Source organism: Pleurodeles waltl, chromosome 5 (assembly GCF_031143425.1).
Source record: "Pleurodeles waltl isolate 20211129_DDA chromosome 5, aPleWal1.hap1.20221129, whole genome shotgun sequence".
Lineage (NCBI taxonomy): Eukaryota > Metazoa > Chordata > Amphibia > Caudata > Salamandridae > Pleurodeles > Pleurodeles waltl.
This window is the reverse complement of record NC_090444.1, coordinates 62,953,101-63,241,458: the sequence shown is the minus strand read 5'-3', so window position 1 is coordinate 63,241,458 and position 288,358 is coordinate 62,953,101. Positions and strand designations below refer to the sequence as shown.

The window sequence follows — 288,358 nt, the reverse complement described above, 5'->3', positions numbered from 1 at the left end:
CTGCTGAGTAATTGTTTCAATGATAGGCTACACCAACATCTGGTAGACCTAGGTCTTCTTGCCCCTCAAGAATTGGGGAGGAAGGCAGACCATTGGGTCAAAACAAGGGTGACCAAAACTACCACTGGAGACCAGAAGAAAGAGTCCAAAAAGCCCCTCCAAGGGAAAGATGAGAGCCAAAGCAAAAATAATAAAAAGTCTCCTCAAGGCCTCCAAAAACCTGCACTGGAGGATTGGCACAGAGACTCCACAGTCTAGGAGTGGGTACAAAGGTAGACACTTTGGTCCCACAAGGCTTGGTGCCATGACTACAAAACTAAAGGGCACCAAACTGGAGACTCTAGCTGTAAAAACAAAAGGAATGCAGTAAATGCAGTTGCCAATCTCCAGTTTAGATCAAAGGTGTGGTCTAACCATGTCAGTGACCCCACAGAGACAACATTAGGTTGCCACTGAGGGTGGGGTAGAATTATCCTGTGCTGTCTGGCCAAGTAATAAGCAAAAATACAGGCCACACCTTTTGATTAATGGGGGAGAAAGTGGACGCACCGAGGGACACAGGAGCTGGTAACTCGGCACTTGGGCCACTCAAATCAGTTCCTAGTAAGGTAGTCTTATCCTGTCACCAATGGTGACAATTAGACAAAGTTCCATCCCGTGGCTATTGTAACCTTTGATTGGTGGGGAGTAGTAGGGCAAAAATAAGTGGTTGTGTCCTCATCCATCCCAGTAGATTGCCTGCTTGGAAAAGACATGGAACATTTCCCCTGAGCTGATGTAGAACTGAAGAACCATGCAGCAATGCTAGTGATCCCTGGTTGGGCACGTATCAAGGCAAGGGCACAGAGTAAATGTCAGAGAAAAGGAGAGCTAGATCCTGAAATAGTGGACCAGCCTCCCAAGGGAAAAGGCAAGAAGACTGAGGGACCAGCTTCAAAACAGATCACAAATTAGGATCCCTCTTCCCAGGAAGAGGACTCAACCTTCTCAGAGGCAACTGATCCTGAAGAGCTTGGGCCTTACCACCCAGAGCTCATGGGCCTAGGGGGACCTTCCAGGGAAGATCTGTGCCAGGGGCAGAGGACCTGCCCCACTCTTGAAGGCCTGAGGCAGAAAGGGAATGTCAGTGGTACCCACAGGGTTTATTGGGAGATGCGGCCAGAGATGTCAAACCTGGTGCAACCAAGAGGGTGGTAGTGCCCCAGCAGTTCAGAGAATTTCGCCACACTCTAGCCCATGACATCCCCCTAGCTGCCAATCTGGGCCGAAACAAAACTTGGAGTAGGTTAGCTAACCACTTTTATTGGCCAGGAATGTCCCAAAAAGCGAGGGACCTTCGTCGGTCCTGTCCCACCTGCAGGCCAGTGGCAAAGCAGGTGGGCACTTAAAGGCCCCCTTAATGCCACTACCTGTTGTTGGGGTACCCTTTGAAAGGGGTAGGGGTCAACATTGTTGGCCCCCTTGACCTTCAAACACCATCAGGACACATATATATACTAGTGGTAATGGATCATGCCACTAGGTATCCTTAGGCTATACCCCTTAGGACCATTACTGCACCTGAAGTTGCCTAAGCCCTCCTGGGTATCTTCACCAGGGTAGGGTTCCCTAAGGAGGTAGTATCAGAGGTTCAAACTTCATGTCTGCATACTTAAAACATGTGCAGGGAATGTGGGGTGACCTATAAGTTCACTACCCCATACCATCCTTAAACAAATGGGCTGGTTGGGAGATTTAACCAGACTCTAAAAGGCATGATTGGAAGACTCCCTGAAAAGTTCAGACTGAGATGGGATGTCCTGCTTCCTTTCCTGCTGTTTGCCTACAGGGAAGTGCCACAAAAGGGAGTGGGTTTCTCTCCATGTGAACTTTTGTTTGGGCACAATTTTAGGGGATCACTGAGTCCAGGGAGGGCTGGGAGAAGCCTCTCAAAGAACCCAAGCAAGACAGTTTGGACTATGTGCTTGGCCTACATTCAAGAATGGCTGAGTGCATGGAGAAAGCCAGCAAAAACCTTGAGGCCAACCAGGAGCTGCAAAAGCTCTGGTATGAGCAGAAAGCTGCTATGGTTAAGTTTCAAACAGGGCAGAACGTTTGGGTGTTGGAGCCTGTTGTTCCAAGGGCCCTCCAGGACAAATTATAAGGTCACTTATCTAGTTGACCTAGGCAGCTGCAAAAACCCCAAAAGAATAATACATATCAAACGCCTAAAAAACCTTCTATGACAGAGCTGATATGACCATGCTCATGGTTACAGATGTGGGACAGGAGGATGAGAGAGAGCCCCTCCCTGTTCTCCTCTCCAGCAACCCACATGATGGTTCTGTGGATGGTGTGGTCTTATCAGACACCCTCACAGAGCAACAGCAAGCAGATTGCAGGCAAGTCCTCAACCAATATTCTGAGTTGCTCTCTCTGAGCCCCAGAAAAACAGGCTGGTGTAGACTGTTGAGGCCTCTGTGACACAAACTGATGCACATCCAATTCTAAGAGCTGATGAGCTCATAGACAGACTAGGGGCAGCCAAATATCTGAGTACTTTTGATTTAACATCTGGGTACTGGCAGATTGGCCTGACCCCAGGAGCACAAGGGAGGTCAGCATTTGATACTCCTAGTGGGCATTATCAGTTCACTATTATGCCCTTTATAATACAAAATGCACCTACCACCTTCCAGAGGTTGGTGAACCAAGTCTTTGCTCGACTGGAAATGTTTAGTGCAGCTTATCTGGATGACATAACTGTCTATAGTTCCACCTGGCGGGATCACCTGATCCATCTAGGGAAGGTCCTTGAGGCTGTGCAGAAGGCAGACCTCACTATCAAGGCCAGTAAATGCCAGATAGGGCACAGAAAAGTTGTTTACTTGGGTCACCTGGTTGGTAGAGGCCAAGTACAAACTCTCCAACCCGAGATTCAGACTATTCTGGCTTGGGAAGCTCCCACAACCCAGACACAAGTCAGGGCATTCCTTGGCTTGACTGGGTACCGTGGGAGAGTTTTGAAGGATTATGGCACTATAGTTGCCCCCCTCACAGAACTAACCTCCAAGAAAATGTCCAAAAAGGTTAAATGGACAGTGACTTGTCAAAAGGCCTTTGACACTGAAGGAAGCTATGTGCTCTGCTCCAGTCCTACAAGCACCACACTACTCCAGGCAATTCATAATCCAAACAGATGCTTCTGAAATAGGGATAGAAGCGTCCTTTCCCAGAAAAATGATGATGGACATGACCAACCAGTTGCTTTTATAAGCAAGAAACTACTCCATAGGGAACACAATTGGAGTGCCATAGAGAGGGAAGCCTTTGCTGTGGTTTGAACCATGAAGAAGCCTAGGCCATACCTGTTTGGCTCTGACTCCATAGTTTAGACTGACAACAGGCCTCTAAGATGGCCACAACAGATGAAGAGTGTTAGAAATGGGGTCTCTAGTTAGCAGAGGTATACACCCTTTTCCAAGTAGGGACCACAATCCTAGTCAGGGTAAGTCACACACAATCCAAATTATCCTGTGCCCACCCTCTGGTAGCTTAGCATTGAGCAGTCAGGCTTAACTTAGAAGGCAATATGTAAAGTATTTGTGCAATAAGTCATGCAGTAACAAAGTGAAAACAACACAAAAATACACCACACAGGTTTAGAAAAATAGATACTATTTATATGAATAAAATAAGGTCAAAACAACAAAGATACGATCAGCACAAGTTGAACTATCAATTTTGAAAGGTTTAAAAGAGTCTTAATCCTTGGAAATAAACAATTGTCTCTTTGTTACACACAGTACCTGGTATGCGTTAAAAATAACGATGCGCAGAGGAGGAGATGAGTGAAAAAATAAGGTGTGCATCGTTCTTTCCGGCGACACAGTTGATGCATTGTTTCCTTCCACGCTGCAAGGGGATTGCGTCATTTTTCAGCATGCAGTCTTGGTTCCTCACTGCGATGCAGGGATATTTTGAAGCCCAGGGACGATGCAGGGAAAATCCTTCACGTGCTGGAAGACAGCACGGGTGCTGCGGAGATCCGGTAGGCAATGCGTCAAATTTGCCATTGCAAGGTAGGCGCTGCATCAAATTACCACTCGGGAAGTTGGGCTGCGTCGTTCCGGTCAGCTGTGCGGCAATTTCTCGGTCGCAATGCAGGCTTCGCATCGATTTTGGCAGGTGGTGCATCGATTTTCGATGCACAAGGGGTTTCCTGAAGAGATGATGTCTTTTTGGCCCTGAGACTTCAGAAAACAGGAGGCAAGCTCAATTCAAGCCCTGGGAGAGCACTTTTTGGGGAAGGCAGAGTCCTTATCAGCAAAGTCAGAGGCCAGCAGGGCAACAGCAGGGCAGCAGTCCTTCACAGCAAAGCAGTCCAGATGAGTCCTTTGGGCAGTCAGGCAGTTGCTCTTGACAGGATGCTGGTGTAGATCCATGTGTGTCTAAGTGGGGTCAGAGACCTAGTTTATATACCCCAAAATTACTTGGAAGTGGGGAAGTCTTCAAAGAGTGGTTCTGAAGTGCAAAGGTTCCCCTTTCAGTGCAGTCCTGTCTACCAGGGTCCTAGTCGGGGGTTTGGAAGTCCATTGTGTGAGGGCAGGCCACTAGTCATTGAAATGTGTAAGGCCCTCCACCCTTCCAGCCCAGGAAGGCCCATTCAATATGCAGATGAGTGCGGGTGTGACTGAGTGTCCTATGTTTGTATTTGGGTGAAATACGCAAGGGAGCTGTCAATCAGCCCAGCCCAGACGTTGATTGGAGACAGGCTGTAAGGCACAGATGTTTTTTAAGTGTAGAGAAATGCTCACTTTCTAAAAGTGGCATTTCTAAAATAGTACTATAAAATCCAACCTCCCCAATAAGAAGGACTTTCTATTACCATTCTGGCCATACTAAGTATGACCTGGTTACTCCTTTCAGATCAGAATCTACCACTCAAAAAGTATGTGAGGGCAAACCTAATGCTGCTCAATGAAGGGAGCAGGCCTCACAGTATTGGAAACAAATTTAGGAGGTATAAAACATGTGTACATGTCATGCCTTTTACCTACATAGCACCCTGCCCTATGGGTAACTTAGGGCCTACCTTAGGGGTGACTTATATGTAGAAAAGGGGAGTTTAAGGCTTGGCAAGTAGTTTTAAATGCCAAGTCGAAGTGGCAGTGAAACTGCACACACAGGCCGTGCAATCGCAGACCTGAGACATGGTTGAGGGGCTACTTATGTGGGTAGCCCAATCAGTTCTACAGGCCCACTAGTAACATTTAATTTACAGGCCCTGGGCACAGATAGTGCACTTTACTAGGGACGTATAAGTACATCAAATATGCCAATTGGGAATGAACCAATGTTACCATGTTTAAGGGAGAGAGCATATGCACTTACGCACTGGTTAGCAGTGGTAAAGTGCAATGAGTCCTAAAACCAGCAAAAACAGTGCCAGAAAAGTGGAGGGAGGCAGGCAAAAAGTTGGAGAATGACCACCCTAAGGCTGTCAGGTCTAACATGTGTCCCCCCAGCTGCAAGTGGGGAGAGCTACCTAACCCCCTGGGAGCTCTCATCATTAAGGTGGAAGAATCTGGAAAGACCATCAGCATTGGCGTGGTCAGTCCCTGGGCGATGCTCCATTGTAAAGTCTATCCTCTGTAGGAAAATGGACCACCTCAAGAGTTTAGGATTTTCACTACTCATCTGCAAGAGCCATTTGAAGGGCCTGTGGTCTGTCTGAACCCGGGAGTGAGTCCCAAACATGTATGGTCTCAGCTTCTTCAGTGCCCAGACCACAGCAAATGCTTCCCTTTCAATGGCACTCCGCCTCTGTTACAGTGGTATTAGCCTTCTGCTAATAAAGGCTACTGGTTGGTCTAGACCCTCCTCATTCAGCTGTGCTAGAACCGCCCCTATGCCATGCTCTGAAGCATCTGTCTGCACGATGAACTCCTTGGAGTAGTCAGAGGCCCTGAGCATGGGTGCCGTGCAAATGGCTTCCTTTAGTGAGTTAAAGGCTTTCTTACAAGCCTCTGTCCAATTCACCAACCTATGTTGCTTTTTGAGTTCTGGTCACCACTGGTGTAGTCACTGTCCTCAGAGGGATTGCCTCTGGGTAGCGGGTGGCATGGTCCACCAAAACCAGTATAAACTTGTTGCCAAGGGCAGTTTTGGGGTCCAATGGACCAAGAACGTCAATGCCCACCCTTTCAAAGGGGGTGCCAATGACAGGGAGTGGGATCAGGGGGACTTGTGCCCTTTTTCTGTTTTCCCACTGGCCTGGCAGGTAGGACAGAACCTACAGAACGCATCTCAGCCCGTCTGCATTCAGGGCCAATAATAGTGGGTGACAAGCCTGGCAAAGGTCTTGTCTTGCCCTAAATGTCCTGCCAGGGGATTGTCATGAGCCAGGCCCAGTAGGAAGGCCTGGTAACTCTGGGAGACCACCAGCACACGTGCTGCCCCAGCCTCCGGTACCTTAGACTCACTGTAAAGGAGATCGTTCTCCATGTAGATAAGCTGATCACCAGAGGCTTCACCTGCTGCTGGGCTGTGGCCTGTTGCCTTAAGCCCTCAAGAGTGGGATACTCTTTCGGTGCTTTGCAGAATTTTTCCCTGGTTGGCACACTCTCAACTTGCCAGCCAGCAAGCTCAGGTAGGTTGCCTAGGGCAGCAATGTCCTCCCCGGTTGGCTCAGGGGCCTCCTCCTCAGGGACCCTGCCAAACACCGCAGGAACTTCTGGGACTGGTTTCCCATGCTCCTTGCTTCTCACCTTGGCAGCTGTCAGGGCCATTCTTCCAAGTTCCAGACCTCCTTGACTCCCCTCCCTGTCACGGTTGACTCGTTGCTTACCAGATTTATCTGCAGGATGGCCTTTCCGCTTGTAGGTGCCGCCTTGGCCGAGATATGGGCGACCCTTTCTGGTAGCCAAAGTGCTGCTGACAAGTGGACGTCAGGGCAGTAAGGGCCATCCAAAAGGAGTCCCTGAGGAAAAACCCAAAGGAAAAAACCTCAAAGGCTGGAACTACCTAAAACAACAAAAAGGCACAAGCAAGGTAAGTATACAATAACAAAAATATTACTGGAAGGGCCGGGAAAAAGGGCACCAAAAAGCTGGAAAAAACAGAGCGAGATCACCACCAAAGGAAGTGCTGCAGTGCAAGAAGATCAAGTGTCTTAGACCTAATATATCCAAGAACAGGAAGTGACCTTCAGGAAAAGGTTAGTTTGGGAAAAACTACCATAGGAATATAGAAGAAGTCACCATGTTAGGTAGGGATCCTAATGCATGCAGGGAAGAGAAAGACATGCTGGGGGGGGGGGAAAGCAAAAACATGGCTCCACCCAAAAGAGACAGGAAATAAAAGAAGGAGAAAAAACAGAAGAGAAAAGAACAGAAAAGAACAAGAACCAGGTAAGTGTCAGTGTGGGGGGAAGGGCCAGTCACTAGCTCCCAGGCCGCGCCGTACCCAAACTCGCCAAGGCCTGAGAAAACCCCAGGGCCTTGTGCAAGGAACATACAAAAAAAAGGGAGTGTGGCACAACCGGCGGCCCAGGGGCTGAATCGCGGTCGGCGTGACCCGACTCGGAGTTTCCAAGCACGCCGCGGCAGGCCGCGGCGCAACAGTAGGTCCCCCCCCCCAGAGCCCCGGGTTTGTGCGGATGCAGATGGAAAAATTGATGAACCAAAATGGGGGCATGAACAGAGGAGGCATCTTCCTAAGAACATTCGCTCAAAGGGTAGCCCTTCCAATGGATAAGGTACTGGAGGCGATTGCGGAACAGACGAGAGTCTCAAATTTCTTGGACCTCGTACTCAGGTTCATTATTCACCAAAAGAGGAGGAGGACAGGTGAATTGTCTGCCAAAAGGATCAGATCTATATGACTTCAGTTGCAAGACATTAAAGACAGGTTGAATTCTCCAAGTCCGAGGCAAACGCAGCCGAAAAGAAACTGGCTTGATCTTTTGAAGGATAGAAAAGGGACAATAATAATGGGTCTTGAATTTGTTCTGTGTTAAGCGGAGAGGTAGAAACCGGGAGGAAAGCCAAACGTTGTCTTGTACTTTATAAGATGGAGCCTCACAGCGTCTCCTGTCAGCCATCCTTTTCATCTGTTGCTTGGTAGCTAGAAGGTTAGAATGGATGAGGCGTTGAATAGTGCGTAATCTTCGAGTACAGGAAGTAACTGCAGGAAGTGTAGAATCTCTCATTGCAGAAGGAAAAGACTTGGGATGAAAACCGTATGAACAGAAAAAAGGAGTATTCTTTGAGGCTCTGTGTATTGTGTTATTGTATGAAAATTCAGCCATAGGTAAATATGTGGACCAATTACTCTGAGTTGTGTTACAGAAGCAACGTAGATATTGTTCTAGTCCTTGATTCAGACGTTCTGTCTGGCCATTTGTCTGAGGGTGGAAACCAGAAGACAAGGCTACCTCAATCTGTAAAGTCTTACAGAAATACTTCAAAAAACGTGATATATATTGCGGACCACGATCGGAGAGGATAACATAAGGGAGACCATGGAGACAAAATATGTCTTGTATAGAAATTTAACTTAATTCTTGTGTAGTTGGTAGTTTCTTCAAGGCGGTAAAATGAGCCATTTTAGTGAAGGAATCCACAGTCACCATTATCACCCGGTTACCTGCGGAAGGTGGTAAGGAAAACATAAAATCCATTGATATTGTGTGCCACGGAGCGGGTGGCACAGGTAATGGATGAAGTAATCCTGCGGGTTTGGTATGAGGTGTCTTAGCTTGGGCACAGATGGGACAAGATGCCACATAACTTTCAGTATCTTTTTTAAGCGTACGCCACCAGAAGGGACGGAGAAGTAGTTCTTGTGTGGCCTTAATTCCACAATGACCTGCTATAGGGGAATCATGACACATTTGGAGTGCTCTCCTTTGTACCTTTTTGGAAGGGAGAAATAATGCGTCTTTGTAATAAAAGAGTTCTTTGACCTTGCGTAATCGTGAACCTAGTTTTTTCATTTCCGAGTCGGAGAGAGTGGAGTATTCAGACTGCACTTCATCAAGAAAAGACTGTACTAGACCAATGATTTTTTAAGGGTCAATAAGATGTTGTGAAGGAGAAAGGAGAACTTCAGGGTAACGTTTTGACAAAGCATCTGCAAGTATATTCTGAGAACCAGGGATATATGTAATATAAAAATCAAATTGACAAAAAAAAAGGCCCAACAGGCTTGGTGACTGTTCTGACATTGGAAGTTCTGTAGACATTGTAAATTTCGGTGGTCGGTTCGTATTTCAAAAGGTTCCTTGGATCCCATAAGGAACTGTCTCCATTCGTTACATGCTGTTTTTAGTGCTAGAAGTTCTTGTTCCAAAACAGAATAATTACGTTCGGACTCTTATAGCACATAAGACAAATAAAAGATTTGATGCTTTAATCCATCGTCGATTTGTTTTTATAGCAAGGCAGCCCCTATAGCTCTTTCTGAAGCATCAGTAACTACGATAAATTATTTAGTGGTATCAGTATGTCGTAGTATAGGGGCCTGGGTAAAGGCAGTTTTTAAATCTTGGAAGGCTCTTTCGGCAGTGTCAGACCACTTAAACCCATTACGTAAATTCTCTTTCTTAAGAACTTGTGTTATTTGGCTGGTCTGCTGAGCGAAATTGGAAATAAATTGACGGTAAAAGTTGCCCAATCCTTAAAAACACTGTGTTTCTTTAATGGAAGAGGGGGGTGGCCAATCTAGTATAGCCTGAACCTTCTCAGAATCCATGAAATACCAGTGGGATTGATGTGATATCCAAGATATTTTTCTTCCATTCTGTCAAATTCACATTTTTGCGGTTTGCAGAACAGTTGATATTGTCTAAGTCTGCCTAGAACTTGAGTTACATGCACAGTATGATGTGCAGGATTTTTAGAGTAGATCAGGATATCATCCAGGTAAATGACCACAGTATGATTTATTAGATCCCAAAATATTGAATCCATAAATCTCTGAAAGATGGCAGGAGCGTTGGTTAAACCAAAAGGCATCACTCGATACTCATAATGACAAAAAGGAGTGCGAAAGGCAGTTTTCCATTCATCACCTTCCTTTATTCTCAACAGATGGTAAGCTCCTCTAAGATCTAACTTTGTGAATCTGTGCGCTCCTCTGACAGACTGCAAGATATCCCTTATTAAGGGTCAGGGGTATCGATCTTTTATAGTATATTTATTTAACCTGCGAAAGTCTATACAGGGTCGTAGGTCCTTCATCGTCTTGGGCACGAAGAAAAGAAGAGGAAAAGAAGGGGAAGAAGATGGAGCGATCAGGCCACTCTGGATATTTTCCTGCAGATAGTCCTCGAGTATTCTTTTCTCTGATTCGGTAAGCGAATACATTCTCCCAAAGGGAACAACAGCACCGGGTTCCAATGGGATGGTACAATTATACTCTCTGTGTGGTGGTAACACAGGTCTTGTTGGTTTTTGAAATACATCTGCATAATCCATATAATGAATAGGTACCCCCTCGATAGCATTTATGGAACAACCCACTTCTGGTGCTGTGGGTAACATCTTCTTTGGTGACCAATATGTTCCTGAAGCATAACAGTGGTCTTGACAAAATTGCGAGGAAAGAGAAATAGTTCTGGTCTCCCAGTCGATATAGGGGTAATACCTGGTAAACCAGGGTATGCCTAAGATTATGGTATGGTTAGGTGTAGATATCAAATCGAAAGAAGCATGTTCTTGATGTTTACCAAAGTGTAGACACAAAGCAGGAGTTGCGTTGATGACAGGACCGGAGTCTAGCAGACAACCGTCAACGGTATGAACTTGTTCTGGTATATCCTTTAATACTCGAGGGATCCTGTGTTCCATAGCCCATGTCTCATCCATATACATTCCACTAGCCCCACAGTCTAATAAGGCTAAAGTTCTTTCTTCCCGACCGTCGTGTAACTGTAGGATGATTGGTAACAAAAATAATGTAGTGGAATTTTCGTTAGAAGAATTGACAGAAGGTATCGCCGAAAATCTCGCCCCCTCCCTTCTCGAAAAGGATGGGAACTGACGTTTCCCGAGGGTTTTACTGGACGGACGGGGCAAGTATGTAGTAGGTGGCCAGCTGCTCAGCAATAGAGACATAATCCTTTTCTACGCCGATTCTCACGTTCACTTGCCGTGAGAGGACCACGAGTGGTATGTATTTGCATGGGTTCTTCTTCAGTTGTCTCTTTTGAGGCTGATCGGGTTTCTTCAGTACGATTGACGATTGGACGTGGATTTCCAGCATAAGAAGGACCTCGATTCTTTCTTCTTTCAAGACGGCGTTCCTTTAGCCGATACTCTATGGAAAGTGCTTGATCCATCAATCCACGTAGATCTTCCACTCTGGTTGAATGTACCAGTTCATCTTTGATTTCCTCTCGTAAGCCACTTCGGAACAGAGTGACCAAGGTGTGTTCTACCCATGTTGTCTCTGCTGTTAGTTGTCTAAAGCGTGTAATATATTGAAGAACATCCTGGTGCCCTTGTTGGATATCGCATAACGCTTCTTCTGCAGACGCCTCCAATCCTGGGCGTTCGAACATCTGTTTGAAAGGTGTGAGAAAAGCTGGATAATCAGATAACTTAGGGTCGTTGGCGGCTACCAATGGAGTTGCCCATGCCAAAGCTGGACCAGACAAGGCACTAATAAGATATCTCACCTTTGTTTCATCTTGTGAAAATTGGGTAGGACAAAAAGCGAAATAGATGGTCAGGGCATCAAGGAATTCTCGTAGTGTGTTTGGATGTCCTGAAAAACGTGGCGTGGTGGCAGAAACATTGGGAACATTGGTGGTTCGGGGTGCCAGGGCTTGACGTAAAGCCGCATTTTCATTACGTACCTGTTGTAATTCCTGGGCTTGCTGTTGAATAGTCACTAGCAATGACTGGTTGGACTCCGCAGCTGCTGGTAAGTTATCCTCCATGCTGCTCAAAAATGGCTGGTTTGTTGGGCGCTGCAGTCTGTCACGGTTGACTCAATGCTTACCAGATTTATCTGCAGGATGGCCTTGCCACTTGTAGGTCCTGCCTTTGCTGAGATATGGGCGACCCTTTCTGGTAGCCACAGTGCTGCTGACAAGTGGACGTCAGGGCAGTAAGGGCCATCCAAAAGGAGTCCCTGAGGAAAACCCGAAGGAAAAAAACTCAAAGGTTGGAACTCCCTAAAACAACAAAAAGGCACAAGCAAGGTAAGTATTCAATAACAAAAATATCACTGGAAGGGCCGGGAAAAAGGGCACCAAAAAGCTGGGAAAAACAGAGCGAGATCACCACCAAAGGAAGTATTGCAGTGCAAGAAGATCAAGTGTCTTAGACCTTATATACCCAAGAACAGGATGTGACCTTCAGGAAAAGGAAAGACGCCATGTTAGTTTGGGAAAAACTACCATAGGAATATAGAAGAAGTCACCATGTTAGGTAGGGACCCTGATGCATGCAGGGAAGAGAAAGACATGCTGGGGGAAAAAAACCAAAAACATGGCTCCACCCAAAAGAGACAGGAAATAAAACAAGGAGAAAAAACAGAAGAGAAAAGAACAGAAAAGAACAAGAACCAGGTAAGTGTCAGTGTGGGGGGAAGGGCCAGTCACTAGCTCCCAGGCCGCGCCGCACCCGAACTCGCCGAGGAGTGAGAAAACCCCAGGGCCTCATGCGAGGAACATACAAAAAAAAGGAGCGCTGCATGACCAGCGGCCCAGGAGCTGAACTGCGGTCGCCGCTACTCGACTCGGAGTTTCCAAGCGCGCCGCGGCAGGCCACGGCTCAACACTCCCAGGCAGCCATGGACCTTCTGGTCATGTAGACCCACTCAGGCAATTCCAACATCTCCAAGTGAGACCTTAGCTCTACCTCCCTCCAGGTATTATGCTCAAGGTCATTGCCTAACAGACAATCTACGGGCATGGCAGGATTCACTGCTACTTTCAGAGTACCAGAGACCCCCCCACTCAAAGGGAACTAGAGCTACCGGTAGGGGGCTGTCACGATTGTCAGCGACTATGACCTTGTGGAATGTGTTCAGTAGGACCTGCTCTGCTGACACTAGCTGACCCCTGACTGTAGTCATGCTAAACCTGTGTCACGCAGAGGCTCCACCTGTTGCCAAATAATGGTGACCCACTTCCTATACTTGGACGTATTAGCAGGCATGTGGGCTTTTGGCACCATTTCTGCATCCCCCCAGGGACACTAGGGTTACCTCTGTCTGTTCCCTAAAACTAACTGAGACTTCCTCCTCTCCAAGTGCTACACTAGCCAACCCAGGTGTCTGCCCTCCAGTGGGGGGCTGTGCCCTCTTTGGACATTTGGAGTCGCCGTTAGAGTGACCATACGTAGAGCACTCTATGCATTGGGGTACAAACCTTCCTGTCTTACTGTCAAAGAACCCTTTCCTTTTAGACTTAGACTAGGACTGGTTACCATAATTCCCTTGATAATTATTTTGAGGGCCTTTTGAGAACTCCTTATTTTAAATTTTTTAACCCCCTCTTTCTTCTGTTGAGGACTCTGACCACCTTTATTGGTGTCCCCCTGAGATACCTTTTTAGACACTCTGGTGCTAGCCCAGAGGCCCGCCTCCTCAGCAAGCTTCCTGGGACCAGTCAGCTTACTGTCCATTAGGTGCTGGCGCAACTCTGTAAAGCAAATACTGGGCATATGTTCTCTCAGGATCAAATTGTACAAAGCCATGTAATCATTTACTTTACTGCCCCGCACCCAACCATTCAGAGCCTTACTAGAGAGGTCATAAAAATCTGACCAGGTTTGGTTGGGAAGCTTGGTACTGTCCCTGAACGTTTGGCGATACGTTTCAGGGGTCAGTCAAAATGGCTTTCATAGTGGCATACTTGTTCAGATCCCCAACCTCTAGTGTAAGAAGTGTGTCCCTCCCAAGTATTGGCACATGTTTCCACAAGCCTGCCCCCCTAAAGTGGGTGTAGCCACCCAAAGGCAGGTGCCCCATTGGACACTACCAGGTTCCCCCTAAAACACCCACTAAATTCTGTATATAGTGGGCAGCCCTAGACCAGGTAATCAGATTCGACAGACAAAAGAAGACCAGCACCAAGAAGATCCAAGGCACAAGAACTGTGGACCTGCTGCAACAAAGAAAAGGCGCCAAACCCTGCCTGCTGCACCCAGGACCTGACAAATCTCCACTGAGGAGCTGCTGGACACTGGAAAAACTCTAAAGAACCCCGGAGAGCTTCCTGGTTTCGAAAATCGCCCACAAACTCTCTGCAGAGTGGAGGTACCACTCTGCTACAAGAGAAACCAGCAAACCAGTGAGGGTCACTTCACTGGCCAGCCACTAACTCCTGAACCGGAAGTTGCAGCTGGCCCCGATGACACACCGACGACCGCAAGGGCAAACCCTGGAAGTGTGCCAAGGTTGGTGGCACTGCGCCCTCCAGTAGTCACAATGTACCAATACCCTGGGTAACAGACACCAGGAAAACCAGCCCGCCCTGGGCTGAAAAAGGACCAGGAGGAAGCCCCAGTCGAGGGACTTTAGGAAAACCCGGACCTCCCACCAGAGTGCCCCTGTTGTCCTGCAACCGGCCCTTGAACTGACTTACCTCTATCTCTAAAGGGCATCCTTAAGCAAAGCTCCTGGTTCACTGATTCGCCATGCACCCAGAACCCTGTGCCCTGCACCGCAGAACCTGTTGTGCCCTAAGGGTCCCCCACCCCTTGCGATCTCGACACTACAAGGGGACCCCAATGAACCACCTCTAAACTTACCTGTGCAGTACTTTTCCAAGTGGTCCCTCGCAGTGGCCCTGCACCAGCTCCAGAGACCTTTCACCAGAACCTGGAGCCGCCTGAACTTCTCCAGCCCTCACATAATGCCCACGACAACCTCGACCAACCTGCAAAAGAAGAATTTGGTAAACCAACTGCACAATTTATATGTATTTTTAAAGGTGACTTTCCATTGACTCCTATAATGCATGATTACACACAAAAAATACTATTTTTATTAACCTCTTAGCTGCTGGGCCTTTCCCCCCTCCCAGTGCTGAGCCCTTCTTTGGCTATTTGGGGTACTTCGCGTTTAGGCCTTCATAACTTTTGTCCACATAAGCTATCCACACCAAATTTGCGTCCTTTTTTCCAACATCCTAGGGAGTCTAATGGTACCCAGAGTTTGTGGTTTCCCCTTGAGGAGACCAAGAAATTAGCCAAAATACATTACAAATTTCGTTTTTTTAAAAAAAAAATGGGAAAAAAGGGCTGCAGAAGGCTTGTGGTTTTTTCCCTGAAAATGGCATCAACAAAGGGTTTCTGGTGCTAAAATCACCATCTTCCCACCTTTCAGGAACGGGCAGACTTGAATCAGAAAACCACATTTTCCAACACAATTTTGGCATTTTACTGGGACATACCCCATTTTTACTATTTTTGGTGCTTTCAGCCTCCTTCCAGTTAGTGACAGGAATGGGTGTGAAACCAATGCTGGATCCCGGAAAGCTAAACATTTCTGAAAAGTAGACAAAATTCTGAATTCAGCAAGGGGTCATTTGTGTAGATCCTACAAGGTTTTCTTACAGAAAATACCAGCTGAAATAAACAAATATTGAATGTGAGCTGAAAAAAACAGCCATTTTTCTCCACGTTTTACTCTGTAACTGTTTCCTGCAATGTCAGATTTTTTAATGCAATATAACGTTACGTGTGCTGGACTCTTCCAGTTGCGAGGATATATAGGGCTTGTAGGTTCATCAAGATCCCTAGGTACCCAGAGCCAATAAATGAGGTGCACCCTGTAATGGGTTTTCATTCTATACCGGGCATACAGCAATTCATTTGCTGAAATATAAAGAGTGAAAAATAGGTATCAAGCAAACCTTTGTGTTTCCAAAATGGGCATATGATAAGGTGTTGAGAAGCAGTGGTTATTTGCACATCTCTGAATTCTGGGGTGCCCATACTAGCATGTGAATTACAGGCCATTTCTCAAATAGACGTCTTTTTTACACACTGTCTTACATTTGGAAGGAAAAGATGTAGAGAAGGACAAGGGGCAATAACACTTGTTTTGCTATTCTGTGGTCCCCCAAGTCTCCCGATAAAAATGGTACCTCACTTGCGTGGGTAGGCCTAATGCTCGCGACAGGAAATGCAACATGGACACATCACATTTTTACATTGAAACCTGACGTGTTTTTTGCAAAGTGCCTAGCTGTAGATTTTGGCCTCTAGCTTAGCCGGCACCTAGGGAAACCTAGCAAACCTTGGCATTTTTGAAAACTAGACACCTAGGGGAATCCAAGATGAGGTGACTTGTGGTGCTCCGACCAGGTTCTGTTACCCAGAATCATTTGCAAACCTTAATATTTGGCTAAAAAAACACATTTTCCTCACATTTCGGTGACAGAAAGTTCTGGAATCTGAGAGGAGCCGCAAATTTCCACCCAGCGTTCCCCCAAGTCTCCCGATAAAATTGATACCCCACTTGTGTGGGTAGGCCTAGCGCCCGGGACAGGAAATGCCCCAAAACACAACGTGGACACATCCCATTTTTTGACAGAAAAGAGAGGTGTTTTTTGCAGAGTGCCCACCTGTAGATTTTGGCCTCTAGCTCAGCCGGCACTTAGGAAAACCTACCAAACCTGTGCATTGTTGAAAACTATAGACCTAGGGGAATCCAAGATGGGGTGACTTGTAGGGCTCTGACCAGGTTCTGTTACCCAGAATCCTTTGGAAACCTCAAAATTTGACCAAAAAAACACTTTTCCTCACATTTCGGCGACAGAAAGTTCTGGAATCTGACAGGAGTCACACATTTCCTTCCACCCAGCGTTCCCCCAAGCAAGTCTCCCGATAAAAATGGTACCTCACTTGCGTGGGTAGGCCTAGCGCCCACGAATGGAAATGGCCCAAAACACAACGTGGACACATCACATTTTTTCACAGAAAAGAGAGGTGTTTTTTACAAAGTGTCTACCTGTGGATTTTGGCCTCTAGCTCAGCCGGCACCTGGGGAAACCTAGCAAACCAGCGCATTTTTGAAAACTAGAGACCTAGGGGAATCCAAGATGGGGTGACTTGTGGGGCTCTGACCAGGTTCTGTTACCCAGAATCATTTGCAAACCTCAAAATTTGGCTAAAAAAACACATTTTCCTCCTCACATTTCAGTGACAGAAAGTTCTGGAATCTGAGAGGAGCCACAAATTTCCTTCCACCCATCGTTCCCCCAAGTCTCCCGATAAAAATGGTACCTCCCTTGCGTGGGTAGGCCTAGCGCCCACGAATGGAAATGGCCCAAAACACAACGTGGACACATCACATTTTTTCACAGAAAACAGAGGTGTTTTTTGCAAAGTGCCTACCTGTAGATTTTGGCCTCTAGCTCAGCCGGCACCTAGGGAAACCTACCAAACCTGTGCATTTTTGAAAACTAGAGACCTAGGGGAATCCAAGATGGAGTGACTTGTGGGGCTCTGACCAGGTTCTGTTACCCAGAATCCTTTGCAAACCTCAATATTTGGCTAACAAAACACATTTTCCTCACATTTCGGTGACAGAAAGTTCTGGAATCTGAGAGGAGCCACAAATTTCCTTCTACCCAGCGTTCCCCCAAGTCTCCCAATAAAAATGGTACCTCACTTGTGTGGGTAGGCCTAGTGCCCGCGACAGGAATAGATCACACAACGGTCAATGTTGGTCCTTACATTAGGCAGCTGTTGACCCTGGGGTGATCCATTCCTGACGCAGGCACTAGGTGTAGGCACGTAAGTGGGGTAGTGTTTTTTATCAGGACAGGTGAGGAATCACTGGGTGGTAGGAATTTCGTGGATCCCAGCATATTCCTGTAGTTTGTGTGACAGTAATGCGAGAAAAATAGAGTTTTTATTCAACATTTCAGCTTTGCAGGGTATTCTGGGTAAGAACATTCTGGGGAATCCACACAAGTCACACCTCTGTGGATTCCCCCGAATGTCTAGTTTCCAGAAAAGTTTGGGTTTAGTGTGTTTCTCTATATGGCCGCCGAACCCAGGACCAAAAACACAGGTGCCTGCCTTACAAAACCAGTTTGTTTTGAGATAGATAATTTTGATGTCTCCACAATACGATTTGGGCGGTGGAATTTGGAGCTGAACTAAATTGGGGAGCTCCCAAGAGAGCACTCTCTCTCTCTGCTTGCCGCCGCATTCACCTGCTCTCTGAGTTGGGCTAACCCACTATTATCCCGTTGCACAGACTGTGCTTGGAAAGGGACAGCAGGACTGTCCTCATCACCTCCCTCATAATTTACTGGAAGAGGAGTTATCGAATGGGACTCCTCCGACTGAAAAATCACTCCCAGCGTCTGCGCCATTGTCCTATCCCTCAGATGCTGTCTCAGTATCTGATGTCTCAGTCTCTGATCCTATGTCAGAGCTGTCCTCTATAACCTGAGTGACGGCAGCAGTCATCCATCAAGATGCCATCTCTGCTATTGGCTAAACTGTTGCTCTAAAACACTAGCCTACGTAGACAGTCACAAAATCGAAGGTGTGTGTGAGATACGTGCAACAGTAGAGGCCACCTTACCTGCGCTTCTTCCCTCAATCAGCACGTTCTTTCAAGCCATCAAAAAACACCTTGTCGCATACCATTCGTCACAGTCTTTAGCACCTCCTGCGCCCAGTCCATCAATCATTATTGGTGCTCCCACTCCCTCCTCCTCGGATTCCCTCATTACCACCCAGCAAAAGTGCCCTTCTTCTCTCCATAGCCGCCCTCTACCCCGCACATACATTTCATTTGTATTATAGCGCAGGTAATGGCTGACTTTATTAATTGTGATGGGCTGAATTGTGATCACCTGCACACATCCAGGACCTGTGCTGACCCTGCCTCTGGTGATCGTTGCCTGACCCGCCTCCCGTCCCGTGATTGGTGGGATGGTCAGGAATGGCGGGCCGCTGACAGGTCAAAACTGCCTCTGGCAGTACTCGCGGACGTCGATGGTTTGGAGGAAGCGAACGAACGACCACGGGAGGAGAAGGGAATTCCGCATCCGCAAGAAGAGAAGGAAATCGCGCATCTGGAGGATGAAGGAGAGGGAGAGTGGTGGCGCCTCGAGACCCGGACACAGCAACTCCCTACTGCGGCTCGAAAACCCAGCCGGAGGCATCTTACAGGTTCCGCGGAGACAGGCAACTGGGAGGACGAAACGCTTTCGCCCGCCACGCTTCTGGAGAAGCGTGGCAACCCCAGGTGCGTGGGATCACATACCTGTGAGAAAACGAGAGAGAGAGAGAAAGAGAGCGAGTGAGAGAGAACTGTATGGGGAAAAAGGAGGGGAAGGAAGGGAGGGAATAAAGGGGGAAATACAACCGACACACCACTAATTGAGCACCCTAAAGCACTTTTGTTTAGACAAAGGCACTTTAATGGCACTGCACCAAAAAACCCGTAGAGGCACAAAGAGAAGAGAAAGAGATACTAAGCACTGTAAGAAGACCACAAGAACCATTCCAGGACAAGCGCACAGGAGAGGCAGCACGCAGAAGAGAGACAGAGATAACATAGCCTTTGTTCAGAAGGAGAAAAGACAGGAAAAGAATAGAAAAGATAACAAGAAAGACCAAAACCCAATAGCGACCTAACCACTTCCCATATTTCCTCTGTTCTCTTCACATGTACTTCCCGGGGACACCTGTACACCAAGGAAACAAAAGAGAATGACGAGTGAAAAACTACCACAACAAGAAACCACCAGTTCGCCCACCGCCCAAAGAAGAAAACCTTAAAACATACCTGCACCGTACCTCACCAAATATCATCTTACTCTAATAAAGCAATGGTACACCGGAACAACGCGTTTGAGTATTCCTTCCACACGGGAATCGGTCACACTAATGTACTCAGCTATTTACATAAAATACAGATTTGCTCTTTGCAGTAGGCATATAAACCTTCTGCGCTTCTTTATGGCACTAAAACTGCCACTAGACAAGTCTGACCCTTTTGTAGCAGAAACATAATCACAATACTTACTTGACTTTTTTATTGCTGCCTAAAAGCTACAGTTGAAAAGCGTCAGTTGAAGTATGTGTATTGCTTTGAAGACGCAAGATGCAACTGCAAGACAACTGGTGGCAAATATATATATATATATATATATATATATATCACTTTTATTTGTGGGTCTGGTTTTCGTGAGGGCCGATCGCAAACCCCAGGGAAACCACACACGTATTGACAAAAGTGATTTATATATATATATATATATATCTATCTCTATATATATATCTCTCTCAACATAGATATATCTACAGATAGATCTATATATATATATATATATACATATATCTATATATATATCTATAGATCTATCTATAGATATATCCATGTAGATAGATATATCTACATAGATATATCTATATATATAGATCTATCTGTATATATATATATATATATATATATATATATATATATATATATATATATATAGAGCTATAGTTTTTGTAGTTGTTGTATGGTTTCCTTGGGGGCCAAAATGGCCCCCAGGGAAACCCTACAACAACTAAAAAAAATATTGCCCCCACAGGGGGTCGCCCTGCCCACTTCTTTTTCTTTAAAAAAAAAAAAAATGTAGCCCCTGGGGGGCACAATCGCGGCCCCCCCCCCAGGGGGCACCTACCTTTTTTTTTAAAAAAATATGCCCCGGGGGGGCAGCCCATTTTCCGAGGGGGCCCCCCCAAGTGAAATCCCTGGTGTCTAGTGGTGTTTCCTGGCCCCTGATTGCAGCTGTGCTGCGATCAGGGTCCAGGAAACACTTTCAGGAAGGCCTCGTAAGAAAGGGGAGAGTCTCCCCTTTCTTACGAGGCCTTCCTGAACGTGGGGAAGGCCGTTTTCGGCCGCTTCCTGCTCCGATGGGGAAATCCACAAAGTGAGGCGCACTGACGTCACAAAGGGGCAGTGGGGGGCGGGGGAGACACGGAAAAGCTTCAGTGTCTCCCAGGGATTAAAAAAAAAAAAATCCTCGGGTTCGACGCACCCGATGATTTATTAACCCCCTCCCTGGTGTCGGCCACTGGTCGTGACCCGCACCAGGGAGGTAGTGCGGGCGTCGGCTAGTGGCCGACGCCCGCATTCATGGGGTTAAACTTCAAAAATGTATATCTCAAAAAGTACTTAACCAATTTTGATAATCTTAGTCTTAAAAATTACATAAATGTCTGAAGTATTTTTATAACTTGGTCTCAAGTTATTTCTTTGAGCATGTGAGTTGCATGATTGATGAGGTGTGTACAACAAATGCTTTACACTTCTCCAAGATTGTCCTAACTGCTTGACCAAGATACCTTAAAAATTAGAGCATTAGGTGTTCTAGTCTTTACCCCTGTAAACCAACATATAAGGGCCTGGACCCCCTGCACAGTGTTCCTGACTTTGCACACTACATAGAGGGCCATCCTCCTACAGTCCAGACAACCTTTAGTAATACTGAAAGTGGTTCCTAATTACCAAAGCTCTCAAGGCGTAGCTGTGGAGAGCAGATGAGTCTTATCGGGGAGGGTATAAAGCAATTGCAATAACCACAAAGTCAGTCAGTGATTTACACACAAGAAATGTTAGAAAGTGTTAGAAAAATAGAGCACTATTTATTAATACACAGGCACTAAACTAACTTTGGTATATCTCCTAACTGGTGCCCCCACCCTTGGATACCCAGAGAAGTGGAGTACCTACACCAGGGAGCCTAGGTGCACAGGGGTAAATTTGTGTCAGAACCTTTGTTGTAGTCAACGGGGACCTCAGTTGTCCAGCTGCTGCAGTGACCCGTGGACCAGGCCGGAGAACCCAGGTGTGAATTCCAGACAAGGAGTACCTGAGGAAAGAGGAGACAGAGTCCAAGCCACCCGGAGTTACCCAAGGGGTGCATGAGGGCAATGTCTACCCTTCTTGGGGGTAGTTCTCTGTTGGACGGTGGTCATGGAGAAGCAGCTGTGGCGTCCAGGCATGCAGAAGGATTGCAGGAGCCATCAATGAGCTTTCCCACACCGGTTGTCGAATTGCAGACAGGTCAACGACCAGCAGGGCAACCAACAAGCCTTGGCAAATGCAAGAAGAAGGATGCATGAAGAATTGCAATAGATGGGACCAGAAAGGTCCAAGGGACTCAACCTTCACAGGTAAGTCAGGGTCAATCCTTCGCAGTGAGGGAAGCCAACAAGAACCAATGAAGACCCCAGGGGGACCCGCTGGCAGCAGGCACAGGAGTCGCGAGGAAGCCTCAGCAGCACAAAGAAGATGTATACCCACGTTGCAGGAGTTGCAGAGAGGATGTTGGTTATGGAGCTGTGTGATGCTTGACACTGGGTCTTCTTGGAGCTAGGAGGACCTTCGGACTGAAGAGCAAACAAGCTTTGGCAATGACAAACAGACGCAGTGCACAGGAGTTTGTTCCAACAGCTCCAAGGAGGGACCACCGACTTCTCAGTTGCAAGGAAGACAAGTCAGACCTCTGGAGAGCCACAGAACCACCACCTGTGTTACAGAGTCTTGAGGAGTCCATGGGACAGCAGGATCCACAAGCCGGTTGTTGACGTTGAGGTGCTTTCGGTCGCAGGGGAGTGACTCCTTCACTCCAAGGAAGATTCCTTCCAAATGTCCTTAGTGCAGGCAGAGTCCTTGTGACTCTGAAGGATGCAAAGTCACGGATGTTGCAGAGTCCTTGCAATGCTCGGGGACAAAGTTGCAGTAGGAGTCTTCCTACCAGTTGCAGTCTTGTCTTGGTTCCCGGTGAAGTCCAGCAGCAGAATCCATTTCCCAGTCCACAGACGTGTCTTGAAGAAGAATCTTGCAGACAAATCTAGGGCCCCACCCTCAGGGGAGCCCTTAAGTAACCTAGGCAGTGGGTTGGACAACTTCTGCAGTGACCCACCTATCGGGGGTGAGGGACGCTACTTTGCTGGACTGACCAGTCAAATGCTCCCAGGGGCCTCTGCCCATCTTATTTCCAAGATTGCAGGATAAAGTTGCCACCTGGCAGAGCTCTGGACACCTCCGTAGGGGAGAAGCTGGACAGGGCGGTGGTCACTCCCCTGTCCTTTGTGTGATTTCGCACCAGAGCGGGAGCCGGGGGCTCCGGGACTAGATAAAGCTGGTTTTGCAATGAGGCAACCAAATGTGCCCTTCAAAGCAGCCTGGTGGCGCTCAGGAGCATCCCACCCTAACCCAGAGACACCTATTGCTAAAGGAGAGGTGGTAACAACTCTCCTCTATAGGAAAGTATTTGTTCTCCCTTCCCCTGCCCGAGTTAAACTCAGCAGCAGGAGGGCAGAACAGTGTCTGCGGTCGGTGGCAACACTGGCTTGCATGCAGACCCTGCAGGCTGCACAGGTAAACATGGGGGATCCTCTAAGGACCCCCCAAAGTAGATGGTTTAATGCAACTAACACTGGAATTGGTGTAGTTTTGATGATTCCAACATGTTTGCTACCAAACATGACTAGATTCGGTGAAGCCATTATGTAGTTGGACGTCTGGTGATGACTACTGTCCACTACATACCTTAAAATGGCTTACCTTCACGTACAAAGCCCAGAAAATGGAGTCTGGGGTTTGTAGGGGTAACTCTGCTTATTCAGGGGTACCCTTACACTTAGAACCATCCACCCTGGCTGAAGGGCCTACCTTAGGGGTGACTTACAGAGTCAAAGTGCAGTGACTGCGATATAAGGTAAACCTTATATCTGGGGTGAAAGTTGCATGCACCATTTCACACAGGCTGCAATGGCAGGCCTGTAAATACAGTTTCCATGGGCTCCAATGGGTGGCATAAGACATGCTTCAGCCCATGGGGGACTCCTGGTGTACCATTGCCCTGGGTACCTAAGTACCATATACTAGGGACTTTAAGGAGTACAGCAGTATGCTAATTGTGGGGTGTAAGAAGTACCTACCAACCAAATTTAGGGGAGAGAACACTGATACTGGGGTCCTGGTTCGCAGGATCCCAGGGTACTACAGTAAAAACACACTGACACCAGGCAAAAAGTGGGAGCAACATGTCAGAAAGATCCTATTTTCCTACACTAGACACCCACAGAAGTCGACGGCGGTGCAACTTGCCTCGATCCCACTACGGTTTGTTGCCCACAGTGCCCTGCAAAGGTTGGCTAAAATCCCTCACTTTGCTTACATTTCTGTAAGGGAAAGCTCCGGAATCCGTGGGGAATCCAAGAAAATGTCCGGCTCTCAGCATTCCAGCCCTTCTCCACTAATGTGGCTAAGCCCAGTGCCCATGTCAGGAAGGGCCCCAAATCACAACATGGAGAAGTCACATTTCTGACATTAAAGTATTGCTTTTGGCAATGTAGGTAGCTTTTGAATTTGGGCCTGGGCTCAGCTGTCACTCAGGGAATCCTACCAAACCCAGGCGTTTCTGAAAACGTGACACCTAGAGGTGTCCAGGGTGGTATGACTTGCTTGGATCCCACAACCTTTTCTAACCCACAATGCCCTGAAAACATTGGATGAATTCAGTCACTTCCCTCACGTTCTTTGAAGGAAAGTTCCGGAATCTGCAAGTATCTATAAAATTCAGTCAGTGTTCCCAAACTTCTGCTGATAAAAATAGTACCCCACTTGTGCGGTTAACGACGGATCAAACCTTGAGCCATATGAAGAGCAGAGTGACTTTGCATGGTCCTTGATTTGTTCTGTTGCTGTCGCCGGCACTTGGTTCCCTAGTTGCTGCCTTCGCCCCTCTCCTGAATTTTGCAACCATGCAGCATGGCACGGGAGAAGAAATAACCCCACTAATCAGGACCATATATGAAAACTATGCCCAAAACAATCCTAATTTCCTCTTGCTTGCAGTGGGGATGGGAATGCTCCTGTGAGCAGAAAGACTATTGTGGCTTTAGGGATGAGGGTTAGCCTGATTTTGGGCAGACTGCCCCCATCTCATATTTTTGTCCTAAAAAATATATTTATGTATGCCCCTGGTGTCTAGTGGGCTTTCTTCTCACTCAAGGGAAGATTTGTGCTAACCCCCTAATCTGCCCCCGGGGGATGCAGAAAGGCTGTTGGCCCCTTCTGGGGTGGGTCATGGCCTGCCTTGGTGGGTGGCCCCTTGTCCTTTCTTACAACAACAAAAACTCTGGTGTCTGATGTGTTTTTGAGCATCGCCCAGAGGGGTTGGGGCAGAAAGACTGTACTGCCCAATGTCGGTGGAGTTGTGATCACTGGCCTCTCGTACAAGGGGCAAATCCCCTCCAAAAAAGAAATCCATGGTATTCAGTAGGCTTTCTTCCCCACCAGGAGGGAATTTTGGGGTCCAACCCCCTAATCTGTCCAGAGGGCAGAAAGACTATATACCCCTGCTGATGTGGGTCTGGATAATTAAAAAAGTGGTCCATCCAATAAGGGTCAATGGGACCGGCGGGGTTAAACTAAATGAACAGGTTACCGCAGTCTCAATGTCCGCGAAAACAAAGTGTATGCCAGATGTTTAACTATTTTTTTCACATCAAGGAGATTTGATTCCAATATGGCTTCACAATGATTTAGCATCGAAACAGATAAAAGCCCAGAATCCTACACATAGATTCATGAAATACATTTAGACACTCCCACATGGCAATACTTTTGTGGAATTTGTTTTTTTAAAAACAGATAAACATCCAGAGACATGTATGAAATGCATTTAAGCAAACACTAGTCATCAATGGAAGATTTTGTTAGTTTTGCCAAGAACACTCCACATGTGTCTTGTTGCAACAACAACAGGAAAATAATCAAACTTAGGATGCGAGGGAGGGAGGCTTCTCTCTCTCGTCCCAACTTCAGTTTTAGAAAAGAAACATCAGAAGGATTTTCTTTTCTTGTGCAGCCATCGACCCTTTCCTGAAGGCAGCACTGCAAAGGTAGTGCGGCCATCGGGAAAGTACCGATGGCAGAGATGAAGAGGTTAAATGAGCTGTCCTGGCCTTAGCCATTACAGTTGTCTTACTTTATGTTGGCAGATTGTTGCAAAGTCATCTTTTTGTCCTGTTCATCCCCATTTTTTGTTGCTGACTGGTGCTGATGATAACTGACTCTGACTGTGCCCTGGACTCTGTTATCCAGACCCAGGCCAGTGCTATGTTAAAACACACACTTGTAGTAGAGTACACTAGGTATTAGGGTACCCTTTCGATTGTCCTGACAGACCCTGTGAGTCTCTAGTATATAATGGGGCAAGGGTGTACAATCTGCCTTTAAGCCCCTATATAATAAGGCATGGAGATTAGAGGCCCAGCAGAATTTCTGCCCTTGCATGTGTGCACTGATGTGCGCTTCCTGTCCTTTTAAATGCAGAACTGCCTTGCAGCCTGTCTTAAAAAGTTACATTCCTACCATTTGCATGACAGCCCCTGTAGGTCCCTAGTAAACAATGTGGCAAGGGGGGTGCCAGCTACCTATAAGACCCTCGTACATAGTGGGGCATGGAAGTAGAGCCCCAGCAGAATTGCTGCCCTTTGCATGTGGGCACTGCTGAAGGTTTTCTGTCATTTTGAAATGCCGCTTAACTCTGCAGACGTCATTTACATGGAAATGGTGTCCCAATTCAACTTTGGTGCTGTGGGCACTTTAAATGTGATGCTCTACCTTATTTTCACATATTAGGTACCCCCAGGATCTCCCCTAGGTATCCCAGGTAAGGGAAAACTGATCATTTCATTTTCCCCCACTATAGATAGTTGCCTTCATAGGCTATCATTGCTATATGGTATTTTCATGGTAATAATAGTAAGGAAAAGCGCAGAAAAAGTAATTCAAGGACTTAAAAGATTTTTTTGATAAATCCAGCAATTGGACATTGGTGAATTCATCACAACTTGTACAGAAAATAAGTTATAAGGCTTTTCTTTCTGTAAGCCAAAATCCAGCCTTCTGACTGTCCCCTCTGATTGGTCAGTGCTAACAGGATTAGCAGAGCTGCTTGATTAAGTGATAAGTGGCTGTCCAGGGGAGAGCATATCTGGTGAAGGGCAGCTCGGGGGCTACACAGGAATGCATGAGCAGGGGGAGGGGTACTAAAACATACAAACTCAAAGGAGAGCAAGACAGGAGAGAATGCCAGATCACCTAACCCCCACCTTCTGGACCCCTCAGACAGATAACAGGCTTAAGGAAGGAATTTGCAGATGTTAGAAGGAGAGCTATGGAAATGAGCCACACTGGAGGAAGGTTTAGTCAACTCTTAGTTTCTGACATCATGGATGTTGGAAAAATGGTGCTTTCTGGGGCAGGAATATGCCACACTTTGCAGGAAGTGGTCATGCATCTGGGCGTCAGGCTGCATTCTATTGGTCGGGTACCCCCTTCCTGCTGCCCAGGATCTGGGAATAAATATGTGAGAGGTGCATAGCCTCTCAGATCTGCTGCCTGAAACTACAAGAGAAAGAAGGACTGCCCTGTTGGAATCTGGATCTGCACCCTTGGCCTGCAGTGAACTGCGCCTGCTGCACAATCTGGTACTACAGCCCTGGGGACAGTGCCTTGCTTCAAGAAGGACTCAGGAGAGGACTCTCTGCAGCTACAGGTTAACAGAGCTTCACCTGCATCATCCCCAGCAAAAGTCCCCAGCCTCTGGAGTGCATCCAGTGGACTTTTAAGGATTTGGCCAGGTGCATTGCGGTAATTGTGGTCCACCTTTCTAAGGACCATCCAGGAGATTCCAGATCATTGGATTTGTGTTTTGGACCCTCTGTACCTGCAAGGAGGACTTCAGGAAACGCCTCCTGAAGATTGGAGAAGTTTGGAGAATTTGAGTAAAATTGTCGCTTTGTGTTTCTAAGCACTAGGAAGTGCTTATTCTTTAAAAAATTCATATCTCCGGTTCCAAGGACCCACACAGAGATTCCAGACTCTTGGATTTGTGTTTTGGACCTTTTGTACCTGCAAGGAGGACTTCAGGAAACACCTCCTGAAGTATGCAGAATTTTGGTAAAGTTGGCACTTTGTGTTTCTAAGTGCTAGAAAGTGTTTATTCTTTTAAAGTTCATATCTCTGGTTCCCTACATTGGATTTTTGTCGTTTTGGTGTCTATTTACTCATAAAAATATAACCTATTTTTATAAATTGGTGTGGGATTTTTATTGTGTGTTGTGCCTCACTTATTTACTGTATTGGTGTTTTTGAAAGCTTTACACTCTTGTCTCCTAAGTTAGGCCTGCCTGCTCGGTTATAGCTACCAAGGGTTGAGCAAGGGGCTAATTTACTGGGACCTGTACTGAACCTATATTTGGTTAGTGGCCTTAGTGCCAGTGGTAGGTTCATAGTTACCGCTGCCAGTAACCCACTTTCCAACACAGATCTTTTCTACCCTGCCCTAAATCTAAATCTTAAACCTTTAGGTCTAGTGATAGGGCAACTGATCTTTTATTAAATCTATGACAGAGCTCTGTTTTTAATTGCTTAACATTATAAAGTGAGGGGCTGTTTTCTGCCACTAGTGGCAGTGACCATGATGCAGCCTCTCAAGTAAGATACAATAACATTAAAGCTACTTTGGCTTATGGAGTTGGGGGTGCCGCTGGATGGCTCAAAAATGCAAGGTGCATTGAGTAATAGAGTGCGGCAAAAGGCAACCGAGCCAGTACCACAAAGGAAGGGGGTTACAGTGGACTAAAATGTCTGGATTACTGAGAGGATCTTGTTATCCTGTGAGATCTATGATTGGAAATATTTGCAAGACTTGCTGTGGGACAAACTATCATTATACATACAACAAACGTCACGTGGGACTCATTCCACCAGGGTTCTCACTTCTAATGATCTGCGAACCACTGTTAATTCTTTTAATTTCAAACTTTGATTCAGTCAGTGTATCTGCGATTGCACCAATCCCCTATATGTAAATGTATATTGTGCATATACCAAATCTGTATTTCATTTATTCTCATACATAGACTTTGTCCAGCTTTGACACACATGTGATAGTGCAGACGACGCAGTGCTCACACAGATTAAAAAACAAGAAAACATGAATTCACATACAATACAATGACGCACTGTAACTTTCACCAGTGGTTTCTTGTACCATACTATACTGTTATAGTATCAATCTGAGGAAGGCCTACACCATGGGCCATACCCACATAATTAATCATATAACAAATAGGTGAATATTGTCAACGTTTCGACTACAAAATAATTTCTTGGAGCTTCATCAGGACGCCATCGTCCACCTAAAGCACGTGAACGAAGTAACCTTCAGACGCATTGGAAGAAGCGTGCGGGCCGGTCTGTGGGACGTGGATTTGGACACCCCCGGTTACCAGAAGAAGTGAAGTAGAGAAAAGTGCCCAATGTAGGCTATTAATTGAAGTAGACGTTAATAGACACTTTGACTAATCGGTACAAGACCATTGGTTGGGCCACTGAATGTTAACTGAATGTTATGGAAAGAAGTAATTATCAGTGGCTCGCAGATCGTTAGGAGTATGAACCCCCTGTCCCGTGGGCACACGGGGTTGTCCCTGTTGGATTCATAGCTGGACAAACTATCAGCATGTGGCGTCCATCTCGCCTTTTGTCAGCCACAATGAGCCTTTATTTTAACACATGGATCAAAATAAATGTGTGAAGCAAACGGTCTACATCAGCAAAGATCTACACAAACAGAGGCCTCAAACAAGGCTGTACTTTGGCCCCCCTACTTTTCAATGTATACGTTGCTGACTTGAATGACCACATAAGTGCTGCTAAAAACTTTCTTCCAAAAATGCTAGTTAGAAGCTTATACCTATTAAAATACACTAAATACACTGGTGATGCAGTATTATCAGATCAAACAGCGATTGAGCTTCAGAGATCCTTGACCACCTTGGCTGGATATTGTAAAACCAACAAGCTCAGCATTAATACAACCAAAACCAAGATCTTAGTCCTTGGCAAAAAGAAAATTAGTCATGAGGCCTGGTTTGTAAGTCGCCAGAAAGTGGAAAGAGTGTTGAACATTAAATACCTGGAAGTTTGTTTAAATGGACTGGGCCCTCCAACAGCCCATACTGAGGCTCTGTCAGCGGCAGTGAACGCTCTTACTTTCGCTTGCCAATGCTTGATTAAGAATCTTTCAGTCCCGGATCTTTCTGCTATTTATAAGATCACTGAGTGAAAACTGATGCCCACTCTTACATATGACTCTTTTGTGTACAAGAATTGAATCTCAAGCTGGCTGGATCAGGCGCAGTGTCAATGTTACAGGTGCTTATTTAAGCTACTAGCCTGCGTTGCACATGTACAAGTATGCCTGGAGTTAATTTGCCCCACCAAGAGTACATCCTTACCACAAATGTTCTTTCCATCTGTGCTGAGTTATCTGCAGCCGAGCCAGGGTCTCAAGCTGCTTTTGTGGGACATTGTCCAAGAGAAATCATCAGGTGTGTATGTGTAATACCAGACGGCGATTGACCAACTCGTTGCAAATGAACTCTTTCAATCTGGTCTTCCTGCAAGTGACTATCAAAACTCCTGCTGAAGCAAGCTTGGCTACTTTCAGCTCATGACAACCCACAACCATCCACTCGAAAAGTGATGCTCATCTAACAGCAGGCTTATATGAACCTAAAATTCTCCTGGCATATCTATTGCTTCCTACAAAATATAACGTCAGAGTCCATCTCTTGCTCCTTGGCTTGGTCTGATACCGTGTAAAGGCTTATAAGTACCTAAGGCCTACAAGTACGGGCGCTTAACAGGTAGTCAGGGCGCTTTATGCAGGGTCTGTCGCACCACAAAGAGATTTCTCTTATACATCCTTTGCCTGTGTCCCTCCCTGTCCTCTCTCAGACGCTCATACCCATCTTTAGACAACTGAATATAAGGGCCTGCAGGGTGAGTGGCAGTCGAAGAGCGCCTAAAAGAGGAATCTAGCCAACTAACAGCAAGGTTTGTCAGATGTATAACACCTGCATCAATACTGCTGAGCGGGGTGACAAGGAGGCACTAGTTAGGCCCCCCCTTCTGCACCCTAATCATGCTGTCTGTCTCACCTTTTCCTCGCACCGGGCAGTGGAGGCAATTGGTTGTACTTTTGACTATGCTTGATGTGGCACTGAACTGAATTGACAGTTCAGCTTTTAACAAAAAATAAACGTTCTCGTTAATGCAGTAAGAATCTGTACCATGGAGGCTGGGATAGATCACTGCATGCTGAAGTTGTCGCTGGAGAGCCGTGGGGGTTCATACCTGGTTATAATGGGACCGGTGCTGCATAGGGCTTGTACCGACTCAGTGAGTTCATATATCTGCAGGGTGGATCTCGCTTGCACTTTAGATCCCAGGAGAGATCCTCCACTCTCAATTCACCTTGCAGAGCAGCCTTGTCCCCAGTCCACCATATCAGAACCTGCTGTTCCTTGCACTAAATTACAGCATCACTTTAGGGTTTGCAATCCTAGATCCTTCGCGGCCCTCCTTTCAGGGCACACAGTCAATCATCATATCGGGGCTTTTGTATAAGCACTAGGTGATATGTCTGGGGTTTTGAGAATTAAATCTTCATTGTTGGCCATAGATTTGAAATCTGACACATTGATAAGGGTAAAAGACGAACAAGAATCTACAAACATTTTCCCAGGTTTGCCGTCCAGGTAAATTTCACATTCTGGGTATTTTATTTGGTTGACTGTGCTTTCTTCTTTTATTTGTAGAACTATTTATTTTACAATTTGGGATTTCTCCTCAGGTAAATAATTTTTATTTCCATTCATGTTTTTAGATATGTCTTTGCATACTCTGGTGAAGAGGTCTTTCTTATTGCATTTCCTACTTGTAGCAGATTTGGCTTGGCAATTGAAGTAATTAGCCAAAATACTGCTGCTGCAGCAATAACATTTAGGCGTATTGTATTCAAAATCATTCTTTTGATGGTATTAATTCCCTGTGTCATTCTCAACTTTAATTTTGCATACACTGGATTTGAGTTACTCTTCTGTTGTTTCAGAGATTCGTTCAGTTGTGCTACGGGTTTTTATCTCTTTCAAACACATTGCCGTGTGCGCTATTGATTTAGCTACCTCTATAGCATCCTCTAGTTTGGTTTGTTTTTGCAACAATTTCTTTGTATTTTTGAGTTTTTTGTACATCTGACCAGTTGATCCCTAATTAGGGAATCATTAAGATCACCAAAGTCACATAGCTTGCTTAAGCCTCAAAGTACTGCTACATAATTTGGTATGCTTTCTTGTTTGCCCTGAACACGGCTAAAGAATTTGTGCAGCTCACGTACGATATTGATTTTGTCACCAGATTGATTTTCAAGCTTTAACGAAGTAATTTTGTATTCGTCTGATTCGCCATCTTCATCCTTGTGTTCGGGGAGTGTTTCAAAGCTTTTCCTGCCATGGGTTCCTAAGTTGTGCAATAAAATGTTTTGTTTTCCTACTGGGCTAAATGTTTCACCTCCTACGGCTATAAGGTAGGATTCGAAGATGTGTATCCACTCTTTCCACAGTTCATTGGTTTTACCAAATTCGTTTAAAAATGGTGGGGTTGTGACATACTGGCAGCTGCCATTAAAACAAATGAGAACTTTCCTGGAAAAGGTACACTGGTAAATGAAGGTATGAACTATGCACTTAGTTTTAAAGCACCTTTAAACCACATATACATTTACATCATTGCAGCACGTATCAAACCTATAGTCTCTGCATAGAAAGGCTATTAAATGCTTGCTGTAGAGTATCTGTGAGTGACAGTGCTATTGTTGCTGAAATAAACATTGATAAAACAGTGATAAAGATTATATGCATCAACAGTTTCGGTAGGATAAACTGAAATTCGTCAGAATGTGTAGATTAGCTATGAATACATATATTTAAGACAGTAACTTTATCATATTTATGGACTGTTCATAATAACAATTTAGAAAGCTAATACCAAAATTAGCCAGCAGAGGGCGGTCTTGTTTAATAAAACTTGTATTTTTGTATACCTTGCACTTTTTTATAGGGGCGAGCGCAAAGTGCTCTGTGCCTCTTCTAATCTCTCTTTAGGGCAGAGGTCTCCAAACTTTTTAATGCCGCGCCCCCCCAGTTGAAAAATAAAAATCATTGGGCCCCCCTCAGAATTTTTCACAATTATTTTATAAACATGGCAATGTTTAAATATGTCTAAACCTATTTAAACATTGCAGTTAAGTACTGTTACCTTTTTAAAACTACAATAACATGCTTCTGCTTAAAACAAAGGCCTGTTATCTGTATAATATTTATTTTGGCCAGAGTCTGGGGCCACCCCTGGGATCACTTGAGGCCCCCCTAGGGGTGCCCACCCCCCAGTTTGAAGACCTCTGCTTTAGGGGGATTTTAACCACGCCCAAGTTACATCAGTCACTTTCATTGGTTCATGGGCCTGCCTTTTAAAATCCGCTTGTAATTTGTGGAAGGCATGCATACATCATGCCTTTTCTTGTGTTTAGCCCTCCTCGAGCTCACAGGTAAACTATTGGAAACATAGGATGCTCCATGTTTTCTGTATGGTTTCTGGACTACTGTTTCTCTTTATTTCGCAGCGCGATTGAGTGTGGTTTTTTTTCTCCATTTAATGTTGCAAGAAAAGTCCAGTTAGGAGTTTACAATGCTAATAGCTCTGACTCGACATAAAAACACGTCTAAATTGTGGGGGAACCAAAGTGGGTCCAAAAGGGCAGTTTGAAAAAAAAAAATTTTAGGCTGACAAGCGCAGCAGAAATTTTATCAGTATAGATGAGACAATGCTGGGTGGTAGGAATTTTGTGGATTACTGTAGATTCCGGAAGGTTCCATCACAAAAATGTGGGAAAAATGTGTGCTTTCCATCAAAGTTGCAGGTTTGCAGGGCATTGTGGGTAAGGAAATGGTGCGGGTGCATGTGAAGCACACCACCCTGGTATCAACTAGATGTTTAGTTTTCAGATGTGTCTAGGTCTTGTGGATTTTTCTACATGGCAGCGTCCCAAAGTCAAAGAAAGTGCAGCCCTCACCATTCCAAGTGGGACAATTTTGAGAGTTACCAAGCTCTCATGGCTCAAATGTAAAACAAAAACCAAAAATAATCAAATGTCCTCTTGCTTGCCATGGGATAAGATGTTTTAGTGTGCGGGGGAGAGCTGAAAGACTGTTAGCCCCTTCAGTTGGGGTGGGGGCATAACCAGGCCCATACTGGTTGGTAGCCACCGCCCCACTATTTTCTTTTATTTCTTTTGATTCCCTGGCATCTGGTAGACTTTCTGTCCCCACGGGGTGTGGATCGGGGGTAATTGCCCAATCTGCCCACTGGTGGGCAGAACAACTTTGGCCCCATTTATTTGGGGTGCGGGTATGTTCATACCCCCAACCTCTTATTTTGAAAAAATAATCTTCCCTGGACTCTGGTGGGGTTTCTGCCCCCCTTGGGGGCAGATGGGCCTTCCAAAATAGGCCAGTCTGCCCCCAACGGGGGCAGTTATGGCCAACAGTAATGTGCCCCCATGGGGAGAGAACCTTGCCGAAGGGGCTGCCCCTGCAAACAAAACACACACATACACACACACCAATCCATGGTGTCTAGAGATTTCTGCCCCAAAGGAGGCAGATTGGCCTTACAAAAATAGAAATGGCCTAAATACAATTTGCCCCCCAGGGGAGCGACCCTTGTCTACGGGGTCGCTCCCCATACATAAAAACATAAAGTAAATAAAAAAATATATATATCCCTGGTGTCTAGAGGTTTCTGCCCCCCCTGGGGGCAAATCCGCCTAATTATATTAGGGCGATCTGCCTCCAGGGGGGGGCAGAAAAAGACTAACAATATTTTGACACCCCCCCCCGGGGAGTGGCCCTTGCCAAAGGGGCTGCTCCCCTTATGTGTTAGTATAAAAAAAATAAAAAAAATCCCTGGTGTCTAGTGGCATTTCTGCTGCCCGACCGCGTGCTCAGAGAAGCCTGGAAGGAGAGGAAAAGCCTTTCCTCTCCTTCCAGGCTTCTCTGACCCCCTCCATTTCTGCATTTCCTTCGTTCGGCGCTGGAAGGAGGGAAGGCCTCTGATGAGCTCAGCGCGCGAAAACGCGCTGACGTCATCAGACGCCAGGGGGGGATCACTGGGGCGGGGGTGGAAGGAGAAGCGATTCCCCTTCCATCCCTGCCTAGGGGAGGGGTGTGCCTGGCCATCGGGGGGAGCGCTAGCACTCCCCCCGGCGGCCCCTAGCAGGACGAGGTGATCTCGTCCAAGGCACCGGGGAACCGGAGCCTTGGACGAGATCACCTCATCCGGGGCACACAAGTGGTTGAAGTTCTTTAGCAGCTTGTGAGCCACAATTTCATTTATTTGTAGTTTCTCACTATGTCAGGGAGGAGGAATCCACGTTTTACAGAGGAAGAATTGTCAGTAATCGTGGATGCTACAGCCACAATTGTTTGGAGCCCAAGTACAAAATACAACCATATCTCACAAAGGGCAAATGTGGGCCAGAATAAGTCACGGAGTCAATGCTGTAGCAAATAAAATGCGCACACAAGAGAAAATTAGGAAGAGGGGCAACGACCTGCAGGGGAGAGTACATTACCTGTTCTCCAAGTGTCACCTGGATACCCAGAGGACTGGTGGTGGTTCTCCCAGCCCCCTTTACAACGTTTTCCCTGGGAGGAGAAGGTCTTGCAGATCCTACATCTTGAAGCCTTGATAGGAATCCCTAGTGGAGTGGAGACTGATAAGTTACCCTTCTCAATGGTTCAAGAAACAGAAATGTAGTGTTTGCCCTTACCTCAGCTGTTGATAATGTGTTTACCACCTTTGTAAAACATGTAAACCCAAATTTAAAATTCACAAATCTAATGTCATCATCAAAACAGTAGCAGTATGGTACTATCGCTCGTTTCACTACTGGGGAATACGTATGGACAATATGTGTGTTGCTTGATTGTTTGAATGTATTTTGTTCTGCTTAAAATAACAGGTTCCAAGCTCCAGCTATTAGTACATGAAGGTACAGTGATTGTGTTTCTTCAGCTATCAACATATTTCACAAACGGTATTCTTTTGTACATATGTGCACATCTACACAGCATATATTTCACTAGGAATGTTCAAATACTATTTTTCAAAGTGTTAGTAATGCTTAGTTGAAATGACTACAACTACCATGATGCCTTGTTTCTGTATATGGAAAACATGTTTGTGTTGTGATGTTTCTCATCCTCTCTTCTCCAACATATATGCACTGGTGTTAAAGTCTTGTCCATGAGACAAACCCCATTTGATGCAATGAATGAGAATGGCATAATTTCAAATATCGCACATTGTCTCTTACTTTTCAGTACACTGAATGGATGCAATTGGTCTCAGAAATCAAAGTATGTTGATTTAAAGATTTCTTACAAGTCATGTTGCAAGCAGAACCTACTTCATATTGATAGCAAATGTACCTAGCAAAGTTGATATGATGACTAATGCCAGAAATCCTACCAAGTCGTAAGATGGTCTGATTATTATCATGCTAGGCCTTGGGATGGTTTCAAACACATTTCTCCTCGCTACTGAGTTGGGTTGGCTGTGTAGTATATCACATGTACCCTTCCGAAAGTCAGTATTACTTTCCAGGACATCACTTTAGATGTCATTTTTTTTAAAGTTTGCACAAGTGTAACTTCTAATGTGTTTGTAAATTTCCACAAACACTGAAAGTTCTAATCAAACCATTATTTGTAAAATGATTTCCCTTCAGGTTGCTTCATATGTAGCTCAAAAGCCATTTCATTCATGATCCATCCAGGCTCTTACAATATGATTTTCTTGCAATTCATCTTAGGACCTACACCAAGAGTACAAGACTAACCATTAGCCACAGATGATTCCTCCACTCGAGACCCGGATCAAGCCTCCACTCCTGCAAGTCTGGATGATACGGACCTGCCTGGTATATCTGGTCTGTCTGGGCAGACAGCTCCAGTTAGTCTCACTCGGTCCACACCTACACCTCCCACCCCAGCTGTTACAACATCTCCGCCAATGGATACCTCCACTTCCTGTGTCCAAAGTAATATCACACCAATTCCCCCCACCCGTCCTGGCTGCTGTTGAGACAACACCACCACCTCCAGTTCAGCCAGGACCCAGTGGGATGGGGAACACTGGCTCAAGGGCACTTTGTAGTGAGGGTAGGAGTCATGGGAGGGAATCTGTGGCCCAGCAAAGTGAGGCCAATGGGTACATTGTCACCAAGAACACAACTGACCAAGTCTTGGGAGCCCTACATCAGTCCCAAGACATGATGGGCCAGGTCCTTATAGAGCTTTGGGACATGAAGCAGTTGCAGAGGCAGCATGTTGGAAATGGCCTTTCTGCAGAGTCACCCCCAAATCTTTTGCTTTCCTCCTCTTCTTTTTCTGACCTCATGTTTGCTGGCTTTAGGACTCTGGACACTTTACCACTGCTAACCAGTGCTAAAGTGCACGAGCTCTCGTCCTAAAAACATGGTAACATTGCCTCATAGCCAATTGGCATATTTAAGTTACTTGTAAATTCTTAGTAAAGCACACTACATATGCCCAAGGCCTGTAAATTAAATGCTACTAGTGGGCCTGCAGCACTGATTGTGCCACCCACATAAGTGGCCCCTTAACCGTGTCTCAGGCCTGCCATTGCAAGACCTGTGTGTGCAGTTTCACTGCTACTTCAAATTGCCATTTAGAAGTACTTGCTGAGACTTAAAAAACCCTTTTTCTACATATAAGTCACCCCTAAGGTAGTGTAGGAAAGTACCATCTTGCCTGGCATGTTACCCCCATTTTTCACTGTATGTATGTTGTTTTAGCCCTTGTGTCACTGGGATCCTGCTAGACAGGACCCCAGTGCCCTGTATGTGTTCCCTGTGTGGTGCCTAACTGTATCACTGAGGCTCTGCTAACCAGAACCTCAGTGTTTATGCTCTCTCTGCTTTCTAAATTTGTCACTGCAGGCTAGTGACTAAATTTACCAATTCTCATTGGCACAGTGGTACACCCATATAATTCCCTTGTATATGGTACTTAGGTACCCAGGGTATTGGGGTTCCAGGAGATCCCTATGGGCTGCAGCATTTCTTTTGCCACCGATAGGGAGCTCAGGCAATTCTTACACAGGCCTGCCACTGCAGCCTGAGTGAAATAACGTCCACGTTATTTCACAGCCATTTTTCACTGCACATAAGTAACTTATAAGTCACCTATATGTCTAACCCTCACTTGGTGAAGGTTGGGTGCCAAGTTACTTAGTGTGTGGGCACCCTGGCACTAGCCAAGATGCCCCCACATTGTTCAGGGCAATTTCCCTGGACTTTGTGAGTGCGGGGACACAATTACACGTGTGCACTATATATAGGTCACTACCTATGTGTAGCTTCACAATGGTAACTCCGAACATGGCCATGTAACATGTCTAAGATCATGGAACTGTCACCCCAATACCATTCTGGTATTGGGGAGACAATTCCATGATCCCCTGGGTCTCTAGCACAGAACCCGGGTACTGCCAAACTGCCTTTCCAGGCTTTCCACTGCAGCTGATGCTGCTGCCAACCCCTCAGACAGGATTCTGCCCTCCTGGGGTCTGGGCAGCCCCGGCCCAGTATGGCAGAACAAAGGATTTCCTCTGACACCCTCTCCCTTTGGAAATAGGTGTGAAGGGCTGGGGAGGAGTAGCCTCCCCCAGCCTCTGGATATGCTTTGATGGGCACAGATGGTGCCCATCTCTGCATAAGCCAGTCTACACTGGTTCAGGGATCCCCCAGCCCTGCTCTGGCACAAAACTGGACAAAGGAAAGGGGAGTGACAACTCCCCTGACCAGTACCTCCCAGGGGAGGTGCCCAGAGCTCCCCCAGTGTGTCCCAGACCTCTGCCATCTTAGAAACAGAGGTGTTGGGGGCACACTGGACTGCTCTGACTGGCCAGTGCAAGCAGGTGACATCAGAGACCCCCTCTGATAGGCTCTTACCTTTCTTGGTAGCCAATCCTCCTTTCTTGGTAGCCAAACCTCCTTTTCTGGCTATTTAGGGTCTCTCCTCTGGGGTATTCTTCAGATAACGAATGCAAGAGCTCACCAGAGTTCCTCTGCACTTCCCTCTTTGACTTCTGCCAAGGATCGACCGCTGACTGCTCCAGGACGCCTGCAAAACTGCAACAAAGTAGCAAGACGACTACCAGCAACATTGTAGCGCCTCATCCTGCTGGCTTTCTCGACTGTTTCCTGGTGGTGCATGCTCTGGGGGCTGTCTGCCTTCACCCTGCACTGGAAGCCAAGAAGAAATCTCCCGTGGGTCGACGGAATCTTCCCCCTGCTAACGCAGGTACCAAAAGACTGCATCACCGGTCCTCTGGGTCCCCTCTCATCCTGACGAGCGTGGTCCCTGGAACACTGGAACTCTATCCAAGTGACCCTCACAGTCCAGTGATCCTTCAGTCCAAGTTTGGTGGAGGTAAGTCCTTGTCTCCCCATGCTAGACTGCAAACCTGTGTACTGCGTGATTTGCAGCTGCTCCGGCTTCCGTGCACTTCTCCGAAGATTCCTTTGTGCACAGCCTCTGAGTTGGACTCCGATGTCGTGGCCCTCAAAAACGCCAACCGCGAACACCACCAACGGATCCGCACCGCCAAGCGCGCCCACTTCACCGAACGCATCAACAACAACGCCCACGACTGCAAAGAACTCTTCGGCTTCGTGAAGGAACTCTCCAATCCGAAAGCCAACTCCAACGACATCCCGCCCTCCCAGAAACTCTGCGACGACCTCTCCACCTTCTTCCACCAGAAAATCACCACCATCCACGACAGCTTCATCACCGGTCCACCGCCAGACCCCACCCCGACGTCTCCTCCCGCGACTGCCGCCTCACCGCCTGGACCCACGTGGACGAGGTAGAAACCATAGCAACCATGAACACCATCAACTCAGGCTCCCCCACGGACCCCTGCCCCCATCATGTTTTCAACTCAGCCAACGCCACCATCGCCCCCGAACTCCGCAAGATCATCAACCTCTCCTTCACTTCTGCCACCTTCCCGGACAGCTGGAAACACGCAGAAATCCAACCCCTCCTCAAAAAACCCAAGGCTGACCCCAACGACCTCAAAAACTTCCGTCCGATCTCTCTCCTCCCTTTTCCAGCGAAAGTCATCGAGAAGATCGTCAACACTCAGCTCACCCACTTCCTCGAAGACAATTCCATCCTGGACCCCTCACAATCCGGATTCAGACGAAACCACAGCACTGAGACCGCCCTCCTCGCCGCCACAGATGACATCAGACATCAAATGGACAACGGCGAAACCTCAGCCCTCATCCTCCTCGACCTATCAGCCGCTTTTGACACCGTCTGCCACCGCACCCTACTGACCCGCCTCCAGGAAGCCGGCATCCAAGATAAAGCCCTCCACTGGATCTCATCCTTCCTCTCCGACAGAACGCAGAGAGTCCGTCTCTCCCCTTTCCGCTCCAAAGCCACCAACCTCATCTGCGGCGTCCCCCAAGGATCCTCCCTCAGCCCCACGTTGTTCAACGTCTACATGGCCCCCCTCGCTCAACTGGCCCGCCAACATCATCTCAGCATCATCTCCTACGCCGACGATACCCAGCTCGTCCTCTCCCTGACCAAAGACCCGCTCACCGCCAAAACAAACCTCCACGAGGGACTAAAATCCATCGCCGATTGGATGAACAACAGTCGCCTGAAACTCAACTCCGACAAGACGGAAGTCCTCATCCTCGGACGCACTCCCTCGGCCTGGAACGACTCATGGTGGCCCTCCGTCCTCGGACCCCCACCCACCCCTGCCAGCCACGCAAGAAACCTCGGCTTCATCCTGGACTCCGCCCTCACCATGTCCAAACAGGTCAGCGCCGTCTCCTCGTCCTGTTTCAACACCCTTCGAATGCTCCGCAGAATCTTCAAGTGGATTCCAACAGAAACCAGAAAGACGGTGACCCAGGCCCTCGTCAGCAGCAGACTTGACTACGGCAACGCACTCTACACAGGCATCCCAACCAAAGACATCAAACGCCTCCAACGTATCCAAAATGCCTCCGCCCGACTGATCCTCAACATACCCCGCCGAAGTCACATCTCCCCTCACCTAAAGGAACTCCACTGGCTCCCGGTAGACAAGAGGATCACCTTCAAACTCCTGACCCACGCTCACAAGGCACTTCACAACACCGGACCCTCCTACCTCAACACCAGACTCAACTTCTACACTCCAACACGTCAACTCCGATCCGCCAACCTCGCCCTCGCCATCGTACCCCGAATCCAGCGCAAGACATCCGGCGGCAGATCCTTCTCCTTCCTCGCCGCCAAGACCTGGAACTCTCTCCCCACATCTCTTCGCCAGACCCAGGACCTCCTCGCATTCAGAAGGCTCCTCAAGACCTGGCTCTTCGACCGCTAAACCAGCAGTGCTCCCCCCCCCCCCCCCTCAGCGCCTCGAAACCCTGACGGGTACATAGCGCGCTTTATAAATACTATGATTGATTGATTGATTGACCCTCCTTTGTGACTCTGAGCCAGCTCTGGTTGACAAATCTTGTAAGTGCCTTCTCCGGTACTTCTGCGGGTGCTGCCTGCTTCTGTGGGGGCTCTCTGAGTTGCTGAGCGCCTCCCCTGTCTCCTCCTCCAAGGTGCGACATCGTGGTCCTTCCTGGTCCCCAGCAGCACCCAAAAACCTACAGCGACCCTTGCAGCTAGCAAGGCTTGTTTGTGGTATTTCTGCATGGAAACACTTCTGCAACATCCAGCAGGCCGTGGGACATCTTCCATCCAAAGGAGAAGTTCCTAGCTCTCTTCGTTGTTGAGGAATCCTAGGCTTCTTCCATCCGGAGGCAGCCTTCTTGCACCTTCACCCGGGGTTTCCTGGGCTCCTGCCCCCCCTGGACACTATTGCGACTCTTGGACTTGGTCCCCTTCCCTTGCAGGTCCTCAGGTCCTGGAATCCATCTTCAGTGCTTTGCTGTTGTTTGTTGTTCTTGCAGAATCCCCCTATCACGACTATTGTGTCCCATTGGGGTAGTAGGGGTACTTTACTCCTACTTTTCAGGGTCTTGGGGTGGGGTATCTTGGACACCCTGACTGTTTTCTTACAGTCCCAGCGACCCTCTACAAGCTCCCATAGGTCTGGGGTCCATTTGTGATTCGCATTCCACTTTTGGAGTATATGGTTTGTGTTGTCCCTAGACCTATGTTCACCTATTGCATCCTATTGTAATTCTACACTGTTTGCATTACTTTTCTTACTATTACTTACCTGTTTTGGGTTTGTGTACATATGACTTGTGTATATTACTTACCTTCTAACTGAGGGTACTCACTGAGATGCTTTTGGCATATTGTCATAAAAATAAAGTACCTTTATTTTTAGTAACTCTGAGTATTGTGTTTTCTTATGATATTGTGCTATATGATATAAGTGGTATAGTAGGAGCTTTGCATGTCTCCTAGTTCCGCCTAAGCTGCTAGAAACACCTCTATTCTACTAATAAGGGATAACTGGACCTGGCACAGGGTGTAAGTACCACAAGGTACCCACTATAAGCCAGGCCAGCCTCCTACAGGTAGGCCCTAGATAACCCAGAGGGCAGGGTGCTATGTAGGTAAAAGGCAATGTACATGTGTGGTCTATATGTCCTGGTAGTGTAAAACTCCTAAATTCATTTTCCACTACTGTGAGGCCTGCTCCTTTCATAGGATAGCATTAGGGCTACCCTCATATACTGTTTGAGTGGTAGATTCTGATCTGAAAGGGGTAACCAGGTCATATGTAGTATGGCCAGAATGGTAATAGGAAATCCTGCTTATTGGTGAGGTTGGATTTTATATTACTATTTTAGAAATGGCAATTCTAGAAAGTGAGCATTTCTCTGTACTCAGAATCCATCTGTGCCTTACAGCCTGTCTTCAATCCACACCTGGCTCCCTTATGCATTTCACCCAGACAACCACAAACACAGGATACTCAGTCACACCTGCACTCACCTGCATACTGAAGGTGTCTTCCTGGGCTGGGAGGGTGGAGGGGCCTGACACTTACATTTCAAAGTACAGTGGCCTGCCCTCACACAATGGACTGCCAAGCCCCCTACTGGGACACTGGCAGACAGGAATGTTTTGAAGGGGGACCCTGTGCACTTCAAAACCACTCTTTGAAGTCTCCCCCACTTCAAAGGCATCTTTGGGTATATAAACTGGGTCTCTGACCCCACCAACTCAGACACTTCTGGACCTGAACCTGCAACCTGTCAAGAAGAACTGCCTGGCTGCCCAAAGGACTCATCCGGACTGCTTTGCTGTGAAGGACTACTGCCCTGCTGGCCTCTGACTTTGCTGAGAAGTGCTCTCCAAGGGCTTGGATTGAGCTTGCCTCTTGTTTTCTGAAGTCTCAGGGTTAAAAAGACTAAGGCCCTCATTATGAGTTTGTCGGGAAACACTGCTGACTGCCGTGCTGGCGGCCGCCGAAAGACCGGCAGTGTCCGCGGAATGCATTCTGCCGTATTATGAGTACAAAAAGCCAAACGGCCCCAAATTTTCCCAACCTCACACACCGCCAGGGCCAACGACGACGGAAAGGCGGGACTCAGCAACCCGTCACCGCCATGCCAACAAAAGTCCGCCCACCAAAGCATGATCCACAAATCAGCCCCACGGTCATTCAAAGGTGGTACGCGGATAGTGATGGCACCTACCAACAACAACCTCATGCACTGGGTCATTCAAAAGCCTCTCACCTGAGACACATATACACACCCACACACAGCACTAAAAAACACAAACACATCCCACAATCCTTTGCAATGCCAATTGCACCATTGCTATTGGCACAAACACCACACACACACACACACACACTCTAGAAACCTATTACACAAGTCTCACACACACACACACACACACACACACACTAGACAACACAAACTACACAACCACCACATACACTCAAACAGGACCCACACTTACACACTCACCACACCACCCCCACCAACTCACCCTCACAACACCACGCACATCACACATTATGGCACCCCTTAAACACCCCCGCTTCACTGACAGGGAGCTAAGGACCATGGTGGACAAAATATTCAGGGTCGAGCCGCAGCTGTTTTGGGCCCTCCAGCACTGCCACTGCACCATCATCCACTAGCCACAAATCATAACACATTGTAGGAAACTAAATACTCATTGATGTAACACACAGGTACCACAGCCCATGCCACCCGGCCTGAGATGGCAAGAAGTGCAAGGCCCCCATCAGAAGAAGAAGGCCCCAGTGAGGAGAGTGCAACTGCATGTCTGGTTCAAGAGGAATTCCCTGGCCCACCCCACAGCCCTGGGCAGTCATCCTCCAGAAGCCCCACCCAGGACACCACTGACACCCTCACTACTCAGCCACCACCATCACCAGTGGCCCAACATCCCCACACCAGTGTCTCCAGACCACAGACTGTCTGCCCACCTGTACAGGGATTGGAGTCACCACCCACCACCAAGCAGGACGATGAAGGCCCCAGTGCAAGTGGGACTTGCCCACCTGTGGTGGGGACACAGGCACAGGGGGCTAGGCCCAGTAGGAGGGTGTCAGTGGCCCAGGGGGTGGGCCAAGGAGGGATGTGGCTGTCCTTGAGGCCATATCAGAGGTCCTGGGGGCATACCACCATTCCAGGACAGGGTGGGCCAGATCCTGGCCACGATGCAGAATAACCAGAGGCTGCATGTCATACCTCCAGGAGGCCATGGAGCAACAGAAACAACTAAATGCTACCATGTCCTCAATTCCTGGGGTGCTGCAGAGGTTGCCTTACATCTTGCCAGAGTCCACCACCCACCAGCAGGCCCCTTCTACTACCCAGGACACTGCCCAGCCATCAACATCTGCAGCAGCCAGTGGAATGATGGCCCTGCCAGAGGACACACGAGACACCAGCACCACTTCCCCTGTAGCCCAGGAAGTCCCTCGCAAATGTGGCCGGAGAGCCAGGCAAACCAGTGACTGTAGCCAAGACCAAGACCACCACCAAGAAGTGACTCTGCCCTGAACTGTCTCTCTTGTGTGCCACTGAGCCATCTTGTTCACTGTCCACTGCCATTTGGCCATTTCACATTGGCCCCGTCGATTCTGCCCTTGTGCTAACAACATCTGTGGAAATGTAACAGAGTATTTTGCTCGCCATGTGCCCAGGCCCTTCCACATTCCCATCCCTATTGTCATGCACAACATCAATAAACCGTACCTGATCACACCAAAATATTGTTATTATTTCATATCAATGTTTCAGATTTAAATTTAACTGACATCATCAAACATGAACCTAAGTACACACATCTTGCAGGAACACATTGTACAGAGAGGTGGATGGTAAGTATGTGACACTGTACACTCCAGCAGTGTTAAACTCATCCCATCAACATCCATGATGTATCCATGTCAGGGGTAGGACACCATAGCAGCATCTGTCAGCAAGAGAAATGTAACACAATTTTAACTGCACTGTACCAATACAACTGAATCCACATTTGCTGCCAGACATACACCCTCCCCCATTACAGCACAGGGAACTAGGTTAAAGGCAGCACATATAACTAATGTGGGCTATGCGCTACTCAGATGTGTGTAAAAACACATTTTTACATGGCTATGTATGTAAAGTGGCAGATGGAAACAGAACAATACATCACCCACCATCGTGTCTAGGGATGCCAACCTGCCAGGACAACTGTCAGCCCTTGCACCACCACAAGTGTCACATCCATTAAAAATATCCAGATGGGCTCCAGACAACAGCCCTTTTTGAGGTTTTGTGGAGAAAAAATCCATCACTGTGTCATGCAGGTAATGATGATGTGTAAAACTACTGTGACCACTCTGTTCAACACTCTGCAGATGGCTAAAAGTGGATCTCCAAACATCCACACATACACATACTCCTTTCCACACAGCACTGTGGAGATACAGTCACCATCTGCCACTGGCATCCAGCCCAGCCTAGCTAACATCACAGTGCAACATGTACCTGAGAGTCATTGGAAGTAGAGCTGTATTAGCTGTGTTCTGGAGTCAACTTCATCCCCCTCATCTTCTCCATCACTGTCATCCATCCCCTAAGATTCCACGGGTGGCAGTGCAGCATTCCCCTCTTCCAGTAGTGGAACATGTTTCCTCAGAGCCAAATTATGGAGCATGCAGCAGGCCACTACAATCTGACACACCTTGTCAGGGGCATAGTACAGTGATCCACAGGACATGTGCACGCAGCGGAATTTGTCCTTCAGGAGCCCAATGGTCCGCTCAGTAACCCTTCTTGTGCGACTATGGGCATCATTGTACCTGTTTTTTGTATCTGTCCTGGGATTTCTCACAGGTGTCAAAACACACTTTGCTGCAATGCAAACAAGCTGACAGTCATCTATGACTGCAGAACTGTGCCATACACACCCACCTATTAGCCAGGCTCTCTCCCCCTGTAGTAGTGTCATCGTGTGTGGCACACTGCTGTTCCTCAGTATGTAGGGAGTGGTAGATTTTGTGAATCCTGTACACCTGTTCATAGGCTCGGGGGAATTAGGGGTATGTCAGTGCCATCTATGGCACCAATCACATGTGGTATGTTGGCAATGGCATAAAAATGTGATTTGACAGTAGTGAGGTCAGGGCTTTGGGGAAACTGGATGTAGCTCTGCATGTGTCATATGAAGCCATGCAGGAATTTAGTAAGGATGTTGCTGAACATTGGCTGTGACACACCCAATGCCATGCCCACTGTCACCTGAAATGACCCAGTTACTAAGAAATGTAGGACTGATAGTACCTGCAGTGTTGGAGGGATGGCATTTGGGTTTTGTTTTGCAGGCATGAGTTCATGCTCCAATTGGGCACACAGCTCAAGGATTGTGTTACGGTTCAGGTGATAAGTGATGATGATGATATGGCGCTCCTCCATGGTAGCCAGATCAACCAGGGGTCTGTAGACAGATGCAGCCTTCCCTCTCCACATGGGTCAGAAGCTATGGGGAAAAAAAGGTAGATAGATGTTATATAGGACTAATTACTCCCCATTCACCTCTAACATCCATAACATGTGTATTCCACACACACTACACAGTAACAGTTCTGAAGCAGGATCAAACCCTGAATGGGCAATGCATCCTGATTGCTGTGGAAGGGACATTCAACAGTTTAGGCATACTTGCAACCGTGATATGGATATAGGCAGTTGTCATGACACCTTTAGCTCCCTGACGGTAGACAAAATGTTGCCATATACACTGCTGCGGTTCTGTTTGGGTACACGTTTTGTTCATAAAATGGCAGCCTCAGTCATACAGGTTGTGGAAAGTAGGAAGTGACATCATACCGCTGGCGTATGTCGTCATGGCGGTAGGCGGTGTTCACCACCGTGCAAATGCTCATTGGTTAACATTGTTGTCAATGGGAAACAGGGGCCAATCAAGATCACCGTCGGCGGTGACAGTGCATACCGCAACGGTCTACACCACCATTTTGTTTTGTCTAAGCCACTTGACTCCTGCACCTCAAGACGGCCACTACTCCACTGTGTGTGCTGTTGTGTCCTGGCTCTGGTGCGGGCTACAGGGGAACGGGCCCCGGCCTTCACATAGTTGGAGTTGGAGAAGATGTTGGACGGGGTCCTACCCCTGTACGCAAAGCTGTATGGGCGACCAGAGGACCTCGTGAGTGGTATTCATGCGTCCTAGGAATGTGTGCCAATGCATGGGAGGGTTGTGTGCATGCCTGGAGAATGTGGGCATGGATAGGTGCAGTGTGCCAGGATGTATCTATGTTGGCTCATGTATGACAGTAAGTTTGAATGGTAAATTTGCAAGTTTTGTTGTATCCCATTTGTTAATGGTGCACCTCCACTCACAGCTACATTTCCCTCTGTGTGTTACATGCAGGTTAGCACCCATCAGAAGAAGGGATACTGGCAAACCATAGCTAAAGAAGTGCGGACCATGGGGGTATACAGCCGATGGAGCACCCACTGCAGGAAGTGGTGGAAGGACATGAGACGCTGGGCACAGAAGACCGCAGAGGCCCAGCTGGGGATGGCCTCCGAACGAGGAAGGGGTGCCCGTCAGACCATGACCCCCCTAATGGCCCACTTTCAGGCAGTGGCCAATACTGAGTTGGATGGGCGCTTGAAGGCAACACAACAGCCACAACAGCCACAAGGCGGTGAGTACCACCACTGTTCACATTCCTTATTGTGAAGCATAGTTGGGTGCAAAAGGGTGGTTGGCAAGTAGTGGTGGGATTGTGATTTCTGCTTAGAAGGGGTGGGTATTTTGCCATGTAACAGGTCCCATGGGTGGGCTATTGGGTCTGATGTCTGTCCTCTGAGACTGGACACATTGTGGTGGGACAGCATCCCTCTCTCTTGTTCAAACTCAAAATATATGGAAATGTATGGAATGGATGGTGATGTAGTTGGCCAGTGAAGTGTAAGTAGGACAGTGTATTGTGGGAGCTAGAGCACCAATCAGAGGTACCTTCCCTGCTGCAGTGGGTGAAGTTGAGGGATAGTGTCTGGGATGGGTCGGAGTAAATTTGTGCCAACATGCCATTCAATCAGGTATTGACAGCCTACATCCTTCTTTTTTCTAACCCCCCCTCTCTGTGTTCTTGTGTTCATATGTGCATTAGCATCATCTGGCGAAGGAGCAGAGGCACCGGCGAGTGGGGATGCTGCTGCCCACGGGACCTAGGAGGCTGAGACCACCAGCGCCGAGGGGACCAGTGGTATGGAGGGCGAGGGAAGCACCACGGGGAGGCAACTACCACTGCATGTAGTGACTGACAGCTCCTCCGATGTCAGCTCCCTGGTGGTGGCGGACACTTCTGGGACCACCGGATCTACATCATCTTCTGCCACCCCCGTACCAGCACCGCCCTCCCAGTAGCTACCCCCTGAGATGCCTGTGCCCGCTCACCCAAGAGGGTGGGCGTCTCCTTCACCGCAGGCACCTCTGCCCCTGCCCCAGTCAGTCCTGCTGCCCTCAATGAGGAGGCTACTGACCTCCTTAGAACCATCTCTATAGGGCAGACAACCATTGTGAATGCCATCCAGGGACTGGCATCCCAGATGCAGCAATGTCTACCTGGAAGGCATTCACGGTGCCATGTCTGGCCTACAGAGACCTCTTCAGGCTCTGGCCTCCTCTTTGACGGCAGCCAGTGTCCCTGGTTCTTCCATCCCCCCTCCCACCGCCTCTGCCCCTTCCAGCACCCCACTCCCTTCACCCATCTCAAGCACACATACAGACAAGCATGCACCCAAGACAACACACAAGAAACAAAAAGAGGAACACAGGCACCACACATCCCACCACAAGCAGGCACACACCTAACATCCAAGTGCACACACCACAACAGCCATTTCCCCCACTGTGTCCCCCACCCCTCCCCCTGTCTGTCAACTCACAATGCACACCCACATTCTCTGCACCCTAAGTCACTGCTCCGGCCACCATTCTCACAGTCACCACAACTGCTGCCATCCACTCATGCACCCCAGACACCACACCTGCACTCACCACGACAACTTTCACAGACACTTACTGCACACTCACCAGACCTGCAGACACCCGCACAACATCCATCTATAATAGCTGCCTGTCTACTCCCACTGTTTCCGCCACTCCTCCCAGTACCCACAAACGTACCCACACATCCACGCAATAGCCATCCACCAAACATGAGCAGATGAAGCACGCACCTGCATCCTCTGACAGCACGCCTCCACCACATACTTCCACTCCCTCAACCTCCACCCCCAAACCTGTCTCCAAAACCCCTCCATCTGCACCTAACAAGCTTTTCCTTTCCCCTGTCGACCTTTTTGAACCCACTGTCATGACCCTGTCATGTCCCTAAACGATCCCTTGGCCTCACCAAATCCACTCCTTCCTCGTCAGAATTCTCCCCAGTCCTCCCTTCACAGTCCCATGCCCCTTCGCCAGGGAGGAAAAGAACATGTAGGAGGCCTGATCCCACTCCCGCCCCCCGGTCCAAGCCCACTCCCAGTCCTTCCCAGGGAAAGCCCAAAACCCAACCCACTCCGAAACCTATGCCAGGGAAACCCCCTCCTAAGCCTGAGTCCCCACCCCGCCACCCCTGCTCCCTCAGGTGCCTGCCTGCCCCACTGATGCCCTTCCCTGTGGAGGCCATGGTCGTGGTAGGAGTCAAGTGGGGGCCTTGTGGGCCCAACAGGACTATTTTAGTGGACTGGCCCATGACCTTGTCTATACTTATTTTTCTGCCCCCAGTATCTGGATCAATATATCTGGCCAGCAGACATGTTGGTGCAATGTTCTTCCGTAGTCCTGCGTTTTAATGTGGGAGGGTCGTGTACACAAGTATTTTCTTTCTGTGCATCTGTCAGGTAAGTGTCTACCTGTACAGACTGTGTACCTAGTTTGGGGGAGTGGTGGTGCGTTGGGTTTTGATGGTGAGGGTGTGTGTGTGTAAGAGTGTTGGTGTGCGTGTGTGTGGGTGTGGTGGTGTGTTTATGGGATGCGTGTGGGTGTGTAATGTCCCCTTCCCTCCCTTGTGTGCTAGGCAGCTGTACTCACCGTTGTCGTCTTTGTCGGCGGTCACGGTCCTGGAGGAATGCCGCAAGGATCAGCACTGGGAAGATTTCAAGTTCACACTCCTTGTCGGCCTCGGCGTCATCTGTGTCCCTCCAGTGAGTGTTTCCTTTTGTATGGCTCACTTCTGCCAGACTTTGTGTGGCGGTGGTTCCGCCCCAGAAATCTTGGCGGTGTTGTGTTTCGTAATACGGTGGGTGGGAAGGGCCTTTCCGCCGGCCTGAAGATGGCCCCCGGCGGCGGCGGCTCTCCACCTCTGGTGGTAGCAGCGGTGAAGTGGCTGGTCTGCTCACATTTTTCCACCTGACTCATAATACGGCAGTCCGGACGCCACCCTGTCGGCGGTCGCACCTCCACCACTGGCGGGGCGGTCCAACACCGCCAAACTCATAATGACGACCTTAATCTCTTCAAGGAACTCATTGTGCACCGAAAATCGCCGCACAGCCTGCCGGAAACGCTGCACAGCCGTTTTGTGACCGAGAAATCGACGCACAGCTGAACCGGATCGGTGCAGCCCAACTTCCTGAGTAAAGATTCGACACAGCGCCTGCCCTGCGACAGACAATTTGCCGCACAGCCCTACTGGATCGAGGCAGCCCGATACCCCGAGTGGAAACCAACACAGCGCCTGCTGTGCAACAGAAAATTCAACGCATCACCACGCCGGATTGACACAACGCCTGTGACTTCTTCCAGCGCGCCCAGGATTTCTCTGTATTGTTCCTGTGCGTCAAAAAGATCCCCGCATCGCAGTGAGGACCCACGACTGTGCACAGAGAAACCACGAAACCACGCAAAGCCCTTGCAGCCTGGAAAGATACGACACATCATCTGTATCGCGCCAGAAAAAATTCGAAGCACACTTTAGTTTTCCCCGCATCTCCTCCTCTGCGGTCTCCGTGCGTGTACATTTTTACACAAATCAGGTACTTTGTGCATTCAAGAGACAACTGGCTTATTGAAGCTTTATCGTTTTGACCTTAATTTAACCAGATTAATATTTTATATTTTTCTAAACCTGTGTGGTGTATTTTTGTGGTGTTTTCACTGTGTTACTGCATGATTTATTGCACAAATACTTTACACATTGCCTTCAAAGTTAAGCCTGACTGCTCAGTGCCAAGCTACCAGAGGGTGGGCACAGGATAATTTGGATTGTGTGTGACTTACCCTGACTATGATTGTGGTCCCTATTTGGACAAAGGTGCATACCTCTGCCAACTAGAGACCCCATTTCTAACACAGCACATTTTAGAAATGCAGAATCACATCTCCAATATGAAATCCCTGACTGGGGTACTGTTTGACATTTTCCACCATATGTGCATGGCTTTCACAGTAACATCTACTCCTTTCTGTGGCCCTACAACATCTGGCCCTTCTACACCTAACTCAGCCAGATATCCACCTCAGTCCCTGCAACTGTGGATTCTTGCACCCCGTATCCCACCCAGGAGGGGACATTCTTTCAGACCACCTCGAGGAGATGGAAAGACCTCTACCACCACCACCAAGAGACTCAGAACATAATTTCCTCCAGTGTGTTACCATTCACTCTGTGGATTATTTCTGGACACATTTATCTTTTTGAGAACAGTTGTATTCTGTACATTGGTGTAGGAAAATGCCCCTTTTTGACATGGTCACCCCACACTTTTTGCCACTGGTACTGAGGTTTTTCCAACGGAGGTGCACTGGGTTCCTGCTAAACAGGCACCCAGTGCCAGTGCTCTTTCCCCAAAACAGGTAAAATGGTGTACAATTGGCACACTCCTCCACCCCTGTTGTAAGTCTCTAGTAGATGGTACCTCTGGTACCCAGTGCCTGGGAGGAGGAGAGGGTCCCTAAGGGCTGCAGCACAGATTGCACACCCCTCAGGGACCCCCCTAAAAATGACAAGCATATAGCTACCATTGCAGACTGCATGCCCTGGGCCAAGCCAGGAGAAAACGCAACATGGCACACTCTTGGTGTGCCATAACCCATCCCTACAGCTAAGTCTATGTAAGTCACCCCTAAGGCAGGGTGCAGTTCACTTACTGCATGGCCATATCTGCATGAGTGGATTTGGCCCCATGATGCTGAGCCCCATTGCTGAGCATTGCAAGTGAACCGGGAAGCCATAATGGCTTCACCAGACCCCATGGTGTTTGGTATGAAACACCTCATCTTAATAAATCCAGGTTGATGCCAGCCTTGGAATTATTCAGATGTACACCCAGAGGGCACCTAAGAGGTCCCCCCTGATCCTTTCCAGCCTCTTGGTGTGCTGACTGACTAGTTTGGTCCAGTATACCACCACCAGACACATTTCTGACCCCCTGGAGGTGAGAGCCCACGCTCTCAGAGGGCAGAGACAATACCTGCTCTGGTGAGGTGTGTTACCACCCACTCTAGCAGGGTGGGTAGCAGATCTTCATATCAAGACCGGGGTCTTCAAGGACCCTGCACCCTTGGTATGCGCAGCCCGAATTCCCCTGTCCTGGGTGAAGCCATTCCCTGCTCTTAGGCTCATTTGGCATCAGGACAGGTAGGAAAATTAGCTAGTCAGTAGGCGTATACTACCTCTGGACTAACCACACCCCTAAGGTGGGCTACCCGAGGTGGACACTCGAAGAAGGGATCCATCATCTTGGTTGGAATGGAACTAGGCATTAAAGGATAGGGATATGTCCACTCCTTACAGGAAGTGGTCATAATGGGGTGTAGCCACCCCAAGGGTAAGTAGCCCACTGACTCATACTGTACACTCCCCTAAAATGGCCCTAAATCTAGTATTTAGGTGGCTCCCCAACATCAGAATCCAGACTCGCCTGACAACAAAGAGAAGAGGACACAGAAAAGTGGGAAGAGCGAGAACTGTGGACACCTGGTAAATTTTTGGCACAAAACCTTGCCTTCTTACCTGCTGCTCCCAACAATCCGGACACCAAGAAAAGTCCTGCAGCTGTGGGAATTCCGAAAACCTCAGAAGTTCTCCAGCACTTCGCCAGCCCATCAGCATCTCCCTTCTAGTGGAGGAGCCACTTCTTTGCTGCTTGCAGGCACCAATTGCAACAGTCCAGTCCACTGATGTGCTAACCCTCAGGTCCACCATTGCAGCAGTCCTCCAGGAGGAGGTTCCCATGCTTCAAGAAACCAGTCCTGTCTCCCCTCCAAGTGAGAAGACCCAAGATCCACCAAAGCCGAGCTGTTCCAACACCTGGGGCACTGGACCCCTTGCACCAGCCAAGGCTTGTTGAAGCCCGCCCCGGACTACAACAGCAGATCTGAAGATCTGTCGGGGAGGGACATCAGCATTACAGAGGACAGCCTACAGTCATCCAGTTTCCTTGTTTTGTCTCTCCTTCTGCAGATCCCCCAAAGAACTGTGTGCACCTTGACACAGGAGCACCACCACTAAGGATCCACTGCACCCGAGCACCCCAGCCTGGGTCCACGACTTCCAACGGTGTTCCCCTGCTCTCCAGACGCCCACCAACCGAGCCCCCTGTTCAGAGCTCCCAGATTTGTCCTCAAGTTCTTCCTTGCATTATTTTCCAGGTACCCACCTCCTCGTCGCCAAGTGTTCAGTGCACAGGAACCTGACCCATTTAACATCAATGCACCTGGATGCTGCTGGTCTTGTCAATAACTTTGCACCCCTAGCACCTTGCTACCTTCAGGGGACCCCTGCAAGAACTCCTATGCAGCCATAGTACTTTGGATCTTGTGCTACGTGAAAACACATTTATCTACAAAAGTGTTACTTACTTGGAAATCATTCTAAGAACTGCAACAGTATCTATTTTTTCTGTAAATGTCGTGTGTAAATGTTTACATATATAATACAAACAAAGTAACTATTTTTCTAACCAATTGGTCACAAGGTGCTCTGTGCGTTCAACAAATGCTTAGCACTACCCTCTAATAAACATAACTGCTCGCCCACACTACCACACGAGAGAGCTTTTGGGATTGTCATTTTTACCCCTGTAAAACAATAAGGGTCACCCTAGACTATCTACATAGTGATCCCCTACTCTGGGTCACTGCATAGATAGCAACTTTACTACAATTTGACTTCAAACAATTTGTGTAAGGAAATGCCTCCTTGGCATGGGTATCCCCTGACGTTTTGCCTTTGCTGATGCTAAGTTATGATTTGAAAGTGTGCTGGCACCCTGCTAACCAGGCCCCAGCACCAGTGTTCTTTCCCTAAACTGTACCTTTGTCTCCACAATTGGCACAACCCTGGCACTCAGGTAAGTCCCTTGTAACTGGTACCCCTGGTACCAATGGCCCTGATGCCAGGGAAGGTCTCTAAGGGCTGCAGCATGTATTATGCCACCCTGGGGACCCCTCACCCAGCGCATGCACACTGCTTCACAGCTTGTGTGTGCTGGTGGGGAGAAAATGACTAAGTCGACATGGCACTCCCCTCAGAGTGCCATGCCAACCTCACACTGCCTGTGGCATAGGTAAGTCACCCCTCTAGCAGGTCTTACAGCCCTAAGGCAGAGTGCACTATACCACAGGTGAGGACATAGGTGCATGAGCACTATGCCCCTACAGCGTCTAAGCAAAACCTTAGAAATTGTAAGTGCAGGGTAGCCATAAGAATATATGGTCTGGGAGTCTGTCAAACATGAAGTCCACAGCACCATAATGGCTACACTGAAAACTGGGAAGTTTGGTATCAAACTTCTCAGCACAATAAATGCACACTGATGCCAGTATGCAATTTATTGTAAAATACACCCAGAGGGCATCTTAGAGATGCCCCCTGAAAACATACCCGACTTCCAGTGTGGGCTGACTAGTTTCTGCCAGCCTGCCACACACCAGACATGTTGCTGGCCACATGGGGAGAGTGCCTTTGTCACTCTGTGGCCAGGAACAAAGCCTGTACTGAGTGGAGGTGCTTCTCACCTCCCCCTGCAGGAACTGTAACACCTGGCGGTGAGCCTCAAAGGCTCACCCCCTTTGTTACAGCGCCACAGGGCATCCCAGCTAGTGGAGATGCCCGCCCCTCCGGTGACTGCCCCCACTTTTGGTGGCAAGGCTGGAGGAGATAATTAGAAAAACAAGGAGGAGTCACCCACCAGTCAGGACGACCCCTAAGGTGTCCTGAGCTGAGGTGACTCTTACTTTTAGAAATCCTCCATCTTGTGGATGGAGGATTCCCCCAATACGATTAGGGATGTGCCCCCCCTCCCCTCAGGGAGGAGGCACAAAGAGGGTGTAGCCACCCTCAAGGACAGTAGCCATTGGCTACTGCCCTCCCAGACCTAAACACATCCCTAAATTCAGTATTTAGGGGCCCCCAGAACCTAGGAAACTAGATTCCTGCAACCTTAACAAGAAGAAGGACTGCTGACATGAAGTCCTGCAGTGAAGACGGAGACGACAACTGCTTTGGCCCCAGCCCTACCGGCCTGTCTCCCAACTTTGAAGAAAACTGCAACAGCGACGCATCCAACAGGGACCAGCAACCTCTGAAGCCTCAGAGGACTTCCCTGCACCCAAGGACCAAGAAACTCCTGAGAACAGCGGCCCTGTTCAACAATCTGCAACTTTCTTGCAACAAAGAAACAGCTTTAAAGACTTCACGTTTTCCACCGGAAGCGTGAGACTTTCCACTCTGCACCCGACGCCCCCGGCTCGACCTGCGTAAAACCAACACTACAGGGAGGACTCCCCGGCGACTGAGAGCCCGTGAGTAGCCAGAAATGACCCCCCTGACCCCCACAGCGACTCCTGCAGAGGAAATCCAGAGGCTCCCCCTGACCGCGACAGCCTGTAACAAGGGATCCGACACCTGGAACCAATACTGCACCCGCAGCCCCCAGGACCTGAAGGAACAGAACTCCAGTGCAGGAGCGACCCCCAGGCGACCCTCTGCCTAGCCCAGGTGGTGGCTACCCTGAGAAGCCCCCACTGTGCCTGCCTGCATCATTGAAGAGACCCCCGGGTCTCCCCATTGCTTTCAATACAAACCCGACGCCTGTTTGCACTCTGCACCCGGCCGCCCCTGTGCCGCTGAGGGTGTACTTTCTGCGCCTGCTTGTGTCCCCCCCGGTGCCCTACAAACCCCCTCTGGTCTGTCCCCTGAGGACGCGGGTACTTACCTGCTGGCAGACTGGAACCGGGGCACCCCTGTTTCCATTGAATCCTATGTGTTTTGGGCACCTCTTTGACCTCTGCATCTGACCGGCCCTGAGCTGCTGGTGTGGTAACTTTGGGGTTGCCTTGAATCCCCAACGGTGGGCTACCTTGGACCCAACTTTGAACCCTGTAAGTGTTTAACTTACCTGTGAACTTAACAATTACTTACCTCCCCCAGGAACTGTTGATTTTTGCAGTGTCCACTTTTAAAATAGCTTATTGCTATTTTTGACAAAACTGTACATGCTATTGTGATTATTCAAAGTTACTAGAATACCTGAGTGAAATACCTTTCATTTGAAGTATTACTTGTAAATCTGGAATCTGTGGTTCTTAAAATAAACTAAGAAAATAGATTTTTCTATATAAAAACCTATTGGCCTGGAGTAAGTCTTTGAGTGTGTGTTCCTCATGTATTGCCTGTGTGTGTACAACAAATGCTTAACACTGCCCTCTGATAAGCCTACTGCTCGACCACACTACCACAAAATAGAGCATTAGAATTATCTCTTTTTGCCACTTTCTTACCTCTAAGGGGAACCCTTGGACTCTGTGCACACTATTTCTTACTTTGAAATAGTACATACAGAGCCAACTTCCTACAATTTGCCTCTCCAAAAACAGTATCATTCACCTTGACTGACTGTTTTGTTTTTGGATTTCATTTGTATATCGTTTTCATCCTGTTTAATGTGATGTATGTTTGTTAAATTAAAATGTATTACACAAATTCAAAGACTGGTGTTGTTTTTCTTGTGGTATTTTTTTAAAAAAATGTTACTTTCATCATTTTTGGACACAATCAGAAAACAAAAAAAGATACTTTGAAATAAATTGCTACATTTTGGTAATGTTTCTCCCATTTCCAAACATGTAATATAATTAGTATCAGCACAAATCTCAGTGTATCAGTTGCATCCATTTCGTTTGTTGGTCAAACTACAGGAAGATAAACCTCAATTTTGGCATTAACCAAATTGTCTGTGCCATCATTACATGTACAATTCCAGACCTTGAGACCATGGAAGAAAGGAATTTGATACAACAACAAAATATTCAATAAACAAACTAATTTTCATCAGTTGGAGCCAGAAATCCTGACTCACAAGAGGAATCCCACATCAATAACACCAATAGTCCAAATCATAGCAGAACTACCTTTTGTGGACACAGAATCAATCTGATACACTGTAGCAGTATCTGGTGTAATGCCACAACCAACTTAAAGTGGTGTGACATTCATCCTAAAATGATGACAACAGCCTCATACACTTAACACAAAATAAGGATTTAGCAAATGTGAATGGAGATGAGAATGCTATAGTTCAAATCACGCATGTGGTTAGAGCAAGTGAAGCTGCACATATTGCCTTGGTGGCAACAAACAACAGAAAACAAGTCTAATGCAATACAAACAACTCCTATAAAATCAAGTTGCAAGTTGTTTTGGCACAAGATTTGTACACCCAAAGTGTGTGTGTCTTCGACAGGATCAGCATTTGTTCCCTTTGTACTTGGCAACAGCAGCATGTAACAGGAAATGTCACAACTTTGAAATGTTCAAATGAAGATGAAATGGTGAAGAATCCTAAAACAGAAGAGCGAAAATAAATTAATTTCTTATCCTGACAAAGTAGACACCTTACAAATTATAATATATGAGGACACAATCAGATCAATCAAAGGTAATCAATGTGCATGAACCCAGTACTCAATGTGTCAAACCTTTGATCAACAAACATCACTTCTCAGTAATTTTACAGACCTCCCCACTCCTAAATTAAAAAAAATCCAGCACAGACTGATATGCTCATCACATTACAAGTTGTTTTGACAGTGAATGTAGCACTATGTATGTAAGGATATCCTTATGCTCATGCAAAGAAGTGGTCAATGACATCTTGATGTTCGTCAGTTCCTTCCTCTTCACTGCTTTCATCTTCATTTGCCATTTCAACATCCCCACCTGGTGGCTCTTCAGGGTCTTTATCCTCTGCGATGACTGGGATGTTGTCACAGGTCGATGTTGTGCAACATGCAGCAGGCCACAGTAATTTGGCACACCTTATCGGGTGAGCTGAGGATGGTTCCACCGGTCTTATCCAGGCAGCGAAATATGGCCTTCAGGAGCCCAAAAGCCCACTCCACTGGCCTCCATGCTCTTCCAGGGGCCTCACTGAAGCAGACTTTCCCTGGCGTTGTTAGATTCCTCAGCGTCCTAACAACCATGGTCGGATAGGATAAGCTGAGTCGCTCATATGAAAGTAAAAAATATATTGACCAATTAAAGCACATCCCATTGTGCATTCATAAACTACAAATAAAGCAAATGATCCTATTGTCATATTGTACTTAGCAATAAGCTAGGCCCTCTCAGGTCCAAGTTGTAACATTTGCAGGGATATGCTGCTGTTCCGTGGTACAAAGGAATCATATGTTGACCCTGGGAAATGGGAACATACGCTTAAATGTACAAATCTGGTAAGCAGACAACTTGCACATTGATTGAAAGGAAGTTCTTCCGATTGTGGTAGACCTGTTCCCTGGCATGTGGTGGCACCAGGGCAATATGTGTGCCATCAATTGCTCCAACCACATGTGGTACGCCACCCAAAGCATACAAATCTCCTCACGTTTTCAAAATGCTCATAGCTTGGAAACTGGATGAAGCTGTTGATGTGTCTCATCATTGAAGAAAGGACCTCTTGTGGCACACCACTGAAAGTTGGTTGTGACATGCCTCTAGATACTACCACCATGTATGGGTAGGATCCTGTGGCAACACAATGGAGTACTGAATGATTTTCACTATTGGTGTTTGTCATAGGGTTGTTGTCAAAGGAGCTTATCAGGGCTTCTGTATCCCTACAAATCTTGCCCACACTAAGTATGTCTCTTCAAACAGGTCTTTATTTGTATTCGAAAGATATTTCCACTCAGTTAATAGTGTTTGTAAAATCAGTCTGTATTTATAGTCGTTCTCTTCCTCTCTTGGGTGTGACCGTTTCTTTCTTTTCTTCCCTTAGGTTGTCAGGAATTCTCAGCTGTTCAGCCCCAGGTAGCCAGCGAGGGAAAGGGGAGACAAAAGAACAACAAGCTGTTGTCAGGTAAGTGATTCAACTGAGCTGTGTTGATTTATTTCTTTTCTCTTTCCTTTTTTTTTTTATTTCCTTCTTTTACTAGTAATGATGTGCACTTTGGGATGTAATAGTGAGGAAGTTCCTTTGTGAAATATAACTATTTATATTGGCTTAGTGCTTCCCAGTGTGCCAGAGAACGAAAATAGGGTGGTGTTAACCTAAAGTGTTCTATACTTGTCATGGTCACCATGTTTTTCAAAGAAGTTGAGATTGCCCCAGTCGTCCTTCCTTTTATTGGCCCATGCAGGGTGTGGTTGTGATTGTCACCGTTTGGCCCGGGGTTTATGGGTCGTTTTCCCGCCGCCCTAACCCCTCCCGACCTTCCCCTATCAACTTCTTGAGTTGATCGCGCAAGCGGTCCCATACCTGAAATAGCTACGTCACTCCAGGGATGTGGCTGGCTTCTCCGCATTCCCTGTTCCTCTCTGCTGCTCCTTGGCTCGTGTGCTTGGGTCCGGCTTCATCTCGGCGTCATCCTGTGTATCCTGGGTCCTCACTCGCATCCTCCCGATCCTCTCCTTCTTCTTCCGCGTCCTTTACTCCGGTGTCTCCGTCTCTTCTGCTGTCTTCGTCTCCTCAGCCGTCACCGTCTCCGTCTCCTCCGCGCCTTCTCACCATTTCTTCCGGGTTTTCAGGGGTCCGCCTGATTTGCATGAAGTCAGCACGCCCTTCCATGCGTGTTGCCGCTATTCTTGTTGGAGTACCTGTGGGGGACTCAAACACCAGCCCACCTTTTGCTAATTGTTGTGCCCTGCCACAGTGTTACTGCTGTGGGATTCCTGTTGTGAGGCAGCAGATCTGGCTCCTACTGACGACATAAATCCAGAATAGTTTGCCTATTCAATCAGAATTCTTTTATAATCCCCCTTTCTCCTGTGGTGGCAATGTCTGGAAAAGGTCTTAACACTTGAGGCTGTCATCTTCTACCTCTCCCTCAGTTTATATGTCTGCATTTCAAAAAATTAATTATCACTTAAAATAGTCAAACAACAGTTCGCTAATCAACACACATCTTGTGTCTTTGTAAAATTCACCAGGATAATCCTCAGCTGTGCCTTGCGAAAACCCAGTCACTTTGCAAATACACTCACCCTCCTCACACTGAAGTAATAAGTTGCTCAAGAACACCAAGTTGGCTGGGACACATACTTTTTGCTGAGTGGACATCTCCCGGACACGGATTTAAATCCTGCAAATCTTGCAGATTTGTTATAGTTCCTAAAAAGAGTGCTGCTTCTGTGCACCATAAGCTGGAAATAGACCTATATGGAGGTTGGGGAAGCATAAGGGTTTGTCCTTCACATGTACATAAAGCTTTTGTTTGTGCACAGGGGTTAGAGCTTTAACACTTGCCCTATGCAGCAGTGATGCTCTAATTAAACCTGATCTGGAAAGTTTGAACCTTTGAGAGTGTTGGTCTTCATTCAGAAAGCTCTGTCTACTGTGCTTCACATCATCGTAAAAAGGCAACTTATAGTCCTTTGGGTGAGCAGACCTCACGCCAAGGATCAACCACCTGGATTTAGATTTTGAGCAACCGCACACAGGGTAATGAGAAGACGTCTCAGGAGAGACCAGGATTGGTATACAACCTCTTTAACTATGTGTCCGAAAAACTGCTGACATGCGGGTAGAGTTAGCCCACCACCGTGGTGATGTAGCAAGGAGTCCATCCCAAATAATGCACACTAGAGCAAATGCAAGGGCGGCAAGGTCAGTTGGAGAAACTGAGAAAGACTCAAGTGTGAGCAGCATTTCTATTGGTGAACCTATAACTTCAAAGCTCCCTAGAAGCCAGAGTGGAGAAAGACAAGCAAAGGCATACAGCATTCCAAAGAAAACCAACTATTGGGTTACAGGGCTACAATTAGAAAAGCAGACGATTAGACTGTTTTTTTGAAGTTGCAATATTTTTCCAAATTGCAATTAATATGTTCAAAATGAACATGTTCTTCATTTCCTAAATATATTAATTTTGATTGGGAGGTGGACATATTAGAGCATATGTACCATCTACACATCCAGTCATTTTGGGAAATTGATCAATTACATAGAATGGACTTTTGCTGCTTCCATCTCAGCAGGGGTACTTGGAAATGCAATGTGTAACTTAAGCCCTGCCATCATGGTATCAAGCGAATTCCCAAAACTCTGCATAACCCACCTGTAACTACAGCAGTGCGGGTAGTTACCAGATGCTTAAAGGCGTAAGCTACACAAAACTTGAATATGGGTAGAAATAGCACCACAGCATTGTGTAGGCCGGCATAGTACAGAGTCCAATGCATTAATTTTAAGAAATATACCATTAGTGATTGTTTGTAGATAAACAATTCCCTGTTTAGTGGTCTCAAACTAGTTTACAACTGGTTTGAAACTCGATATTTTGTCATACATTAGACCCATAGTGGTTAACTGGGAACACTAGCCAAAAAATCTCCCTACCTAAGGCTGACATGTCTAACACTTTTCCGCAACGCAAAAATGCTTTGTCCGTTAAAACCATTCAGCAATACCATGATCGCGACTGACCCACAGAACTGGTAGTGGATACCAGTCCGACGGGCATATGAGCTTTCCTGCTCCAACAGCAACAGACTGATCAAAGGGAGACAATGCCCTATGCATGCAGGGCTCTGACCAAAACTGAGAAAAGGTATTCTCATATCGAGAAAGAAGTCATCACCATTTTGTGGGGCTTCCGACATTTCCACTTGTACCGCTGGCATTTTAAAGTATGCACTGACAACTGGCCTTTAATCCCTCTGTCCAGACGCACAGTGTCAAGACCACCACGAAGAATAGAGAAGTGGATACTCCAGCTCCAGGAGTGCTGCTTTAAACTTGTGTATCACCCCAGATAAGTGAACCCAACAGACTGCCTGTGGTGCCATCCCAGGTGCACCACAAAGGGGGACACCGCCAGGCTGAAGAAACAGATGAATGTGTTCAGTTGGTCTTTCATTAACCCAGGGCTCGCCCGTTGAAGGTTGAGGTGATTGTCGCCTCAACTAAGACAGATTGATGCTCGAGCCTGGTGAGGTAAGTAGTATGGAGTGGTAGGTGGGAGTCATTGATGGAGATGCTGTGTAGGACTCTCAGAATACCAATGTGGCAATGTGCTTTATATCAAATAAAGGATTAACTGTTGATAATTAATGATGGACTCCTACTACGAGGGAAGTGGCTGGTCATACCAAGAGCTTTGACAGTCCTCATCGTTGGTCTAGCACATTGTGGACACCATAATATTGTGAAAACAACAATGACAATTTGACAAAAGGTGTGGTTTCCCAGCATTGATGCCTTAGTCGAATAAATGGTGCCTACCTGCGCTCCATTATCTTGTAAACAAAATTGAGAGATACCCCTCAGACCTAATGGGGCAGAGTCTTCCTAAAGACCATTTTGTACTGAAGCATTTTCCCATAGACACAAAATGAGTAAAACCCTTTGATACATCTGTCACTATTTGATAATAAAATCAGACTTCTGTGCTAGTTATGCAAAAGACTAACAAACATAAAACATATACAAAAATATACTATTTATTTTTTAAAGTAAACATTTATAACAATACAAATATACATTAATATTCTGAAGATTAAAAACTAAACACCATATCACTTATAGGACTTACTAAATCCTTCTAATTTCTCATAATTAAAAAATGAAAAGGTCACAGTTCCTTATGTCAAATACATAATATGAGGAGAAAAGTAAGTTCTCAATATTCATTGACATGTTTCGGTAGTGTATATTGTTGTTAACCACCTTCATCAGGACAATTGTTTAGAAATCTTCTGCACAGATTCACATCCTGTCATTCACACATAAGCAAGATAAAAACGTTCCTTGTTATGTAAAGCTACCACTATTCTGATAACAGATTACCCCTTCTGCACTACACTGTGGCTCTTTTAGGGTACCTGCTTTCCTAATATTGTGTTCTCCCTTTTACACCTCACTAGGTATGCCACACACCTAAGTCTCAAACTACAGTTCTACTATTGGAATGTCTCTTTCTTTTTTTCATCCAAGCCAACCTTTCTGTTAGGCCCCATCTTGAAAGTAAAAGAACCATGTTTCTCCTTATCCGTAGAACTGTTTTATGAACTGCGTCCAGGTGATCAAAAGTTGGTATCCATTTGTTTATAAAAACCCTTTACAGCTAACAATGATATACAAGAGGTCTGCAGCGTTTATATGTATTGTCATACATGTTTTGTTGACCATAATAAATTATATATTTTTTAATATGTGTATTTGCATTATGTTAGTCTTTTGCACAGCTGCCAGAGTAGTCTGATTTTATTATAATTTATTTGATCTGAGTTGAGGTTTGATTTGTTGCCACCTGTGGTCCGTGTCACGTTACCAGCCCATCAGAGCCTCTAGCACCCATTAATGAGTCGACATCTGGCACTCCGTGGTTAAGGTTGAGTGCGGATTCTGCACGTCTGGCCGATGGCAAGCACCTGTTAGTGGAGGTAGAAGGCTTCAGCAAGGACCCTGAGGTTGACTTTATCCAGTACATTGCGGCAGAGGGAGTGACCCCCTAGTTGGAAAAGATCCGGGCTACACATGGGATACACCCAAGAAATAAGAGTGGACAATAGGTCCCCTTGTCAAGGTCACACCTTGGCTCCAAACTTTCAGTCTCTGGGTATTACACAAGTATTAAATAACATCCATTCGCCTCAAGCCAATGGTGAGGCTCAGCGTTTCATGCGCATGCTCAGTAAAGGGATGAGGATAGTCGAGTTAGAGGGTGATAATTTGGAAGGGACCATCTACAAACTTCTTAGAGGATACTGTGTCGCCCCACAGACTCGCACAAAGACTTCCCCAACTATGATAAGGTTTGGCCATCATGTGGCAGACCCATTCCATGTACTGCATCCTGGGTGACAGCGGTCCTTATAATGATGTCGCCCAAAAGAAACAACAAGAGGATAAAGCCCAAGTGAGCAAATGGAGGGACCAAAGAAAAGACAGCAAAAGTGGGAGGTTGTGTCCTGCTTAGTAACCATCCACTGGGAAGCAAGCTTAAACCGCGATTTGAACTCAGGTCATGGACAGTGGCTGGGCTGCAAAGCGCCACGGTCACTGCTGAGCAAGACAGTCTAACTGTCATGCTAACCCTATCATGGTGCAAGGTTGATGCATAATGCTGGCCTCCTGCCTTGACATAAGACCAAGGGAGCAGCAGATGAGTTTGGGGAGTGGTTCACCAGAAGGTCATGTGTCCACTGGCGGTCAGGCTACTTATGCACCCAGTGAGTGACCTCTCCTTGGATTGGACAGAAGGACTGGTTTGGAGAGTAATACCTAAAAGTGCAGAAGGAGTGGGGGGTCATGAAGGAACCCCTGAGTCTGTATCTCATTCCTGAACCCTGGCATGAGCCCAGGAGAACACAACCCCGGGTAGCCCATGGGATCCACGGCACGGGAGTGGCCAGAAAATTAAATACCCCACTTCCACCCAAGCTCTCATGGCACCAAGTAAGGGAAGAAAGTCATTGTGATCCCGAGAAGAGCTCTGTTGTCTTTTCCACCCAATCATCGATCCTTTCACGCTTTCACGCGCCCATCCACGTGCTGATGTCCACTAGTTCACCTTTACATTCTGTCATCCATTTATTTGTTCATCCATCAGCCTTTCAGCATTCCGTCTGTCCGCCCATCTATATCCAAAGCTATCCACCTGTTTCCTAACCTATCCATCAAACCGATCTGTCCACCCATCCTTTCACTCATCCATCCTCTCACTCCATCTATCCACCCTTTCACTCATCCAGCCGTCCACTCAGCCGTACATGCTTTCACTCCATCCACCCTTTCACTCGCCCATCCATCCATCCTTTCACTGTTGCATTCCTCATCCACCCTTTCACTCATCCATCCATCCACCCTTTCACTCTTTCATCCATCCTTTCACTCCATCCATCCACTCATCCATCCATTTACTTTTTAATTATCTATCCATCTTTTCACTCATTCCATCCATCCACCCTTTCACTCGCCCATCCATCCACCGTTTCACTCAGCCGTCCATCCTTTTACCTTTCCATCCCTCATCCACCCTTTCACTCTTTCATCCATCCTTTCACTCCATCCATCCTTTCACTCACCCATCCATTTACTTTTTAATTATGTATCCATCTTTTCACTTAGTCATCCATCCACCCTTTCACTCAGTCCATCCATCCACCCGTTCACTCTGTCCATCAATACATCCATCTGTCCATCCTCCTTTTCACTCATCCATTCATTCTTTTCCTCGTCCATCCACCCTTTCATGCGGTCCATGCATCCATCTATTCTCCCTTTCATTTATCCATCCATTTTTTTACTCACCCACCCTTGCATCCATCCTTTTCCTCATTCATCCCTTCACTCGCCCACCCCTCCCTTCGTTTCAGCCTTTGTGTGCCGAGCTGCAGACACAAGAGGCCCATCAAGATCCCCAACCCCACTGCTGATGCCCTGATCCCACTCACTCCTGACTGATGGCTGGAGCTCTCCTGCAGCCAGCACTATCCCTAGCTAGCCCTGAGTGAGCCTCATATATCAGTCCTGAGCACAGGGATGGCCATCATTCGAACAAGCCCTCATGCTGCCTGGAAATTGCAAAACATGTACTAAGGTGCATTGTCGGGATCACTTGTAGCTGAAGCGTGGTGAAGTAACATCCCCACACTTTATTTAGGACACGCCAAGCCAGCATTCGTTGCATCCCCGCTAACATGCACCCATGTGCAGTGCTAACCACATCCCCAACAAGAAGTGCATTTCATGAAAAAACATGGTTAGACGCCACGAAGTAAGTGGCAGTGCCTTAACCGTATATGTGTTGTAAAGGCCACGAGGACCTCTTCCATCCTTGTCAAGGGGAGTGCTAACCTTCTCTCCTTTCATACAACACAAATACAGCAGCCACCCGAGGGGGTATTTAAGCACCAAGAATCGGGACGCCTCATTATTAGGGTTGGCTTAGTTCCGTTACGTACTCAAAATACAAATCCGTCATTCTCTCATTTCATTCTAAGAATGCGACTTTTGCTGAAAAATTAGGGACTTTAAGTTGAGCGATCTACCGGGCATTTTTCTCCCAACTCGCATTATAATATATGCAGCTTTCTCAGCCAATCGCCGACCGAGGGAACGTCTAATTAGAATACAAGCAAATGCAGAACTGGCTTCGTTCGAGGGAATTACTTTTTTTTTTCATTTTACCTGTTTAAGCTATCCACGCCTCGTCTCCGCTACCCCGGAGACGGCGGAAAATTTGAGGGCGGGTTACTTTAATGTTCTAATCTTTGACCACACAAGATGCTTAGGGTAGCAGAACGACAAAGATGAGGGACTACGTGGGACACAAGCCCCAGATCGGCCGACGTCGGATTGACGTAGAGCCTCATCGGATCTCTAGGAGCAACAACAGAGAATGTGTTTTAAACAGTCGATAGAAACTTAAATATATAGTTGTTGTTTCGAATGCATTTATACTAATATTAAAACATATATTCCAACTACGGTAATTCATGATATATTTTGAGATGGGAGTATTTTAGCTGCAAATTTTGAAAAGTGTTTCTGAATAAAAGGTTAGGTCTTAAAACCGGTGTTCGGTGCTCTGCACTGCCGGGAGCTCCGCTCTCCACATCGCACACTTCGGATATTACAAGATGGCCGCTGCGTCTACATGTCCGTTAGTTACAGCTGAGGGCAGAAGTAGCGTGGCCCACCTGCCCGCCCCACATATAACCACTTGGTGATCTGTGGTCTTTGCGGTGTTCTTAGCGATCAGACGTTTCCGTGAAAGTAGGAACCACGTTCTGAAATTAAACGGATTTTTTCCAGAGTTTCCGCGACGAAATGCGTCTTTCTGGTAATTTAGAATATTATCTATAGCCTTGAATAAGCAGTTAAAAGGATGATGCCATCTCCATGTTTTTAGAAAAATGGCTGGAGTTTTCCAGTAAACGTTGAGCCATCCGCTGGCGCACTGCGCTGTGAGGTACTTCCAAGATGGCCGCCCTGATTACAGTGACGCATTCCACGCCGCGCGCAGGTGACGCGCAGGGCGCTTCCGCCCGCCCCTCGCCTCCCCGGCCCGCCCCGGCCCAGGCCTCGCCCAGCCCGGCTCCGCCCCGCACTCCCCGCCCAGGTCTGAGCCTCGGGCCGGTGGGGGCCCCGCTCGCTGGTGTGCGGCGGAGGAGAGCGGAGCGGAGCGGGATGGACGCCCTGAAGTCCGCCGGCAGAGCCATCCTGCGGAGCCCCAGCATCGCCCGCCACAGCCTGGGGGTGTCCTCCCGGCACCAGAGTGAGTCTGTGCGCCGCCCGGGGGCAGCGGGGAGGGCTGCGTGTCTCTGCTCCTAGCGAGGGAGCCCTGCTCGGAGCCTCCAGCGGCGACGCAGAGCAGGACTCAGCTGCAGGGACCAGGGGCGGAGAGCGAGGCTGGGGGCCCGGGTCACCCCCCGTGTCAGGGAGCCGCAGGGACCACCAGCCCCAGGGGAGACGGTGCTTGAAGGGTCCAGGGTCTCACCCCCTGTCAGAGAGCTGCAGGGACCACTAGACCCTGAGGAGACGGTGCCTGAAGGGTCCAGGGTCTCACCCCCTGTCAGAGAGCTGCAGGGACACCAGCCCCAGGGGAGACGGTGCTTGAAGGGTCCAGGGTCTCACCCCCTGTCAGAGAGCTGCAGGGACCACTAGACCCTGAGGAGACGGTGCCTGAAGGGTCCAGGGTCTCACCCCCTGTCAGGGAGCCGCAGGGACCACCAGCCCCAGGGGAGACGGTGCTTGAAGGGTCCAGGGTCTCACCCCCTGTCAGAGAGCTGCAGGGACCACCAGCCTCAGGGGAGACGGTGCCTGAAGGGTCCAGGGTCTCACCCCCTGTCAGAGAGCTGCAGGGACCACCAGCCTCAGGGGAGACGGTGCCTGAAGGGTCCAGGGTCTCACACCCCCTGTCAGAGAGCTGCAGGGACACCAGCCCCAGGGGAGACGGTGCCTGAAGGGTCCAGGGTCTCACCCCCTGTCAGAGAGCTGCAGGGACCACCAGCCCCAGGGGAGACGGTGCCTGAAGGGTCCAGGGTCTCACCCCCTGTCAGAGAGCTGCAGGGACACCAGCCTCAGGGGAGACGGTGCCTGAAGGGTCCAGGGTCTCACCCCTTGTCAGAGAGCCGCAGGGACACCAGCCCCAGGGGAGACAGTGCTTGAAGGGTCCAGGGTCTCACCCCCTGTCAGAGAGCTGCAGGGACCACCAGCCCCAGGGGAGACGGTGCTTGAAGGGTCCAGGGTCTCACCCCCTGTCAGAGAGCTGCAGGGACACCAGCCCCAGGGGAGACGGTGCCTGAAGGGTCCAGGGTCTCACCCCGTGTCAGAGAGCTGCAGGGACCACTAGACCCTGAGGAGACGGTGCCTGAAGGGTCCAGGGTCACCCCCCGTGTCAGAGAGCTGCAGGGACCACCAGCCTCAGGGGAGACGGTGCCTGAAGGGTCCAGGGTCTCACCCCTTGTCAGAGAGCCGCAGGGACACCAGCCCCAGGGGAGACGGTGCTTGAAGGGTCCACAGTCTCACCCCTTGTCAGAGAGCTGCAGGGACCACTAGACCCAGGGGAGACGGTGCTTGAAGGGTCCAGGGTCTCACCCCCTGTCAGAGAGCTGCAGGGACACCAGCCCCAGGGGAGACGGTGCTTGAAGGGTCCAGGGTCTCACCCCCTGTCAGAGAGCTGCAGGGACCACTAGACCCTGAGGAGACGGTGCTTGAAGGGTCCAGGGTCTCACCCCCTGTCAGAGAGCTGCAGGGACACCAGCCTCAGGGGAGACGGTGCTTGAAGGGTCCATGGTCACCCCCCCTGTCAGAGAGCTGCAGGGACACCAGCCCCAGGGGAGACGGTGCATGAAGGGTCCAGGGTCTCACCCCCTGTCAGGGAGCCGCAGGGACACCAGCCCCAGGGGAGACGGTGCCTGAAGGGTCCAGGGTCTCACACCCCGGTCTGAGAGCCGCAGGGACCACCAGCCCCAGGGGAGACGGTGCTTGAAGGGTCCAGGGTCTCACCCCCTGTCAGAGAGCTGCAGGGACACCAGCCCCAGAGGAGACGGTGCTTGAAGGGTCCAGGGTCTCACCCCCTGTCAGGGAGCCGCAGGGACCACTAGACCCTGAGGAGACGGTGCCTGAAGGGTCCAGGGTCTCACCCCTGTCAGAGAGCCGCAGGGACACCAGCCCCAGGGCACACAGTACTTGAAGGGTCCATGGTCTCACCCCCTGTCAGAGAGCTGCAGGGACACCAGCCCCAAGGGAGACGGTGCTTGAAGGGTCCAGGGTCTCACCCCCTGTCAGAGAGCTGCAGGGACACCAGCCCCAGGGGAGACGGTGCTTGAAGGGTCCAGGGTCTCACCCCCTGTCAGAGAGCTGCAGGGACACCAGCCCCAAGGGAGACGGTGCTTGAAGGGTCCAGGGTCTCACCCCCTGTCAGAGAGCTGCAGGGACCACCAGCCTCAGGGGAGACGGTGCCTGAAGGGTCCAGGGTCTCACACCCCCTGTCAGAGAGCTGCAGGGACACCAGCCCCAGGGGAGACGGTGCTTGAAGGGTCCAGGGTCTCACCCCCTGTCAGAGAGCTGCAGGGACACCAGCCCCAGGGGAGACGGTGCTTGAAGGGTCCAGGGTCTCACCCATTGTCAGAGAGCTGCAGGGACCACTAGACCCTGAGGAGACGGTGCATGAAGGGTCCAGGGTCTCACCCCCTGTCAGAGAGCCGCAGGGACACCAGCCCCAGGGGAGACGGTGCCTGAAGGGTCCAGGGTCTCACACCCCTTGTCAGAGAGCTGCAGGGACCACCAGCCCCAGGGGAGACGGTGCCTGAAGGGTCCAGGGTCTCACACCCCGGTCTGAGAGCCGCAGGGACCACCAGCCCCAGGGGAGACGGTGCTTGAAGGGTCCAGGGTCTCACCCCTTGTCAGAGAGCTGCAGGGACCACCAGCCCCAGGGGAGACGGTGCCTGAAGGGTCCAGGGTCTCACACCCCCTGTCAGAGAGCTGCAGGGACCACCAGCCCCAGGGGAGACGGTGCTTGAAGGATCCATGGTCTCACCCCCTGTCAGAGAGCTGCAGGGACACCAGCCCCAGGGGAGACGGTGCTTGAAGGGTCCAGGGTCTCACCCCCTGTCAGAGAGCTGCAGGGACACCAGCCTCAGGGGAGACGGTGCCTGAAGGGTCCAGGGTCTCACCCCTTGTCAGAGAGCCGCAGGGACACCAGCCCCAGGGGAGACAGTGCTTGAAGGGTCCAGGGTCTCACCCCCTGTCAGAGAGCTGCAGGGACCACCAGCCCCAGGGGAGACGGTGCTTGAAGGGTCCAGGGTCTCACCCCCTGTCAGAGAGCTGCAGGGACACCAGCCCCAGGGGAGACGGTGCCTGAAGGGTCCAGGGTCTCACCCCGTGTCAGAGAGCTGCAGGGACCACTAGACCCTGAGGAGACGGTGCCTGAAGGGTCCAGGGTCACCCCCCGTGTCAGAGAGCTGCAGGGACCACCAGCCTCAGGGGAGACGGTGCCTGAAGGGTCCAGGGTCTCACCCCTTGTCAGAGAGCCGCAGGGACACCAGCCCCAGGGGAGACGGTGCTTGAAGGGTCCACAGTCTCACCCCTTGTCAGAGAGCTGCAGGGACCACTAGACCCAGGGGAGACGGTGCTTGAAGGGTCCAGGGTCTCACCCCCTGTCAGAGAGCTGCAGGGACACCAGCCCCAGGGGAGACGGTGCTTGAAGGGTCCAGGGTCTCACCCCCTGTCAGAGAGCTGCAGGGACCACTAGACCCTGAGGAGACGGTGCTTGAAGGGTCCAGGGTCTCACCCCCTGTCAGAGAGCTGCAGGGACACCAGCCTCAGGGGAGACGGTGCTTGAAGGGTCCATGGTCACCCCCCCTGTCAGAGAGCTGCAGGGACACCAGCCCCAGGGGAGACGGTGCATGAAGGGTCCAGGGTCTCACCCCCTGTCAGGGAGCCGCAGGGACACCAGCCCCAGGGGAGACGGTGCCTGAAGGGTCCAGGGTCTCACACCCCGGTCTGAGAGCCGCAGGGACCACCAGCCCCAGGGGAGACGGTGCTTGAAGGGTCCAGGGTCTCACCCCCTGTCAGAGAGCTGCAGGGACACCAGCCCCAGAGGAGACGGTGCTTGAAGGGTCCAGGGTCTCACCCCCTGTCAGGGAGCCGCAGGGACCACTAGACCCTGAGGAGACGGTGCCTGAAGGGTCCAGGGTCTCACCCCTGTCAGAGAGCCGCAGGGACACCAGCCCCAGGGCACACAGTACTTGAAGGGTCCATGGTCTCACCCCCTGTCAGAGAGCTGCAGGGACACCAGCCCCAAGGGAGACGGTGCTTGAAGGGTCCAGGGTCTCACCCCCTGTCAGAGAGCTGCAGGGACACCAGCCCCAGGGGAGACGGTGCTTGAAGGGTCCAGGGTCTCACCCCCTGTCAGAGAGCTGCAGGGACACCAGCCCCAAGGGAGACGGTGCTTGAAGGGTCCAGGGTCTCACCCCCTGTCAGAGAGCTGCAGGGACCACCAGCCTCAGGGGAGACGGTGCCTGAAGGGTCCAGGGTCTCACACCCCCTGTCAGAGAGCTGCAGGGACACCAGCCCCAGGGGAGACGGTGCTTGAAGGGTCCAGGGTCTCACCCCCTGTCAGAGAGCTGCAGGGACACCAGCCCCAGGGGAGACGGTGCTTGAAGGGTCCAGGGTCTCACCCATTGTCAGAGAGCTGCAGGGACCACTAGACCCTGAGGAGACGGTGCATGAAGGGTCCAGGGTCTCACCCCCTGTCAGAGAGCCGCAGGGACACCAGCCCCAGGGGAGACGGTGCCTGAAGGGTCCAGGGTCTCACACCCCTTGTCAGAGAGCTGCAGGGACCACCAGCCCCAGGGGAGACGGTGCCTGAAGGGTCCAGGGTCTCACACCCCGGTCTGAGAGCCGCAGGGACCACCAGCCCCAGGGGAGACGGTGCTTGAAGGGTCCAGGGTCTCACCCCTTGTCAGAGAGCTGCAGGGACCACCAGCCCCAGGGGAGACGGTGCCTGAAGGGTCCAGGGTCTCACACCCCCTGTCAGAGAGCTGCAGGGACCACCAGCCCCAGGGGAGACGGTGCTTGAAGGATCCATGGTCTCACCCCCTGTCAGAGAGCTGCAGGGACACCAGCCCCAGGGGAGACGGTGCTTGAAGGGTCCAGGGTCTCACCCCTTGTCAGAGAGCTGCAGGGACCACTAGACCCTGAGGAGACGGTGCATGAAGGGTCCAGGGTCTCACCCCCTGTCAGAGAGCTGCAGGGACACCAGCCTCAGGGGAGACGGTGCTTGAAGGGTCCAGGGTCTCACCCCCTGTCAGAGAGCTGCAGGGACACCAGCCCCAGGGGAGACGGTGCTTGAAGGGTCCAGGGTCTCACCCCCCGTGTCAGGGAGCCGCAGGGACCACCAGCCCCAGGGGAGACGGTGCTTGAAGGGTCCAGGGTCTCACCCCCCGTGTCAGGGAGCCGCAGGGACCACCAGCCCCAGGGGAGACGGTGCTTGAAGGGTCCAGGGTCTCACCCCCTGTCAGAGAGCTGCAGGGACCACCAGCCCCAGGGGAGACGGTGCCTGAAGGGTCCAGGGTCTCACCCCCTGTCAGAGAGCTGCAGGGACACCAGCCTCAGGGGAGACGGTGCCTGAAGGGTCCAGGGTCTCACCCCTTGTCAGAGAGCCGCAGGGACACCAGCCCCAGGGGAGACGGTGCTTGAAGGGTCCAGGGTCTCACCCCCTGTCAGAGAGCTGCAGGGACCACCAGCCCCAGGGGAGACGGTGCTTGAAGGGTCCAGGGTCTCACCCCCTGTCAGAGAGCTGCAGGGACACCAGCCCCAGGGGAGACGGTGCCTGAAGGGTCCAGGGTCTCACCCCGTGTCAGAGAGCTGCAGGGACCACTAGACCCTGAGGAGACGGTGCCTGAAGGGTCCAGGGTCACCCCCCGTGTCAGAGAGCTGCAGGGACCACCAGCCTCAGGGGAGACGGTGCCTGAAGGGTCCAGGGTCTCACCCCTTGTCAGAGAGCCGCAGGGACACCAGCCCCAGGGGAGACGGTGCTTGAAGGGTCCACAGTCTCACCCCTTGTCAGAGAGCTGCAGGGACCACTAGACCCAGGGGAGACGGTGCTTGAAGGGTCCAGGGTCTCACCCCCTGTCAGAGAGCTGCAGGGACACCAGCCCCAGGGGAGACGGTGCTTGAAGGGTCCAGGGTCTCACCCCCTGTCAGAGAGCTGCAGGGACCACTAGACCCTGAGGAGACGGTGCTTGAAGGGTCCAGGGTCTCACCCCCTGTCAGAGAGCTGCAGGGACACCAGCCTCAGGGGAGACGGTGCTTGAAGGGTCCATGGTCACCCCCCCTGTCAGAGAGCTGCAGGGACACCAGCCCCAGGGGAGACGGTGCATGAAGGGTCCAGGGTCTCACCCCCTGTCAGGGAGCCGCAGGGACACCAGCCCCAGGGGAGACGGTGCCTGAAGGGTCCAGGGTCTCACACCCCGGTCTGAGAGCCGCAGGGACCACCAGCCCCAGGGTAGACGGTGCTTGAAGGGTCCAGGGTCTCACACCCCCTGTCAGAGAGCTGCAGGGACACCAGCCCCAGAGGAGACGGTGCTTGAAGGGTCCAGGGTCTCACCCCCTGTCAGGGAGCCGCAGGGACCACTAGACCCTGAGGAGACGGTGCCTGAAGGGTCCAGGGTCTCACCCCTGTCAGAGAGCCGCAGGGACACCAGCCCCAGGGCACACAGTACTTGAAGGGTCCATGGTCTCACCCCCTGTCAGAGAGCTGCAGGGACACCAGCCCCAAGGGAGACGGTGCTTGAAGGGTCCAGGGTCTCACCCCCTGTCAGAGAGCTGCAGGGACACCAGCCCCAGGGGAGACGGTGCTTGAAGGGTCCAGGGTCTCACCCCCTGTCAGAGAGCTGCAGGGACACCAGCCCCAAGGGAGACGGTGCTTGAAGGGTCCAGGGTCTCACCCCCTGTCAGAGAGCTGCAGGGACCACCAGCCTCAGGGGAGACGGTGCCTGAAGGGTCCAGGGTCTCACACCCCCTGTCAGAGAGCTGCAGGGACACCAGCCCCAGGGGAGACGGTGCTTGAAGGGTCCAGGGTCTCACCCCCTGTCAGAGAGCTGCAGGGACACCAGCCCCAGGGGAGACGGTGCTTGAAGGGTCCAGGGTCTCACCCCCTGTCAGAGAGCTGCAGGGACCACCAGCCCAAGGGGAGACGGTGCTTGAAGGGTCCAGGGTCTCACCCCCTGTCAGAGAGCTGCAGGGACCACCAGCCCCAGGGGAGACGGTGCATGAAGGGTCCAGGGTCTCACCCCCTGTCAGGGAGCCGCAGGGACACCAGCCCCAGGGGAGACGGTGCCTGAAGGGTCCAGGGTCTCACACCCCGGTCTGAGAGCCGCAGGGACCACCAGCCCCAGGGGAGACGGTGCTTGAAGGGTCCAGGGTCTCACCCCCTGTCAGAGAGCTGCAGGGACACCAGCCCCAGAGGAGACGGTGCTTGAAGGGTCCAGGGTCTCACCCCCTGTCAGGGAGCCGCAGGGACCACTAGACCCTGAGGAGACGGTGCCTGAAGGGTCCAGGGTCTCACCCCTGTCAGAGAGCCGCAGGGACACCAGCCCCAGGGCACACAGTACTTGAAGGGTCCATGGTCTCACCCCCTGTCAGAGAGCTGCAGGGACACCAGCCCCAAGGGAGACGGTGCTTGAAGGGTCCAGGGTCTCACCCCCTGTCAGAGAGCTGCAGGGACACCAGCCCCAGGGGAGACGGTGCTTGAAGGGTCCAGGGTCTCACCCCCTGTCAGAGAGCTGCAGGGACACCAGCCCCAAGGGAGACGGTGCTTGAAGGGTCCAGGGTCTCACCCCCTGTCAGAGAGCTGCAGGGACCACCAGCCTCAGGGGAGACGGTGCCTGAAGGGTCCAGGGTCTCACACCCCCTGTCAGAGAGCTGCAGGGACACCAGCCCCAGGGGAGACGGTGCTTGAAGGGTCCAGGGTCTCACCCCCTGTCAGAGAGCTGCAGGGACACCAGCCCCAGGGGAGACGGTGCTTGAAGGGTCCAGGGTCTCACCCATTGTCAGAGAGCTGCAGGGACCACTAGACCCTGAGGAGACGGTGCATGAAGGGTCCAGGGTCTCACCCCCTGTCAGAGAGCCGCAGGGACACCAGCCCCAGGGGAGACGGTGCCTGAAGGGTCCAGGGTCTCACACCCCTTGTCAGAGAGCTGCAGGGACCACCAGCCCCAGGGGAGACGGTGCCTGAAGGGTCCAGGGTCTCACACCCCGGTCTGAGAGCCGCAGGGACCACCAGCCCCAGGGGAGACGGTGCTTGAAGGGTCCAGGGTCTCACCCCTTGTCAGAGAGCTGCAGGGACCACCAGCCCCAGGGGAGACGGTGCCTGAAGGGTCCAGGGTCTCACACCCCCTGTCAGAGAGCTGCAGGGACCACCAGCCCCAGGGGAGACGGTGCTTGAAGGATCCATGGTCTCACCCCCTGTCAGAGAGCTGCAGGGACACCAGCCCCAGGGGAGACGGTGCTTGAAGGGTCCAGGGTCTCACCCCTTGTCAGAGAGCTGCAGGGACCACTAGACCCTGAGGAGACGGTGCATGAAGGGTCCAGGGTCTCACCCCCTGTCAGAGAGCTGCAGGGACACCAGCCTCAGGGGAGACGGTGCTTGAAGGGTCCAGGGTCTCACCCCCTGTCAGAGAGCTGCAGGGACACCAGCCTCAGGGGAGACGGTGCTTGAAGGGTCCATGGTCTCACCCCCTGTCAGAGAGCTGCAGGGACCACCAGCCTCAGGGGAGACGGTGCTTGAAGGGTCCATGGTCACCCCCCGTGTCAGAGAGCTGCAGGGACCACCAGACCCTGAGGAGACGGTGCCTGAAGGGTCCAGGGTCTCACACCCCTTGTCAGAGAGCTGCAGGGACCACCAGCCCCAGGGGAGACGGTGCTTGAAGGGTCCAGGGTCTCACACCCCCTGTCAGAGAGCTGCAGGGACCACCAGCCCCAGGGGAGACGGTGCTTGAAGGGTCCAGGGTCTCACCCCCTGTCAGAGAGCTGCAGGGACCACCAGCCCCAGGGGAGACGGTGCCTGAAGGGTCCAGGGTCACACCCCTGTCAGAGAGCTGCAGCAATCGCCAACCTCAGGGCACACCGTGCTTGAAGTGTTCAGGGTCACACCCTCTGTCCGAGGGCCGTAGGAACCACCAGCCTCAGGGGAGACAGTGTCTGAGGGTCCAGGGTCACTCCTCCTGTCAGAGAGCCGCAGGGACGATCAGCCTCGGGGAGACTGCTTGAAGGGTCAAGGGCAACTCCTGTCAGAGTGCTACCTGGGGCTACACGTACCCTGTAGGTGGAGGTGGAGTGGCAGAGAGCTGCAGGGATCTACGTGCAGGAGTTGACACAGATCTTTAGACAGAGATAGAGGAGACTGCGTACAGAGAAGGAGCTGTAGGGACCCACACAGACATTCAGACACAGATACAGGAGACCACAGGCAGACACGTGCAAACAGCAGCAGGGACCATGGGCCAAAGCAGAGAGCTTGAGGGCTCCGGAGGCAGACCTCCAGTAAGAGAGCAGCATGGGGCCACACGTATCCTGGGAGAAGGCTGTAGGTGCACTGGGAGAGGGCTGCAGAGGTCTACATGCATGTGCAGGAGTTCACACAGACCTTGCCCCAGCAAACTACCTGTAGACATATACAGAGAGCGAACTGCAGGGTTTCATACTGATATATAGAGAAACCAGGCCTGCACAGAGACCTCCTCATAATCTGCGTAGAGACATTTACATAGAAAGATAGAATTACAGGGTCTACATAGACCTTTGCATAGAGAGCTGCAGGGGGTCACGTAAAGTGAGAGAACTACAGATATAGCTTCAGTGGTTCTCACAAACATCTAGATAGCTACAGGAGCTGCATACAGACCTGTCCACTCAGAGCTGTAGATGGTAGTCAGCTGCAAGGGTCTACGGTCCAATAATGGGGCTTGCATATGTTTATATATAATTTATTTAGGGTCTGAACGCTCCACTGTGCAGCATGGTGGATGCTGCAGGGTAATGGTGCCCCCAGACACATCCATTCTGCAGACCGTGGTGTCTTTTCTGTGGGCTCTGGTGCTCTCTGGGCAGTGGCAGGGGGCACCACTTTTTGAACCAAGTAATGAATGGGTTGGATAAATGACTCACTGAATTGACAAATGATAATTGCTGTAATATGTTTATCAGCTGCCTTGCATATGCATTTAATGGCTGTTTACATAACATGCTAATGGTTTGCATTCATAAACTGTAATAATACTTCATAGTATTTAACACAGAGCTGTAGTAGGCATAGGCATCCTTTCTGGGTTTGCAAGTATTTAATGCCTCTGCAGTTAGGTGAGCTTCACAAGAGCTTTCTCAATTGTGTTGTCAAATGGTCTTAACTAGTGTGTGATACGGTGTTGTTCTGCTTGATGATAGCACGTAAAGATGTCTCAACAATCATTGGTGCTGCACTTTGTGACAAGGAAAGTATCTACTACTTATTTGAAAGTTAAAGTTTCCCTATAAAGACTGTTCAAAGCTACATTCCTTTAGAGTCCAGATTAAAACTTGATCCTTTCTGTGAGTTTACATCCTTAGACTGCATGTTATCGTGAACCCCCTACTCCTACCACCTACTATATTCGTAAGACCCTGAATGAAATATTGACTCTAACTTAAACTGTCTTAATCTCTTGTTCTTTGGAACCATATCCCTGCAACCTATCAATTTCAGCAAACATTTGCTTCTCACATATCCCCCTTCTACTGATCACACCTAAGTCATTAATTTACCACAAAGAAACTGGAGTTAATGCAAGGAATGCTTTCTCTGAGAGCACAAGACTAATCCCAATAACCAATGGATTGACCACTCATTTTGGGCTCCCGAGTAACATGCTACTTGCTATAAAGTGCTTTAACACCTCATCATTGGTAGTATGTGCTATATAAATGCAGTTTCAATATATTCCTGCACACACATACCCCTGGAGCATTGAGACATCTACAAAGGAGTTTAGGGGCTAACAGGCCAAGCTGCAGGAGACCACATAGACCGTCAGAGAACTGCATGGAGACACAGAAAGAGGCAAACCCAACCTGTGCTGCGTGCCCTGTCTTTCTATAAAAATATGGTATATAATCTGATGTCCCTATGATTTGGGGCTGTAGTGCTGTGGTCATTTGGCTGATCTCTTTCAGTATTGACGTAATTCATAAAAAGGTGCAAAAGATGAGATGATCTGTGTGAGCACCCCAGTCTATCCAGAAGGAATCTGTTGAATATAGCTCTCCACACTGGCTACGCTCGCCTGACGTTGGCAGATCTAAAGCACCAATAAAGCGAATCACCCAAGGTCACACGTTTTTGGCCAGACATGAAACTGGATTAGCTGAGTGTGAAACTGAAGTTACCTGATTGCAAGTTACTAGTTGTAGGAAGTTGGCTCTGTATGTGCTATTTCAAAGTAAGGAATAGCATGCACAGAGTCCAAGGGTTCCCCTTAGAGGTAAAATAGTGGTAAAAATAGATAATACTAATGCTCTATTTTGTGGTAGTGTGGTCGAGCAGTAGGCTTATCCAAGGAGTAGTGTTAAGCATTTGTTGTACATACACATAGACAATAAATGAGGTACACACACTCAGAGACAAATCCAGCCAATAGGTTTTGTTATAGAAAAATATATTTTCTTAGTTTATTTTAAGAACCACAGGTTCAAATTCTACATGTAATATCTCATTCGAAAGGTATTGCAGGTAAGTACTTTAGGAACTTTAAATCATAAAAATTGCAGGTATACTTTTCAAGTTATTGACAAATAGCTGTTTTAAAAGTGGACACTTAGTGCAATTTTCACAGTTCCTAGGGGAGGTAAGTATTTGTTAGTTTTACCAGGTAAGTAAGACACTTACAGGGTTCAGTTCTTGGTCCAAGGTAGCCCACCGTTGGGGGTTCAGAGCAACCCCAAAGTCACCACACCAGCAGCTCAGGGCCGGTCAGGTGCAGAGTCCAAAGTGGTGCCCAAAACGCATAGGCTAGAATGGAGAGAAGGGGGTGCCCCGGTTCCGGTCTGCTTGCAGGTAAGTACCCGCGTCTTCGGAGGGCAGACCAGGGGGGTTTTGTAGGGCACCGGGGGGGACACAAGCCCACACAGAAATTTCACCCTCAGCAGCGCGGGGCGGCCGGGTGCAGTGTAGAAACAGGCGTCGGGTTCGCAAGGTTAGTCTATGAGAGATCTCGGGATCTCTTCAGCGCTGCAGGCAGGCAAGGGGGGGGTTCCTCGGGGAAACCTCCACTTGGGCAAGGGAGAGGGACTCCTGGGGGTCACTTCTCCAGTGAAAGTCCGGTCCTTCAGGTCCTGGGGGCTGCGGGTGCAGGGTCTCTCCCAGGCGTCGGGACTTTGGATTCAAAGAGTCGCGGTCAGGGGAAGCCTCGGGATTCCCTCTGCAGGCGGCGCTGTGGGGGCTCAGGGGGGACAGGTTTTGGTACTCACAGTATCAGAGTAGTCCTGGGGTCCCTCCTGAGGTGTTGGATCTCCACCAGCCGAGTCGGGGTCGCCGGGTGCAGTGTTGCAAGTCTCACGCTTCTTGCGGGGAGCTTGCAGGGTTCTTTCAAGGCTGCTGGAAACAAAGTTGCAGCCTTTCTTGGAGCAGGTCCGCTGTCCTCGGGAGTTTCTTGTCTTTTCGAAGCAGGGGCAGTCCTCAGAGGATGTCGAGGTCGCTGGTCCCTTTGGAAGGCGTCGCTGGAGCAGGATCTTTGGAAGGCAGGAGACAGGCCGGTGAGTTTCTGGAGCCAAGGCAGTTGTCGTCTTCTGGTCTTCCGCTGCAGGGGTTTTCAGCTAGGCAGTCCTTCTTCTTGTAGTTGCAGGAATCTAATTTTCTAGGGTTCAGGGTAGCCCTTAAATACTAAATTTAAGGGCGTGTTTAGGTCTGGGGGGTTAGTAGCCAATGGCTACTAGCCCTGAGGGTGGGTACACCCTCTTTGTGCCTCCTCCCAAGGGGAGGGGGTCACAATCCTAACCCTATTGGGGGAATCCTCCATCTGCAAGATGGAGGATTTCTAAAAGTTAGAGTCACCTCAGCTCAGGACACCTTAGGGGCTGTCCTGACTGGCCAGTGACTCCTCCTTGTTATTCTCATTATTTTCTCCGGCCTTGCCGCCAAAAGTGGGGGCCGGGCCGGAGGGGGCGGGCAACTCCACTAGCTGGAGTGTCCTGCGGTGCTGTGACAAAGGGGTGAGCCTTTGAGGCTCACCGCCAGGTGTTACAGCTCCTGCCTGGGGGAGGTGTTAGCATCTCCACCCAGTGCAGGCTTTGTTACTGGCCTCAGAGTGACAAAGGCACTCTCCCCATGGGGCCAGCAACATGTCTCTAGTGTGGCAGGCTGCTGGAACTAGTCAGCCTACACAGATAGTCGGTTAAGTTTCAGGGGGCACCTCTAAGGTGCCCTCTGGGGTGTATTTTGCAATAAAATGTACACTGGCATCAGTGTGCATTTATTGTGCTGAGAAGTTTGATACCAAACTTCCCAGTTTTCAGTGTAGCCATTATGGTGCTGTGGAGTTCGTGTTTGACAAACTCTCAGACCATATACTCTTATGGCTACCCTGCACTTACAATGTCTAAGGTTTTGTTTAGACACTGTAGGGGTACCATGCTCATGCACTGGTACCCTCACCTATGGTATAGTGCACCCTGCCTTAGGGCTGTAAGGCCTGCTAGAGGGGTGTCTTACCTATACTGCATAGGCAGTGAGAGGCTGGCATGGCACCCTGAGGGGAGTGCCATGTCGACTTACTCGTTTTGTCCTCACTAGCACACACAAGCTGGCAAGCAGTGTGTCTGTGCTGAGTGAGAGGTCTCCAGGGTGGCATAAGACATGCTGCAGCCCTTAGAGACCTTCCTTGGCATCAGGGCCCTTGGTACTAGAAGTACCAGTTACAAGGGACTTATCTGGATGCCAGGGTCTGCCAATTGTGGATACAAAAGTACAGGTTAGGGAAAGAACACTGGTTCTGGGGCCTGGTTAGCAGGCTCAGCACACTTTCAATTGTAAACATAGCATCAGCAAAGGCAAAAAGTCAGGGGGCAACCATGCCAAGGAGGCATTTCCTTACACTAGTTTAGCTTTTAGAGCTGATTTCTTCCACCCAGTCTCGCGCCTTTCTCTGACACGTTATTCCTTGTCCTTAACACAGGATTCCCTCGTGCTATTTTACTCATAAAATATTCTCTCACCTTCCTTTCTTTATCGGTTCCCTTCTTCATTGTTCATCAACGTTTTTTCATTTCATGTCCCTTTCCAACATGAGTTCTCCTAAACCGTTTCATCCTTCCTTTCTGCCCCTTGATTCTTCCCTCTGTTCTTCTGTTCCTTTGACCTCATCCTTCCTCTTTGCTTTATTCCCCTTTCCTTTCTTTTATCTATTTTCTCATCCATTATTTTCTGCTTGCTTTTCTCCTCTCCTACATTAACGCTTTCTGTCCGCTCCTTAGTCTTCTGTCGTTGATCATCGCTTGTTGATTTAATGTCATCATTCACACCTGTCCCATTTCTGCCTTTGATTTCACTGCCCCCCTGTACCTCCTCTCTGTTCTTCTCTCTTCCCCTTACCCATCACCCCCCACTGGAGCAGAGCTCAGGGTCCTCACAGCACACGATGTGCCAGTCAGTGGGAGTGTTCCCTGTTACTTGCTTTGGCGCCCAGAGTTTTTCATCAGTGGGTGGCACTGGCTTCTATCTTGACTCAGCTTTTCGCCCCTCATGGTGCTGATAATCACAGTAGCTCATGAATTATTTTAGCACCTTGATACCGTTTTTGCAGTGTGTTCACCCAGACGTCCTAAAGCAGTGGTTCCCAACCTTTTGACTTCTGTGGACCCCTACTTTATCATTAATGGAACCCAGGGACCCCCACTGAATCATCATGGGAATCTAGGGACCCCCACTGAGTCATTACTGGAAGCATGGGCCCTAATTTGTCAACATTTGTTAATATTTTTTTTTATTTTTTAAGCAGTCGCGGACCCCCTGAGAAGGCTTCGCGGACCCCCAGGGGTCCACGGACCACAGGTTGGGAACCACTGTCCTAAAGTCCTTGTAGGCTAGCGGATCCACGTAAGCAGTGCTTTCTCAAATAAGCCTCTGTGTACAGGTTGTGGGCGTTTGTTTCCCAGTGAAAATGTGATTTGTATCGTAAACTGTAGTAGTGCGATCTGTAAAAGGCCCTTGTTATCTGGATTACTACAAAAAAGTTAGTTCAACCGTGAGAAGTGATGGGAAAATGAATAAATGCAGGGCTTCTTCATAATTTGACGTTTGTTGCAGATTGGTGTTTAAACTATTAGTTGTAGTGATACAGTGTGTTGAACCTGTTTTTAGTGGTCATACAATAAACATTCTTTAGACCTGTTCATTTAAAACGAACTGAAAGTGGACATGAAGACTAAACAGTTTCTTTTTTTAAGGGCATGCAATCCTTCCTTTTATGGCACATTTCATTATTTAAAGATGCTCTTTTATTTAAACAGACCCGTGTCTGCTGATTTGTATATATCATTTTACAAGCTTTCTCTGTTAAGCAACATATAATAAGTTTTTATTTGACTCTTGGGGTGAAGTTTGAATAAAGTTCTGTAACTGATGAAGTAAGCCATTAGCGCGTGTACCAAAGCTAATCTGAGTTGGTGTATTTCACTAGTAATTTTCAGAGCCAGGTGCTGTAGGTTCTATTGCGTAGTGAAGGGGCTATCTGGGCAAGTTCATCGGTGGCTCCTCCGCAATGGCGGGGGTGCGTCGCCCCGCTGGCCAAGAGCCAGTAGCAGAAAAATAAAACGATATTTCACTATTGTTTTAATTTTCTGCTGCGTACTGAGCCAGCCTTTGCTGGGAGGGGCTGGGCCATGGGAGGGGGAATGGAGGAAGGGGGAGTGTAGTGTACTCTTAACAGCGCATGTCTGGCCGGTCGTTCTAGGCCGGCCAAACAGACCTGAGCAGTTAGGTTTATCCAACCCGACTGTATTTGACAGCTGCGTTGGAGAAACAGCACAGACTTCCTGTGCCTTAGCAAGCGGCAAACCAGCCTGCCCAGGCCAATCCCCGCACTGCTGTGATGCTGGGTAATAGCATGAGAGCAGTGCAGGGATTGCACAGGGAGTCTTTAATGCTGGGATCAGTAAATAGAGCAGTGCGAAGAAGCTGGCAGCCCCAGGTGTGTGTGTGTGTGTGTGTGTGTGTGTTTTTTTTTTTTTTTTTAAATTAATCCCCCCTCTTTCACTCGGTAGCATTTGAGTGGACCTTGTTCCCCCATAGAGATTTTAGAGCTGTCTGGTTTGGGTTCTGTGTAGTTCTGTTAGTGAATCTTTTCTTTATCTTCCTGGATGGTGTGTCTAGGAGTTTATATTTAGTGAATTCCTTGATTGTCTTGGTAGTTTGCAGATGTTAGGTCTGCTCAGTGAAGTCCACAGGGTCCTCTAGCATTAGATTTTGAGCTTTGTATTTGATGTTGGCTTTTACTCAGCTGCTTGTTTTTCTGGGGGAAGTTTCTGTGTTGTCTGTTCTGGTGGTTTCTTTCTTTTATTTTTACAAAAAGGCCCAGCCCGAAGGAACTTCCACAGGGTGGAAAAAAAGTTTTTTTGTGTGAAAAACCCTCACCCACCAGGGTTGCCCCTTGGTGGCATGCTATTATTCCTCATGCCCTGATATAATTGAGCCAACTGTCATGTTTCCCATCTTCTTATCCTCCTTTTTTCCTTCCTCCTTTCCCCTCCCTTTTCTAAATGTCAGCGTAATTTCAGGCATTTCTGAGGGACACCTAAGCATAGGGGCCTTGCAGCCCCTCTTCAGCACACCGATGAATGCCATTTTGGCAGGTCAGCGGTCTAGTGCCATACGCGTCCACCAGTTGGGACGTGTGAGCAGCATTGAACATAAATACTGGATCTTGGCAGGGACCGCAGTGTTTTTGGACCCCGGGAGGTGAGAACTATGCAAAAAACGGGAGCGTCGCTTTGATGAAGTAAGTGCGCTCAACGCTTCTGACCACACGCAGCAGTAGCAGCCATTCGGTGAGTCTAACTATGCTGCATATTTTTTCAGTGTGTGCCTATAAGCTCACCTTCTTCCTGGAGGATCTATGAGTCAAAAGCATAGACACTAAAAAGTAGGTCACGCATGCACCACATGTGTTTCTTAGAGGTGCCTCACGTGTTGAAGTGTGGTGATGTGTTTTTCTAAATGTAGTATGTCTTGTATTTGTCTGTTATGTGATTCACAAGTGCCAGTGTTCCACGAGCAGGGTGATGGTTGTAATAGCTCCACACCCTTAAGTGATATAAGTAGCAACCTATATTCTTTCATTTTCAACAGGTTTTCCAGAAGGACATCGTTACCAATGGGTATTACTTTACTTTAGTTAGATGTACCACACCATACCACAAAGCATTTAATGTTAGTGTTTTCACCAGTGGTAGTTAATCAAGGAGTGACACTAGGGAGTCCTCCTTGGTCCTGAAGAGGAGTCTAGGGGTAGACTCCGAAACATGTAGCCCGCTTAGGAGATAAGATACATAATATACCCCCCCAGCACCCCTCTTTTAACCATAGCACCCGTGTGAGACATATTACATTAGTAATATCATCCAGAGGCAGGTATTTTTAACTCACCGCTCCTATCCCTCTTATTATTCACATTGATGAAACCATAAGTGCTCCCACGTATTCCGTTGGTCGCAGAACACCTCGTTCTGCAGCGAGCGGGAGGGAACCCAAGGGGTAACCCTGGTGGGTGAGGGTTTTTCACACAAAAAACTTTTTTCCACCCTGTGGAAGTTCCCTTGGGCTGGGCCTTTTTGTAAAATTGTATAGGCTCTAAGGAGGAAAGACTCGGCCCTAAAAAACTTCCTTCTCTCTCTTCATTAGTATATTATTTCTTTGATTGACTAGTTAATTTGCTATTTCCTCAGGGTTGTTGGTATAACTGTATGTTTGATATGGAGGTTTCTTTTATTTAAGACTGTATTCTTGGTTTGCAGGAGCTTTCCATGTGACATTTTTAGGGCAGCACAGTCATATCACCGTAATGGTGGCAGTTGTTTGGCATGGAGAAACCTGGTGATATCCACCAATCTGCCGTGCACCCTGGTGGTGTCTGCAGCTCTGCCGCCCTGACTACTGCAGGAAAGAATTTGAGTAGTGAACTGCATTCTTTGGCCTGGATTGTAAGTGTAGCAGGCTGAAAGACAGTGCTTCAGGGGATTCTTTGCTCCTGCCACATGTTGGTCTTTTGTTCTGGACAAAATGTTGTGCCCTCGTCTACTGCGGCTCACCTGACACACTGCTCGAGTCAGAGTCCTGCCATCTTGTCATCAGTTGTGTGTCTTACAAACAGTCAAAAACAGAGTTGAGTTGGCAGGAGCAGTATTAAAAGGACAACGTATAAAACTCCTGTTTTTAATGTCGAGGAGAGGGGCCAACAGATCAAACGTGAATGTAAGAGCCCAAGGGTGCAAGGCAGGGGTGTAGACGGGCCATCACACCCGACCCAAGCAGATGTGGACACGCCCAGACAGGGAAGGCAGCTGCCTGGAGCAGGTGGATCTATCCTGGCAGGGAGGGCAGCAGCCTGGAGCAGGTGGGCCTAGCCTGGCAGGGAGGGCAGCTGCCTGGACTGGATGGGTCTAGACAGGCAGGGAGGGCAGCCGCCTGGAGCCGGTGGGCCTAGCCAGGCAGGGAGGGCGGGCAGGTACCTGGAGCAGGTGGGCCTAACCAGGTGGGGGGGGGGGAGAGGTGGGGTGGGGGTGGTCTGTGTGCACCTCTGTGACAGGTGTGGGGCTTTGAAGTGATATTACCAGCGTGGCTTGGGCCTCTTCAGGTCAGGCTGGCATAGATCCTTAGAACATGACCCTCTGCTTCCCACCCCTTTCATCACCGTTTCTATTTTTTTTTTTTTTTTTTTAATCGCAGAACGCCTGCCAAGGGTAACCCAAGTCACAGATTATTGTATTTCCCGCTGGCCCTGCTCAGCCTTCTAGTATTCAGAGGCACCTGGGATGGTGATGCATTATCAGCAGTACCTGGTGGCACTGTGGTTTGTGATTGGTTGTGCGTGAGGAGTGATGGGGTGCGGGGTGGCTTTTGTTGGTGCCGAGCACAGTGCCCAGTTCCCTGCCTGCAGCATTAAGGCGCCTGCTCGTTCTCGTGGCTTGCTGGTTGTCTTTGTGTAGAAGGAGCTCGAACCCACAGCGCGCCCGGGGCAGGTGTACACTGCCCAGTACAACAGCTTGTTACCTCGCCTTTCATTTACTAGGATTTAGGGATCCGAAAAGAATCGGCAGGGCAGCCTCTCGGGGTTCATTGGTCTGGTCCGGAATCATATGGCACAATACAGCTGCATTAGCATCTCACGGTCTGGAGCCAGAGGCCTGTACCACCCCCTGGTCAGGGCAGCCTCCCAGGGAGGACCTGCAGCATATGGTACAATGCATTAGCATCTCACGGTCTGGAGCCAGAGGCCTGTACCACCCCCTGGTCAGGGCAGCCTCCCAGGGAGGACCTGCAGCATATGGTACAATGCATTAACATCTCACGGTCTGGAGCCAGAGGCCTGTACCACCCCCTGGTCAGGGCAGCCTCCCAGGGAGGACCTGCAGCATATGGTACAATGCATTAACATCTCACGGTCTGGAGCCAGAGGCCGGCCCCGGCCCCCTGGTCAGGGCAGCCTCCCAGGGAGGACCTGCAGCATATGGTACAATGCATTAACATCTCACGGTCTGGAGCCAGAGGCCGGCCCCGGCCCCCTGGTCAGGGCAGCCTCCCAGGGAGGACCTGCAGCATATGGTACAATGCATTAGCATCTCACGGTCTGGAGCCAGAGGCCTGTACCACCCCCTGGTCAGGGCAGCCTCCCAGGGAGGACCTGCAGCATATGGTACAATGCATTAACATCTCACGGTCTGGAGCCAGAGGCCGGCCCCGGCCCCCTGGTCAGGGCAGCCTCCCAGGGAGGACCTGCAGCATATGGTACAATGCATTAGCATCTCACGGTCTGGAGCCAGAGGCCTGTACCACCCCCTGGTCAGGGCAGCCTCCCAGGGAGGACCTGCAGCATATGGTACAATGCATTAGCATCTCACGGTCTGGAGCCAGAGGCCTGTACCACCCCCTGGTCAGGGCAGCCTCCCAGGGAGGACCTGCAGCATATGGTACAATGCATTAACATCTCACGGTCTGGAGCCAGAGGCCGGCCCCGGCCCCCTGGTCAGGGCAGCCTCCCAGGGAGGACCTGCAGCATATGGTACAATGCATTAGCATCTCACGGTCTGGAGCCAGAGGCCTGTACCACCCCCTGGTCAGGGCAGCCTCCCAGGGAGGACCTGCAGCATATGGTACAATGCATTAACATCTCACGGTCTGGAGCCAGAGGCCGGCCCCCTGGTCAGGGCAGCCTCCCAGGGAGGACCTGCAGCATATGGTACAATGCATTAACATCTCACGGTCTGGAGCCAGAGGCCTGTACCACCCCCTGGTCAGGGCAGCCTCCCAGGGAGGACCTGCAGCATATGGTACAATGCATTAGCATCTCACGGTCTGGAGCCAGAGGCCTGTACCACCCCCTGGTCAGGGCAGCCTCCCAGGGAGGACCTGCAGCATATGGTACAATGCATTAACATCTCACGGTCTGGAGCCAGAGGCCGGCCCCGGCCCCCTGGTCAGGGCAGCCTCCCAGGGAGGACCTGCAGCATATGGTACAATGCATTAGCATCTCACGGTCTCGAGCCAGAGGCCTGTACCACCCCCTGGTCAGGGCAGCCTCCCAGGGAGGACCTGCAGCATATGGTACAATGCATTAACATCTCACGGTCTGGAGCCAGAGGCCGGCCCCCTGGTCAGGGCAGCCTCCCAGGGAGGACCTGCAGCATATGGTACAATGCATTAACATCTCACGGTCTGGAGCCAGAGGCCTGTACCACCCCCTGGTCAGGGCAGCCTCCCAGGGAGGACCTGCAGCATATGGTACAATGCATTAGCATCTCACGGTCTGGAGCCAGAGGCCTGTACCACCCCCTGGTCAGGGCAGCCTCCCAGGGAGGACCTGCAGCATATGGTACAATGCATTAACATCTCACGGTCTGGAGCCAGAGGCCGGCCCCGGCCCCCTGGTCAGGGCAGCCTCCCAGGGAGGACCTGCAGCATATGGTACAATGCATTAGCATCTCACGGTCTGGAGCCAGAGGCCTGTACCACCCCCTGGTCAGGGCAGCCTCCCAGGGAGGACCTGCAGCATATGGTACAATGCATTAACATCTCACGGTCTGGAGCCAGAGGCCGGCCCCGGCCCCCTGGTCAGGGCAGCCTCCCAGGGAGGACCTGCAGCATATGGTACAATGCATTAACATCTCACGGTCTGGAGCCAGAGGCCTGTACCACCCCCTGGTCAGGGCAGCCTCCCAGGGAGGACCTGCAGCATATGGTACAATGCATTAGCATCTCACGGTCTGGAGCCAGAGGCCTGTACCACCCCCTGGTCAGGGCAGCCTCCCAGGGAGGACCTGCAGCATATGGTACAATGCATTAACATCTCACGGTCTGGAGCCAGAGGCCGGCCCCGGCCCCCTGGTCAGGGCAGCCTCCCAGGGAGGACCTGCAGCATATGGTACAATGCATTAGCATCTCACGGTCTGGAGCCAGAGGCCTGTACCACCCCCTGGTCAGGGCAGCCTCCCAGGGAGGACCTGCAGCATATGGTACAATGCATTAACATCTCACGGTCTGGAGCCAGAGGCCGGCCCCCTGGTCAGGGCAGCCTCCCAGGGAGGACCTGCAGCATATGGTACAATGCATTAACATCTCACGGTCTGGAGCCAGAGGCCTGTACCACCCCCTGGTCAGGGCAGCCTCCCAGGGAGGACCTGCAGCATATGGTACAATGCATTAGCATCTCACGGTCTGGAGCCAGAGGCCTGTACCACCCCCTGGTCAGGGCAGCCTCCCAGGGAGGACCTGCAGCATATGGTACAATGCATTAACATCTCACGGTCTGGAGCCAGAGGCCTGTACCACCCCCTGGTCAGGGCAGCCTCCCAGGGAGGACCTGCAGCATATGGTACAATGCATTAGCATCTCACGGTCTGGAGCCAGAGGCCTGTACCACCCCCTGGTCAGCAAGCAGCCTCCCAGGGAGGACCTGCAGCATATGGTACAATGCATTAACATCTCACGGTCTGGAGCCAGAGGCCGGCCCCGGCCCCCTGGTCAGGGCAGCCTCCCAGGGAGGACCTGCAGCATATGGTACAATGCATTAGCATCTCACGGTCTGGAGCCAGAGGCCTGTACCACCCCCTGGTCAGGGCAGCCTCCCAGGGAGGACCTGCAGCATATGGTACAATGCATTAACATCTCACGGTCTGGAGCCAGAGGCCGGCCCCGGCCCCCAGGTCAGGGCAGCCTCCCAGGGAGGACCTGCATCATGTGGCACAATCCTGCTGCATTAACACCTCACGGTGCGGCGCGTGCACCGGCCAAATCCCCAAACCAAACAAAAGTGAGCGCTTGGCTCTTTTACCAGCTGTTAATATTACCCGTCACATTGATGCCCAAAGGATGAATAGTTTAGTAGTCTGTGAATGTTGGGCGTGTCCTGCAGGTATCTGCAGCAGGTGATGGTCCCACTGAGCTGCCACTTCTTGCTCGTCGGAGGATCCCGTTTCCGGCATCCACACTGATGTCCAGTTCATGTGCCCTGTGCTCGAGGACTAGTGCGCCAGCATCTCTAGTTCCACGTCAAGGCGCTAGTGGCCGGTGCTGCAGAGGGCGCCGAGAGGTGCAGGCCTCGCAGCGCTGTAAACAACATCCTGTCCCATGGTGTTTTGTGCTCTTGATGGGTTTCTGTGCCATGTGTGCGCACTGATAGTGAGAGGTGTTAAAACTCCCACATTCGGAAAGTTTCCACCGTTCTTGGCTGTGACAGGAATGCGCTATTTTAAAACACAGACGTTAGCACAGCATATGGCACTGTCTTTAGGTACGTTTGTCACTCACGCGCATCCATCTGGACCCTCCTGTCTCCTGCTTAAGTTTACGTCTCGTGCCAGGCCTGTCTCATCCTCGCTCCCGGTGTGGTTGTGGAGCAGAGACCGGGGCCTGAGGGTCTCCCTGGAGGCGCCTCCTCGTCTCATGGTGGCGTTGAATGACTTCGGTTTTACGGAGATTCGCATCTCCTCCCCGAGTGCCCATCGCAGATACCCTTCGGATTCCCGTTCACATCTGCTCCTCTTGTGTGTGGTGTAGACCTTTCTTCAGGGCCTCTAAGGGTCACGGAGAGTGCCCCTTGGCATCCACTCTGCTACCCATGTGTGGTTGTGGTGCAGACCTCTGTGTGGAGGATCTTTATAGCCGTGGAGGGTGCCCCTTGGCATCCACTCTGCTACCCATGTGTGGTTGTGGTGCAGACCTCTGTGTGGAGGATCTTTATAGCCGTGGAGGGTGCCCCTTGGCATCCACTCTGCTACCCATGTGTGGTTGTGGTGCAGACCTCTGTGTGGAGGATCTTTATAGCCGTAGAGCGTGCCCCTTGGCATCCACTCTGCTACCCTGTGTGTGATTGTGGTGCAGACCTCTGCGTGGAGGATCTTTATAGCCGTAGAGCGTGCCCCTTGGCATCTACTCTCCTACCCCGTGTGGGGTTGTGGTGCAGACCTCTGTGTGGGGGATCTTTATAGCTGTGGAGAGTGCCCCATGGCATCTACTCTGCTGCCCCGTGTGTGGTTGTGGTGCAGACCTCTGTGTGGGGGATCTTTATAGCTGTGGAGAGTGCCCCGTGGCATCTACTCTGCTGCCCCGTGTGGGGTTGTGGTGCAGACCTCTGTGTGGGGGATCTTTATAGCTGTGGAGAGTGCCCCTTGGCATCCACTCTGCTGCCCCGTGTGTGGTTGTGGTGCAGACCTCTGTGTGGGGGATCTTTATAGCCGTGGAGGGTGCCCCTTGGCATCCACTCTGCTACCCTGTGTGTGGTTGTGGTGCAGACCTCTGCGTGGAGGATCTTTATAGCCGTAGAGCGTGCCCCTTGGCATCTACTCTCCTACCCCGTGTGGGGTTGTGGTGCAGACCTCTGTGTGGGGGATCTTTATAGCTGTGGAGAGTGCCCCGTGTGTGGTTGTGGTGCAGACCTCTGTGTGGGGGATCTTTATAGCTGTGGAGAGTGCCCCGTGGCATCCACTCTGCTGCCCCGTGTGTGGTTGTGGTGCAGACCTCTGTGTGGGGGATCTTTATAACCGTGGAGGGTGCCCCGTGGCATCCACTCTCCTACCCCGTGTGTGGTTGCAGTGCAGAGCTCTGTGTGCAGGATCTTTATAGCCGTGGAGGGTGCCCCGTGGCATCTACTCTCCTCCCCGTGTGTGGTTGTGGTGCAGACCTCTGTGTGGAGGATCTTTATAGCCGTAGAGCGTGCCCCTTGGCATCCACTCAGCTACCCTGTGTGTGGTTGTGGTGCAGACCTCTGCGTGGAGGATCTTTATAGCCGTAGAGCGTGCCCCATGGCATCTACTCTCCTACCCCGTGTGTGGTTGTGGTGCAGACCTCTGCGTGGGGGATCTTTATAGCCGTGGAGGGTGCCCCGTGGCATCTACTCTCCTACCCAGTGTGTGGTTGTGGTGCAGACCTCTGCATGGGGGATCTTTATAGCCGTGGAGGGTGCCCCGTGGCATCTACTCTCCTACCCCGTGTGTGGTTGTGGTGCAGACCTCTGCGTGGGGGATCTTTATAGCCGTGGAGGGTGCCCCGTGGCATCCACTCTCCTACCCTGTGTGTGGTTGCAGTGGAGAGCTCTGTGTGGAGGATCTTTATAGCCGTGGAGGGTGCCCCGTGGCATCCACTCTGCTGCCCCGTGTGTGGTTGCGGTGCAGACCTCTGTGTGGGGGATTTTTATAGCTGTGGAGGGTGCCCCTTGGAATCTACTCTGCTGCTCCGTGTGTGGTTGTGGTGCAGACCTCTGCATGGAGGATCTTTATAGCTGTGGAGGGTGCCCCTTGGAATCTACTCTGCTGCCCCGTGTGTGGTTGTGGTGCAGACCTCTGCATGGAGGATCTTTATAGCCATGGAGAGTGCCCCGTGGCATCTACTCTGCTGCCCCATGTGTGGTTGTGGTGCAGAGCTCTGTGTAGAGGATCTTTGTAGATATGGAGAGAGCCTCTTGGCATCTAGTCTTGTGTGTTAAGTCTCCAGGGCCTGAGTGAGTTTCCCTACACTGCTTCTCCCTGAGAAGGTGCAGTACAGTGGTCTGTGTCTTGGGTCTCTAGGACCAGTGCAGTGCCCCTTGGCATCTTCTCCCTGCCTCTGTGTGGTTGTGGTGTAGAGCTGTGTGTGTTGGGTCTCCAGGGCTATGCAGAGGGCCTCCCTGCGTGGTTGTAGATCAGAGCTCCATGTGTTGGGTCTCTGTAGCCTTGGGCATTGCATCAGCACACAGGAGAGAGCAAGAGTACACATGCGTTTCCATAGAGTGCAGGTAGAAAATGAAAACGCAGCACCCTCGGTGTAGGCAGTGCAGAGATACAAGTCATACAATCAAGGGATAGTAAAGAAGATGTGGCCAGAGGAGAGACAAACACAACAAGCATTTGCAATGCAATGGGTCTCGCGTTTGCTCATGTTAGAGCTGATAGCGTTGTAAACTCCTAACCCGACTTTTCACCAATCAGCTAAAGTGCATTTATGTAAGTAACCCGAAAAAGTGCAATTAACTATGTAAAGCGCTCGACTCCTGCCAAGCGGAATCGCGCTAGTAAATTAGAGAAAAAGTAGTCCACGAGCCAGACAGAAAACAGCGAGCCTCGCATGTTTTCTGTACTTGGTCGATGCGCTCGAGGAGGGCTATCCACCGGAAAAGGCATGACGTATGCATGCCTTCGACTAATGAAAGCAAGCAGATTTTATTAGGCAAGCCCACGAACCAATGAAAAACACTGACGTGACATTGACAGGGTTCCCGAGCCCTTTTCTAAACACTAAAGTGTCTCGCTGCGATACGGATGTGCGGACGCATGCAACGGAAAGGAAAGCTGCCCAATTAGAAGGAAGCGAATGAGGTTTACAAGAAAGCCAGTCATTGGTAAGCGATGGGCTGACCCAAAGCCCTCTGCAAATATTAATATTGTTATTTTACTCTGACTTACAGAAGGTCTCCTGGTGCTGAGCTGAGCGCTACCATTAATTTAAAAGCTCTCACTCTACCATTAACCCATTGGTTGCTAAGCCTTTTCCTCCTTGAATGCCTAGCCCTTTTTTGCTATTTGGCGTACTTAATGCGTATGCGTTCATACTTTCTTTTCCACATAAGCTATCCAGGCTAAATGTGTGTCCTTTTTTCCATCTTCCTGGGGATTGTAAAGGTACCCGAGGTTTGTGGATTCTCCTGGAGTAGACAGAGCAATTAGCCAAATAGGGCTACATTTTGTTTTTACGGTAAAAAATAGCGGGAAAGGGTGCTATGTTAGCAAGCACAGTTTTTTTTTTTTTTTTTTTTAAATGGCATCAACAAAAAGGTTTGCTGTGCTTGGGCCACCAGTTTTCCAGAACAAGCCCAATTGTATCATTTTTTTAAACCAGTTTTTTAATTTTTCTAAGGCATAGTCTACTTTCTTAATTTTTGTGGTGTCAGCCTACTTGCAGTTTGTGGTGGAAACAGGTGCAAAACCCTTGGGTGGTACCAGAAAGCTGTATACTTTGAAATGTAGACAATAGTTTTGGATTCAGCAAGGGGTTCTGTGTGTATACCCCTCTAGGTTTTTCTAAAGAAACTAACTGTTGAACTAAAAAAAAATCATGAAAATTAGTAGGAAGAAACATCAATTTGTGACTATTATTTCATCTGTATCTTCTTTGACAAAATATCCGATTTCCAAAAGTAATATTCTCTTTTATGTCTGCTAGACTCGTCTGGTCGAGGGTATATATTGAATTTGTAGGTTCCCAAAGAACCTGAGGTACCCGCGAGACCAAGAGCCAACAACTGAGCTGCTCTTGAAATAATTTTTCATTGTGTATCATCTGTACAGCAGTTCATAAGGTACAATACAAAGAATGAAAAATGGATGTGATGGAAACATATATATCTCTGAAATGTACACAAGCTACTGAGTTTAAGAACCGTGGTTATTTGTACATGTTTTCATTATTACATACTGGCTTTCCAATTGGTAATAACAAATGTTCTACTATTGCTTGTTCCCACATGTCTCCCAATAAAAACAGTAGCCCACTCGTGTGTCTGGGCATAGTGCCCGCTACACAGACTGCCCCAAAATGTGACCTGGAGACATCACGTCACCCAGCAGAATCCATACTTTTTATTACAATGTGAGTAGCTGTGAATTTGGGTCCTCGCTCAGTTGCAACCCAAGGAAACTCATTAAGCCCATACACTCCTGAAAACTAGACACTGGAAATCCATGGTGGCTTGACTTCTGTGGTTTTCAACTAACTTTCTTACTTAGAAGGCCACACAAATCTCAAACTTTGGTTACAAAATACACAGTCATGGAAAAGTCTAAAATCCACAAATTACCTCTCATCCGATAGCTGCACATCGCATTTTGGAAGACTTGGGTCGTCTTGGAGGTAGGAAATTTGTGGCTCTGTGCAGATTCTAGTACTTTCGCTCACAGAAATGTAAAGTAATGTGGGTTTTTATCCACTTTTTGAGGCTTACAGGTACTTCTGTGTTGGAAACATGTGGGATCCACGCAAAGCAGACCATCCTGGAGTCCCCTGGTGTCTAATTTACAAAAATATGTGGGGCTGGTAGGTTTTCCCTATCGATGATGCACACCCTGGCAATGAAAGTCAGAAAAGATCAATATTACTGCATCCACTACTCAAGTACAAACACATTCTGGTTGGATTTAGTACGAGGGAGAGTGAAAAGTTCAAAATATAAATCTTATTAACACATGAGTTCATGAAAATGCAGAAATCACTGTTGATAAGATAAGATAATTGGACTTTCAGAATAACTGTACCTGTGACTCCCAGTTTGTGAGCCACTAAGGCATGCTTTACATGTCATTCACGCACCTTTCATGCATCACACACAGAAAAACGTTTACACTGCCAGCTGAGGGCCCAACACATTACAACAATACCATCAACAAATGGTGCCATTCAGGGACCCTTCACTTTCATATACCCAGAAGACTGACATACCAGTCACTCAACTTAAACATGTAGCAGCAGCAAGTCACTACACACACACCGCCATTCAACCGCCACTACACACACCGCCAGTCAACCGCCACTGCGCACACCCACAGACCGCCAGTCAACCGCCAATACACACACCTCTCCAATCAACCACCAGTATACACACACCTACCTCTCCAATCAACCATCAGTATACACACACCTACCTCTCTAATCAACCATCAGTATACACACCTACCTCTCTAATCAACCATCAGTATACACACACACCTCTCCAATCAACCACCAGTATACACACTAGCACCTCTCCAATCAACCAGAAGTATACACACACACACACACACATCTCTCCAGTCAACCACCAGTATACACACACACCTCTCCAATCAACCACCAGTATACACACACACCTCTCCAATCAACCACCAGTATACACACACACACCTCTCCAATCAACCACCAGTATACACACACACACACCTCTCCAGTCAACCACCAGTATACACATACACACACCTCTCCAATCAACCACCAGTATACACACACCTCTCCAATCAACCACCAGTATACACACACCTCTCCAATCAACCACCAGTATACACACACACCTCTCCAATCAACCACCAGTATACACACACACCTCTCCAATTAACCACCAGTATACACACACACCTCTCCAATCAACCACCAGTATACGCACACGCACCTCTCTAATCAACCACCAGTATACACACACCTCTCCAATCAACCACCAGTATACACACACACCTCTCCAATTAACCACCAGTATACACACACCTCTCCAATCAACCACCAGTATACGCACACGCACCTCTCTAATCAACCACCAGTATACGCACACCTCTCCAATCAACCACCAGTATACACACACACGCGCACCTCTCCAATCAACCACCAGTATACGCACACGCACCTCTCCAATCAACCACCAGTATACGCACACGCACCTCTCCAATCAACCACCAGTATACGCACACGCACCTCTCCAATCAACCACCAGTATACGCACACCTCTCCAATCAACCACCAGTATACACACACACCTCTCCAATCAACCACCAGTATACACACACCTCTCCAATCAACCACCAGTATACACACACCTCTCCAATCAACCACCAGTATACACACACCTCTCCAATCAACCACCAGTATACACACACCTCTCCAATCAACCACCAGTATACACACAAACCTCTCCAATCAACCACCAGTATACACACACACCTCTCCAATCAACCACCAGTATACACACACACACCTCTCCAATCAACCACCAGTATACGCACACACACCTCTCCAATCAACCACCAGTATATACGCACACACACCTCTCCAATTAACCACCAGTATACACACACACCTCTCCAATCAACCACCAGTATACACACACCTCTCCAATCAACCACCAGTATACACACACACACACACCTCTCCAATCAACCACCAGTATACACACACACACCTCTCCAATCAACCACCAGTATACACACACACACCTCTCCAATCAACCACCAGTATACACACACGCACCTCTCCAATCAACCACCAGTATACACATACACACACCTCTCCAATCAACCACCAGTATACACACACCTCTCCAATCAACCACCAGTATACACATACACACACCTCTCCAATCAAGCACCAGTATACTCACACCTCTCCAATCAACCACCGGTATACACACACAGCTCTCCAATCAACCACCAGTATACACACACAGCTCTCCAATCAACCACCAGTATATATATACACACACACACCTCTCCCATCAACCACCAGTATACTCACACACACACCTCTCCAATCAACCACCTGTATACTCACACACACACCTCTCCAATCAACCACCAGTATACACACACACGCCTCTCCAATCAACCACCTGTATACTCACACACACACACACCTCTCCAATCAACCACCAGTATACACACACACGTCTCTCCAATCAACGACCAGTATACACACACACGTCTCTCCAATCAACCACCAGTATACACACACACGCCTCTCCAATCAACCACCAGTATACACACACACCTCTCCAATCAACCACCAGTATACACACACACACCTCTCCAATCAACCGCCAGTATACACACACACACACACACCTCTCCAATCAACCGCCAGTATACACACACACACCTCTCCAATCAACCACCAGTATACACACACACGCCTCTCCAATCAACCACCAGTATACACACACACGCCTCTCCAATCAACCACCAGTATACACACACACGCCTCTCCAATCAACCACCAGTATACACACACACCTCTCCAATCAACCGCCAGTATACACACACACCTCTCCAATCAACCACCAGTATACACACAGACACACCTCTCCAATCAACCACCAGTATACACACACACGCCTCTCCAATCAACCACCTGTATACTCACACACACACACACCTCTCCAATCAACCACCAGTATACACACACACGTCTCTCCAATCAACGACCAGTATACACACACGTCTCTCCAATCAACCACCAGTATACACACACACGCCTCTCCAATCAACCACCAGTATACACACACACCTCTCCAATCAACCACCAGTATACACACACACACCTCTCCAATCAACCGCCAGTATACACACACACACCTCTCCAATCAACCGCCAGTATACACACACACACCTCTCCAATCAACCACCAGTATACACACACACGCCTCTCCAATCAACCACCAGTATACACACACACGCCTCTCCAATCAACCACCAGTATACACACACACCTCTCCAATCAACCGCCAGTATACACACACACACCTCTCCAATCAACCACCAGTATACACACAGACACACCTCTCCAATCAACCACCAGTATACACACACACACACACACACACACCCACTGAACTGGCACTACACACACACTGCCAGTCAGCCAACAGGAAATGCACACACCGCCAGCTAGTCGCCACTCAGAGATCACAATGGAGCACCATACCACTTCCATTTCTAAAACACTCCCATGATGAATACATTACACACACAAAGCAGATACAGAAGAACAAATTAAAAGTTCAGCTGAGGACTGCACATTAATTATTTTTTTCTGAATATAAAATAAGCCACCTGTTGGTAGAAGGTGAAAAACCCAACTATAGCTTCATGCACAACAGGTGTTACACTTCAAACAACTGGCAGCCTGGTGTCAGAACAGAAAATAAATAGCAATACAGACCATAGTGTCAGTTGCTGCCAGTATTTGAGTTGGGTATGATGCAGTTTAAAACCCGTGGGCACACATAGGCTAGGGTTAGTAGGACACTTAGGGCTGTACGTACTCCTCTCCTTTTGCACTCCTCTGTGGACGCAGATTCAACATCCCTGACAAGAAGTCTTTATTGGGTTTTTGAGGAATGTATTCAAGAAAGTGGGTATCTTTCAGTCTAACCACATCTTCAATCGCTCCGATCTGCTATGCTGCCTCAAGGCTGTCTGTTATATACTGCTGAAAGAATATGGAATCTGGGAAACAATCTTAAAAGAACATACACATTCAAGGATGCCAAATGAAACAAATGAATAGACCGCGTCTTGCACCACAAGTATGACTTTCAAGCAGGATTGTAAGACTCCGAACTCTGATCTACGTTTCCCAAATTCTTGTTGTAGTCTAGAATACACACTGGTTTGCACACTTCTGCTGCCTGAACCAAAACAGTCACAGGTGAAATACTTTCATCTTGAATAGTTGTGGACATCTCTTCTGTCTGAAAATTTCAACACAAGTAGTTAATTGCTACGCAAGGAATTACTCTATCCCCTTTGACGTTTCTTACACACAAGCTCATTAGGGTAACCTTTACGGTTAGAGCAGATTGTGCTGCATTCCACAGTGCATATTTTGAAGAATCCTTTAAATAAATGCACTTCTGTTTAGAAATTGTCTGCATATAAAAACTGATCTTTGTATAAAATAAAAAAATAAAAAGTGTTCTGGCAAGTTCCCACACATTTTTTTACTAGCTCCAAAAGTGGAAGGACAATAAAGGGGGTCAGTGGAAGAATCCCTACCAGTGTGCACCCTGAAATTAGTTTTGAAACGTTTTTTTTTCATTTTCCCACAAAGGAGATGCATACAATGATAAATGTAGTCAGCTGCATACACCTAGTCAACTTTAGTGACAGAGGAGTATAATGTAGTCCATATGTGCATCTGCCCTGCAGGATTAAGCAAACAGTGATATTAACAGAAAAAGTCCAGAAAAGGTAAATCACACTCTAACTGGTGAGTTAATGTGGCTGCATCACTATAACGTCCGTAATACAGTGTGTGCGGATCAGCAAGATTTTATTTCTATCCCAGGAGTGTCGACTAGGGAAGGGGGGGTGCATATAAATGTACAAGCGAGAGGGGCCCAACATTAGAGCCCTAGTGTGGGTCTTTTCATAGGAGTGAATTGAAAAAAGGATAATCGGCGTGGGGCCAAATGCAGATAGTGTGAAGCACCACAGGTAGGTGGAGGGGTTCTATTGTATCGGGACGGCACTCTTGCGATTGGGAGTTGACGGACAGTAGGTAGTTGCGCAGCAGATGCCAGATATCCTTGGCCCTGGAGGTCGGGCGTTGTAGTGATGCATATATTTTACTAGTAGTGTCGCAGTATGTCATGCTGGTGAGCCTCTTGGCTGCAGAAGCGGGGAAACATCCGCTGCAGTGGATCTCAACATCTCGTTTAGCCAGAAGGCAAGCAATGGTGGTGAATCACCTGGTGCTTTTAGGGAGATTTAGGGTGTAGCCCATCAGTGCGAGTAATAGGTCTGCATTGAGTTCAAATTCAAGCATTTGGGATAGTTTTAGGAAAATTTCGCTCCAGTATTTGTGAACATCCTTGCAGGACCAAGCCGTACAGGTGAAATCTGCTCCAGGAGTGTGACCTTTAGGACAGTTTGAGGTGCAAATTTGATCATATCTATGTTGATCGACAGAGGATATGTAGGCACACCATAGAAATGTTAAATGAAGAAGCTTATGTTGATGGTTGGGAGATATCTATCTGGTTTGGGCACAGCATGCTGCCCATTCCCTATGTCACGTTCCTAGTATGATATGAGTTTGTCATCATGAACTGGGCGCTGTTATACTGGTTGGATATATTTCAGATACCAGTTGTATACCCTCTGGGTATGTGACAACCAGCGTCGGTGGGGGAAATTCGTCTGGGGCGATCAGGTAGGTAGGGTTGGTGGACCTTAACGCATTGCGAATGCAGTGTCGAATGAAGTGATCCATGTGTGTGGCATCACTAAAACGTGCGTCTGTGGAGTGTTAGGACATGGACAGCTGGAAAAAAGGTAATCAAAAGTATGAAGGCCATGTTGCATTAGGGTGCTTTTCACTAAAGTCTCACAAGTTATAGGGAGCCATGGGTTAGCCACCATTATCAAGGCCTATGAATAAAGGAGGGTTCTGCCGAGGAGGCATTGGAGTTTCCTCCACGCCCAGCAGGTGGTGGACAGAGTTTGAATATCCTTCGAGTCCAGGAGGATTTCTTTTGGCAAGCTAGAGGCAAGGGGAGGGGGCGCAGCAAAATCTGTCTCATGCTTGGCATATAGTAGCTGAGCATGTGCATGATACTAATGATGAGCGCATTGGTCAGCTAGGTAGTAAAGCTGGAAATAGGGGACCCTAAATCCACCCTTTTCATAGGGGAGTACCAAGGTGTCCCAACTTATATGCGGACTCCAGCTGCACCAGATTAGTTTAATTTGTAGACCAAGGACAGTAATTAAAAACAAGTTATTAAGAAGGATTGGAATGTTGAGGAATACATAAAGAAAATGTGGAAGAACTACCATTTTAATAATTGCAATCCTGCTGGCCATTGAAAGAGGCAATCAGATCCATCTATTGATTTATTTCGACAACGTTCTACAGCGGGACCATAGTTAAGTTGTATCACCCGGTCTTTCTCTGTGTGTATTATATCATCTGCATATTTAACTCGGCCATCACATCAGGTCAGTGGATATTCGCATGGACCTCGCCTTGTAACAGGGGTAATAGGAAATAGCTCCGACTTGGATCAGTTGTGTCTCAAACTGTGTCAGCTCGTGCAGTAATGGTGTACGGGTCGCCTCCAGTTTGTGGATGAAGAGAAGGATGTCCTCTCCGTAAAGGGAAACGAGCAATAGGCCAGGTGTAAATTGTAGACCGTGATGTAGATGGCGTAGAGTAAGGTGTCAGACTAAAGGATCTGGTGCTGTGACAAAAAGCAGTGGTGAAAGGGAGCATCCCTTGCGGGAACCTCTTACGATAGGAAATGGGGCTGTGTTGGAGTCTTTAACTCTAATGCGTGCAACAGGCTGTGCTTATAAAAGTTTTATCAGAGAGAAAAAAACGTGGTGCGCGCCCAAATTGTGAATGATGGCATGAAGGAAGGGTCACTCCAAGGAGTCAAAGGCGTTTCCAGCTGCAGATACATCCAGGGAGATGCTATTGAGTACTGAGAAGATGGCCTGTGGTTTAATGATTTTGATCAGTGGGGGACAATTCCCGATTGCGCTGAGGATAATTTTTGGTCCTTTTATAAAGAGATCCGAGATGAGAGGCCTTTTGATAGTATTTTATTATCAAAATTTAGTGGTGCCAAAGGTCTATAAGAGCCACAGTTCAAGGGGTCCTTGCCGGGATTAGCAAAAAGTGTTATTACTGCTTCATGCATAGATGGTGGTAGAACTCCTTTTTGGGGCGACTCCTCATATACTGCAAGTAGTCTGGGCATCAAGAGGTGTTTAAAGTATTTGTAGAACTCACCGGTGTAGCCATCGAGACCAGGGGCTTTATAACCATTAAGTGAGTCTATGGCCTGAACTATCTCTTCGCATGAGATAGGTTCACTAAGGAATTGCTGTTGCGGATTAGAGAGCCAACCCATTGCCACTTCTTTTAAGTACTCCGTCTGAGCCGCAGCTTCACCCGTTATGCATGAGGTGTAATAGTGGAATAGGGTATCTACTATCCCCTTATTAGAGGTGACACACGTGTCTCCATCGGTGTACAGTTCTGTGATGTAGGAGTTGCCCCTCGGAGGACGTAGTAAGCATGCCAGAGTCTGCCCAGGGCAGTCACCCTCGCCATATCTACACACTCTAGCATGTTTGCCCAGGTAGAGCACTTCCCTCTCACCCAAGTCTCTGTCAGAAGGACCTCTCGATCCCGAGTGACAGGTGGATCAGTAACCCGGATTGTGCTAGTTTCGAGATCTGACAGTTTTTCTTCAAGGCGCATGAGACTCCCACGGATGTCTATGAGGACCCTTGAATGTTTAGAGATGCAGATACCCCTGATATCGGCTGTGAATTGCTCCCAAAGGGTGGCATTGAAGTCTACTGTACCTTTGTTATGCCAGAAATATTGTGATATGGCTGTGCCTGATTCTGAACTGAACAATTCGTCCTGCAGCACTACTGTAGGAACCCCCCATTGTCTCTCCCGGCCTCCCCCAAACAGAATGCTAAGTGCAATCAATATAGGAGGGTGGTCGGATGGGGTGTGTGAAAGATGGCGCGTAGAGGTCAACTATGGGCAGAATGTAGCAGTGAGAAGGCAATAATCAATTCGAGATCACATATTCTAGGGGGCAGAGTAGTGAGTAAAGCATAAGTCAGAGGTGTTTTAATGTATACACACACCCCAATCCCTGGTGCCTAACGCACCCGGGGGGGCAGAAGCCACTTGGGTACCAGGGATTGGTGTGTGTGTGCATGTCTGTGTTTTGTTTAGGGGGGGCAGCCCCTTGGGCACGGGCCACTCCCGATGGGGCACATTACTGTTGGCCATATCTGCCCCCCTTGGGGGCAGATCTGCCTATTTGTGGATGGCCCATCTATCCCAACTGGGGCAGAAAGCCCACCAGAGAAGATTTTCTTTTCTTCAAAATAAGAGGGTGGGAGTACGGCCATACCCCCACCCCAAATAAATGGGGCCAAAGTTGTTCTGCCCACCAGTGGGCAGATGGGGCACCCGGGGGGGTGCAGAAAGTCTGCTAGATGCAAGGGAATAAAAAAATAAATAGTCTGGTGGTGGCTACCAACCAGTATGGGCATGGTTATGCCCCCACCCCAACTGAAGAGGGTAACAGTCTTTCAGCTCACCCCTTGCACACTAAAACATCTTATCCCACGGCAAGCAAGAGGACATTTGATTATTTTGGGTTTTGGTTTTACATTTGGTCGATGAGCACTTGGCTAACTCTCAAAATCGTCCCACTTGGAATGGTGAGGGCTGCACTTTTTGGACTTTAGGACGCTGCCATGTAGAAAAATCCACAAGACCTAGACACATCTGAAAACTAAACATCTGGGTGAGTCCAGGGTGGTGTGCTTCACATGCACCCTGCACCATTTTCTTACCAATGCCCTGCAAACCTCCAACTTTGCTGGAAATCACACATTTTTTCCACATTTTTGTGATGGAACCTTCCGGAATCTGCAGGAATCCATAAAATTCCTACCACCCAGTATTGTCTCATCTATACCGATAAAAATTCTGCCCCACTTGTCAGCCTAAAAATGTTTTTTTTCAAACTGCCCTTTTGGACCCGCTTTAGTTCCCCCTCAATTTCAACATGTTAGCTAAATTTGAGGTTTGCTGAGGATTCTGGGTAAGAAAACATTGGGGGATCCACACAAGTCACATCTCCCTGGATTCCCTCAGGTGTCTAGTTTTCAGAAATGTTTGGGTTTGGTAGGTTTCCCTATATGGCTGCTGAGCCCAGGACCAAAAACGCAGCCCCCCTCCCACCACCCTGCAAAAACAGGTAGTTTAGTATTTGATCATTTTGATGTGTTCACATAGTGTTTTGGGGCATTTCCTTTTGCGGGCACTAGGCCTACCCCCACAAGTGAGGTACCATTTTTATCAGGAGACTTGGGAGGGAAATGCTGGGTGGATGGACATTTGTGGCTCCTCTCAGATTCCAGAACTTTCTGTCACTTAAATGTGAGGAAAAAGTGTGTTGTTTGGCCAAATTTTGAGGTTTGCAAAGGATTCTGGATAACAGAACCTTGTGAGAGCCCCACAAGTCACCCCATCTTGGATTCCCCTAGGTGACTAGTTTTCAAAAATGCGCAGGTTTGGTAGGTTTCCCTTGGTGCCGGCTGAGTTAGAGGCCGAAATCTACAGCTAGGCACTTAGCAAAAAAAAAAAAAACAGCTCTGTTTTCTTTGGGAAAATGTGATGTGTCCACGTTGTGTTTTGGGGCATTTCCTGTCACGGGCACTAGGCCTACCCACACAAGTGGTACCATTGTTATCAGGAGACTTGGGGGGGGGGGGGGGGGGTGAACACTGGGTGGAAGGAAATGTGTGGATTCCCTCAGATTCCAGAGCTTTCTGTCACCAAAATGTGAGGAAAAAGTGTTTTTTTTTTTTTTGGCCAGATTTTTTGGTTTGCAGAGGATTCTGGGTAACAGAACCTGGTAAGAGCCCCACAAGTCACCCCATCCTGGATTCCCCTAGGTTTCTAGTTTTCAAAAATGCACAGCCTTGGTTGGGTTCCCTAGGTGCCGGCTGAGCTAGAGGCCATAATCTACAGCTAGGCACTTTGCAAAAAACACGTCAGATTTCAATGTAAAAATGTGATGTGTCCATGTTATATTTCCTGTGGCGAGCATTAGGCCTACCCACACAAGTGAGGTACCATTTTTATTAGAAGACTTGGGCGAACACAGAATAAAAAACAAGTGTTATTGCCCCTTGTCTTTCTCTACATTTTGTCCTTCCAAATGTAAGACAGTGTGTAAAATAGACGTTTATTTGAGAAATGCCCTGTAATTCACATGCTAGTATGGGCACCCCGGAATTCAGAGACGTGCAGATAACCACTGCTTCTCAACAACTTCTCTTGTGCCCATTTTGGAACTACAAAGGTTTTCTTGATAACTATTTTTTAGTCTTCATATTTCAGCAAAAGAATTGCTGTATACCCGGTATAGAATCAAAACCCATTGCAAGGTGCAGCTCATTTATTGGCTCTGGGTACCTAGGGTTCTTGATGAACCTACAGCCCTATATATACCCGCAACCAGAAGAGTCCAGCTGACGTAACAGTATATTGCTTTGTAAAATCTTACATCGCAGGAAAAAGTTAGAGTAAAACGTTGAGAAAAATGGCTAATTTTTTCATCTCAATTTCAATTTTTTATTTTATTTCAGCTGTTATTTTCTGTAGGAAAACCTTGTAGGATCTACACAAATAACCCCTTGCTGAATTCAGAATTTTGTCTACTTTTCAGAAATGTTTAGCTTTCTGGGAACAGCATTGGTTTCACACCCATTTCTGTCACTAACTGGAAGGAGGCTGAAAGCCCCAAAAATTGTAAAAATGGGGTATGTCCCAGTAAAATGCCACAATTGTGTTGAAAAATGGGGTTTTCGGACTCAAGTCTGCCTGTTCCTGAAAGCCGGGAAGCTGGTGTATTTACCACTGCAAACTCTTTGTTGATACTATTTTTAGGGAAAAAACACAAGCCTTCTTCTGCAGCCCTTTTTTCTCATTTGTTTGAAAAATAAACTAAATGTTCGCTCTATTTTGGCCAATTTCTTGTTCTCCTTCAGGGGAACCTACAAAGTCTGAGTACCTCTAAAATCCCTAGGACGCTGGGAAAAAAGGACCCAAATTTGGCGTGGGTAGCTTATGTGGGCAAAAAGTTATGAGGGCCTAAGTGCGAACTGGCCCAAATAAACAAAAAAAAGGCTTGCCACCTGAGGGGGAAAAGTCCTGGCAGCGAAGGTGTTAAGCCCCATTAAACAAAAATTACAACATAGTAAACATGGGTTTACCACATTAAAGGGGGGGGGATGGGCAGTGCCACAATGAACACCCAGTTTCAGAGAAGCAGATGGTGGAGAGGCAGTCAGGATCCATGAGTGTTCATAGTAAGCTGAGCTACAAAAGTGAGCAGAAGACACAGATACAAAGCAAGGTCCCAGGTCTCCAAAAATGAGTGTGCCGGAGACCAGGAAGGCCACTGTCATCATCCAGTAGGGAAAAGATTGGCACTTGCACTGGAATGTATGTCCGACTGTGATCTATCTGTGGTGGTACGGCGAGAGGTGTAACGCTCATCTGAGTGTCGTTTATAGAACCCTTGAACCTCCGCCGGAGTGTCAAATATACGTGTTTTGCCATTAACATCGATTAGGAGGCATGCTACATGTAGCATTACATAGCGAAAACCCAGCTTCCGGAAAGTGGACTTGACATCAGTGAATTTATGTCACGCCTCCTGGGCCAGGCCAGTGAAGTCTGGAAACAGGGAGATGGAAGAGTCCTGTCACTGCAAGGTACTGTGTTCTCTGACTAGCCTTAAGGCAATGCCCTGGTCCCAGAAGTTCAGTAGGCAAGCAATTGGAGGTCTTGGAGGACATCCTAAAAATGGATGTGGGTCCAGTGAGTGGTGTGCCTGTTCAACCACAAATGTTGGAGTAAAATGCTACACATCAAACAGATTAGTCAATAGTTTTTCCACAAAAAGATCAAGTCATCCTGTGTTCATAGATTCCGGTATTTCCAGTAGGCATAGGTTATTACGCCGGCCCCTCGCTTCTGAAACCTAATTTTTCATTTGGTTTTTAATAGCTATTCCATACGTTCCAGACTTATCATGGATTCCGCAGCACCATTCTGCAGGTCAGACACCCATTCCCTCAGCCGAGTCCAGACTATTCTCGTGGCGGTCAAGTTATTCACCCATAGTGTCCAGTCGTTTGTCCAGGGTATCAAAGCGGCCATCAGTGGCCCTGAATCACGCCCTATGCTCCACCATGATTACGTCAGTGACAGGTAGTGGGTTCTGGTCAGTGTTGTGTGCACCTTGGTCTTCCGCTATCTGCGGAGGCTGCAAGGTACCTGTGGACTTCTGTTGTTCTTTTTTTTTTTTAAGTTGAGGCATCCTTGTTTGAAGTCTCCGCGCACCATAGCCTATCAAGGATTGAGGGAGAGTGTAGACTGATGGTTCCTAAAGCTGGTGAATAGTGAAGTGAGAAAGAAACCACCTGGAGCTATCGTTTTATACTGAGAACCATGATGGTTCGGTGAATTGACCTATATGGGTAGTTCAAATAGTGGGAGTCTGTTGTCATTAGACCGAGGAGAGGTAGTGTTGTGCCTGCGTCTCAGGTCACATATTGAGGTCCACAGCAATGAGTACTGGAGAAGCAGAGAGTACTATTCAAGTTGCAGTTTCCCTCCTATGAACCCATACTGCATACCACCAGTCACCAATATTTGTAAACATCCGCATTCCCAGGGGGCGCTGGCTGGATCGTTAAATGTTCAAGGTCCAAGGGACCAGGTTGTTGAGGAACTGAGGAGCCTAACTCAATGAAGACAGCACAATGGAATGCATATTTAGGTGCCAAACAGTGTTTATAAGAAAGTACAGTAAAGTCACTATGACCCAGAGTGGGGCAGGAGCGAGACTGCACCGAATGATGCAGCAGAGTTCAAAATGGTACCCAGGTTGTGGGCCTCCATGAGTTCATATCAATTCAACTGTCTCTGCACATCTGCCATGTATGGTGATTAGGGGAGACTTGCACGTCCACTCGGTGCTGGGGTGTGAAATAGCCCATGTTGCAGGGATGTCTAATATGCCTCCAGGGCTGGTGTCAACACAATGGATCACATGGCTTCCAGTCGTGGCAGAGAGCTGTGTGGGAGGTCAAGGGGTCGCCAGAAAAGTATGGTGAAAAAAGCAGCTTAGCCAGCCTGACGCAGCTTGTCAGTCGACTCCACAGGCTCACCCGCGGCCCCTGTCACCGTGGGGCCTGCGGGGAGACCTTGTGCCGGCCTTACCTCATTGCAGCAGATCTGCTTCGTGGCAGCGCCTCCACCCAGTTGAGTCCATGACTGCCCCATCAGTCCCTGCCTCCAGGGTAATGAAGCGTGGTAGCCGAGAGTTGCCTCTTGCCCGATAGGGGCCGCCACAAGAAGAAGCAGCTCTGCTCCAACAGGCCTCCTCAGGTCAGGCCGGTATTGGGGATGGGACTGCATCGGGGGTGGGGCACACAGTCTACCGTCTGGCCACGCACAACACAGCGGCGTCACACAAGACAGGGTGCCCCGTCACAGGTAGCTGTCATTGCAGCAGGCCCAGTCTCCCTCTGTATCTCCGGCCCTCCTACTGAGTCAGCTGTGTCCTCTACAGTGATCGTGGGCCCGTCACCAGTGTGTCAGGGACCCGCAGGTGTCCGATGTTGCTGGATTGTAACATGGATCCCGCTGTAGTGCAGTAATCTGGTTTCATCCGCCGGAGCTTCAACTCCGAGCAGCTGTTTTGGTTGGCAGCTTGACTGTGCCCCGACGCCCTGAAATTATATGCACATCCAGAGGGCACTTTCACACAACATATCCCGTGCAGTACCATGACATACTTTCTTACTGGGTATGTACTGTTTGAAAAACAAATAGCCGTTGAATAGGACCAAAGTGTTGGCCACAAAAGATCTACTAAATGGTCAGAGACAGGCTGAATCTTGAAGAGTCAGTCGCAGTCAGGGTGATCTTATTGCCACGACTTAGTGTTGGCCACGAAATGTAACATCCTCTGCAAAACCAAATACTGATCTCAACTCAGTTACTGGAAAATAGCAGGTTCCACCAAGGGACTAGTAGGACAATATAAAGACAGTGGTGGTTTTCTTAGAAATCCCAAAATTAAAACTCCAGAACTGCTTCATCTCACAGAAATTTGTAGGAATCCACCTTGTCACTCCAAAGTGGGTCCTAAGGGTGGTACTGTTGTCCCTGAAAAACTGTTCTGCATACAAACTGATCCGCTAAATAATATTATCCAGAGACACAGCTGGAAGAAATTGATTGGCAAAAAATGGCTGCTATGCCCTTAAGTGGAAGGGGGTGGGAGAAACAAGAGAAGAACATATGAGGGGAGTGACCCTTGCTTAAGGGGGGCACTTCCCATAAAAAGAAGTATAACATGAAACCTTAGTGTCTAGTTGGTGTCCAACCCAACAGCGGTGTGGGTAGATTTACTTTAAAAACATCTCATCTGCCCCCATGGGGTGCCGAAAACAGCCAAAACACATGCGGTCCAAATGTCCGGCATGTCCTTGGCACCCGTAGGGTTAAATGGAAAAAAGTACAGTTTTAGCCTTTTCCTAAATAACGAGATTGAAGGAATTAATCTAAAAGATGGTGGTAGCTGATTCCATTCCTCAGTAGAAAATACAGAAAAGGATCCATCTAACCTAGCTCTTTTAAAACGAGAAATGTGTAAAACATTTGTTAGAAGTCCGCAGTCGTTCGGTAGTATGAAATGTAATGGACGTTTAAAAAAAAAAAAAAAAAAAAGCAGGGGCTCATTGATGTATATACTTATGAATGATCTACAATACTTTAAAGGTAATCTTTTTGCTAATTGCCAGTAGAACCTAGCAAACAGTGGAGAGATTAGAAAAGCCTGCATTATGATCCATGCTGCTTGGTTTTGATATTTTGTAGTCTTTGTGTTTGTTGTTTCTATATGCCTAAATGTAAAGCATTACAATAATCTAGTTGCAAGCATTTGGTGGCTGCAATCACTGCCCTTCTGGCCTCAATCGAAAATCGAGCTTCAGAGCTTTAAGTCTGAAACAGAGACTCTTAGCTACAGATTCAGTTTTTGGATCTGAACCTGTATTTGAAGACCTTGGAACATGAGTCCAGATCGCCAGATCTCTTCACACCAAGAGAACCCATGTTTTTCTGTATTGATCTTTAACAAGTTTCTGTCAATCCAGCCTTTTATAAATTATAGACTAAAAGAAAGATGTTTCGAAACACAACATTCTCCATTAAGCTTAAATAAAATCTGGGTGGCACCTGCATAGAAATAAAAGAGATAGAATGAAAGCGAGCTAAGGCATAAAAGAAAAAGGAGAAAGGAATAAACCTTGGAGAACTCCGATAGCTAAATAAGGAGGCTCAAAGGCAGATTAATGAAGCATTATTGCTTGAGTACAATTTGTCAAAAATGTTTTAAGCCAATCAAGAGCAATATGGCAAATGCCTTGTCCAGTCACTCTAGATAAGAGGATTGTATGCTTGCATTGAAAGCTGCTGACAAGTCCAATAATATCAGTACACGGGGAATGGCTGTCTGCAGCCTTCCGAAAGGCATCCTCTATGGCTATTAGTGAAGCTTCTGTTGGGACAGAAACTGACCTGGGAGTCCTCTAGGATTGAGGTTAAAATATGCTGCATATTAGAGAAGCAATATTACTTTCCATAGCTTTAGCTGCTGCCGCAGAAGTGTTGAGCAGTAATTTGGTATTGAATGATCCAAGTTATTTTTTATTTTTGAATACTTGTCTCACAATGCCTTGTTTAAAAGTATTAGAGATCACTCCAGTTCCTAAGGACAATGAGAGAATGCTATACAAGGCTTTCTTGGCGGAAAGAATATTGTTGTGTAAAAGATGCGCTAAGTTAGGATCTAAAGAACATCCATACTTTTATTTATTAATCAATTAATCAAAAGCGAAGTACAGCAGAACTGTTCTAGAAGAGGCTTTTCAGTCAAGGAATGAATAGGCAGCTGGGAGATAGTACAGGTCCAGAGGAAATTTGGGAACTGTCTTATTTGAAATATAGTAGTTCTAATGTTAGTCATTTTTGGGCAAAAAGGAGAATAGCTCATCATAAAACGAGTGTGCAAGAAGTTCGGCGGAACAGAAGATGGAGGTGAAGATAGTTCTATAACAACTCTTAGTTCTCGTTGTATACAGTTTAATTCAATAATCTGCAAGGTGTAATATTGCTTTCCTTTTGCATGGATGGTCTTTTTGTATGTTAATAACTTGACCTTGTACATTGATTTTGATATTGAGTTTGATATTTTCCATAAGTTTTCAACCACAGACAGGTAACGGTTGTATGTAAGCAAGGCCTAAAACTTAAAAGAGCCCCTTAAAACAATACATGTACAGTGCAAGTCTATCTTGGACACCTTGACAGTGTGATTTTGATTCAAGGGAATAATTACATATCTCCTATATATATATATTTTTTTTAAACCAATGTTAATGCAACAACGACTATTGGTGCTGTCTTACCATTTTAAAAACTATGACATTACTCTTGTGTGGCTTTTATGCCCTTCATTCAAGTTGTTAGTGTAAATTTAATTTGTACTGTGTGGTTACATGTTAACCCTGATGAAGGGATACATTTGGCTGTGTTGGATCCCGGTCTCCTCCCATGAGCACTTGTCTACATATTTCTACCAGTAGAGGGGGCCCAGAGGGGGCCCAGAAGTCTCTGAGAACTGGACAAAGAGCCAACATTGATGTTGGCATGTTCAATACAAAAAAATTATTGGATTGCCTCCAAAGGTTTTGTGGTTCCTAGGAGTGAGAGCAAAATTTTGAGCTTCTTGGTGCAATATCTTTGAGGTGAATGGTTTTGTACTGTTGCACTTTCCTCAAAAGGTAGTGACCCTTACGTTTTGTGTTGGTGTGTGGCTTGTCATCTGCAATGTGAAGGACAGGCTTCTCCGGCAAGTAGCTTGTGAGCTACTGGTAGCTCTCCCCAGTCTCCTGTGTGCAGATCAGCTTACTAAATTTGAAGATTTTGCTTGGTTGAAATAATATATGTGTACTCCAAAATTAAAATGTCTATATTTGAGTTGCAAATGTGTGTATTTTCACAGCTCATTAAATGTTTGATGAAAAATGGTTGAATTTCCCAAAAGTTTTTTTTAACTGATATTTCTGTTATAAATCATGGGACTATGGGGTGACTTATTTCTAACAGCATTACCTTGGTGCCAGGGGCATTACAACAGTGGCTAGGTATTACCCATATAAAGGCATTCGAAATTGATAAAGCTTTGTTTATTACTGTGGGACCCTCCTCATGCACTGAGGTGATCACTTGCATATGGTGGCCACTCGGGTAATCTTGACTGAAGTGTTTGCTACAATATAAATGATATTAGCTGGTGATGCTGTTCAATGAACACAAGTTGCTCCTATTACAGAAGAGGTTGGAGAGTGTTATTGGGAACAACAGGGTTGGGCCCTGAAAACTCAGTTGGTATCCAAACTATGCTGCAGCGAGGTTCAGCAATACAAACAGTGGGATGAGCTGGGGCCTTCCCCATGACTCTGTGCTGTTAAGTGTGACAAATACGAGAAGATTTTGGGTTATCCGAGTCTGCTCATCATAAAAAGGTGTCTCTAGTAGGGCATATCTATTGATAACCAAAAAAGTGTTTTAGGGAAAGTGGTAGTTATCACACGGGTGTAGAATTTAATAAAATAGCTACTTGTCCATGGGCAGGTTGCTTCATAAATCTTCTTGTCCTGTAAAATAATCTTGTCCTTTTGGTGCCATGTAGAGCGGTGACAAATTATGGCAGCAAACTCATTAAAAGAGCTCTTACAGTAGCATCATAGATAATGCCGGGGTTAATACTATAGTAGGACTTTAATACTAGTCATTTTCTTATTTTGCCACCTTTCTGCAGACCTACATAGTGGTAAGCAGTAGTTGAAAGGTTGGAATACCCTTTGGAGTCTGTGCAAACCTCCTAACTTGCGTGTTTGGAAAACAGTAAAGCTTCCTCCATGGTTGGAGAAAAAAGCAGTTGAGGGAAACTGAACTGTACACTCAATAGATTTTCACTTGAGTAAATCTACACATAGATATTTGCTTGTGCTAAAATACAGCCCTCAAATACTTTCTAGTAGCACGATTTTCTGCCTACTTATGTTAAATACCTGTGAGTTAATGAAATATGTTAATCTGCAATAATGCAAATACACATACCATGGGTGTACTTTTGTGACTTTCTTTAAGAGCTGGGCCCTTAGTTAGGTCTGGTGGTAACCAAGATATTTTGTTTTTATTTAGATTATAGCTCTCTCTTTCTCGCTCTATCAATCTGTCAGATGGTTTCACAGTGAGTGAGGTTTCACAGCGAGTGATAGCAATCTGCTCGTTCACAAGGAGCATATCAGCACACAAAGTAATTTTGTTCAGTGCCAGGAACTACTGTGTTATTGTGAGTTTTCTGAGGGTGAAAAATATTTTTACTTTTTACCAGTGTGTGTTGCAGTGGTGAGGGCTCGGCAGCTCCCACAACAAAAACGTTTTTACAAAAGACATGTAAGACAAGACACACATTGACAAAACCAAAAAACTGACCAACAATGTTGGACCTATGGGCTTTGCGAATGCTTGCTTACTTTTGTGTTTCCCATAATCTTGTTAAACTGGGTACCCTGATTTTCCATTATAAGTAATTTTTGGAAATACTAGTGTGCATCAATACATTTTACTAAATGATGCTTCAAAGAGATGGTACCCAACGTTTCACAGTAGTTAAGCAACAAAATGTGCTCCTAGTTGCATTCTTCTGTGAACATTTTATTTTGAAAGCAAAGAATCGTCAATCTTGCTTTCAATTTTCTGCAAATATTTGCGTTTAATCCGAGAGCATTTTTGGAGTTGTATACTTAGCCTCCTATTGTTACACTTTGCAAACGTGTGTACACATTTTTTTATTTTTTACTGGAACCATGGTCGGTTGTCCAGTGCGAGCTTACAACACTTATTTACAGCGCTCATCCCGATAATAAAGACTTTGCACTAACGAAGTATAAATACAAGTTTCAGCAGCTTAAACATATGGACACAAATATTACCTTAATTGCAGACCTTTCCTTCCCTTGCTTTATAGTGTGGTACTGTAAACTGGCAGCCAAAGGGTGTGTGCTGCAGGGGGTTTGGCCTACTTATTTATCCCAGGGTCAAAATATACATGAAATCTTGTTGTCCTTGACCTCAAACAATTTGTCCTGGGCATCCGGCTATAGGAATTCCACACCCCTGTTAGTTGTGCATTGTTGTAATGCAGCATTTGAGTAGAAGGTGCCCTGTGAGTAAAGTGCTGTGCCCTTAGCAGGACCATGTTACAGGCAGGGTCAGGTGCTCCTGGGACAGGGGCAGAGACTGCAGTAGCACATTGTGGACGCCGGAGACAGCAGGGTCGCAGCAGTGCGAGCAGGCATGAGAGGGAAGCGTGGCGGGACAGCGACGTGGTCATGGGTGGGAAGGCGCATGGGGGAAATTCTTTGCACTCTTAGGTGGAGTCTGGAGTTCACTGGCTGTTGTGGGAGTCAAGCTGAACATCTGTTTTAAAGCAGATCCCGGAACAAACTCCTCCAAGTGAGCACAGTGTGGCAGAGGACGCGTGTCTTGTTATTCTGTCTCTTTGAATGGTGTGGGGTTGGCACTAGGATGGATGCTCCCACGACCTCCCCACCCTGCGCACTACTTCGATGCCTTCCCTCGCCACCGATATTGTGGTCCCCATACACAGTGCACCCTTATGCTGATGTCCGTGCTTTTCTCCCATCCAGTCTGGGGGATATGTTGGGCTTCAAGGCTCCTGTAAACAGACCTTGTGATTGGGCATTCCTCACTGGTTGTGCAGCACGTTGTTTCCCGCGTTGAGTTGTGTGTCAGTCATTGTGCCACACCTCGCAGTTTGTGCTGCAGGGTGGTGGCGCCCCCTGCCCTTGCATGAATGCCTTCTTGTGTATGGAATGTGCAGGCTCCAGGATGGGGTGGGGGGGGGGGGGATGGCAGCGGTCAGACCTCCCCCGACCGCATTCTGCACATTCTTCCCATTCCCAGAGTAGTGTCAAGTAACCCTTCCCCACTCCTGTCCCGCTGCCTTCGGGAGACTCCCGGCAGGGAGGAGAGGGGACTGTCCCGCCAGCCCCCGCAGTCCTCACTCTCTCCATCGTGCAGAGACTGAAGCGGGCTGGGTGGGGGTCTGCAGCTCCACTGGTACAGCGGTGCATTGTTTCCTAGTCTCTCAGGACGGCCCAGATGTTTACACTGTTCTGTATAATCATTTGTTTTTGAATATTTTTTTTATATCAGACGTGCGCCTTTCGACAATGCTGTAACTCTGAGATGTTCGTATTACCCTCTCCATCTACCAATCTCGAAACGATGGAAAGCGAAGTTGGCCTTGTCAGGGTTCAGACTTGTGAGCTGCCCATCACCTGACATGTCCGAGACAAGTATGAACTCACTGAGCCCTCCTCATGCTTCACGTCATTTAGTTTGCATATCTGCTCATAAAGTATATATATGTATACTATTTTCAAATAACATTGACATAAAAATCCGCTTTGCAAGTAGTCGCCATGGATGCTGCATCCTTTACTAAGGAGAGAGACTGCTCCCGTGGCCTGCCTGGCCAAGCAGTGCTGTTGTCCTCACAAACGCTGAATACGCAGTGGCAAAGCCAGTAGGTCCCCCCGTTGTGTTGTGTTAATCCGGTAACAGTCCATTGAGAGAGGTTCGCTGTACATGCATGCGCACTTCTGGGAAGGAACAATAAAATAGTTCAACATTTGAGATGGCTGCATGCCAGCAGCACGACCCTCACAGTGCCAGGGGCCTTGGTGGGTGGGTGCAGCCATTGGATGGGGTGGAAAGCAAGGGTCAATAAATGGGGGAGGGGGCAGAGGGGATAGAAAATAGTCTCTCACCTGGACTGCCATTCAAGGTATGACGTCATCGGCGGAAGGATACATCATGCATGAAACTGCTAAGATGGGACAATAGGGAGGGAAGTGTTGAATCTGGAGCTGGGAGGTAAGACTGACAGCAGAGCTGTCCAATCACGAGTAAGCTCACTCTACCTGCATGTAATTCATTGAAAACAGGAAGTCCCCATTAGACAGCTGAATAGTTCCCAATCGAGAGACACTGCTCCATGAGAACTCCCTAGCTGGAGCCCAACTCCAAAACCTCTTGCTCAGAAGCTATTCTTTCCCAGAAACTCTCGCTCTCTCCTCAGCAAAGGCAGAAGGTCTCTTCTCCCAACTTAAAAAATGTAGACATTTCCACGTTTGGTAAACCCTGCGCTGGCCGTTCTCCAGGAGGATGGCACACACTCCGTCTCTACTTTAAAAATGTCTTCAAACCTCACATTCTTCCTCTAGGCCTTGCCTTTCGAGAGACCCTGGAGCCTGTCTGTCTAATGCCACTCTCATGGAGCACCGTCCAGTGCGGCTTGCGGCCGGTTGTGCTGTGCACCTTGTTTCCAGTGTGGAGTGTACTGAGGCCCTGGAGTGTGCTGTAGCCCCCTCTGCCTCGTTACCAGTGCTGTACTGCAACCCCCCTGTTCTTATTCCACCACTTCAGCAGAGCCCCAGCTGTTGAGCAGACCTTTAACTCGCAGCATTCCTGCTTGCCAGTCGCTCATGCATGACTTCGAATATGGAGTCATTTTGCACTCCTTCTGTGGCCAAGGTGCTGTTTTCATTCTTTTATATATTCTTGGTGAATCTGTACTTTCTTTTTAATTTTACCATGTTATCTAATGCTAAATATCCCTCATTACCTAGATCACACCTTCAATGTTGTCGTGAGGACCTCTTGGACCCGAGTTGGTTCTCCTATTTTAGCTTCATATTATATTTTACATGTTTTAGCTTCATTACTTTTAGCAATTACATTGTATACACTTTCCTTGCATGATGTTCTTCTAGGAATATGCTGTACAGTGTGCTTGTTTTAGTTAGCCTTTTCCCAAAGTGTAATCAGAACATTTTGTTCAAGGCGAAGAACATTGTACATGATGTCCTGGTTCTTGCGTTGCCTGTTCAGGAGACCGCTTCTACCATCCAGACATAGCATTACCAGGAACTGTGCTTCTAGCCCAGTGTGGGTTTATTATATGGGATGCACTGACCTGGAAGGGACAGAGGTCATTCCAGCCACGACCATCCTGGGGTGAATGCTGTGTCTAATATGCAGTTTTGCTGGCGCTAACCTACCAGCTTCCAGAGAGGATTGCCATCTGCTCTGCAGGCCTACTCCTGACATTATCTCCAGGTTTGGGGCTTACACTAATCGTTTAGATCGAGCCAGGCAGAAGGGTACACCCACCACGCTCTCAGTATAGACTTTGGGTTAGGTAGGAACCTCTAAAACCTCTAGAACTCCATTCACCATGGTTGGAATATTCATTGTTTTTACCATGTTCATAAAGCTGGTAACTTTGCTTTGCTTCATCTGCCTAATTATCTCACTTATTATCTTCATGCAAGGTTACAATTGTTTTAATAAATGTATTGAAATCTTATCTTGTATCTCTCTTGTGTTTTCGCCGGGGCATGCATGAGTAATACAATGAAAGGGAGGAGTCAGTGCCATGTTTAGGTTGGTGTAATCACTTTCCACATCGGTAAGGTCAGGGCTTTGGGTGAGGTACTGTGGGATAGCCAGGAACTGGGCCAACAGTTTCTGATGGTGTGGATGAGGTTAATCCCCCACATTCGGAAGTTCTGGTGTCCTAATACACAATCCTGTTGTCTTAGTAGGAACAGTATAACAGTGTATTGTAATCTTCTTAAATTCTGACCAATATTGTATTGAAAACAGTCTGCTGTGTTGGTCACCATTCGACTTTTGCCTGATGTTCTCACACACTGTGCAGGGCTGTGAAACTGAATGTTTTTTTTTTTGTAAGACCACAAATAAAAATAAATAAAAAAAAGCAAAGGATACCCTCCACCGAGAGGCAGTCTGAGGCACTTGGCTAGTTTTCAATATAGACAGGAAGCGGTCTTCGGCAAAGGTTGAGACAAAGCTGTATTCCTAACCTCACAGTGTGGGGGCAGTTAATGTTGAGCTTCTGTGGTGATTGACTTTCCCCTGCTAGAGAGCTCTACTGACTGTGTTCGATGCTTAATTTGAGCCCATGGGTATAGGTGAGGCCCACCGTCATGCATTTTTGGGAACCAGCAGTTATCTTTCCTCTTCATACGTTGACCCAGAGTAAGAGAGAAATCCAAAAGGGGGGGAAGAAAGAGGACAAGCAAAATGGAAAAACTGTCACAAAAAAGTAGGGATTAAAAAGAGGGGGAAAAGTGAGATAAAGGGGCAGGTAGTGTCTGGTGTGGATGAAAAAGACATTAGGTGGAATCAAGACTTTTGACCCTTGGTATCCAGCACCTTGATATCAGGTACCGCTGACCACAAGCTTCTGAGCCCTGCCATGTATGCTTTTTAGTGCTATGTGTTCATCACAGTCTTCACTCACTGTGTGTTTAGTTTCCTACCCCATTCAGGGTGTTCCTTGGCATCTGCTCCCTGTTTGGTTGTGTTGTGGAGCTGTGTGCTTTTAGAGCCTACTAGCCCGTGCAGAATGCCCCATGACAGCTCCTCTCCGTCTGGTCGTGATGTGGAGCTGCATGTTTAGAACCTCCTACCTGATGTAGAGTGCCTCTTAATATGGTCTCCCTGCCCAGTTGTGTTGTGGAGCTGTGTGCTTTTAAAGCCTCCTAGCCTGTGCAGAGTGCCTCTTTGTATCTGATACCTGCCAGGTTCTGAGGTGGAGCTGTGCGTTTAGAGCCTTTTAGCTCATGCAGAGTGTCTCCTAGCATTGCTTTCTTGCCCAGTTGCGTTGGAGGAACTGTGTGTTAAGACCCTCCTACCCCGTGCAGAGTGCCCCTTAATATCTGATCCCTGCCTGGTTATGGTGTAGAGCTGTGTTTAGACCCCCCAGCCCCTTGCACAGCGCCCCTTGGTATCGGCTCCAGGCCTGGTTGTGTTGTTCAGCTGTGTGTTCAGACCCTCCTGCCCCATGCACAGTGCCCCTTGGTATCTGCTCCCTGCCTGGATTATACAGGGTGCCCCTTAATATCTGACCCCTGCCTGGTTTTGGTGTTCAGCTGTGTGTTTAGAGCCTCCTTCACCCTGCAAGGTGCCCCGTGTTTTGGGCCTCTGGGATCTTGGAGATGCCCATTGGAATTAATGATAAAGATTCCTAATGCTTAACTTGACTGCACAGGGCATTGGGACCAATCAAGCTTTAGTTTCGCCTCTTGAGCTGCTTCTTGCAATGCACAATGTTTCAAATGTGGTTAAAGAGTGCTGTCCCCATCCTCCTGTGTCTGAGGTTTCACTTTTATTCTGAGCCACATGCTTATCTCCTCAGACTGCTCTTAAGAAGCTAGGACCCTCCTATTCTGATAAGCCTTTGATCTTGTCAACTGAAATATTTGTTGAACACACACTTCAGAATTGCTCTGCGGCTATGGATATTGTTCAGCTTCAAGTAGAAGTCTTTTGCGTGTTGGACTAGTGCTGTTTCTGCAGTGGTTGAAGCTTTTATTCACAGGATCCTGGTACTTGTCATTTCCGCAGCTAGGGGAAGCGTGTGTATTTGTACGATGAAGTACACCTCAATGACTCATGAAGGTACGTAGCTATGTTGGATCTTATTCTGGCCCCACAAGCTCCTGGTCACACATTGCCACCATGCAAACACAGATGCCAACCTTGGAGAGGAGGATGGGATCACAGCCCCCTTTAAAAGTTGACCTATGTAGTTCTCCCTTAACCGAGTAGCAAGGAATTTTCAGCACTTATTAAAAATACTCCAACTCTTCTCTGTTTTCTCCCTAAACATTGCCCTGAAGCAAATTAATTTAATCTCTGTTGCCACTGCTTTTTGGCACCTGTTCTGGGGTATGAAACTCTGTGTAGGTGCAATAACAAAACTCCTCTGGAGCCTCTAGCTTTTTGCAGTCATGCATTTAGTTGTTATTGGGCTGTTCTCATTATGATCATATTTGTACAGTTCTACACAATGTAACTTCACGTGGACTGATTAGTTTACGTCATTCATATATACAGTTCATAAATGCCCTTCCCGTTTCTGTTCATATCTCCAAGAAGGATCTAGCAACATATGATAAAAAATCTTCCACACACAAAAGGAGTAATTAACAGTGCCTCCCTCAGCTCCTGAGGAGGAAGGGGTGGGGAAGAAAATCTGCATCTTTTACTTAGCTGTCACACGTTACAAGGGCTGGGGAAAGCCCAGACCCTCTGACCAAAGGAGGAAGCCCAGACAACTGGAGCCAACACAGAAGAGGGCTCCTCTTTAAAGTTTTGGTGGGAAAGGCCCTGACAGTGATGTCAGCGGGGGGCTGGGCTCAGTCACCAAGAGCAGATGTGATGAGTGACTCCTAGAGGACCCATATTGAACTGTCCAAGCAAGCTGTGCAGGAGGGTTGGGGCAAGGGTGGAGAAGTGATGTGGCACCAGAGGCTAGAGCTTGCCGCCAGGAGTTAAACAAGCCCAGGATTGTCCAAATAGGGCCAAGGGGGTCCAAGTTTCGCCTTTTCAAGTTGGCAACCTTTGACCCGCTTTTAGTGCGATGGAGTGTGCAAAACTCTGCTGCCCGCTTAAAAATTGCCCCAGGATGGGCCAGGATCATTGCTACCTCAGAAAGGGAGTGTCGGTTGGGCACTCTCCCCAAGCTCATTCCACCTCTTGGGGCCTCATCTTCCTATGGGCCAATGCAAAGAAGTAGGGGGAGCACCATCCTGCCCCCCCCAGACCCCCCAATGAAGAAGGGGACAGAGACCCCATCTCCAGGCCCTTGAAGCAGCGGGGGAGTACCATCATGCTCCTCCGAGAAAAGGGTAAGGGACCCGGGATCCCAACGCCGAGCCCTTCTCCCTGTGGCTGTGTCTGTGGAGAGCAGGGCAGCCATAATGAAAGAACACACCCTGGCCACAGGAGCGGGCAGAGGAAAAACACTCTGGATTCCATGACAGCAAAGGAAGATGCTGCCCCCAACAAAGAGTCAGGCAGGGTACCCGGGTGGGACTGGGCACCTCAATACAAGAAAAAAACTATGCAGCTCTTCCCGGCACACTGGGAGAGACGCTAATAAAATATTCACTGCTCCCTGTGTGAGTGCCCATAATGCCCTGCGGGCTTGCTAATTTGCATTATTTCCATTTTTTTCTACCATGCAGCACCAGAAAGTGCAGGGGCGCCACCATTGATTAAAATGAAGTGTGTGGGTGGGCTTGAAGGAATGCAGCAGCTCCCCCTCTAAGAAGTTAAAAGGTATTTAAATTATATTTGCAGGGGCTGACAAATCATGATCTTGAGAATCAGTAATGAAGACGTATGGAGCACAGTATCCTCAAGGGGTTGGTTCTATGGTTGCATTTTATGTGACCTAAAAGTGTACAAAGAAGACACATACATGTATGTTTTGACAATTATTGCATTTATACATGGATATTATTGATCGTAGCATTTACACACGAAATGGTCTTGTTCTTAACTTGTGGTTTGTTGGTCTTTTAATATGGTGAACCTTTGACAAAGTCAATAGGCTTACCTTATATGTTTTGATGACCCTTGATAAAGCAATGAATCCTGTTTTATTTAAAGTGATAATCCTCTATATTGTGATGTACTGTGATACAGGTGGTGGAAGTACGGTAATTTGTGGGACTCATGACACTTTAGGGCTCAAATTTTTGATTTCATAATGTCATCTAAGGTAATTTCAATCTGCCTTATGTATATATTAGTAAATTAAAGCATTGTATTTAGAGTGTGTGTGTGTGTGGGGGGGTGCAATCAATGTACTTTTCCTTTTTCGAATGAAAAAACACTGGCTGGACAGTCATTTATTGAGTGTTGTTATTGGGTGCAGCGAATGGTTATTACTAGCTACATCCCCTCCCCTGAGTAGGCCTTGTGCTGCTCTTCCCTGAAAGAGTCAAGCACTACAGTGAGGTGCTTGGTTCCCAGTAAGGCGAAATTGTTGACCTATTACTCACATCCTGCACAACTAATAACCCAATTTTCTCCAAAGGTGAAGTTGTGTGTTGGGTTTGAGAGGCGTGTGGTTGCAGTATATCCTATGTGGGAAGAGCTGGGTGAGGTGTGTGAGGCCCTGAAATGGGGTCTGATCTTGTCTCTGTGGTCTTGATGCTGCTGATGTGTGCTTGAGTCTATAGAGGTGTGCGACAGGAATAGAGAGGGCTTTTCATGCAGTATTTATTCTATGCACCTAATTAAATGATCTCTGTGAAGCTTGGTGTGCCACTCCCTTGTTGTGATGGTTCAGCAGCAATGGTTGTTAGTTCACAAGATAGGTTTCGGATCCCAATGTCAAGGGGGAAGATTTGGCGATATCGGTTCACTATATAGAACATGAAGCACCAAGTGCAAGGCCTGCCCAGGCCTCATATTGGGAGTGTTTGTTTTCATATTTTACTGGTGGTCTGGGATTTCTTTCTGCCAGCTGGTTGAGTAAGGAACTCATCTGTGAGGGCAGTGTTGGACATTTTTGGTCAAGCATGTTTGTAATCAAACACTGCGCTAGGGTTGAATGGTGAGCTTCCATTACCTGAAGTTCTAGCTGCTTCTCGCCCACATTTTGTGGGGGACTACACCACACCCACATCTACCACCTTGCAAAGGAGGACTGCAACAGCAGCTGCCAGCACATCCGGGACGGTAGTGTCATCCACTGTTGTAACCACAGCAGGTACCACAGCAGCAGCCAGTACTGCCGATATGGTAGGGACAACAGTAACATGCTGTTTGCTAGGCAAGGGCGGCAGCAGCAGCGACCACAGCTGCCATGGCATCTACTGCCACAGCAGTGGCCTTTCTGTAATGATTGCAGAAACCATGGGAGTGACCAAAACTGCCACCACAACTGCAACCAGATAATTAACCACAGTTGTAACCACAAGAGGGACCACATCATCAACCACAGCTATCACCACCAAACAGTAGCAACCATGATACCTTCAATCACAGCAGGGACCACAGAAGCAGCAAGAGGAGTCATACAGTAGCTATAACAGCTGATACCACAGCCAGTACCTCTGTGTCAGTAGGTGCTGTTAAAATAGTTGCAACCACAGCAAGGACCTCCGTAGTAACCACAGCGGTCACCATGACAGGGAGCAACATCCACAGCAATTACTGTAGCAGGAGCAAAGACATCTGCTACGAAGGCAGGAAGAACATTAGCCACATTAGCAGGGACCACAGCAGCTACTACATCTACCACAACACAGGGTCATCAATAGCTACATCTCAAATAATGGCAATCGCAGCTGCCACTATGGCAGCTTCACCAATAGTCATCACGGAACGAACCACAGCAACCGTTTCTGTAACCACAGCAGCCACATTGCAGGGAGTACAGCAGCAACAGTAGCTTCCAGCAAAGCAGGGACCACAGTCGCAGCCACAGATGGGACAACATGAAGAACAGCTGCCACAACTGCAGAATTCATCGTTGCCACAACAGCTGCCACGTGCCAGGGACAAGAGCAGTGACCACACCTGGAAGTACAGCAGGGATACAACCGTGTTAAACAAACCTGCCATGGCAGCAGCACCAATAGCACACACAGCAGCTGCTGCCCCAGTAGGGACCACATCATGAAGGCCAGCTGTGATCACGGCCAGCACCACTTTAGCAACAACAGCTGCAGTAATAGTTTTACGCATAGCAGGAACTACAACCGTAGCAGCAGTTTCCACCGCAGCTGTAAACGCAACAGGGGCCACAGTGGTGAAAATAACTTCCACCACAACAGAAGTGACTACAGCCAGCACACAAGGTAGACCCCAGCAGCATCTGCCATAGCAGTCCATAGCAGGGACATCTTCCACCACCGCTGGAAACACAACAGGGACCACAGTGGTGAACAGAGGTTCCACCACAACAGAAGTGACTACAGCTAGCACACAAGGTAGTCCCCAGCAGCAGCTGCCATAGCAGTCCATAGCAGAGACAACATCTTCCACCACCGCTGGAAACACAACAGGGACTAGAGTGGTGAACAGAGGTTCCACCACAACAGAAGTGACTACAGCTAGCACACAAGGTAGTCCCCAGCAGCAGCTGCCATAGCAATCCTTAGCAGGGTCAACAGCTGCCACCACAGTAAGGACAACATCCACAATTACCAGGAATACAAGGATGACAGCAGGGTCCACAGCTGTAATGAGTGTGAAAATAAAGAAATGAAAAGTTGATTTGTGGAAGGCCACATGTATTTACTTTGGGTCGCATTCTAGTGTTGTGTTTTTCTGCTCACTTTGCCTGTGTTGATGGGCGGGCAGTCATATGGCAGTCAGCATTGATTCTGATCCAGTGGCAGCAGTCCGTTCCACACCGCTGAGCCGAACCCCAGCATCCAACCTCTGTTTGAGTAGGGATAGCAACTGTGTGGCTTTTATCGCTCCTGGTAATAGACGGTGCCTGAAAGCCCCCTCCGCTGTCAAAACTTAATGTGGGTATTGTAGGAAGTTGGCTCTGTATGCACTATTTCAAAGTAAGAAATAGGTTGCACAGAGTCCAAGGGTTCCCCATAGAGGTAAGATAGTGGCAAAAAGAGAGAATTCTAATGCTCTATTTTGTGGTAGTGTGGTCAAGCAGTAGGCTAATCAAAGGAGTAGTGTTAAGCATTTGTTGTACATACACAAGCAATAAATGAGGAACACACACTCCGAGACAATTCCAGGCCAATAGGTTTTTGTATAGAAAAATATATTTTCTTAGTTTATTTTAAGAACCGCAGGTTCAAGATTTACATGTAATACTTCAAATGAAAGGTATTGCATCTAGGTACTTTAGGAACTTTGAATTAGCAAAATAGCATATATAGTTTTCACATAAATAACATACAACTATTTTAAAACTAGACAGTGCAATTTTCAACAGTTCCTGGGGGGAGTAAGAGTTGTTGGTTTTTGCAGGTAAGTAAACCACCTACGGGGTTCAAGTTAGGGTCCAAGGTAGCCCACCGTTGGGGGTTCAGAGCAACCCCAAAGTTACCACACCAGCAGCTCCGGGCCGGTCAGGTGCAGAGGTCAAAGTGGTGCCCAAAACGCATAGGCTTCAATGGAGAAGGGGGTGCCCGGGTTCCAGTCTGCCAGCAGGTAAGTACCCGCGTCTTCGGAGGGCAGACCAGGGGGGTTTTGTAGGGCACCGGGGGGGACACAAGTCCACACAGAAAGTACACCCTCAGCAGCACGGGGGCGGCCGGGTGCAGTGTGCAAACATGCGACTGGTTCTCAATAGAAATCAATGGGAGACCAAGGGGTCTCTTCAGCGATGCAGGCAAGGGGGGGTGGGCTCCTCGGGGTAGCCATCACTTGGGCAAGGGAGAGGGCCACCTGGGGGGGTCGCTCCTGCACTGGAGGTCGGATCCTTCAGGCCCTGGGGGCTGCGGGTGCAGAGTCTTTACCAGGTGTTGAATCTTAGAAGCAGGCAGTCGCGGTCAGGGGGAGCCTCTGGATTCCCTCTGCAGGCGTCGCTGTGGGGGCCCAGGGGAGTCAACTCTGGCTACTCACGGTCTCGCAGTCGCCGGGGAGTCCTCCCTGAAGTGATTGTTCTCCACAAGTCGAGCCGGGGGCGTCTGGTGCAGAGTGCCAAGTCTCACGCTTCCGGCGGGAAACGCATGTTGTTTCAAAGTTGCTTCTTTGTTGCAAAGTTGCAGTTTTTGGTGAACAGAGCCGCTGTCCTCGGGAGTTCTTGGTCCTTCTAGATGCAGGGCAGTCCTCTGAGGCTTCAGAGGTCGCTGGTCCCTGTGGAAAGCGTCGCTGGAGCAGTGTCTTTAGAAGTGGGGAGACAGGCCGGTAGAGCTGGGGCCAAAGCAGTTGGTGTCTCCGTCTTCTCTGCAGGGTTTTTCAGCTTAGCAGTCCTCTTCTTAGGTTGCAGGAATCTGAGTTCCTAGGTTCGGGGGAGCCCCTAAATACTGAATTTAGGGGTGTTTTTAGGTCTGGGGGGTTAGTAGCCAATGGCTACTAGCCCTGAGGGTGGCTACACCCTCTTTGTGCCTCCTCCCTGAGGGTGGCACATCCCTAATCCTATTGGGGGAATCCTCCATCTGCAAGATGGAGGATTTCTAAAAGTTAGTCACCTCAGCTCAGGACACCTTAGGGGCTGTCCTGACTGGCCAGTGACGACTCCTTGTTTTTCTCATTATCTCCTCCGGCCTTGCCGCCAAAAGTGGGGCCGTGGCCGGAGGGGGCGGGCAACTCCACTAGCTGGAGTGCCCTGTGGTGCTGTAACAAAGGGGGTGAGCCTTTGAGGCTCACAGCCAGGTGTTACAGTTCCTGCAGGGGGAGGTGTGAAGCACCTCCACCCAGTACAGGCTTCGTTACTAGCCACAGAGTGACAAAGGCACTCTTCCCCATGTGGCCAGCAACATTTCTGGTGTGTGGAAGGCTGCTAAAACTAGTCAGCCTACACGGGTAGTCGGTTAAGGTTTCAGGGGGCACCTCTAAGGTGCCCTCTGGGGTGTATGTTACAATAAAATGTACACTGGCATCAGTGTGCATTTATTGTGCTGAGAAGTTTGATACCAAACTTCACAGTTTTCAGTGTAGCCATTATGGTCCTGTGGAGTTCGTGCATGACAGACTCCCAGACCATATACTCTTACGGCTACCCTGCACTTACAATGTCTAAGGTTTTGCTTAGACACTGTAGGGGCACAGTGCTCATGCACTTGTGCCCTCACCTATGGTATAGTGCACCCTGCCTTAGGGCTGTAAGGCCTGCTAGAGGGGTGACTTATCTATACTTCATAGGCAGTGTGAGGTTGGCATGGCACCCTGAGGGGAGTGCCATGTCGACTTAGTCGTTTTGTCCTCACTAGCACACACAAGCTGGCAAGCAGTGCTGTGCTGAGTGAGGGGTCCCCAGGGTGGCATAAGATATGCTGCAGCCCTTAGAGACCTTCCCTGGCATCAGGGCCCTTGGTACCAGGGGTACCAGTTACAAGGGACTTACCTGGATGCCAGGGTGTGCCAATTGTGGAAACAAAGGTACAGGTTAGGGAAAGAACATTGGTGCTGGGGCCTGGTTAGCAGGCCTCAGCACACTTTCAAATCAAAACTTAGCATCAGTAAAGGCAAAAAGTCAGGGGGTAACCATGCCAAGGAGGCAGTTCCTTACAGGTATGTAGCGATTTTGGGGAAAAAATTCAACAAATAAAAATAAAAATAGAGAAAAGACATATTATTCCCTTTCTTTATGGGTCCAGGATGGTAGATAGTCCTACAACGCGGATTTGAGGAAACGTAAGTGTAAAGAAATGGCTCCCTGTTGCAGTTACCCCCCACTTTTTGCCTGATACTGATGCTGACTTGACTGAGAAGTGTGCTGGGACCCTGCTAACCAGGCCCCAGCACCAGTGTTCCTTCACCTAAAATGTACCATTGTATCCACAATTGGCACACCCTGGCATTCAGATAAGTCCCTTGTAACTGGTACTTCTAGTACCAAGGGCCCTGATGCCAAGGAAGGTCTCTAAGGGCTGCAGCATGTCTTATGCCACCCTAGAGACCCCTCACTCAGCACAGACACACTGCTTACAAGCCTGTGTGTGCTAGTGAGAACAAAATGAGTAAGTCGACATGGCACTCCCCTCAGGGTGCCATGCCAGCCTCTCACTGCCTATGCAGTATAGGTAAGACACCCCTCTAGCAGGCCTTACAGCCCTAAGGCAGGGTGCACTATACCATAGGTGAGGGTACCAGTGCATGAGCACTGTGCCCCTACAGTGTCTAAACAAAACCTTAGACATTGTAAGTGCAGGGTAGCCATAAGAGTATATGGTCTGGGAGTCTGTTTTACACGAACTCCACAGCACCATAATGGCTACACTGAAAACTGGGAAGTTTGGTATCAAACTTCTCAGCACAATAAATGCACACTGATGCCAGTGTACATTTTAGTGTAAAATACACCACAGAGGGCACCTTAGAGGTGCCCCCTGAAACTTAACCAACTAGCTGTGTAGGCTGACTGGTTCCAGCAGCCTGCCACACTAGAGACATGTTGCTGGCCCCATGGGGAGAGTGCCTTTGTCACTCTGAGGCCAGTAACAAAGCCTGCACTGGGTGGAGATGCTAACACCTCCCCCAGGCAGGAGCTGTGACACCTGGCGGTGAGCCTCAAAGGCTCACCCCTTTGTCACAGCCCAGCAGGGCACTCCAGCTTAGTGGAGTTGCCCGCCCCCTCCGGCCACGGCCCCCACTTTTGGCGGCAAGGCTGGAGGGAACAAAGAAAGCAACAAGGAGGAGTCACTGGCCAGTCAGGACAGCCCCTAAGGTGTCCTGAGCTGAAGTGACTCTAACTTTTAGAAATCCTCCATCTTGCAGATGGAGGATTCCCCCAATAGGGTTAGGATTGTGACCCCCTCCCCTTGGGAGGAGGCACAAAGAGGGTGTACCCACCCTCAGGGCTAGTAGCCATTGGCTACTAACCCCCCAGACCTAAACACGCCCTTAAATTTAGTATTTAAGGGCTACCCTGAACCCTAGAAAATTAGATTCCTGCAACAAGAAGAAGGACTGCCCAGCTGAAAACCCCTGCAGCGGAAGACCAGAAGACGACAACTGCCTTGGCTCCAGAAACTCACCGGCCTGTCTCCTGCCTTCCAAAGATCCTGCTCCAGCGACGCCTTCCGAAGGGACCAGCGACCTCGACATCCTCTGAGGACTGCCCCTGCTTCGAAAAGACAAGAAACTCCCGAGGACAGCGGACCTGCTCCAAGAAAAGCTGCAACTTTGTTTCCAGCAGCTTTAAAGAACCCTGCAAGCTCCCCGCAAAAGGCGTGAGACTTGCAACACTGCCCCCGGCGACCCCGACTCGGCTGGTGGCGATCCAACACCTCAGGAGGGACCCCAGGACTACTCTGATACTGTGAGTACCAAAACCTGTCCCCCCTGAGCCCCCACAGCGCCGCCTGCAGAGGGAATCCCGAGGCTTCCCCTGACCGCGACTCTTTGAACCTAAAGTCCCGACGCCTGGGAGAGACCCTGCACCCGCAGCCCCCAGGACCTGAAGGACCGGACTTTCACTGGAGGAGTGACCCCCAGGAGTCCCTCTCCCTTGCCCAAGTGGAGGTTTCCCCGAGGAACCCCCCCCTTGCCTGCCTGCAGCGCTGAAGAGATCCCTAGATCTCCCATTGACTTCCATTACGAACCCGACGCTTGTTTCTACACTGCACCCGGCCGCCCCCGCGCTGCTGAGGGTGAAATTTCTGTGTGGACTTGTGTCCCCCCCGGTGCCCTACAAAACCCCCCTGGTCTGCCCTCCGAAGACGCGGGTACTTACCTGCAAGCAGACCGGAACCGGGGCACCCCCTTCTCTCCATTCTAGCCTATGTGTTTTGGGCACCACTTTGAACTCTGCACCTGACCGGCCCTGAGCTGCTGGTGTGGTGACTTTGGGGTTGCTCTGAACCCCCAACGGTGGGCTACCTTGGACCAAGAACTGAACCCTGTAAGTGTCTTACTTACCTGGTAAAACTAACAAATACTTACCTCCCCTAGGAACTGTGAAAATTGCACTAAGTGTCCACTTTTAAAACAGCTATTTGTGAATAACTTGAAAAGTATACATGCAATTTTGATGATTTGAAGTTCCTAAAGTACTTACCTGCAATACCTTTCGAATGAGCTATTACATGTAGAATTTGAACCTGGGGTTCTTAAAATAAACTAAGAAAAGATATTTTTCTATACAAAAACCTATTGGCTGGATTTGTCTCTGAGTGTGTGTACCTCATTTATTGTCTATGTGTATGTACAACAAATGCTTAACACTACTCCTTGGATAAGCCTACTGCTCGACCACACTACCACAAAATAGAGCATTAGTATTATCTATTTTTACCACTATTTTACCTCTAAGGGGAACCCTTGGACTCTGTGCATGCTATTCCTTACTTTGAAATAGCACATACAGAGCCAACTTCCTACATTGGTGGATCAGCGGTGGGGTACAAGACTTTGCATTTGCTGGACTACTCAGCCAATACCTGATCACACGACAAATTCCAAAATTGTCATTAGAAATTGATTTTTGCAATTTGAAAAGTTTTCTAAATTCTTAAAAGACCTGCTAGGGCCTTGTGTTAGATCCTGTTTAGCATTTCTTTTAGAGTTTAAAAGTTTGTAAAAGTTTGAATTAGATTCTAGAACCAGTTGTAGATTCTTAAAAAGTATTCCAACTTTTAGGAGCAAAATGTCTAGCACAGATGTGACTGTGGTGGAACTCGACACCACACCTTACCTCCATCTTAAGATGAGGGAGCTAAGGTCACTCTGTAAAATAAAGAAAATAACAATGGGCCCCAAACCTACCAAAATACAGCTCCAGGAGCTTTTGGCAGAGTTTGAAAAGGCCAACCCCTCTGAGGGTGGCAACTCAGAGGAAGAGGATAGTGACTGGGAGGACAATTCCCCCCTACCAGTCCTATCTAGGGAGAACAGGGTCCCTCAAACCCTGACTCCAAAAATAATAGTCAGAGATGCTGGTTCCCTCACAGGAGAGACCAACACCTCTGAAATCACTGAGGATAACCCCAGTGAAGAGGACATCCAGTTAGCCAGGATGGCCAAAAGATTGGCTTTGGAAAAGCAGCTCCTAGCCATAGAAAGGGAAAGAAAAGAGATGGGCCTAGGTCCCATCGATGGTGGCAGCAACTTAAATAGGGTCAGAGATTCTCCTGACATCCTAAAAATCCCCAAAGGGATTGTAACAAAATATGAAGATGGTGATGACATCACCAAATGGTTCACAGCTTTTGAGAGGGCTTGTGTAACCAGAAAAGTAAACAGATCTCACTGGGGTGCTCTCCTTTGGGAAATGTTCACTGGAAAGTGTAGGGATAGACTCCTCACACTCTCTGGAAAAGATGCAGAATCTTATGACCTCATGAAGGGTACCCTGATTGAGGGCTTTGGATTCTCCACTGAGGAGTATAGAATTAGATTCAGGGGGGCTCAAAAATCCTCGAGCCAGACCTGGGTTGATTTTGTAGACTACTCAGTAAAAACACTAGATGGTTGGTTAACTGGAAATGAAGTGTGTGACTATGTTGGGCTTTATAATTTGTTTATGAAAGAACACATTTTAAGTAACTGCTTCAATGAAAAGTTGCATCAGTATCTGGTAGACCTAGGTCCAATTTCTCCCCAAGAATTGGGAAAGAAGGCAGACCACTGGGTCAAGACTAGGGTAACCAAAACTTCCACTGGGGGTGACCAAAAGAAAGGGGTTACAAAAACTCCCCAGGAGAAAGTGGGTAACACTAGAAACCAAGAAAAAGAGTCCTCTGTAGGCCCCCAAAAACCAGAACAGGTGGGTGGGCCCCAGGACACAACCCAAAACAAAGGTGGGTACCAGGGTAAGAACTGGGATGCCACTAAGGCATGGTGCCACAACTGTAAACAGTCTGGGCACCACACCAAGGACACTTCTTGTCCCAAAAACAAACCCCAGAACAAAATTCCTGGGGTAACCAGTGTAGCCATGGGAGATGACTCCTCAGATGAGGAGGTCTTCCTAGCCTTCAACTGGAAACAGGGCCCAACAGGTGAGTTGGAGATTCCAGAGGGAAGCAGACACTTCCACCACCTACTGGTGAATGGAATCCCAACCACTGCCCTGAGAGACACTTGTGCCAGTCACACTATTGTGCATGACGGGCTGGTGCTCTCAAACCAGTACATCCCAGGTGAGACTGCCAGGGTAAGAGTTAGCCTAGACAGGGTCACTAAGAGGCCTGTGGCTTTAGTGCCCATAGAAGTGGGTGGCACTCTTAGCTGGAGAAGGGTAGTAGTCAGTACAGACCTCCCCCTTGATTGTCTCCTTGGAAATGACTACCCAGAGGTTAGTCAGAGCTCAAGAGAGGAACTGGTCCAGTGCCAGTCCTCTCCCAAGGATTCTGGAAGTCCTGCCTCTGCAGTAAATGCAAGCAGGCCCCAGAAGAAGAAGAAAAGAAAACAGAGTAGGAAGGGTGGACAACCTTTAGCCAAGGTTACAGCAAGCCAAGGAGATTCTGCTCCAGTAGGGGAGAACTCCAAAAATGGCCCTGATAAAGTCCAACCTGACCCACAAGAAGTCCTGGCTAGTCAGGCAACTGTTAAACCTGAGTGGGTGGCTCCTCAGCTAACAGAAGAAAGAGTGGAAGAAGGGTGTTTACTACAAGATGTGGTAACCCCCCACTCCAATACAGCAGACAGGCAACCTGAACCCAAAGAAGCCTGTAACTTAGCCCCTTCCCTTTTAGGTGAAGAGCTAAAGGTGTGGTTCTGGGCACTGACAGCTGTCAGTGGCCTCTGCTGGGTGTTAGCCTTTGTGGCTGCACTATCCTTGGCATGGTGGTCAGACCCCATGCCAAATAGCAAGTTAGGCCCCCTGACCCTGTTGGTCATGGTGGGGTTACTCCAGCTCTGGGTAACCTCTTTGGGTAAGCTAGGGATGACCCTGGCTAAGATAAGAGTAGCAGAGGTGGATACCTCTAAACCCAAAATAAAAAGAATGGGTGGAGACATTGAAGAAGCAGACAAGAGGCAATTCAGACTAGGTCCTATCACTGTGGAAGTGGGTCAGTTCCCCAAAGGGAATGACCTGAACAGAAGGATGTAAGGCAGAGTAGGCCCTGCAACTAACCAGCCTATTTCTCCTACTCTTCCTCGCCTGACAGACTAGGAAGACTCTCCCAGCTTGGGCTGAGTCTCCTGGCCTGTGGGCTGGGGGGGGCTTGTGTAAAGAAATGGCTCCCTGTTGCAGTTACCCCCCACTTTTTGCCTGATACTGATGCTGACTTGACTGAGAAGTGTGCTGGGACCCTGCTAACCAGGCCCCAGCACCAGTGTTCCTTCACCTAAAATGTACCATTGTATCCACAATTGGCACACCCTGGCATTCAGATAAGTCCCTTGTAACTGGTACTTCTAGTACCAAGGGCCCTGATGCCAAGGAAGGTCTCTAAGGGCTGCAGCATGTCTTATGCCACCCTAGAGACCCCTCACTCAGCACAGACACACTGCTTACAAGCCTGTGTGTGCTAGTGAGAACAAAATGAGTAAGTCGACATGGCACTCCCCTCAGGGTGCCATGCCAGCCTCTCACTGCCTATGCAGTATAGGTAAGACACCCCTCTAGCAGGCCTTACAGCCCTAAGGCAGGGTGCACTATACCATAGGTGAGGGTACCAGTGCATGAGCACTGTGCCCCTACAGTGTCTAAACAAAACCTTAGACATTGTAAGTGCAGGGTAGCCATAAGAGTATATGGTCTGGGAGTCTGTTTTACACGAACTCCACAGCACCATAATGGCTACACTGAAAACTGGGAAGTTTGGTATCAAACTTCTCAGCACAATAAATGCACACTGATGCCAGTGTACATTTTAGTGTAAAATACACCACAGAGGGCACCTTAGAGGTGCCCCCTGAAACTTAACCAACTAGCTGTGTAGGCTGACTGGTTCCAGCAGCCTGCCACACTAGAGACATGTTGCTGGCCCCATGGGGAGAGTGCCTTTGTCACTCTGAGGCCAGTAACAAAGCCTGCACTGGGTGGAGATGCTAACACCTCCCCCAGGCAGGAGCTGTGACACCTGGCGGTGAGCCTCAAAGGCTCACCCCTTTGTCACAGCCCAGCAGGGCACTCCAGCTTAGTGGAGTTGCCCGCCCCCTCCGGCCACGGCCCCCACTTTTGGCGGCAAGGCTGGAGGGAACAAAGAAAGCAACAAGGAGGAGTCACTGGCCAGTCAGGACAGCCCCTAAGGTGTCCTGAGCTGAAGTGACTCTAACTTTTAGAAATCCTCCATCTTGCAGATGGAGGATTCCCCCAATAGGGTTAGGATTGTGACCCCCTCCCCTTGGGAGGAGGCACAAAGAGGGTGTACCCACCCTCAGGGCTAGTAGCCATTGGCTACTAACCCCCCAGACCTAAACACGCCCTTAAATTTAGTATTTAAGGGCTACCCTGAACCCTAGAAAATTAGATTCCTGCAACAAGAAGAAGGACTGCCCAGCTGAAAACCCCTGCAGCGGAAGACCAGAAGACGACAACTGCCTTGGCTCCAGAAACTCACCGGCCTGTCTCCTGCCTTCCAAAGATCCTGCTCCAGCGACGCCTTCCGAAGGGACCAGCGACCTCGACATCCTCTGAGGACTGCCCCTGCTTCGAAAAGACAAGAAACTCCCGAGGACAGCGGACCTGCTCCAAGAAAAGCTGCAACTTTGTTTCCAGCAGCTTTAAAGAACCCTGCAAGCTCCCCGCAAAAGGCGTGAGACTTGCAACACTGCCCCCGGCGACCCCGACTCGGCTGGTGGCGATCCAACACCTCAGGAGGGACCCCAGGACTACTCTGATACTGTGAGTACCAAAACCTGTCCCCCCTGAGCCCCCACAGCGCCGCCTGCAGAGGGAATCCCGAGGCTTCCCCTGACCGCGACTCTTTGAACCTAAAGTCCCGACGCCTGGGAGAGACCCTGCACCCGCAGCCCCCAGGACCTGAAGGACCGGACTTTCACTGGAGGAGTGACCCCCAGGAGTCCCTCTCCCTTGCCCAAGTGGAGGTTTCCCCGAGGAACCCCCCCCTTGCCTGCCTGCAGCGCTGAAGAGATCCCTAGATCTCCCATTGACTTCCATTACGAACCCGACGCTTGTTTCTACACTGCACCCGGCCGCCCCCGCGCTGCTGAGGGTGAAATTTCTGTGTGGACTTGTGTCCCCCCCGGTGCCCTACAAAACCCCCCTGGTCTGCCCTCCGAAGACGCGGGTACTTACCTGCAAGCAGACCGGAACCGGGGCACCCCCTTCTCTCCATTCTAGCCTATGTGTTTTGGGCACCACTTTGAACTCTGCACCTGACCGGCCCTGAGCTGCTGGTGTGGTGACTTTGGGGTTGCTCTGAACCCCCAACGGTGGGCTACCTTGGACCAAGAACTGAACCCTGTAAGTGTCTTACTTACCTGGTAAAACTAACAAATACTTACCTCCCCTAGGAACTGTGAAAATTGCACTAAGTGTCCACTTTTAAAACAGCTATTTGTGAATAACTTGAAAAGTATACATGCAATTTTGATGATTTGAAGTTCCTAAAGTACTTACCTGCAATACCTTTCGAATGAGCTATTACATGTAGAATTTGAACCTGGGGTTCTTAAAATAAACTAAGAAAAGATATTTTTCTATACAAAAACCTATTGGCTGGATTTGTCTCTGAGTGTGTGTACCTCATTTATTGTCTATGTGTATGTACAACAAATGCTTAACACTACTCCTTGGATAAGCCTACTGCTCGACCACACTACCACAAAATAGAGCATTAGTATTATCTATTTTTACCACTATTTTACCTCTAAGGGGAACCCTTGGACTCTGTGCATGCTATTCCTTACTTTGAAATAGCACATACAGAGCCAACTTCCTACAGTAAGTAAGTGGTATACCCATGTAAAACCTGGGTGTTACAATGAGACTTAGCGCAGTGAAGGCCGCTGCCTGTCGTGGGTGTCTGGTTTCAGTTTTGTGACCGTTCTCCTGTATTGTTTTAGGATAGCCGTATATCCATCTGTTGAGGGCCATACCAGTTGTTAAAGGCCCTGATCCCGAGTTATAGGCCTGAGCCGCACAGGAAGACCAATGTTGGAGCTCTGGGCTTCTACCAGCCATTATAAGTCCAGAGCTGCTCCATTGCCTTCAGCGGAGCTCTGAACACTTCCGTGTTTTAATGAAGCATCCATGCACATTTCCTCAGACAACGAGAACTCCAGAGACCGCTCCCTCTGCCGGAGACTCTGTTGGTTGTTTGGCTAAGAACTGGTGCACACGTGTTTATTGAATTCACACGTCTTCATTTCCCATTTTAAAATCATGAAGCATGACCTCAGAAAAGTCCTAATCTAATTCAAGCAGTAATGATTTGCAGGGGGGCTCTTTTGCAGTTCTTTGCACATGATCTTATGTGCATTTACTGATTTACTGTTAATCCTGGAACCCACTTTATCATTCACTTTTGTAAAATATATTTTAGATTATTTGGTTTCTATTGTGCACACTGCAGAGATCAGTTGCTTCGAGGCGCACAAAACATCTACATAGCAAAGATGGTTACATTTGACTGGCGAAGAAGTGGAACCATGAGAGCAGCAAACCTGATGTGCACAGGCACCAGTAGAAACCCAACAGGATATTTTTGGGCTCATGGGTTGATCGCCCTCACGCGCCCTCTTCAGCGACTCTATCTCTGACTTCATCTCCCCGCACGCCCTTGCCTCGCCGGACTACATCCTCCTCGGTGACCTCAACTTCCACCTGGAACAGAACAACGACCCCAACACCACCGCCCTGCTCGACAACCTCGCCAGCCTCGGTCTCAAGCAACTGGTGAACACCCCCACCCACATCGCCGGACACACGCTCGACCCCATCTTCTCCGCCAGCAACCACGTATCCTTCAGCCACTCCTCCGCTATACACTGGACCAACCACAGATGTGTCCACTTCACCTTCCGACGCGAGACTCGCCACCTCCGCACACAACCCATCCCACGCCGACAGTGGAACAAAATCTCCGCGGAACAGCTTCTCTCCACTCTCAGCGACAACCAAACCACCTTCTCCACCGACTCCAACGACGCAGCCCTTAGCCTCACGCATTGGATCACCAACTGTGCAGACAACCTCGCTCCCCTCAGACGCCTCCCAAGACAGACCATCACCAAAAAAAAACTCTGGTTCACTGATACCCTCAAGGAATAAAAAAAAAACTGCTGCACCCTCGAGAAAGCCTGGCGCAAGGACCACACCGCAGACAACATGACTGCCCTCAAGGACGCTACCCGCGAACACCACCAACTGATCCGCGCCACCAAAAGAAATTCCTTCACAGACAGACTGGACAAAAATAGTCACAACAGCAGAGAACTCTTCAACATCGTCAAAGAGCTCTCCAACCCTATCGCCAACGCCATCACTCCCTCACAAGATCTCTGCAACTCCCTCGCCACCTTCTTCCATTGTAAGATCATCGACCTACATGACAGCTTCGGACACCAAACCCAGCCAACCACCACAGAACCTACAACCCCAGCCATCACCCTCAACGCCTGAACTCACATCAACACGGAAGAGACCAAAGCCACCATGAACTCCATCCACTCCGGTGCCCCCTCGGACCCCTGCCCACACTTCATCTTCAACAAAGCCTACCACATCATCACCCCGCATCTCCAGACCATCATCAACAGCTAATTTTCTTCTGCTACCTTCCCCGAGAGCTGGAAACACGCTGAAGTCAACGCCCTACTGAAGAAACCTACGGCGGACCCAAGCGACCTGAAGAACTTCCGCCCTATCTCGCTCCTCCCCTTCCCTGCCAAAGTCATAGAGAAGACCGTCAACAAGCAACTTACCAACTTCCTTGAAGACAACAACCTACTCGACCCCTCTCAGTCCGGATTCCGAGCCAATCACAGCACAGAAACCGCCCTCATCTCAGTCACAGACGACATCAGAACCCTGATGGACAACGGAGAAACAGTCGCCCTCATCCTCCTCGACCTCTCGGCTGCCTTCGACACCGTCTGCCACCGCACCCTAATAACCCGCCTCCGCTCCACCGGGATCCAAGGACAGGCCCTGGACTGGATCACCTCCTTCCTCTCCAACCGCTCCCAAAGAGTCTACCTCCCACCTTTCCGTTCTGACCCCACCGAGATCATCTGCGGCATCCCACAAGGCTCCTCGCTCAGCCCGACTCTCTTCAATGTCTACATGAGCCCCCTCGCCGACATCGTACGCAAACACAGCATCATTATCACCTCCTACGCCGACGACACTTGGCTGATACTTTCCCTCACCAAGGACCCCACCAGCGCCAAGACCAACCTGCAAGATGGAATGAAAGACGTCGCAGATTGGATGAAACTCAGCCGTCTGAAACTGAACTCAGACAAAACGGAAGTCCTCATCCTCGGAAACACCCCGAACGCCTGGGACGACTCCTGGTGGCCCACGGCCCTTGGCACCGCACCTACCCCCTCAGACCACGCACGCAACCTCGGTTTCATCCTGGACCCACTTCTCACCATGACCAAACAAGTCAACGCCGTTTCATCCTCCTGCTTCCTCACCCTCCGCATGCTCCGAAAGATCTTCCGTTGGATCCCCACGGACACCAGAAAGACCGTGACCCACGCCCTCGTCACGAGCCGCCTGGACTACGGCAACACCCTATACGCAGGAACCACCGCCAAGCTCCAGAAAGGTCTGCAACGAATTCAAAACGCCTCCGCCCGCCTCATCCTCAACACACCCCGCAACAGCCACATCTCCGCCCACCTGAGACACCTGCACTGGCTTCCCGTCATCAAAAGGATCACCTTCCGACTCCTCACCCACGCACACAAAGCCCTCCACAACAAGGGACCCGAATACCTCAACCGCCGCCTCAGTTTCTACACACCCACCCGTCAACTTCGCTCCGCCAACCTCGCTCTCGCCGCCGTCCCTCGCATCTGCCGCTCCACGGTAGGTGGGAGGTCCTTCTCCTATCTGGCGGCCAAGACATGGAATTCCCTCCCCACCAACCTCAGGACCACCCAGGACCACTCCGCATTCCGGAGGCAACTCAAGACCTGGCTCTTCGAGCAGCAGTAACCCCATCCCCCTAGCGCCTTGAGACCTGCACGGGTGAGTAGCGCGCTTTATAAATGTTTATGATTTGATTTGATTATGGGTTAGTGGCATCTGGGGTCCTCCCCATGTTGTCAACTTCTCTGCACCCCAAGCAGCAGTACGAGTAGGTGAACTTTAGCTATGTGAAAGAGTAGTGAAAGCCTTGGGGGCACTCTGGGAAGTTGATTTGCACACTCCAGGCCAGCGTTAGCGCTGGTGGCTCCGGGTGCGACAGTCATTTTTGGCACCCCTCACCCTCCATGACCTCCTGTGGACCTCTTGTACTACGAGGGTTCAAGCACTAACACCACAGGACGTATTGAGTGAGTCACCAGACAGGTGTATCTGGCATGTGAATGCATGATTTTGGTCTGTCATGACCAGGCAAGTTGATTCTCACAAGAGCACTATTATAGTTTAAGTATTAGGAGTGTTTTGACATACTTTTATGCTTAATTTTGTTATAATTCCTATATCAATGTTTTTAAAAGGATTGATGAGCTTTCCTTGTCTTCCGGCGTCCTGATGAGGCCGAATTTGTAATGACTGAAACGCACCTATAACTTTAAAAGGAGTCCGAAAAAAATAAGTTTAGTTAGAATAGTGGTAGCCAGGCGAAATAGGCGGCTATTTGGGCCCAGAAACCTTTCTTGGCACATGAGGGACTGTACTTGGCGGATTTGATACGCAGAGGACTGGTTGCAACCACCTTACCTTGAACTTTGGAAGTTACAAGGAATCCCATAAAGAAGCTTTTGTGTGACTTTGTTCATTCATTTTTGTTTTGGTGTATTTGTTTTATAATTTTTTGAAATATGTATATGTACAAATCTTTTTGAATTTGCAATAAAATGGATACAATAATTTTAAAGGAATAAATGTACTTCCTGTGACAATTGAGGGTGTCGCTGTGCAGTGGAATAACTTAATTTATTCCCCTGGTTCATCCAGCCTTGTTGTTTGAACTAGTTTTTACTCTGCTGTATCGCATTTCATTGGTTTTCACCAACTCTGCCACTGTAGATAGTGCCCAGCCATATGCAAATTAGTCTTGGTCCTTCCCCAACAGAAGCAGTCCAGCTTGAACAACCAAGTCCCCTCCTCTCCAGGGGGAAACACAAGCCACCCCAAAGCAGTTCCCACCTACTTTGGTCTTCTCAGCGGGTATAGCTTGAGACCTGTGACATACTGAGCATGAAACGCATGTCTGGAAACACCCTTTAACTCTTTGGGTGTCTGCTGCAGAAAATTAGTGGAATGCTTGAATTAATCTCAGCCACCAACTATCTCTCTGGACCATATCTTTTCACCCACACTGCCTTTTAAAGCAGATGCCTGCCATATGTAATTCAGCCATGTTACTGCTCCTGTTAGAAGTGTCCATACTGTGATCATGCCACCTCTTATCCAGGCCTCAGGGTGGCCTGTGAATCCTTCAGCAGGGCAGGCCTCAGGGTGGGCTGTGAATCCTTCAGCAGGGCAGGCCTCAGGGTGGGCTGTGAATCCTTCAGCAGGGCAGGCCTCAGGGTGGGCTGTGAATTCTTCGATCAGGCCTCCGGGTGGGAAGTGAATCCTGCAGTGGAGCAGGCCTCAGGTTGGACTGTGAATACTTTGGAAAGGCCTCAGGCCGGGATGTGAATCCTTCGGGCAGGACAGGCCTCGCGGTGGGATGTGAATCCTTCGGGCAGGTCTCAGGTCGGGCTGTAAATCCTTCAGCGGGGCAGGCCTCAGGGTGAGTTATGAATCTTTAGGACAGGCCTCAGGGTGGACTGTGAATCCTTCAGTGGGGCAGGCCCCAGGGTGGGCTGTGAATCCTTCAGCGGGGCAGGCCCCAGGGTGGACTGTGAATCCTTCAGTTGGGCAGACCTCAGGGTGGACTGTGAATCCTTTGGATAGGTCCCAGGGTGGGCTGTGAATCCTTGAGCGAGGCATGGTCTCCCACCCGCCCCTCCACACGCAGCGCATATTTATCAGCTGGCTGCATGTCCTTCGCAGGGTGAATGTGGCTGCAGAGATAGCGCCTGCTGCCTCCAGCCACCCCCCTCCCTCGAGGCGCCCCCTGGGTTGGTTTTCTTTTAGTCTAGCAGTATTAGGGTGGGGTGAAGGGTGTGTGTGTTTAGAAGGTCACACTATGAACGCAGTGAAAGAATCTGAAAACTCAATGTATAAAATGATGAGAACCTATGTTACTTAGATAATAAATAATTATTATTAACCAATACTTCTTTGGCAATCTTAGAATAACAACGTATTGAGGAATAATCACTCGGACCTAGCCGGCCGGGGGGAGTGGGGGGGGGGGAATGGGCTGGTGGGGGGGGTTTAAGCTCACTCAGACCTGTGGGGGGGGTTGGCAGCTCACTCAGACCTAGCCGGCCGGAGGGAGTGGGGGGGGGATGGAGGGGGGGGGGGGTGGTGGTGGGGGGGTGGGCTGGTGGGGGGGGTTTAAGCTCACTCAGACCTGGGAGGGGGTGGTTGGCAGCTCACTCTGACCTAGCCGGCCGGAGGGAGTGGGGGGGGGATGGTGGTGGGGGGGTGGGCTGGTGGGGGGGGGTTTAAGCTCACTCAGACCTGGGAGGGGGTGGTTGGCAGCTCACTCTGACCTAGCCGGCCGGAGGGAGTGGGGGGGGGATGGTGGGGGGGGGGGGGATGGTGGTGGGGGGGGGATGGTGGTGGGGGGGGGGGGGGGGCTGGTGGGGGGGGGTTTAAGCTCACTCAGACCTGGGAGGGGGTGGTTGGCAGCTCACTCTGACCTAGCCGGCCGGAGGGAGTGGGGGGGGGATGGTGGGGGGGGGGAGGATGGTGGTGGGGGGGGTGGGCTGGTGGTGGGGGGGGTGGGCTGGTGGGGGGGGGTTTAAGCTCACTCAGACCTGGGAGGGGGTGGTTGGCAGCTCACTCTGACCTAGCCGGCCGGGGGGGGGGTGGGGGGTGGGGGGGGGGTGGGCAGGTGGGGGGGGTTTAAGCTCACTCAGACCTGGGGGGGGTGGGGGGGGGGTTTAGCTCACTCAGACCTAGTCGGCAGGGGGGCTCACTCAGACCACGCTGGAAGAGGGAGTTCACATCTGATCCCCTCGGAGTCCAGCCATGACCCCCCTCACTCAGACCTAGCTGGCTGGGGGTTCACATCTGACCCCCCTCGGAGTCCAGCCATGACCCCCTGGCTGGGGTTTACATCGGACTCCCTCGCAGTCCAGCCACGACCCCCTCGTTGTACACTGAGAGCCGCAGCTCAGTGACTGAGACCGTCCCGTGCTTCATGTCGGCGGTGCAACCTTCCTGTCCGCCCGAGGCCTCTAGGTTCACAGTAAGGTGAGCTCGGGATGTGTCCGCCGTGGCTCCGGTGGAGGGGAGATTCTGTTTCCTCTCTTCAGCCTTTGTGCGTTTTCCTCCGCCCGCTGCCTGCTAGCTCCACAGACCCAGAAGTGTCCATTGCTGTTTGTACTTTGTTCTCTTCCCCATGGTCGCTGCTTGTGTCCCCTGCAGTAGTCACCAACCCGCAGTTAGTACTGAGCATCGGGTCTTACACTCCTTGCGGAAATCTCACAGCCCCTCCGCTGCCTAGGACGGTGCCGGACGTGTCTCCAGATACTCCCACAATGCTTTGTTTACGCTGCCCATCCCTTATATGATGCACTTAGTGCACACTTCAACTGCGCGTCGAGGTCTGCACTGAGCTCATCACAAAACTACTGAAGCCAGAACTAGTCGCTTTAGCGAGCATCGTCTTACCTGGTCCAAGCTGAGTCACTGGAGGGCCAAGAACTTCATCATAATTATCGGCTCGTGTAATACCAGCAATTACAAGTTTTGACCTGACAATGGAGCAAACCATTCTGATTTTGTGCTTAAAGCAGCAAACTCTGTATTTACTGTGCCTTTTATTTATTTTTGTAACTCCGGCCCAAAATTATCAGGTGAAAAATTGTACTGTTGGTAAAATCCGATAAATTCATAATCCTCACGCCTGTGCAAGCCGTGGTTTCTTGATCCAGGCCATAGAGTGCTCTGGGCTTCTTGAGTGTTGTGGGCTCAGCCATTCTCTGTGCAACAGGAAAGGACGAGGATAAACAGTGAAAGCAGGGAGCCCCTAAGCCAGGCACCGTGGGTTGGGAGAGGGATCCTGTGTGCAGAGGTTCTCTGTTGGCCCCCTCGGCCCTCCTGGTCTCCCAGGCAATGCTCCCTGGTTGCCCATCTGCGAAAGAAGTGCGGTGCTTCTGGTGATGGCATTAAGAGTGAGCGGAGGAGGCCTGCTGTAGAGGGGGGCGCCTCTGGAGCCTTGCCACGCCGGGGACAGGGTGGGGTGATCATAGAAGTGCCATGATGCGTTTGATGTGCTTGGCACATGCACACAGCAGTCCTGCTTGTCTGCTGGCGGGTTGGTGCGTTGTAGTGCACTGTAGGAACTGCACACATCAAGGACCTGTGTGCACAGACCTATGTGGAGATCACACAGTAACCAGCGTGCAGCCTGCAGGAAGGACCTGTGTGCTACAGTACCACTTAGCGTCATATGCACAATATCATAAGAAAACACAATACACAGTTATACTAAAAATAAAAGTACTTTATTTTTATGACAATATGCCAAAGTATCTCAGTGAGTACCCTCAGTGAGAGGATAGGAAATATACACAAGATATATATACACAATAGCAAAAATATGCAGTATAGTCTTAGAAAACAGTGCAAACAATGTATAGTTACAATAGGATGCAATGGGGACACATAGGGATAGGGGCAACACAAACCATATACTCCAAAAGTGGAATGCGAACCACGAATGGACCCCAAACCTATGTGACCTTGTAGAGGGTCGCTGGGACTATTAGAAAATAGTGAGAGTTAGAAAAATAACCCTCCCCAAGACCCTGAAAAGTGAGTGCAAAGTGCACTAAAGTTCCCCTAAGGACAAAGAAGTCGTGTTAGAGGAATAATGCAGGGAAGACACAAACCAACAATGCAACAACTGTGGATTTCCAATCTAGGGTACCTGTGGAACAAGGGGACCAAGTCCAAAAGTCACAAGCAAGTCGGAGATGGGCAGATGCCCAGGAAATGCCAGCTGCGGGTGCAAAGAAGCTTCTACTGGACAGAAGAAGCTGAGGTTTCTGCAGGAACGAAAAGGGCTAGAGACTTCCCCTTTGGTGGACGGATCCCTCTCGCCGTGGAGAGTCGTGCAGAAGTGTTTTCCCGCCGAAAGAACGCCAACAAGCCTTGCTAGCTGCAAATCGTGCGGTTAGCGTTTTTGGACGCTGCTGTGGCCCTGGAGGGACCAGGAGGTCGCAAATTGGACCAGGAGAGAGAGGGGACGTCGAGCAAGACAAGGAGCCCTCTCAGCAGCAGGTAGCACCCGGAGAAGTGCCAGAAACAGGCACTACGAGGATGCGTGAAACAGTGCTCACCCGAAGTCGCACAAAGGAGTCCCACGTCGCCGGAGACCAACTTAGAACGTCGTGCAATGCAGGTTAGAGTGCCGTGGACCCAGGCTTGGCTGTGCACAAAGGATTTCCGCCGGAAGTGCACAGGGGCCGGAGTAGCTGCAAAAGTCGCGGTTCCCAGCAATGCAGCCCAGCGAGGTGAGGCAAGGACTTACCTCCACCAAACTTGGACTGAAGAGTCACTGGACTGTGGGGGTCACTTGGACAGAGTCGCTGGATTCGAGGGACCTCGCTCGTCGTGCTGAGAGGAGACCCAAGGGACCGGTAATGCAGCTTTTTGGTGCCTGCGGTTGCAGGGGGAAGATTCCGTCGACCCACGGGAGATTTCTTCGGAGCTTCTGGTGCAGAGAGGAGGCAGACTACCCCCACAGCATGCACAAACAGGAAAACAGTCGAGAAGGCGGCAGGATCAGCGTTACAGAGTTGCAGTAGTCGTCTTAGCTACTTTGTTGCAGTTTTGCAGGCTTCCAGCGCGGTCAGCAGTCGATTCCTTATCAGAAGGTGAAGAGAGAGATGCAGAGGAACTCGGCTGAGCTCATGCATTCGTTATCTAAAGTTTCCCCAGAGACAGAGACCCTAAATAGCCAGAAAAGAGGGTTTGGCTACCTAGGAGAGAGGATAGGCTAGCAACACCTGAAGGAGCCTATCACAAGGAGTCTCTGACGTCACCTGGTGGCACTGGCCACTCAGAGCAGTCCAGTGTGCCAGCAGCACCTCTGTTTCCAAGATGGCAGAGGTCTGGAGCACACTGGAGGAGCTCTGGACACCTCCCAGGGGAGGTGCAGGTCAGGGGAGTGGTCACTCCCCTTTCCTTTGTCCAGTTTCGCGCCAGAGCAGGGCTAAGGGGTCCCCTGAACCGGTGTAGACTGGCTTATGCAGAATTGGGCACATATGTGCCCAACAAAGCATTTCCAGAGGCTGGGGGAGGCTACTCCTCCCCTGCCTTCACACCATTTTCCAAAGGGAGAGGGTGTCACACCCTCTCTCAGAGGAAGTTCTTTGTTCTGCCATCCTGGGCCAGGCCTGGCTGGACCCCAGGAGGGCAGATGCCTGTCTGAGGGGTTGGCAGCAGCAGCAGCTGCAGTGAAACCCCAGGAAGGGCAGTTTGGCAGTACCAGGGTCTGTGCTACAGACCACTGGGATCATCGAATTGTGCCAACAATGCCAGGATGGCATAGAGGGGGCAATTCCATGATCTTAGACATGTTACATGGCCATATTCGGAGTTACCATTGTGAAGCTACATATAGGTATTGACCTATATGTAGTGCACGCGTGTAATGGTGTCCCCGCACTCACAAAGTTCAGGGAATTGGCTCTGAACAATGTGGGGGCACCTTGGCTAGTGCCAGGGTGCCCTCACACTAAGTAACTTTGCACTTAACCTTTACCAGGTAAAGGTTAGACATATAGGTGACTTATAAGTTACTTAAGTGCAGTGTAAAATGGCTGTGAAATAACGTGGACGTTATTTCACTCAGGCTGCAGTGGCTGTCCTGTGTAAGAATTGTCAGAGCTCCCTATGGGTGGCAAAAGAAATGCTGCAGCCCATAGGGATCTCCTGGAACCCCAATACCCTGGGTACCTTAGTACCATATACTAGGGAATTATAAGGGTGTTCCAGTAAGCCAATGTAAATTGGTAAAATTGGTCACTAGCCTGTTAGTGACAATTTGAAAGAAATGAGAGAGCATAACCACTGAGGTTCTGATTAGCAGAGCCTCAGTGAGACAGTTAGGCACTACACAGGGAACACATACATATAGGCCACAACCTTATGAGCACTGGGGTCCTGACTAGCAGGGTCCCAGTGACACATAACAAACATACTGAAAACATAGGGTTTTCACTATGAGCACTGGGCCCTGGCTAGCAGGATCCCAGTGAGACAGTGAAAACACCCTGACATACACTCACAAACAGGCCAAAAGTGGGGGTAACAAGGCTAGAAAGAGGCTACTTTCTCACAGTAACCTGCGTGCAGCCTGCAGGAAGGACCTGTGTGCACCTGCCCTATGTGGACCACACGCAGTAACCAGCGTGCAGCCTGCAGGAAGGACCTGTGTGCACAGACCTATGCGGACAACACACAGTAACCTGCGTGCAACCTGCAGGAAGGGCCTGTGTGCACAACACACAGTAACCTGCGTGCAGCCTGCAGGAAGGACCTGTGTGCACAGACCTATGTGGACAACACGCAGTAACCAGCGTGCAGCCTGCAGGAAGGACCTGTGTGCACAGACCCATGTGGACAACACGCAGTAACCAGCGTGCAGCCTGCAGGAAGGACCTGTGTGCACAGACCCATGTGGACAACACGCAGTAACCAGCGCGCAGCCTGCAGGAAGGACCAGTGTGCACAGACCGATGCGGACAACACGCAGTAACCAGCGTGCAGCCTGCAGGAAGGACCTGTGTGCACAGACCGATGCGGACAACACGCAGTAACCAGCGTGCAGCCTGCAGGAAGGACCTGTGTGCACAGACCGATGCGGACAACACGCAGTAACCAGCGTGCAGCCTGCAGGAAGGACCTGTGTGCACAGACCGATGCGGACAACACGCAGTAACCTGCGTGCAGCCTGCAGGAAGGACCTGTGTGCACAGACCTATGCGGACAACACACAGTAACGAGCGCGCAGCCTGCAGGAAGGACCTGTGTGCACAGACCTATGTGGACAACACGCAGTAACCAGCGTGCAGCCTGCAGGAATGACCTGTGTGCATAACACACAGTAACCAGCGTGCAGCCTGCAGGAAAGACCTGTGTGCACAGACCTATGCGGACAACACGCAGTCACCAGCGTGCAGCCTGCAGGAAGGACCTGTGTGCACAGACCTATGCGGACAACACACAGTAACCTGCGTGCAGCCTGCAGGAAGGACCTGTGTGCACAGACCTATGCGGACAACACACAGTAACCTGCCTGCAGGAAGGGCCTGTGTGCACCGGCCCTATGTGGACAACACACAGTAACCAGCGTGCAGCCTGCAGGAAGGACCTGTGTGCACAACACACAGTAACCTGCGTGCAGCCTGCAGGAAGGGCCTGTGTGCACAACACACAGTAACCAGCGTGCAGCCTGCAGGAAGGATCTCTGTGCACAGAACTATGCGGAGTTCACACAGTAACCTGCGTGCAGCCTGCAGGAACGACATGTGTGCACCGGCCCTATGTGGACCACACACAGTAACCAGCGTGCAGCCTGCAGGAAGGACCTGTGTGCACAGACCGATGTGCACAACACACAGTAACCTGCGTGCAGCCTGCAGGAAGGACCTGTGTGCACAGACCTATGCGGACAACACGCAGTAACCAGCGTGCAGACTGCAGGAAGGACCTGTGTGCACAGACCTATGCGGACAACACGCAGTAACCAGCGTGCAGCCTGCAGGAAGGACCTGTGTGCACGAAACTATGCGGAGATCACACAGTAACCAGCGTGCAGCCTGCAGGAAGGAGCTACAGGAAGGGGGCGGCTGTAGTTCTGTGTAGGGGGGGCCAGGAACGCCTTTCCTGTGCCAGTGCCCACCTGGTGAAGTCACGGGGTGCTCACAGAGATCGCCTTGATCACTCGCAGATAGACTCCTGAGAAGGCTCTGGCACCCCCCTGTCCAGCCCCCCCCTTCAGTGCTTCCACCTGCAGTGCCTCTCACACGGGGACACCAGCAGTAGCCACACATCTGCTGGGCTACGCAGGGAAAGGCGCTGCTGCACAAAACACAGCCCATCTCCCTCGTACAGTCACAACACAAGGAACGTGACCCAAGGTAGAGCTCCAGCAGGCTGACTGCACACAAGAGGGGGCTGTACTGAAGCGGTGAGTAAAACTAACTGCTTTAATACCGGCTACCCCAGGCCTCGAGAGAAGCCATGAGTCCTGGTGGAATAACTGGTAGTGTGTCTCCAAACTCAGCCATGTACTGGCATGATGCGGTCAGTCATGCTCCACTTATTGCTGCTGCGGTCAGTCATGCTCCACTTATTGCTGCTGCGGTCAGTCATGCTCCACTCATTGCTGCTGCAGTCAGTCATGCTCCACTCATTGCAGTCAGTCATGCTCCGCTCATTGCAGTCAGTCATGTTCCACTCAGTGCTGCTGCGATCAGCCGTGCTCCGCTCAGTGGTGCAGCAGTGAGTCGTGCTCCACTCAGTGCTGCAGCGGTGAGTCGTGCTCCACTCAGTGCTGCAGCCGTCAGCCGTGCTCCACTCAGTGCTGCTGCGGTCAGCCGTGCTCCGCTCAGTGCTGCTGCGGTCAGCCGTGCTCCGCTCAGTGCTGCTGCGGTCAGCCGTGCTCCGCTCAGTGCTGCTGCGGTCAGCCGTGCTCCGCTCAGTGCTGCTGCGGTCAGCCGTGCTCCGCTCAGTGCTGCTGCGGTCAGCCGTGCTCCGCTCAGTGCTGCTGCGGTCAGCCGTGCTCCGCTCCGTGCTGCTGCGGTCAGCCGTGCTCCGCTCCGTGCTGCTGCGGTCAGCCGTGCTCCACTCCGTGCTGCTGCGGTCAGTCATGCTCCACTCAGTGCTGCTGCGGTCAGTCTGCTCCACTCATTGCAGTCAGTCATGCTGTGCTCATTGGTGCTGCGGTCAGTCAGGCTCCACTCATTGCTGCTGCGGTCAGTCAGGCTCCACTCATTGCTGCTGCGGTCAGTCATGCTCCACTCATTGCTGCTGCGGTCAGTCATGCTCCACTCATTGCTGCTGCGGTCAGTCATGCTCCACTCATTGCTGCTGCGGTCAGTCATGCTCCACTCATTGCTGCTGCGGTCAGTCATGCTCCACTCATTGCTGCTGCGGTCAGTCATGCTCCACTCATTGCTGCTGCGGTCAGTCATGCTCCACTCATTGCTGCTGCAGTCAGTCATGCTCCACTCATTGCAGTCAGTCATGCTCCGCTCAGTGCTGCTGCGGTCAGTCATGCTCCTCTCATTGCTGCTGCAGTCAGTCATGCTCCACTCATTGCAGTCAGTCATGCTCCGCTCAGTGCTGCTGCAGTCAGCTGTGCTCCGCTCAGTGCTGCTGCAGTCAGTCGTGTTCCACTCAGTGCTGCTGCGATCAGCCGTGCTCCGCTCAGTGGTGCAGCGGTGAGCCGTGCTCCGCTCAGTGGTGCAGCGGTCAGCCGGGCTCCGCTCAGTGCTGCTGCGGTCAGCCGGGCTCCGCTCAGTGCTGCTGCAGTCAGCCGTGCTCCACTCAGTGCTGCTGCGGTCAGTCTGCTCCACTCATTGCAGTCAGTCATGCTGTGCTCATTGGTGCTGCGGTCAGTCAGGCTCCACTCATTGCTGCTGCGGTCAGTCATGCTCCACTCATTGCTGCTGCGGTCAGTCATGCTCCACTCATTGCTGCTGCGGTCAGTCATGCTCCACTCATTGCTGCTGCGGTCAGTCATGCTCCACTCATTGCTGCTGCGGTCAGTCATGCTCCACTCATTGCTGCTGCGGTCAGTCATGCTCCACTCATTGCTGCTGCAGTCAGTCATGCTCCACTCATTGCAGTCAGTCATGCTCCGCTCAGTGCTGCTGCGGTCAGTCATGCTCCTCTCATTGCTGCTGCAGTCAGTCATGATCCACTCATTGCAGTCAGTCATGCTCCGCTCAGTGCTGCTGCAGTCAGCTGTGCTCCGCTCAGTGCTGCTGCAGTCAGTCGTGTTCCACTCAGTGCTGCTGCGATCAGCCGTGCTCCGCTCAGTGGTGCAGCGGTGAGCCGTGCTCCGCTCAGTGGTGCAGCGGTGAGCCGTGCTCCGCTCAGTGGTGCAGCGGTGAGCCGTGCTCCGCTCAGTGGTGCAGCGGTGAGCCGTGCTCCGCTCAGTGGTGCAGCGGTGAGCCGTGCTCCGCTCAGTGGTGCAGCGGTGAGCCGTGCTCCGCTCAGTGCTGCAGCGGTGAGCCGTGCTCCGCTCAGTGCTGCAGCGGTGAGCCGTGCTCCGCTCAGTGCTGCAGCGGTGAGCCGTGCTCCGCTCAGTGCTGCAGCGGTCAGCCGTGCTCCGCTCAGTGCTGCAGCGGTCAGCCGTGTTCCACTCTGTGCTGCTGCGGTCAGCCGTGCTCCGCTCAGTGCTGCTGCGGTCAGCCGTGCTCCACTCAGTGCTGTCAGTCAGGCTCCACTCAGTGCTGCTGTCAGTCAGGCTCCACTCAGTGCTGCTGTCAGTCAGGCTCCACTCAGTGCTGCTGTCAGTCAGGCTCCACTCAGTGCTGCTGCAGTCATGCTCCGCTCAGTGCTGCTGCGGTCAGCCATGCTCCACTCAATGCTGCTGCAGTCAGCCATGCTCCACTCAATGCTGCTGCAGTCAGCCATGCTCCACTCAATGCTGCTGCAGTCAGCCATGCTCCACTCAATGCTGCTGCAGTCAGCCATGCCTCAATGCTGCTGCAGTCATCCATGCTCCATTTAATGCTGCTGCGGTCAGCCGTGCTCGCCTCAATACTTCTGCGGCCGGCTGGCTGTGCTCCGCTCGATGCTGCTGCGGCCAGCCGGCTGTGCTCTGCTCTATGCTGCTGCGGCCAGCCGGCTGTGCTCTGCTCTATGCTGCTGCGGCCAGCCGGCTGTGCTCCGCTCTATGATGCTGCGGCCAGCCGGCTGTGCTCCGCTCTATGCTGCCGGCTGTGCTTCTCTCGATGCTGCTGCAGTCAGCCGTGCTCCTCTCCGCTCGATGCTGCTGCAGTCAGCCGTGCTCCTCTTAATGTTGCTGAAATCAGCCGTGCTCCTCTTAATGTTGCTGAAATCAGCCGTGCTCCTCTTAATGTTGCTGAAATCAGCCGTGCTCCTCTCGATGTTGCTGAAATCAGCCAGGCCCCACTCAGTGCTCATGCACTCTTCCAGGCCCCACTCAGTGCTCATGCACTCTTCCAGGCCCCACTCAGTGCTCATGCACTCTTCCAGGCCCCACTCAGTGCTCATGCACTCTTCCAGGCCCCACTCAGTGCTCATGCACTCTTCCAGGCCCCACTCAATGCTGCTGCAGTCAGCCAGGCTCCACTCAACCATGCGCCCAATGCTGCTGCAGTCAGCCAGGCTCCACTCAGCCATGCACCCAGTGCTGCTGCAGTCAGCCAGGCTCCACTCAGCCATGCGCTCAGTGCTGCTGCAGTCAGCCAGGCTCCACTCAGCCATGCGCTCAGTGCTGCTGCAGTCAGCCAGGCTCCAATCAGCCATGCGCTCAGTGCTGCTGCAGTCAGACAGGCTCCACTCAACCATGCGCTCAGTGCTGCTGCAGTCAGATAGGCTTTCTCAGCCATGCGCTCAGTGCTGCTGCAGTCAGACAGGCTCCACTCAGCCATGCGCTCAGTGCTGCTGCAGTCAGACAGGCTTCCTCAGCCATGCGCTCAGTGCTGCTGCAGTCAGACAGGCTCCACTCAGCCATGCGCTCAGTGCTGCTGCAGTCAGACAGGCTCCACTCAGCCATGCGCTCAGTGCTGCTGCAGTCAGACAGGCTCCACTCAGCCATGCGCTCAGTGCTGCTGCAGTCAGACAGGCTTTATCAGCCATGCACTCAGTACTGCTGCAGTCAGCCAGAATTCCTACGCTGACTGCATCAATCTAAGAGTCAGCCTTTGGTCCCTGGATGCTCGTGAGTGGCCCATACTGAGGCTGTGTGTTTCCAAAGACCTTGGAGGGGCGAGGGGGTCTGCCAGGCCTCTAGTAACCTCGTTCCCTCTTTAACCCGTGGCCAGTGTTCTAATGCCAGGCGTCCCTGGGGTAGAGCCTGGTACCAGGCAGGACTCCTCCACAGGTCCTACTTATGAGGTACTCGTGGGGATAGAGGACCTCAGTGTTCAGCATCCTCTTCCTCTCTGCCACCCAGGGGTCCTCAGTCACAGAGTGAGAGCCCGGCTGCCGGGGTAGGTGCAGCAGCCGTGCCCATTATTCATGCCAGAGGGGACATCATCCGTACTGGCCCCGGGCATTGCCAACCAGGCCAGCCCCGCAGTCTCTCGGAGGAAACCAGACTGTGGGCCTGGCCTGGCTGGCGATGCGCGGGGCACCAGGCAGCTTCTCACACCGATCGTGCAGACCCTGGTCGCCCCATCTCGGTGCTCACGGTGCATAGGACTCTGAAGGCGCCAGCAGGCCCTTTCCCCAACACAGGTCATACACCACCGACAAGACAATTAATTCGTTGCATGAGCCCCGTGACCACCACCGTAATCTGGGCTCCCTACCCCCAATCTGGTGTGTCCATCCGCAGGTTGAGCCCAGGACTTCAGGATCCTATCTCTGTTGTTATACCGGGGCCCCACCCTTGGGGTCCCCTCTGTTGCTTCAGGTTACTTTAGTCTCTCTTCTTCCGCCTAATCTAAGGAGAGGGTCGGTGGGTCAAGACGGTGTCAGAAGGTCCGGGCCACAAATACGGCCACCGCACTCCCAGTCCTCGTTAAATTAAATGCCGAAGCATCCTCAAATACGGCTGCCGCACTCCCAGTCCTCAAATACACCTGCCGCGCTCCAAGCCTCAAGAAGACGGTGTCAGAAGGTCCGGGCCGCCGCGCCAACAGGAAAGAAGGCCGAGCCTTCCGTGGGGGTGCTTTTACGCCCCCCCACTGGCTTGCGGCGGCCCAGACCGGTTCTGCCCGTACGTTGCCCCAACGTTCACAAAATTAGGAGTTTCCGCTCCCACGTCTCGCGAGGCGAGGGAGCGGAAGCCTCGGCCAGCCTGCGCACAACTAGTGCGAGGGTTAGGCCCCGGCGTCCCCGACCCCTAAGGGGTCGCGCTCCCCCCATGTTGGGGGGGCGCTCTTCCAGTTTGGAAAGGGGGTTTTAGTGCAAGATGGGCGACTGCACCCTTAGCGGTGCCAGTGCAGGGCACATCGGAGACCGAGGATGAAGGCACGAAGGGGCATCCTTCCCCGTGGTGGTGACCCACACACAGTGGGCCACCTTCACTTTCCGCCAGTGATGGGGTGATCGAGGTACCTTCCTGGCACATGCTTGAGTATCAGTTACAGGCCGGTGGCAGCATGGTGAGGCTCCGTGCTCCCCGACTCAGCAATGTGTAGCTCCTCGAGCCATGCATATACCTCCTCCGAGGCACTTGAGTGATGCGGAGCTGTAAAGTCGCATCGAGTGCTAATGGTAGCAAGGAGCCATGTGTGGTGCCTGGCTGGTGGGTAGGGCACCTGGCTTATTGTGGGGCCCCGCTTGGTCTCTGTCTGTGCTGTGGTGCTCTCTGGGTGCAGTATATAGCTCCTAGTTACAAATTGCCCCCCTGTCTCTGCTGGCCGTAGGTGTACGCACCGGGAGCTTGCAGGCAGCGCTGTGTCCTTCTTGGCGCCTTTGGATGATCCTTCGTGGCCCCCAGCTCTGCCGCTGCTGTGCCCGCTGTGGCTCCCACGTTTGTCCCACGGGAGGTGCGGGAACTGCCCGGTTCTTGTGTTCACTTCTTCAGTGTGGGCGGGCGGGTGGGTGTTTGGAGGATGGATAGGGCCTCTCTCGGTACCAGGGCGCACTCGGCTCTTGTGGCTAACCTAAATAAACAGGCGTAACTCCCACTGCCTGAGAGTCATTGCTGGGTTTGATGTGTGTACATCTGTGCCAGGCACTCGCTGCCAGGCCGGGGCTGCTCGTGGCTTTAATTCCCGCCTTGGCCTTGGCCCGCCCCATGGTTTACGCACTCTCTGTAATGCACAAGTACTGACCCTGGAGGTCTGACGCCCCAGGGACAGGTCCCAGTGATAGAGGCCTTGACTGTGGGCCCTGGCTCGAGTCCAGGCCTGCCCAAAGAGCGACCCTCGTCTCCTGCTGATGCCCGCCCTTTACACAGGCACAGCTGGCCTTTGTCGGGTACTGTCCAGGGCCAGGCATGGCGCCCTCCACCCCCCTCTCCGTCCCTGGGTGGAGTGGGCCTTCAGCAGGCAGCTCCTGCACCCCTCTGGAGGTCGGCGCCCTGGGCGTGGGCACAGGGCGCACATGAAAAAGACCGGTACTGACAGGCAGTGAAACTCCCCCTCTGTGCATTACATTTGATCTTTCTTTCACCGTCTAGGCATTATTCTGAAATAGAGTGTTACTTAGCCACTGGCTGAGGGCTCTAGTGCTCAGAAGCTGGTCCGCTACGTCACACCGAAGCACATGTGATCGTTGAACATCTTCGAGAGCCATCTTAGGACCCAGCTTCTCCGTCCCGAATTACTGTCTTTTTGACCTTGTACAGCGCCCCGATCCCACTTGGGTGCACTGATAGCTGTCTGACTGTGGCGGCGGTCTGTCAGTCCCGTGTAGAGCTACACTGCCCCTGGTTTTGTCACTGATCGGAATGATTACATTAAATGCCTAAATCAGAGGGCAGTGTAGCTTCTGGTATTTGGGGGGGGGGGGGGGGGGGGGGCTAGCCTCCCAAGATCCCATTTAAACTGGGGGCATTTTGTTGGGGGGATGTTGGAATAGTCCAACATGAAGCAGGCAGACAGTCTCTGGGCTTCTGTATGTACCCATGGTAGCGCTTCAGTCAGTGCATAAAAGCCACCTCAGTGCTACTCTGTTCTAAGGCGCATTGCCCCTACACTTGGGGAGCTCCACAGGCCTCATCTTGCGGCGTGCATCCGCTTCAAGGCGCACTCATTCATGCACAGTGCCACTCACGAGAGGCCTCACCAGCTGGCCAGCTAGATGGGGACCTGACGGTCCTGGGTGTCCCCAGCTGAAGGACAGGCGAAGGACGACACAAGAACTTATCTCCTTGGCTTCCACCTGTGGTGGTTCGGAGCGCTCCACCCAAGGCTACCCCCTCCACTTCCAGGCTCCAAGAGGAGTCAAGACCATCTGCTTCACCCACCCTCTCGCAGGTTTACCTCTGCTGCCCTCCCAGACCCGTGTGTTGGGTCCCGGTCTGACCCCTTCCATGTAGATCCTGCCGATCCCTTCATCAAAGAGCTTTAACCCCCCCCCTCGGCCTTGCCACTGGCCATGCGAGAGGCGTCATAAAGGCAGACCCTTTTCTGTGGTGGCTGATTTAAAGTGTGTGGCACAATCATACCATCGTAAGCAGGAGCATGTGCATCCGTCTTCACCAGCTGCTGCTGCTCACCTGTTGGGAGCATCTGTAAATATTACTTCACAGTAAACCTGTACACGTGCCAACTTAAGGTTACTTTTCAATCAAAACACATATTGCCCTTCCATCACATTGTAGCAACACATTAGAAGAAACAAATCTCAACTGGGCGTTGTTTGGATACGACCTGACTGACAGGACTCCATTTCGTTCATTAGGTCTGGTGTTAGCCAAGATCTTCTGATTTTACCGACATTTTATGGTTAACACAGTTGTTTCAGCCAGTGCTCTCGTTTAGTTGGTCTGTTACCATGTCGCTCACTTTTTCTTCCAACCACTACAGCATAGTGTAGTGGGACAGCCCACTTCAACCAATGGCTGACTTCACTGTCAATGACAACATTCTTCACTTTCACATCGAGCACATCCGCATACAAAGTAGTTCCCTTTAGTACCCAAGACTTTTATGTTAAGATATGCTTTTTTACCAAAACATATTTTTACTTTTATCCAATGTTGTTGCTTTTTTTTCTTTTGGCTTCTCGATTTGCCAGGCGGTTCCCCAAACAAAGTTTTGCAAAACCCATAGGAAAACAAATCATAACAAGCATTGTCAAAACCAGTGATGCTCGATCTGCGGCCCTCCTGACCTTTCCATGCGGCCCCCTGGTCAACAGCAGCGCCGGGAAGCTGTTTACTCGACTCCATATCACCAATAAAAAGATGTTAAATAAACCGGCAATAATTTTATTTAAAGGTTAATGAAGTTAAAGGAACACCTTCATTTTAAAGACATCTTGCAGCAAAAGTCACTTCAAAATTCAAAAAGTTTATTTCATTAGCAAGCAGAAGCATTTCACCTTGGTACATCTGATTATAGAAGTGCAATGAGAAGTATTTTTTAAAAAAAGTTAAATAAAATGCAAGTGACTTGTAATGTACACTCTTTGGGTGGTCTGGGTTTGCATTATACATGAACAACATTCATTAAACCGAACACAGGACCAGGTTTTGAACACCACACGCTGAAGTTAATTATGTTGAGGTCATGTTATGTGTGATAATGAAGAAAAAAGGAGGAAAATTGAGATAATACAATTGACTAGAAACACAGTTTGGTTAATTGGGGAACCTGGGATTAATTCTAGGTTTTCTGGTTTCACATTATGCGGTTCAACCACTAAATGTTTATGCTTTGCTTCCCCTACTCCAACCTTACTAACAGCATCCCCAGCCTCTCCCCACCCCCCCCTCTCCCCAGCCTCTGACTGCTGGCATTAGTGCAGACCTCGGTCACATCACAGACCAAACCTTTTGGTCCCTGGGAAAATGTTTGCACGGTACCCATGGTCAAAACAAAAAGGCTAGCAGTTTATGCCTAATCTTTTCGCTTTTTTAATGAATGCAAAGGAGGGAAATCATTTACAACCTACTGTGTTCTGAACATGCAGTGCTGGTTTAGCTACAGTCGCCCGCCTGGGGATTGATGCTGCCTGCGTGTTGCGTGGACTCCCTGGGTGTCATGCGTACATGGTCCTCATGCTTTCTGTGAAACATCTATTTCTATGAAGGAGCATCCTTGCGCCATGCTTACAGCGGTGTGAACTGTGGATCTCTCTCGCACAAGCTGTGGGACAGGATGCTGTTTGGGACTTCATTCCTGAAGCACAGCTGATCTAGTAAAGCTAATGCAAAGTGAGCTCCAGTATTGAGGAGAATATGAAACTGGGGCATTTTCACTCATATATTGATAAGCGGGCTTGACCAGCACTCCCTCCTCAGCAGCTCTTGGCCCCTCTTTAGGGTTAATAGAGGGCCCATGGGTCTGCCTGTAACCCGAAGGTGCACAGTGTTAGTCTTCATCTCTGGGTTTGCGTTATCGGAGTACGCCATGGTGTCGGTGCCGAAGTTGTGAAACACAACGGGCCACATGTACGTACGTTACAAGTTGCGGTTTCCTAACTGTGATTCCATGCGAAATCGCAATTCCAAATGTACAAAACTCAATTGAGTTTCTTTTGTGATTCCCAGTGGGTCTACCTCATGAATATTAATGTGGTAGGTGGCAATTTGCGAACCATTGGGAATCGCAAAAATCATAGGGATCGTGACCTGCCCTGCTGGGGTCAGCAGACCACAGTGTCAGTGTTTGCTTTTCAATAAAGCAATGTTTTTTTTAACACGGAACGTTTTCCTTAAAAGAAACCGGGCTGCGTTTTAAAAGAAAAAAGTGAAACGTTTAATTTTAATTTTTTAAGAATAGGCAGTGGTCCACAGGACCCCTGCCTGCTGTAAAAATATTTTCCAACTATTCACGAAGGAGAAGGGGCCCCTGGGATCCCCTGGAGACCCCTTCCCATTTGTGAATGTGTTACCACCAACTTTTAATTGGCAGTAAATTGCAAATGTTTTGCAACCGCATTTTGGTCGCAAAGCTTTCATACATACTTACTGATTCGGTAATACCGAATGGCAACCCCACATTGCAATTTAGTAACAAGTTACTGAATTGCAATTTGGACTTTGTACATCAGTTGCATTTTTCCCGTCACAAACGGGCCGATTGTGCGTATCAGATATTTGCGACTAGAAAAAAGCTTCGTAACTGTGGCCATAAGTGCTGTAGCTCACCGTTTTGCTTAGAATCCTGCAGCCTGTATCTGCTACAGATGTCGTGGTGCTGAATACCAAGGCTGCATAGTTTTGATTCCACCTTATGTCTCTTTTAATTGTAGCACCAGGCAATCTGTGTCTCGCTGGTTCATTTTAATCTCTGCTGTCGCCCTTTGTTACTTTTTTCTTTCTCTTCCTCTTTCTTTCTCGAAATGTGTTTTCTGTCTTTTGGTCTCGGAGAAAGTCTGATGGAGAAAAAGAAGTGCTGGTCCCCAAAAATGAGAACTGGTGGGCCCCACCTACAATCACTGGTTCAGACTAAGCACTGCACGGTGTTTACTATGGGTCCCAGCTGACACACACCAAGGTATGGGGGTCACAGGGCCGTACATGGTCCAAACTTTTCAACTGTTAATCATTTCCGAAAGCAAACAAAAAACTCTTTGTTCTCTTAGGTCGTCTGCCAAAGGTGGTTTTCATAAATGATTAACAAATAGGCTGCGGGGATTAATGCATGCTTAGTGACTTGCGCCACTCCTCGTCTTTGAACATTATGCTGCTGTGTGTAGAGCTCATATTGCCGTATTGCATACACTGGGTTTCCACCTCCATTTTCCTTTTTCCTCCTCAAATTTTATTGGATTTTCTTAACCAAATCAAATCAGCGTTTATAAAGCGCAACTACTCACCCGTAAGGGTCTTAAGGCGCTGGGAGAGGGGGTGATCAGGATGGGGCATTTTGGATGTGCTGAATTTTCTGCAGGTTCTTCCAGGTGGTACCACCGTAGATGGTGTTTCCATAGTCTAGTCTGCTGGTAACCAGTGCATGGGCTATATTTTTGTGGCAGTCCTTTGGGATCCATTTGTAGATCTTCCGAAGAAGTAGGAGAATGCAACTGAGTTGACTTGGTGGGTCATGGTGAGCGATGACTTCAGGATGAAGCTGAGGTTGCGTGCGTGGTTTGGTGGTGGTGAGGGGAATTGGGGGCGGGATCTGTTGCTGAGGGTCGATGGCCACCAGAAGTCACCCCAGGCTGATGTGGATGGCTCCCAGAATGAGGATCTCGGTCTTGTCGGAGTTGAGCTTGAGGCAGCTGTCCTTCATACAGGTGGCGATGGCTTCCAACTCGTAGTGAGAATTCTTCTTGACAGTAGTGGGGTTTTCAGTCAGTGAGATGATCAGCTGGGTATCATCAGCGTAGGAGACTATTTTCAGCCCATGACCCCTGACGATGTATGCGAGTGGGGCCATGTAGATGCTGAAGAGTGTGGGGCTTAGGGAGGAGCCCTGTTGAACTCGCAGCTGATAGGTTCTGACAGGTAGGGTGGGAGTCTGACTTGGCTCTGCCAGACAGGAAAGAGCGTATCCATTGTAGGGCCTTTCCGCAGATGCCGGCTGCATGGAGCCTGGAGCAGAGGGTGAGGTGTGAGACCATGTTGAAGGCGGCCGATAGGTCCAGTAGGATGACAGCTGCTGTATGGCTGTGGATGAGGAGTGAGTGGATGTCATCTGTGGCGGCGAGGAGGGCAGTCTCCGTGCTGTGATTGCTCCTGAATCCTGATTGGGAGATGTCTAGGATGTTGTTGTCCTCGAAGTGCTTACGGAGCTGAGCGTTGATGGTCTTTTTGATGGCTGGGAATGGCAGCAGAGAAATGGGGCGGTAATTCTTGAGGTTCTGGGGGTCGGCTGTGGGTTTCTTCAAGAGCGGGCAGATCTCAGAGTGCTTCCAGTCCTCTGGGAAGGTGGCTGTTAATATTAATTAATATTAATAAAAATTCCTCTCTCAATTCAGAGCTCATGAGCAGGTAGTATCAAATAAATCACTTTGTTAGAATACTGAGTAGACCTACTGTGAACATTAACAGGGCGGGTTACTTACTTTGGAGCATCGGTATCCTCCGATCTTCGGTTCTCAGGTTTTAATGTGTGGAAATGAGTTATATAAAGTGGAGTCCACTAGTGGTTTGAAGGCAACACCTCAGATTTAGCCAAATGCTCATGTGTAAGACACTCAGTGGAGATCCTGGGGCACCGGAGGGTTTCCGTTCAAGCTCCTGGCACCCAGTGTCAGCAACATACGAGCACTGGCAAAGCCAATAGGTCTCTCCTCTGAGTGTTGTGTAGCTTGATTTAAAAAAAAAAAAAAAAAAAAAAAAAAAAAAAAAGCTCAGTGATGCAGCGTCTTTTCCATTATCTGAGATGGATCGCTTAAAAAAATTAAATAGAAGTGGCACTGAAGAGCTTTTTATGGAATGAGGCGCAGCCAGCAACTTGCTGTTGGGTCGTCCTCACAAAATAATAACAAAACAAAAAAAAAAAAGACTGGGGGGGCGGCAGAGAGGAGTAGACGAACGGGGAAACGCAGCACACAAGGGAGAGCAGACTGGGCAGGTCAGAAGTACACAAGGAAGAAGGCGGGGAGTTTGGTGAAGGAGACGCACATGAGAGAACGCTTGCTACATGAAGACATCAATACTGAGTGTGCGAGGGAAGATGCACACTGTAGCACGCTGGAAAACACATGCAATCTCATGGGGGTGCTTAGCCAAACATAAAAAAAGTAGTTTCTTAAAAATGAGCAGTAGAAGAATACAGTTCCGGCACGCCACAGGATAGTAAAGAGGATATGCCGAAGGGAAGGGATGAATTTACGATGGAATAAGATGGACAAGGAAAGCCATTCAATAAGAAGCAAGAAAAAGAAAATCAAAGTGACAATAACGGCATATATTTGTAAACTTATGTTTCTTATGTGTGAATGAATTGACTTTCCTTCCCAAAGGGAAATCACTGGCACACACTGAGTTCTTAAGTTCTATTGTGTGTTTTGCTGAGTTCAGTTTCTAACCCATTCCACACCCCCAGTAAACACGGACTCCCCTGCACCAGTACCCGCGGGCCAGGTGCCAGGGGCGTGTGCTTGGTCCTCGGTTTGTGTCAATAGTACAGCAGCCCCAGGGCCCCAACTCTCCCCTTTGGGGCCGCTTAACGCAGGCGTCTGATTGGGCAGCCTTTGTGTGAGCGCATCAGTGAACTAGTCCCATTGCTCATTAATGAGACACTTGCATGTTTATCACAGACTTACGTTGCAGGTACAGCAGGAAGGGGCTTTGCATGTGCAATCCTGTGGCAAATGCAGTGGGAAGAGGTTTTACAATTTTAACTTTGACAAACAGAAAGGGAATTGGGATTAGGGCATTTACATTGTTTACAATCTATTTCACGTGGGGCTAGAGAGGCCTACTTTACATTGTGTTGAGATGTATTTTTGGTGTGGGTGTGTGTGTGTTAGTTAAGAAGTGAAAGCACTGGCGGACAGTGCTGTAAGTGTTGTGTGCTTTGCAGAGTGCCAGGTTCCTAACCCACGCCACCTCCAGCAGGAAGCCGAACACTGCTCTGCTTGGTTAATGTGAGGGCCAAGTGTGGGATAGTGTCCTTGGGGCTCAGCTTGGCTCCCAGGTGATGACGCTGCAGGCATCTGATTGGACTGCAGCCCTGCGCCCTCCCTGAGGTCGCCCCATTGCTCGTAAATGAAAGAGGCAATGATAGTGCGGACTGAAGCACCAAGTATATCAGGACAGGGCTCTGCGCGGATGAACTCCATCACAGATGTAACAGAAGGGGTTTTACCCGGGGTGGGGACATTATGACACAGATCTCCAGCTCAGGAGGGGCCGTATGCCCGGCTTTCATTGAGGACAGGTGAAATGCTCTTTGCAGTTAGGTCTTCCAATATTCACTGTCCTGGCAAGGGTGCTGTGTACATTTAAACTATAAAAACAGCCCTTCTCTTGTTCCTCTTTTCCTAGAACAGATCTCAGCAAACAACCTGGCTGTGCTGACTCTCACCAGAACCCCTGGGCATACATGCCTGCTGCTTAGAAAAGTGCCACCGTGGGCTTTGTGTCCGAAGCCAGGTCATACGCATGATCTACAAACTTAAGGGACTGTGGTGCCATTGAAAAGGGCGCACACCATGTATTCCAAAAATAACAGATCGTGGATAATCAAACTTAACGCTGAAGGCTGTCCAGTTATTAGAAAAGGACTACTTGGGCAGTGCACATGACAAACTGAATTGCCTTGTAATACATTTTTTGCAATCCGTATTTCCATATATCACTGACATTTTATTTCATACAGAACATAGGTTTTGTTGTGACTAATGGGTGGGACATATGAAATGTGCAGCTGGACCCACATGAATTGGAGTGCATGGCTGCAGCTCACACACAAGTGCCTGCAGGCAGCACTTCAATTATCAGTCACACCGAGCGGCACTCATTTTACTTACACCGGAAGGATGAACGTTTGAGCCTCCTCATCCCAATGGGGCTTTAATCTTAAACCCACACATTACACCTTGAAAGCCATCTTGCTGAATTTATAAACGTAACTGAGACTTCACCCTTTATCATTAGACAACTTCCAATAATTTGAAACAGTTTTGAGTCACCCCTGGAAAGCTAAAAGGGGTGCAGGGATTTCACCATCTGGAGGCTCCACCAGCAGTTTGCTCTTAAGTCGCAAAACCAATTTTTCTGCCTGTGCGTTTAGCAGCCAAACCTTGTACAGTGGATGCTATTTAATATAACACTGTTAGCTTTATTGATCATGAATGTTCACCTCTCTGAGCGATCTGTCCAATAAAGACACATCCCTCACTAGTTTCTGACATACAAGTTTGTCCTAGGTGGCCCCTGACACTTCTACTCTTCACCCCTTCCCCTCACTTTCTTCCATCCAGGGCTTGTCCTCACCACTTGGACCTCTGGGGCTTTTCCACGTGCTCATGTGGACTTCAAGACCCACCTGCTCTACAGATAAAAGCCCTAGAGAAGAAACCAACAACATTTTTCCACTAAAAAACCAACAAGGCATCTCTCTCTATCCTGACCTCCCACTAAACCTCTGATGTGGTCTCCCCATCGGAAAGGCGGCTTGCCTAACCTGCAAAGCAGTACACCTGAGTACTCCACAATGCTTAGTCGTTCACTTGCGGAAAGCTTGCGGTTGCTAACCCTCAAAATGTGCCACTAAAAACTGCAAACTCTCAAGTCAAACGAGTCAGATTTCACCTCGAAACACAAACACAACGAATATTAAGCTTCCAGTGACACGTGCTCCCTTATTTTGCCCACAAAAAGGCCTGGGGGTCATTACAAAAAAACTTAGGACACACAATCCTCTACTCCCGACTATTCCTCCCTTTTTTTTACACACTGTGCCTGCGTTCATTCATGGTACGGTGATAACCAGAAGGATAAACCCATTGGCAGTCCCGCAAGCCTCTGATGCCACCAAGTCTCACCGCTTCCTTACAGTGGTCACTGACAGTCCCTGTGTCTGTGGTGTATTCATATGAGTTGTGGTTAGGAAGGGGAAAAGGGAAAATAATATTTTTTTATAAGTAACCCTCACCCGCTCGGATACCTTTATGTTGTGTACTTTAGAGAGGACGTATCCCTTATCCTTTGCTATACAAAAGTATCTCCCCACCCTTCCAGCTTCGGCAGCCCTTTTGAACCCCCCCCACCCCTTATCAAAGTTTTGAGAAGTTTGTATTAGCACCTGGGATCGATGGGGAGCCCATGGTGAAGTGATCAAAGCGCCAGGAGCCTGTAAATGGACAGCAAGCAAGACCCCCCCCCCCTTATATATAAATAAAACTTTAAGCAGGGAGCTTCACATGTAGTTTGGGAATGTCCAAAAATCAGAACATTTTGCAATCGGATTTATAACCACTGTAGCAGTGTTTCCAGGATGGAGCTTGACCGAGCCCTCTGTGTGAACCTTAATGGCCAAAGAAGAATGAGTGTCGATAGCCTCCTGGATAACAATTGGTTACTTTTTGTTTTCGCATAGCTGGGTTTATAATTGAACATAAATAGATTTAGCTGCGCCTGACTGACATGAATCTGAATGTATGCGTTTGTCCCTCCCCTGGAGCTTAGTTACTTTCTTGTCCTTTTGATTGGATGACTTGTATCCTTCCGCTGTTCACAAACGACTTTTTTTCTGTTTCCTTTAGCACTCCTGAAAGTGTATGTTTTCTTTGTGCCTCCCTTGTGGGCTGCTTCCCCCTCAATATATAATCTCTTGTGTACTCTGTGTTGCTACCTCATCCAGTTACCCCCTCAAATACATGTGCGAAAAGAAGCGTTGCAATTGGCACGCACCCACTCACAGATGCATTGACAGAGACAGGTCCTGTGACAAACCTGTGCTACCCACAGCCAAAAGACGTGCGTGGCATGGGGTTGAGTGGTTAGAACGGCTTTGCTGCAAAGCCTGGCTTCGCCGCAAAGCCTGGCTTCGCCAGGCATTGTGACCAACCCCTGCCGGCCTTGCACAGTGGGGGTTGCAATAACGTATAATAATTAAAATTGTTTTACGTTAAAAAAAACCCATGGAAATTCACTGAAAAAAACAAAGGTTACAGGTCGTTATAGTTAGGTTCAGAATTTACTTGTATAAAAACATAGAAATCCAGGAGTTATAATAGAAATCTATGAGTTATAGTTATTTTAAGTAACTATAACTTGGGACCTAAGGTAAATATAACTTGCGTTCGCCATGCACAGCTAATTCCTCATCATATTATATAATTGACGAGATCTTGTATGGCATCTTTGATATTATCACTGCAACATTTGCAATAAAATTATTGTTAATAAAACTGTGCATTGTGGGGGTACAAGTTAAAGTTACCTTAGGGCGTGAGTTATAGTTACTTAAAAGCAGAGGCCTTTCAGGCTAGGGCATTCCAAAGCAGAGGCCTTTAAGGGTCAAAATGGCTACCTGGTTGTGCCGTAGGAGCGCGTGCCTAGTGACGCACGCAGGTGCATAGTGATCTCACTGGGCTGCTGTGACGTGCATGCATCCGTCCACGTCACCGCGCTCCTTTATTGTTTTTGGAAACGCTGCGCAGCCATGGCAAAAACATTGCTAAATTCAATAGCAAAAAGGCAAGACGTACAACCCTTGTCCATGCTTGTTAAACTAGGTATTACACACAAAACTACAAATAATGAACCATACTGAGGGGACACAGAGCAGGCAGGAGACGGCGGGAAGCTGGATGGAGGGACGGGGCCGGGGCCCGCTGCTGACGAGGCTTCTTGTCCCTTTGATTTTCATGCTTTATCTTCAAAGGGGAGCAGCTGACTGGGAGGGTGACTGCTAGAGATGCATAATTTAAGAGTTTTTAATGAAGAGGAACGAACAGTAATCCCAGGGCCTGCGGTTTCCAGCAAGACCAGAGAGGGGCGCTGCCCTCCTTGCTGGCAGAGACAGTCCTCCGAGGCTGGCATCTCTGGCACTCGGGGCTTGGGCAGCTTGGTGAGTCAAGCGCCTGCTGCAGATCCACCCCACCGGGACGAGCACCACTGGGCAATCAATCACATTAGCAATCAGCAACCTTTCAGTGTACCATGTGCACTTTATAAATATTAAGCATGAGTGAACATTACGTTAGATTCAATTTAAACTCTATTAAAGATGTCACCCAGTGGGCTGCACGTGGAAGGAAATAAAACATATGATGGCTGAGGTCTCGGAAGCATCAGCCACTAAGGATAGTGGATTTAAAAGCAGGGGGGCATTTAGAGTAGGGCATTGCAAAGCATGTAAGTACTGTGGGTAGAAATTTACAAAGCCAGACGTGCTCAGGTACGGTATTCCAAAGCAGGGGCTTTTAAGGGTAGAGTATTCCAAAGCACGGGAGTAACTGATGATGGCGCCTCAGGACCAGCAGGGTGTGTATACCAGGAGTAACTGATGTTAGCACCACAGGACCAGCAGGGTGTGTATCTAGCAGAAGAAACTGATGATTGCACCACAGTACCAGCAAGGTATGTATACCAGGAGTATCTGATGTTAGCACCACAGGACCAGCAGGGAGTGTATATACCAGGAGTATCTGATGTTAGCACCACAGGACCAGCAGGGAGTGTATATACCAGGACTATCTGATCATAGCACCGCCAGGACCAGCAGGGTGTGTATATACTAGCAGTAGCTGATGTTAGCACCACAGGACCAGCAGGGTGTGTATATACCAGGAGTATCTGATCATAGCACCGCCAGGACCAGCAGGGTGTGTATATACTAGGAGTAACTGATGTTAGCACCACAGGACCAGCAGGGTGTGTATATACTAGGAGTAACTGATGTTAGCACCACAGGACCAGCAGGGTGTGTATATACCATGAGTAATTGATGTTAGCACCACAGGACCAGCAGGGTGTGTATATACCAGGAGTAACTGATGTTAGCACCACAGGACCAGCAGGGTGTGTATATACCAGGAGTAACTGATGTTAGCACCACAGGACCAGCAGGGTGTGTATATACCAGGAGTAACTGATGTTAGCACCACAGGACCAGCAGGATGTGTATATACCAGGAGTAACTGATGTTAGCACCACAGGACCAGCAGGGTGTGTATATACCAGGAGTAATTGATGATGGCGTCGCAGGACCTGCAGGGTGTGTGTGTGTGTGTGTATATATATATATATATATATATATATATCAGGAGTATCTGATGGTAGCGTCACAGCACCTGCAGTGCGTGTATATACCAGAAGTATCTATTGATAACGCCGCAGGACCAGCAGTTGCAAGGAGTATCTGATGGCAGCGCCGCAGGACCTGTGGAGTGTGTATATACCAGGAGTAACTGTTGATGGCGCTGCAGCACCTACAGTGCGTGTATATGCCAGAAGTGTCTATTGATAGCGCCGCAGGGCCAGCAGTGCGTGTATATGCCAGGAGTAGCTTATGATACTGCTGCAGGGCCAGCAGTAGCCAGGAGTAACTGATTATAGCGCCGCAGGACCTGCAGGTGTCTATATACCAGAAGTATATGATGGTAGCGCAGCAGTACCAGCAGGGTGTGTATATACTAGGAGTAACTGATGTTAGCACCACAGGACCAGCAGGGTGTGTATATACCAGGAGTAACTGATGTTAGCACCACAGGACCAGCAGGGTGTGTATATACCAGGAGTAATTGATGATGGCGTCGCAGGACCTGCAGGGTGTGTGTGTGTGTGTGTGTATATATATATATATATATATATATATATATATATCAGGAGTATCTGATGGTAGCGTCACAGCACCTGCAGTGCGTGTACATACCAAAAGTATCTATTGATAACGCCGCAGGACCAGCAGTAGCCAGGAGTATCTGATGGCAGCGCCGCAGGACCTGTGGAGTGTGTATATACCAGGAGTAACTGTTGATGGCGCTGCAGCACCTATAGTGCGTGTATATGCCAGAAGTGTCTATTGATAGCGCCGCAGGGCCAGCAGTGCGTGTATATGCCAGGAGTAGCTTATGATACTGCTGCAGGGCCAGCAGTAGCCAGGAGTAACTGATGATAGCGCCGCAGGACCTGCAGGTGTCTATATACCAGAAGTATCTGATGGTAGCGCAGCAGTACCAGCAGGATGTGTATATGCTAGGAGTATCTGATGGTAGTGCCGCAGGACCAGCAGGGTGTGTATATGCCAGGAGTGTCTATTGATAGTGCTGCAGGGCAGCAGTGCGTATATATACCAGAAGTATCTATTGATAGCCCCACAGGGCCAGCAGTGCTTATATATGCCAGGAGTATCTTATGATAGCGCTGCAGGGCCAGCAGTGCGTGTATATGCCAGGAGTATCTTATGATAGCGCTGCAGGGCCAGCAGTGCGTGTATATGCCAGGAGTATCTGATGGTAGCGTCGCAGCACCTGCAGTGCATGTATCTGCCAGAAGTATCTATTGACAGTGCTGCAGGACCAGCAGTAGCCAGGAGTATCTGATGATAGCGCCAGAGGACCTGCGGGGTGTGTATATACCAGAAATATCTATTGATAGCATTGCAGGGCCAGCAGGATGTGTATATGCCAGGAGTATCTGATGGTAGCGCCTCAGAACCTGCGGGTGTGTATATACCAGAAGTATCTATTGATAGCGCTGTAGGGCGAGCAGTGCGTGTATATGCCAGGAGTATCTTATGATAGCGCCGCAGGGCCAGCAGGGTGTATATATGCCAGAAGTATCTGATGATAGTGCCGCAGGACCTGCGGGGTGTGTATATGCCAGGAGTATCTGATGATAGCGCCGCAGGACCTGCGGGGTGTGTATATACCAGGAGTATCTGATGATTGCGCCGCAGGACCAGCAGGGTGTGTATATGCCAGGAGTATCTATTGATTGCACCGCAGGGCCAGTAGGGTGTGTATATGCCAGGAGTATCTATTGATTGCACCGCAGGGTCAGCAGGGTGTGTATATGCCAGGAGTATCTATTGATTGCACTGCAGGGCCAGCAGGGTGTGTATATGCCAGGAGTATCTGATGATAGCGCCGCAGGACCAGCAGGGTGTGTATATGCCAGGAGTATCTGATGATAGCGCCGCAGGACCAGCAGGGTGTGTATATGCCAGAAGTATCTGATGATAGCGCCGCAGGACCTGCGGGGTGTGTATATACCAGAAGTATCTGATGATAGCGCCGCAGGGCCTGCGGGGTGTGTATATACCAGAAGTATCTATTGATAGCATTGGAGGGCTAGCAGTCTGTGTATATGCCAGGAGTATCTGATGATAGCGCCCCATGACCTGCGGGGTGTGTATATACCAGGAGTATCTGATGATAGCGCCGCAGGACCTGCGGGTGTGTGTATATACCAGGAGTATCTGATGATAGCGCCGCAGGACCAGCAGGGTGTGTATATGCCAGAAGTATCTGATGATAGCGCTGCAGGACCAGCAGGGTGTGTATATGCCAGGAGTATCTGATGATAGCGCCGCAGGACCTGCGGGGTGTGTATATACCAGAAGTATCTGATGATAGCGCCGCAGGGCCTGCGGGGTGTGTATATACCAGAAGTATCTATTGATAGCATTGGAGGGCTAGCAGTCTGTGTATATGCCAGGAGTATCTGATGATAGCGCCCCATGACCTGCGGGGTGTGTATATACCAGGAGTATCTGATGATAGCGCCCCATGACCTGCGGGGTGTGTATATACCAGGAGCATCTGATGATAGCGCCGCAGGACCTGCGGGTGTGTGTATATACCAGGAGTATCTGATGATAGCGCCGCAGGACCTGCGGGTGTGTGTATATACCAGGAGTATCTGATGATAGCGCCGCAGGACCTGCGGGGTGTGTATATACCAGGAGTATCTGATGATAGCGCCGGAGGACCTGCGGGGTGTGTATATACCAGGAGTATCTGATGATAGCGCCGGAGGACCTGCGGGGTGTGTATATACCAGAAGTATCTATTGATAGCATTGGAGGGCTAGCAGTCTGTGATATGCCAGGAGTATCTGATGATAGCGCCCCATGACCTGCGGGGTGTGTATATACCAGGAGTATCTGATGATAGCGCCGCAGGACCTGCGGGTGTGTGTATATACCAGGAGTATCTGATGATAGCGCCGCAGGACCAGCAGGGTGTGTATATGCCAGAAGTATCTGATGATAGCGCTGCAGGACCAGCAGGGTGTGTATATGCCAGGAGTATCTGATGATAGCGCCGCAGGACCTGCGGGGTGTGTATATACCAGAAGTATCTGATGATAGCGCCGCAGGGCCTGCGGGGTGTGTATATACCAGAAGTATCTATTGATAGCATTGGAGGGCTAGCAGTCTGTGTATATGCCAGGAGTATCTGATGATAGCGCCCCATGACCTGCGGGGTATGTATATACCAGGAGTATCTGATGATAGCGCCCCATGACCTGCGGGGTGTGTATATACCAGGAGTATCTGATGATAGCGCCGCAGGACCTGCGGGTGTGTGTATATACCAGGAGTATCTGATGATAGCGCCGGAGGACCTGCGGGGTGTGTATATACCAGGAGTATCTGATGATAGCGCCGCAGGACCTGCGGGGTATGTATATACCAGGAGTATCTGATGATAGCGCCCCATGACCTGCGGGGTGTGTATATACCAGGAGTATCTGATGATAGCGCCCCATGACCTGCGGGGTGTGTATATACCAGGAGTATCTGATGATAGCGCCGCAGGACCTGCGGGGTGTGTATATACCAGGAGTATCTGATGATAGCGCCGGAGGACCTGCGGGGTGTGTATATACCAGGAGTATCTGATGATAGCGCCCCATGACCTGCGGGGTGTGTATATACCAGGAGTATCTGATGATAGCGCCGCAGGACCTGCGGGGTGTGTATATACCAGGAGTATCTGATGATAGCGCCGGAGGACCTGCGGGGTGTGTATATACCAGAAGTATCTACTGATAGCATTGCAGGGCCAGCAGGATGTGTATATACCAGAAGTATCTGATGATAGCGCCGCAGGGCCAGCCGCCCGTGCTCCCCACATCAGCCGTGTGCAGAAGGCTGTGCCTATCCCTATAATCTCCCATAACAGGATAATAGGCTCAGCCCCGTCATCCTCCCGCCACAGACGGCTCCCTCCGCGGCTGTCAGTGCCCAGGCTCCTTGTAGCGCCTCCTTTCATCCTTACTTCGTTACATCCCCATCTGCTCGCCGCCTTCCTCGCGTCTCTCCATCTGCAGCGCTTTGTTCTTTCTGCCTTCATGTAGTTGTCAGTATTCAGCAGGCCCTGCTGCTCGGGGCGAGCAGGTCTGGTGAAGGTGGGCGATACCACCCCTGGGGCACCTGAGGAACCAGTCCCCCCTAAGAGAGCTGGGGTGTCTGGTGCTAGAAACAGTGGGGGGCAGCCTCTCTGCCCCTCAGTCCCTTTGAATGTTTGCGGCATGGATGCCACTGACTGGCCGGGTTGCCACCTTAACCACCTTCTCTCAGAGTCAGGATGGCCGCCCCCTCTGGCATGCAGCACCAATCAGCAGGGAGAGCCAGGGCCAAGGCCTTGGCTATCTGTAGATTTCGCGGACTGCCCGTAATTTCGCCCTGCCGTCCGTTTTCCCTGATGGAAGGCTTCACGGACAGCATTTGTCCGTATTTTTCGCCTTCCACCTAAAATACAAGGGAGGCAGGGCGAAATTATGGGCAGATGAGTTTCCCCAGCTGGATTGAAAGGCAGGAGTCTCCTGTGCTCTGAGGGAGGGGCAGACAGATAAGAAAGAGACCTTCTTGCAAGGGGGTCTCCTTCCCTAAAGAAATACAAATGTGGGCAACTGGTGAATCTGCAAAGGGGCATGAAAACCTGCATTGACTTTAATCAAAGGAGTCACTTGAAGCTTTCTGATGGCAAAGATATTTCTTTTAGAGAGGTACTGTAATGGTGTTCCAAGGTGAGCTGTGGAGTGTGTGGTTTTAATGGAATGTTAGTACTAGGTATAAACTGTATATTATTCAAATCTGTATTTTAGAAGGACTTTTTTTTATTTAACCAAGATGTATTTGCGCATTTTGTAGCATCCTATATTATGATGTAATTGTATTCATATAGCGCTTACTACCCATAAAGAGGCGTCAGATTCATGTTCATAATAAGGACTTACACATTCAGTTCTTTCACGGACCTCTGTACCTCATAGTACTAACAAACACTGGTAAAGCCAATAGGTCTCGTCTAACCAAGAGTTATTGGCTTTGTCAATGCCTTTTAGCCTTGTTATGCACCAGAGTGGCTGCTGTTCAGCATGGCTAGAGTTAGTGGCAGATGGAGTAGAGTGGCACAGAGCAGTGGCGTAGAGCCCAGTGGTGCAGAGTACAGTGCAGTTGTTTAGAGTGCATTGGCGTAGAGTGCAGTGGTTTAGAGTGCAGTGGCATGGATTGGCGTTTGGCAGAGTAGAGTGGCATAGAGTGGCAGAGAGTGCAGTAGTGTAGAGTGGTGCAGTAGCATTGAGTGCAGAGTAGGCTCGCATGGCATAGAGTGCAGTAGCATAGTGGAATGGATGTCGCTACAACGCATGCTGGAACCACGCATGCCTAAACAATGCGGTCGGAACAGTGTTGTTACCACTAATGCCTTTACCACAAATGCCTTAACAATTATTTTTTGTTGTAAAGGCATTCCTGGTAAAGACATTAGTGAACAGCATGCATAGTTCCTGCATGCGACTCCCCTGGCCCACCACCCCTAAACATTATCCCCCCCCTCCAGCCCCACCTCTGAAACCTAAAACCACCCCAACCCCCCACCCCGCCCCTTAAACCTAAGACCACCCCAACCCCCACCCACCCCTTAAACCTAAAACCACCCCAACCCCGTCCCTAAAATTACAGTGACCCCACCCCTAAAACCACCCCCACCGCCCCTAAAACCTAAACTACCCCAACTCCCATCCGAAAAAGTAAAAATACCCCGAACCCCCCACCCCGCCCCTAAAACTAAAAATATCCCCACCCTCTCACCACGCTCCTAAAACTAAAAATATCAACCCCTCCTCCCCCGCCCCTAAACCTAAACCCCGCTGACCCCCACCCCCTAAAAGTAAAACTACCCTGACCCCCCACCCCTAAAAATAAAAATACCCCGAACCCCCGCCCCTGCCCCTAAAACAGCCCCAATCCCACCCCACTTACCTGATCACATCGTCCTCCTCGCAGACTCCCTTCTTTTGTGCCTTAACCACGCATGTGAGTGGTTAAGCACATGCGTGGTTAAGGCACTGAACAAGGAAGTCTTGGTTAACGAAAGCCGTGTTCTGCTTTCGTTGTCCACGACTTCGTTGATCATGAGTCGTCGTTAAGGCTGCTTCCCGGCATAGCATGGTGCAGAGTGGAGAAGTGTAGGGTGGTGCAGTGCAGAGTAGAGTATACTGGCGGAGAGTGCAGTGACATGGAGTGGCGTTGGGCAGAGTAGAGTGGCATAGAGTCCAGTGGAGTAAAGTGGCATACAATAGAGTGCAGTAGTGTAGAGTAGTGCAGTGGCATACAGTACAGAGTAGACTTGCGTGGCAGAGAGTACAGTGGTGCAGAGTGGAGTAGTGTAGAGTGGTGCAGAGTATAGTGCTGAAGAGTGCACTTGCAGAGAGTGGAGTGATGCACAGTGCAGTGGCATAGAGTGCAGTGGCACAGCATGCAGTGGCGTAAAGTAGATTGTTTCACAGTAGAGTGAAGTGGCTTAGAGTGGTGAGGTGCAGGGTAGAATGGAGTTGCGTAGAGTGGCATAGAGTGTGATGGCATAGAGTAAAGTGGTGTAGAGTGCAGAGTAGATTAGAGTGATGTACATATGTTAAAGAAACAGTAAGTACATTTTAACATTTTTTACATTTTGTTTGTGCAATTTACATCCCAAATATTTTGAAGATTCTATATGTACTTGACAATTAGGGATAACCCAAATCACTAGTTTGGCCTCTGCTCAATTTCAAAACCATTTAAAGACATGGACAAAGCCGGCAATTGCCTTGCACAACCTTGCAAGGGATCTGGCCCCTGCTCACTTTTCACGAGCACGAACAGCAGACCATTGCACCAGAAGAGTGTGCCAAGGTGGATGGGTGTTGCTTGTTCAACCACTTGAGTGCCTCTTCTATTTCTCTCCTCTGTGCAGAGACAACTCCCCAGGTACCCAATACCTTCCGATAGTCTTGGTGGACCCACCTTGTCTGATTTTAGGAATTGTCCCACCTTGTTCTTCTCTTCCTTATTTATCCGGTTCTTAGCAACAACCCTTTGAATCACTTGCCGTGGACCTGCCATTTGATCTCAATTTCATCTTCCTCTTTTATTATCTTTGATTGGTACTCAGGGCTCCCATTTCCAAGATAAATGTAGAGTCCCAGACATACACTCTAGTGCTGTGAGACTGCAGGCAAGTTGTGGGTACCCCACATCCTGACATGAGGTGTGAGACGGTTGCTCACACCATCAGCCCTGCCTCAATTTATTTTTAGGTTGAAAGTCCATGGGCGGTTGGGGTGAGCCAGATTATTTAGTTCAATTTGTTTAAACTAGCATAAGGTTAGTTGCCTTAAAGTTTCCCAAACTGTTTGATAAGAACCTAGTGGCAGGCAGAAGCCACGGGACCCCCTGCACAGTTTGTATTGAGGGTCCAAGAGGACCCCGAACTGGGCCCGAGGGAGGCACCTCCCTCGAGCCTGGCCGAGCCTTCAGTGGTTTGCCCACCTCTACCACATGCTCAGACACACACCTCATTTCCAAATACAGGCTCTGCTTCAGAGGCGACCAGGGGCCAGGCAAACCTTTGCTCCTAGGGCCCCTACCTTCTCCACTCCTTCACTCTCTAAATCCAAGCCCTAGAGTTGTAACCTTAGGCCGCCTCCTCCACTCCCAGGACATTAATAAGTCAAAACTTGTTGTTATTCTAATTTGGGTTAAGAGTGGCACTCGCCTCAGGCATGGGTTTGAGTGTAGTGCTCACCTCCGGCATGGGTTTAGAGTGGTACTCACCTCAGACATGGGTTTAGAGTGGTACTCACCTCAGACTTGGGTTAAGAGTGGATTCACCTCAGACTTAAGTTTAGAGTGGATTCACCTCAGACTTGGCTTTCTAGTAGCTCTCATCTCAGACTTGAATTTAGAGTAGTACTCATCTCAGACTTGGGTTTAGAGTGGTACTGACTTCAGACTTGGGTTTAGAGTGGTACTCACCTCAGACTTTGGTTTAGAGTGGTACTCACCTCAGACTTTGGTTTAGAGTGGTACTGACTTCAGTATTAGCTTTAGTGTGGCATCCACCTGAGGCTTGGCTTTAGAGTAGCACTCACCTCAGATGTAGGTTTAAAGTGGCACCCACCTCAGACTTGTCTTTTGGGTGGCACCCACCTCAGACTTGTCTTTTGAGTGGCACCCACCTCAGACTTGTCTTTTGAGTGGCACCCACCTCAGACTTGTCTTTTGAGTGGCACCCACCTCAGACTTGTCTTTTGAGTGGCACCCACCTGAGGCTTGGCTTTAGAGTGGCACCCACCTGAGGCTTGGCTTTAGAGGGGCACTCACCTCAGACTTGAAGTTCGAGTAGCATTCATGTTGGGTTTAGAGTGGTACTGACTTCAGCTTTAGCTTTAGTGTGGCATCCACCTGAGGCTTGGCTTTAGAGTGGCACTCACCTCAGATGTAGGTTTAGAGTGGCACTCACCTCAGATGTAGGTTTAGAGTGGCACTCACCTGAGATTTGGCTTTAGAGTGGTACTCACCTCTGACTTGACTTTAGAGTGGCACTCACTACTGCTCACTCAAAGCACAACTCCATTTTGATTTTGGAAAAGCAGAAACCATGGGGGCTCTGTGACAGTCTGCTGGTGGAGTGTGCGGCGGTATGTTAAGGACTTGCCCACCATCGCCCCCTTTTCATAGTTTGCCTGTGTTCTAACCTCTTAGTCCTGATCTGCAGGCTGTAACTCCTCGAAGTGCTAAGGACCACAAGAGTGCAATGGAGGCATACCTGAGTGAGGGCACTGGTGGGCCTGGATCATACCTCTGATGGTGGTATGATCTTGTTTGCATCTCTGGTACTTTCCCTGTTATGGACCCTTCACAGCTTGCTGTGAACCCGCTCCCATTCAGAGGTGGGCCGTATCAGATCAGAAGTGGCCTTGGTTGGCTTGAGCCTGCAAGTGTCCCTCAGGCGCCTGCGCAAGCAGAAGTCTTCTCCTGGGAGAATGTCCCATGAGGTCTCACAGCTGCTCTGCTCATCTCTGGTTGCTGCAGTATTTCATATAGGAGTGAACTTTCGCATATAATAAAATCATTGTTAGAGCTTACGTAAGCACTAGTAGAGTAATAACGTTATAAATCCAACTCAATCAATCAATCAAGAAATTTGTATAGCGCGCTACTCACCCAGAGGGTCTCAAGGCGCTGGGGGAGGGGGGACCGCTACTGCTCGAACAGCCAAGTCTTGAGTTGCTTCCTGAAGGAGAGGTGGTCTTGGGTCAGGCGGAGGTGGATGGGGAGGGAGTTCCAAGTCTTGGCTGCCAGGTAGGAAAAGGATCAACTGGCTTGTGCCCGTTGATATTGGCCATTGTAAACTAGTAAGTGCTTAGATACCACAGACAGAACAACCCATTCCAGGGTATGTACATCTTAACCACTGTTATTCAATATTCTGCAGTATTTAAGCATTTGTGGCGCTGTGTGAATGGTGTACAGCTGGCGCAGAACTCAGAAGTAACAAGCATTGGCAAAGCCAAAACAGCCGAATTAGACAAAAATGCTGGCCAGGACTCAACTAAAAATCTTAGACTGGATAACCCTAATTACTAACCAGCTCCAAGGACTATGACCATAAGAAATACCATTAAAATGTGTTCAAAGCTGCCAACATACTGGTAAGCATAAGCTACACGTCTGTCTCTCTCCTTCTTCATCCATCACATTGCTGTGCGCTGCATCCTATCACACAATAACTGGACCTCGGTGGTCATCGAGCACGATATAGAAACGCTTCCTACATAGGCTTAAAACAAAAGCAACACCCTTCCAACCACACATCCTACATGTTGTAGCACAATACTTCTATACGCAGGCGCTTCAGTGCCCTGTAGCAGAGTTTGTTTTACAGTTGATCGAATATTGACCTTCAGGTGGCTTGGCTTTAAGTTCTAACCCAGTGGTTCCCAACCTTTTAACTTCTGTGGACCCCTACATTATCATTACTGGAACCCAGGGACCCCCAATGAATCATTATTGGCGTCCAGGGAAACCTCCCACCCCCACTGAGTCGTTACTGGAAGCTGGGAACCCAGACCTAAACATGGTTGATGATTTGAACCACAAAACAGTACACAGATACAGAAATAAACATTCCATCAAACACATACCCGAATTATAACACATTTTATTTAATTTGCAAACAAATAAAGGAGCAAAAATAATAGGAGGAATTGGAGCTTTAAGTTCAATTGAAGCCACACATCGTCCACACTATATTCCGGTTCATGCACCTGCGCTGCCCCCACAAAGCAATTTGAGGATATTAATATCATTTTTAGCCTCCATTTCAAATTGCTTGACATTTACAGTGCGTTTTAAAATGTTCAATTGTTAATTTAGCCACTTTATTCATATACACTTTATTATATTTGTTTATATTAGTTAATTTTCTAAGCAGTCGGGGACCACCTAAGGAGGCTTTGCGGACCCACAGGGCTCCCCTGACCATATGTTGGGAACCACTCTTCTAACCAGTCTCCCACAGTGGGCATCACAGCTCAGACACATGGTGCTGGTTAGTTAACAGTTGTTAGTAAAACTTTATATTAAATTAGACAAAGTTTCCTCATTTTCAGAGACATGACCATCACCCCTCCAGGAGGCTGACAAGCTCAGCATCTTTGATGGTTCTCAGCACACTCCGAGGCAGGACACCATCAGACTGGAAACAAAGAAATCTTTAAAAGATGCGCCCTTTCCATCTACACACCTATGATCTTAAACAATAGCCCCCTATCCATCAGGACCACCCAATTGTGCTCCAGTTTAGGAAATTTTGAAAAACCAACCTCTTTAAAGAACACTCTGTAAAGAGGCAGTAACTGTCCACAAACCAACTCCCTCTCCGCTCAGTTGTTGATTGTATGCTTGGCTTTGAGTCTGTAAAGTGTTGCCTTAGGTTAGGTTTGTGCTGTACAAACACCATATCCATACTACTCAGAAGCGGGCACAGTCATGTCCTTGAACAAGTGTTTTTAAGAAATCGAGATCCGTCGTGGGTTGGCATTCTCCATTGGATGCCCAAGAACTGACTCCAAATGGTTTACCAAAGACAACAAGCTGAGAAAGGAATTGTAGTTGCAATCTGGGTACCAAATTATTGTAGAGGGAAAGATTAGCATGCGTCTTCGCAGACCCTGTAAACACATGCTTCTAGTCATCTAAAAGCTATTATTTGCTGGTTACGTACCCTCGTATTGGCCTTACAGTGTCTTTGGGGAAAACCTGTACCCCAAGACTCTGTTTAGTTGTGAAATGTATAAATCTCTAGAAGAAGTTGTCACTACAGCTTCTGCTCACATCAAATATGACTCAATCTTTGATATTCCATGTTGATAACAATGTCGGTGTAAATTAAAAAATTTTTTTTGTTGTTTTCTTTAGAGCTTCCAGAAAACTGGACAGACACTAAGGAGACTTTGCTGGAGGGGATGGTCTTTAACCTGAAGTACCTGGGGATGACGCTAGTGGAGAAGCCCAAAGGGGAAGACATGGCGGCGGCGGCCATCAGACGCATCATCTCCATGGTAACTATGCTTCAGTATTTTATTCAGGGCGTCGGCACTGAAGACCCACCTGCTTGAAGTTGAATCTGTAGAACGTGTATATTCTGGGACAAATCCAAATTCGTTCCTATTTGGATGGGTTAAAGCTCCTTGACAGGCGGTGGTTGCATTTGAGACACATCTATCATTATCCTAGTTTATCCTAACTCTCTATAAACCCTGGCTTTTGTCTCTCCTCATAATATTTAAGTTCATGTGTGCCGCTGATGGATAACTATGTAAGCTAATGTTAAATAGGGAAGCTCCTGTTTAAATCTGTGTCTCAAAGAAATAACCGGGAAAAAATCTAACCAGTGATGCCTGAATGGATGTGGTGTTCGACCACCACTCGTGCAGAATGCTTTCCCAGATGTGCTGCCATAGATTTCACATTTGTTCATCTTCTCATGTGTGAAGTAACTTTTCCAAGCTGCATTCTGAATGTGATGAGCAACCTACAGTTTAGCCTTGCGGTAGATGATGGCCTTTGGGCTCATCTTCGCACACTTATTACATCAATCAGAGTTGTTTGGAGCCCAGACACCAGAGAGGGACCTCATGGGGGTCCCTCACCAATATCTGCTTGTGGTTGTAGACGTTGGAAAACAACATTGTACCTTTTAACAGCTGAAATCTCATTGACGTTGAGCAGAGAGTGGCATTCTGTCCAGAAGTACCCAATTAGATTACCCATATCCACACACAGGCCAAACGTACCATGTGGCTTTCATGCAGGGCCCAGTGATGCATTCCACCTGCTTCCATCTTTGGGCTGATTGATTGCCATGTTGCATATTCATTCTAATTCCCCCTGAGAGACTGTCTTGAAGTAATGGTTACATTGTGAGCATTGTGGGCCCTGGGTTTCTCGACAGTTCTCATATGCTTAACCCACTTGAGATTCTCTCTGCCTCCTGTTTCACGTTGTCACAAATGTTATTGATGCTCACCACCTGGTTATGGTACCTTTTGGTTTCAATCACCCTTTTGCTTTCTTCATTCTAATAAATGCCTTATTTTCTCCAGAACACACACCTACTATCCAGTTAAATGTGTCAGTTGTTTGTCTGCAGTTAAAGACCTATTGCTGACAGGACCAATACTTACAGTGGACTTTGAGTCCTTCCCCTTATTACTGATTGGCTTTCTTGTCAATCTCATTTGCTTGCTTCTTTTTTTTCTTTAAACAGACCTTTATTAGTATCATAAACATACAGTAGGGCTCTAGGTGTGCCCAATAATACACACATAACAGCATGAAATGAACATTTGCATCCTAAGAGCACTGTAGGACATATCCCAGTAAGGAGCGAGACATAGTAACCTTCATAGTAGAAAAGGGGAAAAAACAAACATGGCATACTTTTATAGAGCAAGGTAGCTCATACTGTGAACGGCCTGCTTGAACATCTACCACAAAAGTACAAGAGAAGTCTTGTATTAAGTTCGGAACAGGTGCATTTTAAAAGAGGCCCATCTTTCCTTCCCCCATGCGATGTCTGCTCTCCCCACCCCCCCCAAACGCCCCACCCGAGTCAGAGAACGGTTCAATCAAAAAGTGTTGCAATCCTCCACGTCCACCCTGCAACCTCCCTTCTGTTGACCACTGAGTAAGCGTTAAGGGCACTAGCCAGTAGTGGGACCGCGCTGCCCTCTATTCCCAGTGAATACTCTTCAAAGTACCTACGGCAGCTCATTGGTGGATCATCTATACAGAGATAGTGTCATCCTCCTCAGTCTTGTCCCCTTGCAGGTCAGCCAGTATCGTGTCTCAGGTATGCTCAAACTCTAGTGGCCTCCTGCCCTGATGCACCTCTCGGAGCAATGCTCATGCTGCCCAGCGCAACATATCCCCTCTCCGGCCCTCAGCCCTGGGTCTCACAGTGTGTTTCCAGTGCATCATGATCCTTTTTTTGGCTAGTGTCAGGCCCAGGTCAATAAATTGGGTGGTGACTTAATGTTTAGTAGGTCGGGATAGAGACCCAGGTGACAGAACTGGGTGTGGGGGTCAAGGTACGATCCATAACCTCTACCAGTTGGTGCACCACCCGAGACCTGGCCCTTTCTGCACGGTCCTCCCCAAACATTTAGCCTTCCTCCTTCTCTTTTTTGCTGAATTTGTTTTTTGTTGAATTAGTTTTTTGTTGGCTTTAGGACTCTGGGCGCTCTACTGCTGCTACCAGTGGTAAACTGTGTGTGCTCTCTGCCTAAAACATAGCATATCCGCAGTTGGCATATTTAATTTACTTATAAGTACCTGGTAAAGTACACTACCTGTGTCCAAGGACTGTAAATTAAATTCCACTACTGGGCCTGCAGCACGGATTCTGCCACCAACTTTAGTAGCACTTCAAACATGTCTCAGGTCTGCCATTGCAGAACCTGTGTGCAGTTTTAAACTGCTGTGTCGACCTGGCAAGTTAACCCTCTTGCCAGGCCCAAACCTTCCTTTATAATACATATGTCACCCCTAAAGTGACAGGACCCAGCCCTTGGGTCAGCCCAAGGGCAGCCCAAGGGCTGGGTGCTGTGTATTTAAAAAGTATGACATGTACTTTTAATACTTTTAAGTTGTACATGTCCTAGTAGTGAAAAACTTTTAAATTCGTTTTTTCATTTCAGGGCCTATTTTTCTCTTAGGATAACATTGGGATTACCTTATTGCATTTTATAAGTGTAATTTCCAATTGGGACGAGATGGGACGACTAAGTTTGATGTCTCTGTAATCACAATTTAAAAACACAATTTACAGTGAAGTTGGATTTTAAATTGTATTTCTGAAAATGCCACTTTTAAAAGTTGGCATTTTCTTACGGTAGCAATTTGGTGCCTTCTGCCTGTCTCCAAAACACGTCTGGGGTGGGCTGGCAGCTGAGCTTCTGCATTCCCTCTGTACAGCCACACACAATGGGAGCGTAGGCGTGACTGATGGGCCATCAACCGCCTGATGGGCCATCCTGGGCAGGATGGGAGGGAGGAGCTGACACACCATAATGGGTTGTGCCCTGATCCCACACAAAGGTTTGCATGTTATGAGTGTGGAGCCAGGGCCGGAACTCTTTGAAGTCCCTCCAACTTCAAAGGCACCACTGGGTATAGGAACTGGACTTCTGGCACTTCCTACTCAGTACACTTCTGCACCTGTGGATACTCTATCAGGAAGGAGGACTGCTGTGCTGCTAAAAGGAGTGTTACTGTGATGGACTCCTTCGCTCCTGTGCTGATCTGCTGCCCTCCTTGCCTGGTAGTGGGAAGGACTGGAGCTGAATTGCTCCAACCCAGATCCAAAGTAACTCCATGGGCTTGCTAGCTTGCATCCTTGTCTTCTGAAGTCTCAGGGACAACAGTGCCTGGACTTTGCCTGCTTACATGTCTTGACCTGTGGCAATCTGGTCCTGGGCTGTTGGAAATGGGTATAAAGTGCTGCAATGGCCGCAACCTGTGCATCAACGCAGTTGCGCAGATCAGAACAGGCGCAGCTCCATCGATGCCGACACATCGCCCCTGCTGCGAGGATTGAGGACACCCCATCGCCCTTGCTGTGAAATCAGTAGCACTGCATTGCAGACTGAGTGACGCATTGCCTCACTTCCCGTCGCTTCTCCGACTTTGCGCAGTTCTGAGCCGATGCAGCACCTACGCCTGCGGGATCGACACCAATGCATCTCCTCCTTGGCTCCTCATATCTTGTTTTTGAGGTTGATGCAATTCTGAACCAAGGTACTGTTTTAAGCGGGCCAAGGCTGGTCCCTCTATCCAATCCGTGCTTCATCACGGTTGGCCTGACTTTTCAGATTTGACCCTTTCTAGCACGACCTGATAGCCCCTGTTGGTGCTTTATTCTTTTAGGAACTGCAACTAAGTTTATTCTTTAAAAATGCATATCTCGATTTATACTCATTGAATTTTTGTTGTTTTGGTCTTGTTAAGTTCTACTTTTCTAACCAAGTGTGGTATCTTTTTGTATCGTGTTTTTTCACCATTTTACTGTAACACATTGCTTCTTAAGTCAAGCCTGACTGCTCTGTGGCAAGCTACCAGGGAGTGAGTACAGGTTAATTTGGCGTGTGTCGTGACTTACCCTGACTAGAATTGTGGTTCCTGATTGGACAGAGTACATGCCTTTGCCAACCAGAAACCCAGTACCTAACAGAGGCCAATTGTGGGCAGCTCCAAAGCATGTGGAGAAGATCCCCATTAGCATCTTGACAGTGGGGGGCAGTCGGGCAGCATCGGCGGGAAATAGACACTGAGCTTTAGGGGCATGAGGTATGCCTGTTGTAAAATATAAAAATGTATAAGTTGGAAATGGGCATTGAGGGATATTCTGGGCGCAACTTCCCACATCTTAGCCCGTGCTCCATCAGTCATAGGGGAGCCCAGGTCCGCTTCCCATCTGTTGCATAGCAATGTCAGGGGTATGTCTGCACACAACGCCCCGTACAGTCCTGTAATCAGCTGGTACATGTAAGCAAGATCACAGAGGAATTGACAGCTGTAGAGCAGCTGTGGGCCCGAGTCCTGCCTCACTCAGATTCTACGCATTGCCATAGTCAGTGAGCCATATAGAAGAAACTGGCGTGCTGGGAGATTGAATTCTGTACACAGCTCATGAAAGAGGCGTATCTCACAGCCAGGTACAGTGCACCCACTGTATCCAATCCTGCTACTTCCCAGTCCGGCAGCGCTCTTTCGGCAAGTTGCACTATAAGGTCCCGGATGCAGGAGGCCCGGAGTACATGGTGCCCGTTGTCGCACCTGCCAAAGTACCCTCATCCAGCAGGCTATGATCACCAAGAGGTCATAACGCCCCACATAGGAGGCCCGCCTCTGGCTCAGCAAAAGGGACCATAACAGTGGTAGGCCACGGGGGTACGGCAAGTTCAGCATCCCCCGTGCTCCCTGTCCGGGAGCCAGCCTATGCACCACTGTAACTGGGGCACCATATAGTAGGCTTCGAAGTTGGGCATTCATCCCTCAGTCTGTGGTTGTTCACTTCAGTTTGGCCAACACAACACGTCGCCTGCCCTTGTTCCAGATTAAGTCTATTAGTATTGAGTACAACTCCCGAAACGTGCCACGTGTTAAGACTACTGGGAAGACCGCAGAATAGTATAAAAGGCGAGGTAGCGCCACAATTTTGGCTACGGCTATACAACCCACTACTGAGAGGAGTAGGGTCTTACAAACACCACACTCATCCGAAAGGCTGTCACCGCAGCACCCACATTGCCCTCCAAGAGCTGAGGAAGTATTCGATAGATGCGAACCACAAGGTATTTTACCACGTTTGCTTCCCAATGCATGCCACTTCTCAAAGCTGTAGATAGTACAGCACTCTGCAATCCTTAGTACCAAGTCAATGGCCAGTTTGTAATATGGCCCTTCTCCCAAAGTCTTTCAAGAAGCTGTCCAAGCTTCCTAGGCCATTGCCTGCCCCCCGGAGAGAGGTTAGCATCTTGAACGGTTGCTGTAAATTCTATTAACTTGTATAAATCTATAACAGGAGTTTCTGATGGATACAACTACCTGTGGATTCCTCACCTCATGAATACTCCCATGGCGCCAGCATTCGACGGAAATCTTCTTCCTAGTCTCTGCACGTCGACGAGGACGTCACTCTAGCCCACGCGACGCCGTCTGACGTCGTACAGGCAATAAGAGGTCCTCGACGACGTGCCGACGTCAGTTCCCTTTTTTCCGTGCATTCGAAACGGTTATCTTCGAGGGAGCAACTGTTACTTTTGTGGTTACAGTGTATTTTTTGCTGCGTAGTCCTTTTCTGCAGTAATAATGTTGCAGAGAAAGTCGGGTTTCAAGCCTTGTCGAGAGTGGGGGGGCAAGATGTCAGTTACAGATCCTCACTCCGACTGCCTTTGGTGTTTGAGCTCCGACCACGACGTCTCAACTTGCGATTCATGCCAGCACATGAATCCGAAGGCCCTCAAGGAACGTGAGGCTAAGTTGTTTATGGCGAAGTCGAAGAAAGAAAAGCATCACAAGAAGTCTTCTTCGCCAAGGCATCGGCGTCATCGAGACTCCCGGCGCCGTAGAGATTCACGGCGCCGTTCAAGCAAGGAGACTTGTTCCAGGTCGCCTTCGGATCGGCGCCGGAGGACTTGGGAGGTCAGTCCCACGGTCACGCCGCATCCGTCGACGCCGTTGCCCTCTCCGGCGTCACCGACTTCACCTGGGCAGGCGTCGGTGATTGAGGTGATGCAGCCTCTTGTGTTGTCTCCGGCGTCGCAGACGTCGAGGCCGGCGTCAGGGTCGCCTTCGATACAGGCTCCCCAGTATCCGGCTTTTCCCACCCCTGGAGCCGATAGTACCGCATTCCTAAATGCGATGTATACCATCTTCCAACAGATGGCTTCAGGGGGTGCTCCGGCTGGTCCTTTGGCCTTTTCATTGGTTGATCCTGCGCCTCTACGGCCGGCACCCTTTATGCCCTTTCTCCCTTTTGGGAACGTGGGCTCGGCGCCGGTGTCGGCGCCGGTGGCCGCTCCGGTGGCTTCAGAGGGATTGGCCCCGGAGATTTCCATCCCGTCGACGTCGGGATTTCGTCCTGTGACTCCGGTGGGTCCATCTGCTCCAAGTTCTCTTCGTCCTGCTCTTTCATCGGCGTCGAAGTTGCCTGTGGCGCCGGACGCGGCGTCGGTTGCTTCTGGGGATCGGCGCCGATCTTCGACTTCGGCGGAGGCCATGTCGACTCCGCGTATCGAGCAGAGGCTACATTCGAGGAGACGGGCTCTTCGTCTATTGGAAGAACAGGAGTACCAACGAGTCCTGGAGGAAGGAGAACTGGAGGACTCTGGTGATGGACTGCATGGTCTGGATACAGCCAGTGGGCTGGACACTTCCCCAGAGTGGGATCTTTCGTCTCCAGGGGAATATACGGAGGAGGCGGCTTCCTTTCACGCTGTAGTACGGAAGGCAGCTAACTTTCTGGACCTGCCTTTGCCGGTGGCAGAGGCGAAGCAGAATCTTCTAACGGAGGTGCTACATCCGGCCTCTGCTGCAGCGGAGCCTCTCTTGCCGTTTAATGAGGCTTTGCTTGATCCGGTGCTAGAGGTGTGGAAGAGGCCAGTATCTTCCTCAGCGGTTCATAGGGCTGTGGCCAGGAGGTATCGAGCTGCGCCATCTGACCCTGGCTTTCTTTCTAGACACCCTACACCGGAGAGCTTGGTGGTGCAAGCCTCCTGTTCATCAAAATCAGTGCCTGGATCTTTCCTGACGGTGGATGGGCAGTCCAAGAATTTTTTTTCATCCTGCAGTCTGGCGTTGAAGGCCACCAATGCAACTTGCATTCTGGGGAGATACATCCATGCTCTTATGGATGACATTTCGTCATCATTTACGGAGCTTCCCCAGGGTCTTTTGGATGTTGTTTCGGACGCCCAGGCTGCCGTGACCCAGATTATTCAGTCTGGGCAGGACACGACCGACTCAGTGGCTAGGGCGATGGGCACAGCTGTGGTGGCAAGGAGACAGGCCTGGCTCCGTAATTCGGGGTTTTCTGCGGATGGACCTCCCGTTTGATGGGGACAAACTGTTTGGGGCCAAGGCAGATTCGGCCTTGGAGCGATTTAAGGAGAGCAGGGCCACAGCCAAATCGTTAGGGCTCCAAGCTCCTTCTTCCTCTGCCTCTTCCAGATTTTTCAGGAGGTTTCGTGGATTTGGGCGTGGCTCTTCCTCCTCTTCCTTTCGGGGGAGATTCCAGCAACCTGCCTCTTCCCATCCCTATAGATCTTTTAGAGGGAGAGGTAGGGCCCGTACCAGAGGAGCCTCTCAGCAGCACTCTGACTCTTCCTCGTCCTCTGGAGGGGTGCAGCAGGGAAAGCAGCCTTAGGCTTCCACCATTTCCCACTCACTCCTCTCCTGTAGGGGGAAGATTACGGCATTTTCTCCGCAAGTGGAAGACTATTACAACGGACACTTGCATTCTCAGTATTGTGGGAAAAGGCTACACCCTTCCATTTCGGGAGTTCCCGTCCCCAATCCCGCCTCGCCCATCTTATTGTTCAGAAGAACACCTCTTGTTGCTAGAACAGGAGGTACAAGTCCTCCTTTCAAAGGGCGCGGTGGAGTTGGTCCCAGAGCAGGAAAGGGGTCGAGGTTGTTACTCAAGGTATTTCCTGATTCCCAAGAAGGATGGTCGGTTGAGACCAATCCTGGATCTGAGGATCTTGAATTGGTTCCTCAAACAGGAAAAGTTCAAGATGCTGACCCTAGCTCAGGTGCTTTTGGCGTTGAACAAGGAAGATTGGATGGTGTCTGTCGACTTGCAGGATGCTTACTTTCATATCCCGATACTCAAGTCGCACAGGAAGTATCTCCGGTTTGTCGTAGGATCGCAGCACTATCAGTTTGCGGTCCTTCCGTTTGGTCTTACTTCAGCACCTCGAGTCTTCACGAAGGTGATGTCGGTGGTTGCGGCAGAGCTCAGAAGGAAGGGGATAGCAGTATTCCCTTACTTGGACGACTGGTTGATCAAAGCCAAGTCTCCGGAGCTTGTGTTGCATCATCTGCAGTCAACGACTCAGTTGTTGTTCGACCTGGGCTTTTCGGTGAACGAGCCCAAATCTCACCTGGAGCCCTCTCAGCGCCTCCTGTGCATAGGGGCAGTACTGGATACAACATTGAGTCGAGCCTTTCCTCCGCCTCAGCGGATTCAAGATATTCAGGAATTGGTTCCAATGTTTCGAAGTGGAGCGGTAGTTTCAGTCCTCAAGGTCCTTTGTCTGCTCGGTCTGTTTCTCTCCTGCATTCTGTTGGTCACGCATGCTCGCTGGCACATGAGGGCTCTTCAGTGGTGCCTCCGAAGGCAGTGGTCTCAACACAAAGGAGATCTAGAAGGTGCTGTCAAGATCTCCAGAGATGCTGCTGTGGACTTGAAGTGGTGGATTGCGAGCAACAATCTTTCACAAGGAAAGCAGTTCGCGCAGTCGCCACCAGTGGCCACGGTCATAACGGATGCTTCCACTCTAGGGTGGGGAGCTCATCTGGGGGATCTGGAGATCAAAGGCCTTTGGGAGCAGATTCCTGGATTTATTGAGGAGATTTACAGGTATGTGCCAGTGAATATACGAAGTATGTGAGTGCAGAAGTCTGGCGTCACCCCATCTTTAAACCTTTTCGATTTCAGGCCATGTTTGCTCTTTGTCGCCGCGTAGCATGAACTGTGCCTGTGCTTGTTGGACCATAATTGTAATCACTTAAAACTACATTTAGAATAACTGCAGAAATACAACAAAACCTGTCTCTTGCACAGTGAGTGAATTCTTGGCACTCCAGTGCCAGGCGCCCACATGAGAGCTTTCTTTGCTTCATGCAATATGGAAGATCTACTCTAAAAGCATCTTTTCAGTGGTTTCCCCCACGGGTAAAGGACAAAAGTCTTTGGGAGCTGGGCCAGTTACAGTCAGATTACCCTTTGTTTACTCAACCAAAGTTTGTTCTCTGATCTGTATTGGGCTTGGAAATTGTGCAACAGCCATGAATTTAATTGTCCAAGCAAAGAAACTGTAGTATTTTGGGTCCATTTCTATTTTGCAAATTATTATAGGGTTGCCTATTAATTTGATTATGTATTCTATATTTTAAATAGTGTGATTGCAATGTTGTAAAATCATCTTTTCGAAAAATATTCACTCTAAAATTAGAGTTAGAACGTAACACCATCCAAAGTCAGACCTATTTAATTTATTAAAGATTTTGTGGGATTCATAGTGATTTTTATTGCAGTTCTAATTAGATCATGTGACTCTTGACGACTCCATTGAAAACGGTGAAGCTTTAGCAGGCTCTGACTGATGATAGAGGCCCGCTGCATGAACAGTTGCTTGTTTGTTGTCCTGCTGTCACTGAAATGCATCATCGCCTCAAACCTAAACCACTGGTGTGTGTGCGCCTGTGCCTGCTGCTGCCTTCCAGTAAAAGCTGCAGCCAGACTCCCTCAGGGAGGGATCTCCCCTCCTCTAGTTCCCGCCTGTAGGAAGTTGGCTCTGTATGCACTATTTCAAAGTAAGGAATAGTATGCACAGAGTCCAAGGGTTCCCCTTAGAGGTAAGATAGTGGCAAAAAGAGATAATACTAATGCTCTGTTTTGTGGTAGTGTGGTCGAGCAGTAGGCTTATCAAAGGAGTAGTGTTAAGCATTTGTTGTACATACACACAGGCAATAAATGAGGAACACACACTCAAAGATAATTCCAGGCCAATAGGTTTTTGTATAGAAAAATATATTTTCTTAGTTTATTTTAAGAACCACAGGTTCCAATTTTACATGTAATATCTCATTTGAAAGGTATTGCAGGTAAGTACTTCAGGAACTTTGAATTAGCAAAATAGCATATACAGTCTTCACATAAATCACATATAGCTATTTTAAAACTAGACACAGTGCAATTTTCAACAGTTCCTGGGGGGAGTAAGAGTTTGTTAGTTTTTGCAGGTAAGTAAACCACCTACGGGGTTCAAGTTTGGTTCCAAGGTAGCCCACCGTTGGGGGTTCAGAGCAACCCCAAAGTTACCACACCAGCAGCTCAGGGACGGTCAGGTGGAGAGGTCAAAGTGTTGCCCAAAACGCATAGGCTTCAATGGAGAAGGGGGTGCCCCGGTTCCAGTCTGCCAGCAGGTAAGTACCCGCGTCTTCGGAGGGCAGACCAGGGGGGATCTGTAGGGCACCGGGGGGGGACACAAGTCCACACAGAAAGTACACCCTCAGCAGCACGGGGCGGCCGGGTGCAGTGTGCAAACACGCGTCGGGTTCTCAATAGGTTTCAATGGGAGACCAAGGGGTCTCTTCAGCGATGCAGGCAGGCAAGGGGGGGGCTCCTCGGGGTAGCCACCACCTGGGCAAGGGAGAGGGCCACCTGGGGGTCACTCCTGCACTGGAGGTCGGATCCTTCAGGCCCTGGGGGCTGCGGGTGCAGAGTCTTTACCAGGCGTCGGATCTTAGAAGCAGGCAGTCGCGGTCAGGGGGAGCCTCGGGATTCCCTCTGCAGGCGTTGAAGTGAGGGCTCAGTGGGGGGCAACTCTGGCTACTCACAGTCTCGCAGTCGCCGGGGAGTCCTCCCTGAAGTGATTGTTCTCCACAAGTCGAGCCGGGGGCGTCGGGTGCAGAGTGTCAAGTCTCACGCTTCCGGCGGGAAACGCAAGTTGTTTCAAAGTTGCTTCTTTGTAGCAAAGTCGCAGTCTTGGGTGAACAGAGCCGCTGTCCTCGGGAGTTCTTCGTCCTTCTAGATGCAGGGCAGTCCTCTGAGGATTCAGAGGTCGCTGGTTCCTGTGGAAAGCGTCGCTGGAGCAGTGTCTTTAGAAGTGGGGAGACCAGCCGGTGGAGCTGGGGCCAAAGCAGTTGGTCTCTCCGTCTTCTCTGCAGGGGTTTTCAGCTTAGCAGTCCTCTTCTTCTTAGGTTGCAGGAATCTGCGTTCCTAGGTTCTGGGGAGCCCCTAAATACTGAATTTAGGGGTGTGTTTTGGTCTGGGGGGGTTAGTAGCCAATGGCTACTAGCCCTGAGGGTGGCTACACCCTCTTTGTACCTCCTCCCTGAGGGGAGGGGGGCACATCCCTAATCCTATTGGGGGAATCCTCCATCTGCAAGATGGAGGATTTCTAAAAGTTAGTCACCTCAGATCAGGACACCTTAGGGGCTGTCCTGACTGGCCAGTGACTCCTCCTTGTTTTTCTCATTATCTCCTCCGGCCTTGCCGCCAAAAGTGGAGCCGTGGCCGGAGGGGGCGGGCAACTCCACTAGCTGGAATGCCCTGTGGTGCTGTAACAAAGGGGGTGAGCCTTTGAGGCTCACCACCAGGTGTTACAGTTCCCGCAGGGGGAGGTGTGAAGCACCTCCACCCAGTACAGGCTTTGTTACTAGCCACAGAGTGAGAAAGGTACTCTCCCCATGTGGCCAGCAACATGTCTGGTGTGTGGCAGGCTGTAAAAACCAGTCAGCCTACACGGGTATTCGGTTAAGGTTTCAGGGGGCACCTCTAAGGTGCCCTCTGGGGTGTATGTTACAATAAAATGTACACTGGCATCAGTGTGCATTTATTGTGCTGAGAAGTTTGATACCAAACTTCACAGTTTTCAGTGTAGCCATTATGGTGCTGTGGAGTTCGTGCATGACAGACTCCCAGACCATATACTCTTATGGCTACCCTGCACTTACAATGTCTAAAGTTTTGCTTAGACACTGTAGGGGCATAGTGCTCATGCACTTGTGCCCTCACCTATGGTATAGTGCACCCTGCCTTAGGGCTGTAAGGCCTTCTAGAGGGGTGACTTTTCTATACTTCATAGGCAGTGTGAGGTTGGCATGGCACCCTGAGGGGAGTGCCATCTCGACTTAGTCGTTTTGTCCTCACTAGCACACACAAGCTGGCAAGCAGTGTGTCTGTGCTGAGTGAGGGGTCCCCAGGGTGGCATAAGACATGCTGCAGCCCTGAGAGACCTTCCCTGGCATCATGGCCCTTGGTACCAGGGGTACCAGTTACAAGGGACTTACCTGGATGCCAGGGTGTGCCAATTGTGGAAACAAAAGTACAGGTTAGGGAAAGAACACTGGTGCTGGGGTCTGGTTAGCAGGCCTCAGCACACTTTCAAATCAAAACTTAGCATCAGCAAAGGCAAAAAGTCAGGGGGTAACCATGCCAAGGAGGCATTTCCTTACACCGCCCTCAACCATTTTCGTATGTGCTGTCAGTTTCCCAATTTGAGTAGGAGCCAAAACTTGTGCCCAAACCCTGTATGTCACAGTGGGAGCCATGGGAGGGTCAGGCGAATATTCAGCGCCTTCTGCATGTTTGTTCTGGGGGAAAGTGTAAAAGGTGATGATGTGCTACTTAACAGGGTGTATTCACAATCGGTCATGATTTGCAATCTGCCCATAATGGAAATTCAGCATTATTTATTATTTGAACTTAATGGCCACTGGGTATGGTGTGCTTGTTTAGCATAAGAAAATATGACCATGGTTTTTTAATTGGACATGATGGAACGTGTCACTGATGACTTCCAGTCAGCACCCAGAAAACTGTCACTCATGCTCTCATCACAAGCAAGCTGGATTACGGGAAGATCCTGTTTGCTGAGATGAACAAAAAACTCACCAGAAGGCTGCAGACCATTCAGTGGCCAGAATCACTGTCAGCCTCCTGCGCTCCACTCACATCACAGTACCTGAAGGAGCTCCACTGCCTCCCAATACACAAATAAGCACAATTCAAACTCCTCACCCACACTTTCAACACACTATATAACACTGGCCCAACATACGTCAAGTCGCACCTTCTTTCACAATTCTTCCAGACACCTCGTCTCATCCAGACTCCTTTTAGCACACATCCCAAGTATACGAAACACCAGATCCGATGGTCACGCCTTCTCCTATATAGCGCCTAGAGCATGGAACCACCTGCTGCTACACACAGGAGTCTTTTACTGAATGTGTGAACTCCACAAGAAGCTGAAGACCTAGCTCTTCGAGTAGTCCCACTAGGCCCCAGGTTTGGCTAGAGTCACACCTACTTAGCGCCAGGATGCCCTCTTCGGTGATAGTGGGTTCTACAAATTAACATAAGACATCACACCATATAAGATACAACACAGCATCACATAACATAAAACGGAACAAAACACTGAATGCTCATGATGCGCTGGGTGACCCTGATAGCGGTCAGTGATGCACTATCTGTGCATTAAAAAAAATGATCATAATATTAATATTCGGGGGATAGTAGAAGGCTACAATACTCGAACTGGGCATAATGTCAGCAGGTCATGATGTTCTGAAAGGAAATTATGAAACCTGGTAATCGTGTGCCAAATGAGCATAATGGAACATGGGGCATGACATGCTAACTGGGCATAATGGCAAATGATTGTGTATAATGTCCAAATATCAGGATGGCACAATGGTAAATTGTCACAATTGTTCTAATTTGATGTAATAGTAATTAAGGGCCAGATATACCAAATAGTTTTGCTCATTCTGTGTTTATGGGGAAAAAGTGTTCGTACATATGGCCCTTAATGTCCTGTTAAATTAACATAATACACACTGACAGTGGTGAGTGGTCATGATGTGCTGTCTGGGTGTGTGTTTGATCTGAACCTTGATGTGTGAGTTGTGTGTATCAGGAGCTGGCCAAGGTGTCCTAACAAGACACATTGGTACCTGTTGTGTACATTGGTTTAATGAAAACTGTGCAAATCAAGAGACAATGTGTTGCTCTGCACATACCAGAAACTGGCTTTGATTTGCTACCAGCTAATACTGGGAACTGGTTGCAGTGCCCCTAATGGGCATTACTGATACCTGTTATCATCAAGTTGGTTATCTGCGTGCTTTCGATAGAAGGGATTCTCAGTCTGGGTAGGATGCTCTACGACAAAGGTGTGTTGGAAGCCCGGTACTCTGCTTCCTTTTTTCTCTCTTCTTGTTTGAGATCCCGCTTGGGCTTGATTTGTACTCGCACGAGAGCTGGATTCAGTAGTGAGATGGCTGTTTTTTGTTGCCTTTGTTACACATAGTCCTGGGCTCTTGTCTTCTTTCGTGTTGTTGGCTCCCAACCTGCACCTTTTTACGGGTAAGCGCAAAGCGCTCCGTCCCTTGTTGTAATCTCTCTTTGGGCTTCTAACCATGCCCATGTCACGTCAGTTTCTTTCATTGGTTCGTGGGCTTGCCTTTTTATAATCTGCTTGCTTTCATTAGTGAAAGGCATGCATAAGTCATGCCTTTTCCGGTGTTTAGCCCTCCTCGAGCGCAGTACTGAAAACATACGAGGCTCCACTTTTTCCGTCTGGTTTCTGGACTACTTTTTCTCTTTTTTCACAGCGCAATGTCGCTGGGTAGTAGTCGAGCGATTTGCATGACATCGACCCTGTTACATAGTTAATTGCACTTTTGCCAGTTACACGGATAATTGCACTTTTGTCGATAGATTTCACTAGGAGTGAACTTTATTTCCCTTTGTGTGTCTGCTTTGCACTGATGGCGGCCGTCAGCTCGCTTATGTGAAACTTTTACTTTTCAGTTTATATGGCAAGAAAAGTCCAGTTAGTTATGTAAAACTGTTTTATTTTCTTTTTCAATTTGTGTGGCAAGAAAAGTCTGGTTAGGAGTTTACAATGCTAATTGCTCTAGCTCAAGCAAACGCGAGACTGGTTGCATTGCAAATGCTTGTTTTTTCACTGCACGGTGTGCAGCTTGCTTGTATTGTTTGGTGTAACTATGTATGAATACTCCATAAAGTAGAATGACTAACATCTTAAGAGTCTGAATATTACAGTCCTGTCAGGGGGTGCAACAATGTAGGTGTGATTTGGGTACAAGAGTGAGCAGAGCTTCTGTTGTTTTGGAGACGAAGTCCTAAAAGGTATTTATATTTTGGAAGTCATCTAACTTTTAAAATTCGAAAAAGTTCCATTATAAAAGGCGTTGCTTCTTGGATAAGCCTCCAGGTGGATTGCTGATTTATATTGTACAGTTTGGTGACTATTAAAAGCCACCTCCATAGTTAGTTCAGTCTGGGGACCGAGGGGGGCTCGGGTAGTCGTCAAAAGCAGAAGTCTGGAGGTCTGCGGCTGGAAGACCAGGACCCCGTGGCTTATCTCTTTGAATTATCTCGGCTTTGACCACACATATCAACTGAGAGAAAGTGGGTGTATCGCAGTTGTCAACAGGTCAACTCTAGCCGACTTTTGTCGTGAATGCCTATAGGAGGTGCCTCTTGGCTCACCACTTCCTCCATTCATTGATATCTTGTGGAGCACCCACAATCAGCTTTCTGTCTGTGCAGCTTCCTCCTTGGCAGCATTGATTTAGCTCCCACCGTCACTACATTTTTATTAAGTTATTGCATTTTTTTTCCTTTTGTGTTACAAACATTCTGTACGGTTGTCAAACCTGTCTCTACGCCACGCTTTTTGGGGGAATGGCAATATTATTAATACGGTCCAATCTACAAAGATGTGACAAACCTGTGGTTCCTATTCTGCTTAGGATGGGATGTGTTCCCCAAGAGGCTCATCTCTATAACGCTTTGAGCAAGAGCGGTTTCTGTCTGGCGAGTGTTAGATTCATGGAGCGCTCTTAAACAATCTTCAGTGCCAAGCCTGAATCCTTTAAGACTGCTGATATTGCACGAAGATTACTCTGGTCTAAGTTTCACAGAATTCCAAAGTTTAAACCTTTTTTTGTTTTAAATCTGCTTCATCAGTTGCTTATAACCACATGTAGTTGTACGCCAGGGTCCACTTTCAGCTGGTTTAATTATTGGTCAGGCTTTTGAAAAAGGCTTGGATCATTCAAACAGCATTGAGAGCTGCAAGGTGAAGTGACCAATATTAAACTTAATATTAACATAAATGAACAGCTTCTGCTGATCCCTTTTCTCCCTTTCAGTACAAAGTCGTCTTCTACTTGTCTGGGTCTTGTAGAATTCTATAGCAAAGTTCACTTCAGCAATATCATGAGTTCCATTTGAGTGACCTTGATTGAATACCTACTGTAGGACATTGACATAACTTCTTCCAGAAGATAATGAATGGTGGTAGGGGTTATTATTTTAGAGTCCCCACTAACATAGTGTGAGGCCCCAGAAATGATGTAGACAGAAAGGGCACATTGTGGTCAGTGTTTTGAAGGTGGTCCTTTGTACTAGGACCACCACAGTCTGACTTATGAGCAGAAATGTTTTGTTAAAGTAATGCCCTGCAAAGCATTATGGGGCAAGTTTCCGTGCCACAAATATTTTAGTATCTTGATATGACTGTAATGCTTAGATCAGCCCCAAGAGGACACCACAATGAAAATATAATTTGTAAGAAACATGGTCATGTAACTATATAGCTAGCCTCTAGCGGGAATAACCGCACAAAAAGAAAATAGCAGAAAGTAATGCACTGTAACCATATATTTAGCCCTTAGAGGGCATAATGCATTACACATTTTCAAGGCTGGCAGGCCTACTGCAACAATATTACAAACAAGGCCCTTAAAACATTAACTACTCTGAGCTGTAAAACAAAAGTTCCATCCTTGAGAGCTTAAAAAGACACTAACTGGTGGGAAGGATTATTATTTTGGGGTACCCACTAAACTAAGAAAGTGTGTGTCATGCTGAACGTTTCGGTGGTATCCCTTTTGTCCTAGGACCACCACAGGCTGAGCTATGAGCAAAAATGTTTTGTAAAAATAATGCTCTGTAAAGCATTATGGTTTTTTTCCCGAGTGCAGTGAATATTGTAGTAACTGCTTTCGCGCTGTGCTGGGAGAGCTGCTTTCGCTTTGAGGATTCCTGTTTTACATAAAGGATTTACCAATTTCGAGTGTTTTAAGGGGAGAGCCACAAGAAATGACTGTGAGCACAAGCATGCATGTTAACAAGCATGCTGTGCAACCCAGCAGTGGACTAAACTATACGAATGCTGCAGGAAGGACACACGAGGTAAGGCGATTGAGTAAACACAAAATCTTTCTGTCACTTGGAGGCGGAACATACTCTTCGTGCTCTCTAATGGATACCTAGTTTTATTCCTTTCTCAGTCTCTGAACGCTGGTTACCATTATGCTGTACGTTGGAATTTCTTGGGGTATACAGAAGAATCTTGCCCACATCTGTCCATTTTCCTAGGTTACACATTTTTTTACAACATGGATAATTCTAATAGGAGAAGAGAGCTTAGACCCTCCTATCCTTTTTTTGATTGGAAATGCCCAACACCAAAAGTATGTGTTTTCACATGGTTTGCTACATCATATCTGCCTTTATAGAAGTAATTCTAACTCTTTAGCCGTGTCCACCATAATTGTCTTTGTTCTTTTCTCCCACAAAGCTGTGCTGTTTGTTCTAGGATTTCTTCCTTTTAACAGTATAAAAGGAGCCCTATGATGCTATTATGTGTTGTAAGATATGCCCAGTTAATTTCTTATAGTGCTAGATTAGCCGGTACCCCCATTACTTATGCTCTTCACAAACAGTCCTTCACCATCCTGTTCATTCTCTCATCCAATCCATTAGCACGCAGGCAGTACGGGTCAGTTTTATAGTGTTCGATGGAAAGCTCTTCAAGGAGCTCTCTTATCAGGTCAGAGGTAAATTGTTCCCCATTGTCTGTAACCAGAACATTCAGTGCCCCTTTATCACAGAAGGTGTCCTTAAGAAAACTTATTAAGATTGTCATGTTAATTTGTTGTACACCTCGCACTGTGACCCAATATGGGTGATAGTCCACTAATGCAAGTATAAAACGCTCCAGTAACACTTTTAAATCAAGAAGACCAATGATGTCTAAAGCCAGCTTTTCCATGGTGTGTCTGGAACTTCTACAGGTGACAGAGGTGGTTTTCTGATTTGGTAGGTTTTGTTACTCTTCATACATTTTTGGTGTACTCTCATCTTTGCTTTCACCATCGCATCCATCCCAGGCAAGCAGTATTCAGAGTGCATTTTGTTCTTAGTAAGACTACGCCCTAAATGACCCTCAAACGCAAGATCGGTTACTTTTCTCTCATCTTTCTGGTGGAATTTGCTTCTCCCCATGGCACACAGTTCCTTTTAAGATACTCTATTCAAAACTAAGCTCCCAAAATGTAGACATGTTGACTGAAGTATCACTGCGGTCCTCAGGCCACGCCTCTTAAATTTTGAGTTCAGTAAGTATTTTCACTTCATTGTCACTCTTCATGCCCTCTTGCCACCCATCCTGGCTTATACTTGTGAGTTTTACATTTAATACCACATCTTCTCAGTGTTCATCAGTTGTGGCACAGTCTACAGGTACACGAGAAAGATAATCAACTAGTACATTATGTGACGTGGTACATACTGTATTCGGTATTTGTACCTTTCCCAACCTGTGGTTCTTTCTGACCTTGTAATGGTGAAGGTACAGATCAAGGGCTTGTGACCAATCTTGATTATGGATGGGATGCCTCAGAAGTAAAATGTAAGATGCCTCACTGCCCCGCAGCTTGCAAGAGCTTCTTTCACTGCCACAGAGTGGTGCTTTTCTGACCCACGTACAGTAGAGGATGTGAAGGCAACAACTGTTCTTTCCCCTCAACTCTTTGCGTTGGACTAGCTCCCAGGCCCTTCTTCCTGGCATTTGTAGTAAGTACAGTGGGTTTATTAGGATCAAATCTTCCTGACGATGGAGCCCTGGTTATTGCCTGTTTAACTGTTTCAAACGCAGACTGACTGTTTTTGTCCCACAAAAGAGTCCAAGGAATGACTTAAGTTCCTCTGTATTGGTAGAAGGTACAGTTTTCTCAATAGCCTCCACTAATTCAGTTAGGGTCTGCCGCCATTGTATGATATAGTGCGACTAAGATACTCAACAGATCCTACATTAATCTGGCATTTTTCTTTCTTTATGGTGAGTCCTGACAACCTGAGTTTAAATAAAACTTCTCTCCAGGTGGTAGTATGTTCCTTCTCATCCTCACCGTTAATTGAGATGTTGTCCTGAAAGCGCGGCGTTGTGTGAGGGATTCCTTCTAGCACATGCTGCGTTATTCTTTGGCATGTGGCAGCCACTGAAGCACGCCCAAAGAGCGCATGTATGTACTGATGGGCACCCAGAGGGGTGACCGGTGAGGTGACGTGAAGAGGCATGGTGCTCTATGTGCTGATAGGCAGAGAAGAGGTGTGGCACACCATTACACATGGCCTCTTTGATTAGGGTGGAGAAGCAAGGAACTATTAAGGACAAGAATTCCGACAGGATGCTAGAAATAACACTGTTTACTCAAGGAATCAAAACTGTTCCATATTTTCTGAATTCATCACAAAGAACCTGAGATGTGTTGGTCTTAATACGCGAGGCTTAAAAAGGGAAGCTTTCTAAAATGGGAAAGAATTCCTTCAGTAAGTATTTGCTCTCTCAATTCTTGTATCACAGAAGTCAGCCCTTGAAGAATGAATCAGATCTTGACATTTCTAAATGCCTTTATGATAAATTTCCTTAGCAAGTGGGCAGTAATCTTTCCTCCAGAGACATTCAAGCGTCTTACAATTTTAATTTTATTAGAATACTAAGGGTCAGTAGGATTTGACCTGTCAATATGAATTAATCTTTAAGGTGCCATTCAATATAGAGTACCAGAGATCCAGTATTTAAAAGCTGAGATCTTTTCTTCAATCTGAGGATGAGGATTAAAAATAGTAGGGCAGAACTCTAGTGCGAAATTGTCACTTCTTACTGTATACTAGGGTCTGACCAACTTCTTGCGCATATAAGCAACATATAATTCTGAGGCCATCCTCCTGAAAAGTTTATTAAAATATACCACATATTTATCTGTTCAATCTAAAGGTTTTTGCTGACTGAGTCCAAAGTGGTAAAAATAGGATCAAGTAGATGTCCTGCCATGATGAATGAGATTGCCGGCTACCTGTTTTAAACGCGTTGATCAGTTCCATGGAGTCTGTCTCCTTCAACCTGTTAACGTGAAAATGAAGGTCTTTCAACTGCGAAGTTGGGAAACTTGAGCGGAAATATGGACAGCACAGTCTGCCACAAACTTGGGTTTCAGACCCAGTGGCCTATAGTACCCCTAAATATTCTTGTTGTAGTGAATAACTGGTATTTTCAATATTTCAGGGCTGTCACCTTAGGGGAAAAATCAGCAACCTCAAAATGTAACATAGAGTTGAAAGTAAGTCTTCATATCACAGAACAGGAGCGGAATTGAGCGACCATTGTATTTTAGGTCCTAAAAAGAGTACAGAATGTGACCTTTCTTTAGAGACAGTAAGAGAAACGGTGGGTTTGAAAGGAGGAAAGTGGAGAAGCTGTCGGTGTAAACTTATTGCTCTTTGTACGTTTTATGTTAGTTGGCCATTGGGGGATATTTGTATAGACTTTAAAGAGGAGCCGGATGGCGAGGCCAGAAAGCTGCTTCACCCCCTGCAATGGTGCTATGCAGTTAGTCTGAGAATGCCAACTGGTGTCCTTCACTCTGATTGCTCTATGTTTTTGCTGAAGTATAGGGTTCCCTTCCAGCGGATTGCAGATATTCCCAGCTTCTCTTTTCTTTAGCCACCCTGCGATACCAATACATTTTCTGAATGGCAATTCTTTCATGAGTGAAAGTTGTGGTGTGTGCTAATGAGCTACACGCACACAGTCCTCATTAGACAATCTCTTTATCAAGTTCATTTGAACAATTCTTTCTATAGCCAAAGCACCCCCTCTTTGTTTTTTATGCTTGTCCATTTTTTGTCGTGCTTTGCCTCTTTTTTTGTACCTCATTGTTTTTTTTAAAAAATATATTTTATTAACCTTCTGTTGCTTTACATTTATACGTTTGCTCGAGTTAACAACTTGCATTTGTTGTATGTGAGCATTAAACAGTCTGCATTTGTGACACACATTATACAATTTTAGTTACTTATTACTTTGGTATTGTTAACATTTTCTATGCATTCGTTGGTACTTGGTGTTGATATACCCAACCCTATGACGAGCCGTGCTATACACTTCGCAATCTTATACTATCAATTTAACTCATATATGTGATCAGTCAACTTAAACCCGTTCTACTCTGTACTTTAAATAGGAGAATGAGAGCGAAGCAAACTGAGAAAAAGAAAAAAGAGAGAAAAAGAAAAATACAAAAATGGATAGAGAAAAAAAAAGAAAAGGGGGGGGAAATAAGCAAGATAGGAGAACAACTTTACGGCGTTATGTGGGTGGGATTTGTAGCTAACGGTGTTTGAGGAGTTAAAGCATGTCAGCATGTAGGGGGAGGCCAGGCGCACCATCGCGAGAGGGGGGACAACAGGCCGTTCGCTTCATCCCCGTATCCAATGGTGATATAGTATTTGGTGGCTCGTTGGTTTCTGTTTCGCGTTCCTCAGTGTGGGCTCTACGAGTGTTCAGTTACCCCATGGAATTCCCTGGGGGTCCCATCCCATAGGTCAATCCACCAAGATGTGCTAAGTATCTCCCACCATTCCCATTGGGGCTGCTGCTCTCTTGCATAGTCCATCCCAGTTCGCCACTAAGTCTTCCCAGGCCGGGGCAATAGGAACCTGACGGATGCCCTTGGCCTCCTCCGCCTTCAGGACCTGTAGTTCAGCCCTGGACCATTTCGTAACATCCTTTTTCCAATCAGCCAGTGAGGGGTGGTCTGAGGATTTCCAGCCCTTTGAGATCAATCTTTTGTAAAGGGCCAGGGTTAGGTCCAGGAAACGCCCTCTTACTTTCCCGTTTAATGCTGCCGGCCTGAGACCCAGTAAGCACAGTTCCGGGGTAGGGAGTAACTTCGTACCGAATAGCTGGGACAGAATAGACAATATCTCCTTCCAACCAACCTGAAGCACTGGGCACCCCCACACCATATGGTCAAAGTCTGCCTCACCCCCCCGACATCTTGGACACGCCCTGGGGGGCCCCCCGTATATACGGAATAGTCGGTGCGGTGTTAGGTACGTTCTGTGCAGGTAATTATATTGGATGTATTTTAACCGCGCATTCCGTGTGATCGTCTGGGGGTATGCCAACGTTTTGTTCCACTCAGGGTCAGACAGTCCCGCCCAATCGTGCCTTCCCATCGCTCCCTCAATGACTGCAAGGGATCTAATATGGATTGTAACTGGGTTCGGTATATTTTGGTTATCAAGTGGGGCTCCTCCCTCGACGTCAGTAGGAGGTGCAATACTCCGTGAGGAGTGGGTTCAGCGTTTATCGTGCACCAGTGGTCCTTCAGTGCGTGCACTAACTTCCCGAAGAGCAGGAACTGACCCCGGGGAACACCCACACCCGTTAGATCAGCAAAGCCCCTCAGTACCCCCCCCCTCGAATAGTCCACCCACTGTCTCAATCCCTGCACCCGTCCAGGGACCGAGTCCCAGGCTTTTCGGTCCTTTCCCCCCAGACTCCATAATCAGTGCCGAGAGCGGTAAGGCCGGGGAGTATGGTGGGCCCACTCCTACTATCTTCGCGCATCTCTTCCAGCATGCCATTGCGACTTTTAACATCATGTTGTTTCCAGGCAGGACTATTTTCTTGCCTGTCATGTGTGTCGCAATCCGTGACGTGTCCATTACCCCCTGGGTTGTCCACAGGTCCAGGTGTCCCTTGCCCGCCAGCCAGCCGGCTACCCACTGTAGTTGGGATGCCAAGTAATAAGCCTCAAAGTCGGGGGCACCCAGTCCTCCCATGCGGGTCGGCCTACAAGTGGCCGTGAGTGCAGTGCGTCTACGTCCATTGTCCCAAATTAGCTCTCTGAGCAGTACGTTCAAGTCACGGAACCATACCGGAGGGATCAACAATGGTAAATTGACAAAGTAGTAGAGGAGTCTTGGAAGCATGATCATTTTCGATAGTGCCACTCTGGCCATTATTGATAACTTCAGGGAGCGCCAAAACCCTACCGAGGACCTCAAGGATCGAGTCGCTTTGCCAAGGTTACCCTCCCTGAGATCTTCCAATTCGTGGAATATTTGAATACCCAAGTACCTGAAGGGCCGAGGGGCCCAGTTCACGTCTGTCGGGCATGTTGGTGGGCGCTCGCAACCTGAGGTCAAAGGGAACACGTATGTTTTGCCACAGTTTAGGCGCAGTCCCGAAACCACCCCGAAGTCCTCCAGTGCCCCAAGTGCCCAAGGGATACCACTGGGACCGTCCCTAAGATAAATTAATATATCGTCAGCGTAAAGGGAGACAATGTGTTCACTTGGCCCCCACTCGACCCCCCTACCCACACCCCCCTCCCTCCACCGAGTCGCCAGGGGCTCGATAGCCAGGGCAAACAGTAGTGGGGAAAGGGGGCACCCCTGTCTAGTGCCACAGAACACCGGGTACGCCCTGGAGATTGTTCTACCCGTCCTCACCCTTGCTAGCGGGGACGAGTACAACAGGTCCACCCATCTAACCCAGTTTTCTCCCAGACCCATTTTTAACATCACCGACCTCAGGTAGTCCGACCGAATTGAGTCAAATGCCTTCTCGAAATCCACCGCCAACAGGGTCCCCGCCAGCGGCCTCAGTTCTTCGGGCATGTGTAATACAGAGAAGAGTCGCCTAAGGTTTAAAGAGGTGCTGCGACCGGGAATGAAGCCATTTTGGTCAGCATGTATCAGTGTGGACATGTGGGGAAGCAGTCGGCCGGCTAAGATCCTGCTGAGGATCTTGAAGTCACTATTTAGCATGGATAGCGGGCGGAAGTCGGACACCGAAGCCTCCCTGTTGGCTGTCTTGGGGAGTGGGACTACCAGCGCCTCACGTAGTGTACATGGTAGCTCCCCCTTTTGTATTGCCTCCGCATACATCTCCGCCAAGCAGGGAGTCAGTAAGGATTTATATTTCTTGTAAAAATCCATAGGAAGGCCATCTGTACCAGGGGTCTTCCCAGGGGCCAGCTGCGTTATGGCATCATTTATCTCTTCCATGGTCACTGGCCCTCCTAGCCTATCCCTATCCTCGAGATCCAGCACCGGTAGGGGGATCCGTAACAGGTAGTTGTCAAATGTCGCCGTCTCCAAGTCGTTAGGTCTTCTATACAGGTGTGCGTAATAATCCCTGAATGCGTCATTGATGGGGCCTGGGCATAGCCTACGGTTTCCCCTTCTATCCAGCACGCTTGTGATGGGTTCACTATCTCCGTTTGGCGCACCAACCATGCCAACAGTTTACCCGACCTCCCCTCCTCAGATTGTATGGATGCTAGATATTTTTGCATGTCATGGCATCTTAGTCTTTCTTCAGCCTGTGAGTGTTCTCTGCGTGCTTGATTATATTTTTCATCCTCTTGCGCTGCAGGGCCCTGTCTTAGCTCCCCCTCGTGTATGACCTCCTCCAGGGCGGTTAGCTCCCTCTCTAGTGTGCGCCTCACTCCCGCCGACTGCCTGAGACAGAAACCCCTCGTCACCACTTTGAGTGTCTCCCACTCCACCGCCCTGGAGGGGGTGGATCCCTTGTTTGTTTCAATGTGTTCTGTTAGGTGGTTGCGCAGTGCCTCTCTATATGCCTGATCTTCGAGTGTCGCAGGGGCCAGTCTCCATGACGGGATGGGCGGCCTGTCCCGTGATACCCTCATCGTTAGTAGTAGAGGGTTATGATCCGATATTGTGCGAGCAAGGTATTCAGACTGGGTCATATCGCGAGCCAGTCCCGAGGTGCAGACCACCCTATCAATTCTAGTGTGCACTCGGTGGAGGCCCGAGTAAAATGAATAGTCCCTGGCGGTTGGGTGCTGCACCCGCCAGACGTCCACTAACCCCCAAGTACTCAACCACTCAGTTAGATTTTGTGCTGTTTTAATTGATGTTGCCCCTTGGAGCGGTGGGGTAGACCTATCCATGTTTATATCTAGTACTGCGTTGAAGTCCCCTCCTATTAGTACTTCCCCTGTGCTCTGGCGGGTGAGGTGACTTGATAAGTCGATCATGAATGGGATCTGATCTTGGTTGGGGGCATAAATGCAACTCAGAACTAACGGGATCCCCTGTAGTTTCCCCTCCAGTATCACAAACCTTCCCTCTTTGTCAATGCTGGAAGACTCAACCGTCAGTGGGACCCCCGCTCTAATCCAAATCAGTGCGCCTCTAGCATAAGCTGAATACTCCGTGGCAAACACCCGCCCCCTCCACCTCCGTCTTAGTTTCTCTCCCTCGCCCATTGCCAAGTGGGTCTCCTGCAACATTGCTATCTGCACCCCCCTTCTCTTGAGGAATGATATAACTCTGTCTTTTAGCCGGAGTGCCCATCCCCCTGACATTCCAGGTTATAAGGTTGTAGTCTGTCATCCAGTGCTTGGGACCTGCTCGTGGCAGGTCTGGCGCGCCCTTGATCTCAATAGCCTCCCCCACATGCCCACCCCTCTACTGTAGTCAGATTTCTCCACCCATTTAGCCGATTTAACTTGTAAATGTAAACCCCAACTCCCAAACCCCAGGGCGCCTCCGGAACTGTAGGTTGCCCAATAAACTGTGCTATAATGCAACTTTTCCAAACACATAACTGCAGTACTCGCTAGCCAAGTCGGACAGGCAAGAGTCGAGTCAGGGGGGGGAGCCAGGTCCGGAGGGGCCACTCGCTCAAGCAGTGTGCTATGTCTCTGGGCGCCGCTTCACGTCCGGGCTATACGAGCTCGTCGGCTGTCTGTGGGGGTCACACTCGGTGCTGGCGATAGGCCCTCCGAGTCCTCGGCAGAGGACACCATTGTATCATCGGACTCTTCTTCGGTCCCTCCTCGGGGGGGGGGGGGCACCTCACCACCCACCCGAGCCGCCGCCTCTAGGGCCGCCCTCCTGTCCGTTTCTCTCTGCGTTTGCGTTGGTGCCAACCGAGGGTGGTCACTTGATCTCTTCCCCTTCGGGGCTCGGCGGGCTCTTCTCGCTCCAGGGCTTTCACTTGCAGGTTGCACTTTTTGGGATCCACGCCTCTCAAGCCATTCCCATGCTTCCTCCGGCGATTGGAGGAATGTGGTCTTGCCCTCCACCATCACTCTTAGCCTGGCCGGGTATAATAGCGAATACTGGATCCCTTCGTCTCGCAGGGCTCTTTTGACCATTAGGAATGAGTTTCGCCTGTTCTGGACCTCCAGCGTGAAATCCGGGAACAGTGTAACTTCCCCGTTCCCTACTTTGAACGGGCCCGTCTCTCTGGCTTTCTGTAGGAGGATGTCCCTGTCTCTGTAGTGCAGAAGTTTAGCGATTATAGCACGGGGGTCTGCCAGGGGCTAGAGGTCTCGATGGTACACGATAGGCACGTTCCAGGGTGTAGAAGGGGGTCAGGCATCCCGGCGCAACCACCTCGCTCAACCATTTCTCCAGAAAGCCCACCAAGTTTGACCCTTCGGTCCCCTCAGGGAGGCCTACCACTCGCACATTGCTCCTCCTGTTTCTTCCCTCCGCGTCTTCGGCACGTTGTTCAAGTCTTGCCACTCTGTCGGTCAATGAAGTTACCTCCGCCGCTATGTCTTTCTGCCTTGGTACGATGTCCGCTAATATGGTTTCCGCTTCTTTGACCCTGTCAACCAACTTGTGATGGTCAGCTCTCAGGAGCCCCACCTCAATCGCAACCTGGTTGATGTCACGTTGCAATGTTGATTTGGTATCCTCTATGGCCCCCAGTATCTTGTCTAGGGTGTCCTGAACTTTAATTTGTGATTGGTTTAGTGAGTCCGCTTCGCTCACCCCAGGTGTCAACTCGTGGTCCATGGTTCTATTCTTGTGACGGCCCTTGGGGGGCATCGGTCCGGCAAGCAGGCGCGCCTCGGGGGCCCCGGCAGACGGCCCGCGCGCGTTCGTGTGAACCACAACTAGGATTGTCCCTTCTTTTCGGACTTTGGAGCTCTAACTTCTACTCTCTGTCCTTTTTGGCCGAACTCCAAGAGCTCCGCTGGTTGTGTCTAAATTGCGGCTCCCAGGATGGGGGGCACTCATGCAGTAGGTCGCTGCTAATTACTCCCTATTTCAGCCCCAGTGCCTTTGTTCGGATTTCCAGTCAGGCCCTGCCCCGGCAGCCAGATCCAGGCGCCCGCCACAGCCAAGGCCCAGTCATCCATCCAATGGGGCACTCACCCACTTTCCAGTCCTCTTTCCGTGCTCAAGGGTGTCCACCTGATCGTGTTCGTAATCTTCTCTCCGGAGTCAGTTGTGCCCCAAGACGTCCGGTGGCTCCGCGGTCCGCGGTCCCCTCACGCCAGACAGTTGACCCGGGGCCGTCCGTTATGCGCACCTCTCTCAAGGCGCAACACATGGGGATCCGTGTTCAACTACTGAACCTCCACAGATGACACACTCCGTTAGGCAGCCCATCCCGTTGCCTTTTCCGTGCCCAGGTACTCCAATTGGGCCAAGTACAATGCCCTCAGGTCGGCTCTGGCAAAGGTGGGGCCGTTACGCCCGCTCCGTCGCTTCCGTTGAGGGCTTACACCAGGGAGGGCCCCCAGTTCTCTCCAACTGCATCAGGGGCCCCAGGGTCCGCGATCTGGACTCGCGCCGCAGTTGCGAGCGCAGCCGCACCTGGTCCGCCCGCCTTGTTCCTGCTGCTGTCGGCCGCTCACCACCGGGCCGCGGCTTTCAGCGAGGGGAGGGGCCGCTAGCCTCCCCTTGCAACGGTAAATTCAGCCTCCGACGCGAGCGCCGATGGACTCTGGCCGCCCGCCTCGCTCCCGCCGCGGCCGACCGCACAACGTCAGGCCGCGGCTTCCAGCAGGGGAGGGGCCGCACGCCTCTCCCCGTAACGGAGCAAACTGCACCGCCCGCCTCTCGCCCCAGGACTGCGTTGGGGGCCCAATCGCGCCTCCCGGCGGTCCGCCGCAGGGAGCCCACACTCCGTGAGCAGGCGGCCCGGACCAGCGCGCTGAGAAGGATTAATCCGGCAGGCCCCTCTGGAGCTAGATAATCAGGCGTCCGCCATGTTCCGGACCCTGGCCACGCCCCCTTTGTACCTCATTGTTATCAGTCTTTTCAGTAGTAGTATCTTTTCCTTTTTTGTTCTCAGTTGCATGCCTTATATTTCTCTTATTCTGAGTGTAGACATGATGGGGGTGTCCTCTCTTGAACTGCCTGTTTGTTATACAAGCTCTTTTGCTAGAAGCAGTTTGCACTTGCTCCTGATCTCTGTTGGTTTAGCTCGACTGTTGGAATGAAGCTTGACATGATTACCTTACACAAATATATCCTGCCTAGAACTCCACCCTCCACACACCATCCCCTGCTCTGATCTTCACTAGTGCTTTGCATCGGTGCTCCTGTGATACTGATCATTAGTGCACGTACCCCTCCCCCCACACACACATACACCCACACTCTTACCCACACATACACCCACACTCTTACCCACACACATACACACACACTCTTACACACACACACACTCACCCCCCCACACACACACACTCACCCCCCCACACACACACTCACTCTTACACACACACACCCACACTCTTATATACACACACACACTTACACCCACACTCTTACACACACACACACTCACCCCCTACACACACACACACACACTCTTACACACACACACATACACCCACACTCTTATATACACACACACTTACACACACACTCTTACACACTCACCCCCTCCACACACACACACACACACTCACCCCCACTCTCTTACACACACTCACCCCTCCACACACACACTCTTACACACACACATACACCCACACTCTTATATACACACACTTACACCCACACTATTATACACACACACACTCGACCTCCACACACACCCACACTCTTACACACATACACTTACACACACCCACACACTTACACACACCCACACACATACACCCACACTCTTACACACACACCCACACACACTCTTGCGCACGCACACACACACACCCCCACACTTTTATATACACACACACACTCACACAGAGACACCCACTCTTACACACACTCACCCCCACACACACACACCCTCTCTCATGCAAACACACACCCTCTCTCTCACACACACACACACTCACATTCTCTCCCCCCGCTCTTTCTCCTCTCCCCCGCCCACCCATCCTTCTCTTTCTCTCTGATGATTTTTACAGAACCTTAACTAATTGAGAAGACGTCCCAGTTCCGCCGCTGCCTCCAGTTGGGTTCCCTTCCAGGTCATAGGTTTCTAACTTGTAATTTGCTAAAAGCGCTGGCCGAACGGGACCAGGCTGCCTTGTTTCTGCCAGGAGCCTAGCAGCAGGCTTAATAATTTAATGTTTTAACTTTCTTTACATTTTAAATGAGACTTTTCTGGGCCAACCACACTGGGATTTAAAGCTGCGTTGTGGTCATGGAAAACTCTGGTTGTCGAAGCATCTGCGCTGTGACCTGGTTTTGGAGCGCACTGGGAGCTGCCCTGATGGACTGGTGTATTGGGGGTACCTTACCTCGTCTATTGGGGGTCAGAGCAACACTCACATACTTTATCCAGGGAGGATTTCTACCTCAGCTCATCTGTCGAAAGTTATTGTTCTAAATGTAGCTATCCTGAGTTTTCTGCTCCAAAATTAGATGCTCACAAAAAATATAAATGAATTTCAGGGAGAAATTCCACGCAGCAGGACAAAACTCAGACGAGTAAAATATCTTGTGCCCCTGCACTGTGCACCAATAAAATATTGATTTAATATAGAAACTAGGTTTTTGGTGCTCTTGCACTGGTTGAAAAGGTATTTTGAATGATAACATGGCAAAAGGGAGGCGCAGAAGGGGTGTTACATGTAAGTGGTGGGTGGAACAACATCCTAAGGGGTTTAACCCACCACCCCTTCGTTGATGAAGTGGTTGCAGAGGCTGGATGTTAAATGAACAGGCAGGCCGGCGATCCGCCCCCTTGACTCCCAGAAAGAGTCAATCTCAGAAGTTGCTCAGAATTTACTCCTCCTTGGCCTACAGGGGTCTGGGGCTGATGTATAAAGCCCTATATCCTCTGCAATGGCGAGGTGACTTTCCTGGGAGGCTCTCAGCTCTCCTCTTAAACTTGGAAGGACTAGCACCAGCGGAAAAACTAAGGGGTGAGAAACAGGATGAGAGAATAGTCTGAGCCTCCTCCTTGTGCACAAAGGACCAATGATCTGTCCAATGAGCAGAGGAGACACAGAGGAAACTTTTCAACCCCGGGAAGTGCCTGGTTTGACATCTTCTTGATTTTAGTCCCGGCGTTAGGCAAGACCTTTTGATTTCACAACATTGAGTACATAATATCCTTATTTATATAGGTTTTCAGCCAGCCCTCTTCATCCATCGGTCTGGTGTTGTGCCCTGCTACTCAACAGCTGTCGTGTAGCTGGCCAGCTAATTTGCATTTCAGAAATGCACATTCTGACTGTTCATAGCAGCCTGTGCTTGGCATCCTATAAGTATCAGAGTCTACTGATCAAGCATTTCTTGGCTTATCTCGCCTCTGTCAGCTACCTAAAAATGTCAGTAATTGACTTACAGGACTGGGTGCTCCAGTGCTCTGTCACCTAAGAAACCTCTCTGCCAGGTTTCCAAGCAAACACAGACACGTTTATTGGTGTCTTGTTGCCTCCAACAGGAGTTCAGGAATTTAATGTTTAAACTGGGTTAATTATTGAGCTGTTGGCAAGGCTTTATGTATTGCCCAAGTCCCCAGTCTCTTCTCATCTGAATGTAGTTTCCATGGCTCACAATGGGCACTGGGCCATTTGGGCATACCTTATCAGGCGAAGTAATAAGGGTGGCAGACAGAGAAGTGCCATGTTTGTCGCTGGATTAACAGCTCTGAACTGACCTCTTTGCTTTCTCTCTTAGGCTAGAGTGGGAGCCAAGAAGTTCCAGAAGGTCACCCTCACCGTCTCCCCGAGAGGCATTGTGCTGCAGGAGTCCGAGAGCAACGCTCTGATCGAGAACGTCTCCATATACAGGTATGTGCTAGGTCTGGGAATGACTAAGCCAGCTCTATGGCTTAGTGAGCTAATGTTTGTTGTTGACATCTGCAAAGGCCTCCAAGTCCCAGATTTGAATCCTGGCCAGCAAGCTGAGCCTTTGGTCCATTTGGGTTTGATAAAATGAGTACCTTCACATCAGGTATGAGCTTCATGCTGCCTACTGGACTCGGACATGGGAAAAAAGCAGTTGTATGATGCATTGTCACTATTGGTGGGAGTTTCTAATTTCCCTAGATGCTTCTGTAGTTTATTTACTTATTATAGTCTTGTTATGATGTCAGAATATGGCTGTAATAAGAATATATGTCACTTTCTGCATGTAATAGTGAGTTATAAGTGAGTAGTTGTGTCATAGCACTGCTTGCCACCCTTCTCGTCTAGGAGGTGCCCTCTTCCCTCCACTGTGACCTGTCTACCTGGCATAGGAGGGAGGTCAGTCCATAGTCATATTTCCTAAAGAAGTCCTTGTAATGCGACATCCCACCATGCCCCCCGCCATCTCTTCCCACTGGTAAGAGAGAGCGCTCAAGGAGGTTACTAGTACTTGGGCAGACTGTAGGTAGAATACAGCTGGAGACGGGTCAGCAAGGCAGTCCCCTGGCCTGGGGCTTGTGCAGAGCCTTCTGACTTCCTGCTTAGACTTCACACGTAGCACTGTCGCGTCTGCCTGGGTGACACTCTCCGCCAAGGCCCATTTGGACCATATTAAATGTGAAGAATGCTAGAGGGGATGTAAGAGAGTACAAAATGAGAAGTCCAAGATCTGAGTAGGGAGCCATGGGAAATGGTTTTGGTTCACTTACGCTCCATATTTTTACTATTCACCACCCCATGCAGGGAAGCAGTCAGGCATTTGACATTTAGATAGTAGCAATCACATGGCTGTTTGGTCCCAGCTAGATACAGGAGACCAGAAGCACCCACTTATTAGAAAGGATAATGCAAGTTACCTGGGGGTTCTGTGACCTCTTAAAAGATCTCTGCGGTCACTGATCTGATAAATGTTGGAGGTATTTTATCTCAGATAATTTATTTAGCCGTCGCTGTTGTCAGTGTTTTATTTTTTTGGGTCTGGCTTTTGCCAAGACATTTTGATTGTTTGTTTTCAGCCAGTCCTGTAAATCCGTTGGTCTGGTGTGTCATTCACAGGTTTTCTCTGCCCACTACAGTATGGGCAGTGGGACAGCCTAATTCAGCCACTGGCTAAATTTGCTGTGGTGCCATTTAGCTTTTTCACAAGAAGCACATCGACTCCCAAAGTAGTTTCCTTCATTGTCATGGACTACTATGGCAATATGTGCTTTTTGAGACCAAAAATATTTTTGCTTTTATCATCTGCTTTTTTTTTTTTTTAGTTTTCGCTTGCGCTGTGGTTGCGAAGTCTATTGTATTCAATATAAATCCTAAAAGGGGCTTCCTTTTATTGGTTCCTGTGCTTGCCACTTTTCCTCCATTTCTGTTGGCTGTAGCATACTATTTTCCTGCATTTACTAATGCTTGTCCCTTGTTCGTCGTGCATTTGTTCTTATCAATGTCCAGAGGCCCAAGTACAGTTTTCATCCGCTTTTATGGAACTTTTTTAATTTTTTTTCCTTTTTTATGTTTTGCCTGCACAGCCCTTGCTTTGTTTGTCCTCTTCCCATCTCACTTTTTGTATTAATAGTTAAATTACCCCTGGAAGGCTCACTACCCCTCTACTTCCCAGCTTCTCTTATTATCCTCCTCTTCTGCGTGGTTCTCTTTTCTTGCATTTTAAATGGGGACTGACATTCACACCGAGTCACTGCTCTGTCACTGATTCTAATGAGAAAATTGTAAGGGTCATACACGTGTACATCTGCTGGGAGCAAACCAGTGCACCATGGATTCTGTCCACCTATGGGCCCTGACTGACCATGATCTGCAGAAGGTAAGGCACAAGGTCACCCGTAGTTGTTTACAGTCTGTTATCACACATTTGTGTGTAAAATAATGTAAACACTCACTTTAGGGCAGTGCTGAATTTGTAAATAAAAAGGTGCTGGTGCCCAAAGCCCTCCTCTTAAACATGCAGCTGCTGTAATTAAATGTGTGAAGACGGAATACTGAGGCAGCGTAACTCTGAAGCCATCTCTGGCCTCTTTAATCCATTTACAGCCACTTCCTGCCCCTTCAGCTCACTCTAGCAGCTTTCTCCCTTTGTGACGCTTTTTCGTTTTTCGCATTGGTTCCAGGTGTGTTGCACACACACACAAAAGACAGTAAGGAGCTCATTGGTCAGGGGTGCCGATTATCCTGCTGTGCTCTCTCCCCTCTTTAGTGCCCACTCCCTACCCAGTACTAACTAGTGGTTTCCAAACGCCCGCTCTATTCCGAAGCTTGCACGGTCTATCTTGCTCATGCGCTCTCTGGTTTATCTTTTTGCAGTGTTCAGACTTTTTTCTTGGTATTGTCCTAGGATGGTCCCCAACCTCCCTCCCCCCTACTCCTTCATGTCATTTTGAACCCCCATGCTTCAATTTGCTTGCTCCTTTTTTCCCACTATTGCTTCCTCCCTCCATCCCACCACTGCTCACCAAGCTAAAACTTAAATCCACCACAAATAAAGCAAAGACAAATTAAAAACCGGGGCAAATAACGCCGATCAATTGTTTTTTGTCACTACATGTTTATTCATTTACTAGGGTTTTTTTCAATGCTTTCCTAATTTTCATAAATCAGCATCTATTTATGACTATACTGCTTGATCTTAAAAATGCATAAAATGTCATCACCAGTGTTATCAAACTTGTTGGGTTTGTTACAGGGCATGTATGATGCATACATTTAATTGCACTAGAACTGGCTGAAGTTGTCATGCGTTGACATTGGGTCACTTGGCAGCTAGGAATATTGGCATTATGATCTTTTCATATGCAAAAAAAGGTTGGCATTACTCTTTCTACATGCATGGTACTAACACATTCCATCAGGTACCTGTAGTTAATTATTTTCTGGTTGATTACTTTAGATTTTCACCTTTTCTGGACTTAACTCTTGCTTACTGTGTCCCCTGTGACACTTTTGTTTAGTGCCACAGTATGTGCTCTCGGCCCTAAAATGGTACTGGTAAAGTTGTGTACACCCAACTGGTCTGTTTACCATTCCTATAATGCCATAGTAGATGGTGCAGAAAATGCACCAGTGTCACAGGATTAAATGCCAATTGTGGTCTGCAGTGTTTGGTTACAAAAACATGGCTGTGAGGAACACGACTGTGCTCTCTAGGCTGCAGTTTAAAGGCAGTGCAATAGCACATTAAGAGAAAGTGTTTTTTCCATGTAAGTACCTTATTTTGATATGTTACTAAGGGTCAGATGTAGCAAGCAGTTTTGCCCATTCTGTGTCTATGGGAAAATGTGTTCGTAAATATGGCCCCAAGTCACTTCTAAAGCATGCTTGGTAAGCCCACAAGACAGGACACCTAACATGTAAAAGAGTGACACACTATATACTCAAACAATGTATCCTCACAGTAACTGAAGGGCTAAAAGCTATTTTCACTGTGCAGGTTCTAGTACATTTTCTGTAAAGCAGGCCTGGGTGTGATTAAAATATTTCATTCTCCATCACTGCCTGGAAAAATACCACAAACATCAGTCAAACCTTGTTTCCTCTTCATTTTCAACATCTGATTTAACAGTGAAATTAGATTGTTAATTTTTGTGAAAAGATAAGTTTATAAAAACATATTTCGGTCTTCCTGACCAAGAACTGTCTTAAACCAGTTCTGCCACTCACCGCACCTCCAGAGCTGGAATAGGCGTCCTCCTCTAATGACTCCGGCCCAGGCAACAGTGGCCCGTCTCCGAGCCCAGAAAGGAGACGGTGGTGTGAACTGTTAACCACTTTATCATGAACTAGCTGTTTGGGAGTGAACAGGAAGAAATGACAGCTGTCAAATTCGTTGTTCCTCAGAAGCAAAACCCTCAAAATGCTCTCCTTGCAGCAGCACAGACTCTATTTAAATTAACCAGAGGTTCGGAGTGGCTTGATGAAGGGAATTAGGAACGGTGCTGGGGGAAGGAGAGCTGAAATGAGGGGTCTGCCTTTAGTCAACACCCCTTTCACACTCTTAGATACTAATTGTATTTGCCAAATGAATAACCAGCCCTTACCAGTGGAAGGAAAGAAATGGGGTTAGCGATTTATATTGTTCAAGCTTTCTAATGTATTCACATCACAGAGAGCCAGCTTGTTGATTTCTTTTCACAACCAATTTGTTAATCTTTAACTGTTCTGTTCCTTCCACTAATAAGCAGTTCCTGAGTTGCACACATTATTCTGGTTCACAAGACTTTATCAAGCAGAGCTATTACATCATCACGTCTTCAAATCACAACAATTGTTCAAAGTTCAGAAATTCTCCAAAACCCAAAGTCTGTAAAACAGTTTTCCTCAGTTGTCAAAGCACAGTTTTCACAATATTCCCTTTTCTGGTGTTAGCTTCTTGCTGCTATCCAGTAGGGCGCCCAACACCACTCTTCCCAGTAATCCTTACTTGAGCTTTCATCCTGTGCTCACTCTGCCACAAACAGGAGCCCCAGTGTGGACCACCGTCCTGCTGGGATCCCTAACAAGCGGTTCGAGTGGACAGGGGTCGCCTTGCATAGTTCGCCATTCAAGATGGCGCCGATATGTGGGCGCTGCCCCCCAAGAGCACACCCACGCCCATTCCTCTCTCAAGATCTCGCTCATCAATTATTTTAAAACAGTGCGAGATGTGGCCTGCTGTTCTTAAAAAGGAAAATAGGAAAACGTTTCAATATGAAAAGACATTATGAATCACACGAGCATCCACGGGACGTTCCCTGGATTGTATTACAAGTGCTCACTTTCATCATCCATCAACAAACAGCTGTTTATAGTAGTGTCTGGTTTGATTCCTAGCACTTCCTAATATTCCAACTCTTAGGAGCTCTAAACGCGCTTGGATAGTTTATGTTCAGAACCTTTGTGCACTTACTGCACCGCCTCGGGTGATTGGACAGGGAAGGTGACAGAAAATGCAAGAAACCGCAGATCTTGCTCCTTTGTCGGGATTTCGATGGCTGTTTCCCAGGTCCCGGCAGCAGCCTTAGCGCACCTCGTTTTACTGGGGATGCCAGGAAGGGCTTCTCCTGTTCCTTCCCAGGACTATCAAGGACAGCCAGTCTGGAGTTTCAGTGGGGGAGAGAAAGAGACAGGGCCCTGTTTGGCAGGAGTATAGCTCATCTAAATAGGGGGTGTTTCAGGAGCTGAAGACAGGTTTGCCTGCTGGTGGCAGAATAATGAAATCTTGAAACACGTGTTCCGGATAATTTCCCAGCACTGCAAAGATTAGGTTGCAAAAAGAGGTGGAGGATTGTGAGAAAGTAGTTAAGATTGGGAGGCAGAATTTGACTTATAACTGTCTAGTGCACATAATGCATCTGGCACCTCAACCACATATTACACCCAAAGAATAAGGTCCCAAAGGAAGAAAGAAGACACCGGATACCTGTCTCCTGCTGAATGCAGAGGTCTCACTCGAGGACTCCGAGCTTCTGCTGGTATCTAGGGAATGGTGCTGCGTTGCAAGACTCAAGTACTTGGCCTAATGTTTCCCTAGTTCAGAGACCCAAAAAGCAGAATGACTCCTGACTCCAGGATGTTCCATCTGGCCTCTGAGGACAGGGCACTGGAGGAGATCTGGCTGGAGAGTGACCTGGTTCCTGCAAGCCTTCTCTGAGGAGCTAGGTGCTAAAGGGCTGACCAGAAAGAACTTTCCCAGCAGTTGGAGAAAAGTGGGAGTTATTAATTGTTTCCACCTTTGGAGGATCAAAACAAGGAACTGAGGCTTTGCCATGGAGGTTGCTCCCATGTGGTCATAGGATGCAGGTTCCTTCCACTCTCAGCTTTTTGTCGCACTGCAAAAGGGTTCAGTAGAGCCTTGCCTTGGCTATAGCTTCAAGGCGTGCACCACTGCAGGATTATGAGAACCCAAACTGTTTTTAGATCCGAAGGAAAACCTTTGAAATAGGGTGAGGTGGCAAATCTGTCTGACCAGTGAAACTCCTTTTGCAGCCACAAACTCCCACTAGGTCTCGCTCCGAGTTTTTCCCACAAAAGACATGGGAGCTCAATGAGGTTTTCAACCTTGCCCAGCTGAAAGATTTTGACTTGGTCTAGGAAACCAAATTAGATTTGTTATTATTGCAGATATGCAAGTAGGAAAACTTCGAACAGGTTATTTTGTTCTTTTTAAGGATATTTTGATATTAAAACAAACTTTTTTTTTTTTTTTAATCCATTATCTACTTAAGAATTCCATTTTGTAGCCCAAGGGTACCCATGGCTAAGTCAATGACAGAAACACCTATTACATTGCTCTCCTGGAATGTAAACAGACTAGAGGATAAATACAAACACAGAATGGCTCTACACTGTATCGAGAAACAAGCCCCAGACGTGGTTCTACTTCAGGTGACCCACCTTAAAGGGAATTCATGTCAGGCCCTGAATAGATGGGGATACAGAATGACTGCTCATGCGGAATACGCAACTGGTTTAAGAGGGGTCGGCATCCTAACACGCAAAACATTACCATTTAGTGTCCAACACACCACATAGCTGGGATGTGGCAAAACAAGCCGGTTAACATCAGATCAGTTTACATGCCTCCACGGCTCCGAGATGCTACACTCCCAGAATTGAGTGCACTATCTTTCTTCCGCCCGGAAGGCCTACTGTTGATGGGGGGATGACTTTAACTTAGCATTTGATGATGGGATCCATTGTTTACCCTCGAGATTGGCAGGGTCTGTCCGGTGGCGGATTTTCTGTCAGTTCTTGGGCTTGTGGGTGTATGGCACTTTCATAACCTGACGACACAACAATACATGTTCTACTCTGGGGCACAAGGGGGTCCTTTCTCGTATTGACTGTTCTTACACTTGCACTATTTACCTCACACTTCAGCGAGCTCCGCCACTTAGCTAGGGGAATTTCAGACCACTCGCCCTTGTGGGCGGTGTATGGGTTCCCAGGTCGGCTACCTAGACATGATGTTACACTCAATCCTTGGTATTTCAAGATACCCCGAATAAAAGAGGGTCTCTGTGAGACCACAGAGCACTACTTCAAGGAAAATGAGGGATCAGTGGACTCTGCGCAAACTTGTGGGACACATATAAAACTGTAATAAAGGGACAGGGCCTTTCGTTGATCACAGGCCATATAAAAAACAAGCGGGTACAGCTAGAGACGGAGAGCGAAATAGAAGACCTAGAGGCCATGCTTGCCAACCAGCCACACAGGGACATTCAGCATGTGTTAAGCCTTAAGTAAAGGGAATATAGAGAGACAGCTCTCAATGCAGCCAGGATTAGCCACCTTGCAACACCACACCACCTCTATGAAGTTGACGACAGAGCCAGGAAGCTGTTAGCCTGTCTTGACATGCGCGAAAGAGCAAACCGCTGGGTGTTGGAGGTGCAGACAGATACTGGAGAGCGAGTAGGGGGGGAGGCAGGAGGTTGCAACAGCCTTTTCCAACTACTGTCCTCGACTGTATTTGCCGGTCGTCAATCCTACAGCTAAGGGCTCGCACAAATTGCTAGTTGATATACTGCTATTGAGACTTTCAACCAATGATAGAGTATTGCTCGAGGAAGACCTCCCAGAGGAGGAAATAGAGCAATACAGGAGTTAAATTCCGAAAAAGCAGCAGGCACCAAAGGAATCCCCATTGAGCTCTATTAGCTTACAGTGGCCAAAATCGCCCCATACTTGCTTAAAATGTTTAGGGAAAGTCAAGACTCTCGATCCCGTCCCATAGATCAACAACTGGCCAATATAGTGGTCATACATAAGGAGAGTGAACCACCCGACTGTTGTGCCTCATACAGGCCTATCTCATTATTAAAAGCAGAAATCAAAATATTAGCTGTAGTCCTGGCAACTCGCCTGTTGCAGGAAATTGACACACATTCGCCCTGACCAGTCCCACTTTATGCCTGGAAGAAACACTGCTCGCAATCCGCGACGCCCTGGTGTCCTCTAGACGCTAGGATGGCCTTCAGCACTCTTGAATGGTCTTTTCTCTTTGAGGTGCTACTCAAGATGGGCTTTGCACCGCAATTCTGGAGGTGGGTGAAGCTCCTCTACACAGAACATTTGTCCAAAGTTACAGTCAATGGGGGGGTCTAACACCCTAACTTCCCCACGTTCTGCCTCCGGCACGGAACCCATCAGGGTTTTCCACTTTCATCTTTAATGTTTGCTCCCATTTTGGAACTGCTAGCGGCTTGGATACGACAGGATCCCTCAGCTCTGGGACTTTGGTGGACAGGGGACTGGGAGGACGGGATTTCCCTATATGCAGACGATATATTGGTATGTCTCTGACCCTTGACAGGATCATGCAAATACTCACCCAATTTGGCACCTACTCCGGCTACATTGTCAATTGGAAGAAATCCTTAATATACATTCTCCATGGAGATGTGCCGTGGTAACCCCGTGATTGCGAGGCTAGGGTGGTCTGAGAGGTTTTTTACTACTTGGGAATCTGCCACCAAAGATCCCAATCAGTTCTACGCCTCCAACCTAGTCCAGCTGCTTACACGTCTCAGACAAGATGTCCACCAATGGAGAGCACTGCACCTCTCGCTGCGTGGTAGGGTGGCCCTCTTCAAAATGATGGCACTACCTCCCTTTCTGTATGCGTTACAGAATACACCCTATTCAGTCCCAGTATTCTCCTTTAAGGAAATTGAATGCGAGATGCAGTTGTTGCTCTGGAATGGGACCTCGCTACGAATCGCCCTCAGAAAACTGACACGATCGTGGTATAAAGGAGGCATCTCTGAAGTACTGTTGGGCTGCGCAGTTAACAGTGGTTCACTACTGGTTGCAACTTCCACCAACTGAACCCGCCTACCAAATGGATAGACTGTTCATACGCCTGGGAGTTACAAGAGAGCCATCCATGGGGGAGTTTGCCCCACAACCTTCACTGGCCCCACTACAGTAACGTTAAAGGTTTGGCACACAACTCTCAGGGCACTGGTGTGAACTGATAGACTTACTCGGGCTACCCCTCTTTGGGACACTGTCAGCTTAGGTACTCTTGGTACACAGCCTGGTTTTGTTAAATGGGATCTTATTGGTCTGTCTAGGGTGTGAAACCTTTGGGTTGTTGAGGGGGGAGTAGGGGGGCTTATTCCTTTCTAAGATTTACAAAATGAGTATTCGCTATCACCCACTGAAAATGACTTATCTACAAACACGACAAGCACTACTGGCAGCTCTTTCAAAGGGCAAGGTACTCCTGGAGGCCTCCCCGTTGGAGGACAGACTCCTTGAAACCTATATGCTCCACAAAATAATTTCATTCACCTTCCAAAAAATAATTTACAATTCCCCGATACCCAAATTCACTTGAGAGCGCAATCAGAGCAAGACTTTGTAAGTTTTGAAGACGAGGAATGGAAGGAAACACAGGCATCCCCCGGAGAAGCGGCCATGCAGTCCGGGTTTCACTTGGTGCAGCTTAAAACCCTACTCAGGGCATATGTTTCAAGCACCATGTTGGTAAACATGGGCAGGGCCGTCGATGATGTCATAGACGCTGTGGTCCGACAGGCACCTTCTTTTATATTTTATCGAGCTGCCCTGTGCTACAACAGTATTGGATTGCTGTGATTAATTGTATTACTGCTCTTTGTGGACATAATACGGAACCCAGCGCCAAATTGTGCCTCCTTAATATTTGGGACATATCTGATCTGAACAGCATGGACTGCATATGGGTCACCCTGGGGCTGATGGGTGCCCAAGCGCAACATTGCACGACTTCGGGGGGTGGGGAGGGAGGGTAATCACAGCCACAACTTAGAAACTGCAAAACTGATATGGACTGGTGCATGTTGGCCGAAAAGGGGGTAAACAAAGGGGTAATTGGAATTAACATAGAGGAAACCTATGTACTTTCAGGACTGAGTCTGGCCTCGATCTAATGCTGGGCAACTATTTCTGCCTTCTTGGGAAGTAATGGATGGGCAGGAGAGGAGGAAATTAGAGATTTTCAAGAGATTGTGGGGTGAGGGACCACTGTCTTCACGATCATTTTATTGCAGTGTACGATCTTTTGAACTTTTCTATGTTGTTTTGTTCGGAGACTCAAACTAATAAACAGAAATTATAAAAAAGAATGCCAGTTTGTAATAAAAAAAAGATGGATGAGCTTGTTCTAGGTTACATGTTTATACAGGGAGTGCAGAATTATTAGGCAAGGTGTATTTTTGAGGATTAATTTTATTATTGAACAACAACCATGTTCTCAATGAACCCAAAAAACTCATTAATATCAAAGCTGAATATTTTTGGAAGTAGTTTTTAGTTTGTTTTTAGTTTTAGCTATGTTAGGGGGATATCTGTGTGTGCAGGTGACTATTACTGTGCATAATTATTAGGCAACTTAACAAAAAAAATATATATACCCATTTCAATTATTTATTATTACCAGTGAAACCAATATAACATCTCAACATTCACAAATATACATTTCTGACATTCAAAAACAAAACAAAAACAAATCAGTGACCAATATAGCCACCTTTCTTTGCAAGGACACTCAAAAGCCTGCCATCCATGGATTCTGTCAGTGTTTTGATCTGTTCACCATCAACATTGCGTGCAGCAGCAACCACAGCCTCCCAGACACTGTTCAGAGAGGTGTACTGTTTTCCCTCCTTGTAAATCTCACATTTGATGATGGACCACAGGTTCTCAATGGGGTTCAGATCAGGTGAACAAGGAGGCCATGTCATTAGATTTCCTTCTTTTATACCCTTTCTTGCCAGCCATGCTGTGGAGTACTTGGACGCGTGTGATGGAGCATTGCCCTGCATGAAAATCATGTTTTTCTTGAAGGATGCAGACTTCTTCCTGTACCACTGCTTGAAGAAGGTGTCTTCCAGGAACTGGCAGTAGGACTGGGAGTTGAGCTTGACTCCATCCTCAACCCGAAAAGGCCCCACAAGCTCATCTTTGATGATACCAGCCCAAACCAGTACTCCACCTCCACCTTGCTGGCATCTGAGTCGGACTGGAGCTCTCTGCCCTTTACCAATCCAGCCACGGGCCCATCCATCTGGCCCATCAAGACTCACTCTCATTTCCTCAGTCCATAAAACCTTAGAAAAATCAGTCTTGAGATATTTCTTGACCCAGTCTTGACGTTTCAGCTTGTGTGTCTTGTTCAGTGGTGGTCGTCTTTCAGCCTTTCTTACCTTGGCCATGTCTCTGAGTATTGCACACCTTGTGCTTTTGGGCACTCCAGTGATGTTGCAGCTCTGAAATATGGCCAAACTGGTGGCAAGTGGCATCGTGGCAGCTGCACGCTTGACTTTTCTCAGTTCATGGGCAGTTATTTTGCGCCTTGGTTTTTCCACACGCTTCTTGCGACCCTGTTGACTATTTTGAATGAAACGCTTGATTGTTCGATGATCACGCTTCAGAAGCTTTGCAATTTTAAGAGTGCTGCATCCCTCTGCAAGATATCTCACTATTTTTGACTTTTCTGAGCCTGTCAAGTCCTTCTTTTGACCCATTTTGCCAAAGGAAAGGAAGTTGCCTAATAATTATGCACACCTGATATAGGGTGTTGATGTCATTAGACCACACCCCTTCTCATTACAGAGATGCACATCACCTAATATGCTTAATTGGTAGTAGGCTTTCGAGCCTATACAGCTTGGAGTAAGACAACATGCATAAAGAGGATGATGTGGTCAAAATACTCATTTGCCTAATAATTCTGCACTCCCTGTATTGCAGTCTCATATATGGATGTATTTTGGAACTTGCTTTTGATCACTGAAATGTATTATGCAGCCTTAATTGTTGCAGTAAATGAATGTTCAGTCTTTAGTGCAGTGTTTTGAACAAAGTATTCTTGCACATAGTATTACCATTTCCAGTAGGATGAATTACGTCGCCAGTTGGTGCACTTGGCTTTTACACTCTAGTTTCTTATTCTAAAATAAGGGATGAACATTAACATCAACATAGGCCTGCGTTTGCTGACGCGATAGGGTTGAACTCGAAGAACATTAGCAGCTGGCGCGAGCCCGGAGTCAGATCTGGGCCACAATTGTGTCCCCTATACATCATCCATCCATGTGGATGATAATGTGTAGCTGGGCTGTAACTCCTGCAAGCACCAACATTGTAAAGAATGCCGATGCAGACTCTAGAAGCTGCAGTTTTAATTTTCAACATTTTGTTTTGTGCGTGGGTGCTTTGTCATACTCTGACAAAATATAGGATGAATACATTCGTTTTTTACATTGTTATTTGCAATATTTACCTGATCTGTGAAATGTGGTATTTGATATTTGGTGGTTAAGGTATCCGTCGCTAGGCTGTCCTCTGTAGAAACAAAGCCTGCATGTAAGTTGCAAGCAGTGTCGTTCATTCTGGAGACCAGTGCTGACAAATATGCCAAAGACCCGATCGATTTATTGTGACCAATGTTATTGTTACAGAGCTTGCACACACGTGCAGACATCCTACAACTATTTTTCAAACTGCACATCCTTCCTCCAACCAACATTTAGGGGGTCCCTCTAGTCGCAGCTCTGAAGGGGGGAAAGACAAGCATAGAGGGGTAGCAGTCCTTCCTGGTTATCGAATGCTCGCCTACTTCCAAAACAGCATCCTCTTCTAAAGGGAGATGTAATGACGATAGCCTTCAGAGATTTAGGGAACTGATCGCACTGATGAATGCATTCTCCATGATGGGGAATGAGAAACGCTTTGTGTTCATAAAATGTGTGGCTGTAGGTGCACATGTTCTGCATACTCCTGCCATCTAATGTTGGGTCAGACATTCCAACTTGTTTTTCTTTGAGGAAGCTTCAAGTCACAGGATGTACTCAGACTCCTCCCTTAGTTCAGAATGCACATGGGCACTGACTCCACCCTAGATTTTTTTTTCATGCCATCTGGTTCAGGCGTGCCCAGTGATGGACTGACACTTGCAGCTTTTCAGGCCTAACCACTACACTTTACAGGACTGATGGATTGATAAACAACCACTGTGTGGTTGATGGCTCTTTCGACTAAAGCACATCTATAATCCCATTCACTGGGATGTTTGGGTTTGACACCCCACTAACTAGTGCTCCAGTCTTTGACTCAGCCGGGCATCCTTCATTCACAGATGAGATTCCCTTGGATGACCGCAGACAGGTAGTGGGTGATGAAACGTATACCATTCCAGTTTTGCCCACAGTGTAATGCAAAGTATCTGGGGGCAGACCAGCACAGATTTTGCAACCTCTCCCTCAACCACAAGTCCTACTGTGAGTTTTGCCTTGCTTTCTGGTGCAAAAAGACCTGAGGTACCAAAGGGAAACACATTGGGTGCACTCGAAAATGAGACAGCAGTCACCCTCCATAACGCCCAACATCATCTTTAAACACGACCCCCTCCGCCTCAAGGATGGATAGGTGGGCCCCTCTGGTTTACCAGCAGCTCATCAACACCTGCCTCGGAGACTGTCCTAGAGTCTTCCTAAAGAATTTGACCATGAGGGGTGGTTTGTGCATCCACACCTACAGGGTCTCGCACCACCAGGAGTAGAACTACAGCACAAAACCACAGGCCGACACCCCATCAACTTAAGAGTCCTGAACCGGGCAGCAAAAGAATTGGAAGTCTCTGGTCCACTGCCACCCTCTGGCTTCGGTCGGCACCAACAAAAGGTTTTCGAGCCGAGAAATTTCCCATCAAATGGTGTTGTACCTTGACACTCATCTGAACTACCCCCCTCTCTTCCAAAGGCCACCTAACCCTCCCTTCCCCCAACTTTGGAACATGTTTCCCACCTTCAGATTATTTATCACCTTACAATGTACCTAATAATGAGCTTACTCTACACTGCACTTCCACCTTTCATCCCTGGAGCAAAACAAATACAAGGTGAGGTGGCACCTATGCACATTGTGAGCTCAGAGAGGAGCCACAGCACATCCCCAGATTCAAAGCCTCTTTGAAAGACCAGAGTTTTTTAGATGGTGACAGTATTTAGGCATCAAAGGAACACTGGTTACAGAAAAGCCATGAATGCCAGTGGAAAGGTCAGTCGAGAGATGTTTGAAAAATCGTATAGGAAAGGTCCCTAAAGCCTAAAGGAAAGCAGATGGGGGGTTTTATGAAAAGACAGAGTAAAGACCTCAACGTCAAAACCAAAACAAGGAGTCTTCTGAAAAGTCCCATTCATCTACGTCCACAAGAAAGGACACTCTTGGGGACCATATGAATACTGATTTAACTTCAAAAGATGATCGACAAAAAGGTATCGTCCCCCAAGACAAAAGATAATTCAAACCAATCACTCACGCTTCTGAGGGTTGTCAAAACAGACAGGCAGAAAAATAGCTGTGGGTGGAGCAAAGAAGCCAATTTTTACCACATAGCTACAACAAGTAGAAACATTTCCCAACAGCCAGCCACTGCAAAAGGGGTCACCCCAAGAAAGATACCCTAGAAGTTATCCACCGCATACTGGAGCACATGTGGATTCGATCATCTATATTAACTACGATCAGGAAGTGGTTACAAACGCCATCCTCTCCGGGACCTCCTGACGACAAAGGGAGTAAACTGGAGGCGCTAGGACAAAAAACAGAAGAAGCTGCAGCCACACAATGGTGCATTGTAAATTCGGTGCTTTCCTGCATAGCTATGCTCATCAAGAGAGGAATGAAATTCATTGTTCGCAACAACTCCAGTAAAGAACAAAGTTTATAAGTGAAGCCCGAAGTATCCTTTCAAATGTGTACTTGAAATTGTCTCTTGGTTTAGCTGACACGTGGCTGTCTATCTTGTATTTTGAAAAGTAAGTGCAGTTGAACATAATAGATATTCATTGAACATCTTTTTAGGTTGATGAAAAATGCACAACATTAGGAGGTCTAATATTACTTTAACAACCGTGAGAGCCTTACGAACAAGGAACTCATGTCAAAGGGACTTTTCGAACAAGAAAAGGTCAGGGTATTGAAGCTTTCCCCGCCTCTTAATCTGCATCTCAAAGACAAGGTACACCAAGTTCTTATCACCCGTGAGGACAGAGGCAGCCCAGTAGAACCCAACAACAGCAGGATGTGTCCGAGGGAAAGGAGACTGTCTACAGTGCCAGTGAGTGACTCACTCATACTGTCCCCCCACAGAGGCAGTCCATCACAGGGATGTTAGGTTTCAATCTTAGCAGCAGCCGCATTTCACAGTTTCTAAAGGAGCCGCCAGCAAAAATATCAAAGAAACAACCTTACTTAAGAAATAATACACATTTCCAAAAACAAAGCACAAAGGAGCTGCTCTTAAAACAAGAAATAGAATAAGTACCTATGAAGAAGTAAATGCAGGAGTACAGGATACTTCTCGATACCCAAATAAGACTCAACAGCGAGGGTAGTATTGGATCCTCTCCTTCTAAACCGGTTTTGTCAAGAGGAGCAGATAACACCCGAGCATGTCCTTCCACTGCAAAGGGATTGATGTTTCCTCACCATAGACCTGAAAGATGCAAATGTTCATGTTCCGATGCTGTCTGCGCACAGAAGACACCCCAGGCTTGGAATGAAAGGTCTGCATTACCAACTCCGTGTTTGGAAGTAAGACAGCCCTGAGGATGTTTACTGAATGCCTCGTGGTGGCAGCAGCCTACTTGAGATGCAGAGCCATTCAGGTTTATCCATATCAGGAAGATTGACTGGTGAAGAGAAATTCATTCAAGGAAAGCCGTGACTGTAGCTAGTACATAGCGGATACCAGGTGGGGTTCAAAATCAACGTGAAACATTCATCCCTGCATCCAGTAGCAGAGAAAGTATTTGTGGGTTCAGAAGTGGGTACAACAAAAGTTCTGGGAGTTCCGACACACAAGAGTACTGACCTTGCAACACCATCTCCTTTACCACGCTTCTTGGTGTCTGGCATTGAGGACAGTAATCAGATTGTTCTATATGATGGCGTCCTGTATTCATTTGATTTTAACTACAAGACCACAGGTATGACCAGTACAGGAATGGCTTAAAACAATCAGTGATCGCAAGCCAATGAGAACTGAGAGTATCTAGTGGTTGTAACATCTGAGTTAAGGAGAATGTAAAGTGGGGGACTGACCTCAATACGATAAATTCAAGATACCAGTCTAACAGCCATCATCACGACAGATGTGGCACACTTAGGTTGAGAAGGACATCTGAATTTGCCACAGATCAAGGGTACCATAGTTGCATCAGGACCTGTGAAGCATAAATTATCGGATATGTAAATGTTTTATTCTGACACGAAACTCCTTTCAAAGTCAGGGGGCAAAATGGATAAAGTTTTAACAGACAACAAACCAACGTTTTTCCTAAAAGGGGGTGGTGGGAGAAGGCAAATGTTTTTACCTTCTATCGAGGTTTGCACAAAACAGTTGACAATAGGCCACTCGGAGTAAAGTCACAATGGTTGCATTTCACATGCAAGGAGAATAAAACATGCAGACAGGGACACTAAGTAGAAGAGAAGGCATCATATTTTAATGGTAATTGAAACAGTGTATACTGAACAATGTCTTTCAAGGCTACATCAGAAACACATATTTGCAACAAAAGAAAACACCAAATGTAATTTATTCACATCCAGGCATGACTAGCCGTATTCAAAGAAAAATGCTCTGCTGATAAATTGTTGTGGGAAATTGTACATTTTCCTGCAGTTCTTCGGTGACCATTAGTGTTGAGCAAGTGTAGGGAGTCCAGCATGACCATGAATTTCATTGCACCAGCAGCATGGAAATGCCTGCCACGGTGCCCACACCTTCTAATATGGTCTCTCTCAAGAGTTGTCTAACTACCTGTATACCAGGATCTAAATAATGATGCGAGGGGGCAAGGTGGGCCTCTAGAACCCCAGAGTCTGTAGTCAGTGTTGCTCCTAAAAGTCTAGTTTCAGTTTTTAAATTTACCAGAGAGATGCATCAGTGGGCTTAAAGAGAATAGGAGATCCTCAGCAAGATGCTGTAATGCAGGTACATGGATCTGGTACCTTCACTGGTGTTCAGAAGATCATCTCAAAGGTAGTTTAACTTGGGAAACAGTTCTAGTAGAAAATGTAACCTATGTAGTAGATGCTGGACTAAGTCATGCTAATGTGTAACTTTATCCGTTTTTGCTGCATTACTAATCGAATGCAGCAAAACAAGTAGACTCCATAGCAGTTGTTAAGGGATTTCTATAAAGCGGAAATTAACACTGTACATGCTATTCCAGCTCCTAACTGAAGTTTTGAGTGGGATCTAGCTATAAAAAAGGAAGCAGAAGGAAGTTGAGAGGCGTGGACATCTGAATCACCTTGCTGAGTGGTCTGTGCATTATACTGAGCACAGACAGAGGCTGTAGGGAGAGGGTTGCTGATTTGATCGTTTTTTTGTTTTGTTTATAAACAGAATAAGGACAAATCTCAAAGACTATTGAAGTCAAGAGGAGCAAAAGGTGCCCTGATCTTAAGGATGTCTCAGGCGCCACTGATAAAGATGGTGTGCCAGTCTAGGCCAGCTCAGTTCATACTATGACTGGGGGTTGTAGACAGAGTTGTCTAGGTTGGCGCTCAAGGTATTGGCAGGTGGCGTTAAGTAGGAAACACAAACTGGCTAGGATAAAACCTTCCCCATAATAAAGATCTCTGGCTCTCCAGGTTGATTGCTTTGTGGCCAGGTTTTTTTGTAGGATCAGAATGATCCCTTGAATTAGTAACATCATTTTATTATAAACACACACTTTCTGATGCCAGTTGGTAATTCTTAAAACTGAACATCCCCTGATACTCCCTGGGCTGTCAAAGTGGCTCAGAATGGACGCCTTTTCCAGAACAGACATTTATTTGGGTATTACAAGGGCTTTATTACAAAACTGTGTATTAAGGAGCATATTACATCGCTGGACACGGGTTCTGCAGATTTTGGGGGCATACGAAGCAAAGTGCACTGTTACCCTTAGCCGAAATATAGAGTTGAATATTGTAACTACTACACGGACACGATTTGGGGGGGGGGCAGGCAGTCTGGTCTGATGGAGCCCCCGGTAATGAGATGCTAAGTGTTTACCACCCCCACAGCTGCCTGTAAACAGTAGTGCCACAAATCGGTCAGAAGTCAGTTCTTCCTGCACACCCCTTCTGCTTCCTTCCAGAAAGAGACTGATTGGCAGGATGTCAGTGCGCGAGGAGAGCTGTGTGACTGTTCCGTAGGGAGCGATAATTATATATAGCACTGCCTTCTGTGCGCAGACTGCTCCACGTCAAATCCCTACACGTGAAAAGGTAAATAAATAAATAAATAAAAAAACTATATATATATTGTTCATCCTTGAGGCAAAGGACGACTATTGAAAATGGGTAACGTTCGTTTGCAAGTGAGCGGCGAGGGATGGAATCTGCTCCAGGCCTGCTGATCCGAGAAGGGTTAGATCCTGCAGCAGGTGTAGGTTGGCATCAAACCAGCTGGGAGAGCAGCGCCAGCGACGCCCTTCACGCAGCAGATGGCCTCCCCATCTCTCCCTGCAGCCCAGCTTTGTGCCAGTGCGAGTCACTGGGACCGGCCCGCTCCCTGCCCCTGGCTCTGATTCTGGACCAGTTCTCGTCGTCACTGACTCGGCTCAGCCCTCTGTCTCCGTTGCAGGCTCCAGCCCTTGTCTCTGTTGCTGATTCTTGCCCACAGCTCTTTTTGTGGCCTTCTCTTGTGGCACGCTTGTGTTTCTCCTGTGCTTGTTGCCTGCACTTGCCCTCTCCATTGGTCTGCTCTCATAACATCTTTTCAGTCTTCTCCTTGACCCCTGCCATTGCATACTTTTTAAACCCTCTGTCTGGTCATCCTTTTGCAAAATGTATGGATTATTCTAATTTGCCTTACTTTAAGCTCTTTTCTTGTTGAATTCTCTAATAATTCCGTCGTTCCCTGTTGTGATTATAATGCTTTCCTCAGTGCCTGTTCCTCACCCACTGACATACAGCTGCTCAATCCTTGGCTCCCACTCATCCACTCTAGAATGTCAATTAACCTCCTGAATCTAATATCCACAAATATTAAATCCCCCCCTGTTTGCCAACAGCACCAATTCAACTCCAGCGTTCATTCTGACTCCAGCTAAAACAAACTTAAACCTTCCCAGCTTCACTCCCAAGCTGACGGACCATGCAAAATCTGTGGGGGTTCAACCTTGACATGGCCTTCCTTGCAATTTGTTGCTTGAATGAGAGGCCAAGACAGCTTGGTTCCACCTCTCGCATATGAAGAAAGTGAGGCTGTTTCTCTCGGAGGATGACTGCACAGCAGCTATGCAAGCCTTAGTTCTCGCTCATCTGGAATGAGGTGATGCCATGGTTGGCAGTCACCCCAGTACCACCCAAGCACCTCTGAAAGGTATCCTACACGCCCCAGTACAGCTCTTCAAGGGCTTGAAGAAATTCAGCTGCATCACACCCAGGCTAAGAGGCCTGCACCAGCTTCCTCTTCTTGCCTGGGTCATCTTCAAGACGAGCTGCATCACTATAAACACCACCCCAGTTTACCTGTCAAACAAACTAGCACAACTGGGAGACAGTGCCAGACCAGGAGCCTGGCAATCACCACACTGGAGGTAAAGCATTGCAATATGGAAAAAAATAGAAGGCATGTCTTCTCATTCATTTTCTCATGATCGGGAACAGCATCCCTATTTGACATCAGACCAGCACAGACTCCTACATTTCAGAAAAAAGCTGAAGACAGCTCTTGAAGGAGCACTACTCCTGACCATACAGTCAACCCTGAGCTACCCCCAGTGATTGCATCTGTGGCCTTCCTTGTGCTTTCTTTTTTAACCCCCCCTTTTGTCTTCTGTGCTCTATGCTACCGCCCTCGTCTTGTGTGCCTCTTCCTCTCCTACCCTCCCTCGTGTCCTCTCTACCCTCTTTTCCACTGTGCCCTCTCCTGCTCCCCTCTTGTCCTGTGTGCCCTCTCCTATGCTCCATCTTGTCCTGTGTGCCCTCTCCTACCCCCGTCTTGTCCTGTGTGCCCTCTTCTATTCTCTTGTCATGTGCACCCTCTTGTCCTGTGTGCCCTCTCCTGTGACCCTCTTGTTCTGTATGCCCTCTCCTAAACCCTCCTGTCCACTCTCCTGTGCTCCCACATGTCCTGTGTGCCCTCTCGTGTGCTACCTCTTGTACTGTCCTTTCCTACCCCCCTCTTGTCCTGTGTGCCCCTTCCTAGTCTCTCTCTTGTCCTGTGTGCCCCTTCCTAGTCTCTCTCTCTAGGGCCCTGATTACGAGTCTAGGCGCTATTTAGCGAACCCAACAGATAACGACACCACGGGGTACGCGGGGTTTATGCACGGATCGCATTACACCGACCACGTCTTACTCAGACCCATGCGGCGGGCAGGCCAGAGAAGCCGAGGGAAGAGCCGGGCTCGAGCCCAACCCGCGGGGCCGGCTTTGCTCTTAAGAGTCAAAACACGAGGAGCCTGCAAATACAACACTGTTTTTTAAGTCACAGAAGTTAAGCAAGTTTTATTAAACTGGTGTTAAAAAAAAAAAAAATCCGAACGGCCACTTACCTAGCATAATTAGGAAGCAGCAGCATAGCATGTCAGGCGACATGAGGAAGCGGCTTCATAACGTGGACAGTAGTCATGTAATTTAACAGTTTACAGCAATGCAGTAAGATCCAGACCGCAGCTAAATCTTACATACCATAGCTTAACATAGAAAGCAACTACATAACACAGATTGCAGCATACCATAACTTAGACAGTAGCTGCATATCATAAAATGATCAGCAGAAGCATATTACATAAAACATTACAAACCATAAGACTGCAGCTATGCAGCATAAAATAAACCTAGACAGCGGCTAGGACGACTGTGCGGGTCGTGTAATGCTGTAGTGCTCTTCGGGTATGGAGACATCAGGTGCTGCAGCAGGTGCAGTGATACCAGGGTCAATAGTTTGTTTTCAAGACCCCATCTGCACCCCAATTATTGATGCTTTCACCGCTCAGCCAGGTAATAGAGGGGCCCATTTTGAGCTCCTGCACTGGGGCCCATGGCACTCTTGCTATGTCAGTGGGGCTCTCCTATCGCTAGATAACTATGAATAGACAGAACTGCAGTCTGACGCCGAACTCAGTGTGCTGGTGAGGTGTGGGAAGTGTTATGGGGTAATGACCTCGTAGGTTTGTTATACCCTCTGAGATCCCTGCTACGCTGCCTACCAGTTCCTTGAGGTAAAACTACATTCCCCCTGCTGAGGACCATCACTGTGTGGTATGGCCTGCCTTCTGGGGTGTACTGGAGTGGTAATCATCAATGCTAAAACGCCCTGCATTCCCCAAAGAAACGGACAGAAAACATTCTTAAGCACATATTTCCTTTCATGGTGGGCCCACGACTACTATGACCACTACCATGGTCTCACTTCTGAGCTTCATATGCTTTTCAAAATGCATCTTTTCAGATCCGCTTCCCATAAATATAACACACAAAACTGAATTTGTGGTAAGGGCAGTCCATGGACGGTGTTTTTCATTTTTTGGCGCACTAGAACAAGGAGGCAAAGAAGTAGACCTTGCACAACCTGCATCTCAGGAAAATGCGTGGAGTGTGCAGGCAAGATGAGCTCTGTCAGGGAAAGGGCTCAAGTATGCTAGAAGAAGCCAGGCATCGACTTTAGTTTCAGTGTCTCACCCACCACAAGTAATACAAATATTATTGCTACGTGTGAGGATGTTTGCTGTGGCTTTGGCATGTAGGGACCTTCCATGTGGATAAATGTTCACTACGGAGATAGCAGACTTGTGCTCTGGTGTGAGATGTCACTCCACTCGTAGGTACCACCCGTTATCCATGCACTGCACCTGTCTGTTTGCATCAAGCTAGCAGCAAAGAACGTATCTGCATGTGACGTCTGATGCCTCTTCTTGGGTCCCATTGGTTAATGCGTTGTCGTGTGTGGTTCCTCTGATTTACCACTACCTATGCCTTGTACTGCCTGTGTAGATTGCATAGACTACTCATGCCTGCACCCTATGTGTAGATTGTACAGACTGGGCAGAGACTACTCATGCCTGCACCCTATGTGTCGATTGTGCAGACTATGCATAGACTACTCATGCCTGCATCGCTCATGCGTTGATTGTACAGACTGGGCGGAGACTGCTCATGTCTGCACCCCATGTTGAGGTTGTACAGACTGTGCATAGAGTACTCATGCCTGCACCCATGTGGAGATTGTACAGACTGTGCGTAGACTACTAGGCTGTCATCTCTCATGTGGAGATTGTACAGACTGTGCATAGACTACTCATCCCTGCATCTTGTGTGTAGATTGTACAGAGTGCGAATAGTCTACTTATCTCTGCTTCTCTCATGTGTATTTAGTTCCGACTGTGCATAGATTACTCATCCTTGCATCTCTCATGGGTAGATTGTCCAGACTGTGCATAGACTACTTCTCTCTGCTTCTCTTGTGTTGTTAGTTCAGACAGTGCATAGACTACTTATAGCTGCATATCACATGTGTGGTTAGTTCATACTGTGCATAGACCGCTGATTCCTGCATCTCTCTTAGTTAGTTCAGACTGTACATAGATTACTCATCCTTGCATCTCTCTTGCGTAGATTGTACAGACTGTCCATGGACTACTTATCCCTGCATCTCTCGTGTAGTTAGTTCAGTGTGTGCATAGATTGCTCATCCCTGCATGCCCTATGCGCAGATAGTACAGACTGTGCATAGACTGCATAGCTCAAAAAATGTGCTAGACTACTCACTGGCTATGGCCAATCATTTTTTATCAGGTCCAGCTATTTTTAGGACCTCCTCACCTCTTCTGGCAAGTTGAGAAAGAACAGGTGTTCTGTTCAGTCTGAAAGTAAAAGAGCAATAAAGACCCCTCTAAATCCTATTATGAATGTCACATTTGCTCTGTGTTGAGAGATAGAGGTCAAAAGTCACTTTGTGTTGCGATTAATTTCCCTTCCCACTGCAGAGTTCCAGGATTTTGTTAGGTGAGCTTCTCTGACCTGCTGTAAAGAGTTATTTAGATGTTGTTTATTAGGAAAAACCTGGCACCATACAGTCTTTAATTCCAGAGTAAATCAGTTGTACAAACATTTCAAAATATATTTCAGTAGTTGCGAAAGCCCATTTTTCGTACTTGTGTGATGAAAAAATAATTTAAAATAATTTAAAAGGATGGAAACAAAAAAAAACTCTTTACTTAGTAATATATTTTCTGAAACCCAATATTCCCAGAGTATTGTTAATACTTTATATAGTTTTATCAGTAAAGCTGCAAGTTAGTGGGAAGGTTTTTGAAAATGTCTTGGAAATTTACTGTCTGTGAATGACAGTATGCTACCACATCATGCTTTAGTAATATATTTATTAAAAGTGAGTTTGAACATAAACTGAGAAACACTCGTGCCTTTATGGCAATTCCTTTAGTAAACTAAGAGGCAAGTCATGGATCATTCGTCCCCTATATCTGTGCTAGATTATTATTATTGTTGGAGCAAACATTTTGTCTATTTAATCAAACAAAAGAGATTATTTGTGCTGCAAAAATGCTGAGCTCACATATTTGAAGGTGCACTTGTATGTGAGAATGAAGAAAAATGCGACTCTGTAAACTAATTGCCTAGGATCACACAATTTTAGCCCAGTTTACGGGTCTGGTACATTACAGTTAGGTCGAGTAGATTATACAAGTTAGTTGGCTTGCAGGTCTTGTAACATTTATGTCTTGTGTAGTTAGTTCAGACTGTGCATAGTTTACTCATGCCTGCATCTCTCATGTAGATTGCACAGACTGTGCATAGACTACTCATGCCTGCATCGCTAATGTGAGGTTAGTTCAGATTGTTCATAGACTACTCATGCTTGCATCGCTCATGTAGATTGTACAGGCTGTGCATAGACTACTCATGCCTGCATCTCTCTTGTGCAGATTGTACGGACTGTGCATAGACTGCTCATGCCTTCATCTCTCATGTGTAGATTTTGCAGACTGTGCAGAGCCTACTCATGCCTGTATCGTGTGTGTAGATAGTACAGACTGTGCAGAAACTGCTCATGCCTGTATCTCGTGTGTAGATAGTACAGACTGTGCAGAAACTGCTCATGCCTGTTCTCTTGTATAGATTGTGCAGACTGTACAGACTACTCATGCCTGCATCTCTTGTACATAGATTATACACACTGTGCATAGACTCTTTATCCCTGCATCTCTCATTTATAGATTGTACAGACTGTGCATAGATTACACATGCTTTAATCTCTCATACCTAGATTGTTTAGACTGTACATAGACTGCTTATCTTTGCATTTATTTTGCGTAAATTGTACAGACTGTGCATAGACTACTCATGCCTGCATCTCTCATGTGTAGATTGTACAGACTGTGCTTAGATTACACATGCTTTCATCTCTCATGCCTAGATTATTCAGACTGTGCATAGACTGCTTATCTCTGCATTTCTTGTGCGTAGATTGTACAGACTGTGCATAGATTCCTCATCCCTGCATGTCCCTGTTGTTGATTGAGAAGAATGTGGACATTTCATCTACCACACTAGTATGTTTTCTGCAAGTAAACATGACTTTGTTATTCGCACCAGTGTTCACCAATGTACAGAAATCATTGTTTTTGAGCCCAGAATGGTAGACTGTGCGGAATCTGAATAAATGCCTTGAACACATACAAGGCAATGCCTTTGGCTACGAGTGAATGTTGATTTCCAAAAACCTTAGATGGGTTTAATGTTAGGAATGTGATGCCAGTTGTGGGTCACTGCTGCATTAAGAGTTTGTCTTGTTTTCTGTTTCCTCTTTTCAGGATCTCGTACTGCACCACAGATAAGGTTCAGAACAAAGTGTTTGCTTATGTGGCTCAGAACCAGACGAACGAGACGCTGGAGTGCCATGCTTTCCTGTCACCCAAGAAGAAGATTGTAAGTGTGCTCCTTGAAGTCTCTCTCTGTGGTACGCAGCGCTCACACCTCACTCCTCTCTTTACTTGTATTCGCAACTCCCTCTCCCACTGACTTAGTTTTACAAAGTAGTCCCACCCCCCTCAGGACAGGTCCATGCGTGATGCGCTGCTCTAGTCCAGGTTTTTTCTTTGAATTCTAGGACTTGTAGTATTGTTTAGTCAATTTTAAAAGAAGACAACAAGTCCCAGAATTCAAAGGAAAAAATTTGGACTAGGCAGCACATCACACCTGGACCTGGGAAACTTTGCAGTTATGTTTACAGACAGCCAAACCATCCACGGGGTCAGGACTTTTAGGAGGTTCTTCTGTTCTCTCGCTTCCCCTCTCCCTGTTCCTACATTGTAGAAAGCAGTCTCACCCATTCCACCCTCCCCCCGCTGTCAAAACACTGTAGTGACTCTTGTGCCTCCACATTGTGTTATGTGACTGTTATAATAATTTTACTAGTTCCAGTAATCAAAATTTCTGTGAAATTACCCAGATTATGGCATTATGCCACATCGTGTAAATTTAGGTAGAAATTATAACATGAGCTGTGCCACCAGGGTAATTTTTGAATGTGAGCAATATTTCGGGAAAATATTTTCCCTGAGTGGGACTGTTAAGATAATTTGTTTATAGAACTCGGAAGCCGCCAGCAGGCCCATTACCCCCACACCGGTCATACACCAACCAACAAGATAATTATTTAGTTGGAAGAAGTATTTATTTTATATACTTTCATTAAAATCAAATACCATTAATCAAATTTATGCAAATCATGTTATGCAGATTACTCTATTAAACATTTCACTGCAAATCAACAATGAATATATACTGTTATAGGTGCTTTTTACATTTGTAACCATAAATCATTTTGACAGGATCCCTTCCTGTCCCGAACCTCCTTTGGACCACACAGGGACTGGTCGTCACCTGTATCCCTAGGGGGGGGGCGGTACCCCTGCTTCCTCTGTTCCTTGCCCCCATGCTCAGGGTTCCGCCCCCTCTCCAAACACCAGTCAGCCAAGGGGTGTACAGGGGCGGCCCAGGGCATGAGCCCCATGACCACCCCAGTGATCTGGGCTCCCTACCCCCAATCTGGTGTGTCCATCCGAAGGTTGGTCCAGGACTTCAGGATCCTATCTCTGTTGTTATACCGGGGCCCCACCCTTGCTTCAGGTTACTTTAGTCTCTCTTCTTCCGCCTAATACTAAGGAGAGGGTGAGTGGGTCAGGCCGCCGTGCCAGGAAGAAGAAGGCTGAGCCTTCTGGGGGGGGGGGGGGGGGGGGGGGGAGGGGGTGCTTTTAAACCCCCCACTGGCTCGCAGTGGCCCAAACCACGAGGCGTGTGAGCGGAAGCCACAGGCCAGCCTGCGCACAACTAGTGCGAGGGTCCAGCGTCCCCGATCCCTAAGGGGCCGCGCTCCCCCCATGTTGGGGGGGGGGGCGCTTTTCCAATGTGAAAGGCGAAGTTTTGAACGCGAGCAGCTGTTCCTTTAATGTGGGCAGTCAAGAAACTTTTCACACAGACTTTTTTGCCCGAGTGGAACATTCAGGTAACTTTTGAGTAGAAAACTACAAATCTGAACACAAGCATCAGTGTTTTGTACCCAAGCGACCAGAAATCAACCCGAAATTACACGTTTGAGTAGAATTTTTACCTGAACTAACCATTCAGGTACATTTTTCAGTGTGAACTGCATTACGCATACTTTTACAGTAATTTTGCATAACTACGATACAGACAATTGAGCGTCTTTAGCCTTCTCCTAGTCACCAACAGATGAACGGTTCAGCATTAATCACGTACAAAAGGCATTCAGTGTGACCCATTATATAAGCAGCTGTGAGAAAGGTAACGAGAAACAGGAGCACGCCTGCGTCCAGAAGTGTATGTGTTTCTTCCTTTCTGTGAGAGTGAAGCAAGCTCTTCTCCCTGCCTCTTTGTACAGCACCCCACCTACCAGAGAGCTCTTCTCATATGTTTAAAATGCTGCCATTGGATCCTCCTTTCTCAAGTCAAGTAATGTTTCTGGACATCTGACCAGAAGTTCTTGTAGCACGAAAAATAGGTTTTTGGTGTTAAACACATCAGAGCCTTGTAATCTATACCAGACAGCCCAGGTATTCATGTTAGTGGGACAGGGCGCAAAACTGACCGCAGTGAATTGTTACCCTGGTATAACAATTTACCCCCTTTTACAAGAATGTGGTAGCATTAAATGCATATAAGCGCCAGGAAAAGACTTGCAAAGGATAGTATTATGTATACAATTCAGACTGTGACTGGAATGGTGCAGTGGTGTGTGATTTATACTTGTATTACTTACGTAGGGTCCATTGATGCTAGCCTAAACAAGTGTGGCATCACTGCCTTTCCACAGTCCTTTGTAATCCTAAGTGGTGGCTTCTTCCAGAGTGACTATGTCTGAGTGCATCTTTAGAGAGATCATTGAATAGTTTGTAAATCAACCCATGCCATTGCCCCTGACACTGCTTTCTCTTGTCGCCAACAGGCCCAAGCAGTGGCCCTCACTGTCGCACAGGCCTTCAAGGTGGCGCTGGACCTCTGGGAGACTGCTCAGGAAGGTGAGGGAAGAACTTGCCTGATGCGTGTTTGGAAGGCCTGGTGTTTTCCTCTTTTGGAGATATGCATTTAAAAGTACCTTTTAAAGTTGCCTGCCTTGTATCATCACTGCAGTCTGCAAGCCACATTCTACTTGCAGTGATGAAAACTCTGTGTAAGGACGGATGACCCATCAAACTCAAGCTTGCTGTGAACATGGTGGTGCATTAGGTGGTGGTATGAAAGAGATGACTTATGCCGTTGAATAAAAGTGATCCAGGCCCTTCATGGTGTCCACGTTGTGGGAATATGGTCAGTTCACGTTCTTTACAGGATTGGCTGGGTATTACTCTAAATGTTTGGTAGCCGCATATTCATTTGTTTACCACAAACGGTGGCGGGGAGGCCAGGTGACTATGTACTGCAAGGTACTCCACCCGCATGTTCCAGGGCTTCTCAACACAACTGCTGAGGTTTCATCCATCCTGCCTTTAAGTGAGCGTGATGAGGAGGATTGTGGCAATCAGGGGATGCTGTAGACGCGTCAGGGAAGGATGCACTCACTGAAGAGTAAGTGGCTGCTTTGGTAAGGATGCAGATAGTAAGAGGCCGGCAAAGAAAGTGCTCTTGGAGGTCCTGGTGTTAATATATCAGGGTTGCATCAAAATGATGGTGTGGGGAAATGTTTATTGGCAGGACGAGTTGGTGCTTCCTGGCCGCGGTGCACAAAGGTGTAGTGGTGTGTGAGGACTTTGTGCCTTGTGTGGGGAGTGACACTTCATATGATGCCTGAGCTGCTGATGCGTGCCCTGGAATGTCTCCGTAGATCACTGAAAGAAGGTTTGTGTTGATGTGTTGTCATTCGGTACACAAGCTGACCTGGAAATACTATATTGTACTGATTATTACTCTTCTGCAACAAATGAAGGTTGCAGAGATTGTGGTTACAGGACCAGTGAAGGATTGATTGAATGAGAGTCTTTAGTGCTAAGGGTTTCCGCAGGAACTGGTGACTGACAGGTGTCATGGTGATGCAATCACTTAGGTGCCCAAATGGCTTATTTTATGAGTGGAAATTCACATTTTTCATTGAATGTGAATTTACACCAGCAAACCAACGTACTTACTAGTAATTTATGAACCGTATAGATCAGTGGTTCCCAACCTTTTGATTTCCGTGGACCCCCACTTTATCATTACTGGAGCCTGGAGACCGCCACTGAATCTTTATTGGATTCTGGGGACCCCCCACTGAACCATTACTGAAAGCTGGGGGACCTAATCTTTAAATCATATTAAATTTTCTAAGCAGTCGTGGACCCCCTGAGGAGGCTTTGCGGACCCCAGTGGTTCTCCGGCCACAGGTTGAGAACCACTGGTATAGATGAACCTTAAGATCTGCTCACAGGGAGGTGGCCTCTCAGGGCAGGGGATTCCTTGGAGTGTTTTTGGTGTTACTTTCGAGAAGGGCAGTAGTAAGTCTGCATTCAGGCTGTGACTGGGGAGTATAAGTTCTAAAAATGGTCAGAGATGTATGGAACAGATTTCCATGTGGGGGAAACATGTAGAAAAAGATGCAGGTGCACTATTGCGAAGTACATATGAAGAGATAAATGTACAGTTGTACATATGATGAGAAAATGTCTTTGCACACCAGTGACTTGGAATTCATAAATGAATTGTGGAAGTCCTCCTGGGTAATTTAACTGTTGCAGCTCCCCAGATATCCTCTTAAAAAAAAAAAAAAAAAAAGGTGTTCATACCATACGTAGTAGGAGTACACTTCTGATTTTTTTTGGTTTTGGAGAAACAAGGCTCAGCTGGAGGGTCTGTGGTTTAGGGAGGCATTATAAATGAGAAGAGGATTGGGGATGCTGGGTGTGATTTTAAGATTTCAATTTTTTTATTTTGTTCTCTGCCTCTTTTGTTTTATATTGTCTGCACTTTTATTTTGAGGTTCAGCGGAGAACATTGCTTCCTTTCTATATTATGTGTCCTATTGCCACATTTGCCCTCAGTGCTGTTAACTTGCACATTCTCTCCACAGGGAAGGGGCAGGCATGTCCCAGGAACTGCTGCGGCTCTGAAGCAACCTCTTTCTGTAGGGTGTCCAGTCCCAGCATCTCAGAGACCGGTAAGCGAACCTCCAGTGGCGCATGGTGGATCACATGCTGAGGGACATAAGCAATAATGCATGGCAGGGGTGAAGCTTGGAGAGGGGACAGGCTGAGGGTTTGGAGCCAGAGCGTAAGGGCCATCGGCCACCCTAGAAGAAGTGACCATGAGGTAGGGAGCAGAAGTTGGGGGCAGTGGGGTGCATGAGCAGGTGAACTGTGGAAATCAACCTGGAAACTCTGCAGGAAGTGACTCTGAATATACCCCTACTTGGGCCTACTACTGTACTCCTTTACCTGTTCCATTCACTATTCTGTAAGTTAACATGCACTTCTTCACCTCTTTAATCACAAGGAATAAAGGTAAGGTCCAACCTGTTGCCTGCCACAGCAGTTCTATGTACGTGTTGACTACTTTGTGCCCATAAAAATGGTGAGTCCCAGACTCTTGCACACATTGAAGTATCTTACAGGATCCAGGGTTTTGAGTGTGCACCAGAGTGCCTAGTAGTACTAGAATGAAGATTCACCCAAGCAGAACGTCATACCAGCGTCATACCAAGCAATGCGGACTCCGCCCCACAAGGAAACAGTCTAGTGCAGTGGGTGGAGACTGCAACTCAAGGCAGGATAGTAACTTGTGAGACACACCATGCCTTCCAGAGGTAGAGGTTAGAAATAGGCGAGTAATTCAGGTGTTTTCAGGGCTGTCACTTACTTTACTTGTGATAGTATGAGGAAGTCCACCTTCTTCCCTGGTGGCATGTGATCTCTCTGTCCAGGCAGGAAGCAGACCAAGACAATCTATGATTTAAAAGGTGCTTCCCAAGGTAGCCCTGCTTTGTAGTTCTTCCTCATTCTATGAACATATCCATGGACAGTGTGGCTTTTCATGTGCCATTGTAGTCCTAAAGAGCTCCTTATCCTTGCGCCCCATCGGAATGCCCAGCACAGTTGATTTGCTCTTTTGAACAAGTACTTTCCAGGCCTAATGTGACTTATGGAACCAGTTTTATAGTTTTTTTAATCTGTAAATACTTAAGGCATGCAATCCATATATTGAATAGGTTGTTTAAAAAGGAGTGTTGTAGGAGTTTTGCCAAGGTTTTGGACAGCAGCACCACCGTGTGAGGGTGACTGGGTCAGCCCGACACCAGCTGGAAGCTGCCTGCCCGACCTTCCCGGCTAGCTAGCATCACCTCACCCAAACCTAGACAGTAAAGGTGATGTGTGGCAGCCTAGAAACATGACACTGACTCCTCAGGGGAGTTGTGGAATAGATCTAACCCCTTTCTCTCATTTGAACAAGTCTCACACATGCAAAGGCAGTCAAAGAAGTGCAGGGTATGTTTCATTACATTTATTGAAGAAACTGCATTCTATGAGGAAAGGAATGAGCTGCAATTATTAGGAAGATGAAATATAATATGTTATGATTGTGACCTTTAGAGTAAAACATATAAACAGTCCCAGCATCCTGACATAATCATGAGTCTAAGAATTCCTACCTGCACCTCTAGCATCTAACATGAGAGCATAGCAGTGCTAGCCTTTCGGCCCATACTAGTCCATGGAAGGAGCTCTCAACCCCATGCCTGGAAAGAAAGGGTCTGCCTGTTGATCTCCTGACAGTCCTCCTGGTTGGCTGGAGAGACAAGACCAAGATCAGTGGAGCTGTTGGGAAAGTGGCCCATCGCATAAGATGTCTGGCTGGAATTTCCCTTCTACCTTTCTTCGGCCTGAATGATGTTTATATATTAAAACGTGTTGTGTTCTGAGAAAAGGCCTGATGTGATATGTGTAGGGTTTAAGGCTTGACTCCGTAAGTCTTGGAGCGGCAATACCAAGTAAATTATCTTGTGCAATGAAAAAGCAGCAGAAAAGCAGCTGATTAGAGTATATAAACAACCCTGCTGAAAAGCAAGCTGTGCTAAAACATATTAAGATGAATAAGCAAGTAAAATGTGTAAATAGGTAAAAGGGCACAGGCCGGCAGGCCTTGAACTAAAATAAAGATGCCCAATCTAAGTGCTAAAAGGAACCATGACAGGAAGTGAATGTTTCCTCGTCCTGCCTAGATACACAGTTGCTCAATATTGTTAAGCATTAAAGATGCCAAAGTATTCCCATAATTGTACGCAAATCTTGCCATGGCTCGATAGATTGGCTCCTCCATCTTGAAACATCCGTCCATGGCCTTTTCCATTCACTTACGGGTGGTGCTGATGGAGATATCAAGTATCTGGTAATGTCCTTTTTGGTCATGGTGTGTCAATTGCTACTGTTGTTCTTTCCCCACAACTCCTTTGCAGGTCCTACATAACCAGAAGTGTTTCTCAATTAGTAGTTTAGATGGCTCGCCCCATCACCTCTGGCTATGTTTGTCATTTTGATTGCCAATAACTTTTAAACTTGATACACTCTCAGACCACATGAAAGAAACCACCCAAGGCAATATTTTACCTCTTGCATGCAGGTGTGAAAATCCTACCCATATGCCATGGACTCTGTGAGGTGAATTACATTTTATGTAGATAACTGAGCTGAATTCAGTTGCGTTTGCCTGTGTGTGACCTCTGAGCCTCCTCCCACCGGAATGAAATATGGATTTGTTCCAGTTGACTTAGTCTTGACGCTTCCCTTATAATTGAACATGCACATTATCTGCAAGAATTGTTTAAAATCTACCCATTTGTTGGCTCTGGTAACACAACAGGACACTAAAGTAAAGACAACTTTCGCAATGAGATAAGACCTATATTTCACCCCTTCCTTCACTAAATGGCTGGAAGAAAGGCTAGTTATTTTGTTTGAGACCATGTTATATGACAAGCCTCTTTTGGAGAGTAGTCACAGATAAAGTGACTGGATCTGTGTGTGACAGCTGGAGCAGCGTGGCTGTTAAGAAAAGATGTGGAGCATTGTTGAAGGAGTGTATTGAGTTGGCTTGTGTTGGACATATTCCTTCATGGGAAGAATGACACTCTACTCAGTAAGCTGTGTGAATAGTGTTCTTGTGTTATGTTCATGGCATAGATTTAAAGGAAAAGGTAGAGCAGCAAGCAGAGGTATATAGATTTGGGACGAGCACATTGCGGGACTGAGCATGTTTGACACTTGGTCCCAATCTACATGGGCTCACAGGACAAGGGAGAGAGAGAGAGTGTACCTTGCATCCGACTCTCCTCCTACAGGTGATAAGTTCCTTCTCACTTAGAGCCAATACTCGATAGGGCCACTACAGCATTCAACGACTAATCCCCTGTGCCTTCAGTTCCTGTTGGGTGGCCTCCTGTCAGTCAAGCCCAGGCATGGGCTGTGGTCAGGTGTCCTCAAGTTTCTCACACGTGGCCCTGTGGAGGCAGTGGCTAGGGGGGGTCCTCGATGCTCTTCCGATATGGGTGTTTCCTTGGATCCTCCCCACAGGTGGGAAATGGGGCAGAATTTGATGCTCCTGGCGCTGGTCTCCTCAGTTGGGGCTTGGGCCTGCATGGATCATCACAGCAACCTCATTTTTTCAACAACTGTCTTAACCAGACCATGCTCCTTGCCTTATCTCAATGCCCCCTCCACCTGGCATAGAAGGTCACTGTCCTCACTTTTTACATGAGCTACAGCCCGATCGGCACAGTAGCAACCTTCACAAGAGCTCCACCTGGCATGCAGGGTCACTGACTTGCTCCGCACATGGGCTAAAGCACGATTGGCATGGCAGCAGTCTTCATGGCATAACCACCTGTCATATAGAATCTCTCAATTCAAACTTGCACACGGGCAGCGACCTGGTCGACGGGCCTTCTCTGGCATACAGGAGTCACCGATTTTAACCTGCACATGAGCAGTGACATGATTGGGGCAGTAGGAGTCTCCTCACATCTTTCTTCAGGGATCCAATCAGCAGGATCCTCTGCTGGACCTAGTTTCCTCCAATACTCCTCTTCCTCGCAGGCCACACTTGCCTTGGCAAGCAGGCATGTACGGTTCTTCAGGGACAGGTGGCCTTGGCCCCCAGTCCTGGTCACAAGCAGAAGTCTTACAGAGCTTCTCCTCCACGCACAGCTGAAGTGGTTGTTTGACATTTGATACATTTGGAGGGCGTCAAGCTCTCTTTCTTAAAGTCCATTTCCAGACACCCGAAGTGATTTAGAGTCTGAGACTTTGAAGTTTATGTTGGAGGTCTGCTTCCTTTTAAAGTGCCTGCTCCTCTGTCCTGGCTCCAGAAAGCAGTCTGTCACAGCAGGAGTAACTCCAATTCTGATAGCCCCACAACACAGGCCAGGGGAGTGACTAGAGGTTTACATCTGCATGTTAGCCACATTGAAACGTGTATCAGGAGGTTACCCCAGGGCCTCAGCCCTACCCTTTGTAATGATCTTATCAGCCCCATTTCCTTCCTGAGATGTGCCCAGGATCCTTCCCATTGACTTCTGTTTGAATCAAAGAGCGACCCTTGAAGTGTTCTTAAGAGCCTGCCTCTCCCTTCCTCCAGTGTGTCCCACCCAGCTTACAGTAATGCAGCAATCCACAAATCTGTTTGGGGAGGGGATTTTGTAACTACTTATGTGTCTTCAGTCAGCCCTGGGTCTCCCAAAATGGATCTCAGGATCTTCCATGCAGTGTATTATTCATAGGCACACATACACCAAGCACATGCCTATTACATACATGCAGAGCACCGCACTGCATCATCCCTGTATTGTTCCATTCACAGACACACATACACCCAGCACATGTCTAACACGTACTCTCTGCGTAGCACTATACACCAAACCGATGCAGGCCAAGGGTGAGTTAAGTGCACAGCAGCAGAACTTTAAATATGATGGCCCGTAGCCCTCAGTCCAGTGACCCAGGAAAAAAGGCCTGTTTACTTCTACTGATCACTACACAGTATGCTGCCACCACTGTGCTTGTGCCGCTTAAATCCTGGCAAAGACAGGTGCCTTTCACCACTATGAGGGTGGCGTTTGGGGGCCGCTCCCTGTCCAAGAAGATCGCATTCTGCGAGACAGGCCTATGTCGGGGTGCACATACACGATCCATGTTTGCCCATGACAACAAAAATCAGCATCAGAGATCCAAATATCACTTCATTTGGGGCAGACAGGGCAAGGGTGCACGTCCATCACCATGTGAGGAACTTTTCTGTTCCAACAGATATGGGTGATCGCTCAGGAAAGCCGGGACCGCTAATCAGGGTGTCGGCCATCTTGGCCATCCAGGCCAAACATCACCCCCCATCCTTTGCAACTGATTTAAGAGCTGATATTGTGATGGATATTATTGATCTGTGGAAAGCAATTTTGCATGGAGGTAGCGTAAAATATTTAAATAAATTGTTCTGCATGGAAAGTGCCTCTAAGAGCATTGTGACAAATAATAGTGTGCAGTGTGTATGGGTGATAATGAATGCACAGACTTGTGAAGGAAAGTACTTACCTATTTATGAAAAGTGGTTTGAATGGGTGGGGAGGAGTGACTGAAATGGTTGAGAATATTGCACAGCAGTGAGAAGGATGGGGAGATTAGACAAAGATCGAGAACAAATGTGCGTTCTGAGGCACAGATAATTTTGGAAAGTGGGTTCCACTTAAAAGTAGCGGATGGTGGTAAGCTGAGCCAAGGGACAGAAGTGCAGTTACGACAGCCATTTAACGTGAGGTCCTCTTTGTTGCAATTGTGCTTCGCTGCGACTGGCAATATAATGGGTGTAGTGTCTGGTTGTGTGTATGGTATACATCTGCATGTCGTGGGGATTGGTGTGCAATATATATATGTTCAATGGCATGTGTAGCTGCAGATACACATGCTGTGCATATCCCGCCATCTAGTGTTGGGCTCAGAGTGTTACAAGTTGTTTTTCTTCGAAGAAGTCTTTTCGAGTCACAAGATCGAGGGACTCCTCCCCTTTCGGCTCCATTGCGCATGGGCGTCGACTCCATCTTAGATTGTTTTCTTTTCGCCATCGGGTTCGGACTTGTTCCTCTTCACTTCGTGTTTTTTGTTCGGAAACTTAGATATTGGAAAATTTGACAGTATTGTTTGTGTTCGGTATCGGGTTAGTTAACGCAGATCGACACCGAATCAAGAAAAAGCACCGGTGGCCCTTCGGGGCTTCTATTCCCCGGCGGGGCCTGGTCGGCCCGACCACGTGCATCTTCAAGGCTAATGAAACGGACCCCATTCCGCTTCTGCCCCGAATGCCACAACAAGTATCCTTACACAGATCAACATTTAGTCTGTAATTTGTGTTTGTCTCCCGAACACAAAGAGGATACCTGCGAGGCCTGTCGGGCGTTTCGGTCGAAGAAAACGCTAAGGGGCCGGAGAGCACGAAGGCTTCAAATGGCGTCGGCGCCGTCAGGACACCACGACATCGAGGAAGAAGAGACTTTCTCCATTGCTGACTCGGACTCTGACTCGGACGAGGCCGAAACAGAGTAGACGCCGAAAACCGTGAGTAAAACAGCCCCGGCCAAAACTCACGTAAAAATCATGAAGGCCCAGGGGACGCCACCGCTGGCAGGCCATGGCTTAACCCGTAAAATCGGTGACAGTCCATCGGCACCGAAAAAGGGCACACATGTGTCGAAGTCATCCGACTCTGGTCGAGATACCGGCACAGAACATACTCGGCACCAGGACCCTAGTTCCGAGCAATCTCGACATCGAGATACCGGCACCGAGATGAGTCGGCACCCTGAGATCGGAACACCGAAACTCAAAAAAGTGGCTTCGGAGCCAAAAAAGACTGTTGAAAAGGTTTCGATACCGAAACATCCGGCTTCGGAGCCGAAATCAAGCTCCTACATCGAGGAACAAGGCCTTTCAGCACAAATGCAAGGCCATAAATTCGGACAAGAGCTAGAAGCAGGGGAGCCAGATTATACACAGAGAAGGCTCCATATTCAAAAGGATACAGGGAAAATTAGAACTCTCCCTCCTATAAGGATGAAAAGGAAACTTGCTTTCCAAGACAAAGATAAACAACCACAGGCAAAGGTGGCAAAACAAGTAACTCCGCCACCATCACCACAACACTCACCGCAACCATCACCAATTGCAACCCTACGTATGATGCAGTCTCCAACGCACACAGGGATGAGCCAAGATGACCCAGATGCATGGGCTCTTTATGATGCGCCTGTATCAGATAATAGTCCCGACTGTTACCCAGCAAGACCATCACCACCTGAAGACAGTACTGCTTACACACAGGTGGTGTCCAGAGCAGCTGCTTTTCACAATGTGACACTGCACGCTGAACCGATTGAAGATTACTTTTTATTTAATACTCTGTCGTCAACACATAGTCAGTACCAGAGTCTACCAATGTTACCAGGAATGTTGAAACACGCAAAGCAAGTATTTCAAGAGCCCGTAAAAGGTAGGGCCATCACACCTAGGGTGGAGAAAATGTACAAGCCTCCCCCTACAGACCCTGTGTACATCACGCAGCAACTCCTGACTCAGTAGTAGTAGGCGCAGCACGTAAAAGGGCGAATTCACACACCTCTGGAGATGCACCACCACCCGACAAGGAAAGTCGAAAGTTCGATGCAGCGGGGAAAAGAGTTGTAGCACAAGCCGCCAATCAATGGCGCATTGCCAATTCACAGGCAAGATATGACAGGGCTCATTGGGATGAAATGCAGCACTTTATAGAACATCTGCCCAAAGAATTCCAAAAGCGTGCACAACAAGTGGTGGAAGAGGGCCAAAGTATCTCGAATAACCAGATACGATCGGCAATGGACGCAGCAGACACAGCTGCAAGAACTGTAAATACAGCGGTCACTATTCGGAGACACGCATGGCTACGCACCTCAGGATTCAAGCACGAAATCCAACAGGCGGTGCTTAATATGCCTTTTAATGGACAGCAGCTGTTTGGGCCGGAGGTGGATACAGCTATCGAGAAACTTAAAAAGAACACAGATACAGCCAAGGCCATGGGCACACTCTACTCCCCACAGGGCAGAGGCACATTTCGGAAAACACCATTTAGAGGGGGGTTTCGGGGACAAAGCACAGAACCCTCAACCTCACAAACCAGACCCACATACCAGAGCCAGTATCAGAGAGGAAGTTTTAGGGAGCAATACAGAGGTGGACAGTTTCCTAAAAATAGGGGAAAGTTCCAAAGTCCCAAGACCAATCAAACTAAACAGTGACTTCAGTGTCACAAATCCCCAACACATGACACCAGTGGGGGGGGGAGGCTAACAGAGTTTTACCAAAACTGGGAGGAAATAACAACAGACAAGTGGGTTCTAGCCATTATCCAACATGGTTATTGCATAGAATTCCTACAATTACCACCAAATGTGCCTCCAAGAACACACAACATGTCCAAACAACACATGGATCTATTACAGCTAGAGGTCCAAGCGTTGTTGCAAAAAAAATGCAATAGAACTAGTACCCAATCAGCAGAAAGGAACGGGTGTTTACTCCCTGTACTTTCTCATACCCAAAAAGGACAAAACTCTAAGACCCATCTTAGATCTCAGAACACTAAATCTTTACATCAAATCAGATCACTTTCACATGGTGACACTTCAAGACGTAATCCCCTTGCTCAAACAACAACACTATATGACATTAGACCTCAAGGATGCGTATTTCCATATACCCATACATCCTTCGCACAGAAAATACTTAAGGTTTGTAATCGAAGGGGAACATTACCAATTCAAAGTGTTGCCATTCGGGATAACAACAGCGCCAAGAGTCTTTACAAAATGCCTTGCTGTAGTGGCAGCCCATATCAGAAGACAGCACATACATGTATTCCCGTATCTGGACGATTGGTTAATCAAAACCAATACGCAAGAACGGTGTTCTCAACACACAAAATACGTCATAGAAACCCTTCATAAACTAGGGTTCTCACTGAACTACCAAAAATCACACTTACAGCTGTGTCAAATACAACAGTACTTGGGAGCAACAATCAACACAAAAAAAGGAATTACCACTCCAAGTCCACAAAGGGTACAAGCATTCCAAAACGTAATACAGGGCATGCACCCAAACCAAAGGGTCCAGGTAAAATTAGTGATGAAACTACTAGGCATGATGTCCTCATGCATAGCCATTGTCCCAAACGCAAGATTGCACATGCGGCCCTTACAACGGTGCCTAGCAACACAATGGTCACAAGCTCAGGGTCAACTTCAAGATCTAGTGTTGATAGACCGCCAAACACACACCTCGCTACAATGGTGGAATCATATAAATTTAAATCAAGGGCGGCCTTTCCAGGACCCAGTGCCTCAATACGTGATCACAACAGATACTTCCATGGTAGGGTGGGGAGCACACCTCAACCAACACAGCATACAGGGACAATGGGACACTCAACAGAAACAACTTCATATAAATCAGTTAGAACTACTAGCAGTGTTTCTAGCGTTGAAAGCATTTCAACCACTAATAGCCCACAAACACATTCTTGTCAAAACAGACAACATGACAACAATGTATTACCTGAACAAACAGGGAGGGACGCACTCGACACAGTTGTGTCTCTTAGCACAGAAGATTTGGCATTGGGCGATTCACAACCACATTCGCCTAATAGCGCAATACATACCAGGAATTCAAAACCAGTTAGCCGACAATCTCAGTTGGGATCACCAACAGATCCACGAATGGGAAATTCATCCCCAGATACTACCAACTTACTTCCAAAGATGGGGAACACCGCAAATAGACCTATTCGCAACAAAAGAAAACGCAAAATGCCAAAACTTCGCATCCAGGTACCCACAGCCTCACTCCCAAGGCAATGCGTTATGGATGAGTTGGTCAGGGATATTTGCATACGCTTTTCCCGCTCTCCCACTCCTTCCGTATCTGGTAAACAAATCGAGTCAAAACAAACTCAAATTAATATTAATAGCACCAACTTGGGCACGACAACCTTGGTACACAACACTACTAGACCTGTCAGTAGTGCCTCATATCAAACTGCCAAACAGACCTGATCTGTTAACTCAACACAAACAACAGATCAGACACCCAAATCCAGCATCGCTCAATCTAGCAATTTGGCTCCTGAAATCTTAGAATTCTAACATCTAGACCTTACACAAGAATGCATGGAGGTCATCAAACAGGCTAGGAAACCTACCACTAGACATTGCTATGCAAATAAGTGGAAAAGATTTGTTTATTACTGCCATAATAATCAAATACAACCGTTACACGCATCTGCAAAAAACATTGTAAGCTACTTACTACACTTACAGAAGTCCAAGTTAGCTTTTTCATCCATTAAAATACATCTCACAGCAATTTCGGCTTATCTGCAAATTACACATTCTACTTCACTATTCAGAATCCTAGTCATAAAAGCATTTATGGAGGGTCTGAAAAGGATCATTCCTCCAAGAACACCACCAGTTCCTTCGTGGAACCTCGATATCGTATTAACACGACTTATGGGTCCACCATTTGAACCCATACACTCTTGTGAGATACAGTACTTAACATGGAAAGTAGCCTTCCTAATAGCTATCACATCTGTCAGAAGAGTAAGTAAAATACAAGCCTTTACCATACAAGAGCCCTTTATACAGATACACAAACATAAAGTAGTTCTTCGCACAAATCCCAAATTCTTGCCAAAAGTCATATCACCGTTCCACTTAAATCAAACAGTGGAACTCCCAGTGTTCTTCCCAGAACCAGATTCTGTAGCTGAGAGAGCATTACATACATTAGACATAAAAAGAGCACTCATGTACTACATTGATAGAACCAAACAAATTTGCAAAACAAAACAGTTGTTTGTAGCTTTCCAAAAACCTCATGCAGGGAATCCAATATCCAAACAAGGCATTGCCAGATGGATAGTTAAATGTATTCCAACCTGTTATATGAAAGCGAAAAGAGAGCTGCCTATTACACCAAGGGCACACTCCACTAGAAAGAAAGGCGCCACCATGGCCTTTCTAGGAAATATACCAATGACAGAAATCTGTAAGGCAGCCACATGGTCTACGCCTCATACATTTACTAAGCACTACTGTGTAGATGTGTTAACGGCACAACAAGCCACAGTAGGTCAAGCCGTATTAAGAACATTATTTCAAACTACTTCAACTCCTACAGGCTGAACCACCGCTTTTGGGGAGATAACTGCTTACTAGTCTATGCACAGCATGTGTATCTGCAGCTACACATGCCACCGAACGGAAAATGTCACTTACCCAGTGTACATCTGTTCGTGGCATGAGACGCTGCAGATTCACATGCGCCCTGCCACCTCCCCGGGAGCCGGTAGCCATTATAAGTTGATAAAAATAAACTTGTACATTTGTAAACTTGTAAATATAACACTTTTAATCACATTATCTACATACATACTTACTCCATTGCATGGGCACTATTACTATATACACAACTCCTACCTCACCCTCTGCGGGGAAAACAATCTAAGATGGAGTCGATGCCCATGCGCAATGGAGCTGAAAGGGGAGGAGTCCCTCGATCTCGTGACTTGAAAAGACTTCTTCAAAGAAAAACAACTTGTAACACTCCGAGCCCAACACTAGATGGCGTGGTGGGAGGGCTGTATTAGGTTAGAAAAGTGAACTTTTGTTCCTGTTGCTGAAATAAACTTTCTGATTGGCACCTTTCAGATTCCAGGCTCAAAGATGTGGAGAGTTCCAGTGAAAGTGCGACTGCTGACCCTTTGTCGTCTATGGAGATCGATCGTCCATACTGCGTTACTCCTACAGGACCTACAAGTATAGGATCTCCATTCCGTGTTCAGTCTGGGGTACGAGGGGCTTTTTATTTCCTTCGTGAATTTCACTTATCTATCAAAGCATATCAAATAAGCCTCATTCTACTCACTGGTCGCAAAGTCAGAAATGTTTGCCATATAGCAGATGGCTTGGAAACATGAACTGGTTTCGGCCCTTAATCCCAAACATGAACAGCAGCTAGAGACATGCCTGCAATAATTCACTTTCTTGACCACCCTTACTACCTTGCCCCATGCCTCAATGCCATTGGGCTAGGAAGCACTACTGTTCTAGAAAATACACCAAAATCACCCACAAATGTAAACTAATGAGACTCTTCTTTGCAGCTGCTCATGTGTTGTACTCTGCACAGAACTGTGAGGTGGACACTGACTACAGAAGCTAACTTATCCATTCATTGTCTTTCGCATTACTGCGTTGTTCAGTGAACACTGAACGTGTAGGAGTCACCCATACTCTGCCCATCTCTGCACAGCAGCACCGAGTGTCTGAACACTATACCTGTAGGAGTCACCCATACTCTGCCAGTCTCTGCACAGCAGCACCGAGTGTCTGAACACTGAATCTGTAGGAGTCACCCATACTCTGTCCATCTCTGCACAGCAGCACCGAGTGTCTGAACACTGAACCTGTAGGAGTCACCCATACTCTGTCCATCTCTGCACAGCAGCACCAAGTGTCTGAACACTGAACGTGTAGGAGTCATCCATACTCTGTCCATCTCTGCACAGCAGCACCAAGTATCTGAACACTGAGCCTGTAGAAGTGAACCATACTCTGGCCATCTCCCCCTAGCAACACCGACTGTCTGAACAGTGAATGTGAAGGTGTCACCCACACTCTTCCCATTTCCGCAGAGCAGCACTGAGTTTCTGAACACTGAGCCTGTGGAAGTCACCAATACTTGTCCATCTCTGCACAGCACCGAGTGTCTGAACACTGAGCTTGTAGGAGTCACCCATACTCTGCCCATCAGCACTGAACGTGTAGGAGTCACCCATACCCTGCCCATCAGCACCTAGTATCTGAACACTGAACCTGTAGGAGTCACCCTTACTCTGCCCATCTGTGCGCAGCAGCACAGTGTCTGAACACTGAGCCTGTAGGAGTCACCCATACTCTGCCCATCTCTGCACAGCAGCACCGAGTGTCTGAACACTGTACCTGTAGGAGTCACCCATACTCTGCCCATCTCTGCACAGCGGCACTGAGTGTCTGAACACTGTACCTGTAGGAGTCATCCTTACTCTGCCCATCTGTGCGCAGCAGCACAGTGTCTGAACACTGAGCCTGTAGGAGTCACCCATACTCTGCCCATCTCTGCACAGCAGCACAGTGTCTGAACACTGAACGTGTAGGAGTCACCCATACTGTGCCCATCTCTGCACAGCAGAACTGAGTGTCTGAACACTGTACCTGTAGGAGTCACCCATACTCTGCCCATCTCTGCACAGCGGCACTGAGTGTCTGAACACTGTACCTGTAGGAGTCACCCATACTCTGCCCATCTCTGCACAGCAGTACCGAGTGTCTGAACACTGTACCTGTAGGAGTCACCCATACTCTGCCCATACTCTGCCCATCTCTGCACAGCGGCACTGAGTGTCTGAACACTGTACCTGTAGGAGTCATCCTTACTTTGCCCATCTGTGCGCAGCAGCACAATGTCTGAACACTGAGCCTGTAGGAGTCACCCATACTCTGCCCATCTCTGCACAGCGGCACTGAGTGTCTGAACACTGTACCTGTAGGAGTCACCCATACTCTGCCCAGATCCTCACAGCAGCACAGTGTCTGACCCTGTAGCAGTCGCCTATACTCTGCCCATCAGCACAGAGTGTCTGACCGTGTAGGAGTCACCCATATTTCCCTTTTTCCGCACAGCAGCACTGAATGTCTGAACACTGAGCCTGTAGGAGTCTCCCATACTCTGCCCATCTCCTCACAGCAGCCCATAGTATCTGAACACTGAGCCTGTGGGAGTCACCCATACTCTGCCCATCTCTGCACAGCAGCACCAAGTATCTGAACACTGAGCCTGTAGAAGTGAACCATTCTCTGGCCATCTCCCCCTAGCAACACCGACTGTCTGAACAGTGAATGTGAAGGTGTCACCCATACTCTTCCCATTTCCACACAGCAGCACTGAGTTTCTGAACACTGAGCCTGTAGAAGTCACCCATACTTGTCCATCTCTGCACAGCACCGAGTGTCTGAACACTGAGCTCATAGGAGTCACCCATACTCTGCACATCACTGCACAGCAGCACCGAGTGTCTGAACACTGAGCCTTTAGGAGTCAACCATACCTGCCAACCTTTGCACAGCAGCACCAAGTGTCTGAACACTGTACCTGTAGGAGTCACCCATACTCTGCCAATCTCTGCACAGCAGCACCGAGTGTCTGAACACGGTACCTGTAGGAGTCACCCATACTCTGCACAGCAGCACCGAGTGTCTGAACACTGAGCGTGTAGGGGTCACCCATACTCTGCCAATATCTGCACAGCAGCACTGAGTGTCTGAACACTGAGCGTGTAGGAGTCACCCATACTCTGTCCATCTCTGCACAGCGGCACCAAGTGTCTGAACACTGAACCTGTAGGAGTCACCCATACTCTGCCCATCAGCACTGAACGTGTAGGAGTCACCCATACACTTCCCATCAGCACCGAGTGTCTGAACACTGAATCTGTAGGAGTCACCCTTACTCTGCCCATCTCTGCACAGCAGCAGAGTGTCTGAACACTGAGCCTGTAGGAGTCACCCATACTCTGCCCATCATCACCGAGGCTCTGAACGTGTAGGAGTCACCCATACTCTTCCCATCAGCACTGAACGTGTAGGAGTCACCCATACACTACCCATCAGCACTGAGTGTCTGAACACTGAACCTGTAGGAGTCACCCTTACTCTGCCCGTGTGTGTGCGCAGCAGCCCCATGTCTGAACACTGAGCCTGTAGGAGCCACCCATACTGCACCCAGCTCCTCACAGCAGTAGAGTGCCTGAACACTGAGCCTGTAGGAGCTGTCTGTGTTCTATCCATCTCCACACAGCAGCAACAATGATCTGTATCCTGCGGTTCGCTCGTCTAACCTGCATCTTCAGCACAGCAGCACCAAGTGTCTGAACACTGAGGCTGTAGAAACCGCCCATATGTTGTCCTTCAGACAGCAGCATGGTCAAGATGGATGGCGAAGCCCAATGTGGCTTCTGACTAGAGATGGGGAAGCCACTGAAAGCTGAGGCCGTATGTCTGGCTGTGGTTGAGCTTGTGTTCTTCTTGGACCTTCGATCTCAAATCCAACCAAGCTTTTATGTGTCTTCTGCCTGCTGTGGACGCACTGACCTCTTTGACCAAGAACATATATGTAACAGTGACCTGTGATATAAAAAAGGAGACATGTACACCCATCTAGTAGCTGAATTGCACAATGTGAAACCAGAAAGCTTGGGAGACCCAGCTTCCCTGCTCAACCAAATATTTTGATCCTCAGCAAATATTTATTTTCACCAAACCTTGTTTTTTCTTCATTATCACACGAAAGCCCCCTCCCACCCTTTTTTCAGACTATATTGTTGCTCAGTGTATTATGTAGAATGTAGGCCACATATAGGCTACACATTGTAGGAAAGTAGAATCTGATAGTTACCACACTTATTGTTTGGTGTGGGTTTGACTGTAGTACACTGGGTTCCTGCTAACGAGGACCCCAGTGTCGGTGTTATCTCCCCCAAATTTAGTTGGTGAGCAACTTTCATACCCCTCAATTGGCATACTGGTTTACCCCTGTAAGTCCCTAGTATACGTTACTTAGGTACCCAGGGCATTGACACACCAGGGGTCCCCCATGGGCTGCAGCATGTCTTTTGCCACCCATTGGAGCCCATGCAAACCTTATTTACAGGCCTGCCATTGTAGCCTGTGTGAAATGGTGCATGCACCTTTCACCCAGATATAAGGTTTACCTTATATCCTGGTCACTGCACTCTGACCCTGTAAGTCACTCCTAAGGAAGGCCCTTCAGCCCAAGGGCACAGTGCATGATTCTAAGTGAAGGCACCCCTGCTTGCGCAGAGGTGCCCCCTCCAAACCCCAGACTCCATTTTTTGGGCTTTGTAAATGTGGGGAAGCCATTGCAAGGTATGTAGTGGACACTAGTCATCACAAGATGTCCAACTTCATAATGGGCTCACCAAAACCTAGTCATGTTTGGTATTAAACACTGATTCAAGTAGTTGCATGAAACCATTTACTGTGGGGGTCCTTTGAGGATCCCCCATCTCTGCCTGTGCAGCCTTGCAGTGTCTGAGTGCAAGCCAGTGCTGCGTACCCCAAACACTGTTCTACCCTTCTGCTGCTGAGCCTTACTCGGGCAGGGGAAGGCAGAACAAAAGATTTCCGGTATAGGAGAGGTGTTAACTCTTCTCCTTTAGAAATAGGTATCTCTGGAATAGGGTGGGGGTGCTCCTGAGCACCACCAGGCTGCTTAGAATGGCACATTTGGTGCCCTTCTTGCATAAACTGGTTTGCTTCAGTGCAGGCGCTCCCTTCTTCCGCTCTGGTGAGAAACCACACAAAGGACAGGGAAATGACAGCCCCCTTGATCAGCTTTTTCCCTAGGGAGGTGCCTAGAGCTCTGCCAGGTGTGCACTTGATTCTGCCATCTTGGAAATCGGATGGGTAGAGGCCCCTGGAGCATCTGAATGGTCAGTCCAACAGATTAGCTTCCCTGACCCCCTCCCGATAGGATGGTCGCTGCAGAAGCTGTCCAACCCCCTTCCTGAGCTACTTAAGGGCTCCCCTGAGGGTGGGACCCTAGATTTATATGCAAGACTCTTCTGAAAGACACTTTTCTGACCTGGACACCAGAACCACTGCTGGACTTCACCGGGAACCACAACAAGACTGCAGCTAGTAGGAGGAGGACTACTGCAACTTTGTCTTCGTGCATCGGAAGGACTCTGCAACTTCCATGGCCGTGCCTCCTTCAGAGTCACAAGGACTCTGCCTGCACTTACGACAGTTAGAAGAAATCTCCCTTGGAGTGAGGGAGTCACTCACCTGCATCTGCAGGCACCTCATTGTCAATGACCAGTTTGTGGATCCTGCCATCCCATGGACTCTTCAAGGCTCTTCAAAACAGGCGGTTTTTTGTGGCTCAACAGAGGTGTGACCTGCCTTCTTTGCATCTGAGAAGTCTGTGGTCCCTCTTTGGAGCTGCTTGACTGGAACCCCTGTGCACCACATCCATTTGTCATTGCCAAGGTTTGTTGACTCTTCAACCTGAAGACCTCCTAGCTCCAAGAAGCCCCAGCCTCCAGCACCACACAGCTCCAAGAACGACATCCTTCCTGCAACCCCTGCGATGTGGGCATCCATCTTGGTGTGCTGCAGAGGCCTCCCTGTGACTCCCTGTGCCTGCTGACAGAGGGTCCTCTTGGATTCTCCAACGATTTCTGCTGGATTTCCTGCTTGCTGAGGGCTAGCCCTGATTTACCTACTAAGGTTGAGTCCATTGGACCTTTCTGGTACCCAAAACCTGCAACACTTTGTGCAACACTTTCTTGCATATACCAAGGCTTGTTGGTAGTCCTGCTGACCAATGCCCCCTTGCAATTTCACAACTGGCGTGGGACAGCTCGTGGACGACTCATGGGATCTTCCTGCATCGCATGGACACCACAGATGAACTTGCATGACAACAGCCCCTCAGGAAAGCATCTTCAAGAAGGGTGGGCATTTCCCTCCTGCTCCTCCTGGGTATCTCTGGGTGGTCTGGACTCTCTCCCCTCTTTCCTTCGGACTTCTTCATCCTGAGTCCACGCCTGAATTCCACCGATCTGGTCCATGGGTTACGACAGCAGCTGGACAACCGAGGTCCCCGTTGACTTCAATGGGAGGTTCTGACACAACTTCATCCCTATGCATCTGGTCTCCCTGGTGCAGGTACTCCACTTCTCTGCGTATCTATGTGTGGGGGCACTCTTCACCCTCCCTTGTCCCAGTGGGTTTCCTCAGGGTGCTCTGGGAGGGGTCCTGGAACACAAAAACTCTAACCTCGACATGCACCCCGACCAACCAAGTTATCCTATACCCAGGACACTGACCTAGGGTAAGACCTCTGCACAGACGCCTGGGGAAACCTAGTTACTTACCTTTGGTGTTTTAGTACTTCACCCAGTCTTGAAGATCCTTGGGTGTCAATGTTGGTTAGTTGGGCCTTTCACATCCCATTTTTATTAGTATGTGGTTCCTCCCCCATAGGGGCCCCTGTTATTCTACGCCTTTACTTACTGGTTTCTAAGTATATTTTTTGTGTGTGTATATTTAGTGCCTTTGTTTTAATAAGCAATACATTATTTTTCTAACACTGGTGTGGTTCTTTCTTATGTGTACATCGCTGATTGACCTAGGTGGTATTTGTAACCGCTTTACACCCTCTCCGATAAGCCTTCTGTGCTCTCCGTAGCTACCCTTTGAGAGCTCTGGTTATCTGGAACCACTTACACTATGACCAAGGGTTGTCTGGGCTCAGTACATGGTGCCTCACCTATAGGTGTACACCATACTCTGAGCCAGCCTCCTACACACACAACCGACCGGTCTTTTAGTTCACTCGTGGCTTTTGTCATCATGGTTGGAGGAAGTAAATACTTCCAAGGTAGCATATGCAGCTATCACTTTTAATAAATGCCTTTGCAGTGTAGTGATAGAATCCTATGGACGAAGGTGAAATGTTTATGCCAATTAAATAAATATAGATTTTTTAATTGAACGGACGCTACCATATGTGAACGTGATATTTGTTGCACGATTTACATACCAAGTATTCTAATAGCCCTCCCCGTGCACGGGCTCTTAGAGCTGCACCGCACCCTTGACATGAGTCGGGCTCGGCTCTCTCTGCTCATGTGTTGGTTCGCCCTCCTCTGCTCCGGACATGCCCTTCCTGTGTTGGTTGTAGCCCAGTTTACTCCACGGAGTGGACCTGGTTGGTCTGTGGGATGTAGTCCTGAGATTCGGATACTGATGGGCTCTGGAGATGTTGTTCTTGTGCTAATCACCCTCCTTTCCTCCCTGTTTCTGCTGCAGGAGGAGGACGAGGATGAAGAGGAAGACCTCGATGAAGCCTTTTCCAGGTAGGTCATTGGTCCTTCAGGCCCAGACCTTTCCAAGGTTTGTAACTTGATGCAGAGCGGCAAGCCTTGTTGCGCCATTTTACATAAGCAACAGGGGTGTAGCTTCTGGGGTGTGTTTAGGGTGTTGCACCCCCCCTAATCATTTTATTTTCTGGTAAATAGTGACACTCACACAGACAAAAACACACACATACGCTCCCCCCTCTCTTTTTTTTTTTTTTTTTTTTTTAAGTTTTAAAAAAAAGTGAGGTTTACAAACTATTGTACTTTCCCTCATTTAATACCCCTTCCAACCTACACTCCTCTCCCTTTCCGGGGCCCTTTAAGCCCCTCTCATGCGCCCTGGCCTCATATAATGTATTTAAGATTATATGCCAGCGTGGTCGTTAGAAAATCTGAAGCTCGCGCCTCCCCAGACTTACTGACCGGGCTTACGCCCCTCTCAGGCAAGTTGTTCGAAGTGCAATATCACAGATCAGGAGTTGAGGTAATGAGAAAAGATCCCTGCAAAACTCCCACTGCTGCCTGAGGGCAGTGGAGGGAGAGCAGAATGTGGTGTAATGCAAGTTCAGAAAAACTGCATCAGCACGGGCCTCTGATAAATATCAGGGGAGTTTCAGGGTGGGGCCCGCTGAGGCTCTTTCTACTGGGTGTCTGCTCTTTTTGGGGTCATGCACTGCTGCTGAAAAATGTGTTTAATAATTAAGAGTGCATGCTGTAGACCTTTAGTTGCAAACCAGAGTAGTTTCTGCACTGAGAGTTTTTGCCTGATGAATGTAATTAGTTGCTGTCGGTAGTCACACATTATGTCATGACGTCCTACAGCTGTTAGTGGAGGGAATTGTTATTGTTAAAGAACTCTTTTTATACATGAATACAAGTAAATAAGAATTCATATTTTTCAGTCTCCACAAGATGTTATTTCTGACACCCGGGGAGAGAATGTTACACTTCGGGTTTTATTGAAGATTTGGGCCCTGAAGAAGTCCTATTGTATGTGGGTTGAAACGCATTGACTGCATGTCGAGGCTGTATATCGAGTCGATGTTATGAGGATGAATCATTTTTTCCTTTTACCGACTAACCTGTCTTTGTGCCTTCGTATGATACAAGTTTATCAGCTCTTAGATTGGGACCTAATTTTGAATCCGGGACTGTAAACTGTTTTTGGTAGCATGAATGAAAAAAGATAAATGATCACATGCTCGGGTGTGCCTCTCCTGCTTTGTGTATTAATAATACAAGATATCAGGGTGTTGAAACGGTAAACCCAGGGAGGTGGCCACCCAGACTTGGGCATGACGTTGTGGCATTGCATGCCCCAGCCCTTCAAGTTTGGGCTGTCTGCGGTAATTAGCTCTGACCATGAAAGGCTTGTTGGTGCCAGCTGTATTCATGGCTTTTGTGCCACTAAAGTGAGATGCCTCACTGGCTTACCAACCACTAGCACACGTGGCCCTGATCCAGGCCTGGAAACAGTGCAGGACCAGCTAATGTGGCCCCCTTCTGCCAGCGGTGCCCAGTGCACATCTGTGGAACTGAGGAAAGCGCGTGCACACTGCACTGCAGACCAGTGCTCACAAGATGTGCTGTGCTTTCAACAGCCAGCCAGGCTCGTTTCAGCTTGCATTTTCGTTGGTTAATTTAAAATGTTATGTTTTCTGAATTTCCCACTGCTTTCTGTATTTGAAAGGACAAGCAGGAGAATTATCAGTGCTTAGGGTCCCTCCTGAGCTTCTTTTCCCACCATCGACACTCTCCAGGATGAAGCACACCGCTGTCTCTGATGTTCACCGTTTGCATCGCCGGCCTGAAGTGTCTGCGTTCCCTTCGTGTGCAGTGATTCATAGAGTGGTTGGTTCGTACAGAGTTAGAGCAACAACCCCTCCTCCTTGCAGGTCCCGCCCCACAGAGGTTTCCGCAGCAGGGATTGGGCGAGGCTCTCATGCCGCAGTTATCCGAGTGCATGCGGTGTCTTGTGATACACATACCAGCCACGAGGTGTCACAACTGCTCCATGAATAGGGACTTTCTCTGCAGGTTCTGGTGCCTTTTATTTGCTCAGTTTGTCAGCCTCCTCCCATGGTGCCCCAAGTAGACTTGTACTTTCTCCACGTCTGAACAGAAAACGTTATTGTGTACTCCAGATAGAATAATTACTTGTTGGACATTAAACACAATTCTTTCCCTCCTACTACTATTTAATAAAAGGGTTTTGTGGTTTGAAACTAGCCATTCAAGCATGGGTTATTGTAGAATCGTTATGGGATCTCTCTCGAACCCACTAAGGCATGGGTACCCTCGAACCTTTTCCCAGGGGCCACAGGTGGTCTATGGTGTGCCCGAGGGTCGCATTGGTGCCAACACGGTGGGAGTAAGACTTGGTGTGGGTGAGAGGCCTAGGCAGATGAAAGGGAAGGATATCATGGCGCGGTCAGAGAGCGTGGACTTATTTTGAGGGTTTCGTCCCATACTGTCCTCTAAATGAAGCTCTCAGATTCCAGAGAGTCCTAGATTTGACAGTATTTTGTTATGCTGTATATGAATTGCTGTCGGTGAGCCTTCTCTGCTTGCTATCACTGCCTTGGGAGAGTCAAGCGTGAAAAGGAGGTCATTTCATTATTGAATTAGATTGAAATAAAAGTGTACAATATGAATCCAGAAAACCTGGGTTCAATCCCGGCTCTCCCACTGAATTAATTGTGTAATCCTAGGCAGTTGTCTAATCTCGCTTTGCCTCTTTTTTTTCCTTCATTATGAAATATAGAAGCATCTTGAAAGAAATGAGCTCAGGAAATACACTGGACAAAATCTCTTGCATTTGATTTAATAAACTAACATGTTCTCCATGTGTAATAACACCCCAGTGCACGCAGATGAGTCCATGTGACCATTGACTTGAATCTTACGTATTGGCATTGTTGAAGAGAAAGGAGGCATGAATATTTTTACATTAATTTCTGAAAACTAAAATTTAAAAAATACTTCGGAATGCAGTGATACAATCTGAAATACAAAGATAAAACCTGCCCGCTTGTTAAAGAACAAAATCCAATGTTTTGAATTTTGAAGAGTGCATCATATTTTTCCATGTTTACTGCTAACAAATGAAAATGAATGAATGATCCTGAAGTTAAATGGCACAGGACACCATCTTTGCTGCTTTTATTTTACTTCAGTTAGTTTGTAAATAAACGCTTGCCAGTTTATTTAACATCTTTCCAAATGTTAGCGCTGTCTCTGGTAAACAGCGGCCTAGGTAGGGCGTGCCGCTGGGGGCTGCGTGTGAGGGTCTGCAGGACTTCAGGCGCCCCAGGGCGGTACTTGGAGCATTACTGCACTAAGGATCTCTCTACCCGCACATGCAACCCCCTAGCCTCCTCACTAAGGTATATGTAACTCGCTGGCCTTCTCGCGATGGGTCCTCCTCGCCCACTAGAAGTTCCACTATGGATCGCTTCACTCTCCATCCATTGTGCTAATGGATTACATCAGCCAATTCCCCCCGCCTCCCCCTTTCGCTACCTGAGAGCTCTACCCACCTTCCCACTGTAGGATCTCTCTACCCACTGGCTGTCCTTTTATGTTAGTCCTTCCACTGTGGGATCTCTTCACCCACTTGCTCTCCTGTTAATGGGATCTCTCTTCATGGGAGCCCTGCTCCTGTGCTCCCCACCCACTGTCCTCTCTGCTCTGGTATGTATCTACCCACTCGCCCTCCTAGTATGGGGTACATCTACCCATAAGCTCTTCCACTGTGAGATCTCCCCGCCACTAGCCCTTCCACTGTGGGCTATTCTGATGGATACTACTTACTGCAGATTCCTCACCTTTTGGATTCCCCTTGAGACCAGACTGGATCTGGAACTTTTCCAGCGATTGCTCCCGTGTATTGACAGTGGTGCGGACTGACTCCATGACAACCACGCACTGCCTTGGAGGAGAGCTCGCATTGCCTCGCTAGCGCCCTCCCAGCGGCTCTGACGTGCACTGTGGCTTCTGTTTCTTTCCTTCTGTGCTCCTTCAGTGTGGAACCACATCCTGCCCCTTTTTCTTGGTGTTTTACTGACCCCAAAAGCGTTTGTTTCACAGCAGCGCGCTAAAGACAATGTCTCCCCAATGACCACAGGATTCAAACCATGACTGCAGGGAGCAGATGTCGGTCACAGACCTGCACATCTGTCTGAGTTTTCTAGGGTCTGAGCGTGACTCAGTCTAGTGACAAATGCTCTTTGATGCACTCAAAGTCCATCAGGGAGGGTGAGGTGAAACTGTACATTGCCTTGAACAAGAAACTGGGAAGATCACACTCAATCAGTTCCTCTCCCCTTCAAGGTGCCAGTCCTCGCCAAGTCGCCACTGGCAGGTAAGTTGAAGGCAAATCCTAATGACAAGTCCTGTCCTAACTGGAAAAAGTTCAAGCGGGACTCTTCTCAATCCTGTCTGTCCCACTCAAGGGAGACGTTGCACACTTGACACTCAAAGGAACCGATCCTGAACCTCTTGTCTGACTTGTAGACCATCCCCAGGTTGATACTGGTGCGCCTGAGTCCTTCAGGCCATCATGACCCCTAATGGAGGCCGTGCAGCAACTTTTGCAGACAATGTGGGGTTTCTCTCTAGTACTTCTGGCCTCATGGGACAGCAAGGTTGCCAGTCTGGTTTCGGCTGATGGGACTTACCTTGGATCCAGTTCAGCCCATACTTTCCCTGCCGTGTCCCCAGGTAGCGCTGGCCCTTACTTCCATACCTGCACCAAGGCCATGATAGACCCGTCAGCTCTGGAGTCGGCCTTGGCTCCAGCGCCTCTTCGGATCTATTCCTCACGTCACACAATTGGTTTTTGCTCGGCTGATGACACCTTTTGAAATAACCCACGCGTAGAACATGGTTGGGAGGATTCGCAGGCTTTTCCACGCCCCTGAGGACAGTTCTACTGAACTTGATGACCAGGAGGTGGATAGTTCACTCTCCCATCATTGCAATGATCCTGGCCTATATTTAGATTTGCACCAATGGCCTAAGTACTACCTGGGATGCAGAGGGACTCTGTATTGTGCACCTCACAGAGGAAGGTGCCTCTTTGGTGATGGTAATCTGCAGAGCCACAGAAAAATTGGAACTTAAGCTGCCCACTGCAGAGATCAAGACAAACCTTTTGACCGAGATCTTGCAGCCTAGGTCTGCTACTTCAGGACTCTTGCTGCCCTTTAATGATGCTTTTACGGAGATATTCATGGTGACTTTGTCAAAGCTGTTCTCTGCTCCTCCAGTAAGTTAACCTGTGGCTAGGTGTGAGAGGCCTGCCTCTGAGACCTGACCTCTTACTCAGAACCTGATTCCTGGGAGCTTGCAAGGTCAACCTTGATGCATTCCCCACTGTTGTGCCAGATAGGGAATCAGTATGCATGAGGCGCATGCTCTGTGGGAAATAGCAAGCACAGTCTTGTCTGCATTCCCAAAGGATTCAGAAATGCTTTTGCTCAAATAATTCAAAACATGGCTTTGTATTTGCTGAGGAACTGAATAGATACTAAGTACTATGTGTGTCACACCACTGGCACCTGTGTGGTTATTACGTCTTGTGCCTAGATGGGCGCCGCAGGTGTGCGACAGGTTTTCCCATTTGATGGGTCCGGGCTTTTTGGACACAACCGATTCTGCGCTGGAGCTCTTCGAAGATCTTTGGGTCACGCCTCATTCCTTAAGCCTGCTATCCCTAGCCAGTCGATTCCACCAGTAATACAACAAATTCAAAGAGTATCACTGACGGTGGAGGTCAACATTTGTTTTCACTTGCCCAGCCCTTGTCATGCAATTATGTCAGGCTAGTGGGTGCTGCACAGTTTTTGGATGATTACATTATGCCTTTACATTTACTCCTCTGCCACCATTTTCTGTTGAGACATTGGCAGGTCATGCCTCCATCCTTGTCGAGGATGTTCAGTCGCCCTGCGCCAAAGAGGCCATAGAGAGAGTTCCTGAAGGAGAGCGAGATAGGAGGTGTTACTCTTGGTACATTTTGGTGCCCAGAAAGGATGTGGGGCTCAGGCTGCTATTAGACCTTTTGCTTTCTGAACACCTTTCTCTGGAAGGACAGATTCAAGTTGCTGGTCCTTGCTGCCCTGGATTCAAGGGTCTCAGTGATGTCCTGGGAATCAGGGGGATGCATACTTTCATTTGCTAGCCCTGCAGTCCCCCAGATGCTTTAGTCAGGTCGTGGTGGGGGTAGGAACACTTTAAATCTGCTGTCGTGCCCTCTGGCTTCATCTCAACCCTGAGTGTTTACGAAGGTGATAGTGGTGGTTGTACCTTATTTTCACTAGTTGAAGGAAAAATGAATTCCTTTACCTCGATGACCTGCTCCTGCACTAAGCTGCAGACCACCTACAGACATCAGTCGCCCTCCTGCCTCCTGTCATCCCTGGGATGCTCCGTCAGTGAGCTGAAATTCCTTCATAATGGAACTTGCACCACAAATGACTCCTGTCTGTTGTGTGTGCATGTGGTGTAAGCACTGCTGTCTGTACCCTCTGCTCTGTGTGAGCACATCTTGCCTCTGTCTACGGTGCACCTGATCTGTTTCAGCATAAAGTTTGCACTGTTTACGCTTTACTGCTCCTGTTTGTAAGATGGCACTGTTGTTGTCTCTGCTGCACCTGCCCCCACCCCATACCTCCCCCTGATCTGGTTTCCACTGAGGCACATATTGTTTTCTCAGCCCTGTGCCACCTGCAGTTCTCTTCTTTCCATGTACCCCCTCTACTAGTTGGTGTTGGCAGATCCTCATACCCTTTTCTGCACTTGGTCTGCCAGTCCTCCATCCACAGTCACCCCCCCTCACTAGCTCCTCCTGCTGTGCGCCAAACTTCAGAATTTTGCTCCGCTGAAGCTCCTGGGATTAGATCTGCTGTCTGATTTACACGGTGGATTAAAAGCTTGCACAGTGGTTACCTCTGGGTGGGTCGGTCTTTCTGTGTGTTTGCGTCTGTGCACTAATGCGCATGTGTGTGAATGTGAAGCGCAGCGTCAACTAGAATGAATGCTTGCCTTTTTCAACCTGCCCAGTTAAGCTTGGACCCAGTTTTAGTGCCATAGTTCCAGCTGGGAGTTCTTTCCACTGCCTCTTTGTGGTGTCAGCCTTAACATTGTAACATTGGCTTTTCTCTTTCCTTGTTGCAAGCAGCATCATGGATGGTACTGGACACCTGGCAGGTAATGCGCCTCCTGTTGGGGAAAAATGTATTGATGCTTTTTGTGGCGTTCAGGCTGTGGCTTGTAGTGGTTGGGATGGAGAGTGGAGGTTGGTGGTCGCCAGGCACTGATATAAGAAATGAGAAAAAATATGTCTGCTTTGTGCTCCTTTCCAGAGACTTTCAAAACAAACACTGATGGGTCAAGCGTGAAACATTTCCTTGTCGTGGTGATGTGGCCCCTGAAATAGGGCTCATCTCTCCTTTTAAACATACAGCAAGGTCCAGCAAGTATATGTTCTTGAAGCTTAAGTGTCAAATTACTGCTAAACATCTTTCAACTGCTGTGTAAACCATTCATACCCGACAAGCTCTGAAGATGGTTATGAGTAAAGTATCAGCTGAGATTGAGACATTTGCATCTTAGAAAGAGTCGGTGAAGCTGGAGGTACTTAGGATTGAGTAAGTACTCTTGGAGGGCGCATCCTCAGTAGGTGAGAAAAGCAGATTTGCCCTGCTCAGAGCTTTTTGCCATGCCGAAAAGTGGTTCACCTTACGATAAATGTATGTGCCTTCCTGTTGCCCTATTCGACTTTAGCTCCTCAGCCTTGTCACACTGGTGGAGCTCGAGAATCAACAAAGTGACTAACTCAGAAGGTAAAATATTGGACCAGGACGAGCAGACAAGACTGCGCCATCAGCAGAACGACTTTGGCAGCTACAGAACCCAGCTTTGTCCCACTCTGAGCGTTTGGCACCGAAAGCAATGGCTTCTGGGGAAGCTCTATGATGACTTTCCACACTGTAGCTTTGGACCTTGCCTCCCTAGGAGACTTTCAGCTCCATGAAGTAGAATTAGTCTAAAAGTAAAACCTTTGACTTGTGAGACCTGTTTGATGTATACGATGATCCATCGCAGTCCACTTGACATCACACTGGTACTTTGTGTTTTCTTGGTGCATTGTGCCGCAAAGCTTAAAAAAAAACTTCTTGTCAGTTTCCCCTTTTCCGATTTTGATCATTTTGGTGAGTTTTTTGCTTATAAGATTTTTCTCTTAATTTCTAAATTGGTTTGGGAAGTGTGTTATTAGTCTGCTTGGTAGTGAAGGATAGCTTTTCAAGCGTGCCAGCCACTTGGATGGGGAGGGTCAAGTTCTAATCCCATTTCATATGTGTCTACTTAATAAGAAATAAGACTAATGTGAAGCACTGATTTGAAATCTGTCAAGGTTTACAATCCTTAATCTTCTTGACTATTTTGGTTGACACAGTGGTTCTTTTGAGCTGAAAATCTACTAGTATGAAACAGAATTTATTTGGGAAACGATGGACACTTGTTGGCTGTTTTGGGAAATGGTGTGAGGCTATTGGATTTAGAGCAAATCCAATTAGATTTTGAAAAAACATGTCATAAAAAACTCAACAGAGTTTAAAAACAAGCTCTGAATATTCCGCAGCTGCCCTCTGCAGTGATTTGTTGTCGGGGATGTCACATGGATGAGAGCGGACTACTCTGGATGGAGCAGGGTATTATCTGCTTCGGTTGAGACTTGTTGGGCAGCCACATATTGTTAAATGGTTCTCCCTTGTAGAGAAAGCCTAGTGACAAGACTGGTTGTTGTTTGGATCCTTGGGATCCACTTTTAGTTTCTTTAATTGTGGGCTGTCTTGCCCGGTTTTAGGAAGCGCCCGAGTTCAGGAAGATATTGACAATTTTGTACCATGAATAATCAGCAAAGCTTGTCACTTGATGGAGAAGGCATTATTAGTTTGACAGATTTCATCCACTGATGTTGATAAGGGCTTTCTTAGGTTACAGGGGAAAGTTTCATCCTTGTTGCACATTTTTCAGGGCACACGTCGTGAGCACGAGCAAGGTTCTTTGATGATGGCAGTGGTTGTGCTAATATTGCCTGTGAAAAACTTTGCAAGTCTATGAATTTTTCTTTGGTGGTGTGGAGAGTGAGCTTGACTATACAGTAGAAGATGTGGATTGTTTCATCAGTTGGTTGCTTAGAGCACTTGTAAATTGACTGTGTGGGTGATTACCTTTAGTTAGTCAAGTGTTTTTCTTATATGATCGCCTTGAGCTTGTTTTCTTTCCAGTGCCCCCCTTCCTTGGCTCTCCTTGTATACATCAGGCCACATTAAAGGAGAGTCCCTCGGATACCACTTCAGTTAATGCCTGTTCACGGATACTTGTATTACCCTTCTGTGATGCCTGTTCAGATTATTGTATTACCCCTCTGTGATGCCTGTTCAGATACTTGTATTACCCCTCTGTGATGCCTGTTCAGATACTTCTATTACCCTACTGTGATGCCTGTTCTGATACTTGTATTACCCTTCTGTGATGCCTGTTCAGATACTTCTATTACCCTACTGTGATGCCTGTTCTGATACTTGTATTACCCTTCTGTGATGCCTGTTCAGATACTTGTATTACCCTCTGTGATGCCTGTTCAGATACTTGTATTACCCTACTGTGATGCCTGTTCTGATACTTGTATTACCCTTCTGTGATGCCTGTTCAGATACTTGTATTACCCCCTCTGTGATGCCTGTTCAGATACTTGTATTACCCCTCTGTGATGCCTGTTCAGATACTTGTATAACCCCTCTGTGATGCCTGTTCAGATACTTGCATTACCCTTCTGTGATGCCTGTTCAGATACTTGTATTACCCTTCTGTGATGCCTGTTCAGATACTCGTATTACCCCTCTGTGATGCCTGTTTGGATACTCGTATTACCCTTCTGTGATGCCTGCTCAGATACTTGTATTACCCCTCTGTGATGCCTGTTCAGATACTTGTATAACCCCTCTGTGATGCCTGTTGAGATACTTGTACTACCCTTCTGTGATGCCTGTTCAGATACTTGTATCACCCCTCTGTGATGCCTGTTCGCAGATACTTGTATTACCCCTCTGTGATGCCTGTTCAGATACTTGTATTACCCCCTCTGTGATGCCTGTTTAGATACTTGTATTACCCTTCTGTGATGCCTGTTCAGATACTTGTATTACCCCCTCTGTGATGCCTGTTCAGATACTTGTATTACCCCCTCTGTGATGCCTGTTCAGATACTTGTATTACCCCTCTGTGATGCCTGTTCAGATACTTGTATTACCCCCTCTGTGATGCCTGTTCAGATACTTGTAGTACCCTTCTGTGATGCCTGTTCAGATACTTGTATTTCCCCTCTGTGATGCCTGTTCAGATACTTGTATTACCCCCTCTGTGATGCCTGTTCTGATACTTGTATTACCCCCTCTGTGATGCCTGTTCAGATACTTGTATTACCCCTCTGTGATGCCTGTTCAGATACTTGTATTACCCTTCTGTGATGCCTGTTCAGATACTTCTATTACCCTACTGTGATGCCTGTTCTGATACTTGTATTACCCTACTGTGATGCCTGTTCTGATACTTGTATTACCCTTCTGTGATGCCTGTTCTGATACTTGTATTACCCCTCTGTGATGCCTGTTCACAGATACTTGTATCACCCTACTGTGATGCCTGTTGCATTGGTTCATGTTTTGCCTCATAACAAGGAGGTTCTCCCTGTAGGGCGTGTGGGCGTGGTCAGTCCATGGTAATGATGGTCGCCTTGTCACCTGTGCTCATAAGTGTTACTGATGCAGACACAAGGATTAACAGGCTCAGGTTTAGGACACTTAGCGTATAAACCCTAGGGAGTGGCGTGTGTCTTGGGATGGGCGCAGGGGCCCTAGGGGCAGTGTGTCCTGTATTGAAACAAGGACCTGTTTTGAAAGTACTGTCCCTAAGTGCAGCACTTAGTCCCGAGCAGCTGCCCGGTCTCTCTGATGCTGCTAAGGTCTTGTTTTCTTCGAGTGGGGCGCCTGGTCCCTGTCCGTTCAGGGTGCGCCCGGGCAGATCTGGACAGTGCACATTTCATGTTAGTAAAACCTGTTTATGGTTAACAGACCCGTGGGGGCTGCATATTCAGCGTGCTGCACGCTCATCTTTGTGAGGATATTGGTTGGTGTCTGTGTCAGCAGGTTTTTAAATAGTCCATTCACAGTCTGTGTTATGGCTGATATTTGTGGAAGGTGTCATCAAAAGAGGGAAGTGGTGGGAAGACGTTCTATTCTACTGCACAGCTCGCATGCTGGGGCTCTGGCTGGCTAGGACGAGACGAGCCAGCATTTTTCAGCTTCTGGGATGTCCGTGAATTGTTCCAGCCACCTCTCTCCCTTGTATTTTTCCACAATCTGATGCAATCCCCTGGGAAGAGGCAGTCTGTGGAGGGGAGACAGGTTCCTTTGTGTTTCTTGATTGGATCAGTGGATGCTGGTTCTTTATCGAGGATGGGGGAGAGTGTAACTCATTTTGGCGAGTGTTGGAATTATGAGTCAGGTCATTCAGATGGAAAGGACGGGAGGCAGGTGCTTGGAGGTTTCTTTAACTGTGCGGGCAGGTCTGCCCCTCGTGTCTTCTCTCGCGTCTGCTTGTTTGTAACAAGTCCTCAATGCTCACACGGGTCATGTTCTTTGAGTTATGGGGAGAGTCTTGGGTAGCACAGTTCAGGCTTAGCCTTGTGTTTCTTTTCCTTTTTAGTGTATGTGTTGGCCTGATCTGTAGCTAATACATTTCTCCTTTTTTCTTTGACGTTGTTTGTAGGGGTTGGAACAGAGGTGACTTGATGCTCATGATGAGTGGTGCTGCAGGCTGTCGACTGATTTAGGGAAGATTATTAAACCAGTAACCTTGCCCTTCTAATGGAGCTTTCTACCTGCAGATTACTTTTGTCCGGGCACTAGTTTGGATCTGGGAACTTCTATAACAATAACAGTTCCCAGCGCCAGGTGCTGCATTTAAAACCTCAATTGTGCATCCAAAAAAACTCCCGAATTAGTGTTGTCATCGATCCCACATAATGCGCGAAAAGTGCATATGACATTGGTTCTATTTTTGTACCCTATTGATGCAAGATCCAGAGCCATCATAAGTTTCTCCGTTTTTAACACTGGCTTTTTGATTGATTTTCTTAAAAGCAGGATTTTGTTGTGACTACATATTCCCTTTCAGTAAATGCCAGTGACAGACTCTCGGGCCCCCTTGCAGGCCGAAGACCGCGAGGGCCTCGGTGGCGGTCTCACCACCGATGGGCGGGCGATGAAGACCGCCACATTATGAGTGTGGCAGTTTGGCCTGTGCCAAACCACCACATCCCCACTGGCACCACCAGGGCATTTGGACAGCTGGGCCGAAGATCATCATCTCCGACCTGGCAGTCCACCCAATACTGGCAGCGGTATCACGAGTACCCTTTCCATCAGGGATTTCGTGGAGGTAGCACTGTCACTAAATCACTGGCGGAAAGGCTACCGGTGAAAGGAATTTGCATTCCTGTCGCCGGTACACCATCCCCCCGTACACACCCTGACACTCACTCACAACACACACTCGCAGTGCCCTTACACTCACACACACGCAACACCCCCCCAAATCCATACACACACAACACCCCTACTCACACACTCACTACATTCACCCCATTGATACGCATACACACTCCTCCCACCCACCCCCTCCTTTCCTCAACATACACACACACACAACCGTCTACATGCATGCAAAAATGCACCCGACCCAGCATTCACATTCACCCACACATGCATTGCCATCACCACATTTACACACAGACACACGCGCTCTCTTCCCCCCCCATTCTTAACATGCATACACACACTCACACACATCCATTCCCACCTTCCCAACCCCCCCTCCCCCAGAGGAGGACCCTTATCTCGTCCGATGAGGTGCTCCTCGTGTGGGGACGGGACCCGGCGCTCCCACTGCCGCCAGTGGCCTGCCATCGGGACATCGCCAGACCGTATTACAGATCGTAATATGGTTGGCAGAGTCCTTTTAGCGGGGCAGGGCCGGCGGTGGAACCGCCTCTGCGCCTCCGACCACGAGCTCGACTACTGGAGGATTTCCACCCAAATTGTGGCAGAAATCCTCAGTATTCATAAAATGGTGGTCGGAAGACTGCCAGCAGTGGTGATCTTCTGGCGCCCGTGGCTTATGCGGTCTTAGGAGAAGACCGCCGAAGTCATAATGAGGGCCTCAGTCTTTAGTACCTGGGGAAATCTAGTGAGATACGTGCAGGCGAACATAGAGAGGACTTCAGAGAGTATTGTCTTCTCTTCAAAGGCCATTGCTATATAGTGAAATTGTATTCTAAACCCCAGGTTAGGATTTCCACCTACTGGATCCTTGCCGGAGCAGGTCCAGGCCTTGTTGCTCATTTTTGCTGCTCACAAGTCCTCCAACTTGCTCTCCGGAGTCGTTATGATTCAGTCCGCATCTTTGGTGATGCCTGATGACCCTGGTGGCAGATTCTACCCCGGCCTTGCCTGGTCCGAGCACTCCTGTGGCCTCGCTTTCAACAAGAGAAAGGAGCTGCATCCCACATTCTTTTTCGCTGAGGTGGTTAGGTTTAGTCAAGGCTATATAGATATGTTTCTTCTCTGTTAATTCATCGTTTCCAGCAAATGGATGTGTATTTTGGTCATTTTAGCGTCAGCCTACAGCCTCTCCTACTGTAGCACCCACTTCCAGTGTTATGCAAGTGATACCCCAGAGTACACCTTCCCTCATCCCCAAAGGTATCTTTGCTTTTACCTACGGCGTTAACCCAGTGTGCCCGTGGCCTCTGGTTGCATTATTGTTACCTGGAGTTGTGGTGCTTGCACTGTTGTGTTCTGTTCTTCTGTGCTGTCCTGAACTCTGCATCCCGAGCTGTGCTGTCAGTCTGCAGAATCCCACTCCCATCTGCAAATTCTTAAAATGGCTTCATGATAGGGGAAATGTGAGCATCTCTTTTGGCTAATAATTGTATCATTGCCCTCCTTTTTTGCTTGTGTGTTTTGTGTTAAAAAGCACGGAGGACCTTAATAAACTCTGACATGCTGTGCTCTGTTTTCAGTATTTGACACAGTTGACCATTGTTTGGTAGTGATCCTCCTGGCATTAGTAATTATTGGGAGAACTGAGAGTCAGCAGCCTACCTGTTTGCTTCCACTCAGTCAGTATTCTTTGCGTCATCAGCTCCTTTCTTCCACCCGGATTTTTCAGTATCTGTCGAGTCACCTGCTCAGCACATCTGGTTTGCTTCTTCCCCTTTAAATGTACCTAGAAAAACCCAGGTCCTCCCCCTCCCTGGATGAGTGCAGGCATCCACCACCATTAGTTGTGGTCAACAAAAGGATCCAGGTCTCCGACTGACTAGATCAGTGGTTCCCAAGCTGTGGTCCATGGACCCCTGGGGGTCTGTGAAGCCTCCCCTGGGGGTCTGTGAAGCCTCCCCTGGGGGTCTGTGAAGCCTCCCCTGGGGGTCTGTGAAGCCTCCCCTGGGGGTCTGTGAAGCCTCCCCTGGGGGTCCGTGAAGCCTCCCCTGGGGGTCCGTGAAGCCTCCCCTGGAGGTCCGCGAACCCTCCCCAGGGGGGTCCGCGACTGCTTAGAAAAATTAATAATTTTAACAGAGAAGGTCCCCAGCTTTCAGTAATGACTCAGTGGGGGTGGTCTCAGGATTCCAATAATGATTCTATGGGGGTCCGGGGGTTCCAGTATTGATAAAGTGGGGGTCCACAGAAGTCAAAAGGTTAGGAACCACTGGACTAGATCGTAGACAAATGTAAGTCATTAAAAGAGCTATTGATCGCAGAGGCAAGGCAAATTTTGTAGGCTACTCCTTTCGGGGCTTAGGGAAAGTCTCCTCCACTGAAGGTGGTGAAGAAATAGGGGATCCTAATGGACTTGTGTTGGGGGAGCAGGAGTTTCAATCTATTGCCAGCTGAGAGTCCTCAAATCCCTACCTTCTCTTACTCTGTCAGGCCACATGACCGCCTTCTCCATGATAACTTACATATTGTTGTGTTCTTTAACTCTGGCACCAAATGTACCAGGTTCTTTGTCTCAACATGATGCAGAAAGCAGCTGGTTGGTTGAATTTACATTTTTGTAAGCTGGATACCTCTGCTGCACCTTTAGCGTTTCCTCTTTGACTTACGACTCCCAATAGCGTACAATTGACTGTTCCCCTGCCCTTTGAGCATATTTTGCTCAGCTAACCTTCCTCGTCTGAGGATTCCTAAGTTTTGTAAGCAGCATTGGGATGGCTAGCGTCAATTTTGAATAGTGAGCCGCTTAGTATTTGGTTCACTAAGTATCCTCTGAGTTTTAGAAATCTCAAAAAACTGGCTTTTTTGCTATCTTTAATACTGGGTTCTCTTCTCAGTCTGGACATGTGACGATAACACTACGAATTCTTTTTGTTGGACAAATGCATTATTATTAGTAAATCAGTGCAGTCATTTTATCTTGGCAAGAGATCCTTGAAGTAGACTTTCTGTAGGCAGTGATCGCTGAGAGAGATCTGATTGGACCATGCGAGACCCTCCTTAACGAGGCGAAGCACGAAGGGTGGTTCCTCTCCTCCTGGCAAGGTATAGGATCAAGACTGTTCAGCTCATTAAATACAACATCTCTTCCATCTGAGATGGAGTTGAAGCTGCTTAAAGTCTAACGTTAGAGGATGGGATTGCACTGGCGGGTTTGGTCATAGTAGTGGATGTGAGATTTTATAATTCACACTCCGGATGTGTTTGACTCAACATGTAAGGTTTCGTTGTCACACGGAGTCGATGATCCGTCCTTTGGATGTGCTGATGTAACCCGTTGAGTTGATATTCCATTCTTCAGACATACAGACATAACCATCTGAGTAGGTAATCCATTCTTAGTATGTTCTGAAATCCTGCTGTGACTTGGTAACCAGTCCTCTGGATGTGTTTTAGCCACATTGAGTTGGTAATCCATTTCTGGTTGAAGATGAGGCTTTTAGATATGGTGTTTTGGTCTCTTTCTGCATCCCCTTGTCTTCCGCCCTTCCCTGATGTCGTGTGAGCTGACCATCATTTGTTTCCCACTGGTCCTTTGATTGGTCTTCCAGGTTCGCCCAGTCTCGCACGAGGGACCAGGAGCCAGATGCCGCAGTGACCGAGGAGCCCACGCGAGGAGACGTGGTGGTGGGACGTGGACTTGCAGGCAGCAGGCGTCCTCAGAGCTCCTGACCACTTGGAAGGAGTCCGGTGTGGAGCCCCTCCTGAGGCCTTCGCAGATGGACGACTGCACCCCCAGAGCGCCCACCCCCATGAGGTTCTTTACATTCCAGGAGAGCGGCCTCCCACGGACACTTCTTTTAATTTATTAACTCTGGCTGATCAAAGCACTTGTTTGGAAAAAATACACAACTTTATACATCAAATGCTTTCCCCCTTTGCCATTATCCCCTTCTCTTCCACTCCCTCAGTTCCACTAGCTCGGAGGATGTTGCTGCGGATCACTTCAGCACGTTTCTAGCTCTGAGCTTCTGGGAAGGTGTTATTGGTGTGTGTGTGGTGGTGTGTTTGCAGGCCGCCATTTTAGGCCTTCTTTACCCGGCTTCTGCAGTTCGAACTTGTGCTCTCCACTTACAGGAGGATTGTTCCATTATATGGGGGGGTGGAGTGAGTTAAAGGCCCGGGGGTGATCAGGTGCCAGTTGTGATGTAGCAGGATGGCTGCAGCTGCACACCTGGGAGTGTTTCCTAGGAAGTTATGAGCGGTGAGTGTTTTAATCAGACCCTGTTGGTGTGAAAGGGAAGCCCAGAATCTGTGTATTTGGGGTTCTGTGCGCCATGTTCCAAGTGTCTACCCAAACCCCTACCTGCGACTGATGTCACCCCAACGTCAGACAGTCCACTCCAAACTCAAGCGAGTAACGGGGAGCGCTGCTCCGAGTGGGAAGTGTGGGGTCATTCGTACCGGGATGGTGCTGGACCGCGGAATGGGAATCCCATAAAGAGTGGTTTGGGTGGAAAACAGGGGAATCCCAGGTGGATACTGGATGCAGCTGTGGAAGAAGGCAACCTTAGGAGAGATCCTTACTTCTAGACTCGGAGCTGCTAAAAAGTGCTCGTATTCAGTTCAGGAATCCTAGTCTGCTGTGCAGATGTTCACATCAAGCATTATAGCGTCTCACTGCAGACTGACCGCCCCCCACCCCACCTTACAAAGCAGGTACCCAAGCCAGGCGGATGGGCATCGCACTACCTTCTTTCCTTCTCATTCTCTGTCCTTTTCTCCATTATCCCTCCTCATCCTTTGTCTACTCATCTTTTCCAGTCCTCAGTCGTCTCTCGCCTCCCCCCCCCCCGCCTGCTCTGTTGTCGACTCCTTGTGTTCTCCTTCATGTTCTCTCCTCGCCTTCCCACTCTCTCCTCTGCTTCCCGCTCTCTGTGGTTCCTCCCATTTCTCGTGCCCCCTCGCCCCGACTCTCCATTCTCGTTCAGTCTGTCCGCTGCTAACCATTCCGTGCCCTCCCTCTTCACTCTGTACCTTCTCTCCCTCCTCAACTCTCTCACCCTCCGCCACCTTGCCTGCTGGAAGTTCTCCACATTTCACCCATTCTCGTGCGTCTGCCTTTCCTGGTCCTCGCCTCCTCCCCCCCCCCGCCTCTTCCCTGGTGGGTGCCCTCCACCCAGCATTGGCCCTTCTCCTCCCATCCTGTCTCCTTTCAGGATCCTCTTCTCGCCTGTCCCGGTATCTGCCCTCTTCTCCTCCCCCTCGGTCTCCTTCTCTCCATCCTCTGACTCCGCCTCCCAACTCTCCATGCATGATGCGGACTCTTATTCCATCCTCTCGCTCATAACCTCCCTTTCATCTCTTCTTCATTCGCTCTCCTTCCTTAACTCTCCTTCCACCGTTTGTCCTCTCATTCCTTTTGATGCTCATTCCCTCCCTGCTCCCTCACCCGCTCCTTCAGTGGTTGCCCTGGGGTGCTCCAGCTGGTCGTCTTCTCTGGTTCCCTTGTCTTTCCTCTGGTGCTCCCGGGTGGTGGGTGATCTTGTCGGCGCGGTTCTACTGCAGTAAACCTGGCACGCGAGCAGACACATGAGGCTGGTCCTGGGATGGAGTTCGTCAACAAAAGTCCTGTGCCTTCAACTCAACCGAAGGGGTGGCCGAAACTGTGTTTTCAGACCTTCATTGTAAGGGTACATACACCTGTATTTCCAAACAGTGACATGGTATAGTCCAGGTGCAAAGGAACCCCTTGTCATCTCATCATTCATGAGTGTCCCATGTTGACCACCAGCAGTATCAGCTACACCCGCACCATGAGTTTCATAGTCAGTGAAGCCCTTGCCTTGGCCTATGTCGTCATCCTTCAGTGCCCCGCCCTGACTAGTATTGTTACCAATGACATCACCGCTGAGACGACTGGCAGTATCAGCAAAACTCATACGCGGGCTGCTGCCAGTATCAATTATGCCCTCACTGTGCTGGGGTCATTGGTGAAGACTCTGGGTCTGGTCTTGTGGATTTGCTGCCAGAAGTCCCAGTAGTGTTTCCCCCTGTGATCTGGTGAATCTAATCCACCCTCATTGTAAATTGACTTTACTCGGTAGATTACAGCTGATAGGTGGAACCTGCCATGATGGCGATCACACAAGAAGCTGTGATCGGATTCGACAAGCCCATGTATTGTCACTGCACCAGTGCTCCTGGAGAAGCACTCTGGACACAATCCTTCGGGTGTCCTAGTCAACCCTTGTGCCACCTTCTTAACCCTTCATTGTATCGTACCCTTCTCATGTTTCAGGGTTCTTCTCACGTTTTTGTGCTCTTTCTACCTTCTACCACTCCTTGAGCCCGCTCCACCCGCCCCACGAGCCATCGATCCTTCTCATGCAGCCCTGGTCACGCCTCTCCTGCCATCTCGATGGGGTCGAGGAGAGATCACATCTCCGAGGCCAGTAAGGGTATTTGTGTCATGCACCAGGCTCTTCCGGCTGTATGCTGATTGTTCATTTTGGTCGCCTCCACTCTGTGATGAGGACTTGAAGAAGTCAACAGGGAGCGGTTGCTTGATCTGGAAAGTTACACGTTCTGGGATGTCCTGGGCTAATGTGGCTTCTTTATTCTGGGCGGGAGGGTGGCAGGGATGTTGATAGTATTAGAGAGAAGCAGTAATTTGAGGGCATATTTGGGAAGGCTAAGAAGGATGCTGTTGGTACAGTCATGTGTAAGACATGACAGTGGCAGAACAGACTCTGGCAGTAGCAAAAGTGCTTCTTTAGACGTGGTCTGGTTTATAAATAAGTGACATGGATGGGTTAAAATGGTGACTGCATCTCCCCTTATGTCCTTTATATTCAAGACCTATATGCAGCACCTGCTGTTAATTATTTGGGTCCAGGACAGCCCTCCTTTTGGGAGTCGGAGGCTCGAGCTCGCGGTAGCATGGCCCAGGGACCCGGCTAATCGATTTTGAGTGGTATGGAGACGCAAAGCTTGCGCTAGCACAATGGGGCCAGGACAGCAGCATCGCTTGTGGGTGTTGGAAAAAGCTGTCCACCCTGGATTTTCCTTGCCATATGAAAGCCAATGAGAGCACACACCGTGGCTAAGACTTCATTCAAGCAAACTGTCTCCAAAGCCCCGCCCACCTGCTTAAATATTGTAATGCTGATTTTCCCTCCTTGCAAAATTAAAACGAATGCTTCTTTGAGGTCAGAGGTGGCAGTATAAAGCCATGGTAGTTGTGGGGGGTCAAGTCCTGTAGTCGTCACTGCTGCGAAGATGTTGGGCCCATTAACAAGGGACTCAGTTTGCAGCAGTTGTACCCTTTATTGGTGCGCCCGCCCCCTCCCTCATTCGGAGGATCTTCATCCCTTGGCTACCCCAGAGGTCACCCTGCCACCAGAGAAGGTCAGTCCTTCTCTCATTTCCCCTCCATGAATTGGAAAGCCTTTCACTTCTGCTGGGAGCTCCCACCCACTACTCAAGGACAGCCCCCATCTCTACTCAAAACAGGCACCTTCCCACCCCCAGGTGAGGCTCCAGGACAAACTAGATGTTGGTGCTTGTGAGATTGAGGGGGGGCTGGCAGCACCCAAATATCAGTGGTGCACCAGTCACCGAAGGATGAATTAAGTGAAGGAGGTATGAAAAGATATTACTTCCAGGGCATGGGGTGAAACTGCTGTGAGTGTCAAGGGACACTGCAACTGTGCTGCAGCGTAGGCTCAAAGGATGGACAAGAAGCCCATGTGACTAGCAGATGCTTCAGGATCAAAAGAAAGTGGCAGCATGTTTGGGGTCATTCTAAAATAAAATCTGGTTTGAGAAGTTTGTGATGTGAACAAACAATGGCATCAACTGAGAAAATATCCTCATGACATAGAATGAATTAGTCTTTACGCTCTCTTTAAATACATTTATAAATGTAGGGTTTGTATTTCCTGCTTTAGGGATGTTAACACCATTTGGGTGAAGTTTTCGTCGCTTTGGCACTCGCATTCAGCCAAAAAGGGTGGAAGCCATTCAGTTCACCTTCGCTAAGTATCAGTCGCTGCATGAAGTACCTATGCAGTGTTCTTACTAACTTCTGGTGCATCCGAGATAGAAACACGTTTTCTCTTGTTTAAATCTGCAACGTATGCCTCGGATGGATCGTTGTGACGAGTGGAAGATCCATGACTGCGCGGAAATACAGGGGCTGCGGAATCACAGAATTGTATTTGCCCTGGCTTGAGATAAGTGGGTGGATCTCTAGGACTGCGGAGAAATGTTAAATTAAGAACTTCTGCCGGCCACTCAGGGTCCACCTTACATGGAACACGGTAATAAGTAATCCCATACGGATCCCATGTGGAACAGAAATTGAAATTAGTATTGGCGCGTCATTTTCTGCAAGTTATTCTGGGCCCCTGGTACGGATCATCACCCCCAGGGTTGCCTTGTAGAATTTGTCTCCTAATAACCATGTGTATTCTACATGCCTTGTAACAGATTGTACAGAAACTCTTGGTTATCCGTAATCAGCATTATGAGGCCTCTTGTAACGTGGGCCAGAAGAAGTTATGGAAAGAGGCTGCCATTTGGTGAGCTGTTCTTATGGGGGGTCATTGCCAGATTCATGCCTTTGGCGTCTCTCGGATTAGGTACTATGGGTGGAAGGCGTCATGTGGGTTTATGGTGCTACAATCCTCAACACAGAAGTTAAGTTCCACAAAGGTTGTCTTCTGCTTCACCCATTGGTCGCAGGTTCCAAGAAACATGTGCCATGAACCCCTCCTGGTGTCCCTACAAGGGGCTGAACAGCATTGCCTGCTTTTGTCAATTCCTCCCTCTAGTATGAAGCTGGTGTATGGTCAGCTACACATGCCTACCTTTAGGGCACTTAAACATTTTTGGACTTGCACTACAAAATAAGCAATACATGAACATACATAAAAGATGTATAACTGACACCGATGAGTAGAACTCTTAAGAATTAGCCGAAAAATTTCAAATGGCTTTGATGGAAATGATGATCAACCACTGGCCTAATATAAGAAAATGTTGAGGTTCTGGTGCAGTTGTAAGCTCACTGTGCTTACTTAATACCACTGACTGACACAATAGATGATACCAGAACTGGCCAAATGTTAGCATTGTGCCCTGCACCATCACCCCGCGGGATACTCCTTGGGAGGTGGACTCCTCGAATGGTGCTACTCTACCACTTGGGATTGAACGAGTTGAAGGCATTACACAGTAGGATGTCATGGTGTTGAGCTGCCTCTTTAGAGGGTAAGAAGGTACCCGTCGTGCTCAGGTCTCCGGCCTCCAGTGAGACGAAGAATGAGTGCCGTTGGCTCATAGATTTAGGAAGTAGTAGCTTTCCCCAAGCTCAGTGGATGGTTCAGCGATGGCGCTTCTGAGGTTCCTCCTTCTCGTTTGCTTGCCGTGCTTCTCCTCAGGGAATGGGGTCCTTGCCCAAACTGGCTTTAAATATTTACACATTATGACAAACCTTTTCCAAGTCTGGTAAAGTATCTTAATTAGATGTAGAATTTGCTTAGGTCAAATTGTTCTCCGAATCAACAGGGAAGTTGTTTTGCCCCCAAAGTTGACCAGGTCAATTAACCCTGTTAGGGTCTGGCAGACGTTGTGCGCACCAAATCTCACGTTGCCTGGAACAGGATGTCTTCCTCTGCTTGAGAGCACCAGCATTGCTACTTACTGTGTACACCTCAGAGTTGTCAAAGGACAATCGTTGGGACACCAGTAGCTGTTGTAGCTCTTCACTAACAGCTAGTTGGTGGCTGGTTTAGTGCAGGTGGACATGTTGCCTTCTTCTGTCCATGTGCAGACCAGGTGGGTTGGTGCTGGGCCTTTCATGACGGTCTACATCATGGAGGAACAAAGAGGTCTGTAAAGGAGAGATCTGTGGGCCCCTCCACCACCAACCCGTTGTCCTGCCGTGACCTCACTTCTGTGAACAAGCACATGCCGTCGGGATGACCCAGGCCTGGCTTCAGCCACTCTGCCTGTAGTTTATTTTTCCTTCTAAAATGTCCTTGAGTGCTTCCTGCTTAAGTTTAAAGAGCCCCCTGCAGTGCCATTATGCCCTTCCATCTTGGACCAAGCAATGGAGACGGGGCCAACAGTCGCTCACCCGTCCTTCCCGTCTGCGCCTTCCTCCTCCTATGTTTTAGTTTTTCTAGTAGATAGTGGCTCTTACTTGAACCCCTTTCTCCGGTGCCAGAGCGGACTCAGAATTATATTCTAGCAATTTGGTGCCCTGTTCACCATCACCAGCGGAAACCAGCGTGCTTGTTACCCTCCAAACAATGCGCGTGCTTCATCTTTGTTGTGGCATACCCAAGACAGCTCTCTATTGGCAGATACTTCAGCTGGGGCTCCTCCTTGTGACTGGCCTCCTGTGTGCTGGAGTGATTAGTAAAACAAGCATAGGCAAAGCCAGGGTGTGTGGCCTTAGCTACCTGGTGCAATGGCTCTTTTTTTTTCTATTTTTATTTCAAGCACATACCAAAAAAATAAAAAGAAACATTTCATGTTTTTTAAACAATTCACCATCTTTGTTGGACTAAAAGAAAGGGTGTTATTGACTTTGAAATACTGCAACCTAAAGGCTATGCAGGTTTAAATAAAAAAGATTTGGAATTAAAACAAAAAAGCCCTGCTAAGGTGTATTGGCCTACATTTCCTGGTGGTGAAGTTCATTTCTTTTCATGCGGATGTACACATTTTATGGTAAAGTGTCATCACTCAGGGCCAGTGGCTGAAGTGGGCCGCCACGTCGCCTCGTGCTCTACACTGTGGTGGCACAACTAACGTGAGTCCTGCCTGGAACAGACCAATTATTCAAGAGGGTCGGTCCAAAGCCTCTCTCCGTGTGTATATTTGTATATACTTTTTATTTATTTATTATTGTGACTGCACGAGATAACACCACAGCAAACCTGCCTCTGGGCAGACCTAAAAAGTCTATTACAGTAAAACACAAAACTGATTTATTGCTTCTCTTTTTAATATATATGTTCACGGTCGTAAATGATTTCTGAGTTTTTCAGTATATTCTTCTGTTAGCTGGAATTCAAAGTGAGGTTTGACGTGCATTTGACATTCCTGTGAGTTAGAGCAATTACAGGCGTGAAACTTTTTTAAGTTTGCCCCCGGGGATTTTAAGATGCGGCATTGTCTGTGTGTGTGTGTGTGGGGTGGGGGACGTTCGGGGGCGGGAAGTCTCCCAGCGATGCTCAGGGTCTAGGAGGCCACGTGACGGAGGAGACACTTGTGAACTCCATGGCGACGGAGGGGGACTTTTTAAGGGTTTTGTCCGAAAATGCTTATTTTGTATTGGTAACTAAAAAAGTGAGTAACGTTTAACTCTAAATAACCAGCATTTATAAACGAAAATTAATATATTGTATTACATTTTATGAGAACATGTTTATACTTTTGCGACATACTTTGAAATGGCAACTGTTTTACTTTTTTCTAATATTAAAAACCTTCTTTGCCGGTCCCTAAACTTGGACCGTGATCTGTAAAGACAAAAGCTGGTGCTTTTTGAAGGCTTTGTAATAATTGCCACAGATTGGGGTGGGTCTGTAGCTGCCGTGCCCCCCAGCACACGCCACGGTGTCAGCAATTAAAAAAATAAAATAATGAAGGTTACCCTGTAGTATCAAATGCCTCTCAATGTCTGGGTACCACACAGCTCCCCCCAAACTGTTCCTATCAAGATGCATACATGTAAATTAGCACTTGTATAGCGCACTACTCACCCGTTAGGGTCTCAAGGCGCTGTACTCATACCGCTATGGAACCCCTCCTGGCTTTTCCCTGTGAGGCGCCCACTCCTGAGCACCCACAGGGTGAAGCCAGGCATCCAAGCGCTGTTGGGGCCGTTGTGGAGATTAAGCAAGCTATTGCCCAGAGTTGCAGAGTGGGACCCATGAATTAGATTAGGCACCGAGGCGAGAATTATCTGGTCAAGGGGAATTAAGCCCAAGACCTGCCGAAGCGGGACTTGAACCCTGGTCTTGAGCCAGATCTCTGCTTCAGGGTCTGCCGCTCTAACCATTGAGCCACACTTCTAGGACACCATGTGCTCGCCTCCACAGGGCACCTTTTATTTATTTTTTTGCAATTCCTTTTCAAACCTAAAAGTCTACAATTTTCCCTACTTTTTTAATTTTATACATGTATTGATATTTTTAAAATCATATTGTACCAAATATGAGTTTTGTCTAACAAGTGCATTTCTCAGTTACTGCTTTTAAATTCCAGTGTGTTGGTTTTCTCGCTGTTCCATTTACATTTTTAAACTAATCCTCTGATGCCCGGGGTAGGGCTTTCAGGGACATGCCCGGGGACCCACGCCACGCGCCACATAGGTGTGTGCAATCCAGTGCGCGTCTCGAGCAGGGGGAGATTCGGTATTTCGATGATACCCGGTAGCGTCCCATCACATTTCATCAAGAAATTGACGTGTAGAGTAGTAGGCCACGCATGACGCGAGCCAGGATGGATTAGGTATTTTATGGTTACCCACAGGTGTCCTGTTACATCTGTCTTAAGGAATTGACATGCAAAGTTTTAGGGCTTGGATGCTGGAAGGGGGGGGGGGGGCAATATGTATTTCATGGTTACCCACTGCGTTCTCCATTGAGATTGTCATCGAGAAATAGACACGCACAGTGTGAAATACAAGGTTTAAAAAAAAAAAAAAAAAAACGTTTCTCCCATACAGAGGACTGAACTGCAGGTAATTGCCCCTGTTTTATAATCTGAGCTACAGAGACTAAACAAAACTACGCCTGACCACTCACAGCACAAAATCTGTTTTGTAATAAATAACATTGTTACCTTTGGATATAAAAATAAATGAATTTTGTATCATTCCTTGTAATGTTCCTCTTCCTTTGGCAATGTATTGGCCTCGTGTTTACCACCTTGCCTGAAAGATCATTCCTGGCCCTTGACATTTTGGGGTGTGGTGGACAGTTCGCACCACCTCTTGTGTGTCCAGCTGCATGAATGATGTGTCTGTCCAGAGATGGCACAGAGATTGACCCCCTCACTCAGGGCCAGTGGTCTCTTGAAAGACTGTTCACTGGGCGTGATGTCCCTTTTGGGTGCGTGGTCTTCGGAAGAGACATGTTGGGGGTGGGTGGTGAGCGTGGGCAGGTCTGTGGGAATAGCATGCCCTGGTGGATTTCATATCTAGAATCGTGTTGCTTTGATGTCTCATCTCGCCTGGAAATGCACTAGGAAGGAATCTGGTACTGTTGTGAATCTCTGACGAAGAGAAGGGCCACTCCAAGGTACTGTGGGTGTGGCCAGGGGTGCCCTGTTCTTCATACCTGCTTGCTGCTGGGCCGGGAAGGGGTGCAAAGGTGTGATAAACAGCACTGAGCCGTGCCTGAAGTTCAAGCAGGCCTCGATGCTGTTCTGGCTCTTTTAAACCAGGCCCTTTGCAGGAGCTTACAAGTTCTTTTAGGGGTGTCCGTGCACCTGAGCTGGGTCCATGGAAGGCTCCCAAGGGTGCCTAGGCACAACCAGGGTGTTATCCTCCCTGGCAGTAGGAGGAAACACTTGTGGTGAAATTAAGTTACCATGCCAGAGGCGCAGGAACTCACAGAAACCTTGACGATTATCTGGAGGCTTTGTTCAGCAGGCAGGCTCAAGTACAAGCATGTATAGCACACCCCACCAGGAGCTGGTGTTACAGGCAGCTCAGCCCAGGTTTAACTGCCTGGGACGGTCAACATGGGCCCTCCAACACAACGTCCCATGATGTCACTGGAGGTGATGCCAGGTCACCACAACCTAGGGCTGTCTTATGTGTTCAGTGGGAGGCCTCAATGATAAATAGTGAATAAGGCTGGCACACAATGGATGCAGTGGGAAATCTGGTCTCTGGCTGAGAAGCATCTGGGTATGTGGGTGCACAAATGAATATAACACGTCCAGAAACCCAGCTTCCTAGCCTGGCACTCTTCTGGCGAGCTGGCAAGCCACTGGAGGACAAGGAACCGCCAGTTTGAGGAGGAGGCTGGCTTTACTCTCCAGTGGACACTTGAATGCAACACCTCAGCTCCCTGATGTAGCCCAGAAGAGCGGTGACCACCTGACACTATAATGGGGTGATCTGCCTGTTCTGGAAAAAAAATCCATAAGATGAGGGGAGCAACTGGCTCCTGAAATAGAGCAAGCAGCCAATCGTGGTCCTCTATCTGTACACACCTCCAGGTATAGTCACACTTGAGAGGACCCTGGTTCTCCCTGAAGCCAGGGCCCTTCCTGCACCTGTTGTCCTGTAAGTTAGGTCTCCTGCCGATAGGTACCCTGCAGTCTCCTGGCTGGGGCCAGAGCAGTACAAGAGGATCCTCCAGTCTTCCAAGTATGGGCAGGCTTCTTGGCCCCTCTAAACCCTACCTGTATTTTTTTATTTGCTGTATTGTTTTTATAATAGTACCAATACTGAATCAGTCAAGGGACACCCTCCCCCAATCGCAGTTGATCCCCAGTGATACCCAGTTACACACATTAGGCATTACAATTTACAATCCGCAGGACACACACATACATCCCATTATCGAGTCCCTGCCTTGGGGTAAGACACTGGATAGAGAGTCCGTGGTGGAGGCAGCTGCCCTCTGCTAAGTGTGTTAGAAATGGGGTTTCTGGTTGGCTAGGGTATGCACTTAAGCCAGGCAGAACCCACCACTCTAGCCAGGGTGAGTAAGTTACACCCCAAAGATAACCTGTGCTCACCCCCTTGGTAGCTTGGCACAGAGCAGTCAGGCTTATCCCCAGAGGAAATGTGTAAAGCGTTTGCACACCACACTCAAACCAGTGATACAATAACTAAACCACAAAAGAAGTCTCCACACCAGAGTATATGAAAATGTTCCTTATATTGTGAATATATATCATAGTCCAAAACAACACATATTAGAAATACTATGCAGGCTATACCAACACTGAAATAGTACACGCTATCCCGAATAATACTAGGAAATCATGACATATAACAGTGCCTGTCTAGGGTATGAAATGCACATATGAATCCCCATTTGTCATCATCATTGCCTAGACCGTCGCAGGACACCATAAGGTCACCCTGATGCGTTATATTACGGGTACTCATGCATAGTATAGTTAGTTTGCCACTGACAGTATACTCCATGCAAATAGTGTAGGTGCTGCAGAATAAAAGGTGATCTTGGGCACTGTGCAATATCATGAAAAACCATAGGGCACGGGAGCACCTGCGCACCTATCAGGGGTTGTACAGTAATATGTGCACTCCTCACAGAGGCGACCCCGTGCCTCTGTGTCCACTGTAGAGGGTCTCGTCTCCCCTGCAAACTATGTACCAAGGAACTGCCAAGGTAAGGAGAGGGTTAAGGGGTACCACACATGGTAGCGTATTAATGGGGGGGGGCTTTACCCTCTGTGGGCCCTCTTCGTGTGTAATATCACCAAGGGCAGCTCCCCGCGAACACGCATTGCAGGTGCTGAGATTCCCTCCCTGCCTCTGAAGGGGGGAGAGGCGACTCCTGAAGGTAGGCGGGTCTGGGGCACAAGCGCGGCTTCTGGTGTCTCATGGTGCTCGTGCTGTTTGTGCGAAGTTGGCGGGCCTACTCCGGGCAGACGCCGTTGTAGCAAACTTCACCCCCCCTCGTCCCTCAGCACCGCAGGCTGAAGTTTCTGATGCAAAGCCTGTGTCCTCCACAGCTGCGCAAAGGGGAACAGGACACTGGGGAATTCCCCCAGGTATCACCATGTGCGACATTCCATCACAGGGAGCCAGTAGTAGCACCCACTGGGGCCCCATGGCAAAATGAGCATCATGAGATGGTGTGGCTGAAGACACAGCACTCGTTATGCCTGAAAAACAGCAAGGTGTTCTCCCCCCAGCTGGTGATTGGGACAATGCAGAAGGAACGCTCACCATGCGCTAGGCGCAGAAGGTTAGGTCGGTCAGCCTCAGGGATGGAGCTCTCATCCCAGGTGCCATTAGCTTATTAAAGTAAAAATCGGAAGCGCTCACCATGCGCTATCAGTGCAGGGCCAGGGGCAACAGGTCCCTGGGAGAACAGTTGGTGGGGTGGACACAGTAGGCAGGCAGGCCAGCTCACTAATGCCAGTATACAAGTGGGGGTAACTCCTGCAGCCCAGCAGTACACAGGCAGCAACACAGCGTAATAGCTAGCAATAATGGCAGTTTCTCCTGGCAGCTTTGCAGTGTCCGTGGGAGCAAAGTTGGAGAGCTGCTGGCAGCAGGGCAACAAGCAGAAAAGCAATCAAGTGAGTCCTTTAGGCCACCCAGTAGGTAGCAGGGCAACAGCAGAAGAGCATTCCAAATGTGCCTTTGAGCAGTGCAGCAGTCCTTCTGACAGTGGTTCTGTCCCAGTTCCAAAAGTGCTCTAAAAACATGGGGTCAGATCCCCTGTACTTATACTCAAAAATGTCTTTGTTCAAGGGGTGACTTCAAGGGAATCCTTGGCTTTAGACATCAGTAGGGGGTAAATCAGCCCTATGTGTGAGGGCAGAACATAGCCTATTGACATGTAAGGTATGAACAACCTCTTCCTCTCTCACCCAAGAAGACTATCGGGATGCAGATGGGTGCAGATGCCTCTTCTGTACACCCAGCCCCTCCTGTGTTGTGCCTCTCTGGAAAGTATTCACAAAGTGCAACTGTCACTCTGCCCTATACGTGGATTGGAGTCGGGCTGAAAAACACTAGAGTTATGAGCACAGACAATTGGCAACTTTTAAAAGTGGCATTTCTAAAATAGTAACGTAAAACTCAACTACACCAGTAAGCAGGATTTCTCACTACCATTCCAAACATGCTCACACTACTCCTTTCAGATCAGAAATTACCACTTAAAAATATGTTAGGAAATTCCCAATACTAACCTATGAGAGGAGCAGCCCTTACAGTAGTAAAAAATGAAATAGGCTGTTTGTCACTTCTAGGACATGCAAAGCATAAAAGTACATGTCCTACCTTTCACATACACTGCACCCGTAAAAAAGGGCCAGAGGAGCCCCCGGACC

The 288,358-nt window shown here is 48.6% G+C and overlaps 1 protein-coding gene and 1 non-coding gene across 3 annotated transcripts; one reads left to right on the top strand and one right to left on the bottom strand.

The window, feature by feature from the left end:
* Positions 1 to 66,672: 66,672 nt before the first annotated feature.
* LOC138297995 (U6atac minor spliceosomal RNA) lies at positions 66,673 to 66,800 on the bottom strand. Its single transcript, XR_011204526.1, has one exon. It is a non-coding gene; the product is annotated as a U6atac minor spliceosomal RNA (small nuclear RNA).
* Positions 66,801 to 68,027: 1,227 nt separating this feature from the next.
* On the top strand, positions 68,028 to 284,184 carry LOC138295339 (low density lipoprotein receptor adapter protein 1-B-like). Of its 2 annotated transcripts, XM_069233569.1 has the most exons (10): positions 68,030 to 68,201; positions 178,509 to 178,651; positions 209,923 to 210,035; positions 234,974 to 235,088; positions 237,628 to 237,700; positions 239,725 to 239,811; positions 251,443 to 251,582; positions 258,670 to 258,716; positions 265,903 to 265,931; positions 274,897 to 284,184. In XM_069233569.1, exons 1-10 carry the CDS (start codon positions 68,114 to 68,116, stop codon positions 274,941 to 274,943), a joined length of 882 nt encoding a protein of 293 aa, XP_069089670.1. In that variant the 5' UTR covers positions 68,030 to 68,113; the 3' UTR covers positions 274,944 to 284,184. The 2 variants fall into 2 exon arrangements, with proteins under 2 accessions (XP_069089671.1, XP_069089670.1); XM_069233570.1 differs by lacking the exon at positions 265,903 to 265,931 and having other exon boundaries at positions 68,028 to 68,201.
* The last annotated feature ends 4,174 nt before the right edge of the window (positions 284,185 to 288,358 follow it).

What these genes read in the sequence shown, in the direction of transcription:
- LOC138295339 (XM_069233570.1), top strand. Translation starts at nt 68,114, where the DNA reads ATGGACGCCCTGAAGTCCGCCGGCAGAGCCATCCTGCGGAGCCCCAGC. An exon ending in GAGAACGTCTCCATATACAG is followed by an intron (nt 210,036 to 234,973) that starts GTATGTGCTAGG and finishes TCCTCTTTTCAG; the next exon opens with GATCTCGTACTGCACCACAG. An exon ending in TCCCAGCATCTCAGAGACCG is followed by an intron (nt 239,812 to 251,442) that starts GTAAGCGAACCT and finishes GGCACCTTTCAG; the next exon opens with ATTCCAGGCTCAAAGATGTG.